This window comes from Musca domestica, unplaced genomic scaffold (assembly GCF_030504385.1).
Source record: "Musca domestica strain aabys unplaced genomic scaffold, Musca_domestica.polishedcontigs.V.1.1 56, whole genome shotgun sequence".
NCBI lineage: Eukaryota > Metazoa > Arthropoda > Insecta > Diptera > Muscidae > Musca > Musca domestica.
Window position 1 is genome coordinate 74,316 of NW_026712356.1, and position 248,332 is coordinate 322,647.

General features: G+C 34.7%; 4 protein-coding genes across 4 annotated transcripts; 1 reads left to right on the forward strand and 3 right to left on the reverse strand.

Moving 5' to 3' along the window:
* The first annotated feature begins 6,092 nt into the window (after positions 1-6,092).
* On the forward strand, positions 6,093-148,478 carry LOC101889950 (uncharacterized). Its single transcript, XM_059128647.1, has 10 exons — positions 6,093-6,254; positions 6,320-6,470; positions 16,422-16,531; positions 37,006-37,101; positions 37,320-37,455; positions 37,739-37,875; positions 46,933-47,182; positions 56,455-56,629; positions 144,282-144,676; positions 148,233-148,478. The coding sequence occupies exons 2-10, from the start codon at positions 6,440-6,442 to the stop codon at positions 148,433-148,435; spliced, it is 1,533 nt and encodes a 510-aa protein (XP_058984630.1). The 5' UTR covers positions 6,093-6,254; positions 6,320-6,439; the 3' UTR covers positions 148,436-148,478.
* A 43,895-nt stretch (positions 148,479-192,373) lies between these two features.
* LOC109613626 (uncharacterized) lies at positions 192,374-195,755 on the reverse strand. The gene is made up of 2 exons (XM_059128643.1): positions 195,613-195,755; positions 192,374-193,080 (listed from the first exon to the last, which is right to left on the reverse strand). The coding sequence occupies exons 1-2, from the start codon at positions 195,625-195,627 to the stop codon at positions 192,406-192,408; spliced, it is 690 nt and encodes a 229-aa protein (XP_058984626.1). The 5' UTR covers positions 195,628-195,755; the 3' UTR covers positions 192,374-192,405.
* Positions 195,756-225,899: 30,144 nt separating this feature from the next.
* On the reverse strand, positions 225,900-226,748 carry LOC101898161 (harpin HrpN-like). The gene is made up of 2 exons (XM_011296398.3): positions 226,734-226,748; positions 225,900-226,662 (listed from the first exon to the last, which is right to left on the reverse strand). Exons 1-2 carry the CDS (start codon positions 226,746-226,748, stop codon positions 225,931-225,933), a joined length of 747 nt encoding a protein of 248 aa, XP_011294700.1. The 3' UTR covers positions 225,900-225,930.
* Positions 226,749-243,870: 17,122 nt separating this feature from the next.
* Positions 243,871-244,793, reverse strand: LOC101897824 (keratin, type I cytoskeletal 9-like). The gene has a single exon (XM_005188826.3). It carries the CDS (start codon positions 244,748-244,750, stop codon positions 243,983-243,985), a length of 768 nt encoding a protein of 255 aa, XP_005188883.2. The 5' UTR covers positions 244,751-244,793; the 3' UTR covers positions 243,871-243,982.
* Between the last annotated feature and the right edge of the window lie 3,539 nt (positions 244,794-248,332).

Sequence of the window (248,332 nt, forward strand, 5' to 3'; positions counted from 1 at the left end):
TTCCGCAGAGCACCATTCGGCAGCGTGTGACGTTTTCCTTGGCCGTTTGAAGGCCATAATTCGTGCCAAAGGAGACCAATTCGAACGAATTTAAACATATTCTAAAATTTGATCATATATCCGACATTTTTTGCTTTCATTCAATAAAATTTAATAAAAAATGTAAATGTTATGGTGATGTCTCAGCACGATAGGTTGGTGTATCATAAAGAGGTGGTTTTGAAAATGGTACTAGGGTCCAACAGGAACCCCGGTACAAAATTTTTAAAATTCCAATTTCATCCGTTCACCTTAAACCAAACTTTTCCAAATTTAGTTTATCCAAATTTCAAGTTTTTAGCTCTGTCCGTTGACATAATAGCAAATGGTATCATAAAGAAGTATATTAGCCATAACGTTTGCATTTCCAAAAACCCCTTGGTGCATATATCCTTCACTCCATCAGTGACTCTCATTCCAAATTTTCATTCTAGCTCATCCCGTTTGTCCAATACAAAATATTCAATATTTAGTACATTTATGTTATTTTTGTACTCTTTAGTACGAATTTCTAAGAACTGAGTCTTATCATAGGCCTACGCAACAAGACTGGTCTTCCTTCAAAACATTTTTAAAATCTCCATTTAATCACATATCGGAAAGTTTTTAATTTAATTCTTACCTAATAATTGTTCTGTCCTTCATGTTGAAACCGTTATGAGACTTGGACACATTATATTTTTATAGAGGTAGAATTATGCAATATAAAATTGGAGCCAAGTTGCTGGCAATGTGATTAGGACCTTTAAATCACTTACAATATGCAGGAATATGACCTGGTTGGTCGACACCGAAAAAATACAGACAATATATGCTAAAATGTATTCTAATTGTCCTCGAATCTCGAATGAACCAGATGTCTACCAGATTTCTAGACTGTGGCTCAACATGCCATACGTAAACATGACTGTGGTCCAGCCTTGTCACACTTTATTTTGGTGAGAATCCATCACGACATAAATACACATCAAAACATATCTATTTATCATCAGTAGCTATCAAAAATCTATTGAATATGAATATATTCAATGAATATGTTTTAAGTTTGATATGCAACATTTTTTGTTTGTTAGTTTTCCTGACACTTTGAACCTAATGCCCAGATGTGACAACCTCTGAAAAGGGATCAAAAAGAATTGCAAAGAAAAACATGAAATTTGTCTAAAACTGAAAATTGATGACTTTCCATATCGTTAAAAAAAAGAAAATATCGACATAAACACAGCACCACACACACTTCAGCCAACCAAATAAGGCAATCAATCAATTCGGATACATAAATGTCAACCCATGAATGTAAATAAGGCTACATTAGGGTGTTGCACAAAAATTATTTTTTAACTAAATTTTTTTCTTTCACAGAAAAAATTTATTGAGGGTTCTCGATAGTAACTTAAAATGAATGAATTTACTTAGTTAACTTAGTACGTATCTCCATTCTTTGAAATACAAAAATATTTACCAGAATATGGAGGTAAAACTCGTGGTACTCAAATTCCGACCGAAGTTGTAGACTTTCCAAATTCCAAACATTTTGAAATATTTTCTTTATTTCAGAACCTACAAGAGTCTACTACTTTTGAAAATTTTCTCGATATCCTTAAGAGAAAATCGGTTATCGCAATCAAAAGCTTTACATTATTGCAGTTTTGGAACAAACCAATTGTGTAAGCTCCCTTATTTGGGTACTATGTCAAATAGTTGACCTATATTGAATATTTTTGGTTAATATTTATACCCTACAACACTATGTGTTGGGGGTATTATAAGTTTGATAGGGCCAGAATTTATGTAACACCTCGAAATATTGGTTTCCCATATATGAAAGTATATATGGATCTTCCTAGCTCGCCGAGCTGAGTCGATCTAGCTATGTATGTCCGTCCGTCCGTCTGTCCGTCTGTCCATGTTAATTTGTAATCACTCTACAGGTCGCAATTATGGCCCGATCTTCACGAAATTTAGAATGGAGGTGGGGCTTAGGTCGGAATAGAACCCTATTTCTTTTGGAGATGATCGCATAATATTTAGGGGTTGAAATGGACCAAATACTGAAAAAATGTCGGATTTTGCAGTAGCTATACAGGTCGCAATTATAGACCAATCGACGCGAAATTTCGCATGTAGCTAGAGTGTGGGGCGGAGAAGAAGCCTACCAATTTGGGTGGTCATCGGATAATATTTAGCGGGTAAAATAGACCATATCTTTTGTGTTGAAAAATTCAAAATTTTTCATTAAACCGCGAATATTTTAAATACCGGCGAAATCCCAAAGCCATGACAAGGTTACTTCTGACCTTTACATTGATGTTAACATCCAACAAATCGGATATATAGCGAAATATGTGCGATATATATGTCTATAAAAGAAGATATGCTTGAAAGATCTCTTATACGTCGAGAACGGCTGAACTGATTTCGACAGTTCTCATTAATTCAGAATGGCCTCTTGGCGGGAAAGAAAAAACGTCTAAAAAATCGCATAAAAATATCTCTCTAAAGATGAAAATATTGATTTTGTAAAATTTTCTCATATTTTTTCCATTTTGTCATATTTTTGGCATATTTTCATTTTGAATTAAACATTTGGTAATATTTCTACAGCTAACAAAACTAAGTAGTTAGGATATCAGGATATCATATACAGATCGCATTTATGGCCCGATCCTTACGAAATTTTGCATGGGGATAAGATGAGGGTCAGAATAGAAGCCTACTCTTTTTGGAGATAATCGCCATATATTTAGGGGTTGAAATGGACCAAAAAACTGCAAAATTGTAAGCAGGTTGTAATTATCAACCGATCCTCACGCACATTTGAATGGGGGTGACCGGACATTACAAAAGCCAAGCAGTTTTGGATGGCCATCCAAAAATATTCAATGTGGGAAATAGTTTGCCAACTTTTGTAGACAAAATACGAAAATGTCCATTCCAGTGACTTTTTGGAGAATTCACAAATACAGGAAAGACGCACCTTTGACAATTTCGTTAACGCTGATTTCGTTGAAGAATATAGTCAAATGTCTGTATCTCATATTGATGCGTTTCAGTCAAAAACCAATAATAAATGTTAATCTTTTGCCACTTCTGAGAGATTATAGGTCTATGGGAAATATTGGTTCCAGATCTAGGAAGACCATTTACGTGCAACATCTTCCAATAAATTGGAAATGAGCAAATTAGTTTAAGTTGCCATTATTCGAAAATTAGAGAACGAAACCTGATGGTTTTCTTTTATTATTTGCCACAATATCTTTGGAATTCTTTCGAGTATCTCGCCTATATAAACTGTATCGTTTATTATAGTGTTGTAGGGTATTCAACGGTCGGCCCCGCTCGACTGTAGCCTTTGCTTACTTGTTATTCAATGAAACCCTGATATTAGAAACTACAACTGATTTAGTTTATTATAATACATTACAAATTTTTGACTGGGGCTATAGAAGGCATTTCTAAATCCACCTCCATATCTCAATTGTCGGTAGCAACAACATAATTATGAAATTTCGGAAATTCCTCTCTATTCCTTCAACCAAGACCAAAATTAGTAACATGCAGGGTGAGATAAAAAAAACTGCAAAAAAAGTCAAAAACCATAATTTTTACATATTTTTTTTTAAATTTTATTGAATGATAGAATGTTGGAAATAGCATCAAATTTTAGCATCAAGGTCTGCGGCCAATGCTTGTATCCAAGGTTTTAATACATCCTTCAGAATATTTTCGCGATAATATTCTACATTTATTCTGATGCCAGGGTCCATTAATACGAGCGAAGAGCGACCATCGGCTGTTATGGCGGCCCACGCCATCACCATGGCCGGCGCTTGAGTTCTGGTAGCCAACCGAAGGTGCACATTTGCAGCTGACCTCTTTGGCAAGTAAACATGATCATTTTGATTGTTTACAAACTGCTGGACAACGAATGTTTTCTCATCGGAGAACACCAAATTCGGAAGTTCACCACTTTCGGCCAAGCGAAGTAACTCTTTAGCTCTTCTTCTGTTGTTGTGTAAGTTCTTGCACTCTTTGGAATTTCAATAACTTTACCCCGAGCTCATTTTTCAATATTTGTCGAGTGGAATATTGCAATATGTTCAGCTCACGAGCCATTTTTCGGCCACTGCGACGAGGGTTTCGATCAAGTCGCTTCTTTACTTTTCGAACCATTTCTGCTGGTGTGGCTGTTTTCTTCTGTCCACTTCCTTGACGTCGGGCTACGCTACCAGTATCACGGTAACGAGCGATGGTACGAGGCACAAAAGATTAGTTTTCATTTAAATGCTGGAGTGCTCTTACAATAACCACTTGTGGTTTTTCAGCCAAATAAAAAGAAATCACACTATCACGCTTAAATTCCATCACGAATAAGTTTTTTTTTTCTTTAAAATGTTCACCAAAATGCTTTGGGACGCGTGTAAACATTATATTGAGCTGTCGCTGGAATAATTTTAACAGATGTCGGACGAGTGGCTTAGATATGCAGCAGTCTGATGTTGGTTGCAGTTTTTTAATCTCACCCTGTATATTGAATATTTTTGTGAATATTTATTCAATGAGAAACTGATATTAGAATTTATACCTGTTTTATATTAGTACCTACTTTTCAAATTTTTGCTGAGTAATTTGTAATCACGCTACAGGTCGCAATTATGGCCCGAACTTTACGAAATTTTGCACGAAGGTGGGGTTAGTGTCAGAATAGAAGCCTATTTCTTTTGGAGATGATCGCCAAATGTTTAGGGGTTGAAATGGACCAAATACTGAAAAAATGTCGGATTTTGCAGTAGCTATACAGATCGCAATTATAGACCAATCGACGCGGAATTTCGCATGTAGCTAGAGTTTAGGGCGGGGAAGAAGCCTACCAATTTGGGTGGTCATCGGATAATTTGCCTATCAAAGAAGATATGCTTGAAATATCTCTTATATGTCGAGAACGGCTGAACTGGTTTCGACAGTTCTCATTAATTCAGAATGGCCTCTTGATAGGAAACAAAAAACGTCTAAAAAATCGCATAAAAATATCTCTCTAAAGATGAAAATATTGATTTTGTAACATTTTGTAATATTTTTCGTGGAAGAATATAGTCAAATCTTATATAGATGCGTTTCAGTCAAAAACCAATAATAAATGTTAATCTTTTGCCACTTCTGAGAGATTATAGGTCTTTGGGAAATATTGGTTCCAGGTCTAGGAAGACCATTTACGTGCAACATCTACCAATAAATTGGAAATGAGCAAATTAGTTTAAGTTGCTATTATTCGAAAATTAGAGAACGAAACCTAATGGTTTTCTTTTATTATTTGTCACAATATCTTGTGGAATTCTTTCGAGTTTCTCGCCTATATAAACAGAATCGTTTATTATAGTGTTGTAGGGTATTCAACGGTCGGCCCCGCTCGACTGTAGCTTTTGCTTACTTGTTTAATAATACATTTTTCAGAAATTGTACCAAATATTGTACTATTTTGTACTTTTCGTGCACTTGTAGTTTAATCAATTTTCAAAACGTTGTACGGTGGTGAAGTTCAATATTTGTTTACGCTACGTCAAATTTTAGGCAAGGTTATAGCATACAGATAATGCTACTATAACCCTACCTAGGTGAGGGTAAATATGCAGCTTGGTATCATGGCTAGGCATATTAATGTCAAATTATAAGAGGAAACGATGGCAGAATTTGAGTGCGGCTCTGGCATCCCTTTATGATATGACACATAATATGACATGCGAATACTTCAAGCTGTTGTACTCTCACCTTAATTCTTTCTTATGTGTAATAATAATTACAAGATACAATTTTGGACCAAATTAGGTACTACCTCCGATGATTTTCGGCCTTGTAAGTCGTAAAAAACGAACAAGACAAAGTCGACTATATCTCAGATCTATCATTCATTCATCCTCTGTTTGTGTGATGAATTTTGTGATTTTATTCTGACTCTTATATGAAAATGAAAAGTAATCTAGTTCACATAGAAATTTACTTTCAATTCGATATTAAAAAAAAATCACATTTTACAATTTTTTGGAATTTTTTTGCTCTCATTTAATCATTTAATACTCTCTGTTCTGGGAGCCACAAAAGTAAACGAATTTCCCATGTAAAAAGTTTATAGTAATAAGTTTTGATTGAGCTTGTGATGTGTTGGAAAACCAAAACTAATTGTGACCTCATCTGTCATCTGTAACGTCTTTCTACACCGGGTATGTAAAAAGCTGAAAAATGTTACATTAGTGCAAAGGATGTTAGCAATGTTTCATATTTCCAGCATCGTTACAAGGATATATTATTGGTCCAATAGTAATATCGCTCCTAAATATTTAAAAACAAGAGTACAAGAGTGCATCAAGAGTACAAATTTCAATATTTATATATAATCTTTTGGTGAATGTTGGAGTCCATTCGTTTTTCATTGATCGGTATGTAATGATAAAATCACATAAGTTTACTTCAGATTAAATTATTTTCATTGTATTAGTTTTTTGTTTGTTAGTTAGTTAGTTCATTATCAATATTACAATAAGTCCAAAAAGTTCCTTATCGAAATAACTATTTTAGGTAACTGCGGACGAAATCTATTTAGGAAGAATTGGAGTAGATCTTCCGATGTCCGTTCGTTTGTGAACTCCTCTCTCACAAAATGTCCACATTTAAAAATAACAAGTAAAAAAGCTGTAAATTCGGCCGGGCCGAACTTTTAATACCCTCCACCATTTGGTACAAATTTGGCAATTTCCAAAAAAATAAAATCCGTTAAAAATTCTGTTAAAATATTAAAAATACCGAATGCCTTTACGACGACGTGGACCTGCATAGGCGACTTTTGTCATAAGTTATCACAATTTTTAAATGCGAAACTTGAAGAAAAATCTGTTTATAATGTAGCTTAAATCATCAAAATACCGAATATAGGGGGTACCGTTATATGGGGGCTATACGAAGACGTGAACCAGCACAGACAATTTTCTGGCATGGGCTGAAGTATCCATTACAAACTTCACATGCGAAATTTGAAACAATCCCGGTAAATAATCACCCTTATTATGGTTGGCGTTGTCGTAGGCGTTCAAGTGTCGTAGACGTAGTCGTAGGCGTTGTCGTAACTAGAAATTTTTGGTATTATGTACAATTTTCGACTACGTCTTTTTATACCCTACAACACTATGTGTTGAGGGTATTATAAGTTTGATTGGGCCAGAATTTATGTAACACCTCGAAATATTGGTTTCCCATATAGAAAAGTATATATGGATCTTCCTAGCTCGCCGAGATGAGTCGATCTAGCTATGTATGTCCGTCCGTCCGTCTGTCCATGTTAATTTGTAATCACTCTACAGGTCGCAATTATGGTCCGATCTTCACGAAATTTAATATGGAGGTGGGGTTAGGTTCAGAATAGAAGCCTATTTCTTTTGGAGATGATCGCATAATATTTAGGGGTTGAAATGGACCAAATACTGAAAAAATGTCGGATTTTGTAGTAGCTATACAGGTCGCAATTATAGACCAATCGAATTTCGGAATTTCGTATGTAGCTAGAGTTTAGGGCGGGGAAGAAGCTTACCAATTAGGGTTGTCATCGGATAATATTTAGCGGGTAAAATAGACCATATCTTTTGTATTGAAAAAATTCAACATTTTTCATTAAACCGCGAATATTTTATATCCCGTCGAAATCACGAGGCCATGACAAGGTTACTTCTGACCTTTACATTGATGTTAACATGTATCAAATCGGATATGTAACAAGATATGTGCGATAAATATGTATATCAAAGAAGATATGCTTGAAAAATCTCTTATATGTCGAGAACGGCTGAACTGATTTCGACAGTTCTCATTAATTCAGAATGGCCTCTTGGCAGGAAAGAAAAAACGTCTAAAAAAATCGCATAAAAATATCTCTCTAAAGATGAAAATATTGATTTTGTAAAATTTTCTCATATATTTTCAATTTTGTCATATTTTTGGCATATTTTCATTTTGAATTAAACATTTGGTAATATTTCTACAGCTAACAAAACTAAGTAGTTAGGATATCAGGATACCATATACAGATCACATTTATGGCCCGATCCTTACGAAATTTTGCATGGAGATAAGACGAGGGTCACAATAGAAGCCTACTCTTTTTGGAGATGATCGCCATATCTTTAGGGGTTGAAATGCAAAATTGTCAGCAGGTCGTAATTGTCGCCCTATCCTCACGCACATTTGAATGTGGGTTACCCGACATTGCAAAAGCCAAGCAGTTTTGAATGGCCATCCAAAAATATTCAATGTGCGAAATAGTTTGCCAACTTTTGTAGACAAAACACGAAAATGTCCATTCCAGTGACTCTTTGGAGAATTCACAAATACAGGAAAGACGCACTTCTGACTATTTCGTTAACGCTGATTTCGTGGAAGAATATAGTAAAATGTCTGTATCTCATATAGATGCGTTTCAGTCAAAAACCAATAATAAATGTTAATCTTTTGCCACTTCTGAGAGATTATTGGTCTTTGGGAAATATTGGTTCCAGATCTAGGGAGAACATTTACGTGCAACGTCTTCCAATAAATTGGAAATAAGCAAATTAGTTTAAGTTGCCATTATTCGAAAATTAGATAACGAAACCTGATGGTTTTCTTTTATTATTTGCCACAATATCTTTGGAATTCTTTCGAGTATCTCGCCTATATAAACTGTATCGTTTATTATAGTGTTGTAGGGTATTCAACGGTCGGCCCCGCTCGAATGTAGCCTTTGCTTACTTGTTTAAGTTCAGTTTGATAGTCTGCTACATTTCCTCACCACGGTGTACCTTAACTCGTTAATGATTACTTAAGTTTTGATGGGCATATTCAAGGCCTAATTTGAAATGAAATTCATAGCTTTTTTTCTAGTCAGTCCTTGAAGGGTTCATGTGACACATGAACTTTCGTAACGTTGTTAATTTGATGGAGGGCTATCATACCTATTTCACGTGTTTTCATTTTAATTATTCATGAAGTGAATTATTAAAGAGCTGGTAAACTGACAAAAAAGAAATGTTGATAGTAGACAGGTATTGACTTGAATGTTAAAAACTAAAATTTGTCTATGGGATTTAAAAGTTTTTGATGAAAGAAATACAAAGTAAAAATTGTTGCTGATATATAAACTAGTTCATTGTTGTGTTTTTTTTAATTAAAAGACGAAATATAACACAGCGAGAACAATTTCAGGCTTTTTAAAATTCCTAAATACTCTCTCACTGGACATTTTTTTAAGTTTTGGATAAGTCATGACAGGTTCTGTTGATTAAAATTGATAAAGGGCCTACTGGAGCGATGATAAAATATAATTTGTTAATGTTTTCCTACAAATTTTCTCGTATATACTTATAGTATACATCTTCATCCTGAAAAAAAAAAGAACATAAGAATTGCATTCGAGTTTCGAAGTTTTAAATAAATGCATGTTTTAAGTTTAAGGGCTAACTCTTGTAAAAATTCTCCGATATATAGAGGTAAAAATTAACATCGGGCAAGTATTTATTCTTGGGGAGTGAGCCTGGGAACACATACAGGGTGAGATAAAAAAACTGCAATCAACTTCAGACTTTTGTCATTTCCAAGCCACTCGCCCGACAGCTGTTAACATTTTTCCAGTGACAGCTCATTATATTGTTTGTTTGGTGAGAATTTTCCAGAAAAAAAGTTATTCGTGATGGAGTTCATGCGTGATATTGTGATTTCTTTATATTTGGCTGCAATACCACAAATAGCTATCGTTAGAGTACTCCAGCATTTAAATGTGAATAAATCTTTTGTGTCTCGTACCATCGCTCGTTACGGTGGTACTGGTAGCGTAGCCCGACGTCATGGAAGTGGACGGAAGAAAACAGCAACATCAGCAGAAATGGTTCGAAAAGTAAAGAAGCGACTTGATCGAAATCCGCGTAGCAGTGGCCGAGCTGAACATATCGCAATATTCCATTCGGCAAATATTAAAAATGAGCTCTGGGTAAAGCCATAGAAATTCCAAAAGCTGCAAGAACTTACACCGCAATAGAAAGAAAATAGACTCAAAAGGACTAAAGAGTTGCTTCGCTTGGCAGAATGTGGTGCACTGTCGAATTTGGTTTTCTCCGATGAGAAAACATTCGTTATCCAGCACTTTGTAAACAAACAAAATGATCGTATTTACTTGCCAAAAAGGTCAGCTGAAAATGTACATCTTCGGTTGGTTACCAGAACTCAAACGCCGACCATGGTGTTGGTTTGGGCCGCCATAACAGCCGATTGTCGCTCTCCGCTCGTATTAATCGATCGGCATCAAAATAAATGGCGAATATTATCGCCAAAATATTCCGGAAGGTGTATTAATAAATTATTGGGCACGCAAACATTTTTGCCGCAGATCTTCGACATTCCAACAGGACTCAACACCATCGCGTTCAACTCGAGCCTCCCAAGAATGGTTAAAAAATGAGGTTCCTCGTTTCATTTCCAGCGCACAATGGCCACTAAAATCTACGGATACCAATCCGTTGGACTGGAAAGCAATGTTGGCACTAAAAAATACAAAAGTTTCGATCACCTCCAGCATGCGCTTCGCCGTGAATGGGCCAAAATACCGCAGAGCAACATTCAGGCAACCTGGACGGTTTCATTGGCCGTTTCAAGGTCATAATTCGTGCCAAACTTGACCAATTCTAACATATCTAAACTTATTCTAAAATTGTAAGCTTTTTCGACATTTTTTGCTTTTATTCAGTAAAATTAAAAAAAAATGTAAAATTATGCGTTTGACATTTTTGCAATTTTTTTATCTTACCCTGTTACCCTGTACACAAAGTGTTGCGGGGTGTAGAGAAATTTTAGTAAATATAAAACTCAAATTTGAAAAAATCGCATGGGATAAAATATATGACAAAAATTGAAAAAATAAATAAAAATATTCACTTTTTGTTGCCGAAATTTTAAGCGATTTTCTTAGATCTAGCAAGATGCCATGCCGAATTGATGAGAATCAGTCTAGCGGTTCCTGACTTATAAACGAAAGAACTCAGATCTATTTCTTTTACATATATGTATATTGTAAATATCTTGCTATATCCTACATCATGGCTATCAGCATTACTGTTTATTTAATCAAGCTTATTATACCCTCAGAACTTGGTGTTGTAGGGTATAAACGCCATTTCATTCCAAAAATGTGTTTTAAACAAAAAAATAAAAATACGAAAAACTTATTTGGAATTGTGATTTTATTTCCCCATCTTTTTTGTATCGTCATATGTAAAGAGGCCCTAGGAAATGTTAGTAATTAATATTGACTCATTAACCTATCTTAATTTTTTTTTATTTACTTAATTAACAATACACATTCTTTTAACGTTTTCGCAGAAAGTCAAAACGTTTCTTAAATTACATTTGTAACATAACCAAGTCATGTGTATTTTTGGAATGTAATTACATAGGGATTATTCAAATTTATTTGATCATTTCGCATTCATTGTGATGTTAAGTTATTCTCGGTACATCCAACTAGCAGCCTTAAATTATATATGATTCCAACGAAAAATCCTGTCCTTGAACATAGCAAATCCCAATAAGAATAACAATTAAAATCTTAGTAAATCCCATCGCAGAGTAGTAGATTTGTGCTGTTTTCTCTCGTTTTTCTAATTTAGTCCCCACATCCTTCTGAAGCTTAAGACTTTTACTGTGTATTAATTACAGTTAAAGAGAAAACCCCCCAAAGCCCCAAGCTAGCGTCATCGTTTACATCCTGGTTGTCTCTAATCACGAATAATCAACCAAACAATCGTGGCTAGAGAGGGGGAGAGAGAGAGCGAGAGAGAGCGAAAAAGTAGAGTGTGAAATTAAAATCTGTTTTCTTTGCCAACATTCCGGCATTGCTGAAATGGTAATGAAAAAATAAATTGAAACTGTAAGTGAAACTAAAAACGTAATGGAAGATGAGCTAGAGTGCGGGCATTATCCTTATCGTGTAATTAAACGTACGAGCAGAATACTTTTCCAGACACTTGAACACTTTCGTTTGCTTTATTTCACTTTAAGAGCCGCTCTTAAATCATTAGTAACAGTTTTAAATCCTGTCGCTTGGGGTATTTGGTTATATTTGAGTGTGAGATAAGGGAAGTTAGGGACGGCGTGTTTTTGTTGCCAGCCTTGTCTCTTTTGTGTTATTCTGGTATTACGTGTGGACCTTGGCGATGGCGTATAATTTCACACCAATTTCGTTCAAGGTTATTTGGGTTATTTTATTATTGTCTTTACTACATTGTTGACTGTGGTTTGGTATGAAAATTATGTGAGATTGATTTTTGAAGTGGAACACATTGCGGAAAGGCAAAGGAGTGCGCCGAATATATCTTAAACTTACTCTACAAATTTCAATCTAAACTACATCATTGCCGACGTGAACCAATCTTGAAATGTGTGAATATTCCAAATTTACATAGATAAAACAAAACATATATGGATTCAATGTATGGGGACCATATCAAAACGTAAACCTATACAGACACTTTTCTGCTACAATGTTTGCTATCTATTGCGAGTCTTGTATGCCAAAATTGAAACAATTCATTCCGAAAAATGTGGCTATATCATCAAAATACCGAATATCGGTAGGTACCGTTATATGGAAACCGTGGACCAAAAAAAACATTTTGACTTCGGTTGTAGAGTCCACTATGAACTACAAACACCTGCACCATTACGGTCCAAGTTGTGAAAATAGCTTCGTTTTTGTATAGCCCCATATAAGTTCACTTCACGATGCTCAATGTTGAAATTTTAAAATTTAAATAAGGAATTGCGTTTTCACAATTTGAGAAATTTTTAGTCGGTAACAGTTAAAAATAGTAGCGAAGTTCGGCCGGGCCGATTTTTATAATACACTCTACATTTTAGAAGGAACTTGCAAAATTAAAAAAAAAAATTCATGTCAAAATGTGGCTATAATGTTAAAAACTTCGATTATCAGGTGTTACGGTTACATGGGGCTATACAAAAACATGGACCTTTACTGCCAATTATCTGCCGGAGAAGGTGGTGCCTATTACGAATTCCAAATACCGAGTTTAATATAATTCTGTTGAGTAAGTTAAAAAGTATCAGTCGGTGTGGCCGACAGATGTATACTATCAGCCATTGTATGTTTCAAGCTGTTAATTCTTTATGGGGGTTCTCAAAGAGTAGTAAAATATTGCCCATTTCGTACCTGTCCCAAGTCTGATATGTGCTAAATTTTTGAAAATTCAAATACAAAGTTATTTTATTTTCCCACTTCACCTAATTCAAAAAAAAAAAAAAAAAAATAATGGGATGTGCAAAATATCTACTAGATTTATGGTTAACATAAATATTGAGATGCACGAAGTCTGTTGAAAATCGCTGATTTGTTATAATTATTCAAAATGTTTTTCCTTTGTGAGGGTGGTACCAGGAAGAAGGGGCCGATAAATTGTGGTTGTGATAAATATTTATATAACCTTAGTTTGAAAATAATCGCTGATTTGTTTCTTATATTATGAGAGATAAAATTATTCAAAATTTTTACCCTTTGTGGAGGAGGCACCAAAAGGAGTGAACCGATATCTACCATCTTCATACCTGATATTTAGTTGATAGAAATATTGGGATGGTCCAAGTTTGAAAGGAAAGGAATAGGGAGGTACAGTTATATGGAGCCTACACTAAACATTGGACCTCTACGAACTGCAAATACCTGCTGAAAAAATGTGTTTATATGGAGGTGTGGACCTGTGCCCAAATTTTTCTGTTATAGGAGGTAGCATCTATTACCTAAAGATGAAATGTAAAAATTTCCGATGAAAACTTTGACACAATTCATCAAAATACCGAATCTATGGAGTATAGGTACAGGGTTGCCCATATTCGACGGACCCATCTGGCAACGCCATAACTTTTGACAGAGATGTCACATCGCTTAATGACATACCGCGTTTGAATCGTCAGTCCAAGCAGATTTTTACCATGAACCAATACACGTCACGCGAGCTCTCTGAAATAGTTGATATTCAGAAGAATAAGAAGAAGTCAATTGTGAAAACTCAACGTGCTTTTAAAACATTAAAAAATGTGAGAATTGCGCCTTCTAAGAACACCATTAAGCGTTTATACGAAAAATTTTCAACTGGTAAGGCTCTTTCTAATCCGAAGAGGCCATATAAAAGTCGACCAAGGCGATCGGCCGAGAATATCGCTGCCGTACGAGCCAGTGTTGAGAGGTCCGCAAAAACATCCCAAAAACGCCGTTCTCAGCAGTTGGGCATGGCTCGGTCCACTATACAACGGATTATTCGCATTGATTTGCATTTGTTCCCGTACAAAATTCAATTGACGCAAAGAATGTTGCCTGCGGACAAGCCTCGTCGATTGGAATGGGCCCAAAGAGTCATGGGTCCGTCGAATATGGGCAACCCTGTATATGGGATCCATACCAAAACTTATACCTACATGTACAGTTCTCTTCAAAGACGTTTCCACATACTGGGAATACATACTCTTTACCCCTTTTATATATGGGACATACACCAAAACATGGACATAAAAAGCCCTCTTCAATACCAATAGTCGAACAGACCTAAAATACATCTGAGTAAAATTTTATCAACCTACCTAATTTCGTTCCAAAGCTAGAGCGATTTCCACAGACGGACTAACATCTAGAATATATAAACTTTGTGAGGTCTAATTTGAATACCCTACATCACATAGCGGTAAGGGTATTATGTCTATATGTAAAAAATGATATTTGGTATCGGACATCAGATACTGCTCCAAATTACCTCTGTCAAATTTTATCGAGATCGGATCAGATTAGGATATAGCTCCCCTATATACCTTTATCTGACATCAGGTTTACTGCGCTCCAAATGGCTAATATCAACCCAAATGGACTGAATTTCGGCAATTACGGCTGAATTCATCTTATAAACCAGTACTTCAAATGTATTTTAGCTCCCATCTATTTTTTTTTTTTCGAATTGGGGTTTAAAGTCCATCGCAAGCATAATATTAATTTCACAACAATGACCTTTGCTACCACATATCAGATACAGCCCAGAAAAATCTATGCCAAATTTTATCAAAATCGGTTCAGATTTAGATATAGGTCACAAATATATCTTCAACGATTTCGGGTAATTTGTACACCAAATGGCCATTATCAGTCCAAAAGTCCTGAATTTTGGTGCATCCGACCGAATTCATCCCATAAGAAGGAAATCGAATTCGGAGAAAATCGGTTCAGATACAGCTACGGCTTAGATTTGGATATATTCTTAATCCGATTTCATATTCTTAATAGGATTTTATTGTTCAAATAATGGCTAATATCAGCCCAAATGTAGTGAATTTCGGAATGTACATTTCCATTTTTTGCAACTCGGCTCCGATATATATTTTTTTAATGTATGCATACTATAACTGCACTAAAGCTAACTGTTGATAGGTGGTATGATCTACTTGAAATAAATTCTTTTGTTACGGGAACTCTACTAACTAAATATGCATAGTGTTGTAGGTTACCATATATTCGGCCCCGCCCGACTTTTGATTTTTCCTTACTGGTTTTTAGTTGTCGCATTTTGCTAACGAAGGAGACACTTAGTGTGAAATATTTTTGACAAGCATTATTAGAAAAGAGGTAAACTGTGACTACGACAGTTCCAGACATTCTAAAGATAATTTGATATAATATGACCAGTTATTTCTAATAATAATTTTGCTCCCAGACATATGCTATAGTACATACTTACATTACAATCTAATAAATGTCTAAAAATTTGCAATAAATAAGCACTTATAAATTTATTATTTTCTTGAAGCATTTTCAAGTTTGCTTAAGAATAACGGTGTACTCGGAAATGACTGCTTGCATAAGATATGATAATTAGAAGAAATTCCAAGAAATCTTAATTCCATCAATTTACGTACAATTCTTCTATGACCACTGTAACTTTTACATTTATTTTAAGGAATTATAATTCCAATGATTGTGTTTTTTTTTCTTTGCTCTTGAAATGCTGTGGTTAACTTTCCTCTAAGCTTGCCGCCTATGTTCATTGGCAAGCCAGAAAAAAAGGTTGCTAAACTACCGAAATGACATTGGCGTTGTTGCACTGGCTGGTGGTATTTCAGCGACATCTTTTCTCCAGCAATTTGCAAAAGTTTTGCCGCTGTATTTGCCTTTGTAATTTCTTTGGTCATTTCGTTTTTCTTCCATTTGCAGCAGCATTATTTATATTAGCCTCTATTTTTTTCTGCAGTGTGATGAAATAAATTTATCAGCACCAAGTTTCTCATGGCAATTTTTTACGTTTATTTTTTGTCTTTCTTTTCAGACGGTCATACGGAAGCTAATGTACAGTTGATTGTGCCGCGCTATGTGGAACGTGGTACCAGTGCGACACTGGAGTGTCTACACGATGTGGATCCCAGTGTACTATTTAAGGTAATAATTATATAGTTTATATACTCAAACATACACCCCTGTACCCGTGTGCCGACACCCACCTCTTACCCTTAGTTGTGAACGTGTCCTTGCCTAGATGCTTTCAGTTTTATTACATTACAATGAATTTATGGTGGACGAATTTTATGTTGCCTGTTTATTGTATCTGCTGGTCGACTCTGCCTATGGCAGTTCCATTTACTTTCTTTCATTCTTACGTTTTTTGCCTCCTTTTGCCAAGGACTATATTTTTGTTGAAATTTTATTTAAATAGCAAAAGTATATAAAAAACGTTACACATAAAATAGCTAAGTATATCTTTTTAGCTGGTGGACTCTTAGGATAACACGGTTAGTGGATATTATTTCACGGGTATTAAGTTTTTTTATATTTATTAAAAAAAGAAATGGAACAGCTACGTTTCCGCTCTAAGGTCATTCTGCTTTATGGTTCTAATTGAATTGAAATAACCTCATTTGAATTAAGATTAATGTCAAGGCAAAGGGAAGAATAAAAAGAAACAACATAAAAGAACATAAAAAATTACCGCACATTTCCGGTAATATAAAATCCATATACACAGCTGTAAAAAGAATCACTGTGCATCAGATATGGTGTTAATGATTTTTCATAGGTATAATATATTTATAAAAGTATAAAAAATATAAAAAATAGGTAAGACAAAAGTGTTGAAGACTAGAGGTTATTTAATTCAATATTATTATATTCGTTACGTGGACCTAAAAAGCCCTTTTCAATACCAATAGTCAAACAGACCTAAAATACATCTGAGTAAAATTTTATCAACCTACCTAATTTCGTTCGGAAGCTAGAGCGATAGATTATTATATTCGTTGTAATACTATAATATTCGGTGAAAGGGGTACTCGGAATACAGAAAATCTCTGTTTTTATGACAGACATTGGAACATACAATGTTCTTGCCATTAAAAATATAGTAAAGAAAAAAGTACACTATTGAAGGCTATGTGAAGAAGTTCATATACAGACGTATAAACTTAACGTCGTTTAAAATAACTCAGTGAAACAAATGCCGGACGACCGACAATTCTGCTCAAAATCTAATGTTTCTGACCGACGTATTTCTCAAGAGTATCGCTGGTATTCAAAAGAAAATTATATATCTCATATAATACAAATAAAGTTTCCGTAACGTAATATTTCTATCAGAATAAATATACAGGGTGAGATGAAAAAACCGCAACCAAATTTAGACTGCTGCTTTAACTAAGCCACTTGTCCGACAGCTTTTAAAATTATTTCAGTGACCATAATAAGCAGTCACTTGTTTACAAGCGTACACAAGCATTTTGGTGAGAATTTTCCAACAAAAAAGTTATTCGTGATGCAATTCAAGCGTGATAGTGTGATTTCTTTATATTTGGCTGGAAACCACAAGTGGCTATCATTAGAGCACACCAGTATTTAGATGTGAATAAATCTTTTGTGTCTCGTACCATCGCTCGTTACCGTGATACTGGTAGCATAGCCCGACGTCAAGGAAGTGGACGGAAGAAAACAGCAACATCAACAGAAATGATTCGAAAATAAAGAAACGACTTGATCGAAACAGAAAGAAAGTAGACTCAAAAGAGCTAAAGAGTTAATTCGCTTGGCCGAAAGTGGTGAACTTCGGAATTTGGTTTTCTCCGATGAGAAAACATTAGTTGTCCAGCAGTTTGTATACAAACAAAATAATCGTATTTACTTGCCAAAGAGGTCAGCTGACAACCAGAATTCAAGCGCCGGCCATGGTGATGGTTTGGGCCGCCATAACAGCCAAATACCACAGAGCAACATGCGAATAGCGTGTGATGGTTTCATTGGTCGTCTGAAGACCATAATTCGTGCCAAAGGTGACCAATTCGAAGAAATCTAAACTTATTATAAAATTTGATTATTTGATTTAATTCATTCAATAAAATTAAAAAAAAATGTAAAAATTATGGCGTTGCAATTTTTTATCTCACCCTGTATATATTATAGATCAGCGTAAAATTCTAAGACGATGTAGCCCTGTTCGTCCATCCGCCTTCCCATCAGTTATAATCACGCTAGAGTCGAAACGAATTAAGATAGGAAGCTAGAGTTTACCACAGATCAATCATTTGCCTGCGGAACCTACCGATATTCGGTATTTTGACAATTTAAGTAAGTGTTTGAAATTCTGCACATGACTCTGACCTATGACAAAAAACTGTGTAAATAGGCCTACGATTGTATAAAGCCCACATATAAAATTAACCCTGATATGCCATATTTTCATGATTTTTGTCAAATTCTTTTTATGGAACTGTCTTCCCTAAGACGAAAATTTTCTGTATAGGTTCAAGTATTTCTTCATCTTTAAATGTTCGATATTTTCATGAATTCAGTCAGATTTTTCAATGTGTTTGTTCCTAATAATATCCAGCATTTGTATTTTGATGGGTTTCTTGACACATTTTACGGTAGTCTTAATAAACAATAATCATCTTGCAATAATCGATTATATTTGGATTGGATTAGATTATTTTGAATTGGATTATATTTCTAAAATTTTCTATTTAAATGGCAAAATATATAAAAAAATATTTAAAAAAAAACTTAATACTTTTTTTACTTGTTTCCTTCATCTTTAGTGCAATACCAAAATTGTATAATTTTTAAAATTCAGTTTTTGCAGAATTTTGAAATTTCGAAATTCTGGCTTTAAAAGTACAATATTTAGTTTTCTTTACAATATTAGTATATATAGAATAAATTATTAAAATTGCACCCGATCGTCCCACCACCAGTTTTTTAGATGCTTACATGCCAAATTTCAAGATTATATCTCTGGCAATATCTTTTGGGCGTTGATTAGGTAATCATACATCATCATCTTTAACAATTTAAATATAGATTTATTATTGGAATTTTTATATTGCATTATGTAATTCAAACATGTCACAATGGTAAAAATGAGGACTATTTGAATCATTATATTATTTAAGACAACAATTAAATATCTCAACCAATAAAACACTAATATTAACACACAACAAATCATAACGTCGTATAATTTTATAAATAGAACTGGTTGACTATATCACGTTTCCAAACAAATTAAACTACTGAATATTTGAATAAAAAATAATTCTTCAGCATAAATTTGTTCAATTAATTACAGACTTAAATACGGTTAATATAATTTTTATTCCGTGCTATTGTGGTAAATGTTTTAATTGATCAATCTATTGCCGAGGACATACACACACCAACATTTACAATGACATTTAACTGTGGCTATAACACTTTTCCAATGAATTGAACAATCGATAATTTTGCAATTGATATTCCTATAATAATAGTATTAGTTATTCATTGACGTGTGAAATTGAATGGCATCAACACTTTAAGCCAATAATGCGCAGGGTAAATATTCTGCATCAGTTTTAAAAGGTATGTAAATATTGTGCAGGCCAATGCATTTAGCATTTGGTAGCATGGATAAATATGATTATATCTATGTATGCTTCTGCTGCTGTAGAATGTTAGTTAATAATTTATGCAATTTAGCCTTGAACTAATAATAGTAATGTCATAAATCAATATTATATAAATTCATGCAAATATTTAATTAAATATTAAATGTGTGAATTGAATTAGCCACTAAATCGAGTTGCATTTTTTTTCTAGTTTTGGAAAACTTGTGATGGATGATATTTTTTTAGGCATAACAATTGAGAGTGGTAGAAAGTACAAAATTACTTAATCCAAAATGCTTGAAATAGCAACTCATGCTGGAATTAAAAAAAAATATTTTTGACAATTTTACAATTCTAGAATTAAGTTGCTCTATTGAGTGAGGTAAATACCTCAAAACTTTCTAACTTATCCATGTTTACTGTTAAAGTATGAGATTTCCTTCACCATGTGATTTCTGATCCTTGTCCGCTAATTTTCAGAATACAAAAACACATTTTTATAGAGTTTTACATCGCTAATATTTTTGGCTTCGGTGCTGTTTTTTGGAACTTTTTATCATACGCGGCATTAACAGCAATCTAGGACGCGCAGGATTTGAGATTCTCCCAATCTGTTTGTTCTTACCGTCCACCGTTAGTTCCATCTACTTAAATCATAACAAGTAAAAAGACTTAACCATTAGTATCCGGATTCAAAAGTATTTCACTTTAAAATATAAACATGTGCAGTTATAGTTTTCAACAAACAAGCCGTTATACACAAGTAAAAAAGAAGATAAGTTCGGACGAGTCAAACTTTCAAAAAAAATTCTATCGAAAAATACCGCTCGAATGATAACCGCCATATGGGAGGACTTCGTCCTGCATAAGTAATTTGTTTCACAGGCTGTAGTAACGTAGTAATAAAATGTCGCAAGATTCATGAAAATACTGAATATCTCAGGGTATCATTATATGGCGCTATACTAAAACGTGGACCTATTCAGACAATTCCATTGAAAAACTTGGCTCAAATCATAAAAATACCGAATATCGGGGGGTACCGTTATATGGGGGTCATACGATATCGTGGACCGATATAAATATTTATCTTCCAGGGGATAAAGTACTCATAAGGAACTCCTTTTGTGGCTTTTCAGACAATTATATTTAAAAATGTGGCTAAAATCTACAAAATACCGAATATCGGGGGGACCATTTTATGGGGGCTATACGATTTTGTGGACCGATATAGCCCATCTACTAACTTGACTTGCCTGCAGACAAAAGACAGATCTGTGCAAAATCTTAGCTTCCTATCTTAATTCGTTTTGACTGTAGCATGATTACAACAGACGGACAGACGGACGGACACGGCTAAACCGTCTTAGAAACGGAATGACGAACTTAATATAACCTCCATCTATTGTAATGAATTGCGAGTCTTAAATACAAAATTGGACATAATTTCGTTGGTAAATGTGACTAGGATTATCAAAATACCGAATATCGGTCTATATATCAAATACCGAACCGTTGTTCTGCTTTGACCGTTCTCCTTTGACCAATATGGACAATGTTTTGGCACCGTTTATAGAACCCATTATGAAGTACAAATACCAAATTTCACATAAACCTTTAAGAAAATTTGGCTTAAATCGTCAAAATACTGAACGTGGACCTTTATAACCAATATTCTGTCACCGAAACTGGAACCCATTACGAACTACAAATACCATTTTTTTATATCCGTGGAAAAATGAGGATAAAATCACCAAAACACCGAATATCGGGAGGTACCCTTATATGTGGGCTATACGAATACCTGGACCTGTATATACAATGTTCCGCCACTGGAGCTAGAACCCATAACAAACTACAAATACCAATTTTGAGACAAATTCCTGGAAACATATGGTTAAAACCATTAAAATGCCGAATATCGGAAGCTCCCATTATGTGGGACCGATATATCTCATTTTCAATTCAATAAAAACTACTGTTCCAAATTTAAAAGCTCTAGATCAAATAATGTGCACTGTATCGTGATTTCAGCAAACTTAGAATTTCATGCTGCTTATGAATATATATATATATATATATATATATATATATACTTTATGGGGTCTATGGCGAATATTTAGAGATAATACAAACCGAATGACAAATTTAATATACCCACTATCCAAGGTGGTGGGTATAAAACGAAAACTTATGTACCAAAGTTTATCAGAGGTAGAAACGAAGTAGATGACCAACAACCTGCCAATACCAAAAAATTATGTCAATTTATTCTCACTTCCAGTGGGGGGCTACAAAGAAAAAAAAACATGTTCATTTAAGCCCCTGAATAACCAAAGAAACCATAATTTCGTTACCGCAACATTTGTGGTCATGCCAATACCCTCAGCACAAAACCGCGACTAATAAGAATAAATAATTCAGTGAACAAATGAAAACATAGAACGTTATACAAACAAATTAACACACACACACACACATACATGACCAAACACACTGATTCATTAATGTAGGTAAACACACACACATGCATACATAATCAAAATTCGAGCCCACTGGCTATTAAGTGCTTACACCATTTAATGACTTAAATTAACCAGACATTTTGAACTTCGCTGTGAACTGAAGTTTGGTGAAAAAAGGTAGCCAATGAGTCAGTGTTAATAAGAGACAAAATTATGCAAAGAGAGAAGGAAATGGGAAAAAGTTACTTTTATTTTTTAAAATTTGAAATCTTTGATACTGCAAAAGAAATTTAAATTTTGTTTATATTGTGGTATTTAGTATTATGTATTTGTTAGTGGAGATGAATTCCTGATTATTATCTAGGACCCATATACACTCACCGTATTATTAAAAAAATCATATTAAAATTTAGTGTTTACAAATGTGATAATGTTTTTAACGATAACAAATCTGCAATTACACCTATGATGGTCTTCCTAAACGTATTCATAAAAATGCACTATTTTACTTTAATAATCCTTGAAATATATTCGTTGATAAACCGCGATTATAGACCGTTCTGCATTACATTCCAAAATATTTTTGCATCAATATTCCGAAAAAAAAAAACAAAAATTGTTTCTTAATTTTTGATAAATTTTTGCTTGGACAATTTTTTCGATTTAACGCCTGAGAGTTTCATAAAATTCGGTATCCAAAAAAGAAATATTCTGCACAAAATTTCACTATAAATCTCGGAATAAAATATTTACAGGGTGAAGTAAAAAAATCTGCAACAAAGTCAAATGCCATAATTTTTAAATTTTTTTGTAAAATTTTATTGAATGAATTCAAACATTTCGGAAACAGCATCAAATTTTAGAACAAGTTCAGATTTCTTCGAATTGGTCAATTAGGCACGAATTATGGCCTTCAAACGGCCAATGGCCACTAAATCACCCACTAAATATTACCCGATGACCATCAAAACAGGAAGGCTTATTTCCAGCCCTCTAGTCCCATGCTTACTTCCGCGTCGATTAGTCTATAATTGTGACCTGTAGAGCAACTGCAAAATCAGGCAATTTTTCAGTTTTTGGTCCATTTCAACCCCAAAAAGCAATAGGCTTCTATTCTGGCTCTAGCCTTACTTGGATTCTAAATTTCGTGAAGATCTGATCTTATTTGTGACCTGTAGAGTGATTAGAAATTTACATGGACTGACGGATAAACATAGATAGATCGACTCCGCTCAGATCCATATATACTTTCCTATGTGGGAAACCAATATTTCAAGGTGTTACATAATTTTTGGCCCAAAAAAACTTATAACACCCCCAACACATAGTGTTGTAGGGTATCAAAATTGGCTCAATTTTTGTTAATAAAAGCTTAGATTATTTTTGAAATATCTAGGACTTTGTCCAACTCGCTGCAATTTATCCTCAAATTTCACCTCAAACAAGCCAGTCTGGCTTATGGAAAATGCCAAGTGGACTTGATTGTACTCGTTTTTAGATCAAAGCCCCAAACGAATTTTTGGGTTCTTTGGTCAAATTTTGTTAAAGGTCTTTTATAGTTTTGACCATATATAATGGTACCCCTATATTTCGCAATATTTATGACAGATCTTTGAGATTTGATAGAAAACTTAATTAAAAGTAAAGTGTTTTTTAAGAAGTAAAGTATATAGTAAGTATTTTGAAGTCCAGCTGAACGGACTACAAATGAGATATAAGCAAGCCTGTAATATGAGATACTTTTCAACAATTAATATTATAAATGCTTTAAGTCTTCACGTGGTGGAGAGAACATCATATTTGGTTTGTCCGTTTCGCACTCTCTTTTAAAAATCAACCCTGTTTATTTTAGCGGATATTGCTTCAAATAAAATATTGATTTTAGTTTATATAATGTTCTTGAATATAGTAAGAAATTATATTTAGGTAGTTGCCCAATTCCATAATGCCATTCTTTGTTAAAATATGTGTATATGTTATGTGTAGAACACACAAATACCTGCAAATGTTTTAATTCTTCTAATTTAAGATCTCAAGCAAACTCAAGTGAAGTGATGCTGGGGTATTGCATACATTATTCTTTTATTGCTCATACGCCGACAAACTGGTTTTGCCATTGAACATAGCAGACAGCATTTACAAAGAAATTCGATTGTGTCTATTCCACAGATACAGAGATACAGCAACCCATGCCTTGGCATGTAAATGTTTGTAAACATGTGTGTATACAAAGGTGTTACATATGTCTTTTTTTGCGACACACTTGAGCTTAATTTTTGTGTCCTTAACCTATACCCATCCATTTAACATCCGCATGTTGGGACTACGGTAACAATATTCAATGTGGATGAATCAATTTTAAAGAATTAACTGGAATTGTGTAAATGGGGAATGATATTAGCTTTGGGGGACAAGATGTTACAATACGCAAAGGAATTATGTGAAAACAATGAGGAATGGAAAAAAATTCGGTCAGTATCGAACATATGCTACCCAACATAAAACTAGATATGTAACAAAGACGATTATTATCGTCGCGAAAAGTCCACCTCAAATTCTTAAATTTGTTGAAGTTTATTTTAGTACTCAAAATTCACAATTTATTCATTATATCTTAGACAAAATTTCCAAAATAAAAAAAAAAAACAAAAAAAAAATAAATAAATGATACTAACTTTTAAGTAGCATATATATTTTCAATCAATCAATTTCTCGACCTCCAACAACACTTACCTTAATATCAAATGAGACACAAACAGTGACATTCATATTAAATTTCAGGACTCTAGTATTATCCCTTCACCCATTACCCAAAGTAGCACCAATTAATACTTTTCGTACAATCATAGTACACATACCAACAGAGACCTTAACATACATTTTTAGAATTTCAGAACTACTTATTTCACAAAATTTAAGAATTCCAATTTTATCACTTCACCCCAAACCCATCTCTTTCAAATTTAGTACGATTTAGAACAGTTTGGAGACTTAGTTCTTACATTCCGATTTTAGTACTTTTGCTACCCTCTTAGTACGAATTTCTAAAAACCCAGATTTTCACACGTCTTGTTCCTGTGTAAGAAACATGGAAAAATAGAGTACGCTCTTCCTTTTCTACTCTCAGCGAGCTTCATTCTTTGATCGTAGTCGAGGGAGTTTCACTCTTTGTTCAAAGAGATTTTTCAGAGGTCTGAGCCTCAATTCTCGTTCCATGAAAATGTGAAATAAAAACTTTTATAAAAGAAATATCATATGAAAACCAGTAAATAAAGTCTCAAAGTCGGGCGGTGCCGACTTTATGATACCCAACACCACTTTGCTAATTTAGTAGAGTTCCACATAACAATTACAAGTTTTTATGGGAGAATTCAATCATACACGCTATAATTATAATTATAATTATAATTTAAAGTTCAAAAGACTAAATATGCCGAAGCATTTGTATCTTTTTAATTCGGACTTGTATTGCCCATTATTGCTATATCCAAATCTAAACCGATCTTGATAAAATTCGGCAAAGATATTTCTGAGCTGTATTTCATATATTTCCCTGAATATCGTTGTTACGGAGTGCATATTACGGCTGTGGGTAACAAATATAACAAATGGGATGAACAATATATATGGGAGCTATAGCTATATCTAAACCGATCTTCACTAAATTTGACATACTAGCTTCTAGACTCAATAAGTGCTAAATTTAATCCCATTTGGACAAATATTAGACGTTTGGTGCACAATAAAAAGTAAATCGGACGAAGTTATGTGTGGGAGATATATCCAAATCCGTATCTCGATAAAATTTAGCAAAGGTATTTCTGAGCTGTGTTTCATATATTTCCCCAAATAATGTTGTTACAGAGCGCATATTACGGCTGCGGAGGACTAAAATAACAAATCGGATGAACAATATATATTGGAGCTATAGCTATATCTGAACCGAATTTGGCATACTTATTTCCAGGCCTAATTTGGTTGTATGTGCAAAATTCCATACTATTCGGACTGATATTACAAGTTTGGTGCACAAAATCGGATGAAGATATATATGGGAGCTATATCTAAATTTTTACCAATTTCGCGGGTTTCAATCAAGTTGCTTCTTTTGTTGCAGTTTTTTCCGTCCACTTCCTTGACGTCGGGCTACTCTACCAGTATCACGGTAACGAACGATGGTACGGAACACAAAATATTTATTCACATTTAAATGCTGGAGTGCTCTAACGGTATCCACTTGTGGTTTTCCAGCCAAATGTAATGAAATCACACTATCAAGCTTGAATTCCATCACGAATAACTTTTTTCTGGATAATTTTCCCTAAAATGCTTTTGTACTCCTGTGAACAATATAATGAGTTGTCACTGGAACAATTTTAATAGCTGTCGGACGAGTGGATTAGAAAGGCAGCAGTCTGAAATTGGTTGCAGTTTTTTGATCTCACCCTGTAGGTCTCATATATTACTTCCATCCACCAACTGAATTGTTGTCCTATGAAAATACGAAATATAAAATATTTCCCTTATAATTTTTGCCATTTCACTCTTTGGGCCAGAATTTATGTAACACCTCGAAATATTGGTTTCCCATATAGGAAAGTATATATGGATCTTCCTAGCTCGCCGAGCTGAGTCGATCTAGCTATGTATGTCCGTCCGTCCGTCTGTCCGTCTGTCCATGTTAATTTGTAATCAAGCTACAGGTCGCAATTATGGCCCGATCCTTACGAAATTTTGCACGAAGGTGGGGTTTGGGTCAGAATAGAAGCCTATTTCTTTTGGAGATGATCGCCAAATGTTTAGGGGTTGAAATGGACCAAATACTGAAAAAATGTCGGATTTTGCAGTAGCTATACAGGTCGCAATTATAGACCAATCGATGCGGAATTTCGCATGTAGCTAGAGTTTAGGGCAGGGAAAAAGCCTGCCAATTTAGGTGGTCATCGGATAATATTTAGCGGGTAAAATAGACCATATCTTTTGTGTTGAAAAAATTCAAAATTTTTCATTAAACCGCGAATATTTTAAATCCCGGCGAAATCACAAAGCCATGACAACGTTACTTCGGATCTTTACATTGATGTTAACATCCAACAAAACGGATATATAGCAAAATATGTGCGATATATATGTCTATCAAATAAGATATGCTTGAAAAATCTCTTATATGTCGAGAACGGCGGAACTGATTTCGACAGTTCTCATTAATTCAGAATGGCCTCTTGACAGGAAAGAAAAAACGCTTAAAAAAATCGCATAAAAATATCTCTCTAAAGATGAAAATATTGATTTTGTAAAATTTTCTCATATCTTTTCAATTTTGTCATTTTTTTGGCATATTTTCATTTTGAATTAAACATTTGGTAATATTTCTACAGCTAACAAAACTAAGTAGTTAGAATATGAGGATATCATATACAGATCGTATTTATGGCCCAATCCTTACGAAATTTTGCATGGGGATAAGATGAGGGTCAGAATAGAATCCTACTCTTTTCGGAGATGATCGCCATATATTTAGGGGTTGAAATGGACCAAAAAACTGAAAAATTGTCAGCAGGTCGTAATTATCGCCCGACCCTCACCCACAAATTTTGTAATGTCCATTCCAGTGACTTTTTGGAGAATTCACAAATACAGGAAAGACGCACTTCTGACTATTTCGTTAACGCTGATTTCGTTGAAGAAAATAGTCAAATGTCTGTATCTCATATAGATGCGTTTCAGTCAAAAACCAATAATAAATGTTAATCTTTTGCCACTTCTAAGAGATTATAGGTCTTTGGGAAATATTGGTTCCAGATCTAGGAAGACCATTTACGTGCAACATCTACCAATAAATTGGAAATGAGCAAATTAGTATAAGTTGCTATTATTATAAAATTAGAGAACGAAACCTGATGGTTTTCTTTTATTATTTGTCACAATATCTTGTGGAATTCTTTCGAGTATTCTTATTATAGTGTTGTATCACTTATTATAGTGTTGTAGGGTATTCAACGGTCGGCCCCGCTCGACTGTAGCCTTTGCTTACTTGTTTTCTATTGTAAAAGTTTTCATTTCACATTTTCATAGAACGAAAAAGACTCTCTGAAAAACTCTATTCGAATAAAGAGTGAAACTCACTCGAATTCGAGCAAAAATGAAGTTCGCTCAAATTGGAGTGAGGACACTACTGGTAGTAGAAAAAAGGAGCATACTCGATGTTTCTTAAATGGGAACAAGCATGATTTGCTCTTTTTTACAGTTTACAGGAACATCAAAAATGGTTTGGGCGTTTCGACTCCCACTCTAATTCTACAAACAATCTTCCACTTTTCCATGTTTTCTTATGTTCACAATCCAACATAAATTTATGCCTAATGTCATATTATGTTCAATTCGTAGCAGATACAACGAAAATCGTGTTTCACTTGTTGTAATTCCAATCATTAAATTCATTTATACAAACGAAATTTTGAAATAGAATTATTTAACAAAAAAAAATAAAAAAAAATAAAAACAAGATATGTAGGCAATCTTCTGCACCATGCCTCACATTTAATAAGAGCAATATTTCAAAGGCCTCTAATAAAAACGTGTTCTTCCTGTAGTCCGTGACTAGGATATATTCGTCTCTTCTCTCGCCAATCGATGTAACACACACACACACACAATAACACATGGATATGTGTACAAGTATGCGTTTGGCAAAGATAAAAATATCTATGAGCTGACATTTACTTATTTATCTAGCTGTCTCCAGTACATGAAATGAAATAGTACGTGTACAAATACAAATGCCATCAGCATGCTTCATTGTTGCGGGAGCGAACGTGTGTATTCGTGCAGCATTCTATTATTACTGCCACTACTTGCCGAAATGCCAAACACAATTTGTGCAATATAATGAAATGGAAGAACGAAATGTAGTTGTAGTGTTGGAATTGGAATTGGAGGCGGCTGCGGCGGTGGTGACGCTGTTGCGAAAAGCCTTACACTACCACATACACCATGGATGACAAACGACCAACAGAACAAACAAATAACAACAAACCATCAGCTAATAAAACACAACATTTTCATTTTGTACAATTCATGTTTTACAAGTGTTGGCAAGTAGTCGTATTGAGAGAACATTGTCATTGTACGTGGCCAAATAAGATTTTCGTTTTGTTTTTTTTTTTTTTACCAACGAAACTCAAGCGAAGAGTGATGGTTATTTTAGCTTCAATTGAAATGTTGTTACTTCGCATGAAATTGGGCAGAAGAAAATTTCGTTAAATTACTAGGAGGGAAAACGTATGTCGCTACAACTTGGATAAAGTTAAGATGTTTTTCTAGAAACAGAAACATTTATTTCTTAGAACTAAGTGTAGATCTCTTTATTAGAGGAATATATATTGTCGTTATTATTCTTAAGTGCTCCATACGCCCTATTGGATTTTTAAAATATGGACAATTTTTTTAACATTTGACGCTACTGTCTTTCTTAATTTTTGGCAATGTTCCGATATTTGCATTAATGTTTGAGATGTCTTTGTAAATATACCAAATTTTACAGAAGAATTTCAGTCAGAACATAATATTTTGCAATGTTGTTAAAAGGGAATGTGGAACAAATTGAAAATCATGGATCTGGGAAGCAGGTATCGACAGTGGAACAACTACGACCAATACGGGCATAGGACCATCAAACGAAATATAAATAAAATATAAGAGAAGTCAACGTATAATACCGAATATATTTATTGGCGACAAACGATATTGTCTCTTTATTAGTAGAACAATATGTATGTTACCCACAATTTAAGGGCGGAGAATAACCTGCAATTCAAACTTCTTTGTGTCTATCGAATCTTAGTTTTATCTCAGTTTAATGCGTTTGCCAGCAAAAACTCCCATTGCAAAAATTTGAATTCATTTCCCGATATTTAGAAGCTACTTACAACTAAACCTAATTTTTAAATTTACAAGGAATATTTCCTGAAATGAATTTTTTACAGGAAAACAGCAACATCAGCACAAATGGCTCGTGAGCTGAACATATCGCATTATTCCGTTCGGCAAATATTGAAAAATGAGCTCGGGGTAAAGCCATTGAAATTCCAGAAAGAGCTCGAACTTACAGAATGAAAATATACTCAAAAGAGCTCAAGAGTTGCTTCGCTTGTCCGAAAGTAGTGAACTGCCGAATTTGATTTCCTTCGATGAAAATACATTCGTTGTCCAGCAGTTTGTAAGCAACCAAATGATTTTGGTTACTTGCCGTAGGGGTCAACTGAAAATGTGCACATTCGGTTTTCCACCAGAACTCAAGTACCGGCCATGATAATGGTGTGGGCCGCCATAACAGCCGATGGTCGCTCTCTGCTCGCGGCAAACAATTTTGCCGCAGACCTTGGACATTCCAACAGGACTCAGTATCATCGCACTCAGCACGCGCCACCCAAGAATGGTTACAAAATGAGGTTCCTCGCTTCATTTCTAGCGCACAATGACCTCCAAAATTTCCGGATACTAATCCTTTGGACTGATGTGTCTGGAGTATTTTGGAAAGCAAAGTTGGCACTAAAAATACCAAAGTGTCGATCACCTCGAGCAAGCGCTTCGCAGGAATGGGCCAAAATACCGCAGAGCAACATTCGGGCAGCATGTGACGATTTCGTTGGCCGTTTGAAGGCCATTATTCGTGCCAAAGGTGGCCATTTCGAACAAATCTAAACTTATTCTAAAATTTGATGCTATTTCCGAATTTTTTTGCTTTCATTCAATAAAATTAAAAAAAATAAATAAAATTTCTGGCGTTTGATTTTGTTGCAGTTTTTTTGTATCACCCTGCACATAAAAATCCACAAATAGGTGTGTAATTCTTTTATTATACAACGAATTATAACTTAAAGTTTCATCAGTAAGTAAATCGTTTTCAATTTTACCGCTATTTATAGCTATCCAATTGTTATGAAGTAATGGCATTCTGTCACATCAAACTATAGATATGACAGAACACCTATGCCTCAAATCATTACTTTTTAATTTACACTTACATTTCTTTCACAAACCTTGTTTCATAGTTCGTTTCTTCCGCTATCAATGAACTATAACATACTTTGTTCGTTGGAAAACATTTCCTTCGTCATATCTTCATGACTTTGATTTTCTTTTGCAATCCAATTTAATAAATGTCACCATTCTGCCTGTCAATAATTGAGAAAAACACTTGGAAAACTTTTCATTTTTCTCATGACAATGAAAAGAAAAAAGTGAAAAAAAAAAACTCAAATGGTTCTACATTCCGAGTCAATCGTTGTATGAACACTGACATGGAAATGTCAATCAATATTACATTTTTTTGACATTGCACTTGTTAGGTTGGTTTTCAATAAAAATTATTACAACAACATGCGGTGGATATTATTTGATGTCAACTAGTAGTATAGTAGCCCAGAAAATCAACCAGTCGATTACAGAGTTTTTTGAAGCGCTAAGTAAATGAGAATATATTTTTGCGTATATTTTTTTTAGATATTCGTTATTTGTGATGAATAAAACCAATAAAAATAAGTCAAAAGTTGGGTGGGCCGACTATAAACGGTTTTTGAATGCGTATTATGGCTTAAGAGAAGTACTAATTTGGAATCAGAGAGAACTAATATATGGCAGGGATATCCAAATCTGAATCGATTTCCACAAAATTTGACAGAGGCATGTGTACCTCCCGTAACAAGTAACATTGCTATAGAGTGCATAATTTGACTTCGAGAAGGATTATTATTAAAAAGTATATAAAACAAGTAAGCAAAGGCTATAGTCGTGCGGCACCAACCATGTTATACCCCACAAGACTACAATATGTTAGAAGACCCCTTATGTCCAAATCTATTTTGGAAGACTTTGCTTTTCAAATTATGTCACGGAGCACTGCTCACTTATTACCCTTAGCATTTTGACCAGGGATATTTACCCAATATTTACACACTCCCTCATGTGGTTAGTTGCTTTGGTCCATTTTACAGATAAAAATAATTCAATGGTCATCCAAAATGCTAGAATTTTTACCTGACCTTAACTCTCTTTTCAGGCGTGTCGATAGCTTCAATTGTGTGATCAGGATTTTTATACCCTACAACACTATGTGTTGGGGGTATTATAAGTTTGATTGGACCAGAATTTATGTAACACCTCGAAATATTGGTTTCCCATATAGGAAAGTATATATGGATCTTCCTAGCTCGACGAGGTGAGTCGATCTAGCTTTGTATGTCCGTCCGTCCGTCTGTCCATGTTAATTTGTAATCACGCTACAGGTCGCAATTATGGCCCGATCCTAACGAAATTTGCACGAAGGGGGGGTTAGGGCCAGAATAGAAGCTTATTTCTTTTGGAGATGATCGCCAAATGTTTAGGGGTTGAAATGGACCAAATACTGAAAAAATGTCGCATGTAGCTAGAGTTTAGGGCGGGGAAGAAGCCTACCAATTTGGGTATTGGGTATTGGTAATATTTAGCGGGTAAAATAGACCATATCTTTTGTGCTGAAAAAATTCAAACATTTTCATTAAACCGCGAATATTTTAAAACCCGGCGAAATCACGAAGCCATGACAAGGTTACTTCTGATCTTTACATTGATGTTAACATAGCAAAATATGTGCGATATATATGTCTATCAAAGAAGATATGCTTGAAAGATCTCTTATATGTCAAGAACGGCGGAACTGATTTCGACAGTTCTCATTAATTCAGAATGGCCTCTTGGCAGGAAAGAAAAAACGTCTAAAAAATCGCATAAAAATATCTCTCTAAAGATGAAAATATTGATTTTGTAAAATTTTCTCATATTTTTTCAATTTTGTCATACTTTTGGCATATTTTCATTTTGAATTAAACATTTGGTAATATTTATACAGCTAACAAAACTAAGTAGTTAGGATATCAGGATATCATATACAGATCGCATTTATGGCCCGATCCTTACGAAATTTTGCATGGGGATAAGATGAGGGTCAGAATAGAAGCCTACTCGCCATATAGTTAGGGGTTGAAATGGACCAAAAAACTGCAAAATAGTCAGCAGGTCGTAATTATCGCCCGATCCTCACGCACATTTGAATGGGGGTTACCGGACATTGCAAAAGCCAAGCAGTTTAGGATGGCCATCCAAAAATATTCAATGTGTGAAATAGTTTGCCAACTTATGTAGACAAAATACGAAAATGTCCATTCCAGTGACTTTTTGGAGAATTCACAAATACAGGAAAGACGCACTTCTGACTATTTCGTTAAGGCTGATTTCGTTGAAGAATATAGTCAAATGTCTGTATCTCATATAGATGCGTTTTAGTCAAAAACCAATAATAAATGTTAATCTTTGGCCACTTCTGAGAGATTATAGGTCTTTGGGAAATATTGGTTCCAGATCTAGGAAGACCCTTTACGTGCAACATCTATCAATAAGTTGGAAATGAGCAAATTAGTTTAAGTTGCTATTATTCGAAAATTAGATAACGAAACCTAATGGTTTTCTTTTATTATTTGTCACAAGATCTTGTGGAATTCTTTCGAGTATCTCGCCTATATAATATATATCGTTTATTATAGTGTTGTAGGGTATTCAACGGTCGGCCCGCTCGACTGTAGCCTTTGCTTACTTGTTTTTTTTTTCTGTTTTTGGGTTATTTAAACCCCTAAATATTTCGCGATCATCTCCAAAACAAGAGGCACCTCTGTATCTCCAAATTTTTACTTATCTATATGATTTGCTTGTCTACGATTTTTGGCTATATTAGTCAACGAAATCAGCATGAAATAGCCAGAAGTTCGCCTTTTGTGTATTTCGGATATCGCCTGTAAGTAATGTTGGTATTTTTCAGAGAGAAATAGTGGTCCATTCTACACGCTGTCCTAAACTCTAACTTCATGCGAGATTTTGTGTCCTTTATTTTTATTTATGACCTTTATAACGGCTGCAAAATCAGAAACATTTTAATCCCTTGATATATTGCGGACAACTTTGAAAACAATAGGCCTTCTGAGCCTAACCATACTCTTGTGAAAATTTCCGTGAGGATCGGACGATAATTGCAATATGTATATATAATAACTCCAACCTGTGTTGTAAGGTGAAAAAATATTACAAAATGTATACTTCGATATTATAAGTCTAATTGAAAAAAATCGCATGCGATAAAAAATATGAAAAAATAAAAAATGTCACAATATATGTACTACAAAATCTATATTAACAGCATTTTTGGCATCTTTTTATGTTTTTTTTAGTTGACAAAATTTGTCAAAATTGGACCAACCATTCTTTGTATATACACATTGTATATATTTCCGATATATTTACCATCGGCATCTACGTAAAGGTCAGAATTGGCCTTTTCGTCGACTTGTGATTTCGCTGGGATTAAAAATATTCGCGGTTAAATGGAAAATTTTACTTTTCTTTAACACAAATATTATGGTCTATTTCACCTATAAATAGTACCTGATGACCATCAACATTGGAAGATTTCTGCCCAGTCTTAAACGCTAGCCTCATGCTAAGTACCGCGTCGATTTATTATTGTGACCTGTAGAGCAACTGCAAAATCAGGAAGCAATAGGTTTCTATTCTGGCCCTAGCCCTATCTCCATTCTAAATTTCGTGAAGATAGGGCCATAATTGCGACCTGTAGAGTGATTGAACATGGAAAGACGGGCGGACACACATAGCTAGATCGACTCAGCTCGGCGAGATAGGAACATCCATATATACTTTCCTATGTGGGAAACCAATATTTCAAGGAGTAGCATAAATGTTGACACAATCAAACTTATAATACCCCCAACACATAGTGCTGTAGGGTATAAAAACACATCCTCTCAACTATCAAATTTTAGGAATTCAATATCAAATTTTAGGATTTCAGCTCTATCCTATCACCTAATACCAAATTTATTAGCTTTTAGTTATTTTCGTACAGTTAAAGTAAGCTTTTTCAGAACAATCTCAACATCTGACCTTTATATCAAGTTTCAGGTACATTTTGGTACCAACAGAGATCTCAATATCATCAGGATTCCTGCTTTATTCACCCACCGCTAAATCACCAATGTACAGGGGGAGATGAAAAAACTGCAACCAATTTCAGGCTGCTGTCATTTCTAAGCCACTCGTCCGACAGCTATTCCAGTGACAGCTCATTATATTGTTTACTAGCGTACAAAAGCAAAGAAAAAAGGTATTCGTGATGGTGGCTATCGTACGAGCATTCCAGCATTTAAATGTGAATAAATCTTTTGTGTCTCATAACATCGCTCGTTACCGTGACACTGGTTGCTTAGCCCGACGTCAAGAAAGTGGACGGAAGAAAACAGCAACATCAGCAGAAATGGTTCGAAAAATAAAGAAGCGACTTGATCGAAGCCCGCGTCGCAGTGGCCGAAAAATGGCTCGTGAGCTGAACATATCGCAAAATTCCATTCGGCAAATATAGAAAAATGAGCCATTGAAATTCCAAAAAGTGCAAGAACTTACACCGCAACAGAAAGTAAATAGACTCAAAAGAGCTAAAGAGTTGCTTCGCTTGGCCGAAAGTGGTGAACTGCCGAATTTGGTTTTCTCCTACGAAAAACATTCGTTGTCCAGCAAACAAACAAACAAACCAAATAATCGTGTTTACTTGCCAAAGAGGTCGGCTGAAAATGTGCACCTTCGGTTGGCCACCAGAACTCTAGCGCAGGCAATGGTGTGGGCCGCCATAACAGCCGATGGTCGAATATTATCGCGAAAATCTTCTGGAGGGTGTTTTAATAATGTATTGGACACGCAAACATTTTGGCCGCAGACTTTAGACATACCAGCAGGACTCAGCACCATCGCACTCAGCACGCGCCACCCAAGAATGATTACAAAATGAGGTTCCACGCTTCATTTCCAGCGCTCAATGGCCACCAAAATTTCCGGATACCTATCTGATGGACTATTGTGCCGGAAATGGGTCAAAATACCGCAGAAACGATTTGTGCAGCGTGTGACGGTTTCATTGGCCGTTTGAAGGCCATAATTCGTGCCAAAGTTGGCCAATTCGAATAAATCTAAACTTATTCTAAAATTTGATGCTATTTTCGACATTTTTTGCTTTCATTCAATAAAATTGAAAAACAAAAATGTTAAATTATGGCGTCTGACTTTGTTGCAGTTTTTTACCTTTTCCACCCTGTATTTTACTATTATACCTCTAATATCATTGTATATTACATATTATACCTCCAATTCATAATATGTTATGTCGGTCCACACAGGTCAAGAATTTAAAAAATCATAAATTTCTCTAAAACAATCCAAAGAAATCAACTCCTCTTTATAAAATATATTCAACATTTGTCTATGCTGCATGCTTCTTTCCTTCCGTAATATTTTTATTCTATTCCTCTGCAAATTTAAATATTTTATTAAACAACCTTGAAAATGAAACCAAAACTAAATGCAATTTATTGATCTCATTGAAAATTCCTACAGCAATGTATAACCTTGTTCTAATTTTTTTCCATTTTCTTTTATGTCGTTGCAGGTTTCCTGGTTTAGGGAAGAAATGAAATTCTTTGAATATGTGAGTGGCCGCAAGCCACCGTTTAAAAATTTCACCTTGGAAGGAGCAACGATTGATGTAAGTATCCATGGGATTCATTGTGTCGTCGTTCGAGCGATAACAATTCCATTGTCCACAGCAATTATTGTGGAATGAACAAAAAGGGAAATACGAATAAATATGAATAAATTAATAACAATAATTACTTAATTGTTGACTTTTCTCTGTTGTATTTTTTTCTCTTCCATTGCCTTCTGTTGCCATTTATTCTTTTCATTTGGAAACGGAAATTGAAGCGTGGAAATTCAAATGCTTCCCAAGTGACGCTGGCCAATGTCGATTTCAAGCTGTCCGGCCAATTTCATTGCGAAGTATCGATGACATCACCGCTGTATACTAAAGCATCTGGCGAGCATTTAATGAGTGTTTTTTGTAAGTAGATACTTTTAGATATTCTATGATATCAAGTTGGAAGTACAGCTGAGCAAGGCCATAGATATTGTAGTATTAATTAGTTGAACAATCTATATTTTTTTGGAATAAACAAAAATAAATTAGTATATTCTGTATTAAATATAATCATGTTCCAAGCATAAATTATTACTACCAATGTCCATTTAATAAATGTTAAAAGGCCAACTATAATTTTTGTTTTGCTTTGCAAGGAAAATAATCCTAATCGCGTTAATCTTTGTTATCCCTTTTATATTATTAGTACCCCAAACTGGCCCACCGGTAATTAGGTTTCGCAAACGAAGTCCAGTGGCTATTGGTGAACGTCTAATGGTTCTTTGCAATACGACACGAGCTCGTCCACCACCGCACATTACATGGCTAATCAACAACAAAAAGGTAATGTTTGACATTTATTATTTTTAATGTGATTTTATGAATACAAACAAAAAATACAAAATAGCTTTCGTTTCCTGGTTCATATCAAATGTCAGGAAACGGTAGGGTGACAGAGAACGTTATCAAATGTTCATAAAGTTAAAAATAACATTTAAACAAAAAATTGTGACAAACGTTTAATAATAAAGGAGCATATGGTGTACAAAATGAAATAAATAAGACTAGACTGGTTTGAAAATTTTTCCAAAACGCCATTAGGGAAATTTAAATTCTGTTGTTGCAAAATGGTCAGGCTTTATCCCTTTATTGTTGTTTTTATAAAAACAACATTTGTTTATTAGTGGAGAACGATGGTAATGTTTACCAGGGGGTAAGGCAGGGAATACCTAGGTTTCGAAAAGAGCCACCAATCCTCATCAGTTCCCTGGTTTTTTGTCTGGGATATTCTCCCCAGAAGTTATTTAAAAAATAACTTCTATACCAAAAAACATTTTTTTTACCCAAGTGACGAGATCGTAAGCTCAATAGAAGAGGAACCAAAGAATTAAATAAAATTAAATTTCTTTTGGAAAGTCTTCTAAATCTTACAACCACACTTATAAACATTTACATCTTTCTCCACTTGATATGCTTTCGTTCATCCTGATCAGGATTGGTGGCTCTTTCCAAAACCTAGGTATTCCCTGCCTTACCCCATGGTAAATATTACCATCGTTCTCCACTAATAAACGAAATTTAAACTCTTTAAAATAGAACGGTGTAGGCTTTTTTGTTTGGGATACCATAGTATTTTGTTGTTGGAAAATGGTCATGATTAACCCTTTATTGTTGTTTTTATACAAACAAAGTTTGTTTATTAGTGGAGAACGATAGTAATGTTTACCAGGGGTAAGGCAGGGAATATCTAGGTTTTGAAAAGAGCCACCAATTCTCATCAGTTCCCTTGTTTTTGTCTGGGATATTCTCGTCACATGGGTAAAAAATGTTTTTGTTATAAAAAAAAAAAATTAAAACACAAATGATTACACAAAAATAACGCGATTGAAGTTGAAATCCCAAGAAACTCGGATTTTCCATATATTTACCGTTATAAAATCATTTTTCGAAGTGACCCTGAAAAACCAAAGGCATGTTCGTGATCTGTGGGTTTCCACAAATCACAATTGGAAAGTTAGATAATGTGTGTATTTTGCTATCGCACAGTGTTATAAATACCAGTAAGACCTTTTGGATAATACAGTCAAACTTTTCAAAAAACCATAAAGTGGGTGAGGCCATAGTATGGGGGCCATACAGGGTGAGATAAAAACATTGCAACAAAGTCAAACGCCATAATTTTTACATTTTTTTTAAAATTTTTTTAAATGAAAGCAAAAAATGTCGAAAATAGCTTCAGATTTCAGAATAAATTTAGATTTGTTCAAATTGGTTTCCTTTCAAACGGCCAATGAAACCGTCACACACTGCCCGAATGTTGCTCTGCGGTATATTGGTCCATTCCCGGCGAAACACTTGCTTGAGGTGATCGACACTTTGGCATTTTATAGTGCCAACCTTGCTTTCCAAAATACTCTAGACACAACAGTCCAACAGATTGGTATCCGGAGATTTTGGTGCCCATTGTGCGCTGGAAATGAAGCAAAGAGCCTCATTTTGTAGCCATTCTTGAGTGGCGCGTGCTGAGTGCGATGGTGCTGAGTCCTGTTGAGTGTTGTTGTTTTCCCACATAGGAAAGTATATATGGGTCTTCCTATCTCGCCGAGCTGAGTCGATCTAGCAATATATGTTTGTCCGTCCGTCTGTCCATGTTAATTTGTAATCACTCAACAGGTCGCAATTATAGCCTGATCTTCACGAAATTTAGAATGGAGGTGAAGCTGGGGTCAGAATAGAAGCCTATTGCTTTTGGAGATGATCGCATAATATTTAGGGGTTGAAATGGACCAAAAACTGAAAAATTTCCCAATTTTGCAGTTGCTCTACAGGTCGCAATTATAGACCAATCAACGCGGAAGTTAGCAAGGGGCTAGAACTTAGGGCTGAGCAGAAGTCTTCCAATTTTGGTGGCTATCGGGTAATATTTAGTAGGTAAAATAGACCATAACTTTTGTGTTAAACAAAAGTCAAATTTTCCATTAAAACGCGAATATTTTTAATCCCAGCGATTCTGACCATTACGTAGATACCGACAATAAATATATCGGGTATATATAATGATATATATACAATATGTATATACAAAGGAAGTGGATATTAGGTAGAATGCTTATATCTCAAGAATGGCTGGACCGATTTTGACAAATTTTGTCAATTCAGAATGCCCTTTTGGCATTAAGGAATAAAATCTAAGTAATATCACACAAAAAGATGTCAATAACGATGTTAATATAGATTTTGTAACATTTTTTTGATATTTTCATATTTTTTATCGCATGCGATTTTTTCAATTTGACTTATAGTATTGAAGTGAATATTTTTAATTTTTTTTTTCAACTTACAACACAGGTTAGGGTTATTATATACAGTCTGCAATTATCGTCCGATCTTCACGAAAATTTTCACAAGGGTAGGGTAAGTCTCAGAAAGGCTAGGCCTATTGTTTTCAAAGATGTCCGCAGTATATTCAGGAGTTGAAATGGACCAACAACTGAAAATGTTCCTGATTTTGCAGCCGTTATAAAGGTCACAAATAGAAACCAAATCTCACGAAATGTCGCAAGAAGTTAGAGTCTGGGACAGCGGGTAGAATTGACAACTACTTTTCTATGAAAAAGTTTCAGCATTACCTACATGCTATATATCTGGCTTTTTATACTGAATTCGTTGACGAATATAGCCAAATATCGTAGAAAGGCAAATTATATAGATGAGTCTAAATTTGGAGATACAGATGAGCCACTTGCTTGTGGAGATGATCGCAAAATATTTAGGGATTCAAATGAACCAAAAACAGAAACATTTTCTTGGTCACACAATTGAAGCCAATCGACACTGAGAAGAGAGTCAAGGACATGGAAGAATTCTAGCATTTTGGATGACCATTGGATTATATTTAGCTGTAACTAACAGCACGACGGAGTGCGCAAATATTGGGCAAATGTCCCTGGTCAAAATGCTAAGGGTAAGATCTGGGAAGTGCTCCGTGACAAGCGAAAAAAAAGGGAAATCTTGCAAAATGGATTTGGACAAAAGGGGGCCTCTAACATATTGTAGTGTTGTAGGGTTTTTTTTTTTTTTTTTTTTTTTTTTTGAAAAGTTTTATGCAGAGTTAAAACACCATATATATATATATTTTTCTAAATTTTATAGTTATTTAATCACTCTGCATTTTGAATTTTCTTTGAAGAAACTTTTGAAGTAACACCTACCCCCCGCCCGCTTTGTTGACGTTGAATAACTTAATTTATGATTAGAAATGAATATCATACAAAATTCCTTTTTAAATATTTCCACAAAATATTATAAACTTTTTTAATTTAATCTCCATGAATAAGATTTTTTACTCATTCCTGCTGACAGGAAAAAAATCAAAATAGCAACAAAGTTATTTAATTAAATGCAGAGACAATGACCAGCATGTGTCTCTTAGATGGGGATATAATTACATATTGAGTTTTATACTAATTACAAAAAAATGTGCAAGTAACTAAACTACAATAATTAACACATAAAGGGTATAAAAATAGGGGCAACAATTTTTTAGTCAAAAAAAAAAAAAAAAATAAATAAATAAGTAAAATAAAATTTTTGATATTGAATTTGTCATTTGAATGATGCGGAGTTGAAAGCGTTCATTTGAGTATTTTAATTTAACTGCAATTACAGATGAACCCTTGTTTGTGTCATTCCTTATATAAATGTTCAAATATTTTTTTTTTTTTTTCAAATAATGCACTATAGTTTGAAGAATTAACTTAATTACTCTTTGTTATACTTTATTACTGAAAATACAAAAGTCTCAATAAGAATATAAAAAAATTGCTTCTGCTTTCATTTTGTGATCCAAAAAGTTTGCAGATTAACTTTGTTCAATGGTTTTAAAAGTATTCTTTTTTAATGAAATTATGTACATTTCATACTGACGAAATAAATAATCAATATTATGTATCTGTTTATATAATTATAATACACTCTACTTTGCTATACCCTCCAACAATTGTACGAATTTGGAAATTTTCAAAAAATAAAATCCGTTAAAAGTGCTGTTAAAATGTTAAAAATACCACATATAGCCGTTATATTGGGGTCTATACGACGTGGAAGTCAAATCGTCAAAATACCGAAAATATGGAGGTACTTATATATGGGGCCTATACGAATACCTGCACCTGCATAGACAACTTTCTGTCATAGGCTGCAGTATCCATTACAAATTTCAAATACCAAATTTGAAACTATTCTGGTGAATAATGTCTCTAACATAATCAAAATAGCGAATATCAGGAGGTACCGTTATATGGGGGCTATACGTGGACATGCACTGACAATTTTCTGTCATAGGCTGTAGTATCCATTACGAACTTCAAATACCAAATTTGAAACAATCAAACTTATACTACCCCCAACACATAGTGTTGTAGTTCATAAAAATGCTTATAATTCCTTACACTTTCAAAAATGGTATGCCCTTTATTAATTCAAACTCACTATCTTTGATTTCCTTTACCATTCCCCGTTCTTTATATGTTTGTTAACGAAAACCATTATTATCATATAGCCTCATACCAGATGTTGGCGCGACAGACTTTTCAAACTTAAAATTACATTGCGGCCGTAGGGAAATATATCCGTTTTGTACCGCACACACATAATCACATAGTAGTATGTATATGTATATGCATGCATCTAAACAAGTGGCTTTTACATTTTACAATAACTCACCAACCCAAGCGTTAATACCATGTACTTGTATACAATGTGAAGTACATAACTTCCTATGTACAACATGAGTAATTATTACAAATATTAACTAAGCATGTCTGACACAGTGTGAACAAAAGTAGACACACAATTCATGCTTACAGCCCGACCGCTATTTCGCTCACTCGAAAAATTTACAGCTGTGATAAGTAGAGGGAACAAATTTGTCACCAACATTTTTATACCGTCCACCATTGTATGAAGGGTGTAGTGAGTTTGTCATCCCGTTTGTAACACCTCGAAATATAAATTTAAGACCCTACAAAGTATACATACTCTTGATCAACATACAGCTCTATGTCGATTTTGCGATTTCCGCCCATCTGTCTGACCATCTCTGAAAATATGTTGATGAAAAATTTAGATAAAATTTAACTCAGATGTGTGTCATATCTGCAGAACTTTTGGTATTGAAATAGGTTATATATGTCCTCTTTTTGGTATAGGCCCCATATACAGGGAGAGATGAAGAAACTGCAACCAAATTCAGACTGCCGTCATCTCTAAGCCACTCGTCCGACAGCTGTTTAAAATATTCCAGTGACAGCTTATTATATTGTTTTCAAGTGTACAAAAGCACTTTTGTGAGAATTTTCCAGAGAACAAGAATTCAAGCGCCGGCCATGGTGATGGTGTGGGCCGCCGATTGTCGCTCTCCGCTCGTATTAATCGACCGTGGCATCAGAATAAATGCCGAATATTACCGCGAAAATATTCTGGAGGGTGTATTAAAGCATAGGGCACGCAAACATTTTGACCGCAGATCGTGCACATTCCAACAGGACTCAGCACCATCGCACATAGCATGAGCCACTCAAGAATGGTTACAAAATGAGGTTCCACGCTTCATTTCCAGCACACAATGGCGACCAAAATATCCGGATACGAAGCCGTTGGACTATTGCGTCTAGAGTATTTTGGAAAGCAAGGTTGGCACTAAAAAAATACCAAAGTTTTGATCATTTCAAGCAAGCGCTTCCCCGGGAGTGGGCCAAAATACCGCAGAGCAACATTCGGGCAGTGTGTGGCGGTTTCATTGGCCGTTTGAAGGCCATAATTCGTGCCAAGGGTGACCAATTCGAAAAATCTAAACTTATTCTAAAATTTGATGCTATTTTCGACATTTTTTACTTTCATTCAATAAAATTAAGAAAATGTAAAAATTATGGCGTTTGACTTTGTTGCAGTTTTTTATCTCACCCTGTAGGTCCACTTTTTGCTATAGTCTTCATATAACTGTACCGACAGATTAAGGGTTTTATGGGTTTTTATCACAATTTTAACCCAAATTTGCTGTCTATTGGCAGCATGTCTTCTTCTCATATGGGCCTATAAGGTACCTGCCTATATTCGGTATTTTGATGATTTTTGCCACATTATTCACTGGAATTGTTTCAGGTTTCGTATTTGATTATCATAATGGCCTATGACAACTATGGTACATACAGAACCACGTCTTCATATAGGTCCCAATATAGCGCTAACTCCATATACTCGATATTTTTATGATTTTAGCAGTATTTTTCGAAAGACTTTGTTTGGAAATTTTGTAAATTTCTTCTAAATAGTGGAGGATAATCACTTTTTATACCTTCAGCCATATATGTTAGTATAGGTTAAAGGACGCGCGGTGGCCTTTTTGGTAACCGCTTCACTCGAAGATCTGCTGGTCGTAGAAGAATATTAGAAAAAGTAAGGTGTTAGAGGTTTTAAAATATAGTTAGGGGGGTGGTCCACGGCTAGAGATCTTGCCGTGTCGTCTTTAACCACTTACATCTTCTGGCTAAATGAAGAATTGCTGTAGGGTCAGCGTTAAAGAACGTATCACGTTAATGAGTGCTGGACAGTGGAGAGCAAATGTTCGATCGTCTCAATTTCTTCTTCGCCCTGACATATTCTACAGTAATCAATGTCATCGCTGTCCCATTTCGAGGTCATTGCCCTCACTTAACATTGACCTGTGATAATACTCACCATAAGTCCGGTTTAGACAATGACAGTAGCGACTTTCTTCTCTTCTCCGAGAGTGTGGCATTCCATCTTTGAACCGTCGGTATAGACACCTATGCCGCAGGAACGTGGATTGTTACGAGCCTTCAGCAATATAGCTACAGGAAATATATATCATTTGATACTGCCAATACAAAACTCATCGAAAAAAAAACGATTTTAGACCTCATGTCTATTTGGACCAAATTCGTTTTAGGACATTTGAGGTCGATATAGGTTTGTCAGTCGGTCTGTCTAGCTTGCTGGCTGATTCGCACGATAGCTCTCGAAGGGTGTATCCGATTTCTGGTACCCACAACGGGTCAACATTTAGAATAATTATAACTCTTATAAAATGTGAAATAAGTGTGCGATTCTCTTAAAATTTCAAACATTTCAATATTTCTACAAACACAAAATTTGATATAAAGATAGAATATATTGGTCCACTCCTTTTGGTACCTCCCCACAATAGGTCAACATTTTGATTATTCATAAAGCTCATAAATCGAGCAATGAGCATCCGATTCCTCTCAACACAAGATTTGGTTTGAAGATGGAATTCAGCAGCCAACCCCTTTTTAACATTTTTGAATAATCCTGAAGCTTAAAAAGCGGAAAATGAGCATTCAACTCCTCTAAAACTCGGCATATCCAAACATTTCTGTCAGCACAATATGGTATATATCGGTTGAATCGGCATATCCCAATATTTATGAGGTGAAGATGATATATATCGCCTCAATCCTTGTGGTTTTCCCGCCAATACCATCACGAATAACTTTTTTCTGGAAAATTCTCACCAAAATGCTTTTGTAAACAATATAATGAGCAGTCACTGAAATAATATTAACAGCTTTCGGACGAGTGGTTTAGAAATGACAGCAGTCTGAAGTATATTAATTTTGGTTTCTGTTTTGTAAAATGTCAAGCATTTGTGTGGGGAGGCGTTGATAGATACTGTAATCTAAATCTAAATTTGGTAAAAAAAATATGATGTACCAAGTTTGGCCAAAATCGAATACTCCCTTTGAGAATTATCGTTCGCTGTGATGATCGTTATGATGTACCAAGTTTGGCAAAATCGGATACTCCCGTTGAGAATTATCGTTCGCACCAGCCGACATACATAGCCTTATCGACTCCAAATGTCATGAAATGGGTTTCGTTCAGGAGTTAGGAAAATAATTTGGATTTTCTAATACCCACCTCAAATGATGGGCATATTCTACACCTATTTCAAAAATATTTTTTAGCAGCCAGAAAAAGAATATAAAACTTTATGGACATATATTTAGATTTTTTGTGAGAAGAACTCAGAAAAATATGCAATACAAATCTGCTTACCCACCCATTATTTTAAAGAGGTATGTTGGTCACAAAAATTTGAAGAAATAAGTACTTATCGACTTTGGTCACTGAAAGTAAATTCCATTTAGCCCTTACTTTTTGGGTATTACGAACAATTTTGCTCGAGTCTAATCCTTCATGGCAACTAAGTAAACACCTAATCTGAACTAAAATCGCTGGTAACAGCACTTTACATATTTTGCTGTTAAAAATTAACAACAAACCTGGCACAGTTGTTGAAAATTATATTCTGGTTTGATAGTCTTTCACTATCCTTTCCCTTAAACAAGAACCTAATGGTGCCAAATAAAATCACACATTTAAATATTGTTCATTAATGTTATTATTGCTATAAACTTTTTTCCAACCTGCATGGAAATTATTTGAAATTATAAATCGTGTAAATAGGGTCATAAATATTTCAATTGTCAGTTCATGTTCTAAATCGCGTGTCATATTTAATAAAATTTCCATTAGAAAAGTCCAAAAGAACAAGGATGAACCTGCGCTGATTATATACGAATGTAAATGCAATACTTGAAATAAAATTCGTGTTCGGATGTAATATGTAAACGAGAGGATATTCAAAAGAAAATTTATAAAATATTTCCTCGGTAGGAGGGAGTTGGTTTGATTTTTAAAATACTCAAAATATTTTTTAGAACTTTACGCTTCTAATGGATAAATATATATAACTGACAGTGACTTATTTTTAAAAACCAAGCCTTTGAGCAAATCTGAAACATTTTTTGTGCACCATTTATCATTTGTTTTTATGCATTTTTCTCTTCATTACAGGTCGACGACAAATTTATACGCACCCATCATGTCTATTCAATCAGTGGCAAGACCCATCGAAGGCCACCACCCGAACAAGAATTCGATATACTGCAGGCTAAACAAAAGAAACAACAGCATCAGCAACAAAAGCACAATTTCGATCCACAACAGCAACAAACTTCATATTATCAACCCCCATATACTATTTATCATCCGTATCCAATACCCCATATACCAGATCGCTATGACAAGAGTCGAAGTGGAATAAGTAAGTATATATAATTTTTTTTTATTTTAATTACAATGGGTGTCTATATTCAAAATTTTCGGGAATATCCACCAGCTTATGAAAGTAGAGCTAAAAAAAGAGACACGTATATCGGCGTTTTGAATGTTTACATAGCAAAGTAACCTAAGTAGGGGACGCAATTTCCCCCCACGTCAACACTTTTTGAAATATTCGGATTAAGATTCTTCGGAAACCGGGCATTTTACGTATATACAGGGTGAGATAAAAAACTGCAACAAAGTCAAAACGCCATAATTTTTACATCTTTATATCCTCCACCATAGTATGGAGGGTATATTAAGTTTGTCATTCCATTTGTACCACCTCGAAATATACATTTTAGCCCCAACAAAGAATATATATTCTTGATCAGCTCAAAATTCTATTTCGATTTAACGACGTCCGTCCGTCTGTCAGTCTGTGGAAATCACTCTAGCTTCCGAACGAAATGAAGTAGGTTGATAAAATTTTACTTCACCGGAAATGTTTTAAATTTAGTAGTTGAAGTTCGTAATTGGTACTACAGCCTACGACCGAAAATTGTCTGTGCAGGTCCACGTCTTCGTATATCACCCATTTAACGGTACCTCCCGATATTTGGTATTTTGATGATTTTAGTGACATTATTCACCGGAATTGTTTCAAATTTGGTGTTTGAAGTTCGCAATGGATACAAAAGCCTATGACGGAAAATTGTCTGTGCAGCACCACGTCTTCGTAAAGTCCCAATATAACGGTACCTCCCGACATTCGGAATTTTAATGATTTTAGCTACATTATTAACGGAATTTTTTATTCAAGTTTCGAACTTGAATTTTGTGATGGTTTATGACAAAAGTTGCCTATGCAGGTCCACGTCGTCGAATAGACCCTAATATATTGGCTACATTCGGTATTTTTAGGATTTTAAGAGAATTTTTAACGGATTTTATTTTTTTGAAAATTGCCAAAATCGTTCCAAATAGTGGATGGTGTTCAAATATCGGCTCGGCCGAACTTACTTCTTTTTTTATTTTTTTTTTAATGTTATTCAATGAAAGCAAAAAATGTCGGAAATGGCATCAAGTTTTAGAATAAGTTTAGATTTGTTCGAATTGGTCACCTTTGGCTTGCTTGAGGTGATCGACACATTTTTTAAATGCCAACCTTGCTTTTGTAACCATTCTTGGGTGGCGCGAGCTGAGTGCGATAGTGCGGAGTCCTGTTGGAATGACAAAGGTCTGCGGCCAAAATGTTTGCGTGTCCAAGGCTTTAATACACCCTCCAGAATATTTCGCAATAATATTCTGCATTTATTCTGGTGCCACGGTCGATCAATACGAGCGGAGAGCTACCACCGGCTGTTATGGCGGCCCACACCATAACCATGCCCGGCGTTGAGTTCTGGTGGCCAACCGAAGTTGCACATTTTTTACAAACTGCTGGATAAGGAATGTTTTCTAATCGGATAAAACCACTTTCGGCCAAGCGAAGCAACTCTTTAGCTCTTTTGAGTCTATTTTTTTCTGATGCGGTATAAGCTCTTGCACTTTTTGGAATTTCAATGGCTTCACCCCGAGCTCATTTTTATACCCTACACCACATAGTGGTAAGGGTATTATGTCTTTGTGCATTTGTTTGTAACAGGAAAAGGAAACGAGATAGACCCATAGTTACTTTTGAGAACCTTCATAGAATCACTTTCTGAGTCGATTTATGCATGTCAGTCCGTCTGTCCGTCCGTCCGTCTGTCCATGTATTCTTGTGAACAAAATGCAGGTCGCATTTATTATCCGATTGAGATGGAGTTTTCCAAACAATATTTTTTTGACCCAAGGACGAACCCTATTGAAATTGGTAAGAATCGGATCAAATTTAGATATAGCTCCCATATATATCTTCATCCGATTTCGGGTTAAATGTGCACCAAATGTCCACTATCAGTCCAAATTACCTGAATTTTGGCTAGAAGCAAGTATATCAAATCGGTTCAGATATAGCTATAGCTCCCATGTATATGTTTTATCCGATTTGGTGTTTAAGCCTCTCACATTCCTACTATGCACTCCACAACCGTGATATTTGGTACCAGGTATTAGATGGAGCACAGGAATAGCTGTTTTAAATTTTATCGAAATCGGTTCAGATTTGGATATAGCTCCCATATATATCTTCATCCGATTTCGGGTTAAATGTTCACTAAATGGTCAATATCAGCCCAAATCACCTGAATTTTCGTACATAAGACCGAATTCAGTCTAGAAGCTAATACGTCAAATTTGGATAAACCCGGTTCAGAGATAGCTATGTCGTAAAATGCACGATAGAATTAGATAGATTTTGATTTTGTTCCAAATATCTCATAGAGCTCTGAACTGCCCTGTATAAACATTTTTACGAGAGCTCTACTAAATATGCATAGTGGTGTAGGGTATCATATAGTCGGCCCCGCCCGACTTTTGAGCTTTCCTTACTGGTTCAATATTGCCGAATGGAATATTGCGATGTGTTCAGCTCATGAGCCGTTTTTCGGCCACTGCGATGCGGATTTCGATCTTCACTTTTCGAACCGTTTCTGCTGATGTTGTTGTTTTCTTCCGTCCACTTCCTTGACGTTGGGCTACGCTACCAGTATCACGGTAACTAGCGATGGTACGAGACACAATAGATTTATTTACATTTAAATGCTGGAGTGCTCTAACGATAGCCGATTCGGGTTTCCAGCCACATATAAAGAAATCACTTTATCACGCTTCAATTCCATCACGAATAATTTTTTTCTGGAAAATTCTCACCAAAATGCTTTTGTTAACTTGTTAACAATATAATAGTCCCTCACTGGAATAATTTTAACAGCTGTCTGACGAGTGGCTTAGAAATGACAGCAGTCTGAAGTTTGCTGCAGCTTTTTCATCTCACCTTGTATACATATATACCATCAAGCTTATTTCAAGATTTTTGACCGGGGTGTAGTACAAAGGGCACATCCTGGTACTCCAATAGGACTTCTTTTGAAATCGAAACATTTTAACGTCATTAGACAAATCGAGTAAGATACCCTAGAAAGTGTCAATCTAATTCATAGTTCAGTATACAAGTTCCGAAACGTATGAGCGATGTCATAAATTGCATATCACTCATACGCAGAGTTTTCATAAAAATAAGTGGAGTTCACGGAACTATATATGGAACTAGTTTTTTCGATCTAACTCAATTGACACAACTCTACTTCTGATGACATATTCTATCAACAGAATATAGGTATGATTTGAGAATTAAAGAAAATGAGAATCAATTTTGAGATTTAGGTATTTAAATACCATATTCATGACGAGCCGAGTTGAAAGTTAATAATATTTCAAACTATTGCATATAATTTTTCCGCATAAACTCTACCCGCATTGAAAATGAATAATACACATTTCTCTATACTGCCACAATATCCTTTCAAATACATTGCACCATATTGTGCTGACAACTTTTTCAAGAGTTTATCCTTAATTTTTCCGTTTTGTATTTCTTAGAAACTGAAGACGTACACACACACATATGCATTTTTGTGTAGATAAAAGAAAGAGAAAAACGCAATATATAATACAAAAAGGAAGACCAGAAAAACGGTATGTTTTAATAGAATATTTACCGAACAATTGCATTGAGCTGAACTGCATTTATTGTTGGAGGATAAATATCATGCTGGCTGGCTGACTGCCTGCTTGCCTAGATGACTGGCTGTTAGTTGATTGTTGCAGACACCAACTATTCAAAGAACAATTCTATGGCATAGAAATGCATTAAAGAAAGGCAAAGTAGAAGAACGAGTACGAACGAAGGCCATGAACAGCATCAGATAAGGGTAGACATCTTACCTACACACACACACACACACACACACACACGAAAAACACCCACCCACACAATAAGTATGGCATTACAAGGTGTAGGTCAGGGCAGTGTGGGTGCTGGGAATCGAAATTGAGATAAACTACATTTCAATGAATTTAGATTTGTCGGATCTAAATCTATAGTTTTATTGTATGGCTGCCTTGACGAAACGAGAAACTTTTATTTCTTCCTCCATCGAGCAAAGTACATCAGCTGTGCGTATCAATGATGGTTTATAATGTCTGTTGTTGTTCTGCTTCTTCTTACTTTTGCTTCTGTATTTTTCTTGGTTTCCTTTCAACTAAAGACGATTATTTCCGTTTTAAATCCAAAGGGGCTTTCTTAACAAAATTGAAATATAATATTAGGAATCAATGGGGGCCACCATTATAATTCAAGAGATTTAAAGATATTTACTGTACATATGAATGCAAGAAGAAAAAATTCATATTACAATTAACTGGGAATGCATTAAAAAAGATGAAAGTTTAACTTTTGATTTTACTGATTGGTGAACATATGAATTTCATATGAATTCATTATGAAGTTGTATGTTTTATTTTAAAATATATAGTTCTCCAAACTAGACATTTGTAATGGATTAGTTCATAGGAACTCCAGGTCTTATCATTATGTAAAAGATTGGCTTATTTTGGAAGTTATCATTTCCAGAAAATTATTTGGCAATCGAATGTTCTGTTCAAAAGATTCAGTCGGTGATCTGATAAATATATACCCTTATCTTTAGATCACTTGTTTTTGTGTACCTTTTTTGAGGTATATACAAACATATTGAACCTGCTTATCCCAACTTTATATCAGATTTAGTGCTGAAAAAATATGGCAATATTAAGAGTTATAAGGGGAATAATTTCGTATTTTCTAAAAGTTTTTGTTAACCAGTAAAGAAAAGTCAAAAGTTGGGCGGGACCGACTATATGATACCCTACACCACTATGCATATTTAGTAGAGCTGCTCCCGTAACAAAATAATTTATTTCATGTAGATCATACCAACTATTAACATTTGGCGTTAGAGCAATTATAGTTTGCTATAGAGTGCATAACATCACTTGGAGGAGGATTATATTAAAAACCAGTAAAGAGTCTAGTCTTAAAGTCGGCGGGGCCGACTTTATATATCTGAATCGATCTTCTCCAAATTTGACATACTAGCTTCTAGACTCAATTTGGTCGTAAGTGCCAAATTTCATCCCATTTGGGCAAATATTAGACGTTTGGTGTACAATAAAAAGTAAATCGGACGAAGTTATATATGGGAGATATATCCAAATCCGAACCGATCTCAATAAAATTTAGCAAAGGTATTTCTGATATATTTCCCCAAATATTGTTGTTACAGAGTGCATATTACGGCTGCGGAGGACTAAAATAACAAATCGGATGAACAATATATATTGGAGCTATAGCTATATCTGAACCGATTTCGATCAAAATTGGTATACTTATTCTCAGGCCTAATTTGGCTGTACGTGCAAAATTCCATACTATTCGGACTGATATTACACGTTTGGTGCACAATAAAAAGCAAATCGGACGAAGATATATATGGGAGCTATATCTAAATTTTTACCGATTATCTCCAATTTCAATAGGGTTCGTCCTTGGGTCAAACAAATGTTTTGTGCAAAATTTCATCTGGATGGGGTAATAAATGCGAACTGTACTTTGTTCACAAAAATATATGAACAGAAGGACGAACGGACAGACGGACGGACATGCATAAATCGACTCAGAATGTGATTCGATGCAGATCATCAAAAGGAACTATGAGTCTATCTCGTTTCCTTTTGCCTGTTACAAACAAATGCACAAAGACATAATTCCCTGACCTTGTGGTGTAGGGTATAAATATATATATCAGAGCCGAATTGCACAAAATGGAAACGTACGTCCCGAAATTAATTACATTTGGGCTGATATTAGACATTATTTGCACAACAAACCTGAAATCGGATTAACGATATATATGGGAGCTATATTCGGTGGGATGTACCAAAATACTAGTCATTTGGACTGATATTAGCCATTTGGTGCACAATTAACCCTAAATCGCTTGAAGATATATGCGAGCTATATCTTAATCTAATCCGATTATTACCAATTTCAAAAGGGTTCGTCCTTGGGCCAAACAAATATTGTTTGCGAAATTTCATCTCAATCGGATAATGAAAGCGACCTGCATTTATGCCAAAATGGCATTCTGAATTGACAACATTTGTAAAAATCTGTCCAGCCATTGGTGAGATATAAGCATACTAGCTAATATCCCCTTCTTTTGTATATATACATTGTATATATTTCGCTTTATATATTCGATATATTAATTATCGGCATCTACGTAACGGTCAGAATTGAACTCTTTGTGTATTTGTGGTTTCGCCGGGATTAAAAATATTAGCGGTTTAATGAAAAATTTGACTTTTATTTAACACAAATGTTTCACCCACTAAATATTACCCGATGAATCAAAATTGGAAGGCTTCTGCCCAGCCCTAAGCTTTAACCCCGTGCTAACTTCCGCTTCGATTGGTCTATAATTGCGGCCTGTAGAGCAACTGCAAGATCAGGAAATTTTTCAGTTTTCGGTCCATTTTTACCCCTAAATATTATGCGATCATCTCCAAAAACAATTGGCTTCTATTCTGACCCTAACCCCACCTCCATTTTCGATTTCGTGTAGATCGGGATCGGTCGGGCATACATAGCTAGATCGACTCAGCTTGGAGAGATAGGAAGATCCATATATACTTTCCTATGAGGGTGTTACATAATTTTTGGCCCAATCAAAGTTATAATACCCCCGACACACAGTGTTGTAGGGTATAAAAATAGCAGAATGTGAAAAATGTTAAGGAAATTCGATATTGATTTCCCATATGGTTATTATTTATTAGTCCAACATGATTAATTTTATATGTCAAGTTTTCCCTCGTTGAATATGAGTTTTTTTATTTCTTTATTGGAAAATTTTTAACTTTTGAACCATAGAAGGGGTACATTTTGGCCGCATCGAATTATATATAATCTCTGTAGCCATAAGGCAGACGATAAAAAAGTGGAATTCTTATTTAAGTTGAATTTCTTCACTGACTTTATGACGTATATTATATCCTTTAATACATTGCTCTTTCAAATAGACGTTTTCTGTGCTTTAATATTTGTATATTTTTTGTAATTCGATTTGACCTATTTCCAATGCAAATATTCAACAAACCCCTCCTTCCAATATCTCAAAATCAAATAAAAGGATAAACATCCTAATATCAAGGATTTCATTTAGATTATTGTTCTATTCCAAGCTACACATTTAAAATTTATTTTAAATTCTTTTAATGGTTTTCAATATCATTGTTATGACGTCAATATTATTGTGGACTCTGGCCTGGACGAATAGACGAAGCAGTAAAATTCTAGGAATTTTATTTGTTGTAATAAAAGAAGAAATTTGAGATTTTATTCCCTTCCTTCTTTGAGTTTCGAAGCAATATGAAAATGAAAACCAGAATACTGAAGGCAAACATAGAAAAGTCACACGTCAAAAGGCTGGTGTTCCTAGAATATGTACCGGAGTTATTGTGTGTGAGTGGGAGAGTGTGTTTGTGTTTTCTCATGTAAGTTTGTAAAGAAAAAAATTTGTGTAATCACTTTAATATAAAATGTATGAGTATCGATTAGAAAAAGGGAGTATTGTGACGCTAGCAGTGTTTCTTACATGTACATTTATTTTTTGATTAATCTGAATATATTACCAATCGTACGACGGATATTTAGGCTCTTTTTCAACATATACATGGTGAGATTAAAAAAAACTGCAAACAAAGTCAAACGCCATAATTTTTACATTTGTTTTTTAAATGTTATTGAATGAAAGCAAAGAAATTCGGAAATAGCATCAAATTTTAGAATAAGTTTAGATTTGTTCGAATTGGTAACCTTTTTCACGAATTATGGTCTTCAAACGACAAATGAAACCGTCACACGCAGTTCGAATGTTGCTCTGCGGTATTTTGGCCCATTCCCGGCGAAGCGCTTGCTTGAAGTAATCGACACTTTGGTATTTTTAGTGCCAACCTTGCCTTCCAAAATACTCCAGACCAATAGTCCAACGGATTGGTATCCGGAGAATTTGGTGGCCAAGACTTTAATACACCTTCCAGAATATTTTAGCGATAACATTTTGTCGCGTCGATTAATAAGAGTGGAGAGCGACCATTTTCAGCTGACCTCTTTGGCAAGTAAATACGATCATTTTGTTTGTTTACAAAATGCTGGACAACGAATGTTTCCTCATCGGAGAAAACCAAATTCGACAGTTCACCACTTTCGGCCAAGCGAAGCAACTCTTTAGCTCTTTGGAGTCTATTTTCTTTCTGTTGCGGTGTAAGTTCTTGCACTTTTTGGAATTTCAATGACTCCACCCCGAGCTCAATTTTCAACATATGCCGAATGGAATATTGCGATATATTCAGCTCATGAGCCATTTTTCGGCCACTGCGTCGCGGGCTTCGATAAAGTCGCTTCTTTACTTTTCGAACCATTTCTGCTGATGTTGCTGTTTTCTTCCGTCCATTTTCTTGACGTCGGGCTAAGCTACCAGTATCACGGCAACGAGCGATGGTATGAGACACAAAAGATTTATTCACATTTAAATGCTGGAATGCTCGTACGATAGCCACTTGTGATTTTCCAGCTAAATATAAAGAAATGGCACTATCACGCTTGAATTCCATCACGAATAACCTTTTTTTAGGAAAATTATACAAAATTCTTTTATACGCTTGTAAACAATATAATGAGTTCCCACTGGAATAATTTTAACAGCTGTCGGACGAGTGGCCTAGAAATGACTGCAGTCTGAAGTTGCAGTTTTTTCATCTCACCCTGTAGCCATAAAGTCTATCTTCTAACTTTATATCATTATTGAAAAATTCGGGCCTATTAACACAAGGTTCTTTCGTCAAGGGTTTTTTTAAATGATACACAAGATTTTATCTGCTAAAAGTGTTATTAACAAATCTCATCCAAATCAAATTGAGGCTTAAAATGGATATGTTGGTGATTTTTGAACGCATCGCGTTATATGTACCCATTATGTCTATTAAATAAAAATATTACCTAATACTTAAATTACAATTTAAAACATTTTAACTCAAGTTTTATCATCCCAATTAATGTACATTAACTGATATTTAATTAATTTTAACTTTTTCTATTTTTTCTTTCCATCACTTTTTTGTATTGTTTTCTCTGTGCGCTCATCTTTAATACGTTGACTTTCTACGAACATTCGCATCCCTTTGTGCGATTGCTTGCCGTTGTTGCCTTGGTCACCTACAAATAAAAAAAAAACACACAAAACAAAGGTCATCACAGCCGTGGCATATCCATTTACAACAATCCCTTCAGTCCCCTGGCCATCATGCATGACATCGATATCGACGATTACGAGATCCAGCAGCAACATCACGCGAACAACCACTACGACAATAAACATCACATCGAGACGGTGAAAAAACATTTTGACGGCAAGAAGCACAGGTGAGTTAATAAATCTCTATTGTGTTGTACGAACATGTGCGTGTGTGTTTTAATCTCTTATTGTTGACCCATCACACTTGCAACTAGCTTGAGTTGCTGTGTTAAAGAGATTTCTGAAAAAACCAAAGTCCAATGCCCCGGTGTCATAGGATGCTTGCTGGAAACTGGAAACATTGTTATAGTTGTATTTTTAATTAAAATCTTTCGGTGCAAAAATTTACGAAGTTGTTAAATATGTTTAATTAAGTGGATTAATTTTACATTGTCAGAAGATGAGGACAATACAAAATACAACAAATTTCATGAAGGGAGGTCATTCTCCCCAGTATATGGGATAAGAAGATAACATGGGTTGATTTTTAGTAAACATAGCTTGAATTTTAGTAAACTAGTTTCCCAATTATTTAATAACAAATTAAAACAATTAAAAAACAGAATTTTAAGGAGCGTAAAAAAGATGTTTTGAATATTTTTATGCAGGGTATATTAAGTTTGTCATTCCGTTAGTAACACCTCGAAATATACATTTTAGACCCCACAAAGTATATAAATATTCTTGATCAGCATAAAATTCTATGCCGGTTTAGCGATATCTGTCCGTCTATCCGTCTGTGGAAATCACTCTAGCTTCCGTACAACCTACTCTATAGGTTTGAAGAATTTTACTCAAATGAAGTTAGCAATGGATACTACAGCCTTTGACCACGTTTTGGTATAGCTATATTCCATATTTTTATGATTTTAGTTGCATTATTCACGTTTTTTTTCAAGTTTCGCATTTGAATATTATAATGGATTATGACAAAGTTGCCTATGCTGGTCCACGTCGTCGTATAGTACATAGGCAACATTCGGTATTTTGTGATATTTTAAAGAATTTTTAACGGATTTTATTTTTTTGAAAATTGCCAAATTTCTCCCAAATGGTGGAGGGTATTCAAATTTCGGCCCGGCCAAAATTACAGGTTACTTCATAGCATATTTTATTCCAAGACAAAGGAAGTATATATTATTATTGTTAATTTGATCAAATAGGACAATATCGGAAGAAACACAAGCTTATATCTTTAAGTTAAAAATTTATGTAAATCGCGAAAAACTCTATGGTATTTCAAGCGGATCGGATACGTTGCTATAATCCTATTAACGACTTTTAACAAATTAAAACCAGTCAGAAAAATTCAAAAGTCGGGCGGGGCCGACTTTATGATACCCTACACCACTATGCATATTTAGTAGTGCTCTCGTAACACAGGAATTTATTTCAAGTAGATCATACCATCTATCAACATTTGCCTGTAGAGCATTTATAGTTTGCTACAGAGTGCATGATATCACTTGAAGGAGGATTATATTAAAAAATATATATCGGAGCCGTGTTGCAAAAAATGGAAACGTACGTTTCGAGATTCACTCCATTTGCGTTGATATTAGTCATTATTTGCTCAATAAACCTGAAAGTGGATTAAGGATATATATGGGAAATATATCCAAATCTTAGCCGTTCTCGATAAAATTTGGCAAAGGTATTTCTGAGTTTTATAAGATATCTGCTACCAATTATCATCGTTGTCGAATTCATATTACAGATGTGAGGGACTTAAACACTAAATCGGATGAAACATACATACAGGGTAAGATAAATGAATTGCAACAAACTGTTCTTACCATTTTTTTAATTTTATTGAATGAAAGCAAAAAATGTCGGAAATTTGTTCGAATTGGTTACCTTTGGCACGACCTATAGCCATCAAACGGCCAATGAAATTGACACACGCTATCCGAATGTTGCTCTGCGGTATTTTGGTCCATTCTCGGGGAAGCACTTACTTGAGGTGATCGACACTTTGGTATTTTTTAGTGCCAACTCTGCTTTCCAAAATACTTCAAACCGGAGTTTTTGGTGGCCAAAGTGCGCTCGAAATAAAGCAAAGAACCTCATTTTGTAACCATTCTTGGGGGGCGCTTGCTAAGTGCGATGGTGCTGAGCTCTTTTTGAATGTAAAAGGTCTGCGTCCAAAATGTTTGCGTGCCCAAGGCTTTAATATACCCTCCATAATATTCGGCATTTATTGTGATACCACAGTCGATTAATACGAACGGAGAGCGACCATCGGCTGTTATGGCAGCCCACACCAACACCATGCCCGGCGCTTGAGCTATGGTGGCCAACCGAAGGTGCACATTTTCAGCTGACCTCTTTGGCAAGTAAACACGATAATTTTGTTTGTTTACAAACTACTGGACAACGAATGTTTTCTCATCGGAGAAAGCCAAATTCGGCGCGTGTTTCGATCAAGTCGTTTCTTTACTTTTCGAACTATTTCTGTTGATGTTCCTGTTTTCTTCCGTCCACTTCCTTGACGTCGGGCTACGCTACAAGTATCACGGTAACGAGCGATGATACGAGACACAAAAGATTTATTCGCATTTAAATGCTGTAGTGCTCTACCGATAGCCACTTGTAGGTTTCCAGCCAAATATAAAGAAATCACACTATCACGCTTGAATTCCATCATGAATAACTTTTTTTCTGGAAAATTCACACCAAAATGTTTTTGTACAGTTCTAAACAATATAATGAGGTGTCACTGGAATAATTTTAACAGCTGTTGGACGAGTGGCTTAGAAATGACAGCAGTCTGAAGTTGGTTGCAGTTTTTTCCACTTCACACTGCATCTCTTCGCCTAATACCAAATTAGTACCATTAGCATTTTTTGTACAATTACGGGCTACGCATGGACAGCGACCCTAATACCAAATTTCAGGATTCAAGCACTACCTGTTCGCACAGTACAAGATTGTAAAAAAAACCTCATGGTGATCCTCATTTCAAATTTTAGAATTCTAGTTCTAGATTCTTTGTCAAAAACAGAGCACTCAATTTTTAGTATATTTTAGTACTATTCGTACCCTATTAGTACACATTTCAAAAAACCCAGTCTTATAACGCGCCTAGGCACCAAGACTAGCCCTAGTGCAAAGTTTCAAGATTCTAACTTAAGTCGTATCGTCTGGGCTTTGATTTTATATACAGTGAAACCTCCCAACAGTGGACAGCGACGGTCGACCGAAATTTGTCCATTATAAGAAGATGTCCGTCTATGGGAGGATGAATAAAGAATGTTAAATAAGTTTTTTAATTTTTGTTTATTTAAAAAAAAGGGACAGAAGGAGAATGGCGGACAGCTCCTTACAATGGACAAATTTCGGTCGATCGTCGATGTCCACTGTTGAGACGTTTCACTGCGTAAAGAAAGTGACCAAGACTGTTCAATGGGTTTGCAAACGCTCTTTCACTGTATTTTCAGCACAATTAAATTAATTAAGAGGAAGTGAAAGGAAACATTTTATTTTAATTTTTTAATTGAAGAAGAATTATTATCCCACAAAATGAAAAAAACAAACTCTTCCCACTAGGCACTTACAAATAAAATTAATTAATAACATTTTCGTGGAAAAATCAATATTTCCTTGATATTGAAATTCTGTGAAAGGAGTCCCAGCAAAATGTTAAATATGTCGATTTATTTTCCTTTTTCACATTTTCCCCCGATAAGTACAACAAGAGCCAAACTTACAGCAGCACATTGTAATGCTATTGACAGTGACACACTCACAGCGCTGTACGTGAATTATTTATTGCATTCACATTACATTCATGGTAATATGTTCCATGCCATTTAGGAAGTTTGTGTGTGTGTGTGTGAAAAAGAAGACAAACATGTTTTTGTCGGTTAGGAAAGTTCATTTCCACGTAGTTTTTTAGTCGACGTGAAGCATAAATGTAGATTTTTTACACACAGAGGCATCTCTTGCTTTAAATATTTTGTTTTTCGTTCAGAATTAGTTTGCATGCTATTATATGGCAATTCAGCGGTTATGCAGCGATGGTATTCAAAATTGTTAGGATACTTTTTTGAAATTAAAGAAGATCAAGATTATGTAGCATCAGTTTAAGAACAGACAAAATATCATTCCAATAAATTATATTTAAATAATTTGCAAATAAAAAAGTCATCAACAATTGTCCTTAATTGCCTAGGATTTCAGATTAATAATCTTTTATTGACTCTGTGTAGATTAATTTGCCATCCTTCCGCCCATAACTTTGTAAATTAAAAATCCAAACGGGGAAAATCAATTCCCTTGCCACTAATGCCCACACACACACATATATACACACACTGCAAATTACGCTCATGCAACAAAAGTTGTGCAATATTTTCCGGTAAAGTTGCACAATTCCAATTGAAATAATGAATCTCATCCTCATTAAATTTACATACCAACACTTTTCCGCACAAACACACACAGGCCGACGCACACACACACACACAAATTTTGACGCCATAATTACATTCAATGGTGGGAAAACGAACTGAGCAAACAATGTCGACAACGATGGCAACAACAACAACAACAAAAAATTAAAAAAAGAACAGAAAAGAACAATTAAAAATAATTACAGCAAATAAATCAATACCGCAAGGAATCACAGAACACCGACCGACCGAGCGACCAACCACACCGCATCAGCAACCAGACCTAGAGAGGTTCAGTGCTTACAAATGGTGTCGGCAGTGGCTGTGGCGACCGCCAAAATAAACAGACCGTCAAAATTTAACCAATTATTCAAAATGTTCTCAACACCATGGCCTCGTGGGAGTTTTTGTATGCGAAGCAAACTGTTTGCCACTGGCAATAAATATCATAAACTATAGGTCTTGCATTAAACCGAACGTAGGGAAGTGAGAAAATGAATACTTTGGTAAATATTCGCGCAGTGCATTGTAGGGCCACGGCAAGGCAAAAGTGAAATTTACCATTGTAAAATAACACGCAATTTCCGTTCTTGCATTATATTCAAGGAATGTTGATGAGCAGTGAGTGTTGCCATGTTACAATAAAATATGTAAAAATAGTGTTAGTTAAGGGACTGAATATTGTATATTCTCCACCTGGAAAATATTGGACTTTGGTATAAAACCAGAAAAAAAAAAAAACAGCAAAGAAAGTCTTAAAATCGGGCGTGGCCGACTTTATGATACAGTACACCACTTTGCTAATTTAATAGAGCTCCGCATAACAATTAAAAGTTTTTATGGGAGAATTCAATCATACACGCTATGATTATAATTATAATTTAAAGTTCAAAGGACTAAATATGCCGAAGCATTAGTATCTTTTAAATTCAGACTTGTATTGCCCATTTGGTGTACAACTAATTTGAAATCGGATAAAGATATATATAGGAGCTATATCCAAATCGGAACCGATCTTGATAAAATTTGGCAAAGATATTTCTGAGCTGTATTTGATATATTTTCCTGAATATCGTTGTTACGTTGCATATTACGGCTGTGTGAAACAATATAACAAATCGGATGAACACGATATATAGGGGAGCTATAGCTATATCTGAACCGATTTCGATCAAATTTGGCATACTTATTTTCAGGCCTAATTTGGTTGTATGTGCAAAATTCCATACTATTCGGGCTGATATTACACGTTTGGCGCACAATAAAAGGCAAATTGGACACAGATATATATGGGAGCTATATCTAAATTTTGACCGATTATCTCCAATTTCAATAGGGTTCGTCCTTGGGCTTAACAAATAATTTGTGCAAAATTTCATCTGGATAAGGCATTAAATGCGGACTGTACTTTGTTTACAAAAGTACATGGACAGACGGAAGGACATGCATAAATCGACTCAGAATGTGATTCTATGTAGATCATCAAAAGGAACTATGGGTCTATCTCGTTTCCTTTTGCCTGTTACAAACAAATGCACAAAGAAGTAATATCCTTACCACCTTGTGGTGTAGGGTATAAACACCGACGAAACACTCTCTTCCCACTCATCCAAAAGGATAACTTTTCTGGTATTTATAGCACATCTTCCATAAAAAGCTAATTTGTCACTCGTTAAAGAAGAGAATAAAACATCAGAAAACCAGAACGTAATGTTAAAGCCCAATTGTTTGAAAATTATCACAGAAACCTTAAAAATGTCTGCAACAGGGAGATGCCGTTATATTGATTTTCACGGAAATCCTAAATAATTTTAACAATAGTATAAGGCACTAATTCAGTTTGGCAAATATACTGGGTGATAAAAAAACTGCAACAAAGTGTTACTGAGTCCTGTTGGAATGTCCAAGGTATGCAGCCAAAATGTCTGCATGCCCAAGGCTTTTATAGACCCTTCAGAATATTTTCGCGATAATATTCGACATTAATTCTGATGTCACATTCGATTAATACGAGCGTTTTGGCGAAGCAACTTTTTAGCTCTTTCGAGTCTATTTTCTTTCTGTTGTCATGTAAGTTCTTGCACTTTTTGGAATTTCAATGACTTTACCCCGAGCTCATTTTTCAATTTTTGCCAAAAGGAATATTGCGATATGTTCAGCTCACGAGCCATTTTTCGGCCACTGCGACGCGAGTTTCAATCAAGTCGCTTCTTTACTTTTCGAACCATTTCTGCTGATGTTGCTTCTTTCTTGATGTCGGGCTACGATACCAGTATAACGGTAGCGAGCGTTGGTATGCACACAAAGATTTATTCACATTTAAATGCTGGAGTGCTTTAACGGTGACCACATGTGATTTTCCAACCAAATGTAAAGAAATAACAGTATTACGCTTGAATTCCATCATGAATATATTTTTTTTTTTTTTTGAAAAATTCTTACCAAAATGCTTTTGTACGCTTGTAAACAATATAATGAGCTGTCTCTGGAATATTTTTAACAGCTGTCTGACGACTGGCTTAGAAATGACAGCAGTCTGAAGTTGGTTGAAGTTTTTTCATCTCAGCCTGTTTATATTTTATTGTTATTTCAAATTTGTTTAATCGCCTTTCAAAATTTTCAAAGAAATAAGATATAGTTGTTTTATCTCTTACTTTCTCTACTTTCTTTTTTGGAAACGGGCTGCGTATAATCAATCAACCCGCATATCGCAAAAATATTGATCATTCGAACCGCGGTTGCAATCACAAAAAATACAAACTCTTTATAAAAACAAAGACATAAAATACAGAAAATAACACTTTAATTTGTAAGATATTTCATTGTTCGAGTTTATTTTTAAAATTTCATTTTAATTAATTTTGAATAGTAACAAATGTCTATACTGTCTGGTACTTTCAAAGCAGAGTATAGTTCAAGAAAAACTTTTTTTGTAATGAGTGCCTATTTACGATTTCTTACCTCCCTAACTTTGAAATTTGTTAGCCGATTTTTTTAAACAATTTATACCTTTATTGTTTAAAAATATATATAAAATGAATTTAAGGATCGACTTAAATAATTTGAACTAATCCGAACAAATGCAGCGTTACAGGTTTTCTAATTTACCCCCACATTTTCACATGCCACTCATAAAATGGACTTTTTATACCCTACAACACAAGGTGATCAGGGTATTATGTATTTGTGCATTCGTTTGTAACATGCAAAAGGAAACGAGGTAGACCCATAGTTCCTTTTGATGATCTGCATAGAATCACATTCTGAGTCGATTTATCCATGTCCGTCCGTCCGTCCGTCTGTCCGTCCGTCCGCCTGTCCATGTATTTTTGTAAACAATGTACAGGTCGCATTTATTGCCCCATCCAGATGAAATTTTGCACAAATCATTTGTTTGGCCCAAGGACGAACCCTATTGAAATTGGATATAATCGGTCAAAATTTAGATATAGCTCCCATATATATCTTTGTCCGATTTGCCTTTTATTGTGCACCAAACGTGTAATGTCAGTCCGAATAGTATGGAATTTTGCACGTACGATCAGATTGGACCTGAAAATAAGTATGCCAAATTTGATCGAAATCGGTTCAGATATAGCTATAGCTGCAATATATATTGTTCATCCGATTTGTTATTTTAGTCCTCTGCAGCCGTAATATGCACTCTTGAACAACAATATTTGGGGAAATATATCAAATACAGCTCAGAAATACATTTGCTAAATTTTATTGAGATCGGTTCAGATTTGGATATAGGTCACATATATCACATCGTCCGATTTACGACCGAATTGAGTCTAGAAGCTAGTATGTCAAATTTGGTGAAGATCGGTTCAGATATAGCTATAGTTTCCATATATACTGTTCATCCGATTTGTCATATTTGTTACCCACAGTCGTAATATGCACTCCGTAACAACGATATTCAGGGAGAAATGTCTTTGCCAAATTTTATAGGGATCGGTTCAGATTTGGATTTAGCTCCCATATACATCTTTATCCGATTTCAAATTAATTGTACACCAAATGGGCAATACAAGTCTGAATTTAAAAGATAATAATGCTTCGGCATATTTAGTCTTATGAACTTTAAATTATAATTATAAACATAGCGTGTATTCTCGCATAAAAACTTTTAATTGTTATGCGCAGCTCTACTAAATTAGTAAAGTGGTGTAGGGTATCATAAAGTCGGCCCGCCCGACTTTCTTTACTGGTTTACTAACGTGAATTTGTTTTGACATACATGACAGAATTCAGCCTAGGAGTAGGTGTGCCAATTTAGAAAAATTGGTTCAGAAATAGCTGTAGCTAACATGTTTAAATTTAGGCCTTCTCAAAGTCATATCATGAACTTTATAGCATTGTTATTTGGTACATTAGGTACAAATAAATCGGTGATAGTTAGCGAAAATCAAACCGAAATAGGATATACTTTCCATTTACTAGTTCCAATGATTACGATTAGACTTTGAAATGATACTTTCAAGAATTTGAATTTTAATTATTTTAAATATTGAATTTTATAAAATTTCGCATTTGTAGTTCGCGAATTTCGCATTTGTAGTTCTGACAGAATGATGGGTGTAAGGGTTAATATTTTCGTATATGCCCGTACCGGTACTATTCAGTATTCTGATGATTTTAGCTTCAATGGTCAGGGTTTTAAAAATACAAACAGTTATGGCCACCGTATTAAAAGGGTTAATTTTTTAAGAGGCATAGGAAGGTTAATCCGAAAAAAAGAAAAAAAATTCTAAAATTAATGAAATCTTTATTAGAATTGATAGTACGGTTTATATAATTTTATGTTTGAATGCCATGTTATATGTGACTCTTTCCAACATTTCGACCGGTGTCTCACGAATAAATACTTCACTGTAGTATTGAAATGCATCAATTAAGCGGGGACGTATGTATTAACATCATTTTTGGCGTTGAATTGCACTACTTAGACGACCAACCGGTCCTAAACGTGAAATAAAATGTTCTCGAACTCGCCCCTCAATAAGTCCATTGATAAGCCTGCTGTTTGGTATGTGGCACCGTCTTGATGAAACCACATGTCATGAAAAACAAGCTCTTGCATTTTTGGAAAAATATGAATTTTTTAAATAATTTTCAAGGACTATCAGACCAATAAAATTGGGTTTCTTAAGTAATATTTCCAAGGACCGTAAGATTAAAAAAACCCAGTTTTTTAAATTAACTTTTTCAAGTACCAATCATTAAGATTTTTAAATAACCGATTTCAAGGACCATCTGACTAATAAATCTAAATAAAAAACTACTTTTTTTACGGATCGTTAGACCAATAATCCTAGACCAATTATCCTGGAATTTTTTAATATATTTTTTAAGTACCATCAAACCAGTAAACATTGATTTATAAAAATTTTTTTCAATGGCCAACCAAGCTTTAAACTTTGATTTTTTTAAATTATACAAGACTTATACATGTATTTTTTTAAAATAATTTTTTCAAGGAGCATGAGACCAATAACCTTGGTTATTTTAAGGACCTTCCGTACATAAAACGTGGATATTTTAAATAACTTTATTGAAGGACAATTCAAACCATAAATGTGAAGTTTTAAAATATTTTTTTTAAATACCATCCAAGCAATAAACGTGAATTTTTTAAAATAATTTTTTTTAAGATCATCGCACTATAAACCTGAAGTTTTAAAATATTTTTCTTTCAAGGACCATCCAAGCCATACACGTGGTTTTTTAAAATAATTTTTTTCACGGACCATTCAAGCCAAAAACGTGGATTTTTTTTTTAAATTTATTTAAAGGACCATCCAAACCATAAACGTGAACTTTTTAAATATTTTTTTTTTTTCAAAGATTATCCAAGATATAACCGTGGATTTTTTAAATTAATTTAAAAGACCATCCAAACCCTAAACGTGAACTTTTTAAATATTTTTTTTCAAAGATCATACAAGCCATAAACTTGGTTTTTTTAAATCGCATTTTTCAAGGACCACCCAAGACTTAAACGTGGATTTTTAAATCGCATTTTTCAAGGACCACCCAAGACTTAAACGTGGATTTTTTAAAATAATTTTTTTCAAGGACCACCCAAGCCTTAAACGTGGATTTTTAAAAATAATTTTTTCAAGGACCACCCAAGACTTAAACGTGGATTTTTAAAAATAATTTTTTCAAGGACCACCCAAGACTTAAACGTGGATTTTTTAAAATAATTTTTTCAAGGACCACCCAAGACTTAAACGTGGATTTTTTAAAACGCATTTTTTCAAGGACCACCCAAGACTTAAACGTGGATTTTTTAAAACGCATTTTTTCAAGGACCACCCAAGACTTAAACGTGGAATTTTTAAAGGACCTCCCAAGACTTAAACGTGGATTTTTTAAAACGCAGTTTTCAAAGACCACCAAGCCTTAAATTTGAATTGTTTAAAGGACCTCCCAAGACTTAAACGTGGATTTTTTAAAATAAATTTTTTAAAGACCATCGAACCAATAATCTTGGATTTTTTAAAGATTGTCGAAGTCATAAAGCTGTTTTACATACAGTCTCGTGTCAATAGACCTTCATACGGCGCTTAAAAATTCTAGCCTCAATTTTTTAAATTCTAGTATACCTACCTACCGTGTATTCATTCTCTGGACGTCACTAAGGGATATCATACCAATTTTGATGCAATTTATTCGGAAAATATAAAAAAGTCTCAAAGAGGCAACCCAATTTTGGCAAAATAATCTCACTCTTCCTCTCTAACCAATTTACACAAGTTAGCTCCACTTGGTTGGAACAGACGCCAGACATTGCTTCAAATTATACTGCCAATAAAAACATCGAAACCATGGCGAATATTCCTGAAAGAGGACTAACTGCAAACAGACGTCGAACACACACACACCAACAAACAAAGAACATAACGTTGTCAGTGAATAGCAAGCATATCGACAACAGCCGTCATAGCTATTCGAACGGAGCGCATGAGTGTATGTGACTTAATTAAGCCATAAATTTCGTTATTTTATAAAAAGTTTCTTCTTAAAATACTGGCAAATTAATGAAAACTAAGGTACTACCGAAGGCGTCAGAATGTAACGACGGCATTTGGCGACGCGACTGTTGGTCTGTTCCTGTGGGTGGGTCGGTTTGGTTTTGTTCGGTTTGGTGGTTTGGGTGTGGTATTTATGGAAAGGAAACAAATTTTCTAATTGAATACCTTAAGCATCGCTGTGTGTTTTTATGATAATGAAATTTTCGTAAAAATTTTCTTATTAGCGGAAATTGCTGTTGCCATTTAGGAGAAAGAGAGAGGAAAACAAAAAAGAAATGGGAAATAAATCACATAAGATTATGACAAGTAATAAAATTGATTACATTCTTGAAGAAAATTCGTGTGTGTGAAGATTATGATGAGATGGGAGTAACATGTTTTCCAAACCCATCACACATTTTCACATTATAGATTAACAAGGATGTTTTATTAAGAACGATCGGCGTGTCTTTTTAAATAATGAACTTCTGTCAAAGGTGGGTCTTCTGATACTAAAACAGGGTAAAGTAATAGAAATACCTAATATATACAAATACTATACCATAATACTGCACGAAGACAATTTCTTGTCATAGACCATTACAATATTTAAATATGAAACTTGATACAATTATGGTGAATAATTCAGAAAAACATCAAAATTCCGAATATTTGGAGATACCATTGTATGTGGTTGTACGAAGACGTGAACCTACACAGAGAAGTTTTTTTACAATACGAAATCTGAAATGATACTATTGTATTGAGGGTATAAAAAGTAAAGAAACGAATTAAGGCGGGACCATTTAGCAGAGCTACCTGTAGCAAATAAACGTTTATTTTGAGAACGTGTATCGAACCAACCACGATCGTTATGTATTGCGTGTTACGGCTTTAGAACGGTCTAAACCACCGCAAAGAAAAAATATTTTTTATCGATTTCCACTAAATTTAACGGAGATATTTTTATACCCTCAACCTTGGAAAGGAGGGTATATTAACTTTGTCATTCCGTTTGTAACATACCTAAATATTCGTCGTAGACCCCATAGAGTATATATATTGATAATCAGCATAAAATTCTAAGTAGATTTTTCGATGTCCGTCTGTTGAAATCACGATACAATTCACATTATATGACGTCAAAATTTAGCAGAACAATTTGTAATGTGTCTAGGATGGTTGGTATTGAAAATGAGATATATCGGTCCACGTTTTGGTATAGTCCCCATATAACGGTACCTCCAGATATTCAGTATTTCAGTTTTCGAATGAATTTAAGTAGGGTGTGTTTGGTATGCAAGACCTTTGATATTGAAAATTACCTATATGGGTCCACGTTTCCATATAGCCCCCTTTTGACGGTACCTCCCTATATTCGGTATTTTGATGATTTTAGCGACATCATTCACCGAAATTGTTTCAAATTTCATATTTGCACTTCGAAATAAATTCTATAGCCTGTGACAGAAAATTGCGTATGCAGGTCCACGTCTTCGTATACTACCCATATAACTGTACTTCCAGATATTCGGTATTTTAATGATTTTAGGGACTTTATTCACCGTAATTGTTTCAAATTTCGTATTTGTGGTGCCTAACGGGCGTTACAACCTGTCACATAACCATATTCGGTATTTTGATTATTTTAGGGACTTAATTAAAATTTCGTATTTACACATCACAATAGATACTAGATGTACTGACAGAAAATTGGGTATGCCGGTCTTGTATCTTCGTATAGCTGTGCCTTCCTATATTCGGTATTTTGGTGATTTTAGCGACATTATGTACCCGATTTTTTCAAGTTTCGCATTTAAATATTGTAAATATTCTCAGGAATTGTTTAAAATTTCGTATTTGCAAAATTTCGTATTTTGAATACTACAGGCACTGAGAGAAAATTTTGTGTGCAGTCTTCATATACCGCCCATATAGCTGTGCCTTTCTATAATCGGTATTTTGATGATTTTAGCGACATTTTTCCTAGCATATTATTTTTCAAGTTTCGTTTTTGAATATTCTAATGGCCTATGAAAAAATTATCCTATGCAGGTCCCCGTCTTCGTATATACCCCAATATAAGTGAAACTCCCTATATTCAGGATTTTTATGATTTTTAGATTATTTATATTTTTTTGAAAATTTTCAAATATCTTTTCAAATTTCGGCCAGACCGAACTTACTGCTTAAATACCTTTTTTTTTTGTTTTTGCCGTAGTTTCGTTTATTTCACAGAAATTGTTTGAATCGTGATACCCTAGCTTTCTTTTATCAAACTAGAGGCCATTTTATTATTTTTCCAACGAATTTATCATTGAAAGCAATGACTTTTCTGTGAAATGGGTTAAATAAATTTCTTTCAAAGAATTTGAAACTAATGTCAAATGACTACGTTTTCTTTCTAAATAAAGCCAGATAAAGGGTTAAACACAGTATCACGCTGTGAGCAAAATATTCATTCCAAATGCTTTGTATTATGTCTGAGACTAAGAGATATACTCTTTACCTACCAACTATAAAATATAAATTCAAGTCATTTCATGCAGAGATGATAATTTCCATGTAATTGATTAATTTACTTTCTTGATTTCATTTCATTTGTAAGAATTGTTTAAATCCTGGGGCGAACTTAATACTTTATCTTCCTTTTCTCAAACTTAAGGTCACTGTGTTATATTTCCAATGAATTTATCTTAGAAGCCAATGACTTTTCTCTGAAATATGTTCTTAATATTTCTTTCAAAGAATTTTGTAACTGATGCCAAATGACTAGGGTAGTTTCTTCATAAAAATTGGGAAATAACTTTGCTGAGTTAGCCAAAAGTGGTTACATAAAACCAAATAAAGGGTTAATCATAGTAGAATGCCACAGCAAAATATTCAAGCTAACTTCTTTTACTATGATGTCTGAACCTGTAGGACATACTCCAAGCTAAAAAATATAAATAAATTATACACCATCCATACTTAAAAAAGTGTAAAAAAAGAGAAAAACGTGCTGGCATTATATGAAAAATAGTGCAATAACGTGTAAACGACCGTACGCCTTTCCGCACATAAACACATACACACACCCAAATGTATCTATATGTATATGCTTATACAAACAAGATCAGATATGCGGACGTGTTGGAATGCATTGCCTTCCCCCAAAAGAGTAAACTCGTGCAACACATTATTCTGAATAAAACGTATAAGGATAATATTGGATTTAATAAAGGAACGTATGTACAGGTTGGTAGGTTAATGCTCACACGAATGTGAATTCAAGATATGTGCACATAAACATTGTTTAAGATTATTGCAAGTCCCTGTGTTATTTATGCTATTTTATTGTGGCAACATTTGTTAAAGTTTTCACCCCTGTTATTCATAGCTGAACACGGGTTTGTTTCTGTCTTTGGAAACACCTATTCAAATATATAAATTGTGGGGGAACTAGTTAAAGCTTTACGCCAAATTTCCCCAAGACATTTATAATGGTGTTTTAAAAATCAAACCGGAAAAAGTCTGCCTCGTTGCAAAACACATTCCAGCAAATTAGAATTAGTTTTCTTTTTAGAATAACGACATGGTCTGCTGCATGCCCCTAAACTTTTTTGTCGGCTCGGTCATTGACAAACATCATCTGAACTTTCTTTGTGAAATTGTCTGATGACCTTTAATGCACGAGCGACGTTGGATATTCTGTGTATTGTGATGAGGCGACGCAATTAGAGGGTTTATTTAATTTCATAGTGGCTGAGAATTGTAGTAACGTAGGAATGCAAATGTGTATGTGTGTGCTTTTAATAATTAAAATTAATGCAATTATTTGTAATACACATTCTAAAACCTCTTCGATACAATTGTTTTAGAGCTTTATTTTTGATATTGAAATAAATAATTATTTTAATGCCTTGGACCGCCTCTTGTATTAACACTAGTATGAAATATACAGGGTGAGATGAAAAAACTGCAACCAACTTCAGACTGCCTCATTTCTAAGCCAACCATGTGACAGCTGTTAAAATTATTCCAGTGACTGCTAATTATATTATTTACAAGCGTACAAAAGCACTCAGGTGAGAATTTTCCAGAAAAAAAGTTTGTCGTGATAGAATTCAAGTGTGATAGTGTGATTTCTCTATATTTGGCGGGAAAACCACAAGTGGCTATCGTTAGAGCACTCCAGTATTTTAATGTGGACGGAAGAAAACAGCAACATCAGCAAAGATGGTTCGAAAAGTAAAGGAGCGACTTGATCGAAACCCGCATCGCAGTGGCAAATATTGAAAAATGTGCTTGGGGTAAACTCAATGGCTAAAGTCCAAAAAGTACAAGAACTTACACCGCAACCGAAAGAAAATAGACTCACAAGAGCTAAATAGTTGCTTCGCTTGGCCGAAAGTGGTGAACTGAAAATTCGTTGTCCACCAGTGTGTAAACAAACTAAATGATTGTGTTTACTTGCCAAAGAGGTCAGCTGAAAATGTGCACCTTCGGTTGGCCACCAGAACTCAAGCGGCGGCCATGGTTATGGTGTGGGCCGTCATAACAGCCGATGGTCGCTGTCCGCTCGTATTAATCGATCGTGGCATCAGAATAAATGCCGAATATTATCGCGAAAATATTCTGAAGGGTGTTTTAAAAATCATAGCAAGTCCGACAGGCCTTGTCATAAGAGAATAATAAATCCTCACAAAGAAAACTTGCTTGCCATAGAAGAAAAGTTGACCCTGTGGACCCATATGTCTACTGGAGATATATCCAAGGAATTTAGATCTATTAACAAAAACCGATGGGAACCAAAGGCTTCTTCGTACAAGACTAGTATAAATACAAAAGTTACCCCCAAAAACACTAATTGGTCCTCAAAAGAGTCCTGCATTCTTGATAAAAGAAAAAATAGAAGAAAACAATAGGTCGTCGAAACTGCCATCAGACATTTTAAAAAAAATGTTGGATGTTTTGTTTTAAAGGAATAACAAGTGGTTAGCCAATCTAACACTAAGAGTAATTAGATAAAAGAACAATATAAATTCATATAGAAGGAAAAATGCATTGTCATTGAGTAAGTTTTCTCAGAGAAAATCAGAATTCGACCAAACCTGGAAGATCCACTTAGAGTAGATCAGAAGGCAATCTCATAAATAACCAGGAGGTTCTTTCGGAGAACATAGAGAGACTCTCAATGAAGACCAGAAAGTTTTCTCGTGAAAGACCTGAAGGTCTTCTCATAGAATACAGAAGATCTTCTCATAGAAGACCAGAAGGTCTTCTCATAGAAGAGCAGAAGGTCTTCTCATATCAGAGCAGAAGGTCTTCTCGTGGAGGACAAGAAGATCTTCTCATTAAAGACGAGAAGGACTTTTCGTAGAAGACCAGAAGGTCTTCCCATGGAAGACAAGAAGACGTTCTTGAAGACGATTAGAAGTTCCTCTCATAGACGACGAGAAGTTCTTCTCATAGTAGACCAGAAGGTCTTCTCAGTGGAAACCAAAACGTCTTCTAATAAAAGGCCAGAAGGTCTTCTTATAGAGGGCCCAGAAGGTCTTCTCATAGAAGGACCTAAAATTCTTCTCATAGAAGACCCAGAAGTTCTTCTCATCGCAGACCAGAAGGTCTTTTCACAGACGACAAGAAGGTCTTCTTTTTGAAGACGTAAAGGTCTTCTCATAGAAGATCAGAGTTCTTCTTATAGAAGACCAGAAGTTCTTCTCATAGAAGACCAGAAGGACTTTTCATAGAAGACCAGAAGTTCTTCTCATAGGAGACCAGAAGATCTTTTTATAGAAGATTAGAAGGTCTTCTCATAGTAGACCCAGAAGGTATAGTAGGTTTTCTCATAGAAGAAAACCTGCTGTTTTTCACAGAAGACGAGAACGTCTTCTCATAGAGGACCGAGAAAGCCTTCTCATAGAAGGCCCAGAAGGTTTTCTCATAGAAGACCAGAAGGTCTTTTCATAGAAGGTATTCTCTCTCATAGGTATTCTCATAGGAGACGAGAAGTTCTTCTCATAGACGTGAAGGTCTTCTCATCGAAGACGAGAAGTTCTTCTCATAGACGTGAAGGTCTTCTCATCGAAGACGAGATGGTCTTCTCATTGAAAACGAGATGGTCTTCTTATCGAAAACGAGATGGTGTTCTTATCGAAGACGGGAAGGTTTTGTCATAGAAGACCTAGAAGCTCCTCTTAATCAAGACCAAAAGGTCTTTTCGTGGAAACCCAAAAGGTCGTCACGTGGAAGATCAGAAGGATGGTATTCTCAATGAAGACTAAGAGGTATACTTAAAAGATTGGAAGGTCACATAGAAGACCAAAGGGTTTCCTCAGACTAGAGAGGACCAGGCGTCCTCATGAAACTCAGTAGGGCTTTTGTAGGGGATTTCTCTTATAAGACCGTTAGTAGCTAACATTTAAAAGTGGAAGATAATCTCTTAAAAGGCTAGTTGGTATTTTTATGGAGTCCGGCAGCTCTGCTCACATACAACTTATGGGCCTCCACATACAAGACCAGTAGTACCACAGAAGTAGATCTTCTGAGAGAAAATATTTTATAACCGATCTTCTCCCTGAAGACCAATTGCTCTCCTCAGAAAAAATTAATATTTTTTCTAACTGAAGACCAGAAAGTATTTGTAAAGTATTCTCAAAGAAGACCAATGTGTATTTTCGGGAGAAAACACTTTATCTTCTTATCAATGTTCAAAGCGGAATTTGGTTTCATGATCACACGCTCCATTTGTGTAGTATCCTTAATACATCCTTCCTATTTAATTATAGTGCGTTAAATCTTAAATAGTAACCTATCAGTCCTGTTTTTCGTAAAAGTTTAGTTGGTAGTAATACCATCTATGCGCGTTGTATTGAATTTTTCTCTTGAAAGAAAAGCTTAAATTGTAAGGTCTTACGTGATAGGTCCCACCCGTCTATAGCGTTGTCTTATTTATTTTTTTTTTTATATAAAGATATTTTTGTTTTTATTTAAAGAACATAGCACTTACATTGCTATAAAAACTTAATGTTAATTAGGTTACATCAATCTGAGTTACATTACGTAGAATATCTTAATAGGGGTGCAAAGATAACACCGTGCTCTTGTGTTTTACCACCGAATTTTTCATAACTATTTTGAATTGATTTTACGACATGCTCAGCTTCTACCATATCATGATATTTCACAAAATGTACCTCCGGCTGGTGGCGCTTTTCGTTTCTTATCTGTTGTAGTTTATGGGCCAAGCCACTGACATCGGTTTGTTTCTTCAGCACATAAATAATGGTCCTTTGTTTCGAACTATTATTTTTTACGAATTCCGAAACGCTTTTATTAAAATCTCGCGTCTGATCAGGATAACGTATGAAAATTATTTTAAAACGTTTTCTGGTTGGCGACATTCGGGTTCGGGTCTTTTCCAATTCTGGCGGTGAAAATGTAAAAATATCTTTATGTATTTGAGAATTGTGCGATGCTGGGTGAAGTAGTTGAGAAATTTCTTGTATTTCTTTGTAATCTTCAGCATTTGTCGACGAGAAATATCCATCATAATTGTAACAGTGTGTCATGGCCACAAAAGCGACTATAATTATCTAAAAATAAAAATCAAATTATATAATTTTTGAAACTTCTACGATGTTTTAACAGCTCACCACAACACTTCTCATTGTTAAATCAAACTGTTTGCCGCTTGCTCTTAATTTCTTGATTTAATCAATGTAAATGATCAAAAGCTGTCAAGCTGTGTTGGCTTTGTATACGTCAACGTCAAATAAAGCGTTAAAAGCTCATATTTAAATAATAAATATTCGCATCGTTTTTGATGAATGGCGAAAAAAAGTTAATCAATATTTTATTATAATAAGGCGATGATCATATTTTGATCTCTTTTGGGACTTGCACATGAATTTAATCTATCATAAATAAAGGTTTTTATACCCTACAACACTTTGTGTTGGGGGTATTATAAGTTTGATTGTGCCAAAAATTATGTAACGCCTCGAAATATTGATTTCCCACATAGAAAAGTATATATGGATCTTCCTATCTCGCCGAGCTGAGTTGATCTAGCTATGTATGCCCGTCCGTCCGTATATCCGTCTGTCCATGTTAATTTGTAATCACTCTACAGGTCGCAATTATGGCCCGATCTTCACGAAATTTAGAATGGAGGTGGGGATAAGGTCGGAATAGAACCCTATTTCTTTTGGAGATGATCGCACAATATTTAGGGGTCGAAATGGACCAAAAACTGAAAAAAAATGGGATGCTTATATCTCAAGAATGGCTGGACCGATTTTGACAAATTTTGTCAATTCAGAATGCCCTCTTGACATAAAAGTATAAAATCTAAAAAAGTCGCATAAAAATAAATCAAAAATGATCTTAATATAGATTTTTTAGTATTTTGTGACATTTTTTTATTTTTTCATATTTTTTATCGCATGCGATTTTTTCAATTTGACTTATAATATTAAGGTGTACATTTTGTAATATTTTTCCACCTTACAACACAGGTTTGGGATATTATATACAGATTGCAATTATCGTCCGATCCTCACGAAAAGGGTAGAGTTAGGCTCAGAAGGGCTAGGCCTATTGTTTGAAATGGACCAACAACTAAAAATGTTCCTGATTTTGCAGCCGTTATAAAGGTCATAAAGAGAGCTTAGGACGGCGTGTAGAATATACCACTACTTTTGTCTGAAAAATACCAACATTACTTACAGGCGATAGCCGAAATACACAAAATGCGAACTTCTGCCTTTTTTTGCTGATTTCTTTGACGAATATAGCCAAATATCGTAGACAAGAAGATCGTATAGAAGAGTCTAAATTTGGAGATACAGAGGAGCCTCTTGCTTTTGGTGATGATAGCAAAATACGACGGAGTGCGTAAACATTGGGCAAATGTCCCTGGTCAAAATGCTAAGGGTAATATCTGGACAGTGCTCCGTCACATAATTTCAAAAGCGAAATCTTCCAAAATGGATTTGGACAAAAGGGGGCTTCTAACATATTGTAGTGTTGTAGGGTATCACATGGTCGGCCCCGCACGACAATAGACTTTGCTTACTTGTTTTAGAATAAAAAGATAAAAACTGCAACCAACTTCAGACTGCTGTCATTTCTAAGACACTCGTCCGCACAGCTGTTAAAATTATTCCAGTGACAGCTCATTATATTGTTTACAAGCGTACAAAAGCATTTTGGTAAGAATTTTCCAAAAAAATGTTATTCGTGATGGAATTGGCGGGAAAACCACAAGTGGCTATCGTTCGAGCACTCCAGCATTTAAATGTGAATAAATCTTTTGTGTCTCCTGTACCATCGCTCGTTACCGTGATACTGGTAGCGTAGCCCGACGTCAAGGAAGTGCACGAAAGAGAACAGCAACATCAGCAGAAATGGTTTGAAAAGTAAAGAAGCGACTTGAGCGAAACCCGCGTCGCAGTGGCCGAAAATGGCTCGTCAGCTGAACATATCGCAATATTCTATTCGCAAATATTGAAAAATGAGTTTACCCCAAACTCATTTTTCAATATTTGCCATTGAAATTCCAAAAAGTGCAAGAACTGACACCGCAACAGAAAGAAAATAGACGCAAAAGATCTAAAGAGTTGCTTCGCTGGACCGAAAGTACTGAACTGCCGAATTTGGTTTTCTCCATCTGTTTGTAAACAAACAAAATGATCATGTTTACTTACCAAAGAGGTCAGCTGAAAATGTGCACCTCAAGCGCCAGCCATCGTGATGGTGTGGGCCGCCATAAAAGCCGTTGGTCGCTCTCCGCTCGTATTAATCGACAGTGGCATTTGAATATATGCCGAATTTTATCGCGAAAATTTTCTGGAGGGTGTATTAAAGCCTTGGGCACGCAAAAATTTTGTCCGGAGACCATGCACATTCCAACAGGACTCAGCACGCGCCACCCAAGAAAGGTAATAAAATAAGGTTCCTTCAGATACCAATGCGATGGACTATTGTGTCTGGAGAATTTTGGAAAGCAAGGTTGGCACTAAAAAGTACCAAAGTGTCACCTTATGCAAGCGCTTCGCCAGGAATGGGCCAAAGTACCGCAGAGCAACATTGGGGCAGCGTGCGATGGTTTAACTGGGCGTTTGAAGGCCATAATTCGTGCGAAAGGTGACCAATTCGAACAAATCTAAACTTAACTAAAATTTGATGCTATTTTCGAAAATTGTTGCTTTCATTCAATAAAATTAAAAAAAATATATGGAGTTGGCTTTGTTGCTTCTGGAACATTTTAATTGCTTCGTTCATTTGAACCTCTAAATATACATTCTCAAAAACTAAAGGCAATAGGCTGACCTTAACTCTGCTTCCATGCAAAATTTCGTGGGGATCGGAGATAATTCCGACCTGAATATAATACTCCCAATTTAAAGTGCTCTAAGGTGAAAAAAATGTTACAAAATGTGAAATTAAATATTTTAAGTCAAGCCGAAAAAAAATCTTGCGTAAAAAATAAGAAAAAAAATATTCACTTCTTTATCGACATATTTTAAAGCGATTTTCCAGGGGTTATTCAGTATTGGTGAGAATTGTAAAAATCAGTCCAGCCATTTTCAAAAGGGAAAGATGAACGGACACACGTAGCTACATCGACTCAACTCGGCGAAATAGGAAGATCTATATTTATAGGACCACTATTGCTAAGTGTTACAGATTTTTTAGCCCAATTAAGCTAATCAGGTGTGACTGTTATATGGGTCTTTACGAAAACAAAAAGCTCTACAACCAATTATTTCACAGACAAGGTGATAAGATTATGATCCGATGACTTCCACCTGTAAGATCATCCTCAAAATTTATTGGAACCAAAAAAACTATCTGAGTAGGTTGACAATTCGCGTATCGTTATATTTGTATCAGGTTTCTGTCAGGCACTGAAGCAGAAACTATAGACAGACTCCTCCTGGTACCTCCCTCACAAAATTTCATAAAAGGACTAACGTCTCCCAAATTTTTTCTAAATTTGGCACATTCCAATAAGACATGAGAAAAATTAATATGTCGGTTCACTATTTCGAGTAACTCCCTTGCGAAGCATCACTTTTTTTTACAACCATAAATCTCATGGTAGTCCTCCACCATGGTATGGAGGGTATACTAAGTTTGTCATTCCGTTTGTAACACTTCGAAATATACATCTCTAGACCCCAAAAAGTTTATATATTCGTGATCACCATAAAATTCTATGTCGATGTCCGTCCGTCAGTTGAAATCACTCTAGCTTCCGAAGGAATTGAAGGAGATTGATACAATTTTACTCAAATGTATATTATGTCTGCAGGACTTTTATAGCCCCCATATAACGGTATCTCCCGATATTAGGTATTTGATGCGACATTATTCACCGGAATTGTATCAAATGTTGTATTTGATGTTCGTACTGGACGCTAAAGCCTATGACAGGGGATTGTCTTTGTAGGTCCACGTCTTTATATAGCCCCCATATAACCGTACCTCTCGATATTCGGTACTTTGTTGATTTTAGCGACATTATTCACCGCAATTGTATAAAATTTGGTATTTGATGTTCGTAATGGATGTTACAGCCTATGACAGAAGATTGTCTGTGTAGGTCCACGTCTTCGTATAGCCCCCATATAACGGCATCTCCCAATATTAGGTATTTTTTACCGGATTATTCGCCAGAATAGTTTCAAATTTGGTATTTGGAGTTCGTAAAGGATACTACAGCCTGAGACAGAAAATTGTCTGTGCAGGTTGATGATTTTAGCTATATTATTCACCGATTTTTTTAAATGTTGCATTTGAATATTGTATTGGCTTATGACAAAAGTTACCTACGCAGGTCCATGTCGTCGTATGGACCCTAATATAACTTCTACATTCGGAATTTTTAAGATTTTAACAGAATTTTGAACAGATTTTATTTTTTTGAAAATTGCCAAATTCGTTCTAAATGGTGGAGGTTATTCAATGTTCGGCCCGGCCGAACTTACAGCTTTTTTACTTGTTAGACATCAAAATTTGTGAAGTCAAATTATTTAACAGAACATGGCGTAAATCAGCAGTTTGTTTCTCCAGTGAGTGGAACCGGATTTGCCCCCATTTAAAGTTAACTCCCAATATTCGGTATTATTGTGAATAATGCCAAACTTTTAACGGGATTATTTTGACCCTTTTAAAAAGGTTTTCAAATTTGGTGGAGGTTATTAAAAATTCACCCCAGCCGAAATCAACGGCCTTTTAAGTTTAACTCTGTTCAGAGCATTTTAAGACTTGGTCTAAGCGATTGTGGTGATAAGTTACCAACGAAACGATCAACTTATCATTACATCGGCCGAGGTATCATATACAATGCTTTGTTGTAATAAATTCATGACGGTGAACATTTTAAATTCAATAACACATTTTATTGTTATTTCACAACCAAGCCCTGACCACACACAACATAATTATAAAAGCGTTTAAACTAATAACTGGCCGCTTATATGGTTAATCTTTATGGTCAAATGGGTTTATGCAAATTAACTAAACCATTGACTTTATTGAATGCTGCTTATTTGCGAGTGTGTTTTAAAACCAAAAATATAAGCATATAAATCACTCGAAATCACTCAATAAAACACATTTTGCATAGAATTGTCGTAAAGAAGTTCTTTTAGCATTCCACTTTGAAAAATAACACAGTTTTGCCCTTAAAATTCGAAGATAACCTTACATGTTATCAGAAAAGTAAGTCATGGTGGTACCATATGTTTTTTTGAAACGATAAAACACTTTCTACCATCGTAGAAACATTTTACATGTGCATGTACATAGGTACGTATATGGATGCCATTCCATAAGTAATGTTCAAAAAGTTCATGTTAAAGACAGAATAAAATCCAGCCTTAAGTTTCTTATGGCATTTAGAAAAAGAAAAAAATACTTTCTTAGAAAGTTAAAATAAAGTCAACATTCTTTCTGTGTTTTCGTTTTGGCAAGATTTTTATCAGACCCACAAAAGTTTTAACTTCTTGATGTCATGCAACAACTCCATTCATACCACGAATAGTCCCTGCAAACGGTAGGGGTGTGAAGGCCAACATGTAAGTCAGCCAAGAATAACAACCTGAACTGGAACAAATTTTAAGGTCATTCGCAATAACTAAACCACGAGCAGTAGCAATAAAGCAAAACTGTTGATTTAATAGAAAACCCAAAATGACTTGGGCTTAATTCTCGCAAATATTTCACATTTTGGTTGGAAAAGACTAGCGATAGTGTTGTTGAAATGAAATAACCGAATTTTTAAATAGTAAATAGAGAGTGAGATAAAAAACTGCAACAAAATCAAACGCCATAATTTACACATTTTTTTTTTAATTTTATTGAATGAAAGCAAAAAATGTCGGAAATAGCATCAAATTTTTGGAATAAGTTTAGATTTTTTCTAATTGGTCACATATGGCACGAATTATGGCCTTGAAACGGCCAATGAAACCGTCACACCCTGCCAGAACGTTGCTCTGCGGTATTTTGGCCGGCGAAGCGCTTGCTTCAGGTGATCGAAACTTTGGTATTTTCTAGTGCCAACCTTACTTTCTAAAATACTCCAAACACAATAGTCCACCGGATTCGTATCCGGAGATTTGGTGACCATTGTGTGCTGGAAATGAAGCGAGGAACCTCATTTTGAAACTATTCTTGGGTGGCGCGTGCTGAGTGTGATGGTGATGACTCCTGTTGGGTATGTCCAAGGTCTGCGGCCAAAATGTTTGCGTGCCCATCGCTTTAATACACCCTCCAGAATATTTTCGCGATAATATGCGGCATTTATCCTGATGCCACGGTCGATTAATACGAGCGAAGAGCGACCATCGGCTGTTATGGCGGCCCACACCATCACCATGGCCGGCGCTTGAGTTCTGGTGGCCAACCGAAGGTGTACATTTTCAGCTGACCTCTTTGGCAAGTAAAAACGATCATTTTGCTTGTTTACAAACTACTGGACGACGAATGTTTTACTCAACGGAGAAAACCAAATTCGGCAATTCAACACTCTCAGCCAAGTGAAGCAACTCTTTAGCTCTTTTCAGTCTTTTTTCTTTCTCTTGTGGTGTAAGTTTTGCATTTCTTGATTTTCCAGACAAATATAAAGAAATCACATTATCATGTTTGAATTCCTAACATTTTTTCTGGAAATATATATTATATGAAGGTACAGTTATATGAGGGAGGTTCTGAAGGAGTAGGCCAATATTGTCCGTATCTTATCTAACCTAAGTCTGATATATATATATATATATATATATATATATATATATATATATATATATATATATATATATATATATATATATATATAAATATATATATATATATATATATATATATATATATATATATATATATATATATATATATATATATATATATATATACTAGCTGGCCCGGTCCGCGTTGCCGGCCCGTACTTTTAGTCTTTAATGCGTATTTTTTAAAGCATAATATATCACAGATCTGACTTATGTAAGCGGCACAATTTTGATTATAAGTAATGACTCCATGACTAAATAGAAATTAGTTTTTGTGTTAAATACCTTTATGATAAAGAAAATCTATAATAGCCCAATGTGAAAATTCAGCTCAATTTTTATTGTTGTAAAAAGCTTAACATTTTCATTCAAATGTTCTATAATTTCGAATTTGTATTTCTAACGTTTAAAATCCCGTACTGCTTGGTATTTAGTTTTGTTCACTTCATACTTGAAGGTAGAACGTTGTCAGAATAGCCAAAAAAATATTCTTTTGGGGATAAATTTTTTGTCATTTAAATTGTGCGATGGAGATCCAACAAAGTCAACATTTTTCATCGTAGTGTAATTCAATGACGATTAAAGAAATGTTCGGTCTCGTGTTACTTTCTAATTTCGTATTGTTTTCATGTTTCTGCTACAATTTCCGACTGAATAAGTCCCATATTGACATTTCGGAGTTTATTTCATATAGAAATACATCCCAAATCTACGTTCCCAACCAATTTTCTCTTGGGGGTTACAAATTCAATAGAATACCAAATTTTCTTTTCTGACCACACATTGATTGGGAAAGTGGACTTGGGAGTATACTAATGTGGGGACTATACTTAAATAAATGCGTTCCGAAAAAAATAAATAAATAAATTATGAGAAAAGGTTTTCTTCCCCCTTAGAAACAAAGATGTCAAATAAGGGCCAAAAAATGGAAAAAGTGGCTAAGACCCCGAAAATACCTTAAATCATGTGATGGTGATACTAAAACATGATCATTTCTTGGAAGGATGGTTTTTTTTTAAATATCAACATAAGGTAAAATTAGCACGAAAAATATGGTTAAAATGTAAAATATACTTGAAATCGGGTTGTTCCGTTATCGGGGGTTATGACCCATATCATGACCTGCCAAAGCGATTAAAGGTATCTTGAATGTTTGGAAAAAAATTCTGGAAGGAGTTCGCTCTACTATTTTGCGTCCTTTATAGTCGGTATTTCACGGATTGCAGTCCAAATGTATTTTGCATTTTGAGTTCTCATTGGACGAATTATTGTCATATAAGAGAAACAGGTCCACTTTTTGAAGTGAACCCCATAACGCTTTTTCGGCCATTTTTGTTTGTATAAATGTGTTCGCATCTTCCAGCTGAAGGTCGTGGAGGCGAAAGCTAGATGCCAATTTTATACATGAAAGATCGCCATTTAACAACGTATTACAAACTCATTTCATTTTTAATATTATTCACTCAGAATTAAAAACAATAAGAAATGTACACTTCAATATAGAAAAAAGAAAGGATTGCAAAAACACAAATAATCTTCAACTGGTTCGCTGATTTTTTACGGCAAAATTTTAAAGGTCCTTATGAAGTTTGTCTGTAGAATGTACTATTATTTTGAAATTCGATTTCATTGAAAAATTTTCGATTTTTCTCTATTTTAGAATTTTCATATCTTATTCTCTTCTGAAATGATATTATTCGAATTACCCAATAAATACATAAAATCTATAAATAACAGTTTTATCCGTTGTCGCTTTATACTACCCAAAAAACTACACATCATATTAGAAATCCAAAAAAAAAAAAAAAACACTACAAATTTACATTCGAAAATAGTAAGTCAAAATGGAAAAAAAAAAAATCATGCAAAATAAAACATTACTATTGTACATTTTAAATGTCAAAATGAAAATGTTCAAAATTTCACATTTTTACGCGATTTTTTGGGATTTTATGCTTTTCTGCCAAGAGGCGTTAAAATCAGACCGGCGTCTTTATGTTATAAGCGTAGTAACTAACATAACTTTCTTTTACATATAGAGAGACAGATTTAAAAGTAGGCGCGTTCTTCAGCTCCTAAATAAATACTTTAGGTTGGATGGAAAGCCAACAGTATCTCGTGTAATAATTCTCAAACCGATATCTTCATTAATTTGGCAAATATAAGGATTTTAGATAAATCGAAATAGTGGGCGTAAAAGTAGGTGTGGTCAATATTTTTTTCTTTAAAAATCTAACTCGGGGTATGACGAACGTTTGTACAAAAATTATGCAAATCGGTCCAGCCGTTTTCAACTGATTCCGTTACCAACAAACAACAATTGATTTTTATATATATAGATATATATATATATATATATATATATATATATATATATATATATATATATATATATATATATATATATATATATATATATATATATATATATATATACCCACTTTATCTGATACTGATAAAAATATCGCGATTTGCAAAATTTAGAGAAATTCGAACACGTTTTTACAACTCTGTAGGAAAAATTTTTGTCAAAAAATGTTAAATCATTTTAACCCGAAGGAGTGGACCGAAATATATATTTGATCTATGGTTAACAGAAATATTGAGATACACGAAGTTTGATGAAAATTGCTAACTTTTTCGCATGTTATAAGTGTTATAATTATTTAAAATATTGACCCTTTTGAGGGAGGTGCCAGGTGGAGGAGGCCGATAAATTCCATCTTTACATCAGATCTCTCGCTGAGAAAAATATTTAGTTGAACCAAGCTTGAAAAGAATCGCCCACTTATTTTGTATGTTTTGAGTGATATAACTATTCAACATGTTGATAGTTATGGGGAAGATACCAACTTCGCACCAGATTGTCTGTTAGTGGAAATATTGGAATGTGTTGAGTTTAGAATGAACCGGATACATATTTCGCATTTTATGATCGTTTTGGTTATTAAAAATGTTTACCCTTTGTGGGGGAATCGGCCGATATGTACTATATTCACAACAGATCTTGAGCTAATATAAATTTTTCTAGTGCGACGAGTTTGAAAGGAATCGAATGCTTATTTCGCATTTTATGAGCTTCATAGCTTTTCAAAATGTTGACCTGTTGTGGGGGAGGTACCAGAATCAGTTCTTGTTGGTTTTTTAGCGTTTTATTTATTTGTGACTATTCAAAATGTTGACCCCTTGTGGAGGAGATACTAGAAGTTGTGGACCGATGCATCCCATCTTCAAACCAGATTTTGTGCTAACAAAAATGTTGGGATGTGTGAAATTTAAAGACAATTAGATATTTATTTCACATTTTATAAGAGCTATAATTTTTCCAAGTGTTGATCCGTTGTTGACGAAGTACATGATGGAGTGGGCCGATATTGTCTATTTTCGCAAATGACCCAGCATTGACAAAAATATTTGGACTTGCAAAGTTTGTACAAAATCGGATGATCCTTTCTCTTACAATGTGTTTTACTATGTGTTTGAGTTTAATTATTTTCTTTGAAAATGTTGACCTTTTTGGGAGAGGTACCAGAAGGAGGGGACCTATATTGGTCATGAGGGTATAATAAGAAATATAGTCAAAGTAACGTTTTCCAAATTTCGTCAAAATTCTTTCAGATTAAGGTATAGTTTCCACATACATTTTCTTTTAATTTAATGTAACCATGTAAATTAGGTTAAATTTTATATTTTAGGATCAAAGTTCGGTTGATAAAGCCAGCCATTAAAATATTGCTATAGCTCCCGTATATATGTTTCATCTGATTTTATGTTTAGGACCTTTTAAGGTCAAAATGTGTATTGCATATCCGTCAAGTTCAAAGGAGATCGATTCAGCTTAAGATGTGAGTCCCAGAAATGCCTAACTGGTAACAAAACTATCTTCTCATGCAAAAAATAGAAAAATATGAGAACAGGAACTAAAGTGGGGGTGTCAATATTATACAATTAGCTATGTTTAGGTCTGCTAGATAGGAATAGTTGTATTGGGTATCATATTGTAGGTACTGTGCCTAACTTTTGTTCTCTCGTTACTGGTTATGAACTAAACCTTGGTTTTTCTTCCCTTTATATCATTGAACTATTACTGTAACAATTCCCAACATATTTAATAACTCTTCCATCAGCTGTTCAGTTTCCCAAATTAAAGTAACAATTGCATTTATTACCTGATGTATAAATACCATTTTCAATACTAAACGGTTTAAGTGTACAAGTACTGGGTTTAATAAACGAATTTATCATCACTATTATTAGCATGTCATTCGAACTGCGTGTGTTAACCTTGACTGAAGTGTTCCAATATAAATCTTAACGAAGTTTTTGTTCTCTATATTCTAACATAGAAATGTTCGATTTTTATAAATGACCCAAAGCAGAGGCGTATTATAGAAATTAAATAATGTGTAATTATGGTTTTATATCTGTTTCAAAATAAGGTCAAATGTTATCTGATATTGGTTAAACTGAATGGCCATGGATACTACGTCTCTGATGTCGCCTTAGACCAATACTAAATCATTTAATCAGCCATAATTATATGACCGTCAAGTCATAATGTCAACAGGGTTAGTTTATGGTCCTTTTGGAGAATAACAAAACCAACACATTTTATAGGAAACCTTATGGTTATACCTTTCAGTCTGCCACCATCAGAGTGTTTCGTGCAAAAAGAATATTGTTCTTGGAACATGCCACTCACGACAAAGGTGTGTCCCCTGTTAATGAACCCCAAAAAAACACACACATACACTTAGACATTTGACAGACAAATAAATAATTCAATTCAATTACTATTATAAAAAAATATCAAAAAAGAAATACACACTTCACAATTTTGTTTGACAAAATGTTCTTGTGTGTTCATTTAAATAAATTGATGTGTGTTATAATAATATAAATAGATAAAAATATTGCTTGGTAATTATATGTATTTAAATATTTACATAATGTAACCCACGTAATTTGAATAACATGAAGGGGTCGAAACGTTTCGTAACATTTTAACATATTACTCTCGTGTGGGAGGAGAGAGCAGTATAAAGTTGTAGGCATTCATTCTCAGTGTTAGGGGACGGTATCAAAATGGAGCTACAAAAATGGCTTAACATCCGAATATGCAATTGAACAGCTAGAGTAAGGATTCAAAGATATCATTTTGGGGATAGAAAACTAAAACTAAAAATTCAAAAGTAGATCAAGGTTGTATATATCGTCAATGTTATGTTTACTCTAAGTATATGAATTTTGAGCTTTACCTTGTTTTGAATGTTCATACAAACAATATGCCCTCTTGATGCAGCCTAGTCCCCTTTAGGTTTTTTATACCCTCCTCCATACATAGCATGGAGGGTATATTAAGTTCGTCATTCCGTTTGTACCTCATCGAAATAATAATTTTAGATCCAACAAAGTATATATATATTCTTGATCAGCGTAAAATGTTAAGACGATTTAGCCTTTCCGTCCGTCCGTCTGTCTGTTGTAATCACGCTACAGTTTAAATGAATCAAGAGAGGAAGATAACATTTGGCACAAATTCGTTTGCAGGCAGGTTAAGTCCGAAGATGGGCTATATCGGTCCACGATATCGTATAGCCCCCATATAACGGTACCTCCCATATTCGGTATTTTGATGATTTTAGCCACATTTTTCAATGAAATGGTCTGAAAATCTGCACAAGGAGTTCTTTATAAGTACTTTGCCCAATGAAAGAGAACAGTGGTCTACGTTATAGTATATCCCCATATAAAGGTTCCCCCAATATTCGTTATTTTTATGATTTTAGCCACAACGGAATTGTCTGAAAATCTGCACAAAGACTTACTGTGAGTACTTTATCCCCTGGAACAGAATTATCTGTATCAGTACATGATATCGTATAGCCCCCATATAACGGTACCACCCGATATTCGGTATTTTGATGCTTTTAGCCACATTTTCAACGGAATTGTCTGAAAATTCTCACAAGAAGTTCATTGTGAGTACTATATCAATGGAATTGTTTTAAAATCCACAAAAAGAGTTCCTTGTGAGTACATTGTCTATATAGGTCCACGATATCATATATCCCCTATACAACGGTTCCTCCCGAAATTCGATATTTTGATGATTTTTGCAATGTTATTAACCGGAATTGTTTCAAATTTCGTATATAAAGTTCGGAACAGTTACTACAGCCTACGAAACAAATTACTTATGCAGAACCACGTCTTCGTATAGCCCACATATAACGGTTTTCATTTGAGCGGTATTTGGCGTCGATTTTTTTTTTTAATTTTCAAGTTTCTTCCGAATGGTGGATCAAATCGATATAACTCTCGAACGTAGTATCCGTTTTCGTCATAAGATAGTAATTAATCAATTAATGGTGGGTTCGGCTACTAATCGTTGGATCCCCAGTTCAACCCCTCTATCGGGCACACAAAATAACAAAACAAACAAGTATAAAAGTAGTAAGTTCGGCCGGGCCCTCCACCATTTGGAACGAATTAGAAAATTTTCAAAAAAAAAAAAATAAAATAAAATCCATTAAAAATCCTTTTAAAACCTTTAAAATATCTAATATAGGAAGGCGCTGATATATGGGGGCTATACGATATCGTGAACCTATATAGATAATTCTCTGCCGAGGTATAAAGTACCCACAAGGAACTCCTTGTGTGGATTTTCAGACAACTCCATTGAAAAATGTGGGTAAAATCATCAAAATACCGAAATTTCGATGGAAAATGTGGGTAAAATTACCAAAATACCGAATATAGAGGTGTAGAGTTATATGGTCGATATACGATATCGTGGACCTATATAGACAATTTTTTTTGAGGGGGTAAAGTACTCACAAGGAACTACTTGTGTGGACTTTTCAATGGAATTGTAAAAGTGTGGCTAACATCATCAAAATACCGAATATCGGGGGGTACAGTTATATGGGGGATATACGATATCGTGGACCTATATAGACAATTCTTTCTGAGGGGGTAAAATGCCCACAAGGGACTCCTTTTGTGGATTTTAAGACAATTCCATTGAAAAATGTGGCTAACATCATCAAAATACCGAATATCGGGGGGTACCGTTATATGGGGGCTATACGATATCGTGGACCGATATAGCCCATCTTCGAACTTGACCTGCCTGCAGACAAAAGAGAGATCTGTGCAAAATTTTAGCTTCCTATCTTAATTCGTTTAGACTGTAGCGTGATTACAACAGACGGACGGACGGGCAGACGGACGCTGATCAAGAATATATATACTTTATTGGGTCTAAAATGATTATTTCGATGAGTTACAAACGGAATGACGAACTTAATATACCCTCCATACTATGTATGGTGGAGGGTATAAAAAGGTGTTAACTTTTAATGCCCTCCATCATGAGATAAAGAAAAGCTGGTACCGTTACACCGTACCGTAGTTGTTATCTAATTCGATTTTCAATCACAAATTTGAAAAAAAAAAAAACCTTCTGTAAAAAAATGTAGTTAAAACCAAAAGAATACCACATATTCCGAGGTCCCTTATCTGAGATATATAATAAAACATATCTTTTTCCGAAAAAATCTTCCACAGTAGAAAAACCCTTTACAAATCCTACATACAGAATTTAAACCAATCAGCTGAAAAAATTGTCAAAAATTATTAGAATACTGAAAATTGGGAATTGCCGTTAAACTGGGCTATAAGAAAACGTGGACCAATCTAACAATGAATATAAAATTAAAAAAAAAATAATAATAAAGATTATTGGTTTGGAAGGCCTTGAAGAGACATTTCATTCGAAATGCATAACTACTGGTCTACTATGCCTTCAACAATAACGGACATGACCCCGGACTCCATTATTATATTTCTGATAGACTGTGAAAAATATTCTTAAAAAATCTACTGAAAAGTAATTAAAAATATTATTGTTAAACACATTGTTAAATATTTTAACGACGCCAAACATGTTTGATACTTAATCGACGAGCACTGAATATTTTTTTTTAATATGCTCAAAATAACTTTGGCATACGGTTGTCTATTTTTATTCAAACCAAAAAAAAAAAAGGTAAGTGTACCAGTAGTCGGCACTTTTAGAATTTTCAATGTTTCAATCTTTCAACATTCTGAGTGAAATCTTTCAATTGCAGAAAAATAAAGTTGTTTAGTTTTCGAAATAATAAACAACAATTGAATTTGTTTTTATTAAATTGGCAAAATTTGCAATTTTACTAAAATAGTAGTTTTTTGCCAGTAGTCGGCACCATTTTCCAATGCTCGGCATGTCTATTTGCCAGTAGTCGGCATATAGTATTTCAGTAAAAAAAGTATAATTTTGTATTTTTTTATTTCTAATAGTATAAAACAATGCTATATTACTAATTCACAGTTCAATTAATTAATTTCGTTTTTAAATAGTGTTTTATTTAATTATCATTCTAAACCAAATATAGGTAGAAAATCAAGAATAGTATAGTTACCTTTAGTAACGTATGGATTTTCAATTAAAATAAAAATGAGATTAAATAAAAAAGAAAAAAGTACCTTTCTTATATTTGGAATTTGTGAATTGATCTTTCTTCAAAAATGCCACCGCTATCTAAAACGTCAAAGAGCTGATTTAAAAAACCTATTTAATTTAGAAAAGTTGGTCAAAAAGCACAAATAAAAACAACTGCCGACACAAAAATATGTTTTTATTTGTGTAGTTTTTGGATATTTTTTTAATAGTTTTTCTCAAGTTTTGGTGAAATGGGTCAAAAATTATTTTTTTCTAGTAATCGACTCCCCCTGCCGACTACTGGCAAATCTCTTCTTTTTCTGTTCCTAATGTCGGCATTAAATAATATAACAGAAAAATGCTTGATTTGTAATTTTTTTTTAAGTTATAAAATGATCTTTCGACTGTTATTTACTTTAATAAAATATTTCTGATTCCAAAAGTATTAAATTTAATTTACTTAAATCGATTATTAAGTTGACACCACCACTATTTTTTTCTTTATAAACAAGAACTATCGCATGCGTTGGAAGACACTCACTGACGAAAACCGTTATTCTCTCGTAATAAATGATCCGAGCTCATTGTTTTTTTTTTTTTAAAAGAAAGAGAGCAGAGAACACTGTTAACGTTTTTTTGCAATTATTTCATTATTTGGTCAATTCTATTCTTACTTATTTAAGTTTAAATTTCAAAACTGCCGACTACTGGGACATGCCGACCTTAGGCGCACTTACCCTATTATTAATGTCTGATATTGGTTAATTAGTTTTTGGTGTAATTATAATAATAATTATATCGTTTCATTGACTTGTTTCACATTACTTATTGTATTCTATTCATATAGTAGAATAATAAAAATTATTATAATTATTTATAATTATTATTACTGGACGTTAATTCAGTGGAGGCTACTTAACCATAACCACCATAACAACTGCGCAATTGGCAGCTGTTCAATTAGTTACCAAAATGTAATTGCTGCACGCGTTCGAAGTGGCCATAGTGTATATATAGGGGGAATAATCATGTCTGTTGATGTCAATGATATTGCGATGGACGATAATTGTTAATTAAATGAAATTATTGAAGAAAATTACTAAAATACTGTCTCTACTACAAATTATCCATTAAGATATGGGAATGAATAGATTTTTATAACCTCCACCATCAATGTATATATACATATTTTTTCAACGTATAACGACGCAAGTTCCCCCCGGTTGCTGGGGTAAGCTCAAGGAGGCTAGAGTCTGTCAAAGAAATTTATAAAAATCCATTAGTTGGGTTTTAGATCAAAAGGTGACCTTTATTTGGATAGTTGTTTAGAGTTTATATATACAGGGTGAAGGTAAAACTGCAACCAACTTAAGACTGCTGTCATTCCTAAGCCACTCGTCCGACAGCTGTTAAAATTATTAATTATAATTCCAGTGACAGCTCATTATATTGGTTACAAGCGTACAAAAGCATTTTGGTGAGAATTTTCCAGAAAAGAAGTTATTCGTGATGGAATTCAAGAGGGATTTCTGGAAAACCACAAGTGGCTATTGTTAGGGAACTCCAGCATTTAAATGTGAATAAATCTTTTGTGTCTCGTACCATCGACCGTTACCGTGATACTGGTAGCGTAGCCCGACGTCAAGGAAGTGGGAGGAAGAAAATAACAACATCAGCAGAAATGGTTCGAAAAATAAAGAAGCGACTTGATCGAAACCTTCGTCGTAGTGGACGAAAATGGCTCGGGAGCTGAACGTATCGCAATATTCCATTCGGCAAATATTGAAAAATGAGCTCGGTGTAAAGCCATTTAAAATACAAAAAGTGAAAGAACTTACACCGCAAAAGAAAGAAAGTAGTCTCAGAAGATCTAAAGAGTTGCTTCGCTTGGCCGAAAGTGGTGAACTGTCGAATTTGGTTTTCTCCGATGTCCAGCAGTTTGTAAACAAAAAAAAAAAAAAAAAACAAGTAAAAAAACAGTAAGTTCGGCCGGGCCGAACTTTGAATACCCTCCACCATTTGGAACGAATTAGAAAATTTTCAAAAAAATAAAATCCAATAAAAATTCTTTTAAAATCCTTAAAATATCTAATATAGGAAGGTGCCGATATATGGGGAGATATACGATATTGTGGACCTATAAAGACAAATCTATGTCTGCGTGTAAAGTACTCACAAGGAACTTCGTGTGTGGATTTTCAGACAATACGATTGGAAAATGTGGCTAAAATCATCAAAATACCGAATATCGCGGGGTACCGTTATATGGGAGCTATACGTTATCGTTAACCTATATAGAGAATTCTCTGTCGGTGGGTAAAGTGCTCACAAAGAACCCCTTGTGTACAAAGAACCCCTTGTGACCATTCCGTTGAAACATATGGCTAAAAACATCAAAATACCGAATATCGGGGGTACCGTTATATGAGGGCTATACAATATCGTGGATCTATATAGATAATTCTCTGCCGAGGTATAAAGTACTCACAAGGAACTCCTTGTGTGGATTTTGAGACAATTCCGATGAAAAATGTGGGTCAAATCATAAAATACCGAATATCGGGAGGTACCGTTATATGGGGGATATACGATATCGTGGACCTGTATAGACAATTCTCTCTCAGGGGGTGAAGTAATCACAAGGAACTACTTGTGTTGATTTTAAGACAATTCCATCGAAAAGCGTGGCTAACATCATCAAAATACCGAATATCGGAGGTTACAGTTATATGGGGGCTATACGATATCGTGGACCTATATGGACAATTCTCTGCCGAGGTATAAAGTACACACAAGGAACTCCTTGTGTGGATTTTCAGACAATTCCGTTGAAAAATGTGGCTAAAATCATCAAAATACCGAATATTGGGGGGTACCGTTATATGGGGGCTATACGATATTGTGAACCTATATAGATAATTCTCTGCCGAGGTATAAAGTACCCACAAGGAACTCCTTGTGTGGATTTTCAGACAATTCCGTTGAAAAATGTGGGTAAAATCATGAAAATACCGAATATCGGGGGGTACCGTTACATGGGGGCTATACGATATCGTGGACCTATATAGATAATTCTCTGCTGAGGTATAAAGTACCCACAAGGAACTCCTTGTGTGGATTTTCAGACAATTCCGTTCAAAAATGTGGGTAAAATCATCAAAAATACCGAATATCGGGGGGTACCGTTATATGGGGGCTATACGATATCGTGGACCGATATAGCCCATCATCGAACTTGACCTGCCAGCAGACAAAAGAGAGATCTGTGCAAAATTTTAGCTTCCTATCTTAATTCGTTTAGACTGTAGCGTGATTACAACAGACGGACAGACGGACGGACAGGGCTAAATCGTCTTAGAATTTTACGCTGATCAAGAATATATATACTTTGTTGGGTCTAAAATGATTATTTCGATGAGTTACAAACGGAATGACAAAGTTAATATACCCTCCATACCTTTTTGGTGGAGGGTATAAAAATGACCGTATTTACTTGCCAAATAAGTCAGCAGAAAATGTGCACCTTCGATTGACCACCAGAACTCATGCGCCGGTCATGGTGATGGTGGGGCCACCATAACAGCCGATGGTCGCTCTCCGATCGTATTAATCGACCGTGGCATCAGAATAAATGCCGAATATTATCGCGAAAATATTCTAGAGGGTGTATTAAAGCCTTGAGCACGCAAAAATGTTGGCCACAGACCTTGGACATTCCAATAGGGCCACAATTGCCACCAAAATCTCCGAATACCAATCCGTTGAACAATTGTGTCTGGAGTATTTTGGAAAGCAAGGTTGACACTAAAAAATACCAAAGTGTCGATAACCTCAAGCAGCGTATGACGGTTTCATTGGCCGTTTGAAGGCCATAATTCGTGCCAAAGGTGACCAATTCGAACAAATCTAAACTTATTCTAAAATTTCATGCTATTTCCGACATTTTTGCTTTCATTCAATAAAATAAAAAAAATGTAAAAATTATGGCGTTTGATTGTTGCAGTTTTTTTATCCACCCTGTAATTTTGTGTGTAAATATATCTAGAATTACAAATCTGATATTATTCCGTGGTGACCCGGCTAAGTTCACCAACGGATTGGTTATCTTCCTTGCTTGAAGGAGACCTGTCTAAGTTCACCCAAGTCCAGATCCACAGCGGACCTTGCTTAGTTTACTGATGGCGTCCTGCGGTCAGAGATCTGCCCTTTATACTCTGTTGTTAACTATTACCCCTGCAGGTTGTTGTGGGGCTCTAGGGGTTCCCAGCACGATTAATATACGACAGGGTCAGAAGATACCGACTCATGCCTAAATACTGAGAAAGGAGGGGATACAAACTCTTCAAGGGCTTTACTAAAACACGGAGAACCCAAGGGATACACACTCTTCAAAGGTTATATCTAAAATACTGTGCAGCCAAGGGATACACACCCTTCAAAGGTTATATCTAAAATAGCGAAAATCCAAGAGATACGATCGAACAAGGGTTTTGAGCACTTGCACTTTAAGTAAGCATTTAAATTCTCACGTGTACTCTTCTAGAGTTTCAACGTATTTTTATACCCTCCACCATAGTATGGAGGGTATATTAAGTTTGTCATTCCGTTTGTAACACCTCGAAATATACATTTTATACCCCAAAAAGTATATATATATATATATATATATATATATATATATATATATATATATATATATATATATATATCTATATATCTATATATATAAATGTAAGTTGTGTTAGTTACTACGCTTATAACTCAAGAACCGCTGATCTGATTTTAACGATTCATACAAATTCTGAATTGTCTCTTTTCCGAAAAGGATAATATTCAAAAAAATCGCGTAAAAATGTGATATATTAACATTTTCATTTTGACTTCTGAAATGTACAATCGTAATGTTTTATTTTGTATGTTTTTTTTTCTAATTTGACTTACTTTTTTCGAATGTACATTTGTAGTGTTTTTTATAATATTTTTTTTTTTCTTTTTGATTCGAATATTAATACCAATTTATTTTGACTCGATTTCTTGAGAACTGAAATAGAAGCCGGGTTACATTGAAGTGTAGTACCAAATTATGTGGTGGCGAAACGAAATTGATGATATCGAAATAATTTAACGCGGTCACACCAAAGTTAAAAGATTAAGATTACTTTTTCAAAATCGCGAAAAAATCACGAAAAAGGAGATTACAAAAATTCTCAAAACGGGAAAATATCGAAAAAAAAAATTTTTCAATGGAATTGAATTTTAAAATAATAGTACATTCTATTGACAAACTTTGTAAGGATCTTTAAACAGTTGTTGTTATTGTTATTCCTTTTTTTCAATTTGTATTATCATATTGAATTCAGTGAATTTTTTGTGAACCAAATAAAGAACAATTTTCACTATATTCAATTTTTCACCAAAAAAACGAAATAAGTGCGAAATACGATGTTAACTGACATCTACCTTTCAACTCCAGGACCTACATCGTGATTCACCTGGCAGATGCTCATGTGACAATAATCCGTCTAATGAAAGCTCAAAATGCAAATTTTTTTGGGAGTAGAATCAGTAAAATACCGAATATAAAGGGTGGAAAATAGTAGAGCGAATGGGACTTTTGTAAGAAAAGGATTTCTATCCTTCCAGAAATTCTTTCCAAATATTCAAGATACCTTAAATCGCTTTTGCAGGTCATAATATCGATCATAATTCACGGATAAGAGTACAACCCGATTTCATATTTATTTTTGGGGTCTTCGCCACTTTCTTCTATTTTTTGGCCCTTATTTGGCATCTTTGTTTCTAAGGGGGTAGAGAACCTCTTCGCATAAAATTTTCTGAATAGGGCCCATATAGGTCTTGATCACATTCATCAATTGATTTGGTTAAAAAATTGTATTTATGCTACCCTGGGGTAAGGAACCATCATACAGATAATTGCCACATCGGAATTTTTTTAAGTAAAGTCCCCACTTTGGAGTATCCCCAAGTCCACTTTCACATGTAATGTGTGGTCAGCAAAGAAAATTTTGTATTATTTTGAATTTGTAACACCCAAGAGAATATTGGTTGGGAACGTAGATTTGGGATGTACATCTGTATGAAATAAATTGTGAAATCATGAACAAATTACCAATTTAAGAAAGTAACACGGGACCGAATATTTGTTGAATCGTCTTTGAATTGTACTATGATGAAAAATTTGGACTTTATGTGGTCTCCAACTTATAATTTAAATGACAAATAAAATTAATTCCCATCTTTCGGTAATGGGTATAAAATAGTAACTATATGTGACTATTCTGAAATCAGTCTGTCCTCAATTATGAGGTGGATAAAACTATTTTTACTTATTTAAATCACGTGATTTTTTTCCAGTTTGACATGCTATGTTGTTCTGCTTTATTTTTGATTTGGCCTCTATTTGTCATCTTGGATTATAAGGGGTGAAGAAAGTTTTCAATATAGGTCGATGTTTCGGAGTAGTGCCCATATGAAGGTACCTCCTGATTTTACCATATTTCAACTAAAAATGCATAAAAATTTCAACATACCTACAAATTTAGAATTTTCTCCATGTAATAGTACCCCCTCAAATTCACATTTTGAAGGATAAACAGACCGACATGGTTAGGAGGACTTATGAGGACTCTGATGCACAATCTGAGGTGCTAATTGGTTTAAAAAAGAAATTAACTTTGGCTATTCTTAAATCATTCAGCCCTCAATTATGAGGTGTATGAAATACAGTAAATTCCAAATTACTGCTCATTTGACTAAAAATTGAAAATTAATCGACCAGTACATGAACACCTATAACAGTTATATCTGTGAATATCTGAAAAACTACGGGGCGGCAACGCGGTCCGGGCCAGCTAGTATATATATATTCTTGATCAGCATAAAATTCTATGTCGATTTAGCGATATCCGTCCGTCTGTAGAAATCACTCTAGCTTCCAAACAAAATGAAGTAGGCTGATAAAATTTTATTCAAATCTATATCATGTCTGCAGGACTTTTGGTATTGAAAATGGGTAATGTAGGTCAACGTTTTAGCATAGCCCACATATAAAAGTACCTCTCGATACTCGGTATTTTGATGATTTTAACGACATTCGGAATTGTTTCAAATTTGGTATTTAAAGTTTGTAATACTACAGCCTAAGACAAAAAAGTGTCTGTGTAGTTCCACGTCATCGTATAACCCATATATAGCCCCATATAATAGTACCTCCCTACATTCAGTATTTGGATGATGCAGGTCCACGTCGTCGTAATGGCTACATTCGGTATTTTTAAGATTTTAACATAATTTTTGTCGGATTTTATTTTTTTTGAAAATTCGTTCCAACTGGTGGAGGGTATTCAAAGTTCGGACCGGCCGTACTTATAGCTTTTTTACTTGTTAATGCTTTTTTGTCATCAATGATAGCTTAAATATTTATTGATCACGATAGTTAATATGTTTAAGCTAGAGTAACCTACATATTATGCATTTGCTGTCTATTAAATATGAAATCAGGCGAATTTAAAATGGGGAGCTATATCTATATTTGGACCGATTATCTATACGGTTCGTCGTTGATCCAAACAAATTAAACCTTTCTTCCCTCAACTAACACGATAACATCAGGTTACAAAATAGTAAAATTAAATAATCACTTCTTAATACTCATAACCTTTTCTATAAATCCTATTCCAATTAATCCACGATGCTCGTTTTAATTGCAAAACCAACTACCAATAGGCCTTGTTCCTTTAAAACAACAAACAACCTCACAAAAAATCAATAGAACGCATTAGACTAATTACGACAACAAACAAACAAATAAACAAACACGCCAACAAATAGACGCTGTCGCACAAAATGGCTATGCAAACGGAATTCATCCACAAGCCAATAGCTGCCGCTGTTAAATTGCTTTCGATATCAAAGTCAATTATCCTACGGATTTAAACTTCGAAATTGCATTAAACCCAATGCGTTTGGGGGTGTTTGCATGTGTGTGTGTGTATGTGGTTGGAGCGTAATTGGCTTTCAATGAATGCAAATAAAAGCAAAGCAAAAAGTTCAAAAGTGCGGAAATGGCATTGGGCATGAAAGTGAAACTCGGTGCACTGAAAGCGAAAGCATTTTGAAGGCAAATTAAACTTAATAGCTGTGGAATGAAGTGAAACAAGTAGAAACTTAAAAAAAAAAAAAACAACAACAATACTGAAAATAAACTGTTTATTAGCACGCTTAATTTGTTTTGATAGCAACCTAAAGGAAGTAGTTTTTATATAACTTAGAAAAATTTGAAAGATTTTTTCTCACAATTACACTGTGCAACAGAATTCAATTTTTAATAGATACAAGAAAAATACAGCAAATTATGAAAGTAGAGCTAAACATAAATAAAGTTATCTGCATTTTGACAACATTTAAACATCGCAAATTAACCTCAATGGAGGGAGTAAGTTCCCCCTCTTCCACATTTTTGAAGATTCCTTGGATTCCGTGCATATTAGGTATATAGTGTCTTCGGCAATATTAAGAATAACAACACGAGAATTTTTGGTTCAAAATTGTAACCGTGAAGCGAGTAACCAAAGGGGCTGTTCTTTTTAAAATATGGTTAAAAACTTTAAACAGCTTCGTAGCAAAATAAATCTGTTATATTCTGCAAATATATTTGTCATAAAATTCTGCTAGAAGAGATTTAAAATCCAAATCTTACCTCAACGCCGCAAGTTCATATATATTAAAATACATTTTAGGATTAAAACCGTACTTTATGTGATTTATGCAAAATTCTCATGGAAATATATTTTTTTTCTTTAATTTCACCTTAAGTCACAAAGAAAAGAAATCTCAATTTATATTATATATCAAGAAAATATTTGCAGTAACATTGCCAAAAAATATAAAATACAAAAATTAATAAAATAATAAAATAACGGTACTAAAAACATTAAATTTGGCACCAAATGGTATTATGTGAACATATATAGCTAAAATCTAGACATTTTCCTCGGTAATTTTTCAAACTAGAATTTTAAAATTTTGCATGTATGTTATTATTAGTTTGCAGAGATGAGATAAGGGTAGGCTTTTTGCAAATTCCAAAAATAAGTGTACTAAATGTGCTAAAAATATTAAATGTTTTACCATTCCCTACTTCGTAAATACCTAAAATCTTGATATTTGTTTTAAGAATTAAGTTGGGGTAAGAATTAAGTGGTTTAAACGGTGATTCGAGATTTGAAGGCCATTGTGGAAATACCTAATAAAAAGGCATAAAAAGTACAAAACAGTACTAAATTTGGCATATGAGGAAGGGATAAAAAAGTACGAAAAGTACTAAATGGTATTAAATTTTGTGTTTGGGGTAGGGGCAGGGCTGGAAATCTAAAATTTGGTATAAGGATCTTTAATGTGTAGGATAGACGAACCAAAAGGTTTTGGAAAATTATTTTTATGAGTGAACTTAACTACTCTACATTTAGTATCATTTGTAATTATGTGAACGAATGGAGGTAAAACCTTAAAGTTTGGTTAGGTATGGGAAGTATTGTTGATATACAGGATGAGACAAAAAAACTGCAACAAAGTCAAACGCCATAATTTGTATATATTATTTTTAATTTGATTGAATGAAAGCAAAAAATCTCAGAAATATCATCAAATATTAAAATAAGTCTAGATTTGTTCGAATTGGTCACCTTTGGCACGTATTATGGCCTTCAAACGGCCAATGAAACCATCATACGCTGCCCGAATGTTGCTGTGCGGTATTTTGGCCCATTCCCGGTGAAGCGCTAACTTAAGGTGATCGACACTTTGGTATTTTTTAGTGCCAACCTTGCTTTCCAAAATACTCCAGACACAATAGTCCAATGGATTGGTATCCAGAGATTTTTGTGGCCATTTTGCGCTGGAAATGAAGCGAGGAACCGCATTTTGTAACCATTCTTGGCGCGTGCTGAGTGCGATGGTGCTGGGTTCTGTTGGAATATACAAGGTTTGCGGCCAAAATGTTTGCGTGGCCAAGGCTTTAATACACCTTCCAGAATATGTTCGAGATAATATTCGGCATTTATTCTGATACCACAGTAGATAAATACGAGCGGAGAGCGGCCCACACCATCACAATGGCAGGCGCTTGCAACCTAAGGTGCATATTTTCAGCTGACCTCTTAAGCAAGTAAACATTAACATTTTGGTTTACAAACTGCTGGACAACGAATGTTTTCTCATCGGATAAAACCAAATTCGGCAGTTCAACATCCTTCGGCCAAGCGAAGCAACTCTTTAGCTCTTTTGAGACTATTTTCTTTCTGTTGCGGAGTAAGTTCTTGCACTTTTTGGAATTTCAATGGCTTTACCCCCAGCTCATTTTTCAATATTTGCCGAATAGAATATCGCGATATGTTCAGCTCACGAGCCATTTTTCGGCCACTGCAACGCAGGTTTCGATCAGGTCGCTTCTTTACTTTTCGAACCATTTCTGCTGATGTTGCTGTTTTCTTGCGTCCACTTGCTTGACGTCGGGCTACGCTACCAGTATCACGGTAACGAGCGATGGTACGAGACACAAAAGATTTATTCACATTAAAATGCTGGAGTGCCCTAATGAAAGCCAATTGTATTTTCCAATTATTATCAAAATTCTCACCAAAAGGTGTTTGTACGCTTGTAAACAATATAATTAGCAGTCACTGGAATAATTTTAACAGCTGTCGGACGAGTGGATTAGAAATAACAGCAGTCTGAAGTTGGTTTTCACCACATTTGAAGTACTTATTTCTAGAATAAATTAAGTCGGAATTGGCATGATTTAGTTCATTTGGACTGGTATTAGCCATTTGTTGCACAATAAAACATATATCGGATGAAGATACATATGTGAGCTATATCCAAATCTGAACCGATCTGGACAAAACTTCAGGTACTTATTTCTGACCTGTTTGATATCTAGTACCAAAAATCATTGTTATAGAGCGCATATTACGCATGTGCGAGATTTCAAACACGAAATGGGTTGAGGCATATATATATGGGAACTACAGCTATATCTGAATCGATTCTCTCTAAATCTGAAGTACTTATTTTTAGAATGAATTCAGTCGGAATTGCCAAGATTTAGTTCATTTGGACTGATATTAGCCATTTAGTGCAGAATTAAACATATAAATATGTTTGGGAGCTATATCCAAATGTTAAGGCACTTATTTCTGAACTGTACAGGGTTGCCCATATTCGACGGACCCAAGTTTTTTTTTAAATCAAAGAAAAAAATAAAAATTTGGCGGTTGGCAATGTTAATCATTTAATTTGCTCCAAGTAGATTTGTTTACATCAATTTTTGAATATGATATCTCTCAAATGGCCGCCTCTGGCGTTGATGACGTATTGTACCCTTTTTGCTGCATTTTCCATCGTTTTGCCAACATTTCGGCCGGAACAGCGACTATTTCTTCACGAATGTTGTCCCTGAGCTTTTCTACGGTCCTTGGCTTGTTAACGTAAACCTTTGACTTCAAATATCCCCACAAGAAGAAGTCAGGCGACGTCAAATCGGACGAACGCGATAACGCTCATGATTGATGGTAACAGCATTGCCATTTTCATTTTGGAAGAAAAACGGCCCAATGACCGTTTTCGCACTAACGCCGCACTAACTAACTGTGACTTTTTCGTCATGAAGAGGCACTTCTTGAATCTCCTGAGGATTTTCAGTGGCGTAAAAACGGCAATTTTGCTTATTTACGGTCCCATTCAATGTGAAATGGGCTTCATCGGACATGATAATTTTGTTCCAAAATTGCTCGTCATCTTCGGCCATTTCGATGACTCTTTGGGCCCATTCCAATCGACGAGGCTTGTCCGCAGGCAACATTCTTTGCGTCAATTGAATTTTGTACGGGAACAAATGCAAATCAATGCGAATAATCCGTTGTAAAGTGGACCGAGCCATGCCCAAATGCTAATAACGGCGTTTTTGGGACGTTCTTGGGGACCTCTCAACACTGGCTCGTACGGCAGCGATATTCTCGGCCGATCGCCTTGGTCGACTTTTATATGGCCTCTTCGGATTAGAAAGAGCTTTACCAGTCGAAAATTTTTCGTATAAACGCTTAATGGTGTTCTTAGAAGGCGCACATCTCACATTTTTTAATGTTTTGAAAGCACGTTGAGTTTTCACAATTGACTTCTTCTGTTGAATGTAAATTTCAACTATTTCAGAGCGCTCGCGTGGCGTGTATTGGTTTATGGTAAAAATCAGCTTGGACTGACGCTTCAAACGCGGTATGTCATTAAGCGATGTGACATCTCTGTCAAAAGTTAGGGCGTTGCCAGATGGGTCCGTCGAATATGGACAACTCTGTATCTGATATCTGGTACCAAAGATCATTGTTGTGGAGTGCATATTACGCATGTGAGGGATTTCAAACACCAAATCGGATGAAATATATATAAACCGATTCTCACCAATTTCAATAGTATTTCGTCCTTGGACCAAACAAATATTATTTGGAAATTTTTTAATTAATCGGATAATAAAGGTCAACTGCATTTTGTTCACAAAAATACATGGACAGACAAATGGACTGACATGCATGAATCGACTCAGAAAGTGATTCTATGAAGATCCTCAAAAGTAACTATGGATCCATCTCGCTTCCTTTCACATGTTACAAACAAATGCACAAAGTCAGAATACCCTTATCTTTTTGTGGTGTAGGGTATAAACAAAGATTTGAATATTAATTTTTAAATGGTTGAAATGAATAATAATGATTCAACTAATTTTTTTTCGGAAACCCTTGAAACCCAATATAATGAAGTGATATATAACCATATAACCTCAAAAGATCTAATATTTTTCTAGTGACCATTTATAGTCAATATAGTCATGGTCGATTGATACTTCTCCTATGACAAGCCTATGTTAAATGTATAAAAGCCCATGTTATATTGGTTTGCTTTAGGCAGGTAATAATGTCACACACTACAATTTTACTAAAGATGGTCACTGCAGGGATGTTATGGAAAAACAAAAATTTCTGGAATCATGCTAAATATGCCAAATAGAAATGACAGGTTTTTGTTTAATTTTTATCGGTTAGCCGTGAACAAACAAAAAATATTGTAAATACTTCGGACAACAAAATTGGACTGTTTTTATACCCTACACCACAAGGTGGTCAGGGTATTATGTCTTTGTGCATTTGTTTGTAACAGGCAAAAGGAAACGAGATAGTCCCATAGTTCCTTTTGATGATCTGCATAGAATCACTTTCTGAGTTGATTTATGCATGTTAGTCCGTCTGTCCATGTATTTTTGTGAACAAAATGCAGGTCGCATTTATTATCCGATTGAGATGAAATTTTCCAAACAACATTTGTTTGGCCCAAGGACGAACCCTATTGAAATTGGAGATAATCGGTAAAAATTTAGATATAGCTCCCATATATATCTTCGTCCGATTTGCCTTTTATTGTGCACCAAACGTGTAATATCAGCCCGAATAGCACATGCAACCAAATTAGGCCTAAAAATAAGCATGCCAAATTTGATGGAAATCGGTTCAGATATAGCTATAGCTCCCATATATATTTTTCATCCGATTTGTTATTTTTGTCCTCCGCAGCTGTAATATGCACTCGGTAACAACAATATTTGGGGAAATATATTAAATACATCTCAGAAATACATTTGCTAAATTTTATCGAGATCGGTTCAGATCCCATATATAACTTCGTCCGATTTACATTTTATTGTAAACCAAACGTCTAATATTTGCCCAAATGGGATGGAATTTGGCACATACGACCGAACTGAGTCTTGAAGGTAGTATGTCAAATTTGGTGAAGATAGGCTCAGATATAGCTATAGCTCCCATATATATTGTTCATCCGGTTTCTATTAATATGCACTCCGTAACAATGATATTCAGGGAAATATATCAAATAGAGCTCAGAAATACCTTTGCTAAATTTTATCGAGATCGGTTCAGATTTGGGTGTAGGCCCCATATATATCTTTATCTGATTTCAAATTAATTTTGCACCAAATGGTCAATACAAGTCCGAATTTAAAAGATACAAATGCTTCGGCATATTTAGTCCTTTGAACTTTAAATTATAATTATAATCCTAGGGTGTATGGTTGAATTCTCCCATAAAAACTTTTAATTTTTATGAGGAGCTCAACTAAATTAGCAAAGTGGTGTAGGGTATCATAAAATCGGCCCCGCCTGACTTTAGGACTTTCTTTACTGGTTTTTTCCTAAAATTTTGTATATTCAAATGTAAGTGGCATTGTCAACATAAACCGACCGTAGGATACAATCAATAATATTCTTTTAAAATGTGTTACATCATTTTTAAAAACTTGAATATTGGTTTCTATGTACCATACTGTACACTGAGCGTATTCAGCTGTTCGAAGTTGTCTATCGTATAACTGTATTGCTATGTTACCACACGCCTATAACTGTAAAAAAAGAATTAAATCATTCATGAAGAATTTTATACTTTTCTCCAAACATCATATTTTAGTAGATTCCATACCCTGCTGTAACAATAATTCAAAAAAAAAAAAAAAAACATGCGTATATGCATAACCCTGAGACCAGTGTCCTTTTCACCTAACTATAATTTCAAGTGACAAAATTAACACCATAACAAGACAAAAACATTGCATGTGGTCTAGGGGCCATTTTTATTATTTTTTTACTTTAAACTCTTTTAAAGACAGACGATAAACAACTCCCATGTCAATTGAAAAATAATAAAACCAAAAACAGAATTCAGCACAATTTTGGGTTTACATTTCAGCGTTGAACGTGCTACATTTGACTACGTCTAATTCCCAGACATGATAAATTTTTTAGCCAGACAAGGGGTTATTACGTCAAACGCACAAACTTTCTCACATATTTCGCCTCTCATAGTCAGTCATGAATTGTTAACGAACATTGCATTACTTGGAACGAAAGTTGTGAAATGGTATTGGAAAGCAAGTTATTTGTATTAGTGGCAATGGCGGTGGGGACCATGATGGTTGCATACATAATGAACCCAAATATAACCTTTGTTTTGGGCAAAAAAAAAAACAGCAATAACCGTCATCAAGAACTCCTCCACAAACTCAAAGCCGAGGGTATCCGTTGCGTTATTTTGGCAGTAGTTCTTGATGGTAAATTTTGCTTTAATTTTTGGTTGCTTTAAATGATTTACATTTTGGGGAACGTTACGAAGTCAACGTACAACGAAAAAGTATAAAGTTTCCTCCACAGAGCACTTTGTTGCGTGTGGGTGTGCTGGTGTGTTTGAAGCAAAGGTTTACTAGCTTCATAAAGGTACGTTCGTCGTTCGCCTTTGCTTGTTTTCCCTGTGAATATTTTATTCGCATTTACTTTGGTCCTTTTCATGAGATTGCTAGCCCCTTTATGAAATTTCAAACATTATGGGGTTAATGAAAGCACAGCAATGCAAAGGACGAAATATTGGGAGAGTCGTTGATGCTTATTTCCACAGATACCCAAAATAAAAGTATTTTACTGTGTATGGTTGAAAAAAAAAGGAATACAGATTTTTGTTTAACCCTCTCCAACTTCAAATGAAAATTAGTTAAGTTTGAACATCCGGAAACAAGAACTGAGAGACAAAGCTATGGCTCATGCAGATTTTGGTTTTTATTGCAACCAATCAAGTTGTACAAATACAAAAAGTCAATTGATTGCCAGCAATTGGAGATGAGGAAAATAAGTGGAAGTTTGTACATATTTATGTATTACTTTGGGTTCACCACAATTTTTATAATATTTTTGATATAAAGTAGAAAAATATTGAGTTGAATTTAAAGGTAATAGACCAACATTATCATCAAGTAATTAGGTGTTTTAAGAAAATTCTAAGTTCAATGAAGGTTTGAAGTGACGTGTTATCATACGGACATACCAATTTCCACACATCTTTAGAAATGACATGGGTAAGAGGAATGAGTTTTATACAGCTAGATGAAAATTGGTTGGTCCAAAATTTCATAAATACGGAAGGGAAACATTTTTTTTAACTGTTGTAATCTATCTAAATTGTTTGTACCGAACTTTCAATATCCTCCACCAAGAAGTAAAGAAAACATTTAAAAATTAAAGGACCTGGATTGAATATTTTGTCCACTTCAATTTTAGCCAGTAAAATGGAAAAAAATTTTAAAATTTCCGCAATGTCGATGGTACCAAATATAGGGATGTACCCAATATATTGTATCAATATTCCTACACAAAATTCTAAAATATTAAAACCAGCCTTCCGGGTCCGCGTTGCTGGCCCGCAGTTTAAATCTTTAATGTATATATTTTAAAGAAGAATAATTCACAGAGGTCGCTCATATAATCTATTAAATATTGCAAAGCATGGCGCAAATTATAGGGTTAAATCTATATGCAGGGAGAGATAAAAAAACTGCAACAAAGTCAAACACCACAATTTTAAAATTTATTTTTAAATTTATTGAACGAAAGCAAAGAATGTCGGAAATAGCATCAAATTTTAGAATGAGTTTAGATTTGTTCGAATTAGTCAACCTTGACACGAATTATTGCCTTCAAGCGGCCAATGAAACCGTCACATGCTGCCCGAATGTTGCTCTGCGATATTTTGGCCCATTCCCGGCGAAGCACTTGCTTGAGGTGATCGACACTTTGCTATTTTTTAGTGCCAACATTGCTTTCCACAATACTTCAGACACAATATTCCAACGGATTGGTATCCGGAGATTTTGGTGGCCATTGTGCGCTGGAAAGGAAGCGAGGAACCTCATCTGGTGGCCAACTGAATGTGCATATTTTCAGCTGAACTCTTTGGCAAGTTAACACGATCATTTAGTTTATTTACAATCTGCTGGACAACGAATGTTTTCTTATCGGAGAAAACTAAATTCGGCAGTTCAATACTTCCGGCCAAGCGAAGCAAATCTTTAGCTCTTCCGAGTCTATTTTTTTGGTTGCAGTGTAAGTTCTTGCACTTTTTGAAATTTCAATGGCTTTTTCCGAATGGAATATGGCGCTATATTCATTTTTCGGCCACTGCGACGTGGGTTTCGATCAAGTCGCTTCTTTACTTTTCGAATCAATCCTGCTGATGTTGCTGTTTTCTTCCGTCCACTTCCTGTACGTCGGGCTACGCTACCAGTATCACCCACATATAAAATTTCTGTGAAGAAGCTTACTATCACCTGAGAAACTAAGATGCCAAATCGATAACAAAATTTGGCTAAGACTTCGGAAATATCTGGGAAACTACAAGTGGCTGTCGTTAGAGCACTTCAGCATTTAAATTTGAATAAATCTTTTGTGGGTCGTACAGGTAGCATAGCCCGACTTCAATGAAGTGGACGAAAGAAAACAGCAACATCAGAAGAAATGGTTCGAAAAGTAAAGAAGCGACTTGATCGAAATCAGCATCGCAGTGGCCGAAAAATGGTTCGTGAGCTAAACATATCGCAATATTTCATCCGGCAAATATTGAAAATTGAGCTAGGGGTAAAGCCATTTAAATTCCGAAAAGTGCAAGAACTTACACCGCAACAGAAAGAAAATAGACTCAAAAGAGCTATAGAGTTTCTTCGCTTGGTTGAAAGTAGTGAACTGCCGAATTTGGTTTTATCCGATGAGAAAACATTCGTTGTCCAACAGTTTGTAAACGTGCAAAGTGATCATGTTTACTTGCCAAAGAGGTCAGCTGAAAATGTGCACCTTCGGTTGGCCACCAGAACTCAAGCGCCGGCCATGATGATGGTGTGGGTCGGCATAATACCCGATGGTCGCTCTCCGCTTGTATTAATCAACCGTGGCATCAGAATAAATGTCGAATATTATCGCGAAAATATTCTGAAGGGTGTATTAAAGCAATGGGCATGCAAACATTTTGGCCGCAGACCTTGGACATTTAACAGGACTCAGGACGCGCCACCCAAGAATGGTTACAAGATCAGGTACCTCGCTTCATTTCCAGCGCACAATGGCCACCAAAATCTCCGGATACCAATGCATTGGACTATTGTGTCTGGAGTACTTTGGAAAGCAAGGTGGGCACTAAAAATACCAACGTGTCTATCACCTCAAGCTAGCGCTTCGTCGGGAATGGGTCAAAATACCGCAAAGCAACATTCGGGGAGCGTGTGACGGTTAATTGGGCCGTTTGAAGGCCATAATTCGTGCCAAAGGTGACCAAGTCGAACAAATCTAAACTTATTCAAAATGTTGATGCTATTTCCAACACTTTTTGCTTTCATTCAAAAAAAAAAAATTAAAAAAATGTAAAATTTATCGCGTTTGACTTTGTTGCAGTTTTTTATCTCACCCTGTACATTTCATCCGATTTGACACCTAAGCCCCTGAAGCCTGGCAATGTGCATCCTATAGCAATAATATTTGGTACAATTGCACACATGTTTATTTTTCCAGTAGGTAGTAGGCAAATGGGCCATGTAGGTCCACGTCTTCGTATAGCCCCCATATAACGGTAGCTCACGATATTCGTTATTTTGATGATTTTAGCGACAATATTCACCGGAATTGTTTCAAATTAGGTATTTGAAGTTCGAAAGGGATACTACAGTCTAAGACAGAAAATTGTCTGTGCAGGTTCACGTCTTCACATAGCCCCCATATAACGGTACCTCCCGAAATTCGGTATTTTAATGATTTTAGCTACTTTATTCACCGGAATCGTTTTAAATATGGTATTTAACGTTCGAAAGGGATACTACAGCCTGAGATAGAAAATTGTCTGTGCAGGTCCACGTCTTCGCATAGCCCCCATATAACGGTACCTCCCGATATTCGGTATTTTGATGATTTTAGCGACATTTTTCACCGGAATCGTTTCAAATTTGGTATTTATAATTCGTAATGGGATCTACAGTCTGTGACAGAAAATTGTCTATGCAGGTCCAGGTCTTCGTTTAGGCCCCATATATCAGTACCTCCCTAAATTCAGTATTTTGACGTGTTTAGGTACAATACCAACCGAAATTGTTTGAGATGTCGTATGTGAACTTCGTAATGGATGCTACAGCCTGTGACAGAAAATTGTCTGTGCAGGTCCAGGTCTTCGCACAGCTCTGATATAACGTTACCTACCTATATACGATATTTTGATGATTTTAGCTACATTATTCACCGTTTATTTCAAGTTTCGAATTTGAGTATGGTAATGGCTTATGACAAACAATGCCTATGCTGGTCCACGTCGTATAGACGCCAATATAACGGCTATATTCGGTATTTTTAAAATGTTAAAAGAATTTTTTAAGGATTTTATTTTTTGAAAATTTCCAAATTCGTTCCAAATGGTGGAGAGTATTCAAAGTTCGACCCAGCCGAACTTACTACTTTTTAACTTGTTTATATTCGAACAGCGCTACTCTCGCTTTATTAGCATGCATTTTGGATAATACAATCAATTTTCCGCTACATCTGTCACATTTTTAGCCATTCGATTTTTATTTAGCTATAGCTCCTTTATTTAAATTTGTTCGTTTTCGTAATAAGCACCCTATAGAACGTAGATTAAACATTTCGGTAGGCGAAATATTTACAATAAATAATTTAAATGAAGTGTGACATATCACTTTACGATTTGCACAATGCTATGAAGGCAAAACATGGAAGGTTTCGGAGTATACCAATTCACTAAGCACGACATTTAAAAAAAAATGAATTTAAAGACACATCTCAAATTATCATACCTGTCGAACTTCTCAATTAAAAAAATACAATGTTTTCAACTTCTCTTTAATTTTCGTACGAAAGAAAAAACATCGACATTTCAACTTCAATTATTTAACATTTTAAGTAGATTCTCAACGTTTTCTGTATCCCCAACAGTTTTCTCCGTCATTTAATGCATAACTAATTTCATGGTTTTTGTTTTTTTGTTCGTATCAACGTTTGATGGTGGTCTTTGATGTGCTCTGTGCCTTTAACCGACCGCAATTTTGTTAATGGTTTCGATTGGCATCGTTGGGCTGTTGTTGTTGTTGTATTGGGTCGCCTTTGTGGAGTGTAAAATAACGGGACGGAAATAGCATTGAACCCACCGAAAAGTGAGGATTTTGTCATAAACTGCTTTTGTGATGACATGCTTGTGCGTTCTTTTGAGTTTGCGTGATTACAATGGATTTATTCGTGGGATTGTTAAATTCTACCACAAACATAAAAATAGCATTTATAGAAAACAAAATCGCTAGTAATTTTATGCATATAAAAATGCATGAGGGTGGAAGTTGGCGTTCAAAACGAAAGGGAGGGGCTTTCGCCATTGTGTTTCAAAATAGGCTGTTTTCGGTTGGCAACTGTGGACAACTTTGGGAGTAGTTTACAAATGTATTGGAACAATGATTTAAAATACGATAAGTCTTATATTTTGTTTCTGGAGCGCAGGTAATAAAAATGTAGGCTTAGGGCAAGGCTAAAATGAGTTAATATATTGGGAGAAACAATTTACTGGAACGAGAAGGAGATAATGCTATTTCCTTAGGCATTTTCCTTTTTTGAACCAAAGTATATATTTTGAAAAATTATCTAGATACTAACGAGTACAAATGTGTGCAGTCTTTTATATCCAAGTCGTATCAAATCAAATGCGCATCTGGGGAATTTTAAATTCAAATTCAGTATATTCCTTATCGATTTTTTCTTTAAAGATCTTTTAGCGCTACTTTAAATCAACGAGGGCTTAAAAATCCAACACATACACTGTAATGACATTGAAGTTTATACTATTTGAAATCTCGGTCCCCTTTTTTTACATTCTCTACGATTTTCCTTCCCATGAGCAAGCCAGATTGCAAATTTATTGTTCTTTCTCTTATCGGTTGCTCAGTATGAATCGATTGTCCAATATTTTTGCACACTTATGGTACCAATTATTATTATCTAATGAAAAGGTGTTTAGGAACGAAGTGTAGGAATTTTCAAATACATCTAACTTACCAAACTTCAAATAAAAATTTAAACTTCCAGATTCCCCTCCTTTAATAAATTATTTGAATACCCAAACCCACTCCAGGAATGACCCTTCAATATAATTTCGTAATTTATGGTTAACCTCATATTTTGTAGCGTGTAAATGATATGCGAATAGATGTTATTTTTTGAAGTACTAAATAGTATTGGGTAAAGGGATAGAGAAAAAATTTTTAAATTTGATATCTAGATTACTTTTTAAGATGGAGTTGGTTTTGGAAATGTGTACTAGATTTGTTCGGAAAGTATTAAATGGTACTAAATTGGGTATTGGGTGAAAGAATAGAGCTGGAAACTCGATATTTGATATTGAAGCCTCTGTTGGTATCTGAGACTGAAATGGACAAAATATAAAAAATACAGAGTCAGATGAAAAAACTGCAATCAACTTCAGACTGCTGTCATTTCTAAGCCACTCGTCCGACAGCTGCTTATTATATTGTTTACAAGCTTACAAAAGCATTTTTCGTGATGGAATTCAAGCCTGATAGTGTGATTTCTTTATATTTGGGTGGACGGAAGAAAACAGCATTTGAAGGCCATAATTCATGCCAATGACCAATTCGAACAAATCTGAGCTAATTCTAAAATTTGATGCTATTTCCCACATTTTTTGCTTTCATTCATTAAAATTAAAAAAAAAATTAAAAATTGTGGCGTTTGACTTTGTTGCAGTTTTTTTATCTCACCCTGTATCTGAAATTTTGGAAGTTTTCCTGATATAATAAGGTGGTTTTCTAAATACACACTAAAATGTACTATATTGGGCAAAATATGCTTTTGGTTAACGAATAATGGCGGAATCTTGAAACTTACTATAGCGTTAATACTAAGTGTGTACGGTTGAGATAAAAAGGAAATGTGTTCATAAAGTACTATATGGTATTAAATTTGGTAACTAGTGTAGGTAAAGAGCTGGAATTGAGCATTTTGGCATTAGGCTCAGTGTGTGTGTAGCTTTTAGATAAGATAAAATGGATTTGGAAATATATTTTTTTTATATATTATTTTGTCCATTGGCTTTGCAACACTGTGCCTCTAATATCCCGCTACCATAAGCAAATTCTAAAAGTGTATAAAATATACAAATTTGCTGTGAGACTTCATTTGGTATGTTCCATTTTTTGCGAATTTACTTTGAAGTTTAGTAATCAACAGCAAAGCTACAACAAAAAAAATTCTCTTTTTATTGTTCGGGTGCCCTTTACTTTCCGGTTTTATTGTTCGGCAACAATCTAAATAAGTGAACATGAAATACATATCAATGCAATTGTTTTCATTTTGTTGTTGATTCGTGATGATGACATGTATGAGTGTGTATGTGTCTGTGTGGAACGGCGAGTGGGTGGGAAAATTACCATTATCCCAACGGAGAAATGGTTTCAGCTTTTGGTACCATCATTCACATACACTAAGAGATTCATGCACACGCTCACTCACACTCACATATATAAATGAACGCAGCAACATCAATGAGCCAAACACCTTCACTAAGCCAAACACAACAGCGTTGCTTTCTGATGGAATTTTATGCTCACATTGCTCATATGAGACTCATATTCATAATGTGTTCTGACATCCTCCTCCAAGCGTTTGCCGCTACACATTTTATGTGCAGCAATCACAAAAACTCGCACCCACAGCCATCCGCCCACATGTACACATTTATTATTTTGTTTGTTTGCTTATTTGTGCACTTTTCTCCTTGTATTCGTTGCTAATGTCGTCGTTGATTGTTCTGTTGCTCTGTTGTTGTTATTATTTCAATGAATCCCATCTGTTTTGAATTCATAATCTCGCGTATTGTTTGATTTCTGTTCTCGGCTGATGTTGTTGTTGCAACTGATGTTATGACACAGGAATATTTGTGTTCCATACATGCAAATGTCAGTGTGTTGTGCGAATTGACAACCCAGTAAACCTAATGTTTAGATTTGAATATTGGCAAATTCTCTTCCATTGCGTTGGGAATCATAATCAGGTTTATTTGGTTAATTTTTCCTTGGAAAATTCAATAGAAAATCCTTGACTTCGTTGAATATTTTAGTAAGTTTCGGTATATAAATAAAAGAGTTGTACGACTCTATGTTGAGTGAGGGTAAACCTAATAGCGGAGGTGCAATATAAAGATGGGCTTCTTCGTACAAAAAGAGTGTAACATGTTATAAAAAGTGCTAAATATGGTACCAATAGAATTGGTATTGGAATTGGCAATATGTGTACAAAAAGTACTGAAATTTACTAAATTTTGTATAAAATATATGTAAAAAGCAGGAATTGTGCAGTTTGGCAAAATGAAAAGGAGGTGGATTTGGAAGTACCTAAAATGTTACTAAATTTTGTTACTGCATCAAAGTTAAAAGCCATAATTTTTACATTTTTTTTAAATGTTGATGAATGAAAGCAAAAGATGTCGGAAATAGCATCAACTATAAGAATAAGTTTAGATTTGTTCGAATTGGTCACCTTTGGCAAGAATTATGGCCTTCGAACGGCTAATGAAACCGTCACACGCTGCCCGAATGTTGCTCTGCGGTATTTGGCCCATTCCCGGCGAAGCACTTGCTTAAGGTGATCGACACTTTGTTATTTTTTAGTGCCAACCTTGCTTTCCAAAATACTTCAGACACAATAGTATAACGGATTGGTATCTGGAGATTTTGGTGGCCACTGTGCGCTGGAAATGAAGCGCAGAACCTCATCTTGTGACGCGTACTGAGTGCGATAGTGCTGAGTTCTGCTGAAATGTTCAAGGTCTGCGGCCGAAATGTTTGCGTGCCCGAGGCTTTAAAACAACCTCCAAAATATTTTCGCGATAATATTCGGCATTTATTCTGATGCCACGGTCGATTAATACGAGCGGAGAGCGACCATCGGCTGTTATGGCAGCCCACACCTTCACCATGGCCGACGCTTGAGTTCTGGTGGCCAACCGAAGGTGCACATTTTCAGATGACCTCTTTGGTAAGTAAACACGATCATTTTGTTTGTTTGCAAGCTGCTGGACAACGAATGTTTTCTTATCGGAGAAACCCATATTCGGCAGTTCACTGCTTTCGGCCAAGAAAAGCAACTCTTGTGCTCTTCTGAGTCTATTTTTTAACTTTTGCGGAGTAAGTTCTTGCAGTTTTTGGAATTTCAATGGCTTCACCCCGAGCTCATTTTTCAATGTTTGCCGAATGGAATATTGCTATATGTTCAGCTCACAAGCCATTTTTCGGCCACTGGGACGCGGGTTTCGATTAAGTCGAACCATTTCTGCTGATATTGTTGTTTTCGTCCGTCCACTTCCTTGATGTCGGGCTACGCTACCAGTATCACGGCAACGAGCGATGGTACGAGACACAATTATTTTTACATTTAAATGCTGGAGCTCTCTAACGATAGCCACTTGTGGTTTTCCAGCCAAATATAAAGAAATTACACTATCACGCTTGAATCCCATCACGAATAACTTTTTTTCTGGAAAATTCTCATTAAAATGCTTTTATACGCTGGTAAACAATATAGTGAACTGTCACTGGAATAATTTTAGCAGCTGTTGGACGAGTGGCTTAGAAATGAGAGTAGCCTGAATTTGGTTGCAGTTTTTTCATCTCACGCTGTATATATGTAAGAAATGGCTGAAACTAGAATCATGAAATTATGCACCTGACCCTCGGGACTGGGTATTTTTAAAATTCGTACTAAAGGGGTACGAAAAATTAAAATTGAATATTTTGTATTAGACAAACGGAATGAGCTAGAATTCAAAATAAAATTAGGACGATAGTCGCTGTTGGAGTTATTCATATATCAAAGGGGGTTTCGGAATTCGATTCTTAGGGTTACGAAAGTTTTTAAATTATACTAAACTTCTAAAATGGTACCAGTTGGTATTATGAGGTGGTTTCGGAAGTGTGTACTATAATTGTATGGTATTGATAAATGAATCCTAAAATTTCATATATATGTAACTATTAGTGTCTATTATTAAGATATGGAGGTAGTTTTGGAAATGTGAACTATAGTTGTGCGAAAAGTACTAAATGGTACTAAATTTGGTATTGGGTGAAGGGATAGGGCTGGAATCCCGAATTTAGATATTTAAGTTTGGTTTGGTATTTAGGATTGAGATGTAGAGGTAGTTTTAACAATGTCTAATATAATTGTTCGAAAAGTGCTAAATGGTCATTTTGGTTAGCTGTTTGTGTCTAGGATGGAGAGACGTAAATTGTTTTGGACATGTGTACTAAAATTTACTTAATTTGGGTTTGATATTGACGTCAATGTTGATTACTAGTGTTTACATATGTAGATGTTGAAATATTTTTGGACTGAAAAATTAGATATGGGGAAATTGTTTAATGATATTACTTACCTCCTCGGTAAACATCAAAATGAAAGGTTTTGAAGATTTTTATTGTAAATAGTAAATATTTTCCTATTATTCTTTTCGAAAGAGAAAAAAATAAACATTATATTAAATAAAAAAATTATTTGTAAAAATTTATATTTAAAAATTGCTATAAAATAAATGTTAAATTCTCACCAGTGATAAAAGCAAAAAGTTTTGGAAAGTCATACTTCAAGGATATGAAGTGTATTAAAAGGTACGATATTGATATTTCTAGTATAAACAGAGACAGCGCTTTTAATCTGCTATTCTTGGAAAAATTGTAAACGCTTAGCAAGCAAATATTTCTTTCGAAATAATGTTCGTGTTTCATATAGTATTCCAAGAGTTTGCTGCCTAAATTTGCTGGGTTGTGGTCTATGTTGATGTCTTAATGTGTGTGTGTGAGTGTTCTTTTATCTGCGTTTTGCTGGTTGGTGGCATTTTGTTATGAGTTTTGCTCTTGATTCCCATTTGTTGTTCTCCTGCAGGCAATTCAATGACAAATCAACTGTTAGGCATCATACTTTCCCATAACAATAACCGTGATGATGATGATGATGACAATCATCGTCATTTCATATCAACGTTATTATGATTATTGTAATTACTATTAGCCTCAGCTTCTGTCTGATTATCTCATATTTGTGTTACAAAGGCATTTAACGGTGATTACATGGATATAGAAACTAATGCATTTGTGCAACACATGTCAATGTGCTAATCACTTTCGCTCCTGGCAATCAAACATAAAAAGAAGAATACAGCTAATGTTATTGCGTGTTTCAAGCATTGAAGAGCATCTACATTAAAATGTACCTTTACCTTTGTGCAGAATAAAATGCTTGGGAATATATTTAAATAAATGAATTTAGTGTAAAATATATGCGTAGGGATATATATATATATATATATATATATATATATATATATATATATATATATATATATATAGAACCGGATATTTAAAGATCTTCTTGTATTCAAATATATATATCCCACATATCAAGATATCCCACGACATTCGATATTTAGATGATTTTTGACACATTTTCAAACGAATTGTCTGACGTTTGGATATTCTCAATGGTACTACCTTCTGAGGCATGATTTAAGTCATATTTTCAATATAATTATTGAAAGCGTGGTATTAGAAGCTCATCTTGGATATCATCTCCTCTGGTAGAAAATTATCTAAATAATCTCAGCATTATGCATAACTTTAATAGAACCGTATTTCGATTTTTTAATAATTTCAGTGACATTATGTGTTTTTTAACAATGTGTAAATTTGCCATTCCGTTTGTAACATCTCAAAATATACATATTATACCTTACAATGTATGTATGGGATTTCAGTCTATCCGTCTATGTGTGGAAATTACTCTAACTTCCAAATGAAATGAAGAAAGTTGAAGACCCTCGAAATATTTATTTAGTTAGTTCAGAAGGTTATATGTGCACTACTCCGAGATATTGACCCACATTGAAATTTTTTTCCGAAGAAATTTTCTAACCTCTTAGAAGCCGAGATGCCAAATAAGTGCCAAATTAATTGAAACATGTGGCCAAGACCCCAGAAATATGAGGGTAATATCCATATGTGGAAAAGCATTTTTAAATATATCATTTTTAGTCTATTTTAATCTAGAAGCAAGTACAATAAAATTGAAGAAAAATCGCTTCAGATATGGCTATAGCTCCAATATATTTGTTTCATCTGATTTGGTTCTTAAGTCCCTCATATTCGTAATATCCATTCGACAACAATATTCTATAGAGGTCGGAAATACCTCTGCCAAATTTTATGAAGATTGGATCAGATTTGGATATAGCTTCCATATGTACAGGGTGAGATGAAAAAATTGAAACCAAATTCAGACTGCTGTCATTTCTAATTCACATCGCCCAAATATTTCAGTGACAGATCTTTATATTGTTTACAAGCGTTTAAAAGCATTCTAGTGAGAATTTTCCAGAAAAAAAAATATTCGTGTTTTAATTCAAGCGTTATAGTGTGATTTCTTTATATTTGGCTGGAACACCACAAGTGGCTATCGTTAAAGCACTCCAGCATTTAAATGTGAATAAATCTTTTGTGTCTCGTATCATCGCTCTTTACCGTAGCGTAGCCTGACATCAAGGAAGTGGACGGAAGAAAACAGCAACATCAGCAGGATTGGTTCGAAAAGTAAAGAAGCGACTTGATCGAAACCCGCGTGGCAGTGGCCGAAAAATGAACATATCGCAATATTCCATTCGGAAAAAGCCATTGAAATTCAAAAAAGTGCAAGAACTTACACCTCAACCGAAAAAATAGACTCAAAAGAGCTAAAAATTAGCTTCGCTTGGCTAGAAGTGTAGAGCTGTCGAATTTGGTTTTCTCCGATAAACAAATTGATCGTGTTAACGTGCCAAAGAGGTCAGCTGAAAATATGCACATTCGGTTGGCCACCAGAACTCAAGCGACGGTTATAGTGATGGCGTGGGCAGCCATAACAGCCGATGGTCGCTCTCCGCTCGTATTAATCGACTGTGGTATCAGAATAAATGCCGAATATTATCTCGAACATATTCTGGAAGGTGTATTAAAGTCTTGGGCACGCAAACATTTTGGCCGCAAACCTTGTATATTCCAACAGGACTCAGCACCATCGTACTCAGCACGCCCCACCCAAGAATGGTTACAAAATGAGGTTCCTCGCTTCATTTCCAGCGTAAAATGGCCACCAAAATCTCTGGATACCAAGAAATTGGACTAGACATTGTCTGGAGTATTTTGGAAAGCAAGGTTGGCACTAAAAAGTACCAAAGAGACAATTACCTCAAGCAACCGCTTAGCCGGGAATGGGCCAAAATACCGCAGAGCAACATTAGGGCAGCGTGTGCCGGTTTCATTGGCCGCTTGAAGGCCATAATTCGTGCCAAAGGTGACCAATTCGAACAAATCTAAACTTATTCTAAAATTTAATGCTATTTCCGACATTTTTGCTTTCATTCAATAAAATTAAAAAAAAAAAATGTAAAAATTATGGCGTTTGACTTTGTTGAAGTGTTTTATCTCACCCTGTATATCTTCATAGGATTTTCCGTATATTGTGTACGAAACTTGTAATATTGGGCCAAATTGGGTGGATTTCGGTACATATAAACAAATTTAGGGTGTCAAATTTGTTAAATTTCTCCTTCACATCCGTAATAGGCACTCCATACCAACAATACTCTAAGAAATATATCAAATATATCTCAGAAATACCTTTGCTATATTTATAGAGACCGGTTCAGATTTGGGTGTAACTCCCATATATATCTACACCCGATTTCAAATTTATTGCTCCTAAAAATTGTAATATCAGCTAAAATATGATGAATTTTGATGTTTTATGGTATGTTTTAATTCTCATAAATTCCTCATAAAGGCGTTTATTTGTTATATGTAGCTCTACTTTACATGCGAAGTGGTTAAGTCGGCCCAGTCCGACTTTGGCCGTTCTTTACTGCTTAAGATTTACTTTTCACAAAAAATCTTCAACATTATTTATCATAGAAACTTTCGATTTGTTATGAAAAATGCGTTTTCATTTACTACCACTTTCACTGATTTAGTACTTTTAGTTAGAGGCCGATGGTATATGTATATCTGCAGTTTAAACGAAATATTACTATATAACTCCATTGTTTTTATACCCTACACCACAAGGTGGTCAGGGTATTATGTCTTTGTGCATTTGTTTGTAACAGGCAAAAGGAAACGAGATAGACCCATAGTTCCTTTTGATGATCTGCATAGAATCACTTTCTGAGTTGATTTATGCATGTCAGTCCGTACGTTCGTCCGTCTGTCCATATATTTTTGTGAACAAAATGCAGGTCGCATTTATTATCCGATTGAGATGAAATTTTCCAAACAACATTTGTTTGGCCCAAGGACGAACCCTATTGACCCATATATATCTTCGTCCGATTTGCCTTTTATTGTGCACCAAACGTGTAATATCGACCCGAATAGTATGGAATTTTGCACATACAACCAAATTAGGCATGAAAATAAGTGTGCCAAATTTGATCGAAATCGGTTCAGATATAGCTATAGCTCCCATATATATTGTTCATCCGATTTGTTATTTTTGTCCTTCGCAGCCGTAATATGCACTCTGGAACAACAATATTTGGGGAAATATATCAAATACAGCTCAGAAATACCTTTGCTAAATTTTATCGGGATCGGTTCAGATTTGGATATAGCTACCATACATATAACTTCGTCCGATTTACTTTTTATTGTGCACCAAACGTTTAATATTTGCCCAAATGCGATGGGCACATACGACCGAATTGAGTCTAGAAGGTAGTATGCAAAATTTGGTGAAGATCGGTTCAGATATAGCTATAGCTCCCATATATATTGTTCATCCGATTTGTTATTTTTGTCCTCCGCAGCCGTAATATGCACTCCGTAACAACGATATTCAGGGAAATAAATCAAATACAGCTCAGAAATATCTTTACTAAATTTTATCGAGATCGGTTCAGATTTGGATATAGCTCCCATATATATCTTTATCCGATTTCAATTTAAATGTGCACCAAATGGGCAATACAAATCCGAATTTAAAAGATACAAATGCTTCGGCATATTTATTACTTTGAATTTTAAATTATAATTATAATCATAGCGTGTATGATTGAATTCTCCCATAAAAAGCTTTTAATTGTTATGTGCAGCTCTACTAAATTAGTAAAGTGGTGTAGGGTATCATAAAATCGGCCCCGCCCGACTTTAGGACTTTCTTTACTGGTTGTTTTTATAAAGACTATTTTATTATAGGCCAGTGTAAATAAACAAAGTAAGTAAAAAAACCAAGTGAACAGATGTCGAAGCCTTACCCTTAGGTAAAAATGTCATTTATTTTTTTTTTTTTTAAATCAACAAACGTTTGCAATCTTTGCTATGGAATTTAGCGTGACTAACTAGAAAGAACATATAAACTACTGTATCTCAACAAATATCCACCAGCACCGTTCCAAATATTACGCTGTACAAAGTTCGGATCAAATTGGGAACTCCCTTCGAGAATAATCCTGCCCACCAGTACTCAGGCAGACTCTATTTATTTAAATATTTCTAATGCAGCAAATTATATCGGAGGGAAAAACTTTTTTCTTTTTATTTTTTTTTTTGTCCCACTTATCAACCTTCAACTTGTAATTTTTTTTTTGTGTTTTATCAAAATTTAATGATTACATTTCCTCTTAAGTGGTTAGTGTGTAAAAAAAAGAACATTCTTATACAGCACAGCATATATCACCAAAGAAAGGCGCAGTGGTCCACATCCACCTCTCCCCAAGCACATCCAATAAGAAAACACTCATTTCATTAAATTCTTTTGCAAAAATATTTCGAACGAAACTGTTCATAAAATATTCATGGCTTATTCAAATCCCTGACATAAGGGACACATTTTATAAGCGGAAAGATTCCGTTTTTCTTTTTTTGGCGTTTATCCAAATAAAACTTTATTTGTGACATCCTTGTACGTACATGAATGAAAACATAACCATTTTTAATATAGTTTTTTTTTACCTAATATTTTTCGTTGTAAAAGTTCATGCAAAATAACATTTTTTTTATTGGATCGAGATGTCTGGGGGGAATATGTATGACTGTTCTATATTCGGAGTCATGCGGAAACGGGTGGACAAAGGGGTTCTTTGCCCGAGATGTAAAACTTAGTAAACATAGTTTAACTACATTGTCCTCCATTTATGTCGGTATGGCCATAACCCACACATTAATTTTGCATGTATGGACAACTCAATGTCGGAGTAAATGTAAAAAAAGACAAAAACAACAAAAAAATTTAAATTATGGTAAAGTGTTGTGCAACACATGGTGTCCATTCATGTCACTCTAAAGTGAAGTGGGTGGTGACTGGCGACTTAGGATATTAGGTTCATTACATCAGTTAAAAGTAAAAAAAGCTAAACGACAATATAAAAATGTCGTTTTTATTTCCCAAGGTAGAGCAATTGTTGTGAAATTTATTAATTTGAGATACAATTTTGATACAATTGACACAATTTTGATATGTTCAAACAAGCTTTCTGTCTCTTTTCCCCGCATATCATTGTACGGCATTAACGCACTATAAAGGAGTTGTGGTATTTAGGAGTTTCAACAAATTGTGAACTACTGAAAATAATTATTTTTTCGATATTAATTGCACTTTTTTCAACGGAATTTGTTAAAATAAAGCAAAAGAGAATGGATTTTACAAAATTGTAAAATGTTCCCTAATTTGTTAATTGTGGAATTTTTTAAAAATAATTAAAAATGGAATGGAAATGCAAAAATGTCTTAAAATTAAGACAGATGGCTCAAAAATCCAACTAAATAATATTATCATTTCACTTAAATAGGTTATTTTGGATAGAAAACAACACCAAGAACTATTACACAAATTAACAAGTAGAAAAGCTGAATATCCTCCACCATTCGGAAAAAATTTTGCAATTTAAAAAAAAAAATCAAGTAAAAAAGCTGTAGTTTGGCGGGTCCGAACTTTTAATACCCTCCACCATTTGGTACAAATTTGGCAATTTCCAAAAAAAAAAAAAATAATAAAATCTGTTAAAAATTCTGTTAAAATCTCAAAAATACCGAATGCCTATACGACGATGTTGACCTGCTTAGGCAACTTTTGTCATAAGTTATTACAATATTTAAATGCGAAACTTGAAGAAAAATCTGTTTATAATGTAGCTAAAATCATCAAAATACCGAATATAGGGGGTACCGTTATATGGGGGCTATACAAAGACGTGGACCTGCACAGACAATTTTCTGGCATGGGCTGAAGTATCCATTACGAACTTCACATGCGAAATTTGAAACAATTCCGGTGAATAATATTGATACAATCATCAAAATACCGAATATCGGGAGGTACCGTTATATGGGGGCTATACGAAGACGTGAACCTACACAAATTATTTTCTGTCTTAGGCTGTAGTATCCATTACGAACTTCAAATACCAAATTTGAAACAATTCCGGTGAATAATGTCGATAAAATCATCAAAATACCGAATATCGGGAGGTACCGTTATATGGGGGCTATATGATAACTTGGACCTACATGGCCCATTTACGAACTTAACCTGCCTACTAGCAAAATATACATGATTGCAAAATTTTAGCCTTCTATCTCAATTTGTCCGAAAGATAGCGTGATTACAACAGACAGACACACAGACAGAAAGACGGACATGGCTAAATCGTCTTAGAATTTTACGCTGATCAAGAATATATATACTTTGTTGGGTCTGACATAAGTATTTCGAGGAGTTACAAACGGAATGACTAAATTAATATACAATACATAGTATGGTGGAGGGTATAAAAAATGAGTTAAAAATTCTGTTAAAATCTTAATCATCAGAATACCGAATATCGGGAGGTAACATTATATGGGGTCTATACCAAAATGTGGACCTACAGGGCCCACAAGTCCTGCAGACATAATATACATTTGAGTAAAATTGTATCAACCTACTTCATTTCGTTCGGAAGCTAGAGTGATTTCCACAGATGGACAGACGGACGGACATCGCTTCGAAGGTGATCCGGGAATCGAGTTCAGAAATTACGATGTTTGTATTAGGAGAGACGTTGGCATTTGCGATGTTGACAATTTGAAAGCAGTCGTGAATTTTATCTATGTTTTTCGGCTGCCGACGGTTATAATGTGATCTGGAATTACGATGTCGCTGTTCGGCTTGATGACGGCGTTCATGATATTGACAATTTTAAGATAATCAAGAACTTTGATGAATTATCGTCGGGTCTGACGATAATCAGGGTTTACGATGTAGGTGGTTGGGATGCCAGTATCCAGGTCTTCTGTGAGTGATCGGAGATTCGGGTACGGTACGGCGGTTCACTGAAGATATTTTCGGACACGAAGTCCAGGTCGACTTAAGTTCTTTATGTTCAGAAGAAATCTGTGCGTATGTTCGGGAGCAGATGCCCAGAACTTCCATGGTGGATCGGGCATCGCTTAAAAGTCATAATATACAGGGTGAGATAAAACACTGGAACAAAGTCAAACGCAGTAAAATAATGTCGGAAATAGCATTAAATTTTATAAACTTATTCTATTTGTTCGAATTGGTCAATATGGCCAATAAAACCGTCACACGCTGCCCGAATGTTCTCTGCGGTATTTTGGCCCATTCCCAGCAATGCGCTTGCTTGAAGTAATCGACACTTTGGTATTTTTTAGTGCCAACCTTGCTTTCCGAAATAATCCAGACACAATAGTCCAACGGATTGGTATCCGGAGATTTTAGTGTCCATTGTGCGCTGGAAATGAAGCGAGGAACCTCATAGTATAACCATTCATGGGTGCGCGTGCTGAATGCGATGGTGCTGAGTCCTGTTGGAAAGTCCAAGGTCTGCGGCCAAAATGTTTGCGTGCCCGAGGCTTTAATACCCCCTCCAGAATATTTTCGCGATAATATTCGGCATTCTGATGCCACGGTTGATTAATACTAGCGGAGAGGGACCATCGGCTGTTATGTCGGCCCACACCATCACCATGGCAGGCGCTTGAGTTCTGGTGGCCAACCGAAGGTGCACATTTTCAGCTGACCTCTTTGGCAAGTAAACACGATATTTTTCTTTGTTTACAAGCTGCTGAAAAACGAATGTTTTCTCATTGGAGAACACCAAATTCGGCAGTTCACTATTTTCGGTCAAGCGAAGCAACTCTTTAGCTCTTTTGATTCTATTTTCTTTCTGTTGCGGTGTAAGTTCTTGCACTTTTTGGAATTTCAATGGCTTTAACCTTTAATCTTTTGATTCTATTTTCTTTCTGTTGCGGTGTAAGTTCTTGCACTTTTTGGAATTGCAATGGCTTTAATCCAAGCTCAATATTTGCCGACTGGAATATTACGATATGTTCAAATCAGTAATACCCATTTAATAGCGATGATAGTTGACATTCTTTACTACAATCTGTATTGTAGTGTATTATATAGGCGAGCCCTCCATTCGTTTGTTCTTTCCTTACAGGTTGTTATTGGTATCTGAAATAGCGAAATTGAGACCTTTTCACTTTTATTTTTGTTAAATCATTTTTTAATACAAAATGATGTTGTAGAAGGGAACAAACACCATGAAAAAATAATATATGTCATGACATTTTATTCTAAATGTGTCCACAGCTAGCCGAGTGGGTATGCTGTCAATCCTGCAAATTCAAAGAAACGGTAAAGGTCATGACATTTTACAAACGTGACAGAAAGAAAATATATACACAACACAAAAAATAGGTCATATTGGCCAAAGACTTAAATTAATATTTTACCTTGCATTCCAATAATCTACACTTACATTTTCTCGGTTTTTCTCATCGGCCCCACTCCATTCATCATTAATTATTCAAAAGATTTTAAAAAATGAATGATTTTACCTTTTTCCATCACCATTGACTGAAATATATGGAATGTATTTTAAAACATTTTGATTACAATACATTTATGTAATTCCAAAATAAAATTTTGTAATTGCATTATAATAGACTACCTACCTAACATAGAGGTAATGGAGTTGGCACTTAATTACAATGTAAATTCCATTATTGTGTGTATGTGTATGTGTTTTTTTTTTTTTTTTTTTTTTTTTTTTTCAATGCTTATGCCATCACCATCAGTTTCTGATTCTATGAACATTTTGGGGTCATTATTATTGCATTACTTCAGGTCAGTGTGTTAGAGAGTGTGAACACGAAGAGTAAGAACTATGTACTCCTGCCGCCGAAAGTAATCAACACTGGGCTGTGGTAGTGCATTAGTGTATTACTTAATAAAAGTAATGTTGTATAGAAATTTCTTGTTTTTGAATGATACATATTTTGAATAAAATGTTTCTTAAGTGTTATATCGTTTTATTATTGTAGAGTATGTGCAAAACTTGGATAATTATACAGTTTGGCTACAGAGGATATATATTTTTTATTATGATAATAACGAATGTCCGCCGTGCGCACGATAATCTAATATTTTTGGGCAATATCGGTTCGGAATTTTTGAAAAAAAAAATCCTCTCATATTGTGCATAATCATAGGTCAGGTGTGAAAATGGACAATGTCGGTAAACATTATCTAATACCTGAACTAAGGTTGTTTCAATCTAGTTCATAGTTCAGTAAACCATTCCCAATTATGGTTGACTCGTGCAGGTTCCTCATGCCACAAAAGTACAGCATATTTCGCAAAAAAATATTATATCGAGTGTAAACGTAATATTTACCCTTTCCTAAACTCAGGTGCGAAAATGAACAAAATTGGTAAACTCTACCTTATACCTATACTAATGTTGTGTCCATCTAGTTCATAGTTCAGTACATCAGTTTCTAAACGTATGAGTGATTTAATAAATTACATATAGTAGTTCATATAACTCATACGCAGAATTTTAATACAAAAGACCAGAGTGAACGAAACTAGGTAAGGAACTAGTTCCTTAGAACGAACTGGATTGACGCAGCTCTAACCTACACAACAAAAGATAAAAATTTTAAATGATAATTAGAGCGGTAAATATTATTTCCGTTGTTAGGAACTATCGATTTTAAAAAATTCCGCTGAAGAAGTTTATAAAACTATCGGGAGTTAGCATTGTTGGAGGACTTCAGGAAAACCTAGAAATAGGAATAAGGGTATGGTAGCTATTACAAACTTCAACTACCATAACTGCGTAAATATACAGATTATTGACAGTGACTATTAAATGGGGCACCACATGACACGTATCAAATATATAAATACCGAATATCGGATGGTACTGTAATGTGGTATATTTACCACAATGCGACCATAAGGACAGTTCTTTGCAGAGATGTTTTCTATCCATAGGGGAAACATATTGCGATGTTGACATAAAAGGGATTTCTGTTAAACTTGCTGGCCGGGTCCGCGTTGCCGTACTCTTAGTATTTAATGCAAATTTTTTTAAGCAATAAAAATCACAGTTCTGACTTATGTAAGCGGCACAATTCTTATTATAAGTATAACTCCAGATCAAATTTCTAAATAGAAATAAATATTCATGTCAAAAATTATAATAGATGTTCACTTACCGTCGGTTTTAGATATTTTAAATAGTCTGATCTTATTTTTCAGCCATAGACTTTAATTTGAGTGTAAAAAACCTATATGATATAGAATATCTATAATAACCCCATGTGGAAACTCAGCTCAATTTTTGGTATTGTAAAGGCTTTAGCAACATTTTCCATTCAAATGAGCTGTAATTAGAATTTGTATTTGCAACGTTTAGAATACCGTGATGCGGGGTATTTAGTTTTGTCCACCTCATAATTGAGGGCAGAATGTCTTCAGAATAGTCAAAGATAAATACTCTTTTTCACCATTCATTTGTTTTGTCATTTAAATTGAGCCTTGGAGACCCCATAAAGTTCCCATTGTTCATCATAGTATAATTCAATAACGATTTAACACGTTTTCGGTCCGTGCTACTTTCTAATATTCGTAGTTTTTTTTTCGTATTTCTGCCACAATTTCCGACTGAATGAGTCCCAGTTTCACATTTCGGAGTTTATTTCATATAAAGGGTGAGAAAAAAATGCAACAATGTCAAACGCCATAATTTTTTTTTTTTTAATTTTATTGACTGAAAGCAAGAAATGTTGGAAATAGCTTCAATTTTTAGAATAAGTTAAGATTTTTTCGAATTGGTCATCTTTGGCACGAATTATGGCCTTCAAACGGCCAATGAAACCATCACACAGTGCCCGAATGTTGCTCTGCGGTATTTCGGGCCATTCCAGGCGAAGCGCGTGCTCGAGGTGATCGACATTTATTCTGATGCCACGGTCGATTAATACGAGCGGAGAGCCGTTATGGCGGCCGACACCATCACCATGGCCGGCTCTTGAGTTCTGGTGACCAACCGAAGGTGCACATTTTCAGTTGACCTCTTTGGCAAGTAAACACGATCAATTTGTTTGTTTACATACTGCTGGACAACGAATGTTTTCTCATCGGAGAAACCGAAATTAGGCAGTTCACTACTTTCGGCCAAGCGAAGCAACCCTTTAGCTCTTTTGAGTATATTTTCGTTCTTTTGCGGAGTAAGTTTTTGCACTTTTTTGGATTTCAATGGCTGTACTTCGAATTCATTTTTCAATATTTGCCGAATGCGATATGCGATATGTTCAGCTCACGGGCCATTTTTCGGCCACTGCGACGCGGGTTTCGATCAAGTCGCTTCTTAACTTTTCGAACCATTTCTGCTGATGTTGCTGTTTTCTTCCGTCCACTTGCTTGACGTCGGGCTACGATACCAGTATCACGGTAACGAGTACAGGTACAGGAGACACAAACGATTTATTCACATTTAAATGCTGGAGTGCTCCAACGATAGCCACTTGAGATTTTCCAGCCAAATATAAAGAAATCACACTATCACGCTTGAATTCCATCACGAATAACTTTTTTTCTGGAAAATTCTCAACAGAATGATTTTGTACCCTTGTGAACAATATAATGGGCTGTCACTTGAATAATTTTAACAGCTGTCAGGCGAGTGGCTTTGACAGCAGTCTGAAGTTGGTTTCAGCTTGGTTCAGAAGCATCGGAGTTCAGCCCAGATTACAATGTCAATATACCTTAAATTCAATGGGGATGATAGAGAACTGACATTTTTATAAGGAATGAAAAGGATTTTGTTTCGGAGTCGTTCACAATATAGATTCCGGAGTCGAAGCCTATTCAAAAAAGGCTCAACTCTTATTAGGGTTACTCGTTCAAAAATTGTGCCAAAAATTTTAAACACCGAAAATCGTCCATCATTTCACAGTTTTGCTTATATCAAAACATGGGCCAATATTGAACATTATACACATAGTTAATTTTAGTTTATAGCTCATTTCGTTCGAAAGTCGAGTCTCAGACATTAAAACATAGAAAAAAATAAGAATGTACCGTTATCTGGGTTCCATAAATTGATATGAACCCATATATTCGTATTAAATATTCAACATTGCAAGATATTAATATTAATATATATACTATGTTAAATATTGAAGAATATATACGCAAAGGCATTGCTTGTGGATTTTACCTTTAAAAAAAAAACAAAACGAACTATAACAATATTTTGGCCAGTTAAATCCGAAACTCCATCTAACCAAAATTTGCACCATTTACCTAATAAACACAATCAAAAAAACGAAACGTACTTATTTTCAATTGTTCCATGCCCTCTTGATCTCTTAATGTAATTTTTAATGGATTTCAATTTCAGAACAATGAAATAACGAAATGTTTTCACTTGCACATAACAATGGTATTTCAGAGCACTTTGCATCCTTACCATATGTATTTACACACGTACACACACACACATGGCAATACGCACGCATATACAAATCCATTTAAAAGCAAGTATGTACTCCATGGAATTCTTGTGAGTTGGAGTGTTGATGATTGAGGCTATGTAAAACAGAGTTCTCTAACAATGCCAGCACAACATTTACGAAGTCGTATTCCAACAATGTTGGTATACGGCAAGTTGTTGCAACAATTTCTATTTTTATGTTGCTCAACAAAAACACAAAGCTGTTCGACCAAGATGTGTGTGTGTGTGTGTGCGTGTAAGTGTTCTTGTGTTCCTCTTTTTCACTTTATGTCAGAAATTTCATTTAGGCAATCAATGATAACATCATAATGTTGATGTTCAACGTTAAAGAGTCTGTAGACAGACAGAGAAGAACTCAAATGTAAGTCGTATTCACTGTTTGTATATTTATCATGGCCAATTTTAGAGTAGGTACTTTTAAATGCTTTCAACAACAACGACAAGAGCAGACCGGTAACAAAATGAAATATAGAATGAACAGCAATATTATTGCCATCGTCAATTTTAACTATAATGTATGAGCGCATGAATTTTAACACAGGTAATTTTCGGCAGTAACATTTACCGACACTGACTAACCGTAAAAACGAGCCGATGAAGCTGTTGGCTTTTATTGCCGACACGTTAACATAGCACTTAGTTGTATCGCTGCCCTGAGAATACATACTGGCTGTTTGGTTATACGCTGCGGAAATTCATCTAGATGTCCTGCCAGTTATCAGTAAATGCATTCGCTCGTAAATTATGATTTATAAACGTTAAAATACAACAACAACAACAAGAACAAAATCATAACAGCATTTTTATGTTTGCTAATTGAGTCGTAAAAATGTTTGCATACATTTCTCATCTAAATGCTGGTCATTAAACAGTAATTGTCAGATTTCTTTAGTGCTACAGCTTTAAAAAAATGTTAGTTAAAAAATGAAAATTTCCAATAAAAAAGCTGAAATTTAATTTTGGACCAAAAATATCAGTGGCGTTGAACTTTGTCGCAATGGGTTGGAGGTTTTTGAAGGAAGTGAGATACAAGCCTATATGTTTGACTATAAACATGAGAGTTATGAGTTCAAATCTCAGCATCGGTAAATACAAAGGAAGTCCAGTCCCAAAAGTCTAAGATGAAAAAACTACAACCAACTTCAGACTGCTGTCATTTCTAAGCCACTAGTCCGACAACCGACAAAGTGTGATTTCCTTATATTTGGCTGGAAAACCACAAGTTGCTATCGTTAAAGCACTCCAGCATTTAAATGTGAATATATCTTTTATGTCTCGAGCCATCGCTCGTTACGTGATACTGGTAGCGTAGCCCGACGTCAAGGAGGTGGACGGAAGAAAACAGCAACGACTTGATCGAAACCGGTGTCGCTGTGGCCGAAAAATGGCTCGCATCTCGCATTATTCCATTTGCAAATATGAAAAAGTGAACTCGGGGTAAAGTCGTTGAAATTCCAAAAAGTCCAAGAACTTAGACCGCAACAGAAAGAAAATAGACTCAAAAGAGCTAAAGAGTTGCTTCGCTTGGCCGAAAGTAGTGAACTGCCGAATTTGGTTTTCTCCGATGAGAAAACATTCGTTGTCCAGCAGTTTGTAATCAAAACAAAAAAAAAAAAAAAAAAAAGATCGTGTTTACTTCCAAAGAGGTCAGCTAAAAATGTGCACCTTCGGTTGGCCACCAGAACTCAAGAGCAGGCCATGGTGATGGTGCGGGCCGCCATAACAGCCGATAGTCGCTCTCCGCTCGTATTAATCGACAGTGGCATCAGAATAAATGCCGAATATAATCGCGAAAATATTCTGGAGGTTGTATTAATGCCTTGGGCACGCAAACATTTTGGCCGCAGACCTTGGACATTCCAACAGGACTCAGCAACATCGCACCATTGTACTCAGCACGCGCCACCCAAAAATGGTTACAAAATGAGGTTCCTCGCTACATTTCCAGCGCACAATGGCCACCAACATCTCCGGATACCAATCCGTTGGACTATTGTGTCAGGAGTATTTTGGAAAGCAAGGTTGGCACTAAAAAATTCGCCGGGAATGGGCCAAAATACCGCAGAGCAACATTCGGGCAGGGTGAGACGGTTTCATTGGCCGTTTGAAGGCCATAGTTCGTGTCAAAGGTGACCAATTCGAACAAATCTAAACTTATTCAAAAATTTGATGCTATTTTCGTCATTTTTGCTTTCACTCTATAAAATTTAAAAAAATGTAAAAATTATGGCCTTTGACTTTATTGCAGTTTTTTATCTCCTTTCTTGTGAAGTACCATGAAAATTGGACCTGCATATCTCATCTTTGCCCGAAATCGAACTTTGAAGAGAACTGGGGAACATTTTCACATTTTATGAGAGCATAAAACATTTAAAATCTTGACCCTTTGTGGGAAGGTGGGCCTACCCCCAAGCAAAATCTCGTAAGGATCGGGCCTTACTATAGCTGAACTATAGCGTGACTACAATTGATCATGGACAGACGGACGGATGGACATACATAGCTAGATCGACCCAGATCGGTGAGATAGGAATGTGCATATATAACTTCCTACTTTGTGGACCAATATTTCGAGGTGTTATATATAATTTTTGGACCAATCAAACTTATAATACCCGCAACATTATAGCATTGTAAGGTATAATAAAGCGACATGCTTAGATTTCTTTTCGTTACATTGTTTTTACCAACTGCCAATCTATATAAGAAACATCCGATACTAGTTAGAACACAGTATATTGTAGGGAACAAAAGTAATAAAAATTCATCACCATTTCACAGCTGACTTTAATGCATCATGATACATATACGTCATTATGGTATATTTTCATTTTCACATTAGGAAAAATCACTCACGATGTTCTACAATACACATGCTATCTTCTCTTTTCGATTTAAAGTAACGAATCCAGATACTTATTTTCCCGGTCTCATTTCATGTTAAGCTGGCTCGTTGACATTTTTACACCTCTTAGTCTGGGGTTATTGTGCCATGATTGTTTTTAAGTAGAAAAAATTCACTTAGCTTTGTACACGCACTACTTGCGCTAAGTGTGTATGTTGCATGTTTAGTAAATGGTCAACGCACGTACATACGTATGTAAGTGTGGATGTTGTGTGCGCACAATGGCGTATTATCTCCAGCGAGTTGTGTATTCTCTTTAATATTTATAGTCATGTACTATGTAATACTACTAAAGTAATTCTATGGGAGTTGCAACTGAAAATTCAAAGGATAGATATATGGACGATATTCTCCTTGCAAAAACGTTCGATTCAGGTCCACTAATTGGTGGGACCCCCATGAAACGGTACCTCCCGATTTTCGATAATTTGAAGGTTTCTGCCACAATTTCCAACCAAATTAGATCATAATATAAGTTTCACTGTTTAGGGTTTTTTTTTTAATTTTTTGTCTTTTAATTTTTCATTTAATTTACTTTAATAAACATGGGGGCTTGTTAGCCATATGGCGAAAAAACAGCAACCAACTTCAGACTGCTGTCATTTCTAAGCCACTCGTCCGGCAACTGTTAAAATTATTCCACTGGCAACTCATTATATTGTTTAAAAGCGTACAAAAGCATTTTGGTGAGAATTTCTCAGAAAAAAGTTATTCGTGATGGAATTCAAGCATGATAGCGTGATTTCTTTATATTTGGCTGGAAAACCACAAGTGGCTAGCACTCCAGCATTTAAATGTGAATAAATCTTTTGTGTCTCGTACCATCGCTCGTTACCATGATACTGGTAGCGTAGCCCGACGTCATGGAAGTGGACGGAAGATAACAGCAACATCTGCAGAAATGGTTCGAAAAGTAAAGAAGCGACTCGATCGAAACCCGCGTCGCAGTGGCCGAAAAATGAACATATCGCAATATTCCATTCGGCAAACATTGAAAAATGAGCTCGGGGTAAAGCCAGTGAAATTCCAAGAAGTGCAAGAACTTACACCGCAACAGAATGAAAATAGACTCAAAAGACTTGGCCGAAAGTGGTGAACTGCCGAATTTGACCCACTCTATCAAGTTACTCCCCCACAAAGGTAAAAAAATTAGAATAATTATAATTTTTATAGAATGTGGAAAAAGTCAGATTTTCTTCAATTTACACACATTACAATATTTCGATCAACACAGGATCTGGTGTGAAGGTCTTAGATATCGGACTACCCTTCTGTTAGCTCCCCCGCAAAGGGTCAAAATTTTGAATAACTATGAAGCTTATAAAATGCTATACGATCTTACAATTACTTTCAAATTCGGAACATCCCGGATATTTATATCAACAAATTATCTGGTGTGAAGATGAGATATACCGGACCACTCCTTCTGGTACCTCCCCCACAAAGTACCAACATTTTTAATAACGACAAACCGCCCATAAATTGCAAAATAAGCATCCGATTTTATTGACATTTCAAACATCCCAATAATTGTACTAAAACAAGATTTGCTGTGAAGATTTGACAAATCGGTCATTGCATCTGGTACCTTTCCCCCAAAGGGCTCAACATTTTCAATAAAAACGAGTAAAAACGCAGTAAGTTCGGCCGGGCCAACTTTGAATACCCACCACCATTTGGAACGAACTAGAAAAATTTCAAAATAAAAAATAAAATTTATAAAAAATTCTTTTAAAATCTTTAAAATATCTAATATAGGATGGTGCCGATATATGGGGGGGGGGGGATATACGATATTGTGGACCTATAAAGACAAATCTATGTCTGTGTGGGGTGAAGTACTCACAAGGAACTACTTGTGTGGATTTTAAGACAATTCCATTGAAAAGTGTGGCTAACATAATCAAAATACCGAATATCGGGAGGTACAGTTATATGGGGGATATACGATGTCGTGGACCTATATAGACAATTCTATTTGAGGGGGTATGTGGATAAAAAATGTGGATAAAATCATCAAAATACCAAATATCGGGGGTACCGTTATATGGGGGCAATACGATATCGTAGACCTATATAGACAATTCTTTTTGAGGGGGTAAAATGCCCACAAGGGACTCCTTTTGTGGAATTTCAGATAATTCCATTGAAAAATGTGGATAAAATCATCAAAATACCGAATATCGGGGGGTACCGTCAGGTACGATATGGTCAATATTGGCCCACTCCTTCGATACCATTCCAATCAAGGTTCAACATTTTAATATCAATTAAAATCCAAGTAAAAGTTTACTATTATAAACAAACATTGGTGGAGGGTATACTTCTGTCGGCAAAACCGACTGATACTTTCCAACTTGTTAGAAATATTTTTGAAAGAAAATTACGATGATATGAATTTATCATATGTAAGGTATTTTTTTTTTCAATTTGTATTGAAATTAGTCGTCCGAATTGTAATTTAAAATTAAGAAATAGAGGTTTTACATTTAATACTATCTATCTGGGATAAAAAAACACTCAAAAATGTACTTGATATAAATACTGTGTTTTGTGGTGCTACATTTGCAAGAATTATCAAAAACAATTTTTAGCTCTTAAACAAAAATCGCTCAATTTTTCTAATTTCAATGAGAAATTGTTAAAGGACTTCTATTCATTTTATGCCCCTGCTACAACCTTCTTTGGGATGTATATAATATTTTTATCTTAGTAGATTATCTTGCAAACATCCACAGTCCACGGAATAATCAATAAATTTATTTATCTTCATAGACTTCAAATCCGTCTCCCAAATAAGTGATATTATCTACAAATTTAACTGGATTTCATCACACCTTCCGTCGTATGAATATCGATCATTTATTACCAAATTTTTGTAGATCAAGAAAATAGAAAATAAAGTGTATTTTTTTGCAAACTTAGTAACAAATTACTTTGTAAATATTTTAAATGTGTGAATAATTCAAATATGCACATTTAATCCTCCCAAATGTGCCTGAGCCTAAGATTGTTAGCTTTTTTCTCACTCTTCTCAAATTTTTACACACATCTTTGCTAAACACGTCTGCCAGACACAAGCGGGAAATTGTTTTAAGATTTTGCACCTAAAATCCCATTACGGTCTAAGTACTCATACCAGTATTTAGTGTTTTATTTTTACTTCCCCTTTTTCTATTGCCAACAAGCATTTCTTGACAAGGACTAAGTGTAGCGGATATTACTTGGGAAATTAGAATTGAGAAAGTGAAAACACAGTTAGTTACCTAGGAGACTATTAGTTAGCATGCACAACTTAATGTATGCATCCATCCATCCACTTACATAGTGCATGCATACAAACATACTTTTGGTATAATATATGTTTTATATACACATATACAATGTTATTTATGAATATTTTTTACATTTATTAAATTCTAATCACAGACAATATATTTTGCATTATATATTTAGATAACTGGCTATGGATATAGAACACGAACAGCCAGCACGTATCGTGAAAACTTAACCAGGCAATTAGCTAATTATACGCGTTATATTGTTATAATCTATATGACAGTTAAGTAAGACCATGGGGACTGTACTGAAATAGAATGGGAATGTGATAGGTATTGCAATTATAAAGTAGGGTAATTGGAATAAATATGGTGATTGTAGAAACAAAATTCTAATATGCTAGAGCATGGATACCATGGGACAAACACAATTTTTTAACACTACCATTTTTTGCTTTGCAATGTGAACAAAATCAAGTGAAAACGTTCGGCCAGTTCGAAATTTGTAAAAAATCAAAATTTGAAATTCAAAAAAGTTCCATTTTAAACTGGCAGCGGAATCGAGGAAGAACGCAGCTGAAGAGGCGGCACAGTTATATGGGGCATGTGTACGAACTCTTCATCTACACCGGCTTGGCAACATTTTATTCATATTCAAGATTTTCCTTTATCGAAAAGAATAATTGAATTATGATTAATTTTTGCACCAAAATATCTTCAAAATCAACATCTAATTTTTCTGGCCAAAAAATTTTCAACGTTTTTTCATAATTAAAATTGGCCACAACCATATCCAAATCCTAGAAAACAAAGTGACCTCAGTATCAAATTTCAGGATTCAAGCTCTATCCATTCCCTCAACGGCTTGATTAGTATCATTTAGCATTTTCCGTTTGCATTCCAAAATCAACCTCCATATCTCAAAATGATATACCAACAGTGGTCTCCGTATCAAATTTAAGGATTTCAGGTCTATCCTAAGACCCCATCCCAAATCTTTTGTGATACTTTACGTACAATTATACTACTCAAGTCCAAAACGAGTATATATACATCAAGAGTGACCTCGATGCCAAATGTCAATAATTTATCTCTACCCCAAAATCCCATGGCAAATTTTATGACATTTTTGCACTGTTCGTATGTTCATAGTATGAATTTCCAAAAGCACCTCCTTCGCTCAAATATAGAGATCGCCTGCTTTTCGTACAGTTAAAATACGCATTTTTAAAACAATCCCATATCTCAACAACAGATGCCCACAGTTAAATTTCAATTTCAGTATTACAGCACTGTAACTACTAAACCATTTGCCAAATTTAGTAACATTTAGTACAATTATAGTAAAAATATCCACAACCAGCTGCTTCCCTCAACACTAACAATGTCATCAAATGTCAGGATTCCAGCTTTATTCCTTCAGCCAATATCCAATTTAGTACCTCTTACTACGTTTCGAACAATTATAGTACACATTTCCAATACCATCTTCATATCTTAACCACAGACAGTGTCATATATGACAAATTTCCTGATATCAGCTCTATTCCTTCAAGCAATTTAAAATTTAGTACGTTTCAGTAATCTAAATATCAAATTTCAGAATTTTATCTCTATCTCTCCACCCAGCACCAAGTAAAGTACCATTCAGTACTTTTTGTTCAATTTTAGCATATTATTCCGAAACCACCTTCATATTTCCAGGCTGCATCTGAGTGTACACATTTCAAAATCAACTCCATATCTCAATTCCAGATACCAAGGGATCATATCTCAAACAAACATACCCAGCACCAAATAGAGTACCATTCAGGACTCTTTGTTCAATTTTAGCATATTATTCCGAAACCGCCTCCATATTTGTAGGCTGCACCTGAGTGTGCCAAGGAATCATATCTCAAACAAACATACCATCAGTAATCTTAATATCAAATTTCAGGGTTTCACTCTATCCTAGTACCATTGTACAATATAGTCACTACTCCGAAACCACCTCCATTATCCAGGCTGCACTACAACAATTTAGTACTTATCGCACAATTATAGTACACATTCCAAAATCGCCTCCATATCTCAATTCCAGATACCAACTGATCAAATGTTAAGATTCTAGCTTTATCCCTTCACAAAATACCAAATTTAGTACCATTTTGTACTTTTCATGCAAATGTAGCACGCATTTCCAAAACACCATACATACCATCAAACAAACATACATCAGTAATCTTAATATCAAATTTCAGAATTTTATCTGTATCGCTTTATGCAATATCAAAAATTTTACCACTCAGTTCTTATTGTACAATTATATTACACTATTCCGAAACCAACTCCATATATCAAGGCTATACCTGAACAGTGACCCAAGTACAAAATTTTACATTTCAAACACTGGTCACCCCATATCAAATTCCACCACATATAGTACTATTTAGTACTTCTTATGCATTTGTAGTACCCAATTCCAAAACCACATCTTTATCACGAACCAAATGTAGTTCCATTTAGTACAGTTCGCACTCTTAGTAGCCATTTCCAAAACCACCTTCATATATCAAACTTATTTTCCTACCTTGATTAAATACCAAATTTCAATCCATTCACTTAATAGAAAATGGTACCATTTTAAAAGTTAAGTAGAATATCATAGCCTTAAAATATCGTAGCCTTAAAATTTTCGAACAAAAAAACTCTGGTACATCTATCCTATAATCCATCAGTGACTTTCATTCCAAATTTCAGAATTCTACCTCATTCCGTTTTTCCATTAGAATGTATTCAATTTTTAGTACATTTTAGTGCTTTTCGTATCACATCTCCAAAAACCCAGTCTAACCACACGCCTACGTACCTAGACTGAACCTCATGATTTGGAACAAATTAATTTTTATACCCTAAATCATACATAGTATGGAAGGTATATTCAATTCGCCATTCCGTTTGTAACTCATCGAAATAATAATTTTAATCCCCACAAAGAATATATATTCTTGATCACCCTAAAATTCGATTTAGCCCTGTCCGTCCGTCCACCTGTCCGTCTGTTGTAATCCCGGTACAGTCAAAACGAATTAAGATAAAAAAAAATAAAATTTTGTACAGATCAGTCTTTTGTTCGCAGGCAGGTCAAGTTCGAAGATGGGCCACCGGTATACGGTATTTGGATGATTTGTCTGAAATCCTACACAAGGAGTTTTTTGTGAGTACTTTACCCCCTGAAAGAGATTTATATGGCGGGATCTTCCGATATTCGGTATTTTGATGATTTTAGCTACATTTGTCAATGGAAATATCTATATACAGGGTTGTCCATATTCGACGGGCCCATCTGGCAACGCCATAACTTTTGACAGAGATGTCACATTGCTTAATGACATACCGCGTTTGAAGCGTCAGTCCAAGCAGATTTTTACCGTGAACTAATACACGCCACGTGAGCGCTCTGAAATAGTTGAAATTTACATTCAACAGAAGAAGTCAATTGTGAAAAAAATGTGAGAAGTGCGCCTTCTAAGAACACCATTAAGCGTTTATACGAAAAATTTTCGACTGGCAAGGCTCTTTCTAATCCGAAGAGGCCATATAAAAGTCGACCAAGGTGATCGGCCGAGAATATCGCTGCCGTACGAGCCAGTGTTGAGAGGTCCCCAAGAACATCCCAAAACCGCCGTTCTCAGCAGTTGGGCATGGCTCGGTCCACTTTATAACGGATTATTCGCATTGATTTGCATTTGTTCCCGTACAAAATTCAATTGACGCAAAGAATGTTGCCTGCGGACAAGCCTCGTCGATTGGAATGGGCCCAAAGGTTCGTCGAATATGTGCAACCCTGTAGGTCGACGACATCGTATAACGGGACCCCCTATATTCGTTATTTTGATGATATTATGAAAATTCTCACATGATATGAAAATTCTCACAAGAAGTTCCTTTTGAGTACTTTATCCCCTTGAAGTGAATTGTTTATATAGGTCTACGATATCGTATAGCCCCCCATATAACAGGACCCCCCATATTAGGTATTTTGATGATTTTAGCCACATTTTTCAATGGAATTGTCTTTAAATCCACACAAGGGATTCCTTCTGAATACTTTACCCACTAGAAGAGAATTATCTAAATATTTTTTTTTTTAAATTTCGTATATGAAGTTCCGAATACTTACTACAGTCTATGACACAAATTACTTATGCAGGAACACGTCTTCGTATAAACCCCATATAACGGTTTTCATTTGAGCGGTATTTTCCGACGAAATTTTTTTGAAATCTTTCAAGTTTCTTCCAAATGGTGGAGGGTATAAAAAGTCCAGCCCGGCCGAACATAGCTGCTTTTTTACTAGTTGTTGTTGTTTTCAGTTGACTTTCGATCAATGTAGTTTTATTTTCCATTTAACCAATTCTTTAAACCATATTACTTATTTGCACATTTTCACAAATGGTACCAATCTTGCATATTATATCATTTTTATTTTCGTTTTTAATCTGTAAGTTAATATCTTTTGAACTGGAAAAGCAGGCGAAAGTGTGACCCACGGCTGAATATTTCAATGCCATGCCACGAATGTGCAATGGGTCAACAAGTTAAAACAACCATTACCTCGTGGGTATATCTTTTAACAACTTTTTCTGTGGAATGCAATTTTATTTTATGGATGCATCATAAAATGCCACAGCTATTTTAAGATACATTTATCACCATAGTCTGAATGGATATATCACAGTAACGTACAATATTTCCACGTACCATAACTGTGGCAAATTTGTGAAGGTCTGTTCCGATTTTTTTGCTTTGTTCCTGCACATGGTATTGTTTACTCTAGAGTAACGACACCTCTTTCGGATTCGCATGCAATGTGCCAATTTTTTTATGCGAATGCAATGTTTTTTTGTGCGGAAAATGTAATAAAATTGTCCATATAGCCAGAATGCAATTGCGTTTTCTTTTTTTTTGGCCTGTGTATTTATTTTATGACAGTCTAGCGGAATAAGTGCTCAAAATATTTAAATATTCCGGTAAAGCTTGCGTCCGCCCATCAATCATAAAATGCAAATATTTATATATTTTCAGTTTAGTTTGTTTATTTGTTCACTTGTTGTTATCACAGCCATTATCGCTGTAGTTATAATAAGACCAATGGGGTATACGAGTACATACATATGCGATTAAAACGTATTTACCAATTCACATTAGTGATGAACATTTTTGTGTTTTGTTATTATGACCTGCATATAATAAAATATATGAATCTATATTACAGGCATGTCACAAGAATGAATTCGGTACGAAAGTGATTTTAATTTCGTATTTAGCTTCTTCAGAAAATGTAAATCGCAAATTTTTTTTTTGATTTGAAACCACTTTTGTTTTTGCAAGTGAAATTATATTTTTATAGAAACTTGTGACTTTAAACACTCTCAAAATACTTTTAAGTAATAAAAATGTTGTCTTAATAATAAAAAAACAATTAAATTTACATTTTTAATCTTTTTACAATTAGCAAATTTTAATGGTTTCTCAATTGACAAAGACAATTGTTAACAAAATGTTCCCAAATCTCTTTTTCTTCGTCAAACAAAAATTATTCATTTGTAAAAACCAAACAATGTGAAATTACGAATTAAAAACTTAAGCAAAGGGAAAAAAGAACGCACAAAAAATAATTTTGTACAAAAATGTATCTTAAAATATGGTGTAACATGTATTGTGGAATGCTGTTTAATCAATTAATTATTAATTAATATTTTAGGGCAGGCACACGAATTCGGACCGAAGCATCTCTTAAATTTCTCCGGCGTATTTTTCAGTATTGTGTTAACTACTTTGCGCCTCAATTACAGAAACAATCGAAACTTCTGGCATTGCGTAAAAAATAATGAAATGCACAAAAAATTCTCATTATCAGAATATTTTTCGCAAGTTACACTTCTACAATGTTTTCTAATCATGTGTTTTGTTTTGATTCCTCATTCACTCGTTCTTTCAATGTTACCATATTTCGCTCAATGTTACAATATAGAATAGGGTAAGTGTACCAGTAGTGGGCACTTTTTGGATTTTCGATTTTTCATCTTTCAACATTCTGATTTCACTTTCAATTGCAGAAAAGTAAAGTTGTTAATATTCCAAATTTTGTTTAGTTTTCGAAATAATAAACAAAAATTGAATTTGTTTTTATTAAATTGGCAAAATTTGCAATTTTACTAAAATAGTAGTTTTTTTTGCCAGTAGTCGGCACCATTTTCCAATGCTCGGCATGTCTATTTGCCAGTAGTCGGCATATGGTATTTCGGTAACAAAAATATTATTTTGTATATTTTTTTATTTCAAATAGTATAAAACAACAATATATTACTAATTCACAGTTTAATCCAGAATTTGAAATTAATTTAGAAAAGTTGGTCAAAAAGTACAAATAAAAGCAACTGCCGACTAAAATTTATATATTTATTTGAGTAGTTTTTGGATTATTTTTTAATACTTTTATCAATTTTTGGTGAAATTGGTGAAAAATGATATTTTTCTAGTAATAGGCACCCCCTGCCGACTACTGGCAAATCTCTTGTTTTTCTGTTCCTAATGTCGGCATCAAATAATATAACAGAAAAATGCTTGATTTGTATGTTTTCAAGTTATAAAAGTGAACTTCAGGCTGTTATTTACTATTATTAAATATTTCTGATTCCAAAAGTATTAAATTTAATTTTCTTAAATCGATTATTGAGTTGACACCACCACTATTTTTTTCTTTACAAACAAGCACTATCGTACGCGTTAGAAGACACTCACTAAGTTTAACTTTCAAAACTGCCGACTACTGGGACATGCCGAACTTAGGCACACTTACCCTATATAATGTTGACATATTTACACTGAATTCGTAGTTCGCCAAATCGTACGAAATCTTAAGAAGGTAAAAAAATAGTACGATTTTGAATTGCGAATTTCATACCATTTCAATACGATTATGTGACATGCCTGATAAAATTCCAATTCTACAGGGTGTGATAAAAAACTGCAACAAAGTCAAACGCTATAATTTTTAATTTTTTTTAATTTTATTGAATGAAAGCATAAAATGTCGGAAGTAGCATCAAATATTCGAATACGTTTAGATTTGTTCGAATCTCATTTTGTAACCATTATTGGGTGGGGCGTGCTGAGTGCGATGGTTCTGAGTCCGGGTTGAAATGTCCAAGGTCTGCCGCGAAAATCTTCGCTATAATATTCGCGTACATTCTGATGCCACGATCGATTAATACGAGCGGAGAGCATCACCATCACCGTGACCGGCGTTTGAGTTCTGGTGGCCAACCGAAGGTGCACATTTTCAACTGACCTTTTTGGCAAGTAAACACGATAATTTTGTTTGTTTACAAACTGCTGGACAACGAGTGTTTTCTCATCGGCGAAAACCAAATTCGGCAGTTCACCACTTTTGACCAAGCGAAGAAACTCATTAGCTCTTATGAGTCTATTTTCTGTCTGTGGCGGTGGAAGATCTTGCACTTTTGAATATTGCGATATGTTCAGCTCACGATCCATTTCTCGGCAACTGCGACGCGGGTTTCGATCAAGTCGCTTCTTTACTTTTTGAACCATTTCTGCTGATGTTGCTGTTTTCTTCCGTCCACTTCCTTGACGTCGGGCTACGCTACCAGTATCACGGTAATGAGCGATGGTACGAGACACAAAAGATGTATTCACATATAAATGCTGGAGTGCTCTAACGATAGTCATTTGTGGTTTTCTTATATAACAGATCTTGTGTTGATTAAAATATTGAGATGTACCAAGTCTGAATGGAATCTTATGTTAATTTCACGTTTTATGACTTTTATGGATATTGAAAATGTTGACCCTCTTGTGGGGGAGGTACCAGAAGGAGTGGACTGATATTTTCCATCTTTGAGCCGATCTACGTCTAATAATAATGTTGGTTGTGCCAAGTTTAGACCACATCTGATACTCCCTTCCAGAGTTATGGTGAGCACCAACACATCGCTAGATCGACTCCAAATGTCCTGAAACGGATTTGGTCCAAAGGAACGATGAGGCACGTTTTGACCATATCAAATGATATATACCATCTCTGGCCATATGGCTGAGGGTATAAAAATCCAGACTTATCAAAAAATTTTGCACCTATAGTGACCCTAGTAAACCTTATCCATATTCTAGCTTCAATCAATCAGTTCTAAGTACGCTATTTCGCATTCTGATTAAATTGTTCATAATTTTAATGAATATTCTACATTTTCTAATATAATTTATTTTATATATCATTTCTGATTAGAAGGAAGAGTACGGCCTAAAAACACATAAGTCTTTAATATCATCCATTTTCAATGCTCCCATTTAAGAATTATCCTGCGCACCAGATAGACAGAAGTTCGAAGCAAATTTAGGAGAGAGTAAAAATTTTCTTAATTATAAATGCCAATGATTTTCCAAATTCATTTTCGATATCTTACGACAGCTTTCGAACTTCACATAAATTATTACCCTTTTTCATAAGATCATTGTCTAATAAAACCAACATTTTTTCCTTTTCTTTCTTTTAGCCGAAATTCCCGCAAATATCGTCACGTACATGACAATCCGTTGGGCATTATACGCAACACATTGAACAGTGGCGGCTTTGGTCCACAACCACCCAATCTGAACAATGAATTGGGTATTCCACCGAATGCTGGACCGATGAATGCATTTGCTGCCACCTACGGTAGCAGGCCATTGTCACATCCGGGCGGTGGTAGTGGCGTTGCAGCGGCTGCAGCTGCCGTTACAGAGGCTCAACAGGAGAAGGGAATGTTTTCGGTCAGTCAGCTAAATATTGAATTGACTGAAGAGCATGTTTTGCCAAATGGTAAAATGGAATTGACATGTCTGGCGACAATACCATCGGCAGTTGGTCCCGGTGAAGAATTTGCCGACTACAAGACATACAGTATAAAGGGTAAGTTTGTTGGAGGTCTATGACAGAGAAGTTTCCTTTTTAATGTGTTTTGTAAAATTTATTAAGAAGTTACAAAAAATCAACATATGTTGTGGAACACGAAATAATATCCAATTTTCAGGGAAATTATCAAAAATTAAAATATTGATATTTGAGGAAATATGTGCATCGCCAAAACCGATTTGAGAGTAAAGATAAAGAAGTTCACTTTCAAGTACATTTTTCGCAGAGAGAGAATTACTGCAATCAAAGTAGAGTGAAAAATATAACATATCTCACATTAGAATGGAAAATTGAACATATTTCAGAGTAGAGTAGAAAATGAAATATATTGTTGGTCACTCTGATTCCTAAGATGCTGTAGAATACAGGGTGAAACTGCAACAAAGTCAAACGCCATATTTTTTACACCATATTTATACCCTACAACATTATGTGTTGGGGGTATTATAAGTTTGATTGGGCCAAAAATTATGTAACACCACGAAATATTGATTTCCCACATAGGAAAGTATATATGGATCTTCCTATCTCGGCGAGCTGAGTCGATCTAGCTATGTATGTCCGTCCGTCCGTCTGTCCGTCTGTCCATGTTAATTTGTAATCACTCTACAGGTCGCAATTATGGTCCGATCTTCACGAAATTTAAAATGGAGGTGGGGCTAGGGTCAGAATAGAACCCTATTTCTTTTGGTGATGATCGCATAATATTTAGGGGTTGAAATGGACCAAAAACTGAAAAAATTCCTGATTTTTCACTTGCTCTACAGGTCGCAATTATAGACCAATCGACGCGGAATTTCGCATGTAGCTAGAGTTAATGGCTGGCAAGAAGCCTGCCCATTTGGGTGGTCATCGGCAAATATTGAGCGGGTAAAATAGACCATATCTTTTTTGTTGAAAAAATTTAAAAATTTTCATTAAACCGCGAATATTTTAAATCCCAGCGAAATCACAAAGCCATGACAAGGTTACTTCTGATCTTTACATTGATGTTAACATCCAAGAAAACGAATATATAGCAAAATATGTGCGATATATATGTTTATCAAAGAAGATATGCTTGAAAAATCTCTTATATGTCGAGAACGGCTGAACTGATTTCGACAGTTCTCATTAATTCAGAATGGCCCCTTGGCAGGAAACATAAAACGTCTAAAAAATCGCATAAAAATATCTCTCTAAAGATGAAAATATTGATTTTGTAAAATTTTCTCATATTTTTTCCATTTTGTCATATTTTTGGCATATTTTCATTTTGAATTAAACATTTGGTAATATTTCTACAGCTAACAAAACTAAGTAGTTAGGATATCAGGATATCATATACAGATCGCATTTATGGCCTGATCCTTACGAAATTTTGCATGGAGATAAGATGAGGGTCAGAATAAAAGCCTATTCTTTTTGGAGATGATCGCCATATATTTAGGGGTTGAAATGGACCAAAAAACTGCAAAATTGTCAGCAGGTCGTAATTATGGAGGTTACCGGACATTGCAAAAGCCAAGCAGTTTTGGATGGTCATCCAAAAATATTCAATGTGTGAAGGAGTTTGCCAACTTTTATAGACAAAATACGAAAATGTCCATTCCAGTGACTTTTTGGAGAATTCACAAATACAGGAAAGACGCACTTCTGACTATTTCGTTAACGCTGATTTCGTTGAAGAATATAGTCAAATGGCTGTATCTCATATAGATGCGTTTCAATCAAAAAGCAATAATAAATGTTAATCTTTTGCCACTTCTTAGAGATTATAGGTCTTTGGGAAATATTGGTTCCAGATCTAGGAAGACCATTTACATGCAACATCTACCAATAAATTGGAAATGAGCAAATTCGTTTATGTTGCTATTATTCGAAAATTAGAGAACAAAACCTGATGGTTTTCTTTTATTATTTGTCACAATATCTTGTGGAATTCTTTCGAGTATCTCGCCTATATAAACTGTATGGTTTATTACAGTGTTGTAGGGTATTCAACGTTCGGCCCTGCTCGACTGTAGCCTTTGCTTACTTGTTTTTATTTCAAATCAAATCAAATTTAAGAATAAGTTTCGATTTGCTCGTATTGTTCGTTCGTGATACTGGTAGCATAGCCCAATGTCGGAAGTGGACGGAAGAAAACAGCAACATCAGCAGAAATGGTTCGAAAAGTAAAGAAGCGATTTGATCTAAACCCGCGTCGCAGTGGCCGAAAAATGGCTTGTGAGCTGAACATATTGCAATATTTCATTCGGCAAATATTGAAAAATTTGTTGGAATTCAAAAAATGCAAGAACTTACACCGCAAAAAAAAGAAATTAGGCTCAAAAGAGCAAAAGAGTTGCTTTGGTTGGTCGAAAGTAGTTAACTGCCGCATTTATTTTCTCCGATGAGAAAACATTCGTTGTCCAGCAGTTTGTAAACAAACAAAATGATCGTGTTTGCTTGCCAAAGAGGTCAGCTGAAAATGTGCACCTTCGGTTGGACACCAGAACTCAAGCGCCGGCCATGATGATGGGGTGGGCCGACCTAGCAGCTGACGGTCGCACTCCGCTCGTATTAATCGACCGTGGCATCGGAATAAATGCCGAATATTTTCGCAAAAATATTTTGGAGTGTGCATTAAAGCCTTGGGCACGCAAACATTTTGGCCGCAGACCTTGGACATTCCAACAAGACTCAGCACGCGCCACCAAAGAATGGTTACAAAATGAGATTCCTCGCTTCATTTCCAGCGCACAATGTCAAAATCTCCAGACACCAATCCGTTGGACTATTGTGTCTGGAGTAATTTGGAAAGCAAGATTGGTACTGAAAAATATCAAAGTGTCGATCACCTTAAGCAAGCGCTGCGCCGGGAATGTGCCAAAATACCGCAGAGCAACAATCGGGCAACGAGTGACGGTTTCATTTCATTTCTATCTATCTTGCTTAATTCTCCATGTTATAAACAAATGCACATTGAATAAAATTAAAAAGAAAATAGAAATTGTGGGGTTTGACTTTGTTGCATTTTTTTTATCTCACCCTGTACATAATAGTGGACCCACCTTCATAAAGTTTTGCAGGGATAGGTTGTCTTGAACAGTGCGGCAGGTACTTACTCCTGCTGCAGGATGCTGTATTGTATGTAGTTTTAAGTTCCAACTACACTCCTTTTGTTAAAAGAAGATCTTGGTTTGGGTTAGTTGGCATTAAATTTTGCAAATTCTGTTTTCGAATCCAGATCTACTTGACAGAATTTAATTGATTTTTAATTATAAATAAATCAAAGTGCTAGCAACAACTATGTTTATAGATTATTTGACTATCTTCTGAACTATTGACGTATACATAACCCATAAAACCGCAAATTTTCAATCTTAAAAACTGAAATATATAACAATTGTCCTATCTCAATAAATCTCAAAGAAAAATTCAAAAATCATTAACTGTACCACATGCAATTTCCGTTTTAAAAAATATTAATTTGAAACATAATTTGCATAATAACCTTAACTTTCAATCTGTACGAAAATCATATTATGAAATATTCTTGTTTGTCTCTTTCATTCGCTCATTATTGCAGTTGATGTTCAGCGCCTGGAAACGACAACATTCTCCACAACAACACAAAGTATAGGCATGGCCGCATTGGGCAATGGCGTGACACCATCATCGGCAGCATCAACGCACAGCAGATACAGTTCTCAAAAGTTCAACCACAGTCTGTGGATGCAGCTGTGTTTGGCAGTCATCTTTACGCTGTGGTGCACGACACTGCGACATTAAAGTGATGGTGGTCAACAAACAACTAAACAAAAAAATAAATAAATCCAGGCCACCAAAAATCCTCCCCGCCCTGCTCCGAAACAACAACAACAAAAAATCTCAAACCAATAATAATTAAATTTGTAAATGTATATTTTCGTAAAGATGAATGGACCCAACCGAAACCAAACAACCGAACGACCGACCCAGCAAGCGAGCACGACAACGCGTTAACCAAAATTAGCCATGGCTAAGAGTGGATATGGATGGACGACGGTGGGCTATGTAGTCATACTCCGATATGTGACCACCGAGTAGAAGGATAAATTATAAAACCAAAGAAAAATAAAAAAAAATAATTTTTTGTTTGCGCAAAGTGCATGTAAGTACTACGTACATAAGTAAAAGGATAAAGTCAAATATTTTTGTTTCGCTTATTTTTTACATTGGACATAAAGTGCCAGCAGAAAGCAGAAAAAAAGACAAAGAGAAATTGTAAAAATGAAAGAAAAAGTTATGAAAAATTATGAAATTAATTAACAGAATAAAGTGTAAAAGAAAAAGGAAGTAAATGTATGCATGTACAAAAGGAAAACATAAGGTTACATGGCGGTCATGTACATTGTGGGGGATAATAAAATTTGTATAATTTTTTTCTTTCTTGCGCATAGAGAAAGGGACATGAATTAATTTTTACAGATATAGTTAATATTTAGGGAACATTTCGTAGTTGTAGTAACGATAACTACCGCCCAAGGTAACCTTGTGTTTTCGCTGGCACCAAACATATAAGTGTAAGCAAAAAGAGTACCTTGTATTCAAAAATTGAAATTTTTGCTGTAGGGAAATTGTTGTTTTGTTTGTAGCTTTCGATTCAAAATAGAAAAGGATTGGTACAAAACTAAAATTTGATACAAAAACAATATAAATTGTATGAGTTAATGCCTTGTAGAGAAATTAAAAGGTTTAAAATTGGATTTTGAATCTTGTTTGTAGTTATCCAAAAAAAAATTATACTTCCTTTTCAACTTCTTCTAAATTACTGAAAAATAGGAGATTTGACAAGTACCAAAGAGAAATTCATACTTTAAGGGAACGAAAAGAACTAAATTGTACGAACGAAGTCATTAAACTATCAGTAAACGGTAGAAAGTTGTAATTTTCGCATGAGGACCACGCTTGATGTAGAGAGTTATATAAGACGGAATTCTTTCAAGTGTACAAAAGCTACAAAAATACAATATTCTTAAATTGGAAAGAAATTGCGAACTTTTCCATGAGGTGCGCAATCCGACTTATCGAATTATTTTAATTAGGGATACGACAAATGTTATTAAAACCATTAATTTTCCACGAAGTCCGAGAATTATAGGTATATAATGTCTTCAGAGATATCGTGAATAAACTCTCAAGGGAGTCAAATATGGTTAAAACTCCTTTTAAACCGAATCGTAGTAAGTCAAAACATTCTACAAAATTATTTTTCATAAATTTCTACTATCTTCAGACAAAATATTGCATTCCGAAGACACTATTTACTTAAACTGCACCGATTCCGTGGAATCTTAATCTGAACAAGTAAAAAAATTAAGTTCCGATACCGAATATCGAAAAGTAACGTTATATGGGACTATACCAAAACGTGGACCGATATATCTCATTTTCAATACCAACCATCCTAGACAAAATACAAATTGTTCTGCTAAATTTTGATGCTCTACGTCAAATAATGTGGCTGTCAAATAATCTGGGCTGTCTTCGCGATTTTAGTTGCTTTAGTTTTGCCTACCAGTGGATATTTTTCATCCGATTTGTTATTTTTGTCCTCCGTAGCCGTAATATGCACTTTGTAACAACAATATTAGAGGAAATATATCAAATACAGCTCAGAAATACCTTTGCTAAATTTTATCGAGATCGGGCCAGATTTGGATGTAGCTGCCATATATAACATCGTCCGGTTTGGCTTGTATTGCGCATCAAACGTGTAATATTAGCCCAAATGGGATGGAATTTGGCACCTACTGCTGAATTGAGTCTGGAAGCTATTGTGTCAAATACCGCTCAAAAATATATTTTCCAATTTTATAGAGATCGCTTCAGATTTGGATATAGCTTCCATATATATATCTTTACCCAATTTCAAGTTAATTGTGCACCAAATGGGCAATGCAAGCCCATATTGAATATATACAAATGCTTCGGCATATTTAGTCCTTTGAAGTTTAAATGAAAATTATATTCATAGCTTGTATGATTAATTCTTCCATAAAAACTTTTAATTGTTATGTGAAGTTCTACTAAATAAGTAAAGTAGTGTAGGGTATCATCAAGTCGGCCCCGCCCGACTTTAAGACTTCATTTTCTGGCTTTGGCTCTCCTTGCATAATCTGCTGGGTTTCCCCGTAATTATTAAAACCAATTTTTATTTTGTCGCACAGCGTTATTATTGAACTACTGATAAGAACTAGGATGTTTTAGATTTATGTCAGATCAGACAGGCTATTGGGAAATTCGCAGAGTTTTTTAAGCTGCGAATGGTATTAAAATGTAGAAAGAACATTATTATAGACAAACAGTCTAAGCTATTTGAATTTTGAAAGTGGGCTGAGATGGGGCTATATAAGGCTTATAAAAGCTAAATTGTGGAAATTTTGTATGAAAGTCACTTTATAAATAGGGAATTTCTTTTATGATTTTTTAAGTACATGCCAAGGCGAAGTGTTGAATATTGCATCTTATATTGATCGAAGGCTACCAACAAAACTTTGTAAAACTCTTAGAATACCATAACTCAAAAAGAAGGAGAATTTAGCAAATGAAATTATATCACGGTGTGTAATTTAGCTGTAAATATAGAGAAGATACTTCTGAAATTGTTGAAAAATTGATCATATCTAGAAAATTATAATTATGAAAATTATACAAAAAAATTAAATTTTTTTTTATAAATAAAAAAATAAATATTGGAAAAAAATCTCCTTATTGTTTAGAAGGAAACGTTTAGTTCCAAATTAGTTGGTCAAAACTAAAAATAAAAGAAATTGTGGAAACACTCCTGACTACAAAATTCGTATACCCCCAATAAAGAAAAAAAAAAGTGTAATGTTTTCTAGAACTCCTGTAAAACCAAAGAAGCTTATTAAAACAATCAGTGTTTAAAACATAAAAACACACACACAAACAACAAACAGAAAAGTTAAAAACAGAAGAAAAAACGAAAATAAAACAATACATTTTTTCAGCGACTATGTGTAATTATGTAAGTTTGCTCCAATAGACAACCAAATAAACCAAACTATGAAACCAAAAGAGGGACATTAAGATGTGTTTTATTTTATATATTATTTTATAATTAAGAAATGCATTGTAAATTATGATAACAATGACGATGGTACGCATGAGTTCCAAAACGTTTTGTATGCTAAATATGACTAAATAAAAAAAATATTGAAAAAAAAAATTAATGATAAACTATCAAAAATGTTGACTAAAATCTTGTTTAAATTTTAGCAAATATGTTTAGAGTGTAATGCAATTAGCTATGGAATGGTAAATAAGGAATGTATAAAAAAATTAGAAAATGTATTTTCAAATTCTCAGATTTACATAGAATATAATCAATTTTTATACGAATTCGATTCTGTTAAAACCAACATAGTTTTAGATGAAAAAAAAAAACAATTTTTTATAGATTAGAGTAATAATTTCCATGTAAAAATTAAAATTATTTCGAAATGAAATTTCTTTATCTATAAAAACCCAAACAAAAAAAAATGATTTTAACAATTTATGTTGTAGTCAAAGCAATCCTCTTTTGAGTTGGGCAAACCGTGTTTTTTATACCATGCACCACAAGGTGGTCAGGATATTTTGTCTTTGTGCATTTGTTTGTAACAGGCAAAAGGAAACGAGATAGACCCATAGTTCCTTCTGATGATCTGCATAAAATCACATTCTGAGTTCATTTATGCATGCCCGACCGTCTGTCCGTGTATTTTTGTAAACAAAGTACAGATTGCATTTATTGCCCGATCCAGATGAAATTTTGCACAAATATTTTTTTTGACCCAAGGACGAACCGTATTGAAATAGGAGATAATAGGTCAAAATTTAGATATATATTATATATCTTCGTCCGATTTGACTTTTATTGTGCACCAAACGGGTAATATCAGCCCAAATAGTATGGAATTTTGCCCATACGACCAGCTTAGGCCAAAGTAAGCCAAATTTTTTTTGCCAAATTTTATCAAAATGTACCTGTAGCTCCCATATATATTGTTCATCCGATTTTTATACCCACCACCATTCTATGGAGGGTATATTAACTTTTTCATTCCGTTTGTAACTAGAAATATTCATAATAAATTCTAGTATATACGATGTCCCTCTCTCTGCCCGTCTGTCTGTTGTAATCACGCTATCTTTCGAACGAATAGAGATAGGAGGCTAACATTTTGCGTACATGCATAGTTTTCAGTAGGCAGGTTAAAATGGGCCACGTCGGTCTACGTTTCCGTATAGCCCCCATACAGCGGTACCTCCCCATATTCGGTATTTTTATGATTTAAGCGACATTATTTACCCGAATTACTTAATATTTTGTATTTGAAGTTCGTAATGGGTACTACAACCTATGACAAAAACGTTTGTATGCAGGTCCAAGTCTTCGTATAGCCCCATATAACGATATTCGGTATTTTAGTGATTTCAACAACATTATTCACCGGAATCGTTTCAAATTTCGTACTGGAAAATCGTAGTGGGTACTACAACCTATGTCAAAAAATTGTGTATCCAGGTTCAGATTATCATATAGACACCAAATAACGGTTCCTACCGATATTCGGTATTTTCATGATTTTTGCGTCATTATTTACAGGAGTTTCGAATTTCGTATTTGAATTTTGTAACGGATACTACAGTCTATGAATTGTATGGCCCCCATAAAACGGTACCTCCCGATAGTCGGTATTTTTTTGATTTAAGCGACATTATTCACCGGAATCGTTTCAAATTTCGTATTGAAAGATCTTAATGGCTACTACAACTTATGGCATAGAAATGCATATGCAGGTCCACATCTTCGTATAGCCTTCATATGACGGTACCGTTTTTTCATGATTTTATATTTTCATGATTTTTGTGACATTATTCACCGTAATTGTAACAAATTTCGTATTCAAAGTTCATAATTGGCACTACAGCCTATGATCAAAAAAATTCGTATGCAGGTCCACGTCTTCGCATAGTCCCCATATATTGGTTTTCATTTAAGCGGTAGTTTTCGAATTTTTTTTGAGATTTTTCTATTTCTTTCAAAATGGTGGAGGGTATTAAAAGTTCGGCCCGGCTTAGCTGCTTTTTTACTTGCAGCCCTAATATGTTATTTGGGGAAATATATCAAATACATCTGAGAAATACCTTTGCTAGATTTTGTCGAGATCGGTTCAAATTTCGATATAGCTCCCATATATACCTTCCCTCCGATTTGCCTTTTATTGTGCACCAAACGTGTAATATTAGCCCCAATGGGATGGAATTTGGCACTTACGGCCAAATTGAATCAAGATACAAGTATATCGAATTTTGTAAAAATCGGTTCAGATATATCTATAGCTCCCATATATATTTTTTTATTCCATTTGGTGAATTTATCCTATACCATAATCATAATTGGTATCATTTAGTTCTCACAAATTCCCATTAAAAACGTTTTTTTTGTTATGCGAAGCTCTGATAAATATGTAAAGTGGTGTAGGGTATCATAAAATCGGCCCCGACCGATTTAAGACTTTCTTTGCTTGTTTAATGTTAAAAAATCCATAAAAATCGCATACGATTTCTTTATTTTTAGTTAGCCAAAACTTTAATCTCTATAGAACTTAGTAAAAAAAAAACACAAAAAACCTAATATGTGTATAAGAGGATTAGATTTAAAATTGCTAGTAAATACATATACCAACCTAAAAAAAAAATATAAAAAAATCAGAAAAAAAATATATTTCTATATGCTTTATGTGTCTAAAAATAATATTTATATATATCTAGAAAAAATATTACATCAAATGTACGTAAAAAAGCATCAAATTAATTGTAAATATTGGCAGCCATAATTTGCACATTTATTGAGTATCCCCACAAAAAAAAAAAATATATAGACTAAAAAAAACGCTTTTTGCGAATTAAACCAAATACAAAAAAAAATCTGAAAAAGGAAATCCAATAAATAAAAACTGTTTATGTCCAAAAAAAGTTAAAAAATAAAACACATCTGAAAGAAAACTGTTATTATAAGAAGTAGTTTTAGTAAATGAGCCTGCAAAATAAAAACAAAACAAGACAAAAACCCCCTTATTTTCATTATACAAAATTATATAAAAATAAAGCCCATTTAAAAGTTTTTATTTTCAAAATAAATTATTTGAGAAAACGTAATATGGTTGTTTAAAGCAGAAAATTAACATTTATAAAAATAAAAAAACAAAACATCAGAAAAATGTTACCACAAAAAATAACAACATTCTAAAATTAACAAATAGCCATAACAAATAAATATTGTCGTTTCAAACAAAACAAGTAAATAAATAAATAAATATATGGTTTTAAAACTTGGAACACAAAACACTTTGTTCCCTATATTTTTTATTTGTAATTAAAAGAAATAAATATACAACTATGTATGGAAACGAGAACAAATATGTTAGGAAAACAAGAGAAAAACCCAACAAAACTTAAAAAATATCCATAAATAAATAAAAATAAATTAACATAAAAAATAAAACCTATAAAAAAATTAAAAATAAACAACAACCAAATATTTATATATATAAATGGCTAAAATGTCTTATGCAGGTATTGACGTCTTCCTATGCTACGCTGTCTATTATTAACTAACATATATATTTAAATAAAAAAAAAACAAACAAAAACCAAATACGATAAAAAACCAAAAAAAAATAATTAATTTATACATTTACAATTTAGACATTTACATTTATAGATATTTATACAGTAAAACATAAATTAAATGAATAACAAAATGAACAGAGAGAAAGCGTAAAACACTAAGAACAACAACAACACAATTTATAATATATAATAACAAAACAAACGTAACAAAATAAATACCTAATTTTTAAGCCAGACAAAATGAGAACAAACATTAATTTATAAATGTTTTTTACAAACAAAAAACAAAAACTAACAAACAAACAAAAAAAAATAAAGGTAAATTAAGTAAAGTCAACCACCACCTAATATTTTAAGAAAAACAATTATGAAATATTTATTTAATTTTAAATTTTTTTGTCTACAGTTGATTTACAAACAAAAAACATATTTCATTTCGCTTGTCATTCATGTCTGAGAAGCTTTGTATGTGGCTTTGCTTTGGTATGACTGAAATTGCTGGATGAATGGGCGTATGAAATATTCCATTCACAACATATGACTATCATACGCCTAGAGGTACTGTGGAATTTTGTTTAATATTTTTGAAAAATATTCTCTGTGTTAAGATTGACCAGAATCAAACTAGACGGCATCGCATGGGTATAAGAGAAAAATACTCATGGGAAAGGATGAGGTAATTCTTAGTCATTCAAAGCGACTGACAACAAAATGCAAAACATTAATTCATTATATTATACTTTCATACGATAAATGGATATTTTTTTATTATTTTTTTGTTTATCAAACCAACACAAAATCGAAGTTGCAACACATCTTTTAGCAACCTGTATTTTGCAACAGTTAAATTTAAAACACAGCGATTGGTGTCCTTTTTGGGTGTGGAACTTTAAATATATATTTTCTATGATTTAATGGTTAAAAAAAGTTTCGGACTGCCCTGCCTACTTAACAACATATTAACGTATACCTTTTGGTGGCCGTACTATGAATATAACCCCTATATATATTACTAGCTGGCCCGGTCCGCGTTGCCTGCCCGTAATTTTAGTCTGTAATGCAAATTTTATATAGCATAATCTTTCACAAATCTAGTTCATAAAGGTGAACAAATTTTAATATAAACATTGATCCGACTAAATAGAAATAAATACCTATGGAAGGATGGCAAAATAATTTCTGAATAGTCAAAGTTAATTACGCTTTTACACTCATTACCATAGCACCTCAAATTGCGCATTAGCGTCCCCAAAAAGTCTATGCTCTTGTTCATAGTAAGAATCAATGACGATTAAACAATGCCCGTGTCGTCCGCCAATCGGTAAAATCACTATAGATCGGCGGCCCTGGGGACTATATGGGGACTGTACCAAAATATTTACGTATGTTGACATTTTTCTGAAAGATGGTTCTCTACTCACAAAGTAGCCTCAATACAGCAAAATCGATTGGAAAATTTGGTCAATACCCTCGAAATAAAAAGCCAAGATGCCAAATAATGGCCAAATCAGTTGAAAAACGTGACCAAGACCACAGTCATACCTGGAATCAGGGATACATTCATATGAGTGTTATACCAAAACGTGGCCCAACCAATATTCTCTTGGGGGTTACAAATTCAATAGAATACAAAATTTTCTTTTCTTACCACCAATTAGATGTGAAAGTGGACTTGGGGATACTCCAATGTGGGGACTTTACTTAAATAAATTCCTATGTGGCAATTATCTGTATGATGGTTCCCTTCCCCAGGTTAGCATAAATACAATTTTTAGCCAAATCAATTGATGAAGGTGGTCAAGACCAATATGGGCCCAACTCTGAAAATTTCAAATTTTATGCGAAGAGGTTCTCTACCCCCTTAGAAACAGAAATGCTAAATAAGGGCCAAAAAATGAAAAAAGTGGCCAAGACCCCAAAAATAGCTTAAATCATAGATGATTATATAAATATGAAATCGGGTTGTACCCTTATCCGTGAGTTATGATCGATATCAAGACCTGCAAAAGCGATTTAAGGTATCTTAAATGTTTGGGAAGAGTTTCTGGAAGGATATAAATCCTTTTCTTACTAAAAGTCACATTCGCTCTACTATTTTGCACCCTTTAAATTTGGTATTTTACTGGTTGTACTCCCAAAGAATTTTGCATTCTGAGCTCTCATTTTTACGGATTATTGTCACATGAAAGAAGTAGGTCCATGCTTTGAAATGAGCCCCATTAGACTTTTTCGGTCATTTTTGTTTGTTTAAATATGTTCACATCTTCCAGCTGAACCTCGATGTAGGCCCTGGAGTTGAAGGGTAGATGTCAGTTAACATCCTAATTCGCACTTATTTCATTTTTTTTTTTTTTTTTTGGTGAAAAATTGTATATAGTGAAAAATTATTCTTTATTTTGTTCACAAAAAATCCACTGAATTCAATATGATAATACAAATTGAAAAAATTTGACAAAAGAAGAATAACAAATTGAAAAAATCTTCAACTTGTTCGCTGATTTTTTACACCAAATGTTTAAAGATCCTTACAAAGTTTGTCAATAGAATGTACTATTATTTTAAAATTCGATCCCATTGAAACATTTTTTCGATTTTTCCCGATTTCAGAGTTTTTGCAATGAGATCTCTTTTTTCGTGAATTTTTAGCGATTTTGAAAAAGTAATTATCTTTTAATTCGGTACTACACTTCCATGTAATCTGCCATCAATTTCAGTTCTCAAGAAATCAAGTCAATTAAATAAATTGGTATTAAAATTCAAATTCAAAAATAAAATATAAAAAACACTACAAATGTACATTAGAAAAAAGTAAGTCACATTTTTACGGGATTTTGGATATTATCCTTTTTGGAGAGGAGACAATTCAGAATTTGTGTGAATCGTTAAAATCAGTCCAGCGGTTCTTAAGTTATAAGCGTAGTAACTAACACAACTTTCTTTTATATATATATAGATAAATACAACACTATGTGTGGGGGGTATTATAAGTTTGATTGGGCCAAAAATTATGTAACACTTCGAATGTATGGATCTTCCTATCTGGCCGAGCTGAGTCGATCTAGCTATGTATGTCTGTCCCTCTGTCCGTCTGTCCATGTTAATTTGTAATCACGCTACAGGCCGCAATTGTAGCCCGATCCTCACGAAATTGAAAATGGAGGTGGGGTTAGGGCTGGGCAGAAGCTAACCAATCTGAGAATATTTAGCGGGTAAAATAAGCCATAACTTTTATGTCAAAAATACGAAAATTTCCACTAAATCGCGAATATTTTTAATCCCGGCCAAATAACAACTACACTTCTGACCATTACAGTGATGTTATGATGATGATGTTGCAAAATAGGTACAACATATATGTAAAAGAAATATATCATAGTCATTCTTCTTATAAGTCAAGAACCGCTGATAAGATTTTCACAATTATCTTAAATTAAATACTACAAAAAAATACTACAAAAAAGGGAATATTTTTTGTCACAAATTTTTAATTTTTGTTACATTTTGTTATCGCTGCAACACTAAGTGCAACACTAAGTGTTAAGAGTATTATATACAGATCGCATTATATATTGCTGTAAAATGAACCACAAATTTTGTGTGTTTTTTGTGTTCTTTCAGGGTTCTATGACATCACATCAAAAACGAAATCTTCCAAAATGAATTTGGACATAAGGGGCCTTCCAACATCTTATAGTGTTTGTAGGGTATCACACGGTCGGGCTTTGTTTACTTGTTTTTTTTTTTTTTTTTTTTTTTTTTTTGTTTACTGAGTTCTACTAAATATGCATAGTGGTGTAGGGTATTACATAGTCGCCTCAGCCCGACCTTTAACTTTTCCTTACCGTTTTTTTTTTTTTTTTTTGCAATATCTTAACCCAAGTCGTTATCTCAATAGCTTAAACCAATATCTCATAGTTCGTCATTATCTGTATTCTCTTCTCAGACTCAGAAAGATTTGCAGACTTATTCACGTCTTTAAATGTTAGAAAAAACTCGCCTGAAACTATTTTCTTTGCAATACCTATCTCTTGTGTAAAATATTTGGAAAATATAACAATTTTCGGATAAAAGTTGTACCAAAACTTAGCAAAATCACATACATAAAAAGCTTCCATCACAATAACCACACACAACTACACATTTTATTATTTTCCTTTTTCATATTTCATTGAACTATCCCTCCAATTCCTTTGTTATGATAATCTCTAATATTGAAATAAACATCAACATAATTACATACATAAGAATAATCATAATAAAAACAACAAATGAACGAACGAACGAACGACGGTGTATCAAATCCACAAACAAACAAACCAATTACAAATATAACAACAACAACAAAAACCAAAAGTCCCAAAATAAAACCCCAAAACATATTAAGTGTCATAGCAATACGCAAAACATATCATAAATGTTGTAATTTCACTGTGTTATTCTCGAGACTATGATTATGAAATTAGAATGCTGCTGCTGCCTAGAATGATAATTCTGATTATGATGATAACGATGTTGACGGCGACGACAATGATTATGTTGGCCCAGCCAATGATGGGCCAATTCACGGCATTCCCTTTATATTCATGATCATATCGTACCAATGTATGTGAATAATGTGTTGTACAAAACAAATAAAAACAAAAAAAAAATAATAAAGAAAAAAACATAACAACAAAGCTATAAAAAATCTCAACATTGTATTCGTATGAAATTTACATATCTACTTGCATATTTTTCACACACACATACCGATGTATAATTATAAAAGTCAATGTTTAACGAGAAAAACAACATGCCTACATCCGTTTGTTTTCTTTTGTGCTCTCTGAAAACATTTAAAAACCAAACAAGTCGATGAAATGAAAATAAAACCAAAAGGGAAAGCTTATCAAAAGGAATCCTGAAACATGAATTAATTTTATTTTGTACACATATTTATACACCTAGCCGATACGAATACACCCTGACATATAGTCATACAATTAACCCCGGTATAATGTTGAGCAATGAACGATAGAATAGCACATTAATTTATGCGGAAGTTTAAATAAAATGTGAAAATAATAAAGCTTTTATTTAAATTCTGCTGCACAGTGGCTCAAGGACAGTTGATTTGGTTTAATTGTGAAACGCTGAAAAAGCTACTTGTTATATTGTTCAAAAAAATTGGTAAACAATAAACTTAAAAAAATTGTCGCAAAATTTTGTGATATCAGACTAATAAACTCATGACTTTTCCCAGTTATAAGAAATATAATAATTTGTACCATAGATTTCGAGCTGTAAATTGACAGTTGTTAAATGTTGTGGGATTTCTGTTCTTAAGTTTGTTTCTTAAAACCTTGTATATTTCCTTAAAAATTGGATCCTTGGTTTTATTAAATGGAAAAAATTAAACGGAAACAATGTATTATTAATTTCAAGGGTAAAAATGGTACACAGGGTTTCGTTATGATGACTGTATGTTTTAGAGGGCAAATATATCGCCGAATTTGTCCAAAAATTCAGTGAGTGTTATTGGCAGATCATGGAGAAAATGTGGAAAGGATCACTGATGGCACAGATTTTCGAATGGTAGTCTAGTTTTGTCAACCAGTGTCAAATCAAGAGACCAACTATGGTATTTAAACTGTAAATTATAAATGTAGGGGATTGGATTGGAATTTCAAGGATAAGAGCCCTTGGTTTGTGTATTATTAATCCCAATGGACAGATCCGCCGTGATCCGAACGTCAAAACATCGTCTTTGTATCCCTGAGATTTCTTTTTGTCTAACTTATGTTTCGGTTCAAGTAACAAAGGAGGAACAGGACATAGAAAAAATCGACATAGAAAAATGAAATATTCATTTAACTATGTCGAATTTTGAAATAATTTCGTGGACAAATGTGGCTAACATCGGCAACATTCCGAATAACCAGAAATACCATAATAGCCATTACGTACTTCGAATATCTAATTTTTAATAATTCCAAACCAATTTTTAAATAATTCAAATCTGTCAATGCACGGGATAGGCTCCAAACTAAAACGTGGACCTATATGACCGCTTTTTAATACTTAATTCTACGGATCTAAAATATATGTCAGTGGAATATATTCTATCTACATTATTCCGTTCGAAAGCTAGAGTTATTCCATAGACAAAAAGACAGACGGACGGACAGTTCCATTCGATTTAAGAGTTCAACTGCTTTGAAGCCGTAATTCCCATTCAGTCACGATTTTATTTACCTCACTCAAATTCCCCAATTTAAATGTATATATGTTATGGTAGAACTAAGAAATAGTGGTGCAGGGTATCATATAGTCGAAATGCCCTACTTTGCTGCTAGGTATTTCTACAGCTACCAAGGGATGATATATATTCTATAGATTTTAAATTGTTATACTTTTTTGCAGGGTATAAGGTACTCAAACAGGGTTTCACGATTATATTACATAATATTCTTCTTTAAAAGAGAGTGTATTGGGTCTTGAAAGAAGACCTACTATTGCCATTCAAGGTATAGTTATTTTTCAAGATTTTGACAATTAAGGAAACAAAAACACATTTCAACAGATCTTATATCGGTCCGTTTTTGGTCTTTTTTAGATAGTGTAGTTCGTATGCATAGAATACCTTCTATAGGTCATTAATGGGCGCAAGACATTTTTTCGGTAGTCATAGGATAGAATGACTTTTATCAATCTTTAAAGACTTTCTACCGAACACTTAAAATGGAGGCGAATTAAAATCTTAATTTGCCCACATTTTTTTTAACCAAATGAAGTGCTGAAAACCCTCTATTTAAGGTGTTTGATTTGGTCTTGTCAATATATTTTTTCCAGAAAAAAAGTATCAACATAGGTCAAGTTTTATGTTTATATTCCGTGGCTTATGTCACACCTCCGTGGGTTTCGACCAAGTTTCAGTATTTATTCGAATTCGAGCGGAAGCAGTCCTGGAGGAACCCAAAATCCACCGGCCTTTAACTTCCGCTTTTATTACCAAGATTATATAGTATAAGTTTGTCATTAGTCAGCATAAGATTATATTTCAATTAAGCCATTAACGCCCGTGTGTCCATCCGTGAACAGAGAACAGAACAAAATGAAGTAGGTTAATAAAATTAAGCTGAGATGCATTAAAAATGGACATACACACATTTTAATGTAGTCCTATATAACTGAATCGCCATATTTAAAGTGTTTTGGCAGTTTAATTAATATTTTTAACAGAATTTGTATACTGGCCGCTTGTCTCCTCCATATGTAGGAAATATCCTTGCAAAGAGCCATAGATCCAATCCATAGAGATCAAGTTAGGTATAGTCCTCATATAACTGCATTGGATATTTTGATGATTTACTTCACATTTTTCATTGGAATTATATCAAATTTGCTGTTTGGAGTCCCAATAGATTTCACCTCCACTGACCGACAATTTTTTGTACAGGTCAACGTCTTCATATAACCCCCATGTAGCAGTATCTCCTTATATTAGGTATTTGATGATATTAGCTCCACGTTTAGCCGGAATTATATCAAGTTTTTATTTTAATTCGGAGTTCTTAATGTGTTATTTGCAGCCATATGACGGTACCTTTCCACATCTACATTTTCAAAAGAATTATCTTAAACTTGGTATTTCAAGTTCGATATGTCTTTGTGAGAGGGTGAAGTAAGGACAATTAAAAATAATTACTAAAATCCATGATTTAAGCTCATTTAAGAAAGATCCCTATTTCAAAAATGTGTGTGAAACTAAGATATTCTGTTCATGAAGCATTTTTTAAGCAAAGATCTTCATTCGGTAAATAAGGACTTCTTATATTTTTGGTCAGCAACAGACTGCTGCTCGAAACATTGGTGGTGCATTATTGAAACTTGGTTAAATATTTTGATTTAATACCGTGGCCAAGATTTTTACAAAATTATTTTTTTACGAAATAACTAGAACGTTTTCAAACAAATAGCATGATAATAGCTGAATATGTAACATCGATTAAGTCAAACAAGATGTTTTTGGTGACTCATAGCGAAATTCAATGTTTGACGAAATCATTTTGAAGTGCATAATTTGATCGGAAGGATTTCTATTAGAATAAAAATTATAATTCACCTTTTTTAAATGTTTCCATTATTTTTAATACAATACAGTATAAACACAAATAAAACTGCAAGAGAGTCAAACGCCATAATTTTTACATTTTTTTTTAGATTTTATTGAATGAAAGCAAAACATGTCGGAAATAGCATCAAATTTTAGAATATGTTTAGATTTGTTCGAAATGATCAACTTTGGCACGAATTTTGCCCTTCAAACTGCCAACGAAACCATCACACACTGCCCGAATGTTGCTTTGCGGTATTTTGGCCCGTTCCCGGCGAAACGCTAGCTTGAGGTGATCGACACTTTGGTATTTTTTATTGCCAACCTTGCTTTCCAAAATACTGCAGACACAATAGTTCAACGGATTGGTATCCGTAGATTTTAGTGGCCATTGTGCGCTGGAAATGAAGCGCGGAACCTCATTTTGTAACCATTCATGGGTGGCGTGTGCTGTTGGAATGTCCAAGGTCTGCGGCCAAAATCTTCGCGTGCCCAAGGCTTTAATATACCCTCCAGAATATGTTCACGACAATATTTCGCATTTATTCTGGTACCACGGTCGATTAATACGAGCGGAGAGTGACCATCGGCTGTTATGGCGGTGCTGAGTACGATGATGCTGAGTCCTGTTGGAATGTCCAAGGTCTGCGGCCAAAATGTCTGCGTGCCCAAGGCTTTAATATATCCTCCAGAATATTTTCACGACAATATTTTGCATTTATTCTGGTGCCACGGTCGATTAATACGAGCGGAAAGCGATCATCAGCTGTTATGGCGGCACACTCTATCACCATGGCCGGCGCTTGAGTTATGGTGGCCAACCGAAGATGCACATTTTATGCTGACCTGCTGGACAAAGGTTGTTTTTCAAATTCGGCAGTTCACCACTTTCGGCCAAGCGAAGCAACTCTTTAAATCTTTTGAGTCTATTTTCTTTCTGTAGCGGTGTAAGTTCTTGCACTTTTTCGAGTTTTAATGACTTCAATGGCCGAGCTCATTTTCCATTATCTGCCGAATGGATTATTGCGATATGTTTAACTCACGAGCCATTTTTCAGCCACTGCGACGCGGGTTTCGATCAAGTCGCTTCTTTACTTTTCGACAGCAGTCTGAAGTTGGTTGCAGTTTTTTCATCTCACTCTGTATGTTATACTCAGAACCTAAAAAAGAAGATTGCATGGAAATCTCTTTTATTTATTTTTAAATCCCTCAAGTTTATGTTTGCGGCTATATAGTAGTTATACCAAAAATTTGTCAAATGTTTAAAATTTTGGTTCATAAAATAGTTAACATATGCAAAATATGCATGTATCCAGGCGGCTGCTAGAAACATCGAACAGCATTTCTCAAGCTTTATTAAATATTTTTTTTAATATTCTGGTCAAGATTCTTACATGTTTTTGTACATATAACGTCTGCAAGGAGATGATATGATAATAACTGAATAGTCATATATTTGGTGACTCATGGTGAAATTCAAAGTTAAGTAAATCTTATGTTGAAAACATCATTGTAAAGGGTACAATTTGATCGGAAAGATTTCTGATCTAATAAAAGTTAAAATGGAAAATATTTTAGTTTCCTTTTATGGAAAGTTTCCACTATATTTAATGAATTTGAAGGTTAGAAACATATATTTCAATAGATTGATTTAATACAACACATTTAAGATTCATTGAATAATTTTTGAAGATTCATTGTTTTTGGTTTATCAAGAACTTGTGGTACGTAGCAATGTTAAGCTATATTTTCCGAAAAATGTTTGAATAAGTTTCAATTTTTTCTCCAATTTATTTCTCTAATAATTCCAGTTATTTTTGCAATACTTCTTGAGCCAACGTTCATTGTTTAAATTATAATTACACATACATACATATGTTTGCAATGGGAAAAAATACGGAACCGAGGAACATATAAATATACACACCTGTACAAATGGACTGAACATAACACCGATCCATCATTATTTACAAAGAAATTAAGAAAGAGACAAAAAATATATCTAACGATGGACATATTTTATTTTATTGTGTTTGTGATGAAGCATTCAATTTTCAATTGAACATAAAAAAATAAAAAAAATAAAAACCGAAATAAAAAGAGAAAACTGTAAACCATATAATGACAGTTGTATTGGAATACAACATCATATCATTTAACAAAGGAAACCAAACCCATAACAACAAAAACAACAAAAAATCAACATAAACAACATACCTTAATATAAAATATACTTATATTAACATTAACATGCATATCATTATACATAATTATTTATGTTTAACAAATAAGGACATAAGTGTACTCATTAAATACATACATACAAACATACATACCTACATGCATATTAGATCATATTATACATCTAGAAAATGAAAAATGTTTATTTTATTTAAGTGAATTTAAAGATTATTGAAACATATATTTTACATCTATTGAGAAAAAGTGTCCTGAGGACAAAATCCTGTTTTTATCATGACCCAAAATGCAATGTCATTATTTTTTTGGGGAAAAATAAAAAATACAATTAAATTACACCAACGCCTCATATCATAAATGTCACATAAATATAATTTAATTAACAAAAACAATGGAAAACAATTTTCGATATAAACAAAGCTTTAAGATGAATATTCATTACACTTTTCGTTATTTGATGTTTTTTTTATATTTTCTATTCTTCTGTATTCTTTGACTAAAAAAATTAAAAATAAGGCGGAAAATACTTCATATATTACGTTTTTTTGGATTCTTTTTGGATTTTTTTTTTTTGGATTCACAATAAAAACTTTATAAATTTTAAGCCAAAAAAATCATATGTGGCAAGATTTCTATGCATATGTGCCAGGACAAACAGGGTGTATCAATGTGAGTGGGAAATTTCATATTTCATAATATTCAGTATTTATTACCCAAACATAAAATTTTATTTCAGAATATTATCTTCAGAATATTTCATTTAAATATATATCAAACGTACATGGGGCATTGTTATTTATTTATACCTCCGCTTTGCTATGGAGGGATATTTAACACTGTGACACAAAATTGGGATGAAAACTTCCCTTTGGGTCTAAAAGATCTTGGGTAGTATAATGAGAACCACGAAGGACAGATTCGCCATGAGTCGAATTCCTTAGATATAGTGCTTAGAGTAGAATTGCCTCATACACAGGGTGAGATAAAAAAACTGCAACTGCAACGTCAAAAGCCACAATTTTTAATTTTTTTAATTTAATTGGATGGAAGCAAAAAATGTCGGAAAGAGCATAAAATTTTAGAAAAAGTTTAGATCGTGTTCACCTTTGCCACGAATTATGGCCTTCAAACGGCCAATGAAATGAGTCATTTTGGCCCATTCCCGGCGAATCGCTTGCGGTTGGTATTTTTTAGTGCCAACCTTACTTTCCAAAATACTCCAGATAGTCCAACGGATCGGAGATTTTGGTGGCCACTGCGCGATGGAAATGAAGCGAGGAACCTCATTTTGTAACCATTCTTGGGTGGGGCGTGCTGAGTGCGACGGTGCTGAGTCCTGTTGAAATGTCCAAGGTCTGCGGCCGAAATGTTTGCGTGCCCAAGGCTTTAATACACGCTCCAGAATATTTTCGCGATAATATTCGGCATTTATTTTGATGCCACGGTCGATTAATACGAGCGGAGAGCGACCATCGGCTGTTATGGCGGCCCACAGCATCACCATGGCCGGAGCTTGAGTTCTGGTGGCCAACCGAAGGTGCACATTTTCAGTTGATCTCTTTGGCAAGTAAACACGATCATTTTGTTTGTTTACAAACTGCTGGACAACGAATGTTTTCCAAACCAAATTCGGCAGTTCACAACTTTCTGCCAAGCGAAGCACCACTTTTGAGTCTATTTTTGCACTTTTTGAAATTTCAATGGCTTTACCACAAACTCATTTTTCAATATTTGCCGAATGGAATATTGCGATATGTTCAGCTCACAAGCCATTTTTCGGCCACTGCGACACGGGTTTCGATTAGGTCGCTTCGTTACTTTTCGAACCATTTCTGCTGATGTTGCTGTTTTCTTCCGTCCACTTCCTTGACGTCGGGCTACGCTATCAGTATCACAGTAATGAGCTGTCACCGGAATAATTTTAACATCTGTCGGACGAGTGTCTTAGAAATGACAGCAGTCTGAAGTTGGTTGCAGTTTTTTCATCTCACCCTGTATTTATACCTCCTTTTTGAGGATATTTAACACTGTGACACAAAACGGGCGTCAAATCTAGGGGTAAAAATTTTCCTTTAAGTCTAAAAGACCCTAGGTAGTATAATAAGAACCACGAAGGACACAAAAAATTGTTTGCCTCTGATCCTGAAGTAGAATCGCCTTATATATCTGTTTGTAGCTTTTGTAGCTTATTATTTTAAAGACATGTCTTCATGTAAAGCGAAAAGTGTCCTTTGAGCGGCGATGTTTTCCACTTTCCCAACCCTGAAACCTATTTCTCCTGTGTAAATAGGTATAAATAAAACGTGGAAAATTTTCCCATATAAATGTTTTACCAACAATTTGTTCCAATTGTCCTTGGTACACCAAATATATAATACAAAAGAAGAGTAATAAATTTAATGCCACAACCTCTTACAAAAAAAAAATAATAATTATATCGATAAAAATTAATTTTATTTTTTATATAAAATCGTTGATTTTCTTTTCTTTAACAAAAAATTAAACACAATTACAGACATACCTTAAAACATATATATATATATATATATAAATAATTATAAACATAAGAAAAAAACTTGTTGTGTGAATGAAATAAAACAGAAATAATATTAAAATTCACATTAACAAATCAAATATGTTAAATTAGTTACTACCTAAATAATAAAAATAATATTTATACATAATTATTATTAAAACAACAACAAAATGAACAGAAAATTAAGAGATATGTATTTATGTAAAATTTACAACTTAAGTTCAAACAAACAGAAATCATTTTATGTACTCAACACAAACAGAAAATGAAAAAAAAAATAAATAAAATACAACATGAGAAGATATACATTGAAAACTTAAATGATAACAGATACCAACTATTTAGTGTATTATTGAATTTTTCCAAACAAAAAAACAACTATTAAGAAAATAATCTGAAATGCAAATTTATCTAAAAAACCCTACCAAAAAAAAGAACAAAACAAACACAAAAATTATCTTCAGATATAATATGATGGCAAAAAAGCATAACTATAAAAATCTAAAATACAAATCCGAACTTTAAGTATAAATGATCAATGTACATTCATGACTAACAACAACCACAACAGAAAACACAAAAACAAAACAACAATAAATTATACGAATATTTATGAATAAAGATAAATGTTTAAAATTACCAAAAAAAAAAAAATAATGTGAGTTCTTAATTTTGACTAGAGCAAACGGTAAGTATTTTTGTTCGTCGTTGAAATGAAGAAATGCATTTCATGGTCAAATTAAAATAAACAAAAATATATACAACTTGGCGATGGGGGTTCCCCATTTTAAGCATTAGACGATTTTAAGCATTTAGACGATATCTAGTTTTAGACGATATTTAAAGGTTTAATATAGATCCCCATTCTAGGTACCTCCCATATCTCTGTATATTTGCCTGCCCATGTATTTTTGTAAACAAAGCACATGTCGTATCTTATGCCACGAGATGAAATTTTGCACAAATTATCAGCTTGGCCTAAGACAAACCCTATTGAAATTAATCGGTCAAAATTTGATAAAACTGCAATCAGCTTCAGACTGCTGTCATTTCAAAGCCACTCGTCCTACAGCTGTTAAAATAATTCCAGTGACAGCTCATTATATTGTTAAAAGCAAACAAAAGCATTTTGGGGAGAATTTTCAAAAAAAAAGTTATTATTGATGGAATTCAAGCGTGATAGAGTGATTTCTTTATATTTGACTGGAAAACCATAAGTGGCTATCGTTAGAGAACTCCAGCATTTAAATTTGAATAAATCTTTTGTGTCTTGTACCATCGCTCGTTACCGAGATACTGGTAGCGTGGCCCGACGTCAAGGAAGTGGACGGAAGAAAAGAGCAACATCAGCAGACATGGTTCAAAAAGCGATTTGATCGAAACCCGCGTCGCAGTGGCCGAAAAATGGCTCGTGAGCGGAACATTTCACAATATTCCAAGAACTTACACCGCAACAGAAAGAAAATATACTCAAAAGAGCTAAAGAGTTGCTTCGCTTGGCCGAAAGTAGTATACTGCCGAATTTGGTTTTCTCCGACGAAAAAACATTTGTTGTCCAGCAGTTTGTAAACAAACAAAATGAAAATGTGCATCTTCGGCTGGCCACCAGAACTCAAGCTCCGGCCATAGTGATGGTGTGGGCCGATTGTCGCTCTCCGCTCGCATTAATTGACCGTGGCATCAATTAATGCGAATGGTCTGCGGAATATTATCGCGAAAATATTCTGGAGGGTGTAATAAAGCCTTGGGCACGCAAACATTTCGGCCGCAGACCTTGGACATTCCAACAGGACTGAGCACCATCGCAATTAGCACGCGCTACCCATGAAAGGTTCCTAGCATCATTTCCAGCGCACATTGGCTACCAAAATCTTCGAATACCAATCCGTTGGACTATTGTATTGTATTGTATCTGGAGTAGTTTGGAAAGCAGGCTTGGCACTAAAAAATACCAAAGTGTCGATAACCTCGCCGGGAATGGACCAAAATACCGCAGAGCAACATTCGGGCAGCGTGTGCCGGTTTCATTGGCCGTTTGAAGGCCATAATTCGTACCAAAGGTGACCAATTCGAACAAATCTAAACTTATTCTAAAATTTGATTCTATTTCCGACATTTTTTGCTTTCGTTCAATAAAATTAAAAAAAAAACATTAAAAATTATTACGTTTGAATTTGTTGCAGTTTTTTTATCACAGGGTGAGATAGAAACCTAGAAACCAACTATATCACGTTTCAGAATTTCAGTTCTTTCTTTCTTTCATTCAATAAAATTTAAAAAAAAATAAAAATTAAGGCGTTTGACTTTATGACAGTTTTTCTTTTTCACCCTGTATTGACTCCTTGTTGGGAGGTACCAGAAAGAGTGGGGGATGTATCCCACTTCCATACTGCATCTTGCGTTGTTGGAAATATTAAGATGTGCCACTTTTGAAAACAATTGATTGCTGAATTCGCCTATTTTGAGCGTTAGGTTATTCAAAACTTCGACCCGTTGTAGAGGAGGTACCAAAAGAAGAGGTACGATATATTTCTTTTTTATACCAGACCTTGTGTTGGTAAAAAAAATTGGGATGTGTGAAATCTAAAGACCATATGACTTAAATTTAATAAGAGATTATTAAGAGATTATTAAGAGATTATTCAAAATATGCGCCCTTTGTGGGAACGGTACATGATGGAGTGTACCGATATTGTATATTTTCGCACCTGATATTGACTATTTCGCACCTATAACTGATAGAAATATTGCGATTTATTAAGTGTGAACAATTTAAGATTATCCCTTCTTCTTATATACGGAAAATTATTTTCTTTGAATATTTTGACCATTAGTGGGGGAGGTATCAGGTGGGCAAATAATTCGCATCACCGAACCTCGATTTGAGTATGACAATAATATTACAATATACCAAGTGTGAACCAGAGTTATCGCGCGCACCAGATGGATAGACGAACGGTCAACCCTAGAACGACTCAAAATATCCTGAATCAGTTTTGGTCCAAAAAGACCAAAACGTAAACCGTTACTTTGATGAGGCACTTTATCCGAATTCACTGATTTTGATATAAAACAAGTTAAAGAGTATCTGTCGGTTTTGCTGACATATGTATACCCTCAGCAAATGTACGATTATTTAAAAATATTTTGACTTCTGTTATAATTATTTAAATAATGAACCCATTATGGAGTAGGTTCCGAAGGAATGGGCCAATATGGGCTATTTCGTATCGGACCTAAATAAATATGATATAAATATTGCGACGTGCCAGGTTTGGACTATATTGTTTGTATGTGTGAAATTTGACGAGAGTTGGATGCTTATTTCTCTTTCTCTGAGCCTTTGAGGGGGAGGCACCAAAGGGAGTGAACCGATATTATCCTTTTTTGCACCTGACCTAAAACTGATGCAAATATTAGGATTTGCAAAGTTGGAGCAAAATCGGATTATTGCTTCTCTTTCTGTGCAGAAAAAATAATATATATATATATATATATATATATATATATATATATATATATATATATATATTTTTTTTTTTTTTTGAAAATTTCCTTTTGTGTGGGAGGTACCAGGAGAAGTGGACTAATGTATTCCATCTTGGCACCAGATATTGTGTTAATAAAATTATTGCGATGTGTAAAATATATCCCATCTGAACACCAGACCTTGGGTTGATAAAAATATTGGGATGTGTGAAACTTCAAGACAATCGGTCTGTTACATCATATTTTATAACAGTTGTAGTTATTCAAAGTTTTGACCCTTTGTGGGGGAGGTACTTGATGGAGTGGACCGATATTGACCATTTTCGAACCTGAATTAGCAATGATACAAATATTAGAATTTTCAAAGTTGGAGAAAAATCGGATCATCCGTTCTCTTTCTGTGCAGAAAATATATTTTTTAAAAACTTCGACATTTTGTGAGGGTAGTACCATAGGGAGTACATTCCATTTTCACATCAGACCTTGGGTTAATAAACTTATTAATATGTGTGGAATTTGAAGACATCACATTTTATAAGAGCTGTAATTATAATATAAATAATATTACCATGTACCAACTTTGGATCAAATCGGATAGTCCCTTCGAGAGTTATCGTGCGCACCAGCCAGCCAGACAGACAGACGGATGGACATCGCTAGATCGACTCCAAATATCCTGAAACGAATTTGGCCCAAAGAGACCTAGGGTCTAAAACCGTTATTTCAATGAGGCACGTTTTGGCCGTGTCAAATATATACCCTTTGTAGCCATATGGCTGAGGGTATAATAAAACCTAAGTTCCTAAGTTGTATTCATATTTTCCATTCAATTTAGCCAATATTTGTCATTTTGGGTTCTTATTATGTAGAAACGCTGCTAGATAAAAAATATTAATATATGGACACGTACAACCCCCATATAAAGTTACTCCATGATTTTAGTTATTGCAAAAGGTCTAGGCCCAAATTTTCCAATATATTTTGCAAAAAATTCATCTAACTTCGAAAATTCTCCAAACGAACTATTTTGTGTATAATTCTTATGACTCACGTATTAAATAAATATCATTTTGCAACCATGAAGGTCACACAAATCGCTGCCTCCACAAGAAAACCCATTACACAGCTTTGATGATGATATATTTTTTTTCTTATATATCTTGTTATAACGAAAAATATCCTGTTTACTGCGAATGTTGTTGTTGTTTTTCAATTTTCTGGTAAGTTTAAAAGGATTAAGGACACCTACACAAATTCTCAAACAAACAAACAGACAGACAAACAAACGCGCACACATTACGAGGTCGTCCGTTCTTAAAGATGACACTCCTCAATATGCCAACCGTAATACAAACTTTATTCTACGATGGCACTTTTCCAATACTAATCAAAACAAGTAAGCAAAGGCTACAGTCGAGCGGGGCCGACCGTTGAATACCCTACAACACTATAATAAACCATACAGTTTATATAGGCGAAATACTCGACAGAATTCCACAAGATATTGTGACAAATAATAAAAGAAAACCATCAGGTTTCGTTCTCTTTTTTCGAATAATAGCAACTTGAACTAATTTGCTCATTTCCAATTTATTGGTAGATGTTGCAAGTAAATGGTCTTCCCAGATCTGGAACCAATATTTCCCAAAGACCTATAACCTCTCAGAAGTGGCAAAAGATTGACATTTATTATTGGTTTTTGACTGAAACGCATCTATATGAGATACAGACATTTGACTATATTCTTCAACGAAATTAGCGTTAACGAAATGGTCAGAAGTGCGTCTTTCCTGTATTTGTGAATTCTCCAAAAAAGTCACTTTGTCTACAAAAGTTGGCAAACTATTTCACACACTATTGCTTGGCTTTTGCAATATGCGGTAACCCCCATTCAAATGTGCGTGACGATCGGGCGATAATTACGACCTGCTGAAAATTTTGCAGTTTTTTGGTCCATTTCAACCCCTAAATATATGGCGATCATCTCCAAAAAGAGTATGCATCTATTCTGATCCTCATCTTATCTTCATGCAAAATTTCGTAAGGATCGGACCATAAATGCGATCTGTATATGATATCCTGATATCCTAACTACTTAGTTTTGTTAACTGTAGGAATATTACCAAATGTTTAATTCAAAATGAAAATATGCCAAAAATATGACAAAATTGAAAAAATATGAGGAAATGTTACAAATCCAATATTTTCATCTTTAGAGAGATATTTTTATGCGATTTTTTTAGACGTTTTTTCTTTCCTGCCAAGAGGCCATTCTGAATTAATGAGAACTGTCGAAATCAGTTCAGCCGTTCTCGACATATATCTTCTTTGATAGACATATATATCGCATATATTTTGCTATATATCCGATTTGTTGGATGTTAACATCAATGTAAAGGTCAGAAGTAACCTTGTCATGACTTTGTGATTTCGCCGGGATTTAAAATATTCGCGGTTTAATGAAAAATTTTGAATTTTTTCAACACAAAATATATGATCTATTTTACCCGCTAAATATTATCCGATGACCACCCAAATTGGTAGGCTTCTTCCCCGCCCTAAACTCTAGCTACATGCGAAATTCCGCGTCGATTGGTCCACAATTGCGACCTGTATAGCTACTGCAAAATCCGACATTTTTCCATTTCAACCCCTAAATATTATGCGATCATCTCCAAAAGCAATAGGGTTCTATTCTGGCCCTACCCGCACCTCCATTCTAAATTTTGTGAAGATCGGGCCATAATTGCGACCTGTAGAGTTATTACAAATTAACATAGACAGACGGACAGACGGACAGACGGACATACATAGCTAGATCGACTCAGCTCGGCGAGCTAGGAAGATCCATATATACTTTCCTATGTGGGAAACGCATATTTCGAGGTGTTACATAATTTTTGGCCCAATCAAACTTATAATACCCCCAACACATAGTGTTGTAGGGTATAAAAATAAATGTGTTCCCATTACATTTCGTTATATCTTCTAGGCTATGAGGATGTTGTTAGTATTGTTTTGTTCTGTTCTGTTTGTGTTGCCTGTTTATGGCCAGCTACCAACTACTGCTGATATTGTTGTTGTCTTTTTGTTTATGGCCCTTCATTGACAAAAGGTGGTGTGCTACCGGTTCTCCAGTTACGAATTGTCACCTTCTTCGAAAATTGAAAATCTTTTAATAAATTGCTTTCTATTTGAGCAGTTCGTCTACATTTTCTTATACCTTTGTGGTGTTTTTGTTGCTGCTTCATTGTTTTTGTTTGTTTTTCTTACGTTTCGACTACTTTTGCCTAAGCTTTATCATTTCGTTGTCCCTCACTTTATTTGCGGCAAGGACTTGTAAGAATTTGGCTAAACCTTTGATTACACCATCATCAATTGAGATTAATGTCTGCATCCCGGAGGGTCAGTAATACTTTTCTTTTCGTTTCGGTTGTGCAAATTTGTTTTGTGCTCTGCAGTGACAAATACATGTTAATGACCCAGTAAATTGCGCATTTTATTCCTTTGTTAAGTCTTAATGTGTTAAAGATTGCTTATCTCTTATTTTTTTCGTACACGGATTCTTGAACACTGCATAGCGTAGTAGTTAAGGTCCTGAAATTGACTGTAACAACTAGAATGAATCTTACGTGTTATACTAGATTGTGATCATTTGCAACAATGTGAGTGCAAATTGACTTATATTGAAGCTCAAAACTGTAACAGTGGTGCATTGATTTGTTACGACAATTGAAATAACAGGATTTCAGAGACAAGCTGACGTAAAAATAATCATCCTATCAGAAAATGCTATAAATTTTAATTTTTTATGTTTTAATTAAGCCAAAAATCATCGGAATGTCTGTCAAGTACATATGCATGTACAAGGTGGCGAAAAAGTAAAAAGTGACTGTAATTAAGACATTAGGGGAATGGAATATTGTGATATGTTCAGCTCACGCCCTATTTTTCGGTCACTGCGACGCGGGTTTCGTTCTAGTCGCTTCTTTACTTTTCGAATCATTTCTGCTGAGGTTGCTGTTTTCTTTCGTCCAATTCCTAGACTTCCAGAATCACGGTAACGAGCAAATGTACGAGGCACAAAAGATTTATTCACATTTAAATGCTGTAGTGCTCTAACGATACCCACTTGTGGTTTTCCAGCCAAATACAAAGAAATCACACCATCACGCTTAAGTTCCATCACGAAAAACTTTTTTCTGGAAAATGCTTTTGTACGCTTGTTAACAATATGAGCTGTACCTGGAATAATATCAACAGCTGTCGGAAATGACAGCAGTCTGAAGTTGGTGGCAGTTTTTTCATCTCACTTTGTATGTTGAATTTTAACTCTCAGAAAATGTGAAATAAAAGTCCAATCTTTTTCAAGATTTGCACATCTCAATATTTTTTCCAACACAATATCCGGTACGAAGATGAAATATATCGGACCACTCCTTCTTGTACCTACGGGTCAAAATATTTAATAATTATATGTCAGAAAATCTTAATATGTTTACTAACAAAATATCTGGTGTGAAAATTATATTTATTGGTCCACCCCTTCTAGTACCTCCCCCACAAAGCGTCACAATCGTCAGTATTTATATATTTCATAACTGCGATTTCTCAAATCTAAGCGATTCTTTTCAAACCTAAGTCACTAAATATCTTAACCAAGGATATGCTGTGAAAAAGCAATCATGGGTCATGGTTCCTTGTGGTACCTTCGCCGCTGGGGATGAACATTGTAAATATCATTTATTCGCATAAAATAAAAAAAATATTGGATTTTTTTTAAACATTCCTATATGTTTATAACCTCCACCATAGTATGGAGGGTATATTAAGTTTGTCATTCCGTTTGTGATACCTCGAAATATACATTTTAGACTCCACACAGTATATATGTGTATTCTTGATCAGCATAAAATTCTATGTAGATCCACGCTTTGGTATGGCCCCCATATAATTTTACATCCCTATTTTCGGTATTTTGTTGACATATTCACCAGAATTATTTAAAATTTGGCACTTGAAGTTCGTAATGGATGCTACAGCCTATGAGAAAATTGTCTGCAGGTCCATGTTTTGGTACCTCCACGTATTCGGTATTTTGATGATTATAGCTACATTATTGACCATTTTTTTTTTTCAAGCGTCGGATGTGAATATTCTATTGGCTTATGACAAAAGGTGCTATGCAGTTCCACGTTGTCGTATAGACCCTAATTTAACGGCTACATTCGGTATTTTAAATATTTTAACAGAATGTAAAATTTACTTAAATGTATATTATGTCTGCAGGACTTTTGGTATGGAAAATATGCCATGTAGGTCCACGTTTTAGTATGGCCCCCATAGAATGGTACCTCTCTATATCCGGTATTGGAATGATTTTATCTACATTGTTCGCGATTTTTTTCAAGTTTCGGATTTGAATATTGTAATGGTTTATGACACGGAAATAACGGAATTGTTTGAAATTTGGCATTTGAAGATCGAAATGGATACTACAGCCTAAGACAGAAAATTATCTGTGCAGGTCCACGTCTTCGTATGACCTCCATATAACGGTACCCCCGATATTCGGTATTTTGATGATTTTAGCACCATTATTTATCGGAATTGTTTCAAATTTGGTATTTAAAGTTCGTTATGGATATTACATCCTAAGTCAAAAAATGAGTCATATAGGTCCATGTCTTCATATAGCCCCCTATAACGGTACCCCCCGATATTCGGTATTTTGATGATATTAGCGACATTATTTAACGGAATCGTTCCAAATTTGGTATTTGAAGTTCGTAATAGATACTTCAGCACAAAACAAAAAATATGCTATGTAGGTCCACGTCTTCGCATAGCCCCCGTACTATATTCGGTATTTTGATGATTTTAGCTACATTATAAACAGATTTTTCTTCAAGTTTCGCATTTGAATATTGTAATAACTTATGACAAAAGTTGTCTATGCAGGTACACGTCGTCGTATAGGCATTCGGTATTTTTAAAATTTTAACAGAACTTTTAATGGATTTTTTTTTGGAATTTGCCAAATTTGTACCATATGGTGGAAGGTATTAAAAGTTCGGCCCGGCCGAACTTACAGCTTTTTTACTTGTTTTTTTTTTTTTTAATTGCCAAGTTCGTTTGTTTCAAATATGTAATCGTTATTATCAAATATGTAATCGAATTTGAAGTAAGTAGCCGTTAGAGTCCAACACTGGTACGTTGTAAAATTTATATCAGACTTAGGTCAGATATGAAATTGACAATATTGGCCCACTTCTTCGGAACTTTCACCACAAATCTGGGGTATAAATCTCTCGACAAACCCGACTGATTCTATTTAACATGTTTTGCCAATTCCAAATACCTTAGCAGAGCTGCAAACGTCTATACCAAAATTGTTTAATATCTGTTGAGAATTGTTGCCTCTATCTTGATTTCAGCAAGTTCGAATGGTGGTCCAACGGATACTTTATATATCATTCTCGACAATTACTTGACTTTCGGTCCGTTTCAATTAAAAAATTGATTGAATGAGGGCGTATGTATATACTTGTCCTCTTAACATTATAAAGTCTAATTTGCCATAAATATTCTTATGACCACTCACTGTATTTCTTAAAAAATAAGCACACTCATAATAGCATACTTTTAGGCTGCCAACAGTTACACAATTCGTAGATGTATTCACCACAAAGCAAGTTACCCCTACCATTGTTGTATTGTGTTTTTCACCATACACTTCATTTTGCTTTATGCCGTAAATGCTGCTACTAATCATTTATTAAAACAACAGGTTGGACTCATTAAGATTTGGCCTTTAAACACGTGGGTAACTGATGCTGTTGATATTGGAAATGTGGTGGAGGCTATTCATATGATGGTTTATACAGAAAAACTTCCTGGTTTTAGACAACTGATATCGTGAGGAATACATAAGTGTACATTTATGCGTGTGTTTAGTAAATATGAAGCAGAAGCACAATCACCCACACACACACATATAAATTTAAATGTGAACTATGAATATAAAAATGTTCCGGAAAACAAACATGAGAATGGCAAAAGAACCAGAAAACAACTGTAGAAACATGAATCCATTATAATTGCAAATGAATCTGGCAGATAAACACAATTGTGGTAGTAGTCAAAAGAATTAATGAAAGAAAAACATTAATGTGTTCTTGGAAACCGAAGGAAGAGTTTTGTGGCCAAACAAAATTGTTTCAATTATCCAGAAAAACGATAGGGAAATTAAGAAGGGTAGATAATTCGTGTGCAGAAATTGCAAATGCAGACTTATTCTCACAATTTAATAGCCTGGGTTTAAAGGAGTCTAGGTACGACGGAAATATGAATCAGGAATAGTTAAATAAATCAGTTACATCTAAGAGTAAAGAAAGTTCTGTGTTCGCTCATTTATGCCAGACTTACATTTATATTGAAATTAATTGATAATATTGTAACTATTCTGCAAAATAATGAGAAAATAAAATTTGTTATATTCTTATAAAGTGTACGGCTATGAAAGAAATCATTTCGTATTGAGGTGAATAGTTGTAAACGTTTTGAAAAGTTTGCAAACTTTAACTGAAATTTCTAGGATGATCACAAATATGCATGGTGAAATTGTCCAGTTTTTTCCCTATGGATTTTAAGATCAAAATGAAACTCGTTTTTTATTCATACCCCAATTAGAGAAAAAATATATAATATATAATATAAAAAAAATAAAAAATATATAATATAAAATATATTATCTTTGACATTTTATGAAATATTTCTTAAAAAACAACATAAAGCACATGCCTTTGGGGGAGTAGGCACGGACATTTTTATTACGACTAAATTTTAAGTATTTAAATGGGCCACATCAGTCAATGTTTTGATATAGCCCACAACGGAATTCATATCCTATTAAGAAAATGTGAAATAAAAACTGTTATAAGGGAAACAATTAAAAAGCAGCTAAGTTCATCCGGGTCGAACTTTTTACACACTTCACCATTTGGAAGAAACTTGAAAAATTTAAAAAAAATCCGTCGGAAAATACTGCTCAAATGAAAACCGTTATAAGGGGGCTATACGAAGACGTGCGCCTGCATAAGAAATTTGTGTCATAGGCTGTAGAAACTGTTCCGAACTTTATATACCAAATTTTATATAGGGGATGCCTATATAGATAATTCGTTTCAAGGGGATTAAGTACTCACAAGGAACTTTTTGTGAGAATTTTCAGACAATTCCATTAAAAAGTGTGAATAAAATCATCAAAATATCGAATATAGCGGGGTACAGTTATATGAGGGATATACGATACCGTGGACCTATATAGACAATTATCTTTCAGGGGATGAAGTACTCACAAGGAACTCTTTGTGTAGAATGTCAGATAATTCAACTGAAAAAGGAACTCCTTGTGTGGATTTTCAGACAGTTCCTTTGAAAAATGTGGCTAAAATCATCAAAATACCGAATATCGGGAGGTGCCGTTATATGGGGGATATATGGTATCGTGGACCTATACAGACAATTCTCTTTAAGGGGGTTAAGTATTCCTAAAGAACTCCTTGTGTAGAATTTCAGACAATTTAATTGAAAAATGTGGCTAAAATCATCAAAATGCCGAATTACGGGATGCCGTTATATGGGGGCTATACGATATCGTAGCCTATCTTCAAACTTGACCTGCCTGCAGACAAAAGACATTTCTGTGCAAAATTTTAGCTTCCTCTCTTAATATGTTTTGACTGCAGCGAGATCACAACATACGGACAGAGCTAAATGGTCTTAGAATATTACGCTGATCAAGAATATATATACATTTTTGGGTATACAATTATTATTTGATGAGTTACAAACGGAATGACGAACTTAAAATACCCTCCATGTATGGTGGAGGGTATAAAAATTAGAAGAAAAAATTTTATAAGGAAATGTTGTTTATGTTTTCATAGAAAACTAGTCTAGCAATGACATATAAAAGACCGGCAAGTAAGCCAATCTCAATTATGCTGCCAAAAGACATAATTGTGATTTGAAATTGAAAGAAAGTCAAATCAAAATAGTGTAAAAACTGCTAAGTCATTCCAAATAGTCTTTTTGTTCGATTTCGCATACTATTTTGAAGATTACGCATACTATTTCCAATAATAATTAAAGCATTTTAAAAGTTAGAGTTATGGACGAGTAATTTTTCCACCGCAAAAAAATTCATGTAAGAATTAAAGAGTGTTACAACAGCCCACATAAGCTCCATTAGGGAACATCGGCTGTTTTTAAAATGCCTAGACCCTAGATTCGAAAGTGCCATAGAACCTAACATGAAAAATATCTAAAATAATGCAACAAATTTCAAGATTCTATGTAAAACATATTCCTGTTCAAATTATAAGCTCCGCTCCATCGAACACACAAATAAAACCCAACGCCTAAAGATATGCTAAGAAACATTTTTTTGGCTACAATAATAACTCAAACAAATTAGGGTAAGTGTGCCTAAGTTCGGCATGTCCCAGTAGTCGGCACTTTTTATTTTTAAGCCCAAATAAATGAAAATATTATAACTAAATGTATTTTGTTTACTTCAAATATATTGCCCGCTATCTTTGTGCACAATTTCGATAAGAAAAGATGATTTATTCTAATAAAAATTAAATTTTTGTCTGTGAAGGTCCTCAACAATTCATATTCTTAAGAAAAGTACAATAAAGACGTCGAATCAGTTTACCTAAGCAAAAATATTATATTTTAATTAATAAATTTATTATTATTATTAATTATTCTTACAAAAAATTGGTATGCCGACTGTTGGAACATGCCATACCGACAATTGGCAAGTGGTGCCGACTACTGGCAAAAAAGCATTGTTTTAATAAAACTACAAATTTATGAAATTTAATAAAAAGTTATAAAAACTTTATTTATTATTGCAAAAACTATACAAAATTTAGAATCTGAATAAATTAACTTTGTAATAATTGAAATGTTCCACTCAGAATGGTGAGCCATTAAAAACGCGAAAATCCTAAAAGTGCCGACTACTGGTACACTTACCCTATATCGTCATATTTTAACGTTGAAACATAGTCAACGGCAATATTAGGTGTGTCTGGTTACCCTAAAGTTTGTAACAATTGTTACAAATTGTTACTGGAAGTCGTCTGTTAACCCAAAAGTTCTGCAAAAGAGAGCGGTTGGAGAGAGAAATTTTGACAGTTCTTTCAGTGAGAGTTTGCAAATTCTTGCTGGAAAAATTTCTTCTTGCAATCACTTGCAACTCTTCTTCTTCTCATTCATCGACATTCAATCAGATGTTTTCTATTGTTTGTTTATTTCTTTTTGTGCTTTCAATTTGAAAATATTTTTTTGGAATTAGCAAGACTAATAGTTTTTGGAGAACAACTTTACAAAATGTGAAAAACGTAAATGTTAATATGCAATAAGAAAATAAACGACTATTTCCAACATTTTTATTTAAAAAAACTTGTAAAATTAGTATTGCTTCCTTTGTTTTAATTCTCCTTATGGGGACAAATTGGTTTGTTTTGACAAATCAGCTGATTAGTTGCAAGCTTCTGCAGGAATACCGTCTGTTTACTTTCCGCATTTTCCTTGCAAAAGAGAATAAAACTACCTTACTCTCTCAGAAAGAAGTTACTGGACAATTCCTGCAGGAAAAGTAACCAGACACACCTATTACTGATAACAATACGAAGATTATTGTGCTAGCAAATTTGAAACACTCAAGCAAGTCATAATTTGGTCTTTTTATACCCTCCACAAAACATAGTATGGAGGGTACATATATTAAGTTCATCATTCCATTTGTAACTCATCGAAATAGAATTTTAGATCCAACAAAGTATATATATATTCTTGATCAGCGTAAAATTCTAAGACGATTTAGCACAGTCCGTCCGTCCATCCGTCTGTTGTAATTACGCTACAATCAAAACGAAACAAGATAGGAAACTAAAATTTTGCACAGATCTGACTTTTGTCTGCAGGCAGGTTAAGTTCGAAGATGAACAATATCTGTCCGCGATATTGTATAGCCCCCATAAAACGGTACCCCTGATATTCAGTATTTTTATGATTTTAGCTATAATTTCCAATGGAATTCTCTGAAATTATACACAAGGATTTCTTTGTGAGTAATTTAACCCTTTGAAAGAGAATTGTCTATATAGGTCCACGATATCGTGTATCCCCCATATAACGATACCCCCTATATTCGGTATTTTGATGATTTCAGCCAATTTTTTTCATGGAATTGTCTTAAAAACCACAAAAGGAGTTCCGTGAGAGTACATTACCTCCAAGAAGAGAATTATCTAAATAGTTCCACATTTTAGTATGGCGCCTATATTACAGTACCCCCAGATATTCGGCATTTTCATGATTTTTGCGACATTATTCACCGGAACTTTCTCCAATTTCGTATATAAAGTTCGGAACAGTTACTAAAGCCTATGACATAAATTACTTATTATTCCGACTGATTTTTTTTTGAAAATTATCAAGTTTCTTGGAAATGGTGGAACGTATAGAAAGTTCGGTTTGGTATTTGATGTGATCCTTTTAAAATGAATCTTTGTAGGATAATTTTGCAGAAACTCACATGAAGTTCGGCATAAATTTATGGTTTTCAGGTAAGATTTAGACTTTTGACATCTTCTGGGACCTTTTTGTGACACGTCGTGGGTTATAATATTTGTCCAAAATAATCTTGGAATTGCTTTCAGTAAGTAAGACACTTAATTCCAAAAATTTCTATAATGTGGTAGAGGGAGACACCCCTTTTTATATTAATTAACAAGAAAAATTTTAACCAGTAAAGAAAGTCCTAAAGTCGGGCGGGGCCGATTTTATGATACCCTACACAACTTTGCTAATTTAGTTGAGCTCCACATAACAAGTAAAAGTTCAATCATACACCCTATGATTATAATTATAATTTAAAATTTAAAGGACTAAATACGCCGCAACATTTTTACCTTTTAAATTCGGACTTGTATTGCCCATTTGGTGCAAAATTAATTCTAAATCAGATAAAGATATATATGGGAGCTAAATCCAAATCTGAACCGATATCGATAAAATTTGGCAAAGATATTTCTGAGCTGTATTTGATAAATTTCCCTGAATATCGTTGTTACGGGGTGCATATTACGGCTGTGGGTAACAAATACAACAAATCGGATGAACAATATATATGGGAGCTATAGCTATATCTGAACCGATCTTCACCAAATTTTGCATACTACATTCTAGACTCAATTTGGTCGTATGTGCCAAATTCCATCCCATTTTGGCAAATATTAGACGTTTGATGCACAATAAAAGGTAAATCGGACGAAGTTATATATGGGAGCTATATCCAAATCTGAACCGATCTCGATAAAATTTAGCAAAGGTATTTCTGAGCTGCATTTGATATATTTCCCCAAATATTGTTGTTACAGAGTGCATATTACGGCTGCGGAGGACAAAAATAACAAATCGGATGAACAATATATATGGGAGCTATAGCTATATCCGAACCGATTTCCATCAAATTTGGCATGCTTATTTTTAGGCCTAATTTGGTTGCATGTGCAAAATTCCATACTATTCGGGCTGATATTAAACGTTTGGTGCACAATAAAAGGCAAATCGGACGAAGATATATATGGGAGCTATATCTAAATTTTTACCGATTATCTCCAATTTCAATAGGGTTCGTCCTTGGGCCAAACAAATGTTGTTTGGAAAATTTCATCTCAATCGGATAATAAATGCGACCTGCATTTTGTTCACAAAAATACATGGACAGACGGACGGACAGACTGACATGCATAAATCAACTCAGAAAGTTATTCTATGCAGATCATCAAAAGGAACTATGGGTCTATCTCGTTTCCTTTTGCCTGTTACAAACAAATGCACAAAGACATAATACCCTGACCACCTTGTGGTGTAGGGTATAAAAATGCCAAGGTAAGTGTCTTCTAATTTCCTGTACTTTTATAATCTACGACATTTTCCCTGTAATTATTTTTGGTGTTGCACCCAACTAAATACACAAAAGAAACATTGTGTTAAATTTTAGTGTCAAACTTATTAACAGTTTTTGTATTGTTTTGAAGATTTTCAGATTTTGTAAAGATTAAAATTCTCAAAAACTCACATTTCTCCTCAATTAAAATGTTGTGAGAAAAGGATCGAATAAAATTTATGACAGAGTTACCATTACAATTGTTGTTGAGTGTGCCCGATTTTGTATTGTTAGTTATTGTTTATAAACCAAAACAACAATTGCGGTTTGCAACATTAAAAAATCCAGAGATTTCTATCCAGTTTTTTAACTCAGTTTTATAAATGGGTAACATGATTAAATATATGACAGCAACAGTATCACTTAATATTGACAAAAAGCGTACAATGCCTCAAGGCTGAAATACAGTAGTTATATGAAGCTTTATAACTCCTTATTTACCACGGTTACAAGATTCTAATTTCAGAGTTGTGTTTTTTTTCCAAAATTAATCAACCTGCCATACCTTGTTATGATTGTATCATAAGTGGAATCAGATAAATTTAAATTTTTATACCCTCCACCATACATAGTATGGAGGGTATATTAAGTTCGTCATTCCGTTTGTAACTCATCGAAATAATCACTTTAGACCTAACAAAGAATATATGAGACGATTTAGCCCAGTCCGTCCGTCTGTACGTCTGTTGTAATCACGCTACAGTCTAAACGAATTAAGATAGGTAGCTAAAATTTTGCACAGACTTCTTTCTCTCTTGTCTGCAGGCGGGTCAAGTTCGAAGATGGGCTATATCGGTCCACGATATCGTACATCCCCCATATAACGGTACCTCCCGATATTCGGTATTTTGATGATTTTAGCGACATTATTCACCGGAATTGTTTCAAATTTGGTATTTGAAGTACGAAATGAATACTACACTCTAAGAAGGAAAATTGTTTGTGCAGGTTCACGTCTTCGTATAGCCCCCATATAACGGTACCTCCCAATATTCGGTATTTTCATGATTTTAACGACATTATTCACCGGAATTGTTTCAAATTTGGTATTTGATGTTCGTAGTGGATACTACAGCCTATGACAGAAAATTATCTGTGCAGGTCCACGTCTTCATATAGCCCCCATATAACGGTACCTCCCTATATTCGGTATTTTGATGATTTTAGCGACATTATTCACCGGAATTGTTTCAAATTTGGTATTTGAAGTTCCAAATGGATACTACACCCTAAGATAGAAAATTGTCTGTGTAAGTCCATGTCTTCCTATAGCCCCCATATAACGGTACCTCCCGATATTCGGTATTTTGATGATTTTAGCGACCTTTTTCCCGGAAGTAATTTAAAATTTAGTATTTGAAGTTCAAAATGGATACTACACTCTAAGAAGGAAAATTGTTTGTGCAGGATCACGTCTTCGTATAGCCCCCATATATCAGTACCTCCCTATATTCGGTATTTTGACGAGTTTAGGTACAATACCCACCGAGATGTCGTACATTGTTTGAGATGTCGTATTTGACGTTCGTAATGGATGCTGTGACAGATAATTGTCTATACTGGTCCAGGTCTTCGCACAGCTCCGATATAACGTTACCTCTTACCTCTATATACGATATTTTGATGATTTCAGCTACATTATTCACCGTTTATTTCAAGTTTCGAATTTGAATATGGTAATGGCTTATGGCAATTCACGTCGTATAGACCCCAATATAACGGCTATATTCGGTATTTTTTAAATTTTACCAGAATGTTTTAACGATTTAATTTTTTGAAAATTTCCAAATGATGGAGGTTATTCAAAGTTCGGCCGAGCCGAACTTACTGCTTTTAAACTAGTTTCTTAATAAATTTTGAATTTGTGCACACATTGAAATTACAGAGATAAAGGTTCACTGTTGGCGCTTATTAATCAGTCCAGATTTAGGACCATTGCACCAAATATAACTTTTTGTTCAAGTATTACTTTAGAGCTGTTTCTCGTTGGCCTATCCTTTAATTTAACCAACTATTTTCGTCACATTAAAATAATATAATTGTTGTAAGTTTTCGAAATTTCATTTTGAAAATGTACCTTTTATATTGTTTCATTTTTGTGCAGACTCTTAAAACAGCAGCTGCCCTTCAGCAATTCAGTTTATGCCCGTACTTGTTGTTGTCGTTGTTTTTGTTGCCAAATATTCTTTGCCAAGAAAACTGAATGCTGTCAAGGGAATATGATTCGTGGCGTTTGTACGAGCATATGTTGTTCCAGGTATAGTTTTAAAATGTCGAATCGCTACAAGCATGGGCCAATATATTTAGCTTAGGCATTGGTTTGATATTAGTATAAAAAATTCTTATTCAAAACAATATTCTAGAATTTTTTTTCAAGCAATTTATATTCAATTTGTTAGAAAATTTTTATAAACTTTAAAATTTCACTTTGTCTCCATTTTTTGGATGCTTGAGGCGTCTGTCTAAAAATACCCTTATTGGTTGGTTTTCAAGCTTACATGACCTTAGGCTTTAGAACAATATATGAGCAATTAATTCGTCTTGCCCAAAACAAAGAATGCACTTGTATTTTGAAAGACTCATTTTACGTCTTGTTTTTCATATGTGGACGACAACAGTGGGAGGCTGCTGTAACTCAGCAAAAAAATAGAAAAAAAAACGAAGCTGTGGGGTTTTTTTCTAGCAAAATAATACCTGTCAAATTTCAGGTACAGTGGCTGGTATTAGTAAAAATACAGAGATTATAATTAAATTACGCAAGTATAAAATATCTGCTCTACATATAATCAGTCATACGCATCGGATAATATGAATGCACTCCACCACAAAGTCAACGCCACAATTTTCATTATTATTTATTTAATTTTATTGAATGAAAGCAAAAATGTCGGAAATAGCATCAAATTTTAGAATAAGTTTAGATTTATTCGAATCGGCCAACTTTGACACGAATTATGGCCAATGAAACCGTCAAACGCTGTCCGAATGTTGCTCTGCGGTATTATTGGCCCATTCCCGGCGAAGCGCTTGCTTGAGGTGATCGATATTTTGCTATTTTTAAGTGCCAACCTTGCTTTCCAAAATACTCTAGACACAATAGTCCAACGGATTGGTATCCGGAGATTATGGGGGCCATTGCGCACTGGAAATGAAGCGAGGAACCTCATTTTGTAACCATTTTTTGGTGGCGCGTGCTGAGTCCTGTTGGAATGTCCAGGGTCTGCGGCCAAAATGTTTGCATGCCAAAGGCTTTAATACACCCTCCAGAATATTTTCGCGATAATATTTGGCATACATTCTGATGATTATGAGCGACCATCGGCTGTTATGGCGGTCCACACCATCACCATGGCCGTCGCTTGAGTTCTGGTGGCCAACCGAAAGTTCACATATTCAGCTGACCTCTTTGGCAAGTAAACACGATCATTTTGTTTGTCTGGACAACGAATGTTTTCTTATTGAAAAAAAAAACCTAATTCAGCAGTTCACCACTTTCGGCCAAGCGAATCAACTCTTTAGCTCTTTTGTGTCTATTTTCTTTCTGTTGAGGTGTAAGTTCTTGCACTTTTTGGAATTTCAATGGCTTTACCCTGAGCTCATTTTTTAATATTTGCGAATGGAATATTGCGATATCTCCAGCTTACGAGCCATTTTTCGGCCACTGCGACGAGTCGAACCATTTCTGCCGATGTTGTAAAGAGCGATGGTATGAGACACAAACGATTTATTCACATTTAAATGCTGGAGTGCTCTAACGATAGCCACTTGTGGTTATACCAAATATAAAGAAATCACACTATCACGGTTGAATTCCATCACGAATAAATTTTTTCAGCAAAATTCCCACCAAAATGCTTTTGTACGCTTGTAAACAATATAGTGAGCTGTCACTGCAATAGTTTTAACAGCTGTCGGACGAGTGGCACATAAATGGCAGCAGTCTGAAGTTGGTTGCAGTTTTTTCATCTCACCTTGTATAAAAGAGGAACATGTTTGTATGGACTCGAAAACCGCTACACAGCTTTTCCTGAAAATTTCCAAGCATACTACAACATTGGCTGAAAGTAACATAGGCTATATACAGTTTTGAAATTCCTCTTGGAACTGGAGATATAGCATCAGAATCGGAGGTACCTCCTAAAAATTTAGAATTTATATGCACATATCTTTTGATCGATTACAGATGCAATCTCCAAATTTAGAATGCGCAACGTGATTTGAAAGAAAAATAAATTTGCGAAATTATATTGAAATCGGTTCAGATTTGGATATAGCTCCCATACATATTTTCGGCCGATTTCACTTATTTGTTACAACAAACACGATATGTATGTTCTATTTTAATGAAATTTGGAATGAGTGACGGGATTTTATTGGAAAATCGGTTCAGATTCCGATATAGCTCCCATATATTTTTTCGGCCGATTTTACTTATTTGTGGCACCAAACACGGTACGTTTGTCCGATTCTAATAAAATTAGGACAGAGAGATGAAATTTGGTACCAAAAAAATTTGCAAAATTATTTTAAAATCGGTTGAGGTTTGGGTATAGCTCCCCTATATATTCTCGGCCTATTTCATATATTTGATGTACCATAACGTGTACCTACAATTTCAATGAAATATGGAAGGTGCGACGGAATTTAATGTAAAAATAAATTTTGTCAAATTATATTGAAATCGTTTTAGATTGGAATATGATTTTATTAAGGAGTATTGACTCACGTCGCCTTTGCAATGAAGTTAGGCTAGCAGTAAAAACTCAACTTCAAAAGATTGCAGTTTCCTGCACGCTTGGCATTTGCTATGAAAATTATAAATCCGAAGGACTACCCCTTCCTGTATGCGGACTAAATTTGCCATGTTCCCGCTTTTCTCATAGTCAGCTGTTCCTGACATGTTCACGTGTTGGTAGACCGAGCTATTTGTTTTTTACGCATTAAAATATTTTTTTTTTTAAACCAACAAATATTCGTCTATACAATACAAGCGCTCCGGGTTCAGCTAGTACTTCTATAAAAACAAAATCCCAATTTTGAATAGAAATTCTCCACAAAATCGCTCCACTCCATCTGGCCCACACAGGGTCAACATTTCTAAAAATTATAAAATTTAATAAAATGTAAAATAGTTATTGACCCTTTTCTCTCTCACATAGAAGAATGAATCTCTTCAAATAATAAAATGAATACAAAAATGTGATATTAAGGTCCAATTTTTACGGTAAATATAAATAAACACTGATATCTGCCACACACCGACTTTTTTGCTTGATTAAGTTTTGTATCTACGTTATGTACGTCCCCCATATTATATGGTTCCTCCGGGACTTTGGTATTTTGGAGGTTTCTTTCTCAATTTCCAACAAAATCTGCTGGATTCAACATTTGGGTTCTCTGTGTATAGTTTAAGCTCCCGTAAAAAATATGCCATGTGTGTCCTCTTTTCATAGGCTCATGTAACAGTTGTAGTTTTATATTTCGGGTTATTCGGGGTTACATTAACTCTTCTGAAAAATATACAACATTGATCCTCTTTTTGTATACCCACTTATATCTGTATTTTGAATGCTTCGGCCACAATGTCTAAATAAGTCAGCTGTAATTTAATATTTCGGGGTATTTGAGGGTACGCAAACGCCTCTCAAAAAATGTTCAATTTGGCTACAACTCCCATAAAATAGAACTTCCTGATTTAAATGATTTTGACTATAATCTATTGGCCATAGGTTATGTTTTCATAAAACATAACATCGTTTAAACTTCTTACTTCAAAAATGAAAACCTTAGTACCACGTACGAGCATGCATAGCTAAGATCCTGATTTTTGACATGAATTAAGGATGTGTAGAACTTGAGTTTCAAACTTGTAAATTCATTATCAAAGAGATAGTAAAACAAAGCAAATAAATGTCAGCAGACTTACTACAATGGATGGCAGTGTGGTGTCAGATATAGAAAAAGCCCAAAATTTCAAGACCTTAGTTTTCACTCACTATGCGAATGTATGTAAATATGCATGTATACACACACATATGTGTGTGTAAAGAATATGGCTAACTACCTAGTTGCTGGCTGTCATAAAGGCGGGCGGAGCTGAGTTTGTTTGCACTAGTGGGCTGTTGCCAATTGGGTGGAGCTCTTACCTGTGGCAGCAGTAGCTTTACCTTGGCTTGGCTCTCGCTTTCTCATTGAAATTCTATATCGTCTTTTCAGAGCTACTAAGGTGAGACACCTGCTGGCTATATCAACAATTTGCTAACTATTGTTTAAGTTCGTTTCTTTCGCTTTCTTTATGTGTTGCCGTTCATATTGTGTTCTCTGCCTGCTGTTGTGTTTCCGCTTTAAAGCGTTCTGTGCATAAACTTGTGGTACGCACACAGTATCCTTTTACGTTGAAGGACAAATTTATTGTTTGCTTGTGTGTGGGTGTGTGTGAGGGTGAGTGCGTGTACCTGTTTGCCAACGTTGTGTGAGCAAAATGGGTGGGGGTGTCTATATGAGTGTGTCAATATGGGAGCGGTTAAGTGTGTCTGAGCAACAATTTCAAAATGACGCAGCAGTGCAGTAGTTTATCCAACGGTCACAAATCCTTAGCCCAAGGTTCAAAGTAATACATACAAGGCATTTAGTGGCACCTTGAGGGTCTTGTGGAATTTATTTAAATGACTGGTTGAATGAATTGTTGTTTCACCAACTGTTAACAGGGTTGGCACATTGCTCGACAATTTGACTGTATTTTTGTGCGTGTTTTAAACAAATTAAAGCGGTTGCACAGTTTTTAAAAGGGCCTTCCATAGCTTATATGGCTTTGGTAAGCAAGTGTTGGACCAACATCTGTTAAAATCATTGATTACATTGAATTAAGCTTATATTGCTCCATAACAAAACTTTGTGGTTGAAATGTGGAAATATGTTCATTGAGTCCTTGAATATATCCGAATCTTTAATCAATATACATTCTTACAACTTCAAACTAAGACATTAAACTGCTTTCGGATTTTCCCTAAAGTGTGCATTTTTTGCTAATATTGGTTGGAAATTGTTTGAATAAGATTTTTTTCGTTTGGGGAAATAATGGCGCATATTTTAATTTTCACATACAGTGTGAGATGAAAAAACTGCAACTAACTTCAGAAGGCTGTCATTTCTAAGCCACTTGTCCGACATCTATTATAATTATAAAATATAAATAAATCATATCAACTAACGTTATGTAGCTCAAAGAGATAATTGTCTTACATTTAGTTTGGAATTTTAGCCTTTGGAAAAAAATGTTGAATACAGGGGCTTAAAGAAAGATAAAGCAAAAGTTTTCATTCCCTAAGTTATGGCCATTTTAAAATATGCTCTTTTTTCTCCTTCAAAAAGTGATTACAAATTATAGCTAAAAACCCTGAAATGTCAATATTTATGGGGTTATGGCCATTTTAAATTTTTATGTTTTTCCTCCTTCAAAAAGTGATCACAAATTATAGCTAAAAACCCCGAAATGTAAATATTTAAGGAGTTATGGCCATTTTAAAGAATGCTGTTTTTCCACCTTCAAAAAGTGATCACAAATTATAGCTTATAATCCCGAAATGTCAATATTTAAAGAGTTATGATCATTTCAAAGTTTGCTATTTTTCCTCCTTCAAAAAGTGATCACAAATTATAGCTAAAAACCCCAAAATGTTAATATTTAAGGAGTATATAAATAATTTATTAAATACGTATCTAAGTTAAAGGTTTGTGCGAGGACGTGATGACAAATATTTTCTTATAGGGTTCTTCTTTTCCTGTATGGATTTCTCCTCAGTTTTCACAGCTTTCACCAGAGTAGATATATTTGTGTTAGTGAGCATAGATAAAATTTCTTCCTGATAAGTCTCCGAACGACCAGGCAACGCATTGTATTGATCCTGTATAATCTTCTGAGCATTTTCTGCATCCTCATGGGTTCGATATTTTACAAAGTGAACTTCTGGTCTGATATCATTTTCATTATTTATCAATTGCAGTTTTTGTACTAAGTCATTGGTGTCGGTTTGCTTCGTCAAAACATAAATTGCAAAATGATTATCTGCCGATTGTTTGAGCATATTCATTGCAGCGTCTTCGAAAACTTGATTATCAGGTGTACGAATTAAGACGACTCGCAATTTTTTCTTCAACGATGGTAGAATTTTTTCCAATGTGCCGTTATCTTGAATTGGTTCTTCAGGTGCTGAAAACGTGTAGAATTGTTTATCGAATTCAACTGCCGAAGTAGCTTTTGGCTTTTGAATACTTTCATTAGAATGATCATTTGGAAGGGCATTTGTTATATCAATTTCGGATGGATTGGTAAAAGCATTTTCTTGATCATAGATGTAACCCAAGGGATGGCTGTACGCGGCAGAAATGAGGGAGCAAATCTGAAAATAAAAAAGGAAATACGTTGTAGTGTGTAGACTGTTAGTGAAAAAAAAAAAACAAAAAATTAAAAAAAAACATATGTGTATGTTTTATCCGATATGGTGTTTAAGTCCCTCATATTCGTAATATCCATTCGACAACAATGATATTTGGTACCAGATATCTTACAGAACTCGTAAATACCTCTGCCAAATTTTATCATGATCGGTTTAGACTTGGATATAGCTACCATACCTATATATATACCTTCAACCGATTTCTGGTTAATAGTGCACCAAATGGCGAATATCTGCCCGAAAGTCCTGCATTGTGGTACATCCGACGGTATTCAGTAAAGAAGCATTTATATAAAATTTGGAGAAAATCAATTCAGATATATCTATAGCTCCCATATACATATTTCATCCGAATTGGCGTTTAAGTCCCTCAAATTCGTAATATCCATTCGACAACAATTATATTTATATATTTATCAAGATCGGCAAAGATTGGGATAAAGCTCCGAAATATACTTGATCCGACTTCAGGTTTATTGTGCAAATAATGGCTAATATCAGCCCAAATGAATTTCGGGACATCCGTTTCCATTTTGTGGAACTACGCTATATATTTTTATACCCTACACCATACATAGTATGGAGGGTATATTAAGTTCGTAATTCCCTTTGTAACTCATCGAAATAATAATTTTAGACCCAACAAGTAAAAAAACAGTAAGTTCGGTCGGGCGAACTTTGAATACCCTCCTCCATTTGGAACGAATTGGAAAATTTTCAAAAACAAATTACAATCCATTGAAAATTCTGTTAAAATTTTTAAAATACCTAATATCGGAAGGTGCCTACATATGGGGGGATATACGATATTGTGGACGTATATAGGCAAATCTATATCTAGGGGTAAAGTACTCACAAGGAACTCCTTGTGTGGATTTTCAGATAATTCTTTTGGGAAATGTGGCTAAAATCATCAAAATACAGAATATCGGGGGTACCGTTATATGGGGGATATACAATATTGTGGACCTATATAGATAATTCTCTTCCAAGGGATAAAGTACCCACAAGGAACTCCTTGTGTGGATTTTCAGACAATTCCGTTTAAAAATGTGGCTAAAATCACCAATATACCGAATATCGGGGCTACCGTTATATGGGGGATATACGATATCGTGGACCTATATAGAACACTCTCTTTCAGGGAGTAAAGTACTCACAAAGAACTCCTTGCGTAGAATTTCAGACAATTCCGTTGAAAAATGTGGCTAAAATCATTAAAATACCGAATAACGGGGGTAATGTTATATGGGGTAATGTTATATGGGGGATCGGTTCAGAAATATATCAAATACAGCTCAGAAATACATTTACTAAATTTTATCGAGATCGGTTCAGATTTGGATATAGCTCCCATATATAAATTCGTCCGATTTATCTTTTATTGTGCACCAAACGTCTAATATTTGTCCAAATGGGATGGAGTTTGGCACTCACGACCGAATTGAGTATAGAAGCTAGTATGTCAAATTTGGTGAAGAACGGTTCAGATATAACTATAGCTCCCATATATACTGTTCATCCAATTTGTTATATTTGTTATCCCCAGCCGTAATATGCACTCCGTAACAACGATATTCAGGGAAATACAGCTCAGAAATATCTTTGCCAAATTTTATCGAGATCGGTTCCGATTTGGATATAGCTCCCATATATATCTTTATCCGATTTCAAATTAATTGTGCACCAAATGGGCAATACAAGTCCGAATTTAAAAGATACAAATGCTTCGGCATGTTTAGTCCTTTGAACTTTAAATTATAATTTTAAACATAGCGTGTATGATTGAATTCTCCCAATTGTTATGTGGAACTCTACTAAATTAGCAAAGTGGTGTAGGGTAACATAAAGTCTTCTTCTTTACTTTTTTTATATTTGGCATTTGAATATTGTAATGGCTTATGAGAAAAGTTACCTATGCAAGTCCATGTCGTCGCATAGACCCGAATATAACAGCTACATTCGGTATTTTTAAGATTTTAAAATTTTGGATTTTATTGTTTTTGAGAATTGTCAAATTCGTTTCAAATGGTGGAGGGTGTTCAATGTTCGGGCCGGCCGAACTTAATGCTTTTTTACTTGTTTCTGCATATTTTCTATTGTACTTCCCCAAAAATAGAAGACGGTTACTTAAACGATTTATTATGAGTTGTTTACGAGGCTGAATTGGGCCTTAAACCCTCTGCATTGAGTTATGACTGAAAGGTATTTCATTCATTTTAAAGTCTTTGAATATATTCCAATATCTTTTTGTTTAGGTTTTAATTTACACGTCAATTTCTTTAATTATTTATATTGAACTCCACTTAAAATTTTTACAATACACCAAGTTTTTGTTTAACAAGATTTGTTTCGGAAACATTATTTATTATTTTTTAAAGTTTTTTTTTTTTTTTTTATTATTTTCAGTATAAATCCACTTTTGGGTAAGCGTTAATAATCGTACACATTTACATTGGTCAGCAAATTACTTACAAGTACAATACGCATTTTATTCTAAGTATCAATAAATATTATTCGGGTTTACACAAAATTTATCCGGATGGTCTAAACGCGAAGACGATTTAATAAATAATGAAAACTGAGATGCACTTTGTAAAAAAATCTAAACTCAAAATCTATGAAGCTAGTGAGCGCAGTAGGCATTGCTACATAATGAAAGGTTGTAGAAATGCATTTGATATGTGATAAGAAATTTATTCAAATTTCACATCTTTCTATTGTTGAAATTCAATCCATTCGAAAGTTTATCCATCTTGCTTTGATTTGCATTTACATGTTGTACCCTAATTCATAAAACCCAGCTAATTCGCCTTAAATGCAGTCATTAATATGCAACAACAACAAAGGTTAAAACGGCCTATAATGACTTTTAATTATTGACCTTCCACAACGGCGGCAGTTACAACAACAATATCTGACCTTTAACAATAACAACGATTTACATGACTTGAAGGTGCTTCTACTTAACCGGTTATTAAGTATTTATGTCTCATGTAGGGAAGTCAAATGCTTTCACCGTTTAGGACCGGTTTAAAAGTATAGCGGCTTATTTGTGAGAAATAAATGGCTGACCCGATAATAAGCCAAGTGACCTAACCCATAAAAACACGTTAATTCTTTCTGTTCCCATTCTCCGATACAAGGAAATATGTATTCTTGGTCATGTTGTATTGTGAAGAGAAAAATAACCACTTAGTAATTATAAGCAAGGTTAAGAGATGATTTAGTTCCATTTTCTGGTGAAATCGGCATGTGAAAGCAGTTAGTTTCCAAAATGTCATAAAGTTGGCGGTGCCATCATATGGACAGTAAGGGAGTCTTATGCCACAGTTGTTATTATCTACTACTAATATAAATTTTTAAACAAGTTCCTTGAAATAAAGTGACACAACTAATCAAAATACCGAATATCGAGAGGTGCCATTGTATGGGGACAATAGGAAAACGTGGACCTATATTGAAAATGTTCTGGGGCAGGAGTAGGAATCCATTACCTATTTTTACCAAAATTTAAAAAATTCCGTGATAAAATGTATCTCGAATTGTCAAAATTTCGAAATCGGACAACCGTCTACGAAAACGCAGACCTACATATTCCATTTACAAACTTTACCTGTCTACCGAGTGTTTTTGATTCTTACACAAGATCCAGAGGTCATCTCTATCCCTCAAAAGATCTGGAGGTATTCCCTACTCATGATGTCTTTTATCTATATTAATAAACGAATTAAATAATTGACAAACTGACTGATTGACTACTTCGCCGACTGACTAATTGAAGCTAGAATCTTGAAATTTTTGAAGAGGGCCACTCTTGGTCCGAAGGTGTCAGACAACTCGTACTAGAACGGTACGAAAAATACTAAAAGGTAGTGCTAGAACTCTAAAATGGAATTAGAGTTCCTGATGAAGTGTATGGTGGATGTGCCAGAAGGTTTTTGGAAATTCGCTATATAAATGCACAAGAAGTACTGAAATGTAGAATACTGACGGTTAGACCTAAAACTTTGAAATTGGAATGGGAATCTAGGTTGAGGAGTAGGATCGATGTAACAGCATTACCTTAAATCCGAAGTATAGTATACAAATTTTCAACATCCCCACTATGATAAAATGTTTTGTAAGGAGTAATTTTGGAAGTGTGTACTCATGAAGGAATTTGGAGGAATAGATGATGCTGGAATTCAAAGAGTAGTGTAGTAGGAGTGTAGGATTGGTATATGAAGCTAGTTTCGAAATTTGAACTTATGTGTACGAAAAGTTTTAAATTTGGTACAATTTATTTGGAATCCTAAAATTTGGAAATAACATAACTCTTGTATTGTAGGATTGGAGTATGTAGACAATTTTGGAAATTGGTACTCATGTGTACTAAATGGTATTCAATTTGTACAATTTAAATTTTGGGGGAACCGGTAGAGATGTTATCCTGAAATTTGGAAATAATATTTCTATTGGATTATGTGGTGTAGGTGATTTTGGAAATTTGTACTGAGTTATATAGGTATATGTTTCAAAATATATACAGTTTGTATTTGGGCCAACCGATAGGATTTGAATCCAGAAATTTGGAAAAAGATAACTGTTGTATTGTAGGATTAAACTATGTAGAAAATTTTGGAAATTCGTAGTTATTATAAAAGGAATAGTTTAAATTATTGGGAGAACCGGTAGAGATGGAATCCTGAAATTAGGAAATAAAATTATTGTCATAGTGTAGTATTGGGATATGGAGGTAGTTATAGGAATTTGTACTTATATGTACTAAATGGTACTGAATTTAGTACAATTTCGATTTGAGTGAACCGTTAGAAGTGGAATGCTGAAATTGTAGGACCGAGGTATGTAGATTGTTTCGGAAATTCGTATATATTTGTACTAAATGTAACAAAAATCGGTACAATTTAAATTTGGGATGGAGTGGGAATCCTGAAATTTGCCATTAAGATAGGTAGTAGAAAACTTTGGAAATTCGTACTTATGTGTATTACATGGTACTAAAGTGGGATAAGGGAAGTAGTGAGATAAGAGCTTTTTTTGGAAATTCGGACATAAAGTTTTATGAAAGTTATAAAAGCCACTAGATTTCTGACTTTTTGCTATTCTGTGAACGGATACAGCTAAAATCTTTACATTGGTTTAAGAATTAAGTTTGTAGTACTTACAATTACTAAATGGTACTTAATTAACAAGTAAAAAAGTTGTAAGTTCGGCCGGGCAGAACTTTGAATACCCTCCACAATTTGGAACGAATTTGGCAATACTCAAAAACAATAAAATCCGTTAAAAATTCTATTAAAATCTTAAAAATGCCGAATGTAGCTGTTACATTAGGGTGTATACGATGACATGGAGCAGCATAGGTAACTTTTGTCATAAGCCATTACAATATTCAAATGCGAAACTTAAAAAAATCGGTGAATAATGTCGCTACAATCATCAAAATACCGAATATCCGGAGGTACCGTTTTATGGGGCCTATACCAAAACGTGGACCTACATGGCCCATTTTCAATACCAAAAGTCCTGCAGACATAATATACATTTGAGTAAAATTTTATCAATCTACATCAATTCGTTCGGAAGCTAGAGTGATTTCCACAGACGAACAGATGGATAAACGGACGGACATCGCTAAATCGACATAGAATTTTATGCTGTCTAAGATGTATATTTCGAGGTGTTACAAACGGAATGACAAACTTAATATACCCTCTATACTATGGTGGAGGGTATAAAAAGGATATAAATAATTTCCTTTCTCCGCATACGAACGTATTCAGACGTTAGAACATCTTGATATATCTGTATAAGAAAAAACAGTAAAAGTAAATCTAAAATTTTAGGTATTTTGAAGTTCTTGACAAAAAATCCCAATCGATTTTGCTCTAATAAAAAATTTTCTCATGGTAAAGTGTTTAAATTGTTTGCCCCTACTCAACATTATTTTAATATTTTTACTTCCAGAAACTTTTGTACAGTTTCAACACAGTTTTTAACTGTTTACACACAAATAATGAGAGCTGTCAATAGAGAACAAAAAAAAAACAACAACTTCTCAGAAGGCCCTTTCATAAAGTTATACGCAAAAAGAAATAAAGTAAATAAAATACAACATTTCTCAAAATCTAATTTGACATTTTCGTACACGACATTTTTCGAAACGTGCGAAAGAAATGTTGACAAAATGGTAGAAAATGTCTTTGGCCACTGCTTGTGTGGTTGTGAACGAAGGTAGGATTTGCTGTGGTTGTTATTGTTGCAAATAATGGTAAAGAAAATATTTCGTAGGTATTAGCGGAAAGTAAATTTTCGACAAACAAATTTGTAATGAAATAAGTTTGCGGTAAAACTTTGACATTTTTGAAATGAAATCGAAAAAATCTTATTTAATGTTTTGTTTTGGTATGCTCAGTGAAAAAGTAGAGCAGAAATCTCACCGTCCTTGAGAAGTTATTACAATTCGTAATTAAAGGATTAAGAGAAATGTAGAAAAGTATTAGTTTTAATTAAATGACAAACAAGCAGGTCGCTAAGGATTTTTTAATGGCGCAGCTGGTGATATCATGGTCATATGGAAAAACTAAAATCTAAAAAGTCTACACTGCTCAGCATATCATCGAAATAAATAAGTCATGAAGCTTTTTTAGAAATATAATTTTATACCCTACAATACTATGTTTTTTTTTTTTTGGTCGTAACCCCTATAATAAAGTCCGCTGCCAAAACGCGGAGTATGACCGTTTACTGCATAAAAAAAAAAAAAAATAATATATAGTTTCCATATGGGCTTTCCATCTGTTTTAAGTTTGTATCATAGTTGGTATGATCTACTTCATAAAAATTGACAACATAAATTTTTATACCCTACACCACAAGGTGGTCAGGGTATTATGTCTTTGTGCATTTGTTTGTAACAGGCAAAAGGAAACGAGATAGACCCATAGTTCCTTTTGGTGATCTGCATAGAATCACATTCTGAGTCGATTTATGCATGTCCGTCCGTCCGTCCGTCTGTCCATGTATTTTTGTAAACAAAGTACAGTTCGCATTTATTGCCCTATCCAGATGAAATTTTGCACGAAGCATTTGTTTGGCCCAAGGACGAACCCTATTGCAAATAGAGATAGTCGGTCAAAATTTAGCTATAGCTCCCATATATATCTTCGTCCGATTTGCCTTTTATTGTGCACCAAACGTGTAATATCAGTCCGAATAGTATGAAATTTTGCACGTACAATCAGATTGTAAGTATGCCAAATTTGATCGAAATCGGTTCAGATATAGCTATAGCTTCCATATATATTGTTCATCCGATTTGTTATTTTTGTCCCCCGCAGCCGTAATATGCACCCTGTAACAACAATATTAGGGGAAATATATCAAATGCTGCTCATAAATACATTTCCTAAATTTTTATAGAGATCGGTTCAGATTTGGATATAGCTCCCATATATAACTTCGTCCGATTTAATTTTGATTGTGCACCAAACGTCTAATATTTGCCCAAATTGGATGAAATTTGGCACTTACGACCGCATTGAGTCTAGAAGTTAGTATGTCAAATTTGGTGAAGATCGGTTCAGATATAGCTATAGCTTCCATATATACTGTTCATCCGATTTGTCATATTTGTTACCCACAGCCGTAATATGCACTCCGTAACAACGATATTCGGGGAAATATATCAAATACAGCTCAGAGATATCTTTGCCAAATTTTATCGAGATCGGTTCCGATTTGGATATATATTTTTATCCGATTTCAAATTAGTTGTGCACCAAATGGGCAATACAAGTCCGAATTTAAAAAATACAAATGCTTCGGCATATTTAGTCCTTTGAACTTTAAATTATAATTATAATCATAGCGTGTATGATTGAATTCTCCCATAAAAACTTTTAATTGCTATGCGCAGCTATACTAAATTTGCAAAGTGGTGTAGGGTATCATAAAGTCGGCCCCGCCCGACTTTAAGACTTTCTTTACTGGTTAAATATTGATTTAAAACAAAGCCACTTACTTTTTGAACAAAGAAGCCATGAAGCTTTTTTAGAAATATAATTTTTATACCCAACAATACTATGTATTTTTGGTCGTAAACCCAATAATAAAGTGGGTATTATGTCCGCTGCCAAAACGGGGAGTATGTTCGTTTGCTGCATAAAGAAAACAAGGCTTAATATATAGTTTCTGTATGGGCTTTCCATCTGTTTTAAGTTTCTATCATAGTTGGCATGATCTATTTCATAAAAATTGACAACATACATTTTTTTCAGTTAGATCTACTAAATATGTATAGTGGTTAAAGATGTATTCTATTCTTGAAGTAACATCATATAGTTATGGAACTCGGTAACAATTGTATAAGACTGGTTCCAAGAAACTATGCAAGTTGTCCTATCACGAGATAATTTAGTTTTTGATCAGCATCAGTCTACAGGAAAATGGGCCATGTAGGTTCACGTTTTGGTATAGCCCCCATATAACGGTACATCCCGATACTCGGTATTTTGATGATTTAAGCGACATTATTTAGCGGAATTGTTTCAAATTTGGTATTTGAAGTTCGTAATGAATACTACAGCCTATGACAGAAATTTATAGCCCCATTATAATAGTACCTCCCTATATTCAGTATTTTGATGAATGCAGATACACTAATCACCGATTTTTTTTAATTTCGCATTTGAATATTGTAATTGCTATATTCTGTATTTTTAAGATTTTAGCAACATTTTTAACGGTTTTTTTTTTTTTTTTTGAAAATTGCCAAAATTCGTTCGAATTGGTGGAGGGTATTAAAAGTTCGGCCCTGCCGAACTAAGAGCTTGTTTACTTGTTATATTTACAAATTTGGAAAATGATGATAAAAATTGTACCTTTGACATAAGGTATTAGGTACAGGTTTTATGTAAAAAAAATATAATAAATATGGGAACAATACTTTTGTATGCTGTTTTAAAAGTGGAGACTCAAATTAACTTTTCGGATGTCATACCAGTTTTATACCCTGCACCATAGTATGGAGGGTATATTAAGTTTTTCACTCCGTTCATCGAAATATACATTTAAACCTCACAAAGTATATATATATATTCTTGATTAGCAAAAATTTCTTTGTTGAGTTAGCGATGCCCGTATGTCTATCCATCTGTGGAAATATCTCTAGCTTCCGATATGTATTTCTTCTATAGAACTTTTGGTATTGAAAATGGACTATCGAGTTCCACGTTTTGGTAAAGCCGCCGTATAACTGACATTAACAAAGGCCTAAACTGGTAAAGACTGAACAAAATTCATTTCGAAAAAGTGGTTTGTAGCCATACTATCTTGTATACCACCCATGAAAGAGGTATGTTAATAGAAAACACACAAACATAAAAAAGAATGAAAAATTAAAGTTTGAATAATCCAATAATTTGGTTTCAAAAGTTCTATTCCATAGACCTTCTCAATTAATTGCATATTGCCTTAAATGCCGTTCACTATACCCTACAACACTATGTGTTGGGGGTATTATAAGTTTGATTGGGCCAAAAATTATGTAACACCACGAAATATTGGTTTCCCACATAGGAAAGTATATATGGATCTTCCTATCTCGCCGAGCTGAGTAGATCTAGCTATGTATGTCCGTCCGTCCGTCTGTCCATGTTAATTTGTAATCACTCTACAGGTTGCAATTATGACCCGATCGTCACGAAATTTAGAATGAAGGTGGGGCTAGGGTCAGAATAGAACCCTATTTCTTTTGGAGAAGTTAGCATGGGGCTAGAGCTTAGGGCTGGGCAGAAGGCTTCCAATTTTGATGGTCATCGGGTAATATTTAGTGGGTGAAATAGGCCATAACATTTGTGTTAAATAAAAGCCAAATTTTCATTAAACAGGTCAATTCTGACCGTTACGTAGATGCCGGTAGTAAATATATCGGTTATATGTAGCGAAATATATACAATGTGTATATACAAAGGAATGGGATGTTAGTTAGAATGCTTATATCTCAAGAATGGCTGGACTGATTTTGACAAATTTTGTCAATTCAGAATGCCTTCCTGACATAAAAGTATAAAATCTAAAAAAATCGCAGAAAAATATGCCAATAAAGAAGTTAATATAGATTTTGTAGTATTTTGTGATATTTTTTATCGCATGCGATTTTTTCAATTTGACTTATAATATTTTGTAATATTTTTTCACCTTACAACACAGGTTGGGAATATTATATAAGTATTGCAAATATCGTCCGATCCTCACGAAAATTTTCACAAGGGTAGGGTAGGGCTCAGAAGGGCTAAGCCTATTGTTTTCAAAGATGTCCGCAATATATTAGGGGGTTGAAATGGACCAACAACTAAAAATTTTCCTGATTTTGCAGCCGTTATAAAGGTCACAAATAGAAACCAAAGGACACGAAATCTCGCATAAAGTTAGAGTTAAGACAGCGGGTACAATGGACCACTAATTTTGTGTGAAAAAATACCAGCATTACTTACATGCGATATCCGAAATACACAAAAGACGTTTTTATGCTAGTTTTTTTAAGCTGATTTCGTCGACGAATATAGCCAAATATCGTAGAGAAGCAAATCATATAGATGAGTCTAAATTTGGAGATACAGAGGGGCTTCTTGCTTTTGGAGATGATTGCAAAATATTTAGGGGTTCAAATTAAGGGGGCTTCTAACATATTGTAGTGTTGTAGGGTATAACATAGTCGGCCCCGCACGACTACAGCCTTTTCTTACTTGTTTTGTTATAATATCAGAACAACAGAACTATTTTTACCTGGTGACAATATTTTTACTCTGTCTATTCTATTTCTTTGACATTATCCAACGCAGTAGTTTAAAAGTTTCTAATGAGTACTGCATCCAGGTCTTCGTTTAGCCCCCATGTAATCGGTATTTTGGTGATTTTGGCATAGCATGAAATTATAATTGTATTTGTATCTTTTAAACTCGGACTTGTATTGCCCATTTGTTGCACAATTAATTCGAAATCGGATAAAGATATATATCGGAGCTATATCCAAATCGAAACCGATCTCGATAAAATTTGGCAAGATATTTCTGAGCTGTATTTGATATATGTCCCTGAATATCGTTGTTACGGAGTGTATATTACGGCTGCGGAAGACAAAAATAACAAATCGGGTGAACAATATATATGGGAGCCATAGCTATATCTGAACCGATTTCGATCAAATTTGGCATACTTATTTTCAGGCCTAATTTGGTTGTATGTGCAAAATTCCATACACTTCCGACTGATATTACACGTTTGGTGCACAATAAAAGGCAAATCGGACGAAAATATTTATGGGAGCTATATCTAAATGTTGATCGATTATCTCTATTTTCAATAGCGTTCGTCCTTGGGCCAAACAAATGATTTGTGCAAAATTTCATCTGGATAGGGCAATAAATGCGAACTGTACTTTGTTTAGAAAAATACATGGACAGACGGACAGCGTACGGACAGACGGACGGACATGCATAAATCGACTCAGAATATGATTCTATGCAGATCATCAAAAGGAACTATGGGCCTATGTCGTTTCCTTTTGCCTGTTACAAGCAAATGCATAAAGACATACTACCCTGACCACCTTGTGGTGTAGGGTATAATAATGGAAATAATATCTGCGTAAAATAATGTACCACAACTATATGTGCATACTTGTTATGAGAGATATAAGTACTGAAAATTATAAGCCTTTTTTGGAAAGGCATCAGAGAGGTATCAGAAGAGGTGGAAGAAATATTGGTATGCGTTAAATTTTAAGATAATTAGATGTTTGTTTCGCATTTTATGAGCGTTTTTGTTATTCAAACTCAAGACCCTTTTCATGGAAAGGGCCGTTATCCATTTTTATACCCTCCACCTTGGAAAGGAGGCTATATTAACTTTGTCATTCCGTTTGTAACATCCTTAAATATTCGTCGTAGACCCCATAAAGTATATATATTCATAATCAGCATAAAATTCTTAGTCGATTTAAAGATGTCCGTCTGTCTGTCCGTTTGTCTGTCTGTTGAAATCACGATACAGCCCACATTATTTGACGTAGAGCAATTTGTATTGTGCCTAGGGTGGTTGGTATTGAAAATGAGATATATCGGTCCACGTTCTGGTACAGTCCCCATATAAGGGTACCTCCCGATATACGGTATTTTGATGATTTATGCCACATTTTTTCACGGATTTGTATGAAAATTGTTATTTGTAGATCATAACGGGTGCCTGTACGTGTGGCAAAACATTGCATGGGTTCACGTTTTGGTATTGCCCCCATATAAAGGTACCACCCGATATTCGGTATTTTAATTTTTTTTTGCCACATTTTTTCCCGGATTTGTCTATAAATTGGTACTCGTTGGCCATAATGGGTTTCAGCTCCGGTGGCATGTATGGGTCCATGATTTGGTATAGCCCCCACATAACGGTACCTCCCGATATTCGGTATTTTGATGGTTTTTGACACATTTTTTCACTGATTTGTCTAAAAGTTGGTATATGTGGGTCATAATGGGTCCTAGTTCGTGTGGCGAAACATTGTATGTATAGGTCCACATTTTGATATTGTCCCCCATTTTGTCAATAATTTCTTTGAAAATTGGTAGTTGTAGATCATAATGGGTCCTAGTTCGTGTGGCGAGTCATTGTAATTATAGGTCCACGTTTTGGTATAGCCCCCATATAGCGGTACCTCCCGATATTCGGTAATTTGATGATTTTTGCCACATTTTTTCACGGATTTGTCTGAAAATTGGTATTTGTAGATCATAATGGGTCCTAGTTCGTGTGGCGAAACATTGTATGTGTAGGTCCACGATTTGGTATAGCCCCAATATAACGGTACCTGCCGATATTCGACATTTTAATAGTTTTTGCAACATTTCTTCTAATGTTCACCCTAAGGTGGAGGGTATTAAAAGTTTGGCCCGGCCGAACTTAATGTTCTATATGTAGATTTGCAAAGTTTCCACAAACTGGATTATTCTCTCTTGTTCCATAAACTAAAATATTTTCGGTGAAAATATTGACCTTTTATGGGAGGAACCAAAAGTAGTGTGTCGATATAGACCATCTCCGAACTGGATCTAAGTTTCATAATAATTTTAAGAAGTTCCAAGTTTGGATAAAATCGCTTTGAGAGATATAGTGCGCATCAGCCAGAAATACAGACAGATGGACGAATTGACACACTTAGATCGACTCCAAATCTCCTGAAATAGGTTTCGTCCAAAGAAACCTAGGGCCATATCAAATGATATATAACCTCTGTATCCACATGTACGCATTCTTACCCGTGTGGTTCTAATAATTTAAAGAAAATGTTAACCAGACATGTGGAGTTGGGACTTTCTGCGATGACAAAACTAGGTACCTAAGTAGAAGTTAAAAGTTGAGGAAAAATAATATATCTCACCTTGTGGAATATAATATTATCTCTCACCTTAATAGTATGTAGTGTCTGATTATTTCTATCTCCAGAAAATTACAAAAGTCCATATTTTCCGAAACAAAAACAGAATTGTTTGTAGGTGGCGACTGCTGTAAACGAAATGAGACTGAAACACATGTCAATGCGTTAATGTATTAATTAATTAATTAAAACCTTTTAAAACTGAGATTTATATTTAATTGTTTATGAGAAGTACCTCCACTTAGGATCATTTTTCTATTTTATTTATCAAAAATACACATCAAACATCAACTATACAAACTATAAAATAAAAATAATTACTAAGCTAACAGTCTTTAATATATCTTATTCTAGAAAAGTTATTGTATTGATTTTTCCGAATATTCTTCCACTTTGTTCTTTTCATCTATGATGGTTTCTCTATCATTCTCTGCATCCTTTGGCGTAATGTGACGTATAATCTTAAAAATAATTGGACTTTCATTGTCATCAATTGCGGCATTTTCATTAGACTTCTTTGATGAAATGTGACGTATGATTCTAAAAATGACAGGACTTTCGTAGGAGTCATATCCTGCTGGAGGTTCTTCTACTGTTTCCTTCGACTGGACGTTGAAATCATGGACTGGTACGTTGATCTCTTCATGATATTGCGATGGTCCTGGTATAGCTTCAAAATTATTATATATGGCTTGTTTGGCACGATCAATATCTTCGGGCGTGCGATATTTAACAAAATGGACCGTTGGTTTTTGCCCCACTTGCTCTCGTATTTCTTTATATTGGCTTAGTAATCCGCCCACGTTTGTATCGCGAGTTAAGACGAAAATATTAAGACTTTCCTTCTTAGTCAATTGTTCGGCAGTCAATGAGAATATGTTTTTCTCAGGTGTTCGTATGAAAATAACACGTTTCGGCCGTATTACACTAGCTAAGCGTGCGGCATCTTTCACTTCGTTGTAATCCTTTGGCGGTGAAAATGTAAAAAATTCCGTTTTTGGCACACTCACTGACTGTTCTCCTGATTCGACAGCATAGGTGTAACCTTCATGTTGAAGATGACCAGAATAGTACTCAGCAGCATCTACAACAATGATAACAACAGTAGCTATCAAGAGCACAATCTACAGAAGAAACAATTTGGATCTTTGTTTAGTTTTTGTTTTTTTTAAGGCTCCCTCACTTCAATGACTTGACAGATAAATAAGGAATGGGATGGGATGTATGGATCGAAGTCTGAACGGATGGATGAATGGATTTCCTTTCCTATTAACTCACCATAAATTTACGCATTTCGTTTTGTTTTGACAGTCAAACACGACAGTTTGGTGTTATAAACGCATTTAATACACCATTAAATCGGCGAACACACTTTTATACCCATATATAAAAGTCACCGATGGATTTTATGAATTTTACAACAACACCAACAACATTGGAAATTTTATTGTTGCAACTGCTCTGCTATGCTAATGGTCACATTGGTTCGATTGGTGGCTGTACGTCACAACAACTGTTAGGCCTCATATATCATATTAGAATTATGTTGCTCTAAATTAAATCGTTTGTTTCTAAAGATGCCAATGTGGTGAGAAGTCATAACAAAGTATTTTTTCTTGTATACGTGGGTCGAGCCATAAGTTTCCGGTTGTTGATATGCAAACATTTATCTTTATTGAGGAAATAAATAAAAATAATTTTTATGATCCATTAAACTGTTGTTCTTTTCTACATAAATCAGGAGAAGCAAGCAGGTGGAACTGATGATGTGGTACTAACGATAACTGCCAATATATGATAATCATAAATGTTAATGTTGTTGTTCAAATTTTTAAAACTATTAAAATTATGGTAAAATCTAGGCATTTTGACTTAACCCAAAATATAATTTAAGAAAAATACAAAAGCCCGGCAGTCCGACTATATGATACCCTACATTTAGGAGTTCTACGTGCACATGTACGTTGCGGCTGTACGAAACGTAGACCTGTATAGCCGTTGAAACATGTGGTTAAAATTGCCAACATATCGAATACGGTAAAGTTATTTAGTTTATACCAAGTTTATTTAGTGATATGCGAAGATGTGGACCTGTGTAGGTAATTTTCTATTATAGGAAGTTACGAAATTCAAATTTGAAATATTCTATTGATATGTGACATAAGTCATCAAATTACCGAATATCAATGGTTACACTTATAAGAGGGGGAAAATACCCAATGTATAGAGGATGGTACCATTTTATGTAGTACCCATCAAGAACTTCTAGTTCCAAATGAAATAAAATAATCATAAAACAAGTAAGCAAAGGTTATAGTGGTGCGGGGCCGACCGTGTGATACCCTACAACACTACCATATGTTAAAAGCTCCCTTATATGCAGATCGATTTTTGCAGATTTCGCTTTTGAAATTATGTCACGGAGCACTGACTTGACCAGGGACATTTGCCCAATATTTAAGCAGTCCGTCATGCAGTTAATTGTTGTGGTCCATTTTCCATCCAAAATGCTTGAATTCTTCCCTGTCCTAAACTCTCTTCTCAAGCGTGTCGATTGGTTTCAATTGTGTGATCAAGTTTTTTTTTCTGTATTTGGTTCATTTGAACCCCTAAATATTTTGAGATAATCTCCAAAAGCAAGAGTCCCCTCTGTATCTCTAAATTAAGACTCATCTATATGATTTGCTTGTCTACGATATTTGGCTATATTCGTTAACGAAAGAGCCAAAAGTTCGGCTTTTGTGTATTTCGGATATGGCTTGTAAGTAGTGATGGTATTTTTCAAACAAAAGTAGTGGTACTCGCTGTCCTAAACTCCAATTTCATGCGAGATTTCGTGTCCTTTGGTTTCCATTTGTGACCTTTATAACAGCTGCAAAATCAGGAAAATTTTTGGTTGTTGGTCCATTTCAACCCCCAAATATATTGCGGACATGTTTAAAACCAATAGGCCTATCCCTTCTGAGTCACACCCTAGTGAAAATTTTCGTGAGGATCGGATAATAATTGCAATCTGTATATAACAGCCCCAACCGATGTTGTAATGTAAAAAAATATTACAAAATATACACTTCAATATTTTAAGTCAAATTGAAAAAATCGCATGCGATAAAAAAAAAATATGAAAAAAAAAATATGTCACAAAATACCAAAAAATCTATATTAACATCATTATTGACATCTTTTTATGCGATTTTTTTAGATTTTATTCTTTTATGCCAACAGGGCATTCTGAAGTGACAAAATTTTGTCAAAATCGCTGCAGCCATTCTTAAGCTAACATCCCCTTCCTTTGTATATATATATATTGCATATATTTCGCTATATATATCCGATATATTTATTATAGGCATCGTAATGGCCAGAATTGACCTGTTCGTTAATTTTTGATTTCGTCGGGATTAAAAATATTCGCGGTTTAATGGGAAATTTGAATTTTAATTAACACAAATGTAATGGTCTATTTCACCCACTAAATATTACCCGATGACCATCAAAATTGGAAGACTTCTAGCCACCCCTAAGCTCTAGCCCCATACTAACTTCCGCTTTGATTGGTCTATAATTGCGACCTGTAGAGCAACTGCAAAATCAGGAAATTTTTCAGTTTTTGGTCCATTTCAACCCCTAAATATTATGCGATCATCTCGAAAAGAAATAGGGTTCTATTCTGACCTTAACCCCACCTCCATTTTCAATTTCGTGAGGATCGGACCATAATTGCGACCTGTAGAGTGATTACAAATTAACATGGACATGGGAAATCAATATTTCGAGGTGTTACATAATTGTTGGCCCAATCAAACTTATAATACCCCCAACACATAGTGTTGTAGGGTATAAATATCGAATGTCTGGAGGTGCAGTTTTCAGTGTTTATACCAAAGCTTTTCGCTATATTTGCAACTTTATGCAATGATGTTTCCTACATACATCTAAATCGATTTTATCTACTCTTGGATGACTATGATAACTTTCATTTCTGCCATCATTACATTTAAACAAATATGGGATATGATGCCATCCTTATATACACCTCGTTATCTTCTCCTAAATCGCAAAACCTTATTGAAAGGCTCCAGAGGGGAAAGACAGACAGAGCGGCTTGTGGAGATAGTTGGATGGTGGAAATTCTTAATCCTATCAGATATCACTAAAAGTATAGTGGAAAAGAAACTGACTGAGAAAATATCAATGCGAATGACTGATCGCGTCCATAACGTCGCCTTTTCTTTTCATTTGAATGTATATGCGCCGTTCAACATCATCAACAGGCAGAGGGAAACGAGAAAGGCTCATAGTTGGTGAAAATCTGTTCAATTATAAATATATCTCTAATAAATATTTTTTAATCCGATTTTTATTTAAGTCACCCCTCCTTGACAATGATAAATTGTATACAACCAAAAAAAAACTTTGTAAAATTATTTCTAGATCGGTTCAGGTTTGGATATAGCTCCCATGTACCTGGGAGAGATGAAAAAACGCAACTAACTTAAGACTGCTGTCATTTCTAAGCAACTCGGGCGACAGCTTTCAAAATTATTCTAGTGACAGCTCATTATATTGTTTACAAGCGTACAAAAGCATTTTAGTGAGCATTTTCCAGAAAAAAGTTATTCGTGATGGAATTCAAGCGTGATAGTGTGATTTCTTTATATTTGGCTGGAGCATTTAAATGTGAATAAATCTTTGATGTCTCATAACATCGCTTGTTACTGTGATACTGGTAGCGTAGCCCGACGTCAAGAAAGTGGCCGAAAAATGCCTCGTGAACTGAACATATCGCAATATTACAGTCGGCAAATATTGAAAAATAAACTCGGCCATTGAAACCATCGAAATTCAAAAAGTGCAAGAACTTACAACGCAACAGGAAGAAAATAGAGTCCAAAGTGGTAAAGAGTTGCTTCGCTTGGCCGAAAGTGGTGAACTGCCGAATTTGGTTTTCTCCGATGAGAAAACATTCGCTGTCCAGCTGTTTATAAACAAACAAACTTATCGTGTATGCTATACCAAAGAGGTCAGCTAAAAATGTGCACCTTCTGTTGGCCGCCAGAACTCAAGCGGCGGACATGGTAATGGTGTGGGCCGCCATAATGGTGGTCGATGGTCCGTTCGTATTAATCGAGGTTGGCATCAGAATAAAATACAACAGAGCAACATTCGGGCAGCTTGTGACGGTTTCATTGGCCGTGTGAAGGCCATAATTCGTGCCACAGGTGACCAACTCCAAAAAATCTAAACTTATTCTAAAATATGGTGCTATTTCCGAAACTTTTTGGTTTCATTCAATAAAATTAAAAAAATAATGTAAAAATTATGGCGTTTGACTTTGTTGCACCCTGTATATACGAGATAATATTGTTATCAGAGACATATCAGATAAAACATTTATATGAGAGTTATAGCCGTTACATTTTATATGCGAGGTGCGTTCAAAAAGTTTAACGACCGTTGTATTTCTTAAAAAAGTGATAATTTATGCGTGAAAATTCATTGAGTTTTCAAAATAATCACCCTCGAAATTCAAATTAAAAATTTTCTTTTTTGATTTTTTTAATACTACCTTTAGAAGCCACCAAGGTCAGATAAACTAAGTGGAGAAAATCTAAATTTCATGATTTTCATCACCAATATCGTCGGAACTATAAGTAAGATCATCACATTTGACAACATTTTGAAAAGGCCAGAGTGTAGGCTATAATGTAGTATATCGATCATAATGAGTCCATTTTTGACTTTGTAGGGGTCATAATCCCCATAATTGCAGTAGGGGTAATGTCCGTGAAGATTATAATACGGCACTAAATTGTACAATTGTATACAATAAGTCAAATTGAAAAAAAAAAAAATAATTATAATAATTAAAAGCCATTGAAATTTCCAAAAAGTAGAAGAACTTACACCGCAACAGAAAGAAAATAGACTCAAAAGAGCTAAAGAGTTGCTTCGTTTGGCCGAAAGTGGTGAACTGCCGAATTTGGTTTTCTCCGATGAGAAAACATTCGTTGTCCAGCAGTTTGTAAACAAACAAAATAATCGTGTTTACTTGCCAAAGAGGTCAGCTGAAAATGTGCACCTTCGGTTGGCCACCAGAATTCAAGCGCCGGCCATGGTAATGCTGTGGGCCGCCGTAACAGCCGATGGTCGGTCTCCGCTCGTATAATTCGATCGTGGCATCTGAATAAATGCCGAATATTATCGCGAAAATATTCTGGAGGGTGTATTAAAGCCTTGGGCGCGCAAACATTTTGGCCGCAGACCTTGGACATTCCAACAGAACTCAGCACCATCGCACTCAGCACGCGTCACCCAAGAATGGTTACAAAAAGAGGTTCGTCGCTTCATTTCCAGCGCACAATGGCCACCAAAATCTCCGAATACCAATCCGTTGGACTATTGTGTCTGGAGTATTTTGGAAAGCAAAGTTAATGCTAAAAAATACCAAGTGTCGATCACCTCAAGCAAACGCTTCGCCTGGCATAGGCCAAAATACCGCAGAGCAACATTCAAAACATTATTTTAAAATATGCATTTTTACATGTATTCTCCTATATCTCCGATTCCTGACTATGCTGTATAGTCGAAACAACGAAATCGGCATACATTTCGCAAGAAAATTTAGCAATGGTTAATTTTAATACTTAATACTATTCGATTAATTCTCGCGACTGCAAAATCAGGAGAACATTTCATTTCCATAGCCTTGACCGCATACACAATTTTATGAGGGTCGGACTATATTTACGATTAGAAATAAACATGACAGACGGACGGACACACATAACCAAACTTACTTAAATCGCCGAGATATGACGATACGCATATATCAAGTAGGGTATATAAATAACTACAATTTAACTATTTATACCCTACAACACTATGTGTTGGGGGTATTATAAGTTTGATTGGGCCAACAATTATGTAACACCTCGAAATATTCGTTTCCCACATAGGAAATATCTCGCCGATCTGAGTCGATCTAGCTATGTATGTCCGTCCGTCCGTCTGTCCATGTCGTCGCAACGAAATTTTGCACGAAGGTGGGGTTAGGGTCAGAATAGAAGCCTATTTATTTTAGAGATGATCGCCAAATGTTTAGGGTTTGAAATGGACCAAATACTGAAAAAATGTCGGATTTTGCAGTAGCTATACAGGTCGCCATGGTAGACCAATCGACGCGGAATTTCACATGTAGCTAGAGTTTAGGGCGGGTAAGAACCCTACCAATTTGGGTGGTCATCGGATAATATTTAGCGGGTAAAACAGACCATATTTTTTTGTGTTGAAAAAATTAAAATTTTTTCATTAAACCGCGAATATTTTAAATCCCGGCGAAATCACAAACCCATGACAAGGTTACTTCTGATCTTTACATTGATGTTAACATCGAACAAATCGATATATAGCAAAATATGTGCGATACATATGTCTATCAAAGAAGATATGCTTGAAAGATCTCTTATATGTCGAGAACGGCTGAACTGATTTCGACAGTTCTCATTAATTCAGAATGGCCTCTTGGCAGGAAAGAAAAAACGTCTAAAAAATCGCATAAAAATATCGCTCCAAAGATAAAAATATTGATTTTGTAAAATTTTCTCATATTTTTTCCATTTTGTTATATTTTTGGCATATTTTCATTTTGAATTAAACATTTGGTAATATTTCTACAGTTAACAAAACTAAGTAGTTAGGATATCAGGATATCATATACAGATCGCATTTATGGCCCGATCCTTACGAAATTTTGCATGGGGATAAGATGAGGGTCAGAATAGAAGCCTACTCTTTTTGGAGATATCGCCATATATTTAGGGGTTTAAATGGACCAAAAACTACAAAATTGTCAGCAGGTCGTAATTATCGCCCGATCCTCACGCACATTTGAATGGGGGTTACCGGACATTGCAAAAGCCAAGCAGTTTTGGATGGCCATCCAAAAATATTCAATTTGCGAAATAGTTTGCCAACTTTTGTAGACAAAATACGAAAATGTCCATTCCAGTGACTTTTTGTAGAATTCACAAATACAGGAAAGACGCACTTCTGACTATTTCGTTAACGCTGATTTCGTTGATGAATATAATCAAATGTCTGTATCTCATATAGATGCGTTTCAGTCAAAAACCAATAATAAATGTTAATATTTTGCCACTTCTGAGAGATTATAGGTCTTTGGGAAAAATTGGACCAAGATCTAGTAAGACCATTTAAGTGCAACATCTACCAATAAATTGGAAATGAGCAAATTAGTTTAAGTTGCTATTATTCGAAAATTAGAGAACGAAACCTGATTGTTTTCTTTTATTATTTGTCACAATATCTTGTGGAATTCTTTCGAGTATCTCGCCTATATAAACTGTATCGTTTATTATAGTGTTGTAGGGTATTTTACTTTAAAGTTGCAGTGATGATTCATATATTATGTACTCATATTTTTTACTTATTTTTTCAAACTTTGAATACCATCCATCGTATATTTTATACACACATCTGAGTGGTCTCTGAATTCAGCAAGTTTGATCAACACATTAACATTGGAGAGGAATGTCTTAAGCTCTACAACAGTGGTCGGGGTCGCAATATGAAGCATTATGCTGCACGCGAGCACATAAGAACTAATCCACTGGCCATTGTCGATAACCCTCGTTAACTCCGATTATGAGATTTGTAGAAATATCAAAAAAAAAAAATATCTTGTTATCATTTACCTTAACTGTGATTTGAAAATTAATGCGCATATTATGTAGATCATTTGAATATCGATGCCACTACCAACATTACTTAGCTAGTAATTTATGCTGTCCAGCCAAACAGACAATGAGACACTCCAAAACTGATCGTAAACACGCCATATAGCCTGCTGTGATTGTTTTGTATTGAAACGTTCGCAAAGTACCCTCACATTGCTAAGAAAATTGATTTTTATTACTTTGTCATTTGGTTTTATTGTCATTATCGAGATTGTCAACTTTTATGGGTTTTAATGTTGTATTGTTGTTGTGATCCCATTGATGCTGTTTTAACTGCTGCGCCTTTTCAACGAACTCTATTATAATTCAGAAATTAATGGCTGTTTTAATAATCTTAAACATTTTTAATGAGCATTAGATATTAAAAAAATCATGACAATTTTATCAGATATTGATGTCTGTCAATATTTGGACAATGCAGAAATGGCTACTGAAGCTACACAACCCTGTTAACAAATATTTAGTTTCAGTAATAAAAAAATCACGTTTTCACTTCCTTACACTACGGGTGAGAAATATGCACACATATATATATATGTATTGTTTCATTATGTCAAACATCTGAGTTTCTCTACGCATTTATGATTGAATCCATCATAAGGAAAATTGGCTAGAAATATAATAATTATATAATATATAATCAAAATATATACTTCTCTAATACAGGCCATATTAGCCTTGGAGACTGATGTCACATACTATGAGAGTTTTAATTACACTGTAAAACAGCTAATCTTGGGGTGGGGAATTCCAAATGGGGGTGATAGCAAAATCCCAAAAGCGTTTTGGGTTCCCACGTCAAACTTTTAAAGGGCCCATTATGTATAGATATATATACAAAATTTTAGATAAAGATAAAAAATCAGTCCAGCGGTTCTTGACTTAAAAGCAGAATAACTCAGATCTATTTCATTTACTTATATATTGTACCAATTTTGCTATATCCGCTATCTTGGCTATGAGCATCACTGTAATGGCCAGAAGTTGCCTTTTAATTATTTGTGATTTGGTCGTTGAAACCGACCAAATATTTTGCGATCATCTCCAAAAACAATTGGCTTCTATTCTGACCCTAACCCCACCTCCATTTTCAATTTCGTGAGAATCGACCTGTCGCGTGATTACAAATTAACATGGACATACATAGCTACATCGACTTAGCTTGGCGAGATAAGAAGATCCATATATAGTTTCCCATGCCAGGGACCAATATTTCGTGGTGTAACATAATTTTTGGCCCAATCTTCCGTATAATATCCGCAACACATAATGTCGAAGGGTATAACAAGTAAAAAGCTGTAAGTTCGGCCGGGCCGACCTGTGAATACCCTCCACCATTTTTTACAAATTTGGAAATTTTCAAAAATTCTATTAAAATCTTAATAATACCGAATGTTTCCGTATATTAGGGTTTGTACGACGACGGGGACCTGCATAGGCAACTTTTGTCATAAGCTATTACAATATTCAAATGCGAAACTTGAAAAAATCTGTTTATAATGTAGCTAAAATCATCAAAATTCCGAATATAGGGAGGAACCATGGGAGTTGTAAAACGTGGACCTGCACAGACAATTTTTTGTCATAGGCTGACGTATCCATTACGAACTTCAAATGCGAAATTTGTAACAATTCGGGTAAATAATGTCGCTAAAATCATCAGAATACCGAATATAGAGAGATACCGTTATATGGGGGCTGTACGAAGAAGTGGACCTACATGGCCCATTTTCTGATTTATGCCGTAGTGTCTATTACAAATATTCAAATACGAAATTTGAAACAATTCCGGTAAATAATGACGCTAAAATCATCAGAATACAGAATATCGGGAGGTACCGTTATATGGGGGCTATGCGAAGAAGTAGACCCACATGGCCCATTTTCTGTTTTATGCTGTAGTGTCTATTACAAATATTCAAATACCAAAATTGAAACAATTCAGTGAATAATGTCGCTAAAATCATCAGAATACCGAATATCGGGAGGTACCGTTATATGGGGGCTATACGAAGACGTGGACCTACATAGCCCATTTTCAATACCAAAAGTCCTGCAGACATAGTACACATTTGAGTAAAATTTTATCGACCTACTTCATTTCGTTCGGAAGCTAGAGTGATTTCCACAGACGGACAGACGGATAGACGGACGCAGATTGATAAATCGACATAGAGTTTTATGCTGATCAAGAATATATATACTTTGTGGGGTCTAAAATGCATATTTCGAGGTGTTACAAACGGAATGACAAACTTAATATACCCTCCATACTATGGTGGAGGTTATAAAAATATATGTCGAGGGCGGTGGATTTTGCACGATTTGTTAAACCTATAATCACATAATTTTTTTTGTGGATTTTTTAAAGTATATTTTTAAAGACCACCAAGGGTAATTATACCCTACACCACAAGGTGGTCAGGGTATTATGCCTTTGTGCATTTGTTTGTAACAGGCAAAAGGAAACGATATAGACCCATAGTTCCTTTTGATGATCTGCATAGAATCACATTCTTAGTCGATTCCTGCATGTCCGTCCATCCGTCCGTCCGTCTGTCCACGTATTTTTGTAAACAAAGTACAGGTCGCATTTATTGCCCGATCCAGATGAAATTTTGCACAGATCATTTGTTTGGTCCAAGGACGAAACCTATTGAAATTGGAGATAATCTGTCAAAATTTAGATGTAGCTCCCATATATATCTTCGTCCGATTTGCCTTTTATTGTGCACCAAACGTGTAATATCAGCCTGAATTGTATGGAATTTTGCGTATACACCCAAATTAGGCCTGAAAATAAGTATTTTTTTTTTATCGAAAATCGCTTCAGATATAGCTATAGCTCCCATATATATTGTTCATCCGATTTGTTATTTTTGTCCTCCGCAGCCGTAATATGCATTCTACAACGACAATATTTGGGGAAATATATCAAATACAGCTCAAAAATACATTTGCTAAATTTTATCGAGATCTGTTGAGATTTGGATATAGCTCCCATATATAACTTCGTCCGATTTACTTTTTATTGCGCACCAAACGTCTAATATTTGTCCAAATGGGATGGAATTTGGCACTTACGACCAAATTGAGTCTAGAAGCTAATATGTCAAATTTGGTGAAGATCGGTTCAGATATAGCTATAGCTTCCATATATATTATTCATCCGATTTGTTACCCATAGCCGTAATATGCACTCCGTAACAACGATATTCAGGGAAATATATCAAATACAGCTCAGAAATATCTTTGCTAAATTTTGTCGAGTTCAGTTCAGATTTGGATATAGCTCAAATATACATCTTTATCCGATTTCAAATTAATTGTGCACCAAATGGGCAATACAATTCCGAATTTAAAAGATACAAATGCTTTGGCATATTTAGTGCTTTGAACTTTAAATTATAATGTAAGCGTAGCGTGTATGATTGAATTCTCCCATAAAAACTTTTAATTGTTATGTAGAGCTCTACTAAATTAGCAAAGTGGTATAGGGTATCACAAAGTCGGCCCCGCCCGACTTTAAGACTTTCTTTACTGGTTTTAAGGTAAAATAATTATGGAATGAAAAGAACATTTTTCAAGAACTTATATCGGATTTCTTAGGTTTATTTTTCAAATATTAGGAATTAATCTTCGATTTTAAAGAATATTTTTCAAAAATCAAATATAGACTTTTTCAAACTAATTTAATAATTATAGTACTAATAATAATTGAAATATAATTTTAGAGCACCTTTTAAGATATTTGATAAAATATAACTAATGATTTTTTAATATTTTTTGAATGTCCATCAGATATGTATTATTGACATTTTGCAGAATATGTTTGAGGACCTATCAGAGCTATGCGAAGTTAGAAAATGCATTTTGCTGTTGCAAGTATTCAAAAGGTCTCTCTAGTGGGTTTTAACTGATTTCGTCAATTTTCTATATTTTCTATGATATTTTGCCTGAAAATGTAAGCTTTTGTGGCTACAAGATGGAGTGGTCAGAATTAGTCCATCTACGAAATCTATCTAAATTTGACAGAACTGTTTAAAGATGTACCAAATTTGGACGAAATCAGTTACTCTCTTTGAGCGTTGTCATTCTCACCAAGCAGACATACGGACGATAATATCCATAAAGTATATTTTAGCCACAACTGATGACATATTCCCTCCATAGCCATAAGGCTGACGGTATACAAATGGAATACTGATTTATTTATTTATTTATACAAATTAATTTTTTGTACGATTGGACCTACCTCATCAGCAAAATTGGGGTTACATCGAACCTATGAATGAGTAACAGTAATTTATTATGAACCGTTTTTGGGAAATGACATAAGTTTAAAAGATATTTATGTGCTGTATTGTATTTCTTCTATTGTGTTCCAACACAAAAAAACCTCAAGCGATTTGATCGAAATATTTATTGTTTTGGTAAAACAATATACACAGCTAATATATCATTATACCCTACAACACTATGTGTTGGGGGTATTATAAATGAATGCCCTCTTGGCTTAAAAGAATAAAATCTAAAAAATTGCGTAAAAAGATGCCAAAAATGATGTTAATATAGCTTTTGTAATATTTTATGATATTTTTTCATACTTTTTTATCGCATGCGATTTTTTCAATTTGACATAAATTTTGATGTGTATATTTCGTAATATTTTTTCACCTTACAACACTGGGTGGGGTTATTATGTACAGATTGCAATTGCCCGATCCTCACGAAAATTCTCACAAGGGTAGGGTTAGGCTCAGAAGGGCTAGGACTATTGTTTTCAAAGATGTCCGCAATATATTTAGGGATTGAAGTGGACAACAACTAAAAATGTTTCTGATTTTGTAGCCGTTATAAAGGTCACAAATAGAAACCAAAGTACACGAAATCTCGCATGAAGTTAGAGTTTAAGACCACTACTTTTGTGTGAAAAATAAAAAAAATACACATACCGCGAATTTCTGGCTTTCTATACCCTACACCACATAGTGGTAAGGGTATTATTTCTTTGTGCATTTGTTTGTAACATGGAGAAGGAAGCGAGATAGACCCATAGTTACTTTTGAGCATCTCCATAGAATCACTTTCTGAGTTGTTTTATGCATGTCAGTCCTTCTGTCCATCCATCCGTCTGTCCATGTATTTTTGTGAACAAAATGCAGGTCACATTTATTATCCGATTGAGATGAAATTTTCCAAGCAACATTTGTTTGGCCCAAGGACGAACCCTATTGAAACTGGATAATCGGTCAAAATTTAGATATAGCTCCCATATATATCTTCGTCCGATTTGCCTTTATTGTGCACCAAACGTGTAATATCAGCCCGAAAAGTATAGAATTTTGCACATACAACCAAATTAGGCCTGAAAATAAGTATGCCAAAATTGATCGAAATCGGTTCAGGTATAACTATAGCTCCCATATATATTTTTCATCCGATTTGTTTTTTTGTCCTTCGCAGCCGTAATATGCACTCTGTAACAACAATATTTGAGGAAATATATCAAATACAGCTCACAAATACATTTGCCAAATTTTATCGAGATCGGTTCAGATTTGGTATAGCTCCCATATGTAACTTCGTCCGATTTACCATTTATTGTGCACCAAACGTCTAATATTTGTCCAAATGGGATGAAATTTGGCACTTACGATCAAATTGAGTCTAGAAGGTAGTATGTCAAATTTGGTGAAGATCGGTTCAGATATAGCTATAGCTCCCATATATATTATTCATCCGATTTGTTATATTTGTTACCCACAGCCGTAATATGCACTCCGTAACAACGATATTCAGGGACATATATCAAATACAGCTCAGAAATATCTTTGCCAAATTTTATCGAGATCGGTTCAGATTTGGATATAACCCCCATATATATTTTTATCCGATTTTAAATTATTTAAACTTTAAACTATAATTATAATCATAGCGTGTATGATTGAATTCTCCCATAAAAACGTTTAATTGTTATGCGGAGCTCTACTAAATCAGCAAAGAGGTGTAGGGTATCATAAAGTCGGCCCCGTCCGCCTTTAAAACTTTCTTTACTGGTTTATGCTGATTTCGTTGACGAATATAGCCAAATATCGTGGACAAGCAAGTCATCTAAATCTAAATTTGGAGATACAGAGGGGCTTCATGCTTTTGGAGATGATGGCAAAATATTAAAGGGTTCAAATGAACCAAAAACAGAAAAAATTTCCTGAAAAGAGAGTTAAGGACAGTGAAAAATTCTGGCATTTTGGATTACAATTGGATTATATTTAGCTGTAAAATGGACCACAACAACTAACAGCACGGCGGAGTGCGTAAGTATTGGGCAAATGTCCTGATCAAAATGCTAAGGGCAATATTTGTGCTGTGACATAATTTCAAAAGCGAAATCTTCCAAAATGGATTTGGAAATAAGAGGGCTTCTAACATATTGTAGTGTTGTAGGAATCACATGTTCGGCTCCGCACGACTATAGACTTTGCTTACTTGTTTTAATAATAGTAGACATGTGAAATAAATTTTAGGCAAACATGATATTCCTCCTATTATCTAGTGCATATGAAAATAAATCGATGCAGTAAGAGACAAAAAATATAAATTTGTCTCAAGATCTTCGTTTGGTCGTATCGCTCACTTATTAGAAAATGTGACACATGTAAGAAAATGTATCTTCGAAAAATCGAAAAAACGCATCTTAAGTTATCGATTGAAATATGGGTCTGCCAATTAAAAACTGGGTTTTCCAACACAAACTGTGAAGGGTCATATCGGTGCTAGATTACTGTGCAGAAAGCATGTTTTTAAGGTAAATGAAATGCTCCATAAACCCAATATACTGTTTGGTTGATTTATGACAAACTCCAAGTAAAACATTTGAAACTTCTTGAGTTTTACAGATATCTACAGGGTAATAATTTGTACATTTTTATACCCTCCACCTTGGTAAGGAGGGTATATTAACTTTGTCATTCCGTTTGTAACATCCTTAAATATTCGTCTTAGACCCCATAAAATATATATATTCATAATCAGCATAAAATTCTAAGTCGATTTAACGATGTCCGTCTGTCCGTCTGTCTGTCTGTCTGTCTGTCTGTCCGTCTGTCTGTTGAAATCACGATACAGCCCACATTATTTGACGTAGAGCGAAAATTTAGCAGAGCTATTTGCATTGTATGTAGGATGGTTGGTATTGAAAATGAGATATATCGGTCCACGTTCTGGTATAGTCCCCATATAACAGTACCTCCCGATATTCGGTAATTTGATAATTTTTGCAACCTTTTTCACGGATTTGTCTGAAAATTGGTATTTGTTGGTCATAATGGGTTCCAGCTCCGGTGGCGAAACATTGCCTGTATGGGTCCATGATTTGGTATAGCCCCCATATAACAGTACCTCCCGATATTCGGTATTTTGATTGTTTTTGCCACATTTTTTAACTGATTTGTCTAAAAATTGGTATTTGTGGGTCATAATGGGTCCTAGTTCGTGTAGCGAAACATTGTAATTATAGGTCCACGTTTCGGTATAGCCCCCATATAACGGTATCTCCCGATATTCGGTAATTTGATGATTTTTGCCACATATTTTCACGGATTTATCTGAAAATTGGTATTTGTTGGTCATATCGGCCCCCATATAACGGTACATCCCGATATTCGGTATTTTGATGGTTTTTGCCACATTTTTTCACTGATTTGTCTAAAAATTGGTATTTGTGGGTCATAATGGGTCCTAGTTTGTGTAGCGAAATATTGTAATTATAGGTCCACGTTTTGGTGTAGCCCCCAAAAAACGGTACCTCCCGATATTCGGCATTTTAATGGTTTTTGCCACATTTCTTCTAATGTTTCTTTTACCCTAAGGTGGAGGGTATTAAAAGTTTGGCCCGGCCGAACTTAATGTTTTTTATTTGTTTTTTATACCCTACAACACTTTGTGTTGGGGGTATTATAAGTTTGATTGGGCCAAAAATTATGTAACACCTCGAAATATTGATTTCCCACATAGGAAAGTATATATGGATCTTCCTGTCTCGGCGAGCTGAGTCGATCTAGCTATGTATGTCCGTCCGTCCGTCTGTCCGTCTGTCCATGTTAATTTGTAATCACCCTACAGGTCGCAATTATGGCCCGATCTTCACGAAATTTAGAATGGAGGTGGGGATAAGGTCAGAATAGAACCCTATTTCTTTTGGAGATGATCACACAGTATTAAGGGGTCGAAATGGACCAAAAACTGAAAAATTTCATGATTTTGCAGTTGCCCTACAGGTCGCAATTATGGACCAATCGACGCGGAAATTAGCACGGGGCTAAATCTTCGGGCTGGGCAGAAGCCTTCCGATTTTGATGGTCATCGGGTAATATTTAGTGGGTGAAAAAGACTATAATATTCGTGATAAATAAAAGTCAAATTTCCATTATACCGCGAATATTTTTAGTCCCGGCGAAATCAGAAATAGACGAACAGGTCAATTCTGACCGTTACGTAGATGCCGTTAATAATATATCGGATATGTATAGCGAAATATATACAATGTGTATATACAAAGGAAAGGAATGTTAGATGGAATTCTTATATCTCAAGAATGGCTGGACCGATTTTGACAAATTTTGTCAATTCAGAATGCCCTCTTGACATAAAAGTATAAAATCTAAAAAAATCGCATAAAAATAAGTCAAATAGGGTCTTAATATAGATTTTTTAGTATTTTGTGACATTTTTTATTTTTTCATTTTTTTTATCGCATGCGATTTTTTCAATTTGACTTATAATATTAAGGTGTACATTTTGTAATATTTTTCCACCTTACAACACAGGTTTGGGATATAATATACAGATTGCAATTATCGTCCGATCCTCATAAGGGCTAGGCCTATTGTTTTCAAAGATGTCCGCAATATATTTAGGGGTTGAAATGGACCAACAACTAAAAATTTTCCTGATTTTGCAGCCGTTATAAAGGTCATAAAGAGAGTTTAGGACATCGTGTACAATGGACCACTACTTTTGTCTGAAAAATACCAATACTTACAGGCGATAGCCGAAATACACAAAATGCGAACTTCTGCTTTTTTTTGCTGATTTCTTTGACGAATATAGCCAAATATCGTAGACAAGAAGATCGTATAGAAGAGTCTAAATTTGGAGATACAGAGGAGCCTCTTGCTTTTGGAGATTATCGCAAAATACGACGGAGTGCGTAAATATTGGGCAAATGTCCCTGATCAAAATGCTAAGGGTAATATCTGGGCAGTGCTTCGTCACATAATTTCAAAAGCGAAATCTTCCAAAATGGATTTGGACATAAGGGGGCTTCTAACATATTGTAGTGTTGTAGGGTATCACATGGTCGGCCCCGCATGACTATAGCCTTTGCTTACTTGTTTTTTTTTAATTTTATTGAATGAAAGCAAATAATGTCGAAATAGCATCAAATTGTAGACTAAGTCTAGATTTTTTTCGAATTGGTCACCTTTGGCGCGAATTATGGCCTTCAAACGGCCAATGAAACCGTCACACGCTGCCCGAAAGTTGCTCTGCAGTATTTTGGCCCATTCCCGGCGAAGCGCTTGCTTGAGGTAATCGACATTGTGGTGATCGCCATTGTGCGCTGGAGATGTAACCATTCTTGGATGGCGCGTGCTGAGCGTAATGGCACTGAGTCCTGTTGAAATATCCCAAGGCTTTACTACACCTTCCAATTATTTTCGCGATAATATTCGGCATTTATTCTGATGCCATGGCCGGCGTTTGAGTTCTGGTGGCCAACCGAAGGTGCGCATTTTCAGCTGACTTCTTTGACAAGTAAACACGATAATTTTGATTGTTTACAAACTGCTGGACAACGAATGTTATCTCATCGGAGAAAACCAGAAAGGAGTAAGTTCTTGCACTTTTTGGAATTTCAATGGGTTTACCACGAGCTCGTTTTTCAATATTTGCCGAATGGAATATTGCGATGAGTTCAGCTCACGAGCCATTTTTCGGTGATGCTGATGATGCTGTTTTCTTCCCTCCACTTCCCTGACGCCAGGCTACGCTACCAGTATTATGGTAACGAGCGATGGTAAGAGACAAAGAATTTATGTCGATTTTGTATGTCTGCCTGTTAAAATCACGATACCGTGCACATAATTTGCAAATTGAAAGTGAGATATATCGGTCCACGTTTTTGTGTAGCCCCCATATAATGATGATGATTTTAGCAAAATTTTACATCGGAATTGTCCCAAATTGATGTTCAGTTTTTTTGTTTTTTAACGGATTCTATCTCTGGTGGCAGAACATTTTATGCATGGGTCCCGTTGTACCACGTTCGTTATTTTTCAGATTTTTACCATTTTATACATTTTTAGCAATAGCAAATGAAATATCATTTAAGTAGGGATTTCATCTTCGAATCTCTGAATATTTTACCATTGTTTAAAATCATTGTTAATAAATTACATTAAAAATCACCATTTAAAATAATAAAATTAATCGTTTATATTTTCAACAATATTAACAGTTATAACAATCAACAACATTTTTTTTTTAATAATATCAGTCCGTTTGAATCCAGTCCCTAGGGACTAATCGAAATCGTACTTAGGCACGGAAAATTGATGCGGGCAAGTAAGAAGCACCAGGAGCAGTAGCGGCACCAGCTGGGGCACGAACTTCGGGTTGAGAGGCAAAGTTAAGGACGGGGGCAACACCACCGTTGAAGTTTTGGGATTTGCCGCCCAAAGAGTCATATTGACCTTGAATGGCACGTTGGGCATTGGCAGCATCTTCAGGTGTGCGGTATTTGACAAAGTGAACTTCGGGTTTGTTGTTGTTGCCGGTGTTGATGTTGTTGAGTTTGTTGGCCAAGTCGCTGAGATCGGCTTGCTTGTTGAGGACATAGATGGCGGTTTCTTGTTGGGCAGCTTGTTTGGCCAAAGCCAAGGCGGCATCTTCCAAACCATTGTTTTCGGGGCCCTTGATGAAGATGACACGGAGACCTTGCTTAACTGAATTGGCCAATTGGTTGGAGGCGGAGGGATCATTGAAATCATTATCGTTGGCGGTGAAAGTGTAGAATTCCTTTTCAAGTTCACCCTGTGGGCCTACGGAAGCAGCGTCATTGCCAGCTACGGGGAAATCACCCAAAGGGGTAGCGGCAGGAGCAACTCCGCCAAAACCGCCAGGACCTCCGACTCCGCCAAGACCACTGCCACCTCCAACTCCGCCAAGACCACTACCACCTCCAACTCCGCCAAGACCGCTACCTCCTCCAACACCACCGCTAGGTTGGTAGTTATATTGAGCGCAGGCAGCAGCCACTAAGCACAGGACCTTAAAATATAATCCAGAATTGTTGATTTAGAAAACATATTTTGTCACACTTTTTCTCAATAGGTCCTTACAATGAATGCACGCATCTTGTTCGCAAATTTTTTAGTACTCAATGAGACACTGTGTTGAATTGGTTTGATGTTCTCAGAAACATGCCCAGCAATTTATAGTTACTTTGTGGCATTAACTCCATTTCCGATAGCCTCAGCGGCGTCTCTGAAGGAAATTTGCAAAATTATCTGACAAATAATTTAAACTAATCAGACTTCAAGTTCACCAGAGCAATAACTTAGAATGTTTGAATTCCCTTTTTGAACTTTGCCGCCACCGAAGTCACTTTTGTGACATCAAATTCTTCTCGATTTGACCTAACATATTTCTTTTATTTATTTGTTTTTGCTTCCAATACACTTTGTACGAAAGCGAAGCCCCTTTCCTTGTTGTTGTAAATTTGCCTTCAAATAATTTTAAAAACTTTTGTTCGACTAAACGAATGAATGAATATTTTAATAAATTTCATTTAATAATGAATTTTCAGATTTGTCTACACTACTGAATTCGCCAGTAATAAAAACAAAAAACACATCGAATACTAATTTAGTTTATGTTCTTCATCAAATTTGTTTTTATTGTTCTCCATGATGGGCGTTAAAGGCTTTGTATGAAATGATTTCTTCACTTCCGGTACTTAAGCGACACATATTAATGGGAAATTTAATCTTTGTATAAAATGTGTTCTATTCGCATAACAATTTGAGTCACTGATATTATTAGGAAATAAAATGATAATGAGAAGGAAGTGTTTTCAAAAGCAGAGCTCTATGTGTTTTTGAATAGAAATCGCCAATACCGGAAAGTATTGCAAAGCAGTTTATTTTATTGTTTCGGAGATATAACCAAGTCAAAATATTTCAACTGAATCTAGTGGTTCTCTACGCTTAGCAAAATTTTCACTATTGCCAATGTGAAGTAAAAAAAAAAACTTAAATTGCATATAAAATGATCCTTAAACCCTTAAAAACATTTTAATTGAAAGGAGTTACTTGAATATCTATCCTAGTTCTTATCCTTCGCTATTTTATAGGAGGTATATTTAGTTTTTTGTACTTAATTGCAATTAAGTCATAATGAACCACGATTTCATGTAACTCCATATAATATTACATCCCTATATTTGATATTTTTATGGTTTTCGTAATATTTATACCCGACAACACTATGTGTTGGGGGTATTATAAGTTTGATTGGACCAAAAATTATGTAACACCTCGAAATATTGGTTTCCCACATAGAAAGTATATATGGATCTCGCCGAGCTGAGTCGATCTAGCTATGTATGTCCGTCTGTCCATGTTCATTTGTAATCACTCTACAGGTCGCAATTATGGCCCGATCTTCACGAAATTTAGAATGGAGGTGGGGGTAGGGCCAGAATAGAACCCTATTGCTTTTGGAGATTATTGCATAATATTTGGGGGTTGAAATGGAACAAAAACAGAAAAATTTTATGATTTTGCAGCTGCTCTACAATTATAGACCAATCGAAGCGGAAGTAAGCATGGTGCTTGAGCTCAGGGCTGGGCAGAAGCCTTCCAATTTTGATGATCAGGATAACATTTAGTGGGTGAAATAGACCATAACATTTTTGTTATATAAATTTCAAATTTTCTATTAATCCGCGAATATTTTTAATCCCGGCGAAATCACAAATAGACGAACAGATCAATTCTGACCGTTACTTAGATGCCGATAGTAAATATATCGGATATATATAGCGAAATATGTGCAATGTATATACAGAAAGTAGGGGATGTTAGCTAGAATGCTTATATCTCAAGATTGGCTAAACCGATATCGACAAATTTTGTCAATTCAGAATGCCCTCTTAACATAAAAGTATAAAATCTTAAAAAATCGCATAAAAAGATGCCTATAATGATGTCAATATAGATTTTGTAGTATTTTTTCATATTTTTTATCGCATGCGATTTTTTCAATTTGACTTATAATATTGAATTGTACATTTTGTAATATTTTTTCATATTACAACACATGTTGGGGTTATTATATACAGATTGCAATTATCATCACGAAAAAGGGTAGGGTTAGCTCAGAATGGCTAGGCCTATGGTTTTCAAGTTGTCCGCATATATTTAGGGGTTGAAATGGACCAGCAACTAAATATGTTCCTGATTTTGCAGCCGTTATAAAGTTAACAAATTTCATCCAAAGGAAATCTCGCATGAAGTTCGAGTTTAGGATAGCGGGTGCGTAAAAAAAACCAACATTTCTTACAAATTCTGGCTTTTTTGTGCTGATGTCGTTGATGAATGAAGCCAAATATCGTAGACAATCAAATCATATAGATGAGTTTAAATTTGGTGATACAGATGAGCCTCTTGCTATTGGAGTTGATCGCAAAATATTTAGGGGTTCAAATGAACCAAAAACAGAAAAAATTTCCTGGTCACACAATTGAAGAGAGTTAAGAACAGAGAAGAATTCTAGCATTTTGGATAACCATTGGTATATGTAGCTGTAAAATGGACCACAACAACTAACAGCACGATGGAGTGCGTAAATATTGGGCAAATGTCCCTTGTCAAAATGCTAAGGGTAATATCTGGACAGTGCTCCATGACATAATTTTAAAAGCGAAATCTTCCACAATGGACATATTGTAGTGTGGCAGGGTATCATATGGTCGGCCCCGCACGTCTATAGCTTTTGCTTACTTGTTCAATATGGCATTGATTATAACTATAATTTTAAGGCTATTGCGTTAAAAATTCATATAGAAAATTATTTTATTAACTAATAATTTGACGTAATTTAGTTTTTATTGTTTTTTTCTGATTTTTTCAGGTTTAATAGGTCATAAAACACAAATAGATTTAATGCCAAGATAAAATCTTCCCATGCATTTTTATACATTTATGTTTTACTGAAATGCCATGGAATTCCCCACATAGCCCTCCGGAAGAAAATAGTCAAAATAGGTCCATTTGATCATTATTACCGTAGTTTTAGTATTTAATCCATATTTTTAAAGCACAGTAATAATCACAGATCTCGCTCATATAAGTATGGTATTGATTTAGTATATAAAATATTTGTGTTTACTTCAGGAGAGTAAACAGGCAAATCGATAGGGGTACCCTCGCGTGAACATTCCACGTGCAATGAGAAAAGCAAAAACATGCTAAATTTAGTGCGCATACACGAAGAGTTTGTATTTGGGAGCTATATCCAAAAATCAATGCATTTCTATATAATTTGACAAATCTATTTTTCTACCAAATTCCATCACTTATTCTAAATTTCAATGAAATTTAACGGACCCTCTGTATGCATCATATACATAAAATAGATTAAAAAACTGCAACCCATCTCAGACTGCTGTAATTTCTAAGCCACTCGTCCTGTTAAAATCATTCCAGTGACAGCTCGTTATATTGTTCACAAGCGTACAAAAAGAATTTTGGTGAGAATTTTCCAGAAAAAAAGTTATTCGTGATGGAATTCAAGCGTGATAGTGTGGTTTCTATATATTTGGCTGGAAAACCACAAGTGGCTATCGTTAGAGCATTCCAGCATTTAAATGTAATCTTTTACAACTTGTACCATCGCTCGTTACCGTGATACTGGTAGTGTAGCCCGACGTCAAGGAAGTGGACGGAAGAAAACAGCAACATCAGCTGAAATGGTTCGAAAAGTAAAGAAGCGACTTGATCGAAGCCCGCGTCGCAGTGGTCGAAAATGGCTAGTGAGATGAACATATCGCAATATTTCATTCGGCAAATATTGAAAAATGAGCTAGGGGTAAAGCCATTGAAATTCCAAAAAGTGCAACTTACAGAAAGAAAATAGACTCAAAAGGGCTAAAGAGTTGCTTCGCTTGGTCGAAAGTGGTGAACAGCCGATTTTGGTTTTCTCCGATGAGAAAACATTCGTTGTCCAGCAGTTTGTAAACAAACAAAATGATCGTGTTTACTTGCCAAAGAGGTCAGCTGAAAATGTGCAATTTCGGTTGGCCACCAGAATTCAAGCGCCGGCCGTGGTGATGGTGTGGGAGCTACATATATCCAAATCTGAACCGATCTCGATTAAATTTAGCAAAGGTATTTCTGAGCTGTATTTAATATATTATCCCAAATATCGTTGTTACAGATTGAATATTACGGCTGCGGAGGACCAAAATAACAAATCGGATGATCAATATATATGGGAGCTGTAGCTATATCTGAATCGATTTCAATCAAATTTGGCATACTTATCTCCAGGCCTAATTTAATTGTGCATTAGATGTGCAAAATTATCGATTATCTCCAATTTCGTCCTTGGGTCAAGCAAATGACTACAGTCTGGAGGGACCGACCATGGAATACCCTGCAAAACTTTATTTTACGTAAAGCCTCTGTGGATCTTAAACCCTTTTAACTTGAAATTATGAATCCCATACTTTGAGAATCATTCTAAATACCAGGATCGATTTTAAGCTGTTACAAATTATTTAATAAAATCTTATTTTAACGTTATAGTTGGCTTTATTATTCTGTTTGAATATGAACAGAGCTACAATACAATGCCAACATCTGTGACTATATGGGGCCAATGTTTTACTTATTGGAATTCGAAACAATATTTGAAAAGCTATTTTTATCTGTAGATTTTGCTATATCTCCGATTTCAGACTGTATAAGTCTGAAACCAGAATCCATTATAAGGCCAGATGTCTCCCTTTTATATTTTAGAGATTTCGTTGGAAATTAGTTTTCTAAATTACAAAGATTTGCGGTTGAATTAAGATTTTGGAAGTTGTGGCATATCACCCACTAAATATTTTCGAATGACCATCCAAAATGGTATGCTTCAGCCTTGTCCTAAACATAATCCATTCGACCAGTCTACAGTTGTGCACTATAAACCTATAGTGCAGTTATAGGGGAGCTATACAAAGGTGTGTATCTCTACAGGAAATTCTCTTTCGTGGGAAGTTGCACCTATTAATCTAAATACCAAATTTTAAACAATTCTGGTGAGAACTGTGAAACGAATCATCAAAATACCGAATATAAGCAGGTACAGTTATATGGGGTCTATGCCGAAACTAGGACCTATATATACAGTTCTCTGTCTCTTATATACTAAAAACACATACCCTCAATTTGCAGCACATTCGGTCTTAAATTGTGACTAAAACACCCAAAAAACACTAAAGACTAAAACACTCTCTTGCTAGCTACGGAGCTAACCGCGTAAAAAAATAATCTGTCGACTCGGGTTGACAAACTCTCACAACACTTCAATAAATAGTAATTTATCGTATTAACTAATCCTTCTTTGGTTTTATTTATTATACCCTACACCACATAGTGGTAAGGGTATTATGTCTTTGTGCATTTGTTTGTAACATGGAGAAGGAAACGAGATAGACCCATAGTTACTTTTGAGAACCTTCATAGAATCACTTTCTGAGTCGATTTATGCATGTCAGTCCGTCCGTCTGTCCATGTATTCTTGTGAACAAAATGCAGGTCGCATTTATTATCCGATTGAGATGAAATTTTCCAAACAATATTTTTTTGGCCCAAGGACGAACCCTATTGAAATTGGTGAGAATCGGATCAAATTTAGATATAGCTCCCATATATATCTTCATCCGATTTCGGGTTAAATGTGCACCAAATATCCACTATCAGTCCAAATTACCTGAATTTTGGCACACCCAACCGAGTTCGGCCTAGAAGCAAGTATATCAAATTTGGAGAAAATCGGTTCAGATATAGCTATAGCTCCCATATATATCTTTCATCCGATTTGATCTTTAAGTCCCTCACATTCCTACTATGCACTCCACAACCGTGATATTTGGTACCAGGTATTAGATGGAGCACAGAAATAGCTGTTTTAAATTTTATCGAAATCGGTTCAGATTTGGATATAGCTCCCATATATATCTTCATCCGATTTCGGGTTAATTGACCACCAAATGGCCAATATCAGCCCAAATGGCCCGAATTTTGGCACATGTGACCGAGATTAGCCTTAAAGCAAATACAACAAATTTGAAGAAAATCGGTTCAGAAACAGCTATAGCTCCCATATATATATTCATCCGATTTCGGGTTAAATGTGCACCAAATGTCCACTATCAGTCCAAATTACCTGAATTTTGGCACACCCAACCGAGTTCGGCCTAGAAGCAAGTATATCAAATTTGGAGAAAATCGGTTCAGATATAGCTATAGCTCCCATATATATCTTTCATCCGATTTGGTGTTTAAGCCTCTCACATTCGTAATATGCACTCCACAAGAATGATATTTGGTACCAGATATAAGATACAGCCCAGAAATAGCTGTTTGTAATTTTATCGAAATCGGTTCAGATTTGGATATAGCTCCCATATATATCTTCATCCGATTTCGGGTTAATTGTGCACCAAATGGCCGATATAAGTCCAAATGGACTGAATTTTAGTACATCGGACCAAATTCAGCCTAGAAGCAAGTATATCAAATTTAGTGAAAATCGGTTCAGATAGAGATATAGCAACCATATACATGTTTCATCCGATTTAGAGTTTTAGTCCCACACATTCGTAATATTCACTCCACAACCGTGATATTTGGTACCAGGTATTAGATGGAGCACAGGAATAGCTGTTTTAAATTTTATCGAAATCGGTTCAGATTTGGATATAGCTCTCATATATATCTTCATCCGATTTCGGGTTAAATGTGCACTAAATGGTCAATATCAGCCCAAATCACCAGTCTAGAAGCTAATACGTAAAATTTGGAGAAACCCGGTTCAGAGATAGCTATAGTTCGTAAAATGCACGATAGAATTAGATAGATTTTGATTTTGTACCAAATATCTCATAGAGCTCTGAAATGCCCTGTATAAACCTTTTTACGAGAGCTCTACTAAATATGCATAGTGGTGTAGGGTATCATATAGTCGGCCCCGCCCGACTTTTGAGCTTTCCTTACTGGTCTTTTTATTTCTATAAGGGCACGGTTTGTATGTGTGGGAGAACATTAACTTCTCATACGGAGAGAAACAGTCTCTCTTATAAAAAGTGAAATAAGAGTGCCATGCTCTTCAAATTTCACATATTAAAATATTTTACCATAATAAGATATGGTATCAAGAACGGAAGGTACCTTCTCTACAACAGGTCAAATTTTTAAATAACCGTGATGATCATAAAAGGTGTAATGAGCAGCCGATTCTTTGCAAACCTAATCGATCTACTCCTTCTTGGATCTCCTCCACAAAGGGTCAAAATTTAAAATAATTATAACTTTTATTAGATATAAGTCCGATTGCCTCCAAATATCGCACATCTCAAAATTTCTTCGAAAGGTCACTGCTTGTGATACCTCCCCCAAAACGGGTCAAAATTGGGAATAATTATAACTCTGATAAAACAAGTCAGTCAGTTTCAAACTTGGTATATCTAATATCTCCCAACCAGATATCTGAAGTTAATAAGGAACATATGGACTCACACCTTGTGGTACCTTCAGCACAGATGCTAAAAATTTAGTTTCGCATAAAATTGCAAAAATAGAAAGTAGTCGATATAGCCCAAATTTGGTACGTTGCAACATTTATATCAGATACGAAATGGACAGTATCGGCCCACTTCTTCGAATTTCTCCCCATGAAGGGTCAACAGTTTGAATAATCATTATGTAAGACTGGGACTTTACATGAGTCGGCGAAACCGACGATACAGGGTGAGATGAAAAAACTGCCACCAACTTCAGACTGCTTTCATTTCTAAGCCACTCGTCCGACAGCTGTTAAAATTGATCCAGTGACAGCTCGTTATTAATTAGAAGCGTATAAAAGCATTTTGGTGAGAATTTTTCAGAAAAAAGTTATTCGTGATGGAAATCAAGCGTGATAATGTGATCTCTTTCTATTTGGCTGGAAAACCACAAGTGGCTATCATTAGAGCACTCCATCGCTCGTTTCCGTGATACTGGTAGCGTAGCCCGACGTCAAGGAAATGAACGGAAGAAAAAAGCAACATCAGAAGAAATGGTTCGAAAAGAAAAGAAGCGAATTGATCGAAACCCGCGTCGCAGTGGTCGAAAATGGCTAGTGAGCTGAACATATCGCAATATTTAAAAATGAGCTCGGGGTAAATCCATTGAAATTCCAAAAAGTGCAAGAACTTTCACCAAAGAATATACAACCGAAAGAATATAGACTCAAAAGAGCTAAAGAGTTGCTTCGCTTGGCCAAAAGTGGTGAACTGGCGATTTTGGTTTTCTCCGATGAGAAAACATTCGTTGTCCAAATAAAAAGATCGTGTTTACCTGTCGCAGAGGTCAGCTGAAAATGTGCACCTTCGGTTGGCCACCAGAACTCAAGCCCCGGCCATGGTGATGGAGTGGACCGCCATAACAGCCAATGGTCGCTGCCCGCTCGTATTAATCGACCATGGCATCAGAATAAATGCCAAATATTATTGCGAAAATATTCTGCAGGGTGTATTAAAGCCTTGGCCAAAATCTCCGGATACCAATCCGTTTGACTATCGTGTCTGGGGTATTTTGGAAAGCAAGGTTGGTACTAAAAAATACCAAAGTGTCGATCACCTTAAGCAAGCGCTTCGCCGCGAATGGACCAAAATCCCGTAGAGCAACATTCGGGAAGCGTCTGACAGTTTTATTCGCAGTTTGAAGGCCATAATTGGTGCCAAGGGTGACCAATTCGAACAAATCTAAACTTTTTTCTAAAATTTGATGCTATTTTCAACATATTTTTCTTCCATTCAATAAAATTTCTTAAAAATGTAAAAATTTTGACGTTTGACTTTGTTGCAGTTTTTTTATCTCACCCTGTATGCATAGATTTTTACTAAATTTGCTATAATTATTTAGTATTTTTTCGGTCATCAAAAAATGGTAAGCTATACAATATTTATGTGGCGCTAAACTCTATCTTTATTAAAAGACAAAAAACTACAATTAGCAAGAAAGAAATCTTTGGACTGTGAAACCTGTTTGTTCGCTGCCTACAAAAATTTAAACTGATAAACATCAAAGGGTTTTTAAACATTTAACTGTTAGTAAACTAAGACTAAAATTTGGTTGTCGCTAGTATGGGTTATTTTTTCATTTTTGATTTTTAATCAAGATAAGTTTTAGCGCCATATGAATATTGCAGATAGGTTTATTTGAATTTTAAGATCAGGTTTATATTTAACCTTTATTAAATTCTATAAAAAAATATTGTTTGACGACGGGTATGTTCAACTTTTCATTCTGTTTGTAACTTTTCGAAATGTGCATATTAGACGTCATAACGTAAATTAGATTAGACGATCAACGTAAATTAAAAACAAGTTAAAAAGCAATAAGTTCGGCCGGGCCGAACTTTGAATACCCTCCACCATTTGGAACGAATTTGGAAATTTTCAAAAAATAAAGTCCTTAAAAAATTCTGTTAAAATTTTAAAAATACCGAATATAGCCGATATTTTGGGGTCTATACGACGTGGACCTACATAGGCCTTGTTTGTCATAAGCCATTACCATATTCAAATTCGAAACAAATTTCTCCCACAAGTTATAGCATCCATTACGAACGTCAATACGACATCTCAAAAATTTCCGGTGGGTATTGTACCTACCATATATAGGGAGGTACTGATATATGGGGCCTATACGAAGACCTGTACCTGTATAGACAATTTTATATCACAGACTGTAGTTTCCATTACGAACTCTAAATACGTAATTTGAAACAATTCCGTTAAATAATGACGCTAAAATCATCAAAATACCGAATTTTGGGAGGTACCGTTATATGGGGGCTATACGAAGACGTGGACCTGCACATACAATTTTTTGTCATAGGCTGTATTATTCATTACGAATCTCAAATACCGAATTTGAAACAATTCCGGTGAATAATGTCGCTAAAATTATCAAAATACCGAATATCGGGAGGTACCGTTGCATGGGGGCTATATGAAAACGTGGACCTACATGGCCCATTTACGAACTTAACCTGCCTACTGGAAAAATAAACACGTGTGCAAAATTTTAGCCGTCTATCTCAATTTGTTCGAAAGATAGCGTGATTCCACAGACAGACGGACAGGCAGACGGACATGGCTAAATCGACTTAGAATTTTACGCTGATCAAGAATACACATACTTTGTTGGGTCTGATATGAGTATTTCGAGGAGTTACAAACGGAATGACAAAGTTAATATACCCTCCATAGTATGGTGGAGGGTATAAAAGGATACCCATGTCTGTATCTTCCGAACGAGAGCTGAGCTCAGATTAAATGTGCATTATATTGGTCTCGTTATTGTAAAGCCCTTATAATAATAAAAATGAAACCTGTCTTATGGCATTCTGAAATGTGTTGTCATTAATTGGTATCCAACTCACAGCCCAAAAAATATACAACATTGTTGTATTGTACTCTCCACTTAACACTATATCCCCATATTGAATGTTTTAATTATTTCATTCTCATCGTCGAATGAATTGTCTGTAATCTTTGTTTTTTCAAGTTCATAATAAATTCTGATCCTCTAGAAGAGGGCAGTACCACCAGATATTCGGTATTCCCACGATTTTAACCGCATTTTGGACCAAAATATTCATAATTTCTCACTTCCTATTTATGGAGGATAAGAAATCTCCAGACCCAAATTTTATTATTAACAACATATGACAGAACCATCCACTCTTCTTTATCACATCTAACTACTGCAGTCTTCGCTCGAATATTAAGTATTCTGTACTGATATTTGTAAAGGTTATATTTTTTCTCATAAAGATCGATTTTTAAATTCCACTATTTACTATTAGTGTATTTAAAATTCGGGTAGGTCTGACTTAACGTTTTCCTACTGGTTTTTGATAGTTTAAAACAAAATATTCCCATAAAACAGTGTTGAAAAAATATTAATTTTTGCATTGATACTTTCGTATCGCTGAATATATGAAATGTTGAATATCTTCATCTACAAAAATAATTTCAGGAATTAAACGGCTTGATCGGCTATGTGGGGAATTCCATGGCATTTCAGTAAAACATAAATGTATTAAAATGCATGGGAAGATTTTATCTAGGCATTAAATCTATTTGTGTTTTATGACCTATTAAACCTGAAAAAAATCAGAAAAACAATAAAAACTAATTTACGTCAAATTATTAGTTAATAAAATAATTTTCTATATGAATTTTTAACGCAATGGCCTTGAAATTATAGTTATAATCAATGCCATATTGAACAAGTAAGCAAAGGTTATAGACGTGCGGGGCCGACCATGTTATACCCTGCAAAACTACAATATGTCCATTGTGGAAGATTTCGGAGCACTGTCCAGATATTACCCTTAGCATTTTGACAAGGGACATTTGCCCAATATTTACGTACTCCGTCGTGCTGTTAGTTCTTGTGGTCCATTTTACAGCTAAATATGGTCATCCAAAATGCTAGACTTCTTTCCTGTCCTTAACGCTCTTCTCATGCAAAATTCCGTGTCGATTGGTTTCAATTGTGTGATCAGGGACATTTGTGGTTCATTTGAACCCCTAAATATTTTGCGATCATCTCCAAATGCAAGAGGCCCCTCGGTATCTCCAAATTTAGGCTCATCTATATGATTTGCTCGTCTAGGATATTTGGCTATATTCGTCAACGAAGTTCGCCTTTTGTGTATTTTGGATTTCGCCTTCAAGTTATTTTCAGCTTTTCGGTAATTTCATGCGAGATTTCGTGTCCTTTGGTTTCTATTTGTCACATTTATAACGGCTGCAAAATCAGGAACATTTTTAGTTGTTGGTCCATTTCAACCCTAAATATATTGCGGACATATTTGAAAACAATAGGCCTAGCCCTTTTGAGCCTAACCCTAACCTTGTGAAAATTTTCGTGAGGATCCGACGATAATTGCAATCTGTATATAATAACCCCAACCTCTTTTGTAAGGTAAAAAATATTACAAAATTTACACTTCAATATTATAATTTAAATTGAAAAAATCGCATCCGATAAAAAATATGAAAAAATAAAAAAAGCCACAAAATGCTACAAAATATATATTAACATCATTATTGACATCTTTTTATGCGTTTTTTTAGATTTTATACTTTTATGCCAAGAGGGCATTCTGAATTGACAACATTTGTCAAAATTGTTTCAGCCATTCTTGAGATATAAGCATTCTAGATAACATCCCCATTTTTTATCTTCACATTGTATACATTTCACTATATATCAGACATATTTACTATCGGCATCTATGTAACGGTCAGAATTGACCTGTTGGTCTATTTGTGGTTTCACCAGGATTAAAATATTCGCGGTTTAAAGGAAAATTTGACTTTTATTTAACACAGATGTTATGGTCTATTTCATCCACTAAATATTACCCGATGGCCATCAAAATTGGAAGGCTTCTGCGCAGCCCTAAGCTCTAGCCCCATGCTAACTTCCGCTTCGATTTTCAGTTTTGGGTCCATTTCAACCCCTAAATATTATGCGATCATTAAAAGCAATAGGCTTCTATTCTGGCTCTTGCCTCACCTCCATTCTAAATGTCGTGAAGATCGGGCCATAATTGCGACTTGTAGCGTGATTAAAATTAACATGGACAGACGGACATACATTGTTTCTACCTTTAATAATTATCTATATATAAAAGAAAGTTGTGTTAGATACTACGCTTATAACTTAAGAACCGCTGGACTGATTTTAACGATTCACACAAATTCTGAATTGTCTCCTCTCCGAAAAGGATAATATCCAAAAAAAATCGCGTAAAAATGTGTTATATTAACATTTTCACATTGACTTTTGAAATGTATAATTGTAATGTTTTATTTTGCATTTTTTTTTCCATTTTGACTTACTTTTTTCTAATGTTCATTTGTAGTGTTTTGTATATTTTATTTTTGAATTCGAATATTAATACCAATTTTTTTAAATTGACTTGATTTCTTGAAAACTGAAATTTATGGCGGGTTACATGGAAGTGTAGTAACGAATTATTATTATGGTGACGAAACGGAATAGATGATATCGATATAATTTAACGCGATAACACCAGAGTTAAAAGATAATTACTTTTTCAAAATCGCTAAAAAATCACGAAAAAGAGATCTTATTGCAAAAATTCTCAAATCGGGAAAAAATAGAAAAAAATTTTTCTTTTTTTATCAAATTGTATTATCATATTGAATTCGGCGGATTTTTTGTGAACAAAATGAAGAATAATTTTTCACAATATACAATTTTTCACAAAAAAAAATTAAATAAGTGCGAAATAGGATGTTAACTGACATCTACCCTTCAACTCCAGGGCCTACATCGTGGTTCAGCTGGAAGATGCGCACACATTTAAACAAACAAAAATGACCGAAAAAGTCTAATGGGTCTCATTTCAAAGCATGGACCTACTTCTTTCATGTGACAATAATCCGTCCAATGAGAGCTCAAAATGCAAAATTCTTTGGGAGTACTATCAGTAAAATACCAAATATAAAGGGTGCAACATAGTAGTGCGAATGGGACTTTTAGTAAGAAAAGGATTTGTATCCTTCCAGAAATTCTTCCCAAACATTTAAGATACCTTAAATCGCTTTTGCAGGTCTTGATATCGATCATAACTCACGGATAAGGGTACAACCCGATTTCATATTTATATAACCATCTATGATTTAAGCTATTTTTGGGGTCTTGGCCACTTTTTTCAATGATCAAAATAACATGCGTGTAAATGTGTAATATCGGTTCACTCTACCAAGTACCTCCCCCACAAAGGGGAGGTGAAGTAAGAGTCCAATTGTCTTCAAATTTCGCACATCCCAATATTTTTATTAAGAAAAGATCTGATATCAAGATGATATACATATATCTGTTAGTTCCTTCTGCAACTTCCCACACAAAGCGGTTAAAATTGTGAATAACCAAAACGCTCAATATCATATCATTTCGCATAAGATTTATTTTAAACTTCGAATTTTACAATATTTCCAATAACAGAAGATCCGGTGTGAATATGGATATATTTTGGACCACACGTATTGGTACATCTCCCATAAAGGAATTTAATTTTTTTAATAGCAAAACTTTTATAAAATGTGAAATAAGCAAGCGATTCTCTTTTAAAATTACACATCCCCATATTTTATCAGTATTAGAGGGAGTTGAATACTTGGGTTTACTTTAATTGTCACATCACACAGATTTCAACATTTTCCAAAAATAATCACATATCTCATAAAATGTGAAGGGATTGGTCTATATTGTCCAATTTGGCAGATTATAATATTTATATCAGACTTAGGTCAGATGTGAAATGGACAATATTGATCCATTCCTTTAGAACCTCCTCCATAAGGGGTCAACGGTTTGAAAAATAATAATACAAGGATGTGGGTCGGCAAAGCCGATGGGTACTCTTTAACTTGTTTTTGTTAAATTAAATATAGTTTTTCCTAACTCCAAATATCAGATATGAGAAACGTCGCTAAACTACTGGCACACATAGAAATATTTTAAAGCACATAACTTTCCAAGTGGTGAAGTGTATTAAAACACTTTTTTCGTTACATTCAAGAGAATTGAAATAATAAACGGAATAGGAAACAAAAAATAACCGGTTCCTTGCTCCCAATTGTGAGTTATTTTCTGTTAGTGAGAATTTACTGCACGACCTAAAAACTTATGAACAACGAATTTATCTCCTTTTACCTGAAATCTATACATAAAAAAGTTGTGTTAGTTACTACGCTTATAACACAAGAACCGCTCATCTGATTTTAACGATTCAGACAAATTCGGAATTGTCTCTTATCAGAAAAGGAAAGGAAAAGGATTACATGATTTTTTTCCATTTTGACTTACTATTTTCAAATGTACATTTGTAGTGTTCTTTTTTTTTTTTTTTTTTTTTTTTTTTGAATTCTAATATGGGGGAATATATATGTATATATTTATTGGGTAAGTGAAACTATAAGAATTATATCATTTCAGAAGATAATCGACTATTAACAAATAAAAAAAATCATTAATTTTTCAACATAAAAATTAAATAAGTGCTCAATAAAATGCTGATTGGCGATCTTTCATGTCTAAAATTGACATCTAGCTTTCAACTCCAGGGCCTACCTCGTGCTTCAGCAGGAAGATGCGAACACATTTAAACAAACAAAAACGACCGACAACGCGTTATGGGTCTCATTTCAAAAAGTGGACCTACTTCTTTCATATGACAATAATCCGTCTAATGAGAGGTCAAAATGCAAAATTCTTTGGGACTGCAATCAGTAAAATACCGAATATAAAGGGTGCAAAATAGTAGAGCGATTTGGATATTTAGTAAGAAAATGATTTATATCCTTCCAGAAATTCTTCCCAAACATTTAAGATACCTGAAATCGCTTTTGCAGATCTGATATAGGTCATAAATCGCGGATAAGGGTAAAACCTGATTTCAAGTGTATTTTACATTTTAACCATATTTATATAACCATCGTATGATTTAACCTATTTTTGGGGTCTTGGTCAATTTTTAATTTTTTTTCTTTTTTGGCCCATATTTGGCATCTTTGTTTTAAGGGGGTAGAAAACCTCTTCGCATACAATTTTGAATTTTCGTAGTAGAGCCTATATTGGCCTTGACCACATTCATCAACTGATTTCGCTAAAAAATTGTATTTAGGCTATTCTGGGGTAGAGAACAATCTTACAGGGAATTAACAATCTTAGAAGAGGAACCAAAGAATTAAATAAAACTAAAATTCTTTTGGAAAGTCTTCTAAATCTTACAACCGCACTTATAAACATTTACATCTTTCTCCACTTGTTATGCTTTCGTTCAACCTGAACGAAGTAGCATAACCATGTAAGTTGGTTTTGTCTGTTACAACAAAAACCCCTTCGTCGACCGTGCCTTGTCTATTAATAGAACAGTGTGGCTTGTTTGTTCGGGATACCGTAGTATTTTGTTGTTGCAAAATGGTCAGGCTTTATTGTTGTTTTTATAAAAACAACGTTTGTTTAGTTTTATTTAATTCTTAGATTCCTCTTCTATTGAGCTTACGATCTCGTCACTTAGGTAAAAAATGTTTTTTAATGTATTTATTTAATGTATTTTAAAAATAACTTCTATTATTTTTAAAATAACTTCTGGGGAGAATATCCCAGACAAAAACAAGGGAACTGATGAGGATTGGTGGCTCTTTCCGAAACCAAGGTATTCCCTGCCTTACCCCCTGGTAAACATTACCATCGTTCTCCACTAATAAACAAACGTTTTTTTATAAAAACAACAATAAAGGGATAAAGCCTGACCATTTTGCAACAAAAAAAAAATTCAGATTATTAGAAAGTAGCACGGGACTGAATATTTTATTAATCGTCATTGAATAATACTATGATGAAAATATACTTTATGGAGTCTCCAACGCACAATTTAAATGACAAAGAAATGAATTCCATTCTTAAGGTAATGGGCGTAAAAGGGCAATTATCTTTCAGCAGTCCGGTATTCTAAACTTTGGAAATACAAATTACAGCTCATTTGAATGAAAAATGTTGCTAAGCTCTTTACAATACCAAAAATTGAGTTGAATTTTCGCATGGGACTATTATAGAAGTTCTATATCATATAGGCTTTTAACACTAAATTAAAGCCTATGGCTGAAAAATAAGATCAGTCTATTCAAAATATCTAAAACCGGCGGTAGGTGATTATCTATTATAATATTTGCAATGAAAGTTTATTTCTATTTTGAAATTACTATGAAGTTATTTTATTTATAATAAAAATTGTGCTGGTTACATAAGTCAGATTGTGTTTTAAAATATACATTAAAGACTAAAAGTACGGGTCGGCAACGCGGACCGGGCCAGCTAGTAACCAAAAACCAATAATTTCAACATGATTTTTTTCACTATTACAGTGAGCTGGCAATATTGTTTGATAGCTAACGGTTATAAAATTTTATTGTCGCCAATCCAATTTAGTTTTAAGACCATATCGATCTAAATGACTTCCAATTTTATGGTACAACTATGATGATTTCCAATCGGAAATATTCATCAACCTTGAAACAATTCTCCCGCTGGCGATTTTGATTAAAAACGAAACTAACCAATTGAGTTTTTTTCAGAAGACAACAAAAGCAGACGACATAAGGTTATAATATCAATTTTCGTTTATTCACAGTCAATCAATTAATCATTAGTCAACAATGTCAAAAACTTAATAACAAAAACAATGGTCCTAAATTATCATTAACTATCATAAACTAATGAATTTAGACGCGACGGAAGACAGAGCTGGGCAAATAAGCGTTTTGGGGAGTCTGGGCACTGGGAGCGTGAGGAGCAGACTGAGAAGCGAAGTTAAGGACTGGAGCAACACCACCATTGACGCTGCGAGAGGGACCGCCCAATGAATCGTATTGGCTTTGGATGGCACGTTGGGCATTGGCAGCATCTTCAGGTGTACGGTATTTGACGAAGTGAACTTCGGGTTTCTGGTTGTTGCCGGAGCTGAGGTTGTTGAGCTTGTTGGCCAAATCGCCAAGATCGGCTTGTTTGTTGAGGACATAGATGGCGGTCTTTTGTTGGGCAGCATTCTTGGCCAAAGCAACGGCAGCATCTTCCAAACCTTTGTTTTCGGGTCCCTTGATGAAGATGACACGGAGACCTTGTTTCAAGCTACCGGCAACACGTTGAGCAGCATTGGCATCGTCGAATTCACCTTCAGGGGCAGAGAATGTGTAGAATTCCTTTTCCAATTCAGCGGGGGCGGCAACACCGCCATCAACAGGACCACCGAAGCCGCCATTGGAACCACTGAATCCACCGTTGGAACCACTGAGACCACCATTGGAACCGCTGAAACCACCATTGGAACCACTGAGACCACCGCTGAAACCACCGCCTAAGCTGGCACCACCTCCAACGGAGCCAGGTTTGAAAGATAGTCCTGAATCAGAGTGGCCAACAGGTTGATAGTTGTAGCCCAATTTATCGGCACAAGCGACAGCCACCAGACACAAAACGATGAAAGCACGCATTTTTTCTTTAATTTTGTAACTTCTTGATTGGATCACTTGAAGATGTGACTCGAGAATGATGTTATTTCCTTCCGATCATTGCTTCTTATATATGTGTCATAGTAGAATGAACTATACGTAGCGTCTAAGATTACAAACCATTGCCAATGTCAAATAGCAACACCATCCATTACTAGAACAAGTTTCGGTTATTGATTGGCCCAAATGATGGTGTCGCACACTTTGTGCTGGGGTTTTTTTGTTACAATCGTTAGCTTTGATTCTTGCCATGTTGTTATGGCCATTGTCTCACCAACATGGTGGCACGCGATCATTGTCATCCACTATTAGCCACAGACCTAACCATGCATAATTACCGATAGATGATGAACTTGTTGTGTGAAGTTGTCAACATATATTTTATGTAAATTATTTTCGAACACAGTGATTTCGGATTGAGAGAAGTAGGCAGATTTTTAATTTTTAGTTACATCGTGAAATAGATTATCGAAACGGCAAATTAATGCATAATGTTTACGGTTTATTGTTGATATCGCGTTTATTTTCAATTATCATAAATTAGCAAAATCAATGGATAGCGTCTAGGGAAAAAATTCCGTCTGAGAACAGACCGGTGTTTAACTACCGAAAACCTTATAATATTTAGGTCAAATTTGGCGGCACTTGTTAAGTAAAGTTGTTTGAAGGTCTTTCATGCACTAAGAATCTTAAGTGAGGTTGACCTTTTCGAAGAGAAAAATATGTAGGCTAAAGTTACCCTAATTATGTGTGCTCCATTTAATAGACAAAACATTATAAGTAGTAAATACAGTGCTGATCAAATAACTAGCATACCCTACTGGAACAATTTTTTTTTTTGTAATTTCTATCTACCGATCCAGCTAAAATATATACTCATTACAAATCGGGCTACCAACCTATTACTTTGATAAGGACATATTGCACCAAATAAGTGGTATTTTGTCTGGCCTCTAAAATAGACTGTTTTAATCAAATTTAAAACACTTCCGTTGAAAAATGTGGCTTAAATCTTCAAAATACTGCATTCCTTGAGGTAACGCTATAAAAATGCTATCCGTAACCTTCCCAGTATTTGGTCTCTGACATAATAATCCACTTTTTCTTCGATTTTTGACACCTTTTATATGAATTAGTAACATAGTTGGAAGACCATTTTATACTCCACATCACTACAATTTGCTGTAAAGTTTCTGCAGATCTGAAACCTTTTTGATTAGAATCGAGATTCTCCTAAAAATAATTAATACATAGTAAAAGCAAATGTTGAACCTCATTACTTCTCTTTTTGAGTACTCATCATAGATCTATAAGCAATATTTTCCAAGAACATACCATATCTAAAAAAGTTAAATGGAATCAGTCGGTAGTGCCGACAGCTGCATACCCTCAGCCAATGTTCCGTTATTTACATATATTTTGACTTGCGTTATGATTTTTCAAACTGGGAATTCAGAGGAATTCAAGCGTGAAAGTGTAATTTCATTATATTTAGCTGGAAAAGAACAAGTTGCTATCGTTAGAGCACTCCAGCATTTAAATATGAATAAATCTCTTATGTCTCGTACCATCGCTCGTTACCGCAATACTGGTAGCGTAGCCCGACGTCAAGAAGTGGACGGAGAAAACAGTAACATCAGCAGAAAATGGTGATATTGTGGACCGTCATAACAGCCGATGATCGCTCTTCTCTCGTATTAATCGACCGTGACATCAGTATAACGCCGAATATTATCGCGAGGGTATATTAAAGCCTTGGGCACGCAAACATTTTGTCCACAGACCTTGGACAATCCAACAGGACTCATCATCATCGCATTCAGCACGCTCCTCCCAAAAATGATTACAAAATGAGTGTCCTCGCTTCATTTCCAGTGCACAATGGCCACCTAAATCTCTGGATACCATTCCGTTGGACTATTGTGTCTGGAGTATTTTGGAAAGCAAGGTTGGCACTAAAAAATACCACAGTGTCGATCACATCAAACAAGCGCATCGCCGGAAATGGGCAAAAATAACGCAAATCAATATTCGGGAGACGCATGACGGTTTCATTGGCAGTTTGAAAGCCATTATTCGTGCCAAAGTTGACCAATTCAAACAAATCTAAACTTATTCTAAAATTTGATGCTATTTCCATTTTTATTACGTTTGACGTTTATTTTGTGAGGTCTGAATTTTATATTTCGAGGTATTACAAACGGAATGATAACCTTAATATGGCCTCCATACTATGGTGGAGGGTATACAAATATTTACATTTTTATTGACATCTTTTTATGCGAATTTTCTAGATTTTATTCTTTTCTGCCAAAATGCCATTCTCTATTGTTGTGAAATGTCAAAAAGCGTCCCGCCCTTCATGAGTTATAAGCGGTCCAACTAATATCCCATTTTGTACTCACCATCTTAATATGTAGGGTATATTACATTTGTCATTCCGTTGGTAACGCCCCGAAAAATACATTTTCGACCCCACAAAGTAAATATATTTTTGATCAGCGTAAAGTTCTATGTCAATTTAGAGATGTCCCTCCGTCTGTCTGGTTGTCCATCCATCTGTGGAAATCACTTTAGCTTCTGAATGAAATTAGGTAGGTTAATAAAACTTTACTCAGATGTGTATTTGTTATGCTGGGGCTGCATAGGTTCACGTTTTGGTATAGCCCCCATAGAACTGCACCGACAGATTTAAGGTTTTTATACTCTCCACCATAGTATGGAGGTTATATTAAGTTTGTCATTCCGTTTGTAACACCTCGAAATATACATTTTAGACCCCACAAAGTGCATACATTCTTGATCAGCATAAAATTCTATGTCGGTTTGGCGATGTCCGTCCGCCTGTCCGTCTGTGGAAATCACTCTAGCTTCCGAACGAATTAAAGTAAATTGAAAAATTTTACCCATATGTATATTTTGTATGCAGGTATTGAAAATGGACCGTGTAGGTCCACGTTTTGGTATAGCCCCCATATAACGTTACCTCCCGATATTCCGTATCTTCTTGATTTTAGCGACAATATTCATCGGACTTGTTTCAAATTTGGTATTTGATGTTTGTAATGAAGGCTACAGCCTAAGCCAGAAAATTGTTTGTGCCGGTCCACGTCTTCGTATAGCCCCTATAAAACGGTAACTCCCGATATTCGGTATTTTGATGATTTTAGCGACATTATTCACCGGAAATATTTCAAATTTGGTAGTTGAAGTTCGTAATGGACACTACAGCATAAGACACAAAATTATTTGTGCAGGTTCACGTCTTCGTATAGCCCCCATATAACGGAACCTCCCTATACTCGGTATTTTGTTGATTTTAGCTACATTATACACCGATTTTTTTAAGTTACCTATGCAAGTCCATGTTGTCGTATAGACCCTAATATAACAGCTACATTCGGTATTTTCAAGATTTTAACAGAATTTTTAATGGATTTTATTGTTTTTGAGAATTGCCAAAGTCTTTCCAAATGGTGGATGGTATTCAAAGTTCGGCCGGCCGAACTTACAGTTTTTTTATCTATTTATTTATTTATTTATTTTTTTTTTTTTTTTTTTGGA

Bases quoted from the DNA above. Each gene is read 5' to 3' on its own strand.
- LOC101897824 (XM_005188826.3), bottom strand. From the start codon at position 244,750: ATGCGTGCTTTCATCGTTTTGTGTCTGGTGGCTGTCGCTTGTGCCGAT.
- LOC101889950 (XM_059128647.1), top strand. From the start codon at position 6,440: ATGTTGGAGTCCATTCGTTTTTCATTGATCG. The intron at 16,532-37,005 runs GTAATAATTATA...ATGTCGTTGCAG, and splicing joins ATCCCAGTGTACTATTTAAG to GTTTCCTGGTTTAGGGAAGA. The intron at 56,630-144,281 runs GTGAGTTAATAA...TCTTTCTTTTAG, and splicing joins TTTGACGGCAAGAAGCACAG to CCGAAATTCCCGCAAATATC.